Source organism: Cyanistes caeruleus, chromosome 2 (assembly GCF_971803275.1).
Source record: "Cyanistes caeruleus chromosome 2, bCyaCae1.hap1.1, whole genome shotgun sequence".
NCBI classification, from domain to species: Eukaryota; Metazoa; Chordata; class Aves; order Passeriformes; family Paridae; genus Cyanistes; species Cyanistes caeruleus.
In genome coordinates this window covers 49,503,099-49,791,456 of record NC_141702.1, presented here as the reverse complement: position 1 = coordinate 49,791,456, position 288,358 = coordinate 49,503,099, and the positions used below count along the sequence as shown (strand labels likewise).

The following is a 288,358-nucleotide window of genomic DNA, read 5'->3' as shown; positions in this document are numbered from 1 at the left end:
ACAGTGGAATAAAATTTGAGCTGGAAATTACTGTGAAAACTAGATTTTTCTGGTGAGACACCCAAAGGTCTCAGGTGTCCTATTGACAAAGGGCAATACATATGAAAATGTACTCTGCAGCCATGAACCCAAAATCCAAGGCAAATTTACTCATAAAAACAGAATCTTGGTGTGAGGTGGATGGAATGAAGTGCTGACACCTGGAGATATTTTCACTCATCTTATAAGCATGACACACTGGGAAAACCTTTTGGCTAATGCTAATAAATGTGAATAAGTAAATCTCTCAGACTTTTATTCTGCAAGGATTTTCTCCTAATTTTCCACTGTCTCAGACCCTCCAGCTTCACCAGGCCACTGCTGTAGCACATTTTTCTGATATCATCTAGAGTGACTGTTTTATTTCCATACAAAATGCCAAATGAAGGTCCTGAAGTGGGAACACTTTTTCCTCCAAGGAACAGTGTTATATCTTCCATCTGTTTTCAAAGGGACAGACAAATACTTATCAGATGATAACCTGTCGTGACTATCCAGATGACATATACTCAGTTCAATAAACTAAAGTGAAACTCTCTGTTTTTTATTACTTTCTAGCACATCTGTTCCTCTAACAGAATTGCTATAATGCTGAATGCTTGGCAAAACTGGAAAAGCTGGATATAAGGAGGAAAAGTCACCACTGTCACATGTTGTAAGGCTATGCCTTACGGTATTTTACACAAGGAGTAACCACCTCAGTGCACTTCACTTTTATTTGGTTCTTTGAAAGAGGACAGTAATAATTTTAATGAAATTACCTTTGTCCTCAGATCACATCAATGCACAAAGTCAGAATCATAGAATGGTTTGGGTTGGGAGAGACTTTAAAAATCATCTAGTTCCAAACCCTGTGCCATGGTCAGGGATACCTCCCCCTAGACCAAGTTGCTTAAAACCTCTCTCAGCCTGGCCTTGAATACCTGTTTATCCAGCTCCCCATGCTACTATGAGAATCCCCACACAGTGCTTCTTATCATCCTTAACAGTATAAGTACAAGAGGAAAAACATATATCTTACTCATAGCTGGTACCAGATAAACCAGGATAAACAAGAGAGAAAACTAACACACTGTCTTATTTTAGATACACAGACAATACTGTAGAGAATTGTGTTAAAGAGACTATACAGTGAGATGCTGTCAGATATGCAGTGGCCTTTCATTGATAACACATTGACATCATATAGAATAAGAAATAAAAAAACAATTTGAAACTTTATGTTTTTCTTTGTACAGATAGCCTTGAGAAAATAGCCTATGGTGATATGAAAAGGACCATATTGACCCCTTTTCCCTTTTGGCAGTTGAGCTGGCAATAACTGTCTCTTTTTATTAATATTGTTTTTATCTAGAGCCATAATGACCATCCCACAGAGGTGAAATGAAAGACATTTGTTTTATGCCTAACACCTCTGTGGGGAAAAAAATTCAATGTATTGCACTAATTTGTTAAATAACTTCTTGCTGTCGAGGAGAAACAGCCCTCAAGGGCCAGACACCTCACCTGGCCTGCTCAGAAGCTAATTACAAATCACTGTGTCTGAGAAGTGGGATCTCAGAGTGTGCTGCGGTCTGCAGCACTCTGTGCTAACATGATCAGCAGTGATGACATCAGCTACAGAGAAGTTCCTTGAGGACAACCTAAATCTTTCTTAAAACATTAATCAGAATTTGCATAAAAGGTAACAGAAACTATGGAACATCACTGACAAGCCCAAGCAAGCTCACGGATACTGTGCTGGCCTGGGTACTGTGCTGAGATCAGAACTGAGACATTATCATCTCCAAGGCACCAGCAGCAATGAATTGAACAGAGATTAAAAAACAGCTCCTTTCCAGTTGCTCCTCCCTAGAGGAACAGAGGAATTTATTGGATATTTTTAATCAGGGATTCCTATCCAGGACATTTAGAGAAAAGGGATATTTCTCCCCCTAGTAAGGAATCTATGGTAGGAGACATCACTTTCCTGTGGGACCTGAGGATTTGTCTGTGGAGCACTCACCATCCAGTATAACCAGAATATTCTACTTCCCTTCCTCACATAGCTGCCAGCAGCAGAGATACAGCTCTGTGTTTCTCAGTGCAGGTTATAAAACCCATCTAAGAAGCTTAACATACAATTGAACAGGTTTAGCAGCCAGCACTAAGTTTTATATTGCCATAATGGTTCTGTTAATGCTAACTTAAAGGTAGCTCATGTCTAGTCTGAAGAACAGCTGTCCTGATTTCACCTGGAAGAATAACCTGAGATAGCAGCAGTGAAAATTAAACTACTGTTTCACAACTTCATCACTCACAGTGTGAGTAGGACTGCTCTGTTTCTTTGTGCTTTTTCAGTGGGGCACGGCAGGTCAGTGTCTGTCTTGGAGATGGACTGGTCTATCTCAGAAGTTCTGAGCTGGTGAGTTAAAGAGGAGGCTAACACAGGCTCATGAAACAGCAGCTCCCTAAGTCTGCTGAGTGTGATAAATGCAAACAAAACACTTCCAAAACAGGCAAATAAGCACATTGAGGAATGCTTCTGGTATAATCAAAATTGTTATTTTAAATTTCTTTCTGGAAGTCCAGCTCTGCTTACGAGAAAACCCTGTAAAAATTCTGTTGAGAAGTTGATACATATGTAGATCTTACACTGGAATTTTATCCTTTTGCACCTTAAACAGTGGCTTTTCTAGTTTTGTCCAGGATACAAACCCTAAGAAAAGTGATATTTTCCTTGAGGTGTGGTCTTTCAAATCAATATACTGAGAGTTTGTCCTTTATGTTTTTCTCTCACTCCTAAATATTTTGGTTTATTTTAACTTCATTTTCAATCAAAGACCCAAATTATAAATTTTCCCCCTTTCTGGCTGGATACTAAGATGACGTATGTAGGTCCTTCTTCATCAGAATAGCTTGCAGAATTTGTTCCTTCACCTTTTTGTATAGCACCTCTATATATTGTGTTATTACTAAATTATAAACCCCAAACAGTATTTTTGAGAACAATTTGTGCCTAACATAACATCTCACTCATATCGTCTGATACTAAAAAAAAATGGGTATGCTTTTCTCTGTCCGCAGTCATTCACCCATCTCAGACTTTTCTTATAAGATAAAGTCTTCCAATTACTGTGGGCATTTGAAGATTATTTCTGTCTGGGATAGAAATGCTTTCTTGAAATAGAACCTTTTACCTATAATTTACAATCTAAAATATACAAGTAAGAAAACATATAGTGAAACTCATCCAAGATAAAGACAAACAAAAATAGATTTGAAATATCTTAAATGAATTTACAACTAATAACATGCCCATCTTTATAGAAAATAGTCACTGAAAGTCAAGAAATCACATGCAAGAAGGTCAAAGAGTTATGGAATCGTGGAAGCCTAAAAGTAATTCTCCTTCCAGAAAGTACCAGGTACCAAAATATTTGAGTTTGCAGTCTCTGCTTTGAAACCCCTTGGTAACTCACAACTGCTCAGTGAAACTGAAATCATGCTGTCTTTTAGTCTCACAAGAGGATGAATTAATGCACAGCAAATTTGAAAATGCTTTTCTTTACCCCACTATAGTGCTAACACTATATAGGAAATTCCACTATGGAGTTTCCTGTCTTTCCACTGAAACTCAAAAACATCATCACTTTCCCTAGCTAAATCAAACTCTGCACCTCACTCAGGGCCAGTTTCCAAAGTATGCTGTAGTGAAAGGAAGGATTTATTCCAACTATCTACAGCTTGAACTTTTAGAAAGAAGTAATCAAAGTAAACGAAAATCTTATAAAAAGATTTTAGTCAAGCTGCCATTCCACAGAGGTTTGATATTCAATATTATCTAAAATTTTAAAGCAATTTTATTGCTATAGTGGTTATAACGAGCATCTCCATTCTTATTGCTGCACTGGGCATTTCAGCAAGTTTTGACTTGGTCACAGTAGAGGAGAAAATAAAGTTGTTCAGAGCTAGATGTGTGGTAGAAATAAAACCAGCAAAGCAAAAGTTGGTTAGGGTGATGGAAGACCTAGCAGGGAAAGCTGTTTATTAAAACTCATAGTGGAGGTGACAATACAAACAAAAAGTGTCAGTGTGCCATTCACAAGGGCTGCAGCTGTGCAACAGAGATGTCAGGCAGTAGTAACTAGGAATGAAAGTGAAAATCAGAAACACATACTGGTAAATAATAATTATAATGATAATAATGGATAAAAATTGACACACCATGAGGAAAATTTATGATTAAGTTATTCCACTCAGATAGAAATATATATGATATATATGAATTGGCAACATGAGATTTTAATTAAATTGTGGGTGTTTGATTCCAGTTGTTTCTTATAACACTATAAAACGCAGTATGAAAAAGCAAAGCTTTTTCCCCCTGATATATATCTGTGCACACAAATAGGCTGCTACAACAGCATGGAAAATTTACACCAAGGTGTTTCTCTTTGGTTTTTAATAGACTGTAATTTTTCTTTAACAGACTGTGAATTTCTGTTGTATAGATCGTTTGTATGCATGAAAAATCATCTAGGCAGGGGCATGAGGAACAAATCTCAGGTGGACAGAGAAAGAAATGGGATAGCTCAATAAAATCAAGCTATTGCCTGATTATTCTCATCTCTATGATAACAGCCAGTTTCTATCCCCATTCTCCATGTAGGGTGAGGAACACAGAACAAGGCTAAACGGGCTGCCTGTATCTGCAGAGAAATCGTCAGAGACTGATTTTAAAATCAGGACAGTTTTGGCTCCTCGCCGAGTTTTTCAAAACCCAAGCTTGTCTTGCCATCAACACACACATTTCCCTGCAAAGCTGCACAAAACCGAATGCTCACGGGTTTTGCTGCATTAGCAACTCAGCCTGCCCAGCCTCTCACCTGTGGCCTGAGCGCTCTTAATGAAGATTCAAGAGGACCAAAACGGCGGCTGCTCGGGGTCACCGGGCAGGCCCTGGTGCTCTGAGGAGGGCCCTTGGGTCGGGCACTGCTCTCTCAGCCAGCCGGGATGCTCTGCGTGCACTGCCAAACCAGCCCTGCCCCAACTGGGCCAGCAGAACCCAGGGGGACGGGTTCTGCAGCTGGATGGGTTCTGCAGCTGGATGGGTTCTGCAGCTGGATGGGTTCTGCAGCTGGAGGGGCACCAAGGCGTGTGTGTGTTCTTTTTTGTGTGCCCGCAGCCCACAGCAGGGTCCCCGGCAATTAATTCTCTCTGAATGGTGCTTCGGCTGGTTAGGACCTGACACTGTCCACCCATGTAACACAGGAAAAACAGGATCTTGCTAAAACTGTCTCTCCGTGTGTTTACACAGCAGGGAGAGTGTATATGGCAAAATAATTGTGATCATTACCCTTAACATTGTGAAAGAAATTACTCAAAAGAGAGACCAATATAAATTTGTTATAAATGTGTGACAGGATGATTTTAAAATCGGGATAAGGATTTATAGGAAGCTAACTCAGTGAAAAAACAAATATATAATGAGGAAAATCAAATTATCTTTTTTATGTGGGAGAAAGATTTGACATTAAGGATTTTCTCCAAATATTTGTAAGCTGTCTAGTGACTAATATTAAAATACCAAAATGACAGCTAAAGTCTTATTATTAGCACATTGGCTAGCAGAGGCAGAGTATAAGTTTGATTGCTGGGATGTTTCAGGATATTTAGAGGCTGACTGAGGCTGCAACACAGCTTTAATGAATATACTCAGCAGGACATTCTGGTATTCAAAAATTGTAAGAAATGACAAAATTTATGCCCAGACCAGTACAAAACAGGGCTTTCCTTCCTTCATCTTTGAGGCCAGTCTGGTTACGGCATGGCCATGGTTTAACTCCCAATCACTTAGCCATTTCAAATTGTACCTACTTTGCTTTTCAAATTATAGCTCTCTTCTTGGTGACCTTATGTATTGAGGATTAAGAAACAGTGGATATAATATCCTGTGGAAATTGCAAAAATCAGCTTCCCTTCTTTCTTTCTCATGTTCTACATGTAAGCAATAACCACACTTACAGCATATAACAATTTAGAACAGTATTTTACAGAAACTTGATTAAAATTACACAAGTTGAGAGGAGGGAGAAGATGAGAGCAAAATGAATTTGCAACTGCCAGAGGAAAACTCATTAACCTTGGTGGGCTTGTTAAGAAGTTGTTTTTTAATGCATGCAGGCACTTCTTACGATGTCCAGTGTATCTAAAAGCACTGTTTCCCTGGTCACTACAACTGACCACTACCAGGAGAGAGCAAGGGTTCCCATCTAGGGCATGCTCTGAATTTTGTGTCTGAAAAAAATGAATGAGAGGAGACACAAAAGAAAAGAAGATAAGGAAAGAGAAGAACAGACAGAGAAAACTTGCTAGACAAACACCTCATCTTAATATGAAGTTAAGACTTGCCTGGTGCTTGCAGCCAGACCAATAACCTGGGAAATTCTCAAGTGTCAAGTAGTGAAGACTGCTAGGGCTTTTTTCATTTGAACAGCAAATCTTTATCCAAGGCTCTTCAGTGACATTCACCATATTAACACCTCAACACTTAAAAAAATTCTTATGCATTTAAAATTTCTTCCTTAATTCTCTGTTAGTCAAGGACTGCATCGAATAAAACAATTTCAAGTACTGATGACAGTGCACAGAATGGAAAATTATGTCTAGGGAGGGATGGGGCAGGAAGAAGAGTGAGGCAGTTCAAAGATATCAAGGCTGAGCCAGAAGCTCATGAAGAAGTTCATGACGATTACACTACAAGTTGCTACCACCAGAAGCAGCACCAGGCTGCCTTCAGGAAAAGCAACAGCAGTGACTAGTTCTTCCTTCCCTACTTCTCCCACTAAGAATGGGGAAAGGAAGAAGATACACATTTCTTACAAGTTAAACATCATGTGACAAGAAAAACTGCTACTCTGCAGTTTCCATTATTTTTATTTTTTCATATTTTCTCATTGGTTTTTCTTGGCCAATAGGCTGTTTTTATATCTGTTTGTTCCACCAAACCACTTCACTCATTTTGCAGTACATTGGAAAGCTCTCTCTCTTCTAACATGTTAGATCAGAACAAGGACCAGTCCTATGCACTTAGTGAAATATAAAACCATTGCCTACTTCCTTTCTTTCATCATTTTCAAACCACAGATTCTCATTCCTTGTCCTTTGTGCACTGAGAAAACAGCTTTCCAGAAGGTATTTTTATTGGTTTCAATTAAAAAAAAAAAAAGCAAAACCAAAAACAACCCAGGGCAGTCTAGGTACATTTATTTTCTAGTTTATTTCACTTTAATAGGCTTAGGTTTCAGCCAAAGCTTACAAATTGTGAGTCTCTAAACTTTACTTTTTTTTTGAGGGAAACGAAGCACACACCAGAAAAATTCAGAAATCATGGATAAGCATCTATTTTATTCATAAACCATAATGAAAATAATTAGAAAAAGTAATTGAAGATGCAATGAAGGCTAGTATACACAAACATATAATCCCTGGCTCAAGAAAAACTGCAGAGCAAAAGAAACTGGGGAGAATACTAAGAAAAATAATTTTTCTGTTCTCATAAACTTCCCCATGTCTTCTTCAGGTCAGTTTTGTAGCCAGGACACCAAGCTGGGTGTATCTGTGCTCTGATCCAGTACAACAACTCTTATCTTCCTAAAACATATCAAACATCTGATAAAGTCTGACAGTACCAAAACTCACATGAGTAATTAGTGATTAACAAAACATTGGGTGTTACTGGCCAAGCCTGGTTTTGATTGTCACATTATTTGCACCACAGCCAGCATGTCCATATATGTTCCAGTTGCTGGCACAATAAAACATTATGAAAAGCAGCATAAAGTGGGAGGGGATGCCAATCGCAGCAGCAGGGAGACCAGTCACACGGTCCCTTTGCACACAGGGGGGCCTGGTACAGTACAGGAGGCTGCAACCCTGTGTTTACTAAACTCGGGCTCTGCGTCACATCACAGAGGGTCACTGCTCCACCAGGGAGCCTTGTGTACACACAGCCTTGCTATCACAAACAAGCTGAAACCTCGGTTTGCTCAGTGTTCTGCAGCCTTCTGTAAATAAATGCTGCATAACCTGTCCATCTCGAGCTTCCAACTTACTTGTCGTAAAACAGACATTCTGCGCGCTTCATTTGCAGAATTACATCTTCAGTTTTGATAATAAAGCAGCTCCTGAATTCACATCTGCTTCTGGAAGGCTAGCCAAACTCTAAAGAAATTGCTGTAGGTGTTAAAAAGATCAGAAGTTCAAAAAAAGTGCAAAAAAAATAAAGTTTATGGAAAAGATGCTTTCAAGCTTTCATAGAAAATTTGGATATATTTTTAAAAGAAAAATTAAAAGAAAATATTTTCTAGTAAGAGATATACCTTTTGTCTTCATTGGTCTGTCATTCAAGCCCTTTAGCCAGTGCAAACAAAGTGATCCATGGTTTCCCACATCTCACAAGATATGTGAAAAAAAAAACTTGTCACAACTTAGAATGCTTTCTGTGCAGCTAAGCACCGGCTTTGGCATTATATTCAGGTTTAGTGGAAAATTAGAAATGAGTGGATTCTCTTTTTTATTCCATGACTCCATTTCTATCTTGCACATTCATTCCACTAGGACACCTACATCCATCTGGAGATTCTCTGTTATACTGAATCGTGGTCTGCTGTGGTACAGAGCACCAAGGGGTTCAGATCACGTTATCCCGTGGCTCTACAGGGGAGCTGCACTAAGACTGGGGTGAAATACCTTTAAAAATATATGCTATAAATGTGTTAAATAACAACAGCCAAGGGCAAGTTTCATCTTGAGAGCCCTTATTTTAAATTATACTGTTGTGCATGCTGTCTGGTTTCAGTGTACAGTTTAATTCTATACTCAGCCCTGTGTTGACCTCAAAGGCTTTCTTGGCAGTGTGAGCAAGAATCCATATCCAACACTCACTTTTCTGTCTGTATTCCTCATAGGCTGGCCCTGGATGCATCATGCAAGCCCCTGTAGACAAATATTTTTGCCTCATAGGTGCATATAAACATTAGATTGTCCTGAAAAAATATAATTATATGCATGTATGTGTAGTCACAGAGGTGCACATGTCAGTTTATTTGATATCAATATTCTAGTACTCTTCTACCTCTAACAAGCTGGTGCTCTGATATTGTTATCCTTATGACCATCCTGACACTTTTGACAGCAGCAACAAGCATTGCTTTGACACTGCGCTGGTACTGACATCCCAATGTCCCTGCCCTCCACCTCTGGTGGATACCGTGTTCCCAGTTTAGCCCCCAAACTAGGCTCAGCATGTAGGGATACACCTGCTTCACAGTAACAACACCCACGCTACTTTCAGGGGCAGAGTGAAGAAATACAGTGAAACTCAGGCAAACAGTTTAGGCTGATTTAATCCCAGCTGCTCCTCATTGCTGAAGCTAGGCAGACCCTGGCCTGTCTCATGTCCCTGTAGAGCCAAGGCAGAGCAATTCACTTTTTAATTAGAGTATTAGTTCCCCTTGGCTTTACTGTTTTTAAGTCACCCAATAGACACTGATCCTTTCTGAATACAGTGCCTATTCTTCTGCACATCTGGGCCACACAATGAGGACATGCCTGCATTCAGCATCCAGCTGCCAAGACAGACTAATCTCTCACACATCTTCAACTTATCCTTGGCTGGAGCCCTGCCCTGAGCACCCAGATCTACTACAATTCCTGAAATCACAGTTTGATGAATTCTTTAAGATACTTTAATGTCTCCAGGACTGTTTATCCTCTCTAATTGGTTCTACTGAGAGAGCAGGCTCTTGTCCTTCAGAAGGTGCTGCAAGGTGCAACCAGGAGACGGGCAGCTTTGAAGTTAGAGCTCCTCAAATGAGAGATCAAACCATATCAGAAAGCTAATGATCTCAGGAAAGAGATCTGACAGGCCATTTAGGAATGTCAATAAAATGTCCAGGGAAACAAACATTATTTTTGTTGATTTCATTAATCTTGGCCCAAATTTTTTTGAGCCAGCACAATTCACAGTGGCAAGCACTTAATCCATATGACAGCATAATAAGAAAATTGTTACTCAGGCTTAGAAAATGAGCCTTTTCCATTTTCTGACATTCATTTATCCAGGGGAAATCATGCAACATCTGAAATTATGTAGGCCTTATAATGAAAAAAAAGTTACTGAATCATAGAAGCTGTCAATACAGTTTTAACCTCTGAAGAAACACTTTCTTTTCAGGAGTCACATTGCCTTTTACAAGGACAATTTTTGAAGTGACCCATGAGCATATTCCAAAGAGTTCTTTCTTATTACAGTATCTAATATCCTCTAAAATTATCTCACTTTTGTGTTCACTCAAATAATTGGCTCAAAAAACAGCACAAGTACTATGACAGCAAAACAATTAGTGATATAATGTGCAAGTTATCACCTACCTTTAACAAATCAAAACATGGCAAACTATTCCTATCAGTGTGATTGCAGGTAACTTCTTTGAACGAATTTAGCGTTTAGATACTTTATTTTGACTTCTTACATTATATAGTATTTCTAATTTATTAGAAATTTTATTTTATTTTACTTTATTTTATTATTTATTTTAGTTATTTTATTTTAATTAACTTGCCTAAAGAAGAAAGAAATGCCTAGACATTGCAGATATTTATCCTTGGTTTACTTTTTCCCAGTTTTAGCCTATTTTTTCCATCTAAGTCTCTCCCTTTTACTCTTTTACGTTGTTCTTGTAAAGTAACAGTGTAGCTACAGCTACTTAGCAGTAATCCTTCACACAGATTTGAGCAAGCAAAAAGTAATCCAAACCAGTGAGAACTGCTTATATGCTATAAAAATCAGTATAAGGTGCTTCACAACACTAGAGCCGATTGATTTATTCGTCATGAACATGGTACATGATGATGAAATCCCAGGGTTTTTTTTCACAAACCAGTTACAATTGGTTGTGATTATTGTAGGTTCATTTTTTTTGACAAATTCAAATACAGATTTCAACCTACTGGTCAGCCAGAAAACTATTTAAAAGTACTTATTTTTCATTTAAAATTGTGATTGGTGGCATGTATTGCACATCATTTATCCTCTGGAAGATATAGCAATGTAGGGCATGCAAGCAGTTATCAGTCTGTTGACAGAAACATTCTTAAGATCTTTTTACTAATGCTACAGAAATACAGAGGACTCTCTAAACTTTTCACACCCTTTATTAAAATGAAAAATAATATAAAGCTATTCTTTACGACTGTGAGGAAAACAATGAAAAGAGCATATTTTAATACATCAAAAGATAGCTATCAACATATAGCTCAGAGTTTCTGAGGAAAATATTTGAATTAAGTGGATGCAGCTCATTAAGCCACAAAAACCAATGCTATGAAATGAGGTGGATCATTTAGAAGGACAACATTAATGCAAACAGAATAATTTCCAAAATCATTTGCATGACGTAGAAGTCATCTTGGTAAACTAAAGGGTTTCACTGACAATCACAGCTACAATTGCACAACACAAACAATCCACACTAGCTAGAAGTGGACCTAGCACTGCTACGTCAGTGAGTTAACTGCTCATGAGCTGTAGGCACCACAAGGCACTTGCTGTGCTTAATGAGGCAGCCAGTTTACATCACTTCATGTTTCTCCACTTGGGGATGATACCAGCTTGTTCCATCACTCCATTCCAACTGCAGGGGTCAATACACCTGCTTGCATTTTTATGGGCTTTATACCAGCAAAATTTCTTTCCCTCAATTTTTTTTTTTTTTTCCTCTATAACAGAAGTCAAAACAAAGAGACAAAACCCTTGCTCAGATTAGGCAGCAATGGCCTGGAAGGTTCTTGTTCTACACTCTTTTACAGTCAGATTCATCATAATGCTGAATAATGGAAAGCAGACATTGAGCAACTATTCACCCATCATCACATTAGCTCTTCACGAAGTCTGTGCTTCTCCCATCTCCTTAAATACTGATCTTCCTGTGCAGATATCAAAACCAAGATCAAAAATACACAAGCACATCTCAAATGACTGTAGGCACAAGGTTAAACAGGAAGCCCTCCTTCAAAGTTATAGTTGAGTTGGAGCAAGCGTAACAGTCTAATCGTCCTCTGTGACCTCCACATATATTAAATACTGCTGCTGTTTTCTTCTTTGCCAACAGCAAAGGTGAGTGCAATACAACAATCTGCAGATTTTCAGAACCATAAGCTTTGTGAGACGTATTTCTCAACTGCAGCAAGCACCAATTCAGCTATTCACTTGATTCACTCACACCTACAAGATAAACAAGTATCTGAAAGTCACACCATGCAGGTAGGCAGAAAGGACATTTTAAAGTCATTTCAAATACAGGCTCATGGCACTAAGAACTCTTTAGAAGAGGTGGATCTTGGGCCTTCCTGAGTAACAGACAAAATAAAGTACAATAGTTCATGAACTAATCTCACCAGCAATTCTTCTTAAATTTAGACCTTGAACTACCAATTGCTACTGAACTAAGCATGAGCCACAAGCTATTGATAAATCAATTAAGACCCAACTGACTGAGTGCTTTAAACATTTTTAAAGTATATCTGAACCGTTTAGGTCATGTTTCAGCTCCGCACCTTACACAAATGCGTTCAAAGTACTCACCCAGCAAGTCCCAGAATATTGGAGAGTGTTTAAGGAAACAATGGATTCACTGAAAGATAATTGCTTACTACTAAAGTGCCTGATGCTCCCCTTATCTATCCTCATGTCTTCCTATTCTGCTTTCCTTAGGACTGTTAATTCCCTCCATTCTGTGGCTCTCTTTCTCCTTTTGCCTCTGGATTTAACTCTGTCCACCTCTTCTTCTCTGACCTCCTCACCTCACCATGTTTTCTTCAGTTCTCTGCCCATCTCCCTATGATTTTGATCAGCCTGTAAAACCAGGTCAGCCCTGCTGTCCATGTCCACCAGGGCTTGGCACACATTTTGCAATTGCTGGCTACTCAGCACATGTGCAGCCAAACACCACAGTGGGTCCTGTGCCCTGGAGGAGCTGAGATGTTGCCAAGCCAGAGACAATTGACTCCTTGCTGACTATTGACTTGTAAGGCACCACAGGCTCCCTGATCCACCACCCCACTGAGCTCAAAAGCAGCACAGCTGAGTCAGAGAAACATTGATCTCACCTCCAGCTGTGGCCAATACCAAACGCTTCAGAGAAACAAAACACCCTGTATGGGTAAATACGCCAGAATTTGCTGTGATCAGATGGACAAAATCTACAGCTAAAAGTAGGTTATGTGACTCTTCTGAAAGTAAGGTCTAAAACTTCACACTGCTTTGAAATATAATTCAGCAGCATGAGGTTTGGAAAGGGCTCCTTCCTTGTGGAGGAAATATAAGAGGAAAGCTTCACAACAGTGTTATTCATAGATATATTTGGGAAGACAAAGATTTTGTTCATTTCATTGGGCGGTGACTTACAGAAGTGAATCCCACCTGGATTTTTATTTGAGCTACAAATGTATCTTCCCTGTAGCATCAATTACCATGCTTTTTCAACAACATGGTTTGCTTCCTTTCTAAATTATAAGAAAATGTCTCTTGTTTTAGAAGTCTAAGCCATGAGAAGAAAAAGTAGTTTTCTCTCATAAGGCTTATCTCCTGCTTCTTATCATCCCCTTACCTTCTAAAATTCCTATTTGTAAAAGGGAGACACAGTATGACCAACAGTGAAAGGTAATGCATTGCCATCACTTGCATTCTCTGTACTATTATTTTCACAAAGCCCTGCTTTATATTTTATTTTTTCCCACTTCTGATTTGTCCTTACAGGCATCCAGGACAAACAACTGATTACAATTTGTCATGTTGAAAATTAGTATCTTCATTTTCATTTGACTTCTTTAATTTGTGATCTGTGATGGCACTTCAGGTGAGTAGCTTTTTAACAATTTTATGAGACACTATGTCAAAGGCCTTTGAAAGTCCAAATAAATCCTTCATACTAATCTCCAAGGCTGAAGAGGAGTTAAATCTGATATTTTAAAAAATGAGGGCACTCTTTATTAATCTAATTTTCATAAGAGAATTTCTGATAATGTTTCAAATATTTTTTTTTAAAAATGCAAGAAAGAGTTGTGCTTTCAAGTCCAATCCCATACATTAAATTACTAAGGATAACTGGAGTGAAAACACTATGAACTTATACCAGTAGAGTACTACACTTGTACATTTTTCATTGTTTGTATTTCTAAGAGTTGACTCTTCGCGCACCATCACTGTCAGGGAAATGTTTGTTGCATCTTCATCTAAAATAACAGATTACAGCATTCCTCATTTCCTCCAGAAAAGGTAATTTTCCATACCAATTATCAATTCTGCCAGGTGGCACAGATCAGATAAAAGAAGAACTAGTAGTTTAGGCATAGCAGAGGTCTTGTATCACCAGTGGCTCTCTTCATTACTGTGTTTGGTCTCAGCTTTCAGAAATACTGTATGTTTTACAGCAAAGTTCTTTTCTTATCTCAGATTCATGGTCCCTCTGAAATACAGAGTAACTTCTGTTAGAAGCTCTGTATTTCAGCTTTATATCTTTAGATGAAACAACAGAGACTGATGAGACTCGGTGTGTTTGTATCTTGGCCTCTCAAACATTTCCAGGAAGATGCTCCACAGATTTGTAACAACTGAGTTTTAGGTTGTCCCCTTATTTATGCTCCTGTTGCTGAGACAAATGAACAAACAAGTCACAAAAACAAATTCATTAAATGAAATGAATAGACAAATGGAACAGAAAAATCATCTATTAATAAGAAATCACTTACCAACAAACAACATGATCATTTAAACTTTGGCAGATCCTCTGAGATGTATTTGTAACCAGAAGGAAAAATGGAACAAAATAAAAAATTAACTAGTCTCTGTTGCTAGCAGAAAACAGTGAAATTAAATTGCAGGGTATGTTAGCACTGAAAATCAAGTCATCCTGAAAAAACAATCCCTGTCTTTTTGTGATTAGTACAGTTATCATAGTGACAAGCACATCTGCAGAAACATTCCAAATTCTACACTCAAGTTTTTAGTCCCTGCTTGCAGCAGATATGAGTTTGCATGTACTTTTATATCCAAAATCTAACTAAAACACCTAAAAGTTTTGAAATCAGATAACAAAATAACCTCCCAGACTTAATTAGCTTGTGTGTGCTTGGACTTTTAGAAGAAAATCCAAACTTTGTTAAACATTATCAATTATCTGGTGGGTTTGTCGGCAGTTGAGATGCCAGTGGTTTTAATTTTCCCTTTCAATACAATACCACCTCTCAAGCATTGCAATGGTTGTGTTTCTTATCATTAGTGATAGTAAAACAACATTTTTTTATCTCCCTACCTGCTGTATACTTTCCCTTGTATGTCTCATCATCTTCTATGAGCAGACAAAACAGAAAACTCAGTGCTCTCCATATTATCTGACACTGCTGAAAATTCAACACAACACTCCCTGTCACTTCTGCTGATGCTGCTGCAGGCTGCATCACTGGTTCTTTGTCTACCAGATATGCACTGAGTAACAGAGTGACAGCAGACTTGTGAGCCCTTCTTTCTTATCCACTCCTTTGGGAGAGATCTGTATGTGTTGTGCAATGTCTGTCCAACCAAGTGAAAACATCATATTTCAAACTAATTTTTCTAACCCATCTTCCCAGCTGAGGTTGTAGAGGCTTCATCCCTGGAAACATTCAAGGTCAGCTTGAAGTAGGCTCTGAACAACCTGATCTAGTTGAAGGTGTCCCTCCTCATTGCAGTGGGCTTGGACTAGACAGCCTTTAAGGCTCCTTTCCAATCTAAACTGTTTTATGATTCTAATTAAAGCACACTGGAATTTATGTCTCAAATCTTCCACTGAGTCCCAGTGTTTCAGTAAATCAAACTTAGAAATATCAAAAAAGATATTTCCATCAGATGCCCGATTCTTACATTTTGTCATGCTTCTCCCTTGCTTTCCTGTTCTACCGGCAGATCATGCTCCCAGATGCTCTGAGCTTCCTGCCCAGAAACCACTTCAACACTGAGTTCCCTAATCAATATATACATATACATCCTTTTTTAATCTAAATCATTGCTTGGAATCCATCTTTACTGTTTTGTCTAGGTGAAGAAGTCATATAGTTAATGACAACTTCAGACACAAATAGGCCATCCATCAACTTAAAAAAACAGTTAATGTAAATGTGCCTCATCTCAAAATAGATTTATTTTATTTTCTCCTTTGTCTCTCTTATCAGGTCACACCTTTCTTTAAATTGTGCATATTTATACCATACTTAGGACAGTGGGGTCCCAGTCTTGGCTGGGGCCCCTGGGAAACAACCATTACAAGCATTGAGTAACAATGCTACACATGCTTTATGCTGATGGAAATAATGTCTTTAGAAGAGGAAATTTCATTATACAACATGACAAATGTGATCAGCTAAAACTGTGGTTTCATTGCTTATATACATTGTAGTATTAACTGTGGTCTTAAAAGTTAAATAAAGTACTAAACTCTTAAATATTGGACCATATCTGTCTACACACAAATATGCGAGCATAGATCACACGTTATTACTCTTGTCTTCCTAATGTTTGTTTTCCTTGTAAACAATCCTTACAACTATCAAAGAAAGCCACATAAATCCAAAAGAAAGAGGCATGAACTACATGGCTGGGAAGAGAAAGACATAATTCAAGGCACAGTGTCCTTATTAATGCATAATTGCTGACACAAAGAGGTTCAAAAGCTCTTGTGATGCAACAAATCCTTTGGAGAACTGAGACTCAGGACGAGTCTTGCCACAAGCACCCCACCAGCCCCCATGGCCATTTGCTGTGCTCACATCCCTGTTGAACCCTGGTGCTGGAGGGACATGTCCCCTGGGGACAGGGTACCTCTGCCCAGGGCCAGCCTCCTGCCCTTGGCTGTTCCTGTCACACATAATCGCTGCCTAGCTCCTTAGGGCATAGCTGTGCACATGTAGGTCATGTCCAGCATTGGTCTGTGCACTGTAACTGGTGAGGTGTGAAGCCACAGAAGGAGAAGGATCTGCACTTACTCCTCTCACCTCTCTCAGAAACCTTGGCACTGAGATGCTCCCTGTGCTTGTTCTCACTCTTGCATCATGCACCTTGCAAACAAATGGCTACACAAATCCAGACACATGTTGGTCTTCCTTTTGCACTCAAATAGAAAAGACAGGAAAATCTAAGAGCAATTCAATTCTTGGGGAAGTCTCTCATGACCCTCCCACACCCACTGCTCATGGCATGCTCCTGAGAGATGTCTTTGAACACTGCCAGGCTGAGGAAGGAATTGACCTGCATCTTCCTCTTCCAGGGATAGAATTTATGTGGAACACCGCTCTTTCTTCTTAGCTGCTACCTTTTTAAATAAAATATCCACACCTCCTGCAGTTTCTTCTGTGTTTGTTCTCATCACTGACTAGTCCATGGGCACCCAGATGAGCTAAGAACAATTAGCAACCGTGCCAAGGCCATCTGAACAGCACAGACCACACATTGACTATGCTCATGAATACTGAAATGCTTACACATGAGATTGTCACAGCAGAGGTAGTTTCAATCATGTGCATGTCCTTTAGCCCTCTCAATTCTCAGGTGACTCCTTCTGCCACTGAGTAGTGCACATGGGTAGTGGCTAGATAATGCAAAACAAAACTATGAGAAAGTTTGAGTCATTACCTAAAAACTAATTGAGTATTTCAGATTTTCTTTTTCTTCTAAGTAACTGCTGAAGTAGCTTCATTGTTTTATTTCATCTAAAAGTGCATAGAGATGGGTTTGTCTTTAAATTCAACTAGGAACATTATTTGTAAGTCTTTAAAGCTGATATTTATAAAAGGACAAAAGCAGACATCATCATTGTCTGTTGCTGAGGCTCTACATGACTTTAGCTCTACTCTGCACAGCTGGGCTTAAAACAAAAGCCTAACCACAGACACACAACTCAGTGATCATTTTCCTCAAACAATGAAACCAAAAACTTTTCAAAGGAGATTAGAGACGTTCCCTTTTTGAAAACTGACACTGATGCTTTATAACACAGCCCAGCTACAGATAAGCAAGTTTGCTGAGGCATTGCAGTTGAAGTGGGGCATCTTCCCACTGCATCTGTAACAGTCAGCAGCTCTTGTACAGATAGGAATATTTTAACTGCCGAGTTTTACACATCAGCCAATTCCCTACCCAAAATTAGAGCTGGGGAAAATAGCCATAATTGACAGTAAAGTTTCTTTGCATGTTTCCTGCCCACTTGCCTAACTTTTATTACTGCATAAAAGAGAAATTACTTGATTCCACCAATGCAATACACATGCTTTTCTGTAGCTCCTTTCTGCCTCAGGCATGGCACAAGTTTAGCTGAATTATTCTCAGGAGAGCTATGGAAGAGATTATTAGGGGGGGGAGAAGCGGACAACAAGCAGCCTAACCTTGCATTATCCATCTTCAGAGTCACTCAGCTGTCTGCTCTGAACTGTGTCCTTAGAGCAAATGTTCAATGCTGCTGTTAGTAATGCCACTCTCATTCACTCAGCACTGATGGGCACTGCAATCATTACAAAAAGATTGTTCTATCTTCTTTATTTTAAGCATCAGCCTTCCAGCCTTTTCACATTTCCATGGAGGAGCCTTTCCAATTTGAGGTCAGATGAGATACTGCTGCTGAGACAGAAGCACTTATAGTATACTAAATATCTGACTTACACCTGGGGGAGGTATTAAAATATACCAAATACAGAAATGGACTATACTCACTGATACACTGCACTTTAAAAGAAAAAAAAAATTGATTTTTTCTTTTTTAATAAAAAGTTGTTAGCTTTGAATCAGCAAAGACAATGAAGACCAAGATCTTTAAAAGTTTGTGTTATAAATGCATATTTTCAGTTCTCGCACACATAATTGTTGAATAACCATCACTGAAACCTTTCTAGGTGAAGAAGAGATTAATTGTTCAGTGAAATGACAGAAGGTAAACATAAAAAAATAAAGATCCATGATGCATATAAAAGAATTGGGACACTTGGTTTTGAAATGGCTTACATTACTCATGAGTGACAAAGCCGCATGAGAATTTTACAGGTCACCCTAGGTGTCAATGAGGCTGCCATGCCCCAAGACACCAATAACTTTTGCATCTCTCCACCTGTATTGCTGCATTTCCTTGGTGTCACAGGTCTAACAGAGTCTCAGAAGAAAATTAAATTGTAACTCCTAAAATAGAACCTAGTTCAAGCCAAGCACCATTCCATTCTGGAAGTTAACTCCTGCTGGGAATCTCACCTACCTAATAATCTTCTGGCCCATAAAAATTTGGAGCACTAGGCAAAAGTGGGATTTTTACCAGTGTTAAAATGGTCCCTCCCTGTGACAAATGCTGCTATCAATTTTAAGCAGATTTCATGCAGGTCAGATCATTATTGAGGTTCAGGATTGCATCAAACATGCCAATCACATCATTGTTAATGGTCTTGTCTTACCAAACATTCTGGAAGCTGCTTTGGGAGTGTTCCAACAAATCCAGCAGGGAAGTATTTGCAGGCAAAGAGGCACAGGTCAAATGTAGAATGTCAATTCATATTAAGCACATAAATATTACATCCCATTCATACACTGTACATGCAACAAAATGCTATTGAGACAGTAAGATCAGCAACTCAGACCATTCACAATTTACAGCTTGGACACTACAAGAAGGAATTGCAATCACTGTTGAATGGGAGAACATATATTAGGATACTCCATACATAAAAAGGACAACCTATGCCTGTGTCTGGAATAGACTTGTGCAGAAAAGGCAGCCAGAGATTTTTTCCAAGAGCTACAAGTTTCCTTTGACAGACAGTGAGGGATTACCAAGTGCCCCCCCTGGAAGGAAGGCATACGTGTCCATGCGTCAGTCTCAGAAAGCAACCCTAACTTGCATGGTGGCCAAAGATGGGAAAAATCAGCCTCTACTGACTCTCTTATAAACTTTACATGGGGTGGTGTTCCAAGAGTTGGCCTCCTTACTGCACACCTTGAAAATATACAGCCTGTGTCCCTCACATACACATTTATATTCAGTATAATCCTACCTGCCAGTCATAATTCTCACTCGTGCCTAATCAGTGTAGTCAGGCTGGTAACTTTTGGTAACTTTTTCTACAGCAAATATTTATTTAAAAATTTAAACTGTTGGTTTCATATGGAGATGAAGTTCTTCATATAGATGAAGAGCTCTGATACAAAGAACATCCTTTTAATGTGGGTATATCATTATGTCAAAAGGTCTATATTTCATAACACAGAACATTGAAAGGCCATCGCTTGGGTATTATTTTTTAGTCATGCAGTGGAAATAATACTAAAGGATGATTGTTGACCAAAAGTCTGACCATTTCTACACATAAAAGCAGGAATTAAAAAAAAATTTAGTGCTATATTTCATCTTGACACTTTCTGTGACTTTTATGACCACAGTTTTCCATTAATTTTTTTCTCTTTCACTGATCACCATGGAAAAAGACATGAGGGGAATTGATTAAGACTCTGTCAGGACCTGTCACATTTAATAACAGTAGGTTCAGGTATCACCTTCTAAATCAAACAAAACCCAGCAGTGTGAGCCCTAGATTTCCTACCCTGCAAAGAGACCTTTACACAGAGAAACCCCTAGGATCACAAGGAGTTAGCAGAGATTTGGGATATAACTGATTGTGATAACAGGCTCAGCATGGGCAATGGAAATGTGGACTTAAAAACAAAACAAAAGGAGGCAGTGTAAGAAAATGGGGAAGAAACCTTCTGTCACCACTTCTCTGTAACATTCTTAAATACTACCTGTAGCAATGTGAAATGTAAAATAATGCAGAATAAAAATAACTATATTTAGCTTGGTGTCTGCTCTCTATTACCACTGTCAAAAGAGGTACTTATATATAATAGAAAGTTATTTTTCAAAAGGATGCTGCTGCACAGGGCATAAATACAAGATGTCCAAGTTAGATTTTGAGATTAAATGCTAGGATCTCCATTAGTTTCTGTTGTCTGTGATTTCCATACATTTCCTTGCCGAGGGCAGATTATACCTTAACAATTTTAACTGCATCGACTTTGCTTTTAGGCAATCCAAAACCCTTGTTTAAAATTATAGTCTCAAAGTGGTGATAACCCTAAGGTAAACAAGATCTAGTAAAAAATGCCTACTGAGGGCCTTCAGAAGTACACCGACCCTGTGAGTGAGATCCCTCTCATCTCCCTTTCATAATCTGAAATGTAGGCATATGGTTGACACTAACGGTCCCTCTGTAATTTAGAAAGGGGAATGCAGGTCTGTTCCCAAGAGTGATTCATTTAATCAGAAGATAAATTGGATACACATTCTGCTGGAAGTGCCTGGTCTTTCTCCACTGCCTACAAAAACACCTCAGGACAACTTCTGCATATATAAAGAAGAAATACTCATCTCCAAAGACTTAAATGGCTAGTGGCAAGGGAGAAAAACACTTACCCTCATTGTCTATGGAGCCCACAGAGTTACAGGTAATTTTGAAATATGAAGTTCTCTGATTAAAAGATTTCCCAGCAGCCAGTTTCCAATATTTTTCTTTTTCTGGCAAGCTTGTATAAATCAGAACTACTAAGAGGTGAATGTAGGCCAAATAGATATAGCAATATGACATTTTATAGGCAGTTTTTCAAAAATAAAACCAAATGGTTTTATTCACAACTTATGCAAATTGGAAAGAGGTTTAAATTAGAAACGGAACTGAAAAAGAAGACACTTATAGCATAGCATGGGCATTCACACAAGGAATCAAAAGTTGTTGGCATAACTCTTTGGAAAAAAATAGGTTTGAAGAAAAGATGGGAGGAATTACAGAGCAACTCAAAGGAGATGAATGACAGTTTATCACATGTGCACTCATTTTCTAACATAAGTTTTTTTAAGCTCACACAGACTAAAATTCCTCATAGATGCCTCAGAAGGTTTCTTCATTATGGGTAATCTATACCTTCAAGGGATGCAGTTTTATGCACAGTCTTATACAGCACTTTGACTAAAGGATATGTACTTTCTCCCCAAAATTTTATTCCTGGGTGAGAAAACAGACCTGCAGGCCTTCATTTTCCCAGTTTGGAGTGGAATGTGAATTAATTTTTCGCAGTTTCATAGTTTCAAAATGCAAAAGGAGTCTGGTGTCCCATTTAACACAGATTGCAGTACTTTAGTCAGAAATATCTTCAGTACCTGCTTTTTGCTTCTCTACCACAGAAGATAACGGCAATGAGACAGAGAAAGACTTTGCTTGCTATGATTAAAGCTGAATTGGATTGTGTTCCTCTGCTATGCTTTCCAGTCACTTAGTAAACAGTCTTTGGATTTTGGAAGAAAATGCCTGCATTTTTTTTTTTCCCTTCTAATTTCAACTAAAAAGAATCCATAGAACTATTCATTAGAAAAGCAATTCCACAAACAATTATTGTAAATCCATAGCTTTCAGATATACATGCAGTGACGAATATGCATTCCTTACACAAGAGAACAAAAAACCAGTCTTCATGCAAGCCTGGAGTTTGAATAGACTGCAGCTTCTATTACTGGTCATTGCTGAGTATTTCCAAAGGAAAAAAAAACAAACTACGTAAAATGAGACCAATTATGAAATGATACGTCATGGAATTGTATTTTTTTTCCCAAACAGATTAGTCTATGCCTTGAAACATAAAGAAGATAATCCTCACAATTTGTTTTCTAACATGATCTTAGTTCTTTTAGATGATTACTCACAGAAGCAAATAATCTTCTTGGATTACAAAAACTATTTCAATATTCAATATTCAGTGGCAATCAGATGCTCATGTCTACATCTGGGATGTCAAGTGTATATCCTAAAGCTCTCAGGGAGGTGCATTGTTACTCAGCATGATAGAATACATAATTTTAGTCATAAAGCAACCCTTATGAATAAAAGCAGACTTACTTTTAAGAAGTATTTTGTGGAATATGAACTCTCTTATTTGGCCAAGGGCGCTAGCCACACATGAGACTAAAACATCTTGAAATATAAATGAGAGCATAAACTAATTCTCACATATTTAACATATACACAGACATTCTATTTATAGGCTAAAGGTGAAAAAAAAAATTAATATGCTCCAGAGTAACAAAGTCTATCTGTATTTATGTTTATGGAAGAATCACCAAGACCACTAGCACCACATGTAAATTGCACTGCAGGAGAACAGAATTTTTTCCTCCAGTGTTGCTCTGAAAAGCATACCTTCCCCATATTTGATTAGATAAATTCCCTGCAACTGTACTCTTTTGGATGATCTTTTACATCTAATTGTAATCCTAACAAGCCTATGTCAGCACAGCCTTTGCAGCCATAAATCTTACTAATGACAACATCTTTACAGATTTTTTGTTTCATACCCCAAGCACAGCAAAATTGTCAGATCAGTTCATGAAGAAGTGGCAGGCTATTGTTCTTCCTTGCAATCATGAGCAGATCATTAAAGCACAAATTTAATGCCCGTAACATTTTAGTGGCTTTGATTAGGTATAGAAATCTCACTACACTGTGTAAGGGACAAAAGTGTGCCATCACATTACAGAACACAAGTGAATGCTCATAAAAATCCAATTGTTATTTTTTTAAAGGGAAACTAGAAAAAAGCTAGCAGGTTCATTAAAAGCAATCCTTTCCAGCTGGTCTTGAAGGATAAATACGTTCGTTTTGAGGAATACATGAATTATTTATTTTAGTCAAAAGAGAGCAGTACATTAATCCAGGTTCTCTACCTTCTGCCCAGATTCAACTGACAGTAAGCTATAAAATTACTCAAGGGAAGTTAGTTTCATTTGGATTAGCACACATATTTAGTGTATAATAACTCACAATACAGAAAGATTTCACACTGGGACTGAGAGAATGCCTTTTAATAAAAGAGATCTGGATTGCAATGAAGCCATGAGAATTTCTAGTCAATGGTGTATGAAATACAATTTAAAAATTGGTTATTCCATAACGTATGTTTCAATATCATCTTACAAAAAGAAATAGACTTCACTTTCTTGCAGTGCAAGCTGACTTCAAATAGTAAAAAAAGAGAACTGGAGCTTCAGGCTGTTCTATAGGGTCAGAAGCAAGGAAAGCCTCAATACAGGAATAAATTTAAATACCTAAAGTATGCTAAAACAAAGGGGCTTAAGCAGAAATTTACAGTTAAGTTTTTGATTGTGTTTCCTCAGATCACTAATAAGTTAGTAGCATTAATATTTTCTCAGTAATCTCCTATTTACAGTCCACTGCTTTCTCACATTCAGAAAAACACTAAAAGGGAGGTACCATGTTCACATTTCTTGGTATGAAGCTGTTTCAGGATGACAAGGTCTACTGCCAGTGACAGGATTTGAACGTTGCTATTGGCACAAAAATCCAACCAACAAACCAACCAACCAACAAACTTTAATGAATTTTAAAAACATGTAAAAGGACAGGAAAGAATGACTTTCTTGATAAAGAACTTTGCCTGAGATATGGTATTGGAATTTATTCCTGCCTTGCAACTTAATCATCCTTAATCATAGCTTGTTTGTTCCATATCCTTCCTTATCACCACAGATTCAACTTAGAAAGTGCAGAATTTCAGAATAGGGATGTCACTCTAGTGCCCTAAATGAATTACAGATTTATAAATATATAGGAATTCAGAATTATCAGCTTGTAGCACACCAACCACATATGCCTTCTGTTACATGATTCAGATTATTAAACATGTGAGTTTTTCTCATGAGCCTCTCGAGCTGAAAAGGCATTCATCTCAACTCTGCAGGCTGCCTCTATGGCTGGAAGGTTAAACATATTTTTAGGTTCTGAAATACTACTCCAGTGTAGCCAGTATTCTCTGCCCACACACATTTCCTGTGCTTCAACAGGGCTTCTACAAGTGACTGTAGGAGTATGTCCTCACCCAAAAGTGAGGCAGCCTCTTAAAATTTCTTTGCAAATGAAATCCAAGAGGAAGAGCCTGCAGGGTTCCTAGGCATAACTGGAGCCTCCTCTCAAAGAGGCTCTGGAGGAGACAGCATTTACAGCATCTTGTTTGCATGAATAATGTAAACCATCAGGGTGATGTTTGTGCGCAGTGAAAAGTAACAGCATCATGTGTACCCTGTATTCAAAGTGTCCAGAGGGCTTTCAGATCAGAATTTCTTCAAAGTACAAGCACAAAATTATATTTTTCCTAGCTTCTGGCTCTTAAAACTTCAACTGAATGTTGACCTGAAATGCTTACATTTATTGCACGTTGCAAAGATTTTGTGAGCCAAAATGCACTGTAAATTACAGATAGGAAACTGCATTTTTCTTCAAGGTCTTAATTTCTACCTTGGAAATCTGTCCTTATGCCTGAAGTTCTGTTAACAATTGATACTGTATGAGCCAGGTGAAATCAATTTTGCCTTCCTACAACCACAGGTTCTGTGATTTAAGTACAAGATGAAGCTGTAATTAAACATTATCTGTGAGAGCCGTGACCACCACTGCTGAGTCAGAAAATGTAATTTCTATTCTTATTTCTCAGATACAGCTGCAATTCCAGGAACTACCATGAATTAATTACTTAAAGAAAGTGGTATTCCCAAAAAATATAAAATACATTTTTGAAAATACAGTGAAATGGTTCTGTCAGAAAATTACTGGCTTTCACACGTGTCTTCTGGTACTAGGGGGAAAATGCCAGCGTTAACTTCAGTCATTCTGGGGGGGGCACCCCACAGCAGGAAGCTGTGGGAAAACACACATTTTAGGTAGGCAGAGAAGTGCGGGGGAGCTGCCATGAGTTCACCACAAAACCACAGCTGTGTTAGCCCAATTGGAGTCCTTGCTAAGTGCTTTCTCTAGCTGTAAATCCATATGCCCTCTGAAAATCTGCTGTTACTTTGTGTAAATCCCTAGCACTCTTTAGCCTACGTGACCCTTCTAATACAGAGACATGTAAAGTGATAGCCAGATTATTTCGATTTCTCCTTCATCAATGACTACAATATTCCTTTGGAGTTACACTCTATTAAGAAACACAAGCAGAGATCAATACTCGGATCTTTATCTGTTTCAACTTTATTTGCTTATTCCCCACTGTGCTTTCTGTGGGGGAATGATATCTAGTACTTTCTGCTTTACGGGATTTTGAACTGTACCAAGATAATACGGTTCAGGAGAACTGTTCGCCTGAATACAAAACTCATGCATGTAGGGCTGAAATTAAGATAAAACAGTTTTATTGGTAGAGAAAGAAAGTAAATTCAGAGTCTTTTTTTCTGCTCTAATCTTAGCGTCTTCTGCTCAGTCTGCATGAGGTAAAAAAATCTCATACCTTGCTATAAAACCTTTTTTAGAGCCTCTTTAAAGCAGAACTTTACAGCAGCCTTTGAGCTTGGAAGCAGTGGATGAGGGATGTGGGAAGAACCTGCGGACCACTCTGGACAGACAATCCCTCCCCAAATTCCTGTGCCAGCTAAGGGCATGGCCCCTCGCCCTGCCCTTCCCTCCTCCCAAGCCTCTGAAACTGCTGTCCCTCTGCTGAAAGTTATTGTCCTCAATGTTTTCCAGCAGAAGAGCTGGTACAGTAGCTTCAGAAAAAATCATCATATCTTAAATGTCTCACCTACTCTGTGTATAGCCTTAGGAAAGCAAGGCCCTTCTTCCACCAGATGCTGATGAGAAATAGAAGGCAGTAACATCTCCCACTATCCATTACTTACCAGCTGGAGTGCAGGTGGGAGAGGGCTGGCTGAAGGCATGTAGGTATTGCTTTAGACATTCAGATCTTCACAGGCAGATGAGGAGAGAGACCTGAGTTTCTGGAAGCAGAATTCCCCTCTAGCAGAATTATCAATTATGGAATTGCTAAGTCCAACCATTAAACCAGCACTGCCAAGTCCACCACTAAATCATGTGTTTAAGCTCTATATCTACCTGTCTTTTAAATACTTCCAGGGATAAGGACTCAGACACTTCCTTGGCAGCCTGTTCCAATGCTTGACAACCCTTTCCAGAAAGAATTTTTCCCTAATGTGCAGTCTAAACCTACCCTGGCACAACCTGAGGCAATTCCCCCTTGTCCTGTCACTTGTCACCTGAGAGAAAAGACACCTCACTAGATCCTCCTTTCAGGTAGTTGTAGACATCAATAAGGTCTCCCCTGAGCCTCTTTTCTTCTAGGCTAAACATCCCCAGCTCCATCAGGCTGCTCCTTACAAGATTTGTTAGTCAGACATCCACCAGCTCCACTGCCCTTCTCTGGATATGCTCCAACATCTCAATGTCTTTCTTGTAGCAAGGGACCCAAAACTGAAAACAGGATTCAAGGTGTGGCCTCATGACCAGTGCTGAGCACAGAGGGACAATCCCTGCCCTGGTCCTGCTGGCCACACCACTGCTGATACAGGCCAGATGCCATCAGCCTTCTTGGCCACCTGGGAACACACCAGCTCATGTTCAGCTGGCTGTCAACCAGCACCCCCTGGTCCTTCTCCAGGGGGCAGATTCCCTTCTGCTCTGCCACAAGCCTGTGGTGTTGCATGGGGTTGTTGAGACCCAAGTGCAAGATCGAGCACCTGGCCACGCTGAAATTCATAGAGTTGGCCTTGTTTCATCTGTCCAGCCTGTCTAGATCCCATCACAGAGCCTTCCTGCCCTCCAGCAGATCAGCACTCCTGCCCAAATTAGAATAGTAACATATGCCTGAGCCTATGGGCTGCTGAAGGACAGTCAAAACCAGGCACAATGTTGCGCCAATTATACACTTAAGCATGGCTCCCTCTGCACACATCTGCATAATTATAACTCAGACACTTTCAAATTGTATTTTGAGTTTTCACAAGAACAGAAATTTGTATTTTTGGCAAAGGTACCAACATCAAAATGACTGGGTGCTTATATTCCTAACACTTCCATGCTTTCCTGTCTGTCTTGGGACTTTACAATATGGCTCCTTGCCTTGCTGTTCAGTTTTTCTGTGAGCAAGAATTGATCTGTCCTCACCGGGGCTTTTACAAGCCTGTGTTCAATTGCAGGGCAAATATCCAGTGAATCTCAGCTGGAGGACCTGCATTTAGATTTTTCTTAGATTATTCTTCCAACATGCCCACCCCATTGTGTGGGACTTAGTAACACACCCACATATTTAGGAGGGGTGTTTATGCTTTAGAAACAGGCATGCATCCAAGAGCTTTGCTGGATCAGGATCAGAGTATTCGCCACCAGATGGCACCCACAGGTGGAAAGTTTTTATTCCCTTTATTACATACTTTTATGATTTTTTTTGTACAGACACGAGAATATTAAATACTATCCCAAAACCTGTGATTGTTTCTTATTTGCTTAAGACAACACAACCAAATGATTTATCATTTTTATCTGAGTAGTCATGTGAAAGCAGGCACATCAGCAGCACAACACACGATTCAGACATGCTCCAACACCACACTCCCTCTCTGTTCAGATTCATTAGCCTGCTGCACTTTCTTGTGCTTGAAGATCCAGCACAGCCCTGCAGATTTCATTTAATTTTATCCACAAGCACCCCCAAGCCACAGGACTGTGGACTGAGGTAGAAGGACTGAATGGCATCAGAGACACCAAGATGAGACACCATAACTTAAAGCTATAACATAGCTTTCTGTGTTTGGTGTCACTGAGAGACACAGGTCAATAACTAGGTCTGAACACAATGTCTGCAGCATCTTCTTCTGAGAAGTTAGCAACAAATCATTACAGTCTGTATGATGTCAAGCTATTGCCATATCAGTAATACCAACTCTATTTAATAGTTCACGTTTGCAAAGCCAAATGCCACTCTGCTATGATCACAGGTATTCCCCGCCATGCAGGAAAGCTGAGTCACATAGATACAGTTTTAAACCTGTTAATGTTTAGAGGAGCTGTTGCCCAACACAGCAGGAGGTGTGCATGCTCCTAGAGAGTTTTTTTGGCCTAACTAGCAGAGCCTGAATATGTGCCTCAAAGCATTTGGCCATGCTAGCCACAGAACCTCAACACCTCATGGAAATACCTCCTGGCTGTGGGCAACAAACACACTCACGTGGATGTTGAGTCACAGAATGACGGAGTAGAGACAGACAGGATTTAATGACAGAGAAAAAAAAACGAAACACAACACAAAACTAGTGCCACATTTTCTTCTAATACAGCAGAGGGTATCTAGATCTCCAGAAAACTTCATGGCCATATACTCCCTAGTCCTATAGCAGGTCCATGCTCCTAGCATCACAACTCATCTATAATTGTTCTTTTACTTACTTTTTTGTTTGTTTGTTCCCACAGGTTGTGCCACCTTAATGCCTCATGAATACCACTATTATTGTTGTTGTTGTTATTATTATTATTATTATTCAACACAGAAGAATTCATCTAAGTACTCTCCAATTTTCAGGTGACTTAACCCAATATTAAGCAGGTTCCACTATGAATGTGAGATTCTGATATGGAAGGGTACACTGACATACAGGTTTAATAGATAAAAGCTGTATTTTTTTTTAAACACTGACAGTGAAATTCAATACAGACAAATATAGAAGGAAGCAAATAGGGAAAAACAATCTAAGTTTTACATTAGTAGGAGAGGGCTTAGAGCTGACTCCTGACCAGATTGTGATCCTCAGCTTATAATAAATCATTTAAGAAAAACATCAGCATGATGCTGAGCAGAAGCCAAAGTAAATGTTCAGAATGATGAGAATTCTACCATGGTAGCTGGTATCATGCTATGTTTTGGATTTGTTATGAAAACAGCATTGATAACAGAGAATTTTTAGCTATTACTGAGCAATTCCTTCACAGACTCAAAGTCAAACAGTCATATTTCTGTTTCCCATGCTGCACAGGCAGTCAGTTGGCTGGGGATGCACAAGAATTTGTGAGGGGACATAGCCAGGACAGCAGATCCCAAGTGACCAAAGAGATATTCCATACCATGTGGCATCATGCCCAGCATACAAAAATGGGGGAAGGAGAAGCAAGTGGGAGATGTTCTGAGTCACAATGCTTGTCTTCCTGTCACCATTATGCCTGATGGAGCCCTGCTTTCCTGGGGATGGCTGAACACCTGCCTGCCCATGGGAATGACTGACTGAATTCATTCCTTCATTTTGTTTGTGTGCACAGCTTTTGCCTTATGTATTAAACTTCCTTTATCTCAGCCATGAAAGAAACCTTTTTTCTCACTTTTACCCTTCTGATTCTTTTCTTCATTCTACTCTGGGAAAGAGAGCAAGCAGCAATGTGGGGCTGAGCTGCCTACAACAGTAAACCCTGGTATACCACTACCTGCATCTCTTCATGAATACTCTGTGCAGTTCCTATGCCCCTCTCCATTGCAAAAAGGAGCTCAGAAAAAATAGCAGAGAAGTAAAACAACATTGAAGCCAATTACAGAAGTTGTCTGAAGCCTTTTTCAGAATTATTCCCAATACAAAGAACAACTGAAATTATTAGTCTTATATCCAGAGTCCAGCTGAGGGTGCATTGCAGAAGAGATCTATGGAATTGTGAAGATGTGAACAAAGAACAGCTCAAACTGATGAACCTGTGGCAGGTAAAAGTAAGCATGGCAGAAACACATGCTGGAAAACACACAACTCAGTAAATCCACATGAGATTAGAAGGGGATTGAACAAAGAGAATACCAAAGACATGATATGGTTCAGGAGTACTGAGCTGCAATATGTTAAAGCACAATCTAGGGAAATATCACACTGTGTTTGCTCCTGTTTTACACACTTCCCTGCACCTTGCTTCCCAAATTAAGGCTCTTCTTGCATCCATTTCCATTTTTTAAGAGTTATGGAAAGCAGTTTCCTGGTTTGACACCTGTGTAAATGTTAGGTTGGTTTCTAATGGAAATATTAATTTGCAAGATGCTGGAAAATCCATTTATATAATAAGCTTCTATTTAATAGAAGAACCTCAGCTAAATGGATTAATCAAACTATTCTTGTTTATGGGGAATCATTGATGAGCACAGTGGTTTGCAGATGGGTTAATTCCTCATCCTACATATCTTCAAATCACAATGTAGGCATGGAAGACAGACCACAAGAAAAGTATGACTTCGTGCTTGCCACTGCCTTGTCACTTCCCAGGACAATTTTGTTGTACAGCCTAAACTGCAGAAACAGAGTGAACTCCCATGGAGTAAAGGATAACCAAAATGGGGACAGTGTAAAAGGTTAAGCAAAGAAGAAAACACCAATGAAGCTAACAAAGATCTCCAGGACAAATTCACAAGGAGGAATTGTTATCAACAGGGTTGGGTCCAGAAAACATCATGGTAAAAGGAAATACAGCTTTCATTTGTGTAGGTGAAAGAAAACCAAAGAGGGACTTTTAGCTCCTGGACCTTCAAAAATTATCTGAAAAAAGCCCTCACAGATAAACAGGTACAGATAAAACATCTGCCTGGAGGACCTCTTGGTTGGATAATTTTCAAGAAACTGAACTGGCCTATCTAATTTATTGGGCTATTAGCCCCCAGAAACTAGGTTTTAAAGTGCCCTAGCAACCAAAAACCACTAAGAGAGGGTCTTTGCTTGCATATCACTTTTATCCCCAAGGTCTCTCAAATTCTTAAGGTACATTTACATCAGACTAAGAACAATAAACTGCCATCCTCTCACAAAACCCCAACTACAAAAAGCACAGAGAGGAGCCTTTGTGCAACAGAGAGGCTCTTACCTGGAAGGCAGACTTCCAGTGACAGGACAGAGAAGAAAATTCTCCTGTGAACGCTGCTTGGTAAACAGGCATCACCCTAAATCACATTAATTAGTTTAATTTAGAGTCTCACAGAACAGTACAAGCGTCAGGAATGCAATACTGCAGTGCACAGCAAATGGGAAATTGCTAGTGGGCATTTTCTCATTCCTGTTCATCACAGATCTGAGTGGATGAAAAGTGTTGGTATTTTCATGACTGTAACCGAGTACCAAAGCTGATACCTTAAGGAACAAAAATAGCATGGCACAGGAAGGACTGTGAATGAAGAAAATATAAAATATGAATGAGAAAATGCTAAACTCATTTAAAACAAGAGGACTTAGACACTGTAACACAGAGCAAGCCTGGAGACTGGCCACAAGGTAATGCAAAATAGATATTTAAGTGGGTCTGCAAGTTTGGAGATTTCTGTATTTATATTTTGACATTGGTTCAAACTGTGTTACAAATGGAGCCCTCTAAATCCAGTATAAAATATATAAACGCTCAGTGTTGTTTTTTTTTTATCCCATCTTTCTTGCGATTAAGCTGGAAGGCTGTAAAGGATGGACATCAGATAGGTGCAACAAATTTTCTAGGTTATTTCTGAGGTTTTCCTGCCCTGAGAGTGCTGGAGGTGTGACAGCTCAGACTGCTCCAAAGCCACACAAATGGGCTCTCGGTGTGGGATGAAGCATCCCTTTGGAGAGCTAATTGAAAGAAGCAGTTCCACAATAGCTGCTCAAGGCCAGATCTCTATTGAAGACAGTTTGGCCAAAACAAGTGTTGACAAAGCAGCCGATATCCGAACCAGCTGCTTGAGCCAGCCTCTGGCACACCCTGCTCTCTGCCTTGCTTGGGCTGGAATACAGAAATTGCAGGTCCCTGTGTGCTGCAATGGTTCCCAGGGCTGCATCTCTGCACTCTGGGCAAAGAAACCTTCCAGTTCTGAAAATGTATCATGCTGGCAGTTGATTCCAGTGCATTGAGAAGTGCTAGATCTAATAATTCTTATTTATAGGATAACATTGGGATGATTTGAGAGATAATATCTATTGTTAGATCAAACTGCAGTAGCTGCAAATTGTTTTAAAAGGAGGTGTAAACAATACCTGTGTTCAGAGATTTAGTTCCTCAGCTGGATGCTTGCAAAGTCTGCAAATTGGGTGCTGTTTGTACTGATTTAAACTTCTTTTATCACATTAGAACTAGCTCTGTGGGAAAATGAGTGTCCTCTTCCTCTCAATGCAGTTAACAAAGCAAAATGATCAGAGCATTTTCACTGCAAAATTTTTCATTAAAGGATGTTGATGGATGAGCAGAAAATAATATGAGGGGGAAAGGAAAAATATAGCTCCACAGATGATTTTATTTTTTTCAGGATCAGAAACCAGATTCCTCAATTTACAGTGATGTGTAATGTCAAATTGTCTAAAAATGAATGATATAAACTTACATCAGATTAAGTCATCTTTACATTTTCTGTGTAAATTAAATCAGATGTGATCTGGAATTTACTGACACAAGCAGTGAACTCTAAAATGCTCTCTTCATCCAGACACTGTTCATAGAAGAACTGCACTCAAATTACTTTCACTCGTTGTACCAATTTAAATGTCAAAAAAGGAAGATGCAAAAGTGCACATGAGGGCATATGATTTTTTTCATTCTGATAATTTAAGATATTAGTGATATAAGCAGCAGCAAGTACGGAATATATGCATTTCCATCTATGCCTTTCCAAAACTGCTATTCTAACTGTACCTAACAGACTTTGCAGTGTTCTCCACAATGTATAAACATAATTAATTGATTGTGGTCTGTATTAAACTACTCCAGCAGGGGACATCACACATGCAGCTGTCAGCTGCAAAACTCAATTCTGTCCCTCAGAGCTTTGTCTTCCACATTTACATTATGCTGCACCTGGAAGACATTTTTCACCATTACCAGACACACATAAACTGTAGCTTGAAAGTATAAATAAACATACAGAGGAGCTACTCATTAAGACTCAAGCATCTATTACAGACAGTCATCAGCACCAGACAGCACTAGACATACGGCAAAGGATGACTTTCTCTTCCATTTTATTAATTCTGTGAAAGTTTGCAAGTCTCCTGCCTAAAGATCAATTGTCTCAGATTTTCATTTCTTTAGCTCATTCAATTACAACCAATATTACTTACTTGATTACTGGACCTGTTCCTCATGAGAGAGTGGTGATCATTTTATGTATCAGGCACAAACACTGCTCTGCATTCCACTCATTGGACTACATCAACACCATTTGCATATGTAAGTTAGCACTGTGGAGTGTCCAAGTTTTCCCATTTGTTCAGCAGCAGAAAATGTATGGCAGTAACTCAGTCAAAGTCTGCCTGCTGTCAGAACCAGATGACAATGAATGATTGGGTGACAGTGGATGACGTTCATCTCCTTTCCTTGCATACTGATGATCATCAGGCATAAAATTGCAAATTTTGGTTAATCTGGGACTTCTGAAAGTCTGCTGAAACCTGTTTTAAATGACTGCTCAAGAAACAAGAAGTAACAAAGTGTTTGTAGACCAAATTACCTAATAACAGGGAAATCAGTAACTGGGTAAATCAGCTTGAAATAATAACAAATAATAACAATTAAGAAATCTAAGAGATGAGTAGAAATCTGAATTAGAATCTTTTTCTGCCCTGTTTAGTTAATATGATTAGCTGGTTCATAGCCTTATCTCCCCCATCAGCTCTAATATTTTAACTAATGTAATTCATTTGATTATGGGTAAAAGCTGAGGAATGTTCATTATTCGGACCATAAGACTGGTTTAAATGTTTTAAATTGTTTTGTTCCCTGACATAGACTGCCTTGAACCTGAAAACTGTTTTTTTCATCCATTTTGTTCTAAATTTGCAATGCCTTCCTCTCTATATTTTGCTATTTTAAGTATACTTATTCTGAAACCATGTTATTTGTTAAAAAATATTCACCTAATATGCTTTTATTTTACTTTAAAACACAAATGTACTTTTCAAAATGGTATTATTTCAAGGTTTCATGTCTTACAGATAGTGGAACATGGTTGGAGGATGCACTGTCCTAAGTTGCTAGGACAAAAGAAATTCACAGTGCCTGTGAATGAAGGGTTCCTTCTTTTCTTTTTTCACTCCAGGTTGCATGTTCCTGGGCTCAGACAGAATCACTAATTCACCTCCCTGAAAAGTAGCAAGAACCAAATGGAGAGTAAATAAAAATTGAGACAGAAAGTATCTCTTTAGGATATGGAGGTGCTTTACACCATTAAATCTTTAGGAGGTATAGATTCCCCAGGGGCTGACAGCACACAAACCAGAGCCCAGGACACACATCTCATTCACACTGCTCCTGTGCCTGGGCCTGTCTATCAGCTGTGCTATGAAAACATTACCACAGCATAAATGTTTAATAGTGGAGAGAGACAATGTGATTGATATAACTAGAAAGCAAATCCAGTCATGTATTGACTACGCTATTCCACTTCCTCTGCAGCCTGACTCTGGGACTTAATGAAAAAAAAGTACATTAAATTCATGCTGACAACAAAACTGAAGCAGGGATCTTTTAGCTGTTCTAGGAACCATCTGCAAATGTTAGTTGGCTTAGAACAGAAGCAAGCCAAAATCTTCATGGGGAAATATGTGATGATGTAATATGGTCATCCCAAATGCATGGCTATAAAACTTTATAGCACACCACACTTTGCAATACCCTATAAAGATTTTATGGCCATGCATCTGGGATGAGTACTTTGCTCATGAGTGATGGAGCCACCAGTGAGTAATGTAAGTCTTTGCCAGAGGAGCAGCATAGAACATAAACATTTTTATAGGACTCCACACCATCTCATGTAGTAATCTAAGGATGAACTTCCTCAGTTTTACTTATTTTTGGTCCTTGTTGGAAGAGGAATGGTTAGAAACAATGTTATATGAGGAACAGCAGAAGACATTTCCATCACCACTCCCTTCAGCAGCTACTTATATTATGGAAGTTTTGTCAATTTGGTTGCACAGTTGTAATGTGACTTACAGATGCCTGTGGTATTGCCATCACCACAGATGCAACTGACATGTGCTCAGGAGGAATCAGGAAGGCAGCAGTGGCCACTGTGCTGGCAGACTTAACATCCCTCTGCTCCCATAACCACTGTACCTCTGCACATCACGGAACAGAGTGGAAATCATTCACTGCATTCCTTTTGATGGGCTTTGTGCTTTGTGGGTTTTCTGTACATCAAGATGATGTGGTAACATCAAGTTACCCAGGCAATATACAACACAGTTCCTATCATTAAATTGGCACTGTACAAATCTGAGCCCCATAGCTACACAGTGACCTCAACAGAAGGTAATGAATCTGTCCCCTTCCCCACTGTACGCTGGGCAAGGTTATCCAACAACCAGTTCCTCAGAGACCTAACTGAAAGGAAATGCCACTATAAACATCCAGGATTTCATCTCGTGTTAAAAGGGAGCCTGGAACCACCTTCAAAGAAGCACTTGGGACATTATCCAGTCTGGAGGTTACCATGGAGGGACTAAAGCTGATCACTGAAAAAGCTGATCAAAGAAAGCTGATCAAAGAAACAGAGCTAAAACTCTAGAATCCACAACTAGTATGATTTTAGGAAATTGCTTCATTCATTTTATTTGTTTTTTTATGTTTCTTTTGTTTGTTTTCTTATGTTTGTATGTTGTATTCATCTCTCTAACATGCAATAGTGGTGGCCTTCTCTGGGGGGCTAGAACTCAGGACGCATATTGCTGTTTCTTCCATGCATCTTTAAGTACATTTAATTTAGTAAAGAACTAATACACACACAGCAGTTTAACTGTTCATCCTGAATAGGGAGAGTTAGCAGCCAGACAAGGTCTACTGGATTCTTCTTTTTCAAAAATGTGGCTTGCTTGATTATTAAGAGATTTCTATTCTTTCTTCTTCACAATCTGGTCAAACTACCCATCAAGAAAGAAAGATCAGTGTAACTGCACGAACTTCCTTTTATATTAAGCTTCTTGACTGCTGAAGTACTACTGTTGGGTTCTGCTACCAGTTTTAACATTTCAGCATTTTGGGGACTTGGTTTGCAAAAAAAAAGTTATTAGAAAAAATGTCGTAGCATGCACACTTTTGTTAATATATGCAATGCTGTATGTATATCTGTATAAAACATATTTTAGTACTTCAAGTAAAGAAATAAAGTGCAGAACAGTTTGAACAGCAAATGTTCTTCAACCTACAGAGAGATGGGAGGATGTATTCATCAAATGGGTTGTATAATCTATGACAAGATTAGAGGGGGCTACAAAGGAGTACAAAAGAATAACAAGAAAAACCAGGACCAAGCAGTTCATACTGAGAATAAAACTCCTTTTCACATTCCAGAAGCAGTAAAGACCACGGAAGATGATAAATATTTTCTGCTGTCATACATCAACAGAACTGTTTAATAGGCTGCAGTCACCTCAGTAAAACTGAAGAAAACACAGGGGTTTACAGGTGGCAATGAGGTCCAGTTCATAGATAGCAGACTTGCTATGGTGCAACTGAAGGCTTAAATTGGTCCTTCGAGTGCTCTGTTTTGGCAATCACAAGGAAGAAGAAAAGAATCCAAAGTGAACTTCAAGCTTAGGTTATGCTCACGGGGGCTGACAGACAGGAACAAAAGTGTGTCTTTTCCATTGCTCACAGAGGACATCAGATATGGAAATAATTTGGCAATGATAGGCACAAAACCTCACAATGCCATTTCCAGAATCATTTTTTTCAGCATAGAGCTGCACTTTAAACTTCTGTCAGATAATCAAAATATTTGGGATCATCAGATGATACTATCACTGTCTGATGCTATTACCTTTTTTTGCCAGAGATCATCAATTTATGTCAGTGAAGAAGAGGAAAAACAAAAAACAGATTAAATGATGAAGCAATTGCTCTCTCTTTTGACCTGGTGGCATGATCTAGGGGAGACCCTCAGCATCTGACTTCACAAAATGAGATTAATGGAGCCCAGAACCATTGGAACCATTGGAAATGTATTGTTCATCAAATGCTTTAGGGGGGGTTCTGCAAACTGTGTGTGGTTCAAAACTGAAATCAGTGCTTTGTACCTCATCTTGGACATTCCTGAATGTCTAACCTCCCTCTGTAACCTGAAAGCTTCAGCAGTGGGAGACAACTCAACCAGAGATGAAGAAGAAATGCCTGGGGAAGACACCTATTAATCACTAACCATATGGTTTGCAGAGCTGCACGTGGGCTGGACTTAGGTATTATGTAGCAGAGCCAAATGTAAAAACAGGGAGACATTTCACACAGTTCATTTAGGACCTAGCAGCACCAGAATCAATTTTGCAAGAGGAGCCAGCACATGGGTAAATTGAGCAAGGCAGTATTTAGAAACATTGTTGGAGGACGAAGGATGGAAGGACACAAAGTCTTTCAAAGATATCCACAAGAGTCAGTCAGGCTCTCACACCTGTACAGACACCTTTTCTCGGCAGCTGGCAGCAGGTTCTGCTCTGGTGCATGAAGGGAAGCTTATCTAGCTTTGCTTGCAGTGAAGCATGAGATTAGGTTAGACAAAATATTCACATGGCTGTCTCAAATACCTTTCTCTATTGCTTTTCTCTATTGCTAAATGAGGATGACTCTGTATGATGCAGGATTCTGGTCAAGTATCACAGTATTTCAGAATCAAGGAATTGCAGGTGCCTGGAACCTAGTTGGAAACAGAATGTGAGGAATTCACTGAGGTACAATAGTAAGCTTACATGCTTGTCCTGGATATGAAAATAAAGGGCCTGGTTTATGCTGGATTTTTACCTTAGCATAACTTCAGTGCAAGTTAAAAAAACAAGCAAACAACATACAAACATATTTTCAGATGTGCAGACAAGCCTACAGAAAGGCAACAAGGATACAACGCTGCAATCACAAACTTGGCTAAGGACTCCTTCCACAGTGGCATGCATGGTAGCAAATCCTTCATCTGTAGGTGTCTAAGAATAGAGAGGTGAGATAAAAATAAGGAGGTGAGATCATCATGTGTGCCAACACCCAGAGACTTGATGCCCATTGATAATTCTTTTTCAAAATGGGCACTTAACATTTACTACATGAGTGACTTACAGAGTCCTGTTGGGTATTTAAAAAAATGCAATATAAAAAAACCTGAAATACCCACAGCTCATTACCATGCTTTTATCAGCACAGAGCTCAACATGGAACACCCCTAGCTTGCCACTGGTAGTCTGTAAACATTGTAAAATAGACCAAACAAAATTAAGCACAACACTTAAACGTCACATATTTCTCTAAAAACAAAAATGTTAAGTGCTTTAATTGTTCAAATCCTGTCTTCTGTCATGAGGCTGCTGGTGAAAACTAAACTCCGAGCTCTTCAGTGGGGTTGGCAACCCTCAGTGTGAGGCTGCCTTGATGTTCAAGGTGGATGACTTGCTGACCCACAGTGCAGACCTCTGCCTTTCCACTATGCTTGCATTTCAGTTTAAACTGAAAATTTCTCTGAAAACTTCCTGCTTACCTTGGTAAATGAGGTAAGGCTTGTTTATTATTTTCTTGTCTTTCAGAAGTTATGCACTTAAAAGGAGAAGGAAGACTTGCAGAACAAAAGGGAGAATGTGTGGAATCCAATGTTGAAAACTTCTGTAAATGTTTCCATTAATCTTATGTTTTAAACCAATGTTTTTTCTTTACCTATAACAAAGCCTAGTTAAAGTACCACCAATCATCATCAATCATGCTTGAGCAATCTAACATCCTCTGTGTTCTGTCTTCTCAATGTACATAGTAAGGAACTGAGAAAAATTAGATGAGAAAGAGTTAGCTATGTGCTGTTGTCAAGCTGAATGATGATGCAAATAGGACATAATTATATCCCAGCACTTCAAACTAACCTGTGAAATCTGGTTCTTGTACTGAGCCCAGATCTGAGCTGTAGCTGGTTTGGGATCCATTGTCTCTCTCTTGTGTCTTTTGGAAGGCATGGCACAGGAAGAGTTATGGAGGAACACACAAAGGCAAATAAGAAAATTAAGCTAGTATTCTATTAAACATCAAATGAAATGGAAACAACAGAAAACTCCCCAAAAGGAAGGAATAGAAGTCTTTTGATTTGAGCCAGTAAATCTGTTCAAGAGCTAAAATCTTGCATTGGTAGGGCAATGGGCTACATGACTCAAAGCTTTTCTGTTTGCTGTGGACTATTTTTTTCTCTCCTAGAATAAGTGCACTGAAATTTCAGATTGACAGTGTTGCAGCTGAGGAGAAGGGGGCACTGTAATATGATTACCTAAGATTCTCCTAGACAGGAGTCACACCCTGAATTCACATCAGCTTGCCACAGCTCTCCCTCCACTGTGGAGCGAACTAGACCAAAGTGTCATTCTCTCCCCATTCCAACACATCTCTCATCAGCTTCCAGCAACAAGGTCAAACCCCTCAGGAAAATGGTCCTGAGCTACCCCAGGTGGCTGGGATTGACATGGTCCTTCAACTACCCATGATATAACATTAAACAGCTCAAATTTGCAGTGGAATACCGAGTGCGAATATCAGTTTGACTGCCTCAATTCACCACCATAAATAGCAAAACTCTCTGCTTGGCCCTGTGATCCCTCAGAGGTACAGATACACATCAGTCCCAGTGTTTCAATGGTATCTTTTTATGAGAGAGAAACTGTCTCTCTCATAAAGAGAGTATTGAGTATTAAGAATAGATCTTTTGTAAAATCCTTCGCCAAAATGATTATATTAATTTTGTAATTAAAGAACCTGTGAAAACAAAATGCAGGAGGCACAGAATTGAATGTAAGAGAATCAAAATTTTCCACTGGCTTGCCATATCTCCAATATGGCAAATCACACTGAGATATAGAAAACCAAACAGCAACAGTATTACAGTTAAGTAAAAGTTTGCATTTCAAATACTACCAACCAAGACAGAAAATATAACCTTGTATATGTGACCTCTTCTTGGTTTTTTATTTAAAACTATCATGAGATCTTTAGCTTCTATCCAGTTGCAAGTCATAGTCAGATAAAGTGACTCATCTTTTGGTCTTATCCAAAGGGAAACATTTCCTAACAAATCACAGAGCCAAAGTTGAAAGCCCTGAGGCCATATCTATATCTACACTAGTAAAGGAAATGTGCCAGGGCCTGTTTTCTGGCTCTGAGATCAGCTGGCACATGTTGCCATGAGTCTTCTACTGAGTTCTCTTAGCCTTGAAAACCAGGTCATCCAAACTGCCACAGCACGTACAGTCTTTGCAAAGACTGTAAAGACTGTACACAGCATTTGCTAAGCCCCACACTGAACCTGGAAAGTCTTTGAGAAAACACTAGTTATTCTGGCTGGAAAGAGCGCCAGGGTCTATTTCAACAAATGCCTTGGAATGCTGTGACGTCATTTAATTCAGCAGCATAGGTGCAGCCTAAGTCTCAGTTATCAGAGCTTTAAATTTGCGGAAATAACAGCAAGGCAGGAAGTCAGATCTGGGACTTTTACATATGGGACTATCTTTAAACCAAGTGTCTGACTCATTACGGAAAGGAGACTCACTGTGAAAGTCACAGTAGGATTAAGCATCTTGACATTTGGGAGATGTTCAGATCTAGGTTATCTGGGTTGGAGATTATGCTTAAAGTATATCTCTAACTGAAACACTCTGCTGACATCAGTCTTGAGAAATGAGAATAAGGTACTTTCCCACTGTAACCACAAAGGTAATATTAATGCTGAGAGACTATTTTACAGTGCTACTTCACTGCAATGAACCAATACAGAATTTATTGTACCTCGAGAACTGTCTCAGAAAATCTTTAAAAAAGAAAAAAAAACAGGAAACTGACCTTTAATAGCTCCTTGGTTATGAATGCTAATACCACCAAGCCCTTGTGTTCTGGTCTGCAAGATTCCAGAGGCAGACTGAGCCATAAAACTTCAGACAGAGGTATTGCAAGCTGCCTCTGATTAGGTAGACCAGTATACACAAAAAGATTTAATGAAATGCTGAGCAAAAGATCAAAGGGAATCAGAGATGTATAGCTCCAGAAAGAAGACCAGATTTCTTTCCTCTTTGCCTCCTATGATCCCCAATTCCTTTTAAACCAGCAGGAATTCCAGAAGACTCATGCCACTGACAAGAGCCGCTTCTGTCTGTGCTCCTGTGTTTCAAACAGAAGCTGCTCTCAAAGATCAAAATCCACACAGTTCTCCAAAATCTTTTTATTCACTATGTATTTAAAGTTAAAACTACTCGGCGAGTGAAGCACTTTATTCAGGTAGTCAAGAGAAAAGCAACTCACACAAGGTAAGCAAGCAGGAGCAAAGTGAAACACACAGCTGCTAAGCATAATCCCAGTCAGGGTGTCTGATTGCTTTTTTGTTTCTCACAAGCCCTGTGGCTCCCCTTAATTTCAAGGATGTATCTACCACTCTAATTGCTCCCACAGCTGTTGCAGTCATGGGCATTATCCCTGCAGCTCCTTCCACTTCTGCAGAAGGCTATGCATGAGCAAAAAGCCCTCTGTTTCTCTTAGAGGAATGCAATCTCACTTCTCTTTAATGCAGTAGCAGTACAATAATACTTTTGAGAGGACTATCAATAAGGATAGGAGATAAACCTGTCTTGTGTGAGGTGTTGCCCAAGTGATTAAAAAGCCCAGATGTAAAATGTCAGCTGAAGGACAGAGAGGTATCATAGCAGATGGAAACTTCAGGAAAAGTCTCATAAATGGTCTTCTCATTCACTGGAATATATGTATTAGGGGCACAATGCCTGGCTCATTTTCCCTCTCTGCCTATTTGCTTTATAAAGCCAAGACCTGAAATTTAAATGGCTACTTGACATGTCTGTTTTAAGCAATTTCACCTCAATGGACTTCCTTCAGCTTTGGTTGTTTATCAAAGTGCTGACCCTTGAATTTTATTTCCCTACTAATCTTATATTTTACTGGTCTCTAGGAAGTTGACATATGGATCAGTGTCACCGGAGTGACTGAACAAGGTAAACTTAATAATCCAGTCTGTGTTTTTACATATTTACATAGAAGGGTGAAGCAAATGCAGGAGACTAATCTATGTTTGATCTTAAAGGACATGAGAACATGATGTCCTGATTTTGCTAGATGAAGTCCTTCTCCTTTCTCTAACATCCTTATTGTGAAATCCTAGAAGTGCTATAACAAACACTATTTGAAAAATAAATTACTAGTTCATTTCAAAGCAATAGGTGTATCTTGAGCTAAATATAAACCTGGAAACAAAAGGCTGAGAAGTTAGTTTCTCAAATAAAAGTTACTGACAGGTTAAAGTAAGTATCTTTAAGCTCCTTTTTCTTTATCTTGAAATATTTCTGCTCTAAATATACCTCCTCTACTCCTGCTTCAAAAACATTGAAATAATCTTGTTTCTGCTCCTGATCAGAGCTGATATAATCAGTTGGAAGAGAGAAAATGTTAGGATTGATAACACAAAGGAATAAGGCAACATTATGCCTCCTTTCTGTCCCTGTTCCTATAGACCCAACTTATGTTCTCTTCTCATTGGCTGAAGGTTAAAATGAGAAAATTCAACTCCCATCACTAATAATAAAGAGATAAGAAAGCAGTGGAAGCTCTCCCTACATTTGTAAGAAATTCAGATTAAGGAGTCAAGGTGGGAGGGCAAGGAGGCACTTTCCTCCAAGGCAAAACTTAAATGTCACTATAGATTATCAGCTAAAGCTGCGTTATTTTGTGCTCATTCCTATGCCAAAAAATCCAAGCACAGGCTTAATTATAGTAATCAAAACATGTGTAGAGGGTAGACTGCCAGCGTTATTTTCTTCAGGGGATTGCTATAAGCAGTATAAGAAATCTCCATTTGCTGATAAATCTGTGCCTACATTAGTATATTTTGTCAGTATCATAAAAGCAAACCTTTCCCCTGTGTTGGGTAAGACTTCATTTAGAAATCACAGATCAAAGAAGTTGTTACTTATTTGCCAAAGAAAGGGCAGAGAAAATAGTTCAGCTGATCCTTACTTTTAGGAAATGTTTAGCCTTTGCGCCATGTACATGAGTTGTATCTGCAATCATTATTTACGTTAACACACAGCCTCTGCCATTTTTCCTGTATCCATATTCTCTAAATTCAAGGATAGTGCTATAATCATGCAGACACCAAGGCACAGATGGCACAGCTCAGGTTTTTACATGCTATGCTATAAGTTTATCCTGGAGAAGAATCTGGTGATGTTACAGGTGTCCCTAGTTTGCATACACAAAAACAAGGTTAAAACTTATTAACTGGTTGGGCAATGCCAAGGCAACTGAGCTGATCATGTGGGTGTCTGCTCTGGGCATGACCCTGTAGGCACAAGGGTCTGCTGTGAAACACTGTCACAAAATTACAGACCAGAATGTCCTTCTGCTTCATGTTCAAGTCCTAAGTCCTGTGATACCTGACATTTCCTGAAGCAGGCACCATGGAGGGACTTGATACCATGTCTAAATCACAAGCAGCTACTTATTCTTCTAAATTATGTCATTCCCTGTACTTTCACTGAGAAGTATTATCTAAACAGAAATAAAGGACTTGCATAATCAGTTATTGGTTATTTCTGAATAAGCATGTAATGATCATGAAAATCATTACCATACACTGGTTTTTATAATTTCTTTTCTAGAGAATTTTCCCATATATACTAATATCTCTTTCTAATTGCTATCAGAAATAGTGCTTCCACCCTCCACCTCCTCAGTTCTTCTCAATTTTTCTCACCACGTAAGAAAATGTTTCCCAGCCCAAAAACCCACAAACTACTTAAAAGTCTTCCCTAATTTCAAAATGACAGCAATACAATGTGACAGCATAGGAACGGGAGCTAGAAACTGAGAGCACGCAAAATGTCAAGCTAAAGTTTTCATTCAAAACGGAGAAAGAGATTTGTGTTTCAGTTCTACTATTCAAAAAGCTCCTGCCTACAACTTTCAGTTTCCATTTGATTTCCAGTATTTTCTGGTGTTGGAAAAATATACAAGATCAGAGCCAAAATAAAGGAAAAGCTGATCCTAATGGTATGCTCACCACTTTTGGAAACAGAAGTTCACAAGAATTTGGATCCACTTTGGTGGCTGGAAAATATTCATATTTTTTAAATGTTTTTCCAAAATGAACTGTCAATGTGTTTGACATGTAAGTTTTACCAAAATAAATACCTGCAAGCTTGTCTGGAACCCTACTCAACTCCATTGTTGCACAGTATTGTGATATTCACACCACTTTTAACTTTAGAGACACACAGTTCTCCTACACATCCATGACAGAGATTGATGCAAGTATAAAAGGCCAAGTTCTTCTATTTTAACACACACCCCATGTAGTAAACTGTTGCAATCTCACAAATTTGCACACCTAAGAAAACCAGTTTCCTTGAATTATATGGAAAAAATTAAGAACTTAAAATCTTTCCCTGCTTGTTTTCAGAACCAAGTTGTTAACCATACACTAACATGTGCTATTTATAGATTATATAGGTAAAGAGATTGCCATTAATCACTGACTTTTGTGGTTACAGGATGTAACCACATAGTAGCTCTTTCACAGTAATATCTTCTTTCATGATCTGCCTTCCTTAGGGAGACTTATTTGGAAACATCATTTTTACACTAAAGCTCATGTACTTTAAACAACCTATTCCACTGCATTTCTTGCTCCTCCTTGACGTGTCCCTGCCCATGGAAGGGCACAAAGGAGCCCAGTGCCTTCCCTCCTGGCTGGAACTGAGCTTGACCAGTGCAAACTTGTCCTTCCTGGGATGCAAACAGTGACAGTCAGGTACTATCACACATCCATCCTGTCATTTGGTTGCTGCAGAGAGCAAGATGTGGAGACAGTCAGACCTCTAGTCTGAAACAGGACAACTGCTTTTAACTACATTTGGTGATCCTTTGTCTCAGATGGGTGAAGAACCATTCTCAGAGTGAAAGGCTTGGCAACACTGATGTTTTAAACCAGTGCAATTAGGTCTGTCCCAGCCAACCTGTCATGGCACTGAGATCCCAGTTTGACATAATATTGCTGTTCTGAAAGTAAGATAGAAGAAAGCCACACAAACCAAGTAATTACAACAAAAATTTTCATACCCACATGAATCTCAAAGCAACATCTGTCAGGGATTATTTGTGACACAGTGAAGAATTAAAAACCTCACTCCTAGGATTTCTGACTCACTGTTGTCCTGCTTTCTTCTATCTATTGCCATATTTTAGTTGTTCAATTACAAAGCCTTGCCTCATTAACCCATCCCACCTATCAAGCCTTTTTACCTTTCATCATCCTGATCTTACTGTCCTGTGTTATATTGCTTACTGTCTTCTATCAGATTTGATGGTTTTAATCCTCGGTCCCTGCCTTTCATTTCTGTTACACCACACTGTTTATGCATTGCATTTGTGTTTGCATTGTCCTCTGTAGACTGACATCCATACACAAGATATTTAAATGAGAAAAAAATTCAAGGACAAGTAGAGTTTACCACACAGTTTTTCCACAGATTCAATCTTTTGTTTTGCTGACTTAACTGAACAGTTGTTCATAGATTGAAGCATCAATGCAATTCCCAAACAAAACCCCAAGGAAGACAGGTTCCTTTCTCTGGAAAGTTTTCTTTTAAATTATTAATCAACAACATAGTTAGGACATACTAAGGAGATAGATAGATAGATAGATAGATAGATAGATAGATAGATAGATATAATTTTAAAAATGCACTTAAATCAGGTCATTTCTTAGAAGACTCTTACCCAATATTGCTATTCATATTTCATTTTTCAGGTTTATTTTTTATTTTATTGATGATTAGCAAGAGGATGATTCTTTCTGGACACATCTAAGATATTTCCATGACACAATGAGATTACCTGGGTTTAAATTATTTTCTAAACTAATTTGTTTATGTTGTGCTACAAACCACCAAATCAAAAAGAATTAGAAGATGATGTCTTCAGGATATTGGAAGAAATCTCACTCTCACAGGCCTTTGTGCTCTTAGGGTATTTGAACCAGCCCAGCATCTGCTGGGGAGATAGAGAAGGGGTAGATAGGGGTAGAGAAGACAGAAAACCCTGGAGTTTATGGATGATAACTGCCTGGACTGTGTACACCTGTACATGCCAGGGACCAACTGACTGGAAAACAGCTTTGCAGAGAAGAACCTTCAGGTCTTGGTGAACAAGCTAAGCAAGAGGTAGCAAAGTGCCCTTACAACAAAAAAGGCCAGCATCCTTATAAAGCAGCATGAGGAAGAGCACCACCAGATGACTGAGAAATGTGACCCTTCCCCTCTACTCAACACTGTGAGACACATCTGGAGTGCTGGGTCCTGTTCTGGGCTTCACAGAACGAGACATGGACATACTGGAGTGAGTCCAGTGAAGGGCAACAAAAGTGACTGGAGCACCTGTAAAACAAGGAGAGACTGAGAGAACTGGGATTGTTTAGACTGGAGAAGAGAAGGCTCAGAAGGATCTTATGAATTAACTCTGTAAATACCTGATGGGGAGAAGTGAAGGAAACAGAGCCCCTTTTCAGCAGTGCCCCATAAAAAGACATGGGTCAGTGGGTACAGAATGAAAAACAAGAAAGTTTATTTAAAAGTCTATTTATTCTTAAAAATAAGAAAAACTGCTTAATTGTATGAGTAAGTGAACGAGATTATCCAGAGGGGTCATAGAGGCACAATCCTTGGAAATATTCAAAGTCTGAGTACACACAGCCCTGACCTGTTCTAGGTGACCCTGCCCTGAGCAGCAATTTTGGACTGAGCAGTCTCAAGATGCCTTCCCAAAGTCAGCCTTCCTCCACTTCTGTGAACTATCTTTATTTGAATGCTCAGTGAGTAGGCTCCAATCATCCAGCCTTAGGCACCCAGTTTGCCCTTCCTTCAGTGCTCTAGATGGGAAAGTCAAAGGTCTCTCTCTAATCAATAGAACAATGCTAATGTCTCCAGTGGCAAATTTTACCTGCCTAAGCACAAGGGACTTTTTAGTTATAGCACAAGTCTGTTAGCAGAATTACACAGAATGGAATTCATCCATTGATTTTTCTGCTGACTGAAGGCTACAACTCCAAAAAACCTACGGAACAAGGGAATTTAACTAAAGTTCAAGTGTTGTGTTTATCAGAGAGTTATTATTAAAATAACTGGAGCTAGTACAGAAGTCTCATCCACGGCTGAATTTATTGTAGCTTACTATTATTCAGCAGGTGCACTATAATGTCTTACCCTTAAGTAAATTGTGTGTGTGGCTGAGTTGACTCGGTTCTGAGTTTGGGGTTATGTGGTGCAGATGATATTTTCCATTATCAGAAAGCAAGTCCAAGTTCCCATGCAAACACCTATTCCTGCTAACATAATTTTTTCCTGCCCCCCACCATTCTACCTCCAGAGCACACCTTCAAAAAGCAATAACCAACTCACTAACACAGCAGAAAATAAATGCTTTATCTCAGTAGACTGGTTTTCTACTAGTTGAGTCACGGTCCCCAGATGTGAAATAGCCAGAAACATTTATTAAAAGTGTACATAGCTTTTATAATATTTTCACTACTAAGTTAGAATAACATGAGCCTGGATAGCCAATAGTATAAAAGTTCAGATGTCTGCTAACCAATAATATACATGATCTATTCCCTAATAGCAACATCAGCTTTTCTTCCCTAAGACAAGTGTTTGTATAACAATTTCTTCTGCAAAACTACTGTTCTTCTGCTACTTGTTATGTTCTAGAAACCGTTGCATCTCTCTGGCCTTGACTGACTAGTCCTTTCTTTTCTAATTAAAATGTCTTTGTTTTCTTTCCCTACATGTTGTAATAGCTGGTGTTTCATTTTAGGCTTGCGCTCGTTTCCATCAATATTGCTAGACTTTTAACAAAATCCCATATAATCAAAATAGCTGCTAAGAGCAGAAAACTACACCAGGCAATGTATAGTATTAGTTCATATCTTCTAGGAACTCCTGCAACCAAAAAATTGTCCTTCCTAGTGGCATCATGGCAAAAATGTACTTTTCTTCCAAACTAAAGATACAAAATTCTAAATAAGTATGTAAAAAAAAATCTGGAAAATACAATGTATGTTCATTTAATTGTACACATAAATTTTATCTCCAAAATCTGGGAGTTGAATCACTGAGGTTAAAGAGCTAAAAATCCAAAATTTAATAAGTCATTATTATTATTATTATTATTAGTCATAAGTTTTGTTTCACTGCCCTGCATACACAGAATCACATATTTTTTCATGTTTTGCCTATTCTCATTTCAAGCATTTTCTGAGAAGAAACTGACAGCTCTCCCTAGTTTTCTCTTGACATTCAGAAGTTGTTCTAAACATAAATTGTACTTTGAACACTTATTTGCTCAATGTGATGAAACAAACAAGTTTCACTGTTGAATTTTATTACAAAAATAGAGACTTGACATTAAATTTTTCAGTCATTTAGGAAAATAATCAATAAAATCATTACGTGTTAGGTAAAACTTTTGGAAAACTGGAGCTTTAAAAGTTATTCAAAATTAAGTTTTCATACATAGCAATGAAAGCAGCTTCCCTATTCAGCAAGGATATCATTGAATAACTAATAGCATCTTGATGAGGTACCTTTTCTTGGATTTGTACATGTGAAGAACCAGTGGGTATAAAATTAGTTTCACTGACCATATATCTGTTTTGTTTAAGTATTTGAGTGCCTTTGGCATCACTCTGTTACAAACCAGTCACTACTCTCCTAGGTAATACACAGACATGATTTGGAGGATGACACACACTTGGGACTTGTCCACATAGACACTTTGAGCAGAATGAACTCATTATGGAGCAGAAGATTAATTATAAGAAGAACCATGCTGTGAGATACTGAGAATAGTCCTCTGTGTGATTAAATACATTAGAAGTAGCTATAGGGTTCCTGGGAAGCATTTTGAAAAACTATCAGCCTGCAATGGTCAAACAATTGACCATTGTTTTAAACCTACATTAAACGATCAGCTTCACTGTAGTGGCCCTTACAGATCAGCCAGTGCCTGTGCCCTGTGGCAGATAATGCAGATATATAATATAAAGATAGTGCCCAGCTAATAACTATGAGGTTTTTGGCTTGATCTTCCTGGTTGTTTTTTTTGTTTGTTTGTTTCAAGCATTTATTCTAGTACATGTTGGGAAGAGGGGATTCCAACCTTTTTCTGAATTTAAGATTAGCAAACAAGAAAACAATTTCACTTCTCTGAATTTATGATTAGCAAACAAGAAAACAATCAAGGCAAAGACAGATAAGACAACTGCAAGTAAGAAAACACCAGATAGCTATAATTATATTTGTTTGCTTGATTAGATTGCAAATAGGTATTTTTCTCTCACCCAGTAATTCTGTGAAATGAGTGAATTGATAAATAAATGATGGTATGGTAGAAAGGCATTATCTGGAGCATGAGCACAGGAGGAGTGAAATCAACTTATTCAGAGAGATATTAAACAAGTGCTAAAAAAACTTTTAATACTTCTCCTGGCTTTTTAACTATTAGTAATTATGGGCTACCTGAAAAAGAAAAATAATCAGAATTTAAAAAATATTTCATGATAGAAGACCAGGTTGGATGAAACTGGGCAACCTGATCTAGTTGAAGGTGTCTCTGCTGACTGGAAGGAACATTGGACTAGATGAGCTTTAAAGGTGCCTTCCAACCCAAACAATTCAATGATTCTAAGTACACCTTATACAGATATGCACAGGAGAAAAGAGCAGTAGATGTTACCTTGCATTCGAAATACAAATTGGGTGACAATTAGATAAGCATAACTATCCAGCTAATAAAGGACAACAAACCTGAACAGGGAAAATTTTAAGAAATTCTGAAAACTGGTAGCTAAGATCCAATAAATATGTAACTCCCTAAAGAAAAGCAAACTTACTGCAGAAAATAGAATAAACCAAAAAAGCATAGGTGGATAAATGATCAATCCTTCAGTGATCTAAAGACCAAACCACATGGAAACTGTAAATTAGGCAGAACTGATACAACACAGTTTGAAAGAGCTTACACAGACAAAAGGAGAAGAGTGCAAAGACCATGGCTGAAAATTAGATATCACAAGCCAGAGAAAACATGCATATTGAAATGGAAAACCAAGGAAAGGTTTCCTGCTCTGTAGCTCTTAGACACTTATAGTCCAATACTGACAACAGAGAAAAAAATGTCACTCCCATACAGGCAGTTAGTATAATGAAAGGAATAAGTGAGGAAGTTAGTGAGAAAGGAATAAGAAGTCAATTGCAGCAGGGGAAGACCAGACTAGAAAATACTTTTATAAATTGTATGCTTTCACATTAGTTTGGCCAAATGAGTTTCACTCTTGTGTAATAAACAAGTAGCTCAGAACCATTGGCAGTTGTCACTGAGAGTTAATGAAGGATGGAGAGATATTCCGGGAAATAATGCAAATGTAATGCTGGCATTCTTCCTTCTTAGGATAAAAACTGAAGAAAATAGTTAATGTGAAAGCCCCTAGAAAATGGCAATGAAATAAGTAACGATCAAAAACAAACCAAAGCAAGGAAATCTCATCTCCAGCTGGGATGGAGTAATGGATCTCACAGAGAGGGAACAAGCACTACCTTTGAAACACTTTGATTTCAGTACAGCTTTGGGCACTGCCCCTCCCACTTCACTTCAATAGACCTTCCTCTCTCTTCCTTGCCCAGGAGGAACTTTCCCAGACACTGAAATCCAGTCATGTCTAAATGGCTGTCCATCTTCCTTCTCCCACAGAAGCTTCTCTCCTGCTCCCACTAATAGTTGTACATCTACCTCCCCCTCCACTTTTTTGGGTGGGTGCCCCCTTGTACGTCTCCCTGGGGGTCTGGGCAGCCATGGCTCCTGTTGGAAGCAAGGCAGTGAAGGCAGTGATGTAGCAGGGCAATCTGCAGGAACCTCTCCCTCTCACCATCCCAGCAGTGCCAGCAATGACATCAGCTGAAGGAAGGAAAGAAACAAGGACAGAAGTTGCTGCCTTCAGCACTCTGCTCCTGCAGGCAGCTGCCAAGGTTGTATTTATAGAAAGCCCACCCTGGCTTGTCAGTGGTAGCAATATACAGCAGTGCCTGCTGCCTAAATAATCCCCAGTCTTTGAGCTTTTCACTTTCCCCTTTTTCTTGGGGAGCAGTTTATCCTTCTTGTCTTCAAACCTCCTGGTTTGGATTTGTTTGATTTTTTTATCATAGCAGAGTTTCAGTCTGTAACAAAGCCTGCATAATGGATGTCCTGATGCCACAGACATCTTCATTATACAAAGCTAAACAAACAGAAAAAATGTGAACAAAATCATCAAAAAGTGTATGATGTGTCTTTGAAATCATTACAGGAGAAAATCATGAGGAAAATAAATTAAAACTTCCGAAATTCCTGTTCAATTAAATTGCATAAATAGTACCTGAAGCAACAGATATGGGAACAGAGCTGTTACAGCTAAAACAAACAGCTTACACACATTTTATATCCAGAAATTAGAATTCTTTCCATCAGTGCATTCTTGAATCTTATGCACTAATTTAGCTACAATGCAGCAGAGCTCACACTGCAGTAATAGAATATTGATTGTACAATGTTCAGAGACAAAGAACTCATGTTGCTGAACTTTATACACATGCATGTTGTTGCAGTAAGAAATCCACATCAATATTCTTTGCCAAATGTATCAAATCACCACTGGGCCTCCTGATGATTCAAATACAAAATATAGAGTTTTTGATGGGACAGAGGCAAGTTCTCATTAAACTAAAATTCCAGTAATGGAAATGACCTTGAGTAAAGGAAAAGATTAAATGTTCAAAACTCAGGAAAGTGTGATGCTCAATTAGTTCTACTTCTTTGCTGTTTATTAATATATAGCAATATACTTCAGAGTTGCCAGGGACTTCTCTGAAGATGAATAATATACCTGTAGTACAAATTTCACATCCTAATTCAAAGTAACCTGCATTTTTGTAGGTCTTCATGGGCTTGAAACCCAGTGTTAAAAGAGTGATAATGAACTGGTGGTCACTGTGCGAGCATTATTTCTCAGAACACCTTCCCAAAACACTTCTTCAAAACAAATCAATCATAATACAGGAGTAATTTGAGAGTCATGCAAGCTGCTTGCCCCACATTCCTTGCTCCTGCCTCTCCTACAGGCCACACATCCCACTCCACAGCTGGGAGGCACCTCCGGAATCCACTACTGTTCAGTTTCTTGCTTCTGTTTCACCACTGAATCTAATCATCCTCCAAAAGATCATCTCTCAACTCCTCTGTAGGATTTCCTGACAGTGGCATGAATATAACACCAATATGATATGTATTTTAAGGTAATTTCTGTGTAATGGCAGTTATAAAAAAAAAGTGTGCAGAGTCAAACTTTACTTTGAGATTTTGTTTCACTGTTGGTTGTGGAAGGAAGGTTGGGCATTTAATCAACAATCATTGACAGCTGCTAGGTAAAATACTGGACTGATGGTCTGATCCCCTAAGGCAATTTCCATATTTCATATTTCCATATTTCTGTTTTCTCATTTGGGAAGGAATACCATTACTCTGTTTTGTTCACTGAGCAATTTCCTATCAATGATGTATTATGAGATGCATATCTATTGAGCATACTCTGGGACTGCAAGTATCTTTAAAAAAATCACTAGAAATAACTTTGAGACATTCAGAATACTTGCAGTAATTTTTAACTATGCAATGCACAAAACTTTATAAGCGAACAAGTTCTCTCAAGTATTTTTATATTTTTTACTACAGATGTATTTCAGTAGCCCTTGTAATAGCATTTACTGTTAAAATAATAGCACAGAAATAGAGTGAGATCCTGCCCCCATCCATTTGCTTCTCCTCTCCCATTATGCTTTTACTGTCCTTCCATCCTGTAGAGACAAATGTTGATTACTCCCCACCAATTACCATTTCCCACTACAATATACAGCACAGGAGTAAAAAAATATTATAACCTGTGTTTTTGTCATCTTCTCTGAGTTCCCATTAACTGTTAACTACAACATTTGACTTCAGAGGCAAATCTCTGTTGGAGGAGGAGAGATTGGTACCATTAGAAGTTCCACCTTCCACCAGTAACAAATATTTCCTTTAAAATGCTTATAGTTATTTAGAACCTAAACATGTCTTAATTTGACCTAAGAATAAAAACATAGTGTCTATCTTTTTGATTAGTATTCCTTATGGCTTTTTATGTAATTACCTTAAAAGTGTTTACAGAAGATACTGCTTGCAACCAGCTTTTGTATGCCTTTGTATTGTCCCTTCAAGGCATTAGTTTCATATACTATAAAGCACAAGAAAGATGCCTTTATTACCACAATTCATTAGAATGTGCTAAACAGTGCCAAATGAAGAAGCATTTTTTACAATTATTGTTATTACCTAGTGTAATTCACATTTTGCTGACTAGAAAAAAAAGTTATCTTTTAAAATAAGCTTTTGTGAAAAAGAGGTGTTATTATAAACCCTCATACAGAAAAAGCCCAAAGGCTCTTTAAATTTGTTACTTTGTGTTTGAAATCTATTAACCTGTACCAGCACCATCTTAACTAATCTTGAGTATTGTTGCAAGAAAAGTGCACCATTCTTATCTACCATCTAATACACCAGCATGGAAAAAAATAAGGAATTCTGCTGGAGGAGCTAATTTCAAAAAAATAATCTCCCCACAACTGGAGATTGTATTTTTTTACTGGATGGACAAAGTACACAAAGAGTTTTCATTTTGCATTCCACATTTGAATAGTTCTCAGGATTCAAATGACAAATGGATGAAGTCCCTCCTAAATTGTTGTGAAGCAGCTCCTGAGGGAAGAAAAAGTTGTAGAAGAGCCTATCTGGAATAGTTCCCCTAGGATTTGGGCTAGTGGAAAAGTTCTGCTGCAACACAAAGAGGTCAGGAAGCTTCATGCTTGGTAATGTTCTTTAACCCACTGAGTCAGATTCCCCAGCAATTGGTTAAATGGGGAGATACCTCCTTTCATCTCTCTGAACACTTGTACCTGAGAAAAATTTGTTCTGGTGAACAGCAGGGATACCTCTTTTTGTAACTCCATGGGGCAAAACACAGATGGAAGAAGCTGCAGAACAAGAGATTTAGCCCCAGTTCCCCAGCATAGCCAAAATTTTGGGCCATTTCCTCCACAGTCTGCTGTTGCCATATCCCTTGTCCAGCACAGAGAAGAGGTCTGTCTGAAAGACTCTGCATTTGCACAGGAACAATTCATGGTTGAGAGATGAGCATCATAAGACTTCAATAAAAGGAACAGCATAAGGTCACTGACCTTGCGTATTGCATGTAAAATCAATAAACTTTGTCCCAGTAATAATGACAAAAGCTGAAGAAGGCTTTGAGGAGGCTCAGAGTGAAAAAGTTTTGCAAAAAATATAAAATGAATTATGAAAATAGCTTTCTGTGTCTCAGAAAAAAAAATGTCTGCAGTAACATAGGGTGGAAAAAAACCAGACAGATCAAACTTCAGTACTCTCTAGGTTCAGTGAACAACAGTTCACAAATGAAAATCATGCATGCCCAAGGAGTTGATATGCTGTGACAAGATGCTTCTTGAGGATTTCCAAAGCAGAGAGACTTCATTCACACTAGGAAACAGTCAGTTGTTTTTAGCTGTAATTTAAACAAAATAAATTAAAAGTATGAATCTGCAGTGCTAATATCAGCAGTCAGTTATGATGGTATTATCAGAACTGGAGGTTCTGACAATATGCTTCGACACATACAGTTGTAAGGGTCTTTTATTGAAACCCTGGGACCAAAACCATGGAAATCATCATGCTTAGGGAGCACTGGCTTGTTCCTACAAGTTCTCTCCCTGCCCTAAAGTATCTAAGAAGTTGCTAACATTTTCCAGTGTGGTTTCCCGCAGAGCCATGTAGATCCTCTGTGTATTGAATTCATATCTATATTATCTCCAGGTCAGAAAAAAGAGAAACTCTGACACTAGAGGAGACCAGGATTATTCATAGAATCATTAGATTGTTTGGGTTGGAAGGGACCTTAAAGATCATCAGTTCCAACACCCCTGCCTTCCACAGGGACACTTTTCACTAGACTGGTTGAATCATTCAGCCTGACCTTGGCCACAACAGGGTAACCTGTTCCATTATCCCACAGGGATGAATTTTTTCCTAATATCCAGCCTAAAGCTACTGTCTTTCAGTTTAAAACCATTCCCCCTTGACCTATCACTACAATTACTATGTGAGGGAAGGCAGAAAAAGAAGACCAAAGAAACATGCACTAAGGGATGCCTGTTTGATGAGGTATTACTCTTGTTTCAGTGACGAAGAATTTTGCAGTTAGTTCATGAATAGAACAAAGTAATTGAGGCAAACCTAAGAGAAGAGCAGACTGGGTTTAGACTCAAGAGATGATGTGTGAATCACATTTTCATTCTAAAAATACAGGAGAGAATGTCCAATAGCAAAAAACCACATGCCACAAATGTCAAAGATTTTAAAAAGTATTTGGCAGCCTGTGCTGCTATTGACTCTGGACCATTTTAAAGTAAAATAGATTGCCAATAGAAACTATTACCATCATTGGGGTTTTATGTTAAGGTATATGTTGTGTGGTCAAAAAAAATCAGACTTGATCATTTTTAAAACAGTGTCAAGTGAGGGTGTGTTTCCCTTTAGCATGGGCACCAGCTGCACAGTTAAAACAAGCACGTACACAGGGCAGGCAGACACAACACTGGCACTGCCTGTCTTGATTGCACATTAGAAGAATTAGGTTTCAAATAAGGACACTACTCTTCCCAGTAGCAGAGTAGCTGATTTGGAAGCTGCGGCCAAAATACACAGCATTAAAACTGTGACAAAATTTAATTTAAAAGGTCCTCAAAGATTCCGGAGAATGTTTTCACCTCTCCTTTTTCCTTGAGTGGACATTTTGCCAGGCTCCTGATAATTAAATCTGAATAAACCTCCTCTCTCCTCATGGCCTAGAAGACAACAGTTTCCTTACCCTCTGAAACCCTAGTTCTTGCCCAGCTCCTCTGCATCATCATCTCTCTAGATGAAGTGCTGCTTTAAGGCAAACCCATGTTACAGAAATCAGATTACATACTTTGAAAGAGACAGGATTTTTTTTCCCCCAGAAGGGATAAACATTACTAATTGGTAAGGCCAGACTACAGGCTCTCAATCCTACCTCCAATTTAGAATACTGATGTGAAGCCTGGAAATCTACCCATGCACAAGAAGGCATCAAAATGCCTCCAAAAGCACATAAATCAGGAAAATACCAGGCAAGTAGGAAATTAATTTTTAATGAATGTTATAGCTGGCCACAGAGTTCAACAGCACTCTATTTCTAAAGGTACCTATAAGGAAACCTGGGACACATTAAAAACAAACTTACAGTCTGTCAATGTCAGTGTATCATTGGGCAAATAAAGGGAATTTGAGGAAGTGGATGGACAGTCATCTGTTAAACAGCATATTGAGAGGAAACACAACTGTTTTAACAACAAATAACAGCAAAAGGTTACAAGTGAACCTGCCCAGACAACATAGGCAGAGCTCTGCCTGTGCTCAAAGCAGTGTTCAGCCATGCAGGAAAGATTCAGAGCTGCCTATTGGCTTTTAGGATAAATGAAGATTTAATTCATCACACTGCAGCAATTGATGCGATACACTGACTTGTAGTCAATTCTAGGAAGCTTCTGGGTGTAGTTTGTAATGAAACCATGGAAAAATGAAATTCAGGAGTAGTCAAAGGGGGAATACTTGAGCAGACAGTCTACTCTTGTGTCTGAGGAGATTGGAGCAAATTCCAGTCTCTTGAGATGTAATAGAAGTTCCATTAATTTCAAAAGCATCCAATTGTCTTGCAATTGCAAAAGGTTCCTTAGGGACAGAAGCAGGAATAGGGCTGAACAAAAAACTCACAATGATTTTTTTCTTTTAAAAAAATCTTAATCACCAAATCCTTTAGTCATGCAAAAATACCACTTGCAAGATAACACAATTCCTTATTAAGGAAAGCAGTTTTCCTTCTTTAAATATTTACAAAACATAGCATTCTAAAAATAATCAAGATTAACTTTTGAAGCAGAGTGCTAATGCTAAATTAATTATATTGTAATTATTAATTATTTGAGCAATTTCAGCAAAATTTTCAGTGTGATTCAACACTATTTGCTATTTTTTGTGCCTTTTTCCATAGGTCTCATTAAACAAGGACTGCAAATAGGACATTGAACTGATGCCTTTTCTAAACAATTTTGTTGTGTGTTCTTGAGAACTCTGTAGTTTTCTTATGGATTTTTTCTTATGGATTTCAATAGGTTTTGATTTCTTTTTATTAGCAACTTATCTGAATGGAGCATTCATTTTTAAAAAGGCCTTTTTTCTATTTTTGCAGTTTGTGTAAATTTAAAGATAATGTATTTTGTAGCAGCTCCCCAATAAGATAAAACATATAATGGCATTATCCAGTAGCTTGAGTATTTTACTGACTCTATATTCTGGCAGTATGTTTCATGCCTCATTTGGTAGAAAACTCATTAGACTAGTGCAAACCATGCTTTAAAGCAATAAGTTAAGACTTCTTCCCCAACTAACTTGAGTCAGTTATTTTCTGTACTTTTGTGCTCAAGCTAATAAATTGCAAACTTTCAGCTCCTCAGTTTGCTCTGATCTCCTTTACATACCATTTGTTGGTAGCTCTGTATTTTGACAGTGAAAGAAGAGATGAAAGTCAAATTATCCCCTTGGGTTCATGGACTAAATATTGCCATCACATAATCTGTATTCTTATGGGGCATTATATTTTATTGAGTCCTCAAATTGTGACAAGAGCATTCACTGAAACACAGAAATGTCAATAGGAAAGAACACTGACAAGCAAATAGCTGAGAAATTTCAAAACCAGTTTAATGAGTTTAAGTCATGATTTTGGATTTGATAGCTGAAATCACTTGGAAGATCTGCTGCTAGGATCTAGTGTATTCTATCAGACACAGGTAGATTTCTAAAATGCTTATTAATTATAGCTGGTGTATGTGCATGCATATAAGTATGCACTTGCAGCACGTTTTTTGGTTAACCAAGCAACTATCCAACTAATGGAAACTCAGGAATGGATCCTTCAGCAATTCTGTGTTGCAAGCTTCAAGACACCTGAGATCAGAGTGTGTCGTGACCATAGCTCCAATATTCAAAGGACTGACTAAGTCTAGACCTGAAAGTAAATCGAGTAACTGCCAGAAAAGCACTGAATTCTTAAAGTCATTCAACAACAGTGCAGTTAAGCAGCACATTTTTTGTGATTATAAAGCAAAAGCTGACAGGACTGTAGTTTCATCATGCACCTTATAAGGGGTGGAAAGCACCAATCCTAGTCTTACAATGTAGTTACTTTGGAACAAATGTCAAAATTTTTGGAAGAAAAATCTACATTTTCAAGGATCTGGCCATGTTAGATGATCTAGAAAATAAAGAATAAATGCCTCTCTAATCTTATTATTTTTTTCCTAAAATTGCATCCCTAGACAGGTTCATAGGATTGGAAAACCACAGAATACTTGAGATTGGAAGGGAGATCTGGAGGTCATCTGGCTCAACCTTTTCCTAAAGCAGAGTTTCCCAGAGCAATTGCCAAGATCCAACTCCAAAAAGCTTTTCAATATTCCAAGGATGGAGTCTCCACAACCCCTGTGAGCAACCTGTGCCAGTGCTGTCAGTTATCCTGAGATAACTCAGCCTGGATGGAGGAATTGACCTGCTGACACAGTGGGGAAAAGGCTTTTCCTTATATACTGTCTGAGCCTCTCCTGCTTGGTTCAGTCAATGCTCCTTGTCTGCCTAGTTCCCTCTTCTCAACCCCTATAGGTATTGGGGGGCCTGCTGTTAGACCCCAAAATAATTGTCGCTGAAGACAAATCAGACCTCAGCCTCTCCTCACAGGGCAATCCATTTCCAAGTTCTTACCTATACATTTGTCCCCACTGAATTTCCCCCAGTTTGTTTCCCTAGCCACGTGCATTTGTGCAAATACAGTTAAGGAGATGTCCTTCTGAATAAGTTCTGGAGCAGCCACTGAGCCACCACAGCCACTGACATCTCTTTTATGACAATTCCTTGGCAAGGGTGGAGCAAATGACCCACATTTTAATCCATTCCAGTGAAACACTGAAAAATCTTCATCAGAAAAAGTGTATATAATTATCTCCATTGATTTTCCCAGGCTTTGATATCATCACTTCTGATGTAAGTCATGCATTCACTTCAGGTCCACATGTACACTGTACACATTGCTGTCAGCTGTTAGTGAGATTATTGTAGCCCAAAGGTGCTGTCACAATAGCACAACTAATGGAACAAAATTATAGGAGTAATTTGTAGGCCAATAAATATCACAGCTGAAGGAAAAGGAAAATGAGCTTGTAGTTACTTAGGATTGCCTACAAAAATTAGGGTTTGAACACTAATACAAGCATGCATAGGAATGACAGACAGAATATAATTTCACTTTGCACCTTTGATGTCACCTGCACTCTCCTTGTTAATCATTCCAGGACAAAAACCCTGAGCATGTTAAATCAGCTACATTAAAAAAAAAAATCCAAAAAAAAACCAAAAAAACCAAACCAAAAAAAAAAACCAAGAACAAACAAAAAACAAACAAAAAACCCCCAACAAAAACTCCTGACAATTACATTATTATTAGTATCAGTATCAGTATCAGTATCAGTATCAGTATTAGTATTGTTGTTACTATTTATCAAAGAAGGAATACATGTCCCACAGGACAGAATCATTCAGTTCTGAATCAGTTACAAATTTCTGAGAGTATCCACTTAGCCAAAAAGCAAGTGATTCTGCTAGGCATTGTTTTACCACCTCGCTCCTGGTTAGCTCTTCTGTCTCCTTTGGCTTTGAATTCCAATGTTCTGTTTCTCTCACATCAAGGCATATGATTTATTTGGATCTACATCCTTGCTTATGTGGATCTAGAGACAAAACTTACTACAAGATAAACCTTTATATACAAGTAAAAGCAGAAAGTTGCAATAATAAACAATTTTTGTGTATCACATAACAAATGACAGTCTCTAGATAAGGTTTATTTGGTACTTGTTTGGATGACCTACATAATTTAGCTCTGGATTTTGCTTCTCTTGAGTAATGCAGGGATCTCATGATCATGCTAATAAATTCTTTATATTACACCACTAAGTCTCCCCTTTACATAATTCATCATGCATGGTTTGGGGTTTTTTTGTCCTGTGTTTCATATCCAGTCCAATGCACTTCTGTTTTCCTGAGGGAGACGGATTGGAGGAAAATACACAAACAGAAAAGAGAGAGTGTTGGCACAGCACAGAGCTTACTTATGCAGGCACACACAGCACATGTTCTCTTTAACTGAAGCTGCGCAATAGTTGAATAATTCTGACCCAGCACATCTGGTTTAAAGCATTGGAACCACTTAAAAAGTTATACATAAAGCAGGAAGAGAAAAGAAGACAATATTAACTCCAGGGCCTTCAAACACTACACTCTTTTTTTTTCTTTTTTTTTTTTGAGAAATAGGTATCCTGCCAACTTGGTTCTCCTCATCTTATTCAAACTCAAAAGTTACAGATGAAGGTCACATTTGAAACATCCTATCAGTGTTTTTGAGTGAAGACTCGTAAAAAAGAGTTTGTCTCCCCAGAATACAGCAATGTGAAAAGCCACATTTATTTGCTTTTCACAGTGTCCCTCCTGTATATTCACTTTGCATCCTTATCATGCATAATATTTTTCAAGAGCCTTTAAGGTACTGTGAACAAACTGCAGTATTCTGAAACTAATTAATCTGTGGCACATTTGCAAGAAGCAACTGCATCTCATTATAGATATATATTGCTGTAGTGAAAGAACAGCTTAATCTTCCTAATATCTAGTCTTACAGGGTTTATTACACGGCTTCTGGCATGCTAATTCTTCACTTTTTTGACTGTTTTTCTAATGATTGATAAACATTCTTACAAAGATGTTCAGGTGAGCTCATTACTCAGTTTTAAGCTATTTAAATTGTGATGATTAATGCCTGTGAAGTGTAAAAAAAGCTAACATGCAGGTGTGAGGCCCAGCTTAAATTCAGAGGATGTGGCATTTCCTGGTGTCCTGCCTTGGTGCCTCCCAGTTTAGTGGGAGCTCAGCAGCTACACTGCAACCTTGAAGGTAAAAGCACTAATAATAAGAAAGGGAGAGAGATAGGACTGTGGTAATAATGTTATGTGACTGCAATAAATATTAAAACAGTATCACAAATTACTCTGATTTAAGATAAAGTAACCTGCCATTTGTGAGTGTTGCACAGATCAAGTATTAAAATCTGGGGTTACAAAACAGTAAAATGGTGCTGAGTTTTACTCCATTAATCTCACTGAAGATAAATTCTTCTCCTTCCCATATCCTCTCTTCTACGCACTAGTATTTTTCCAATGGTACACAATAGTAGTTACAGAAGGTCTTTGCAGAAGTGGAAATATTAAATTTAAAAAGTGAGAGTCTACAGCTCTGAAATCTCATTTTTTTAAAAAAAAATGACCTCTCTGTGTTGGTGTGAAAGCACAAAGCTGCAATTCTTCAATGCAAGCACTACCTGGATATTACATTATAAATATAATAATATTATATTTATATAATATTATTTCATATTTTTGTTCATCTCTTCATAATTTAAACAGTTTTTTATAGGTGATTCATGGTACCTATGGCATCATTTTCAGAAAAAAAAAAATCTCAAAATAATTCTCAGATGACTTGAATGTTTGGTAAGTGTCTGATTTACACACAAATACCTGCAACTGTCTGTACCCGTGATTATTAGTGTATGAAAAATATTTGTTTTGAACTTGTCATAATTGTGTTTGGTTTTGTTGGGATTTTTCCCCTCTGCTTGCTCTGTTTCAGTTGCTGTATTAAAGGCCAGATCCAATACCATATGATAGAAACTTTTGCACATCATAAATATTCATTGTGAGAAACTGCAAACAACCATTTCACCTAACAACTATCCAACTAATTTAGTAACTGATTATAACTATCAAATACTTGCACAGAAATGAATGCATAAATATATGCAGAAAAGAAAACCAGTTTTAGCCATAACATATTTGCAAGGACTACAATACCCAGATCAAATCCTTACACAAATATTTGCCACGGATAGTTTCCCCAAGATAGTTCTCCTTTTTTTCCCCCCTTAAGTTATTTTTGTTTTCCTCTCAGCAATAGCAGTATTCACGGTGCATAGCAGGAAAAAAAGCTAATTTAGAAGAATGAATCACCAAACGGCTTCACAGCCTGTCAATATAATATCAATACTTCTAATTGCTATTGTTTATGTCATTAACAACCCATTCAAATAAAGCTGCTTAACGAAGATATGTTATCAGGTGTGGTATGTTACCATGACAGATTCATTGTGGATTCCAGGAGAGATACAGACTTCAGAGGGAAATCTCCTCTTACTTATCAAGCAGAGCTGTTGAAACCTTGACACTTCCAATTTGCAGAGATCTATGCAAACCTTTCCCTTGGCATGGATTCAAGCCTCCTGGATTTCACTGTGAGCCTTTGGTTTGAATTAGTCCAAACCCCACAGTAATGCTTAGCCGAAATTGTTAATTTATGCCAAATTCACAGAGCCTTGAATGGTTTCCATTTCTTGTTAAATCAGTGCTGTACAGCTGGCTTAAAAATTGGTTCAGTTTTGGCAGTAAACTTGCAAATTAAATCTGACTCAGTTCTGTACCCACACTAAATCACGCTTGGCAAGTGCAAACCCACACGGGGGGGCACTCAGGGCTCCCACTGCAGGCAAACCTGGCAGAGCAGCCCAGGGGCAGGTACGGAGAGCACTCAGCCCCTTCAGCTGCAGCAAGTGTCCCCTTCCAGCCTGATCCATACTGCAATGCCTTACTGGATGGCAAGAGGCATTCAGGATAAGTGTGGATACAGCATACCCTACTTTCTGCCGTGGAGATTCCTCCTCCCCAGGCACTGTCACATTTTCCTTCCTTACATTTCATCTAGCTGTTCTGTCCTCATTATGATAGCAATTAATATATCCCCATCATCTACCACTAACTAAATTTCAAGGACAAAAACCTCCAGATACCATTTTTCTTCTGGATTAGAGCTGCCTGAGGCAGATCATAGCCGTGCCAGCTGCCTGGGATTGAGTGCTCTGACTGACAAATGAGGACTGTCTACCTTGGGACGGTGGTGGCAGCTCCCACTTCCAACTTTCTGCTCCCTTTCTTTTCCACCACTCTCTGGGTGACAGAGAGCCTCACACAGAGGATCTGTGCCACATAACCAGGTGAGCTGGCACTCCTTCCCCACGCCTCAGTACAAGACACAAGCAATGGGAGCCAAGCAACAGCTGAGCCATCCAACAGGAGGGGTGAGAAGCTCTAAAAAAGAGTGGGCTGAGCAGACTGCTGGGAATGACTGTGGCTTCCCCCTGCTGTAAATCTGCAGCATTTCTGAAGGCAGAAAGTCAAGTGTCAGGAGCACTGACACCTCTGATAGATCTGGGGGGGGGGGGGGGGGGGGGGGGGGGCGGCGTTCCACAAAATTTAAGATGGGATTTGCCAAAACTCAGACACAATTTTGAAAAATTCAGATTTACCAATTTTTCAATGACATTCTCCAACATAAAACAAAACATGAAGAAAAAAGATGTATTCAAATCTTTACTTGTCAAGATAAGAGTGGAATACAAAAATCACTTCAAAAGCAACTGAGCTATAATTCTACTCACATTTTATTACAGAAAGTACGTTGATAAAAATATGTTCCTTATTTTACCAAACTATTTGTATTCACTTATTTTTCTGCATTCACAACACCTAAAATAAAAAGAATATTTAGCTCTATCATAAAGTTGTCTGCTTCAGAAAGTGCCAGATGACATCTAAATCCAGTGTCTGTGGCAACCAGTTTGCACATCGTGTGCACCCATATCAAAGCTGTAAAGTCATTTGACTTAAATCAGCAGCAAAGTAAGACAAAATGAAAATAAACATAAACCATAAAACTTCTGAGTTTTATTTTCACGATTGTCTGGGCAAAACACACAGCTCCTGTTTCCAGATGTGCTTACAGTAAGCAGTGCAGCTGCTCTTGGTTTCAGAGTGATGCAATGCAGATGAACATCAGCAAGTGGTCTGAAAACAGAGGACCTTGATTTATTTTTTGTTATTTAAAAAAAAAAATAAATAAACAAGCCAAGAACAACAACAGCAAATCTTTTCCTCACAATGGATGTCTTTGCTAGAGATCTTTGATAGCAAGCCAGTGAGGAAATGGCCCTAGGGCGAGACATGCCTCCCATCCCAGGAAGGGAGAGCTTTGCCTCTCAGGGCAGATGCCCAGAGCACAGCTGGCAGTAGAACCTGCTTCATGTGGCCTCCACATGGCAGAAGTGTTTGAGTGGCTAGCCAAGCACCCATGTCACTCACAGGACAATGCTCTAAAGTCCCGTACTTGGAGAGCTGAGATAGTGGGGCAAAAAAAAAGACACCTGGTGTTTTCAGCTCCTTATAAGAGAATATTCATCTTTATGCTTTCCTCACCCTATTCTGATGTGGCACTGTAATGAAAGTAAATGTAGATGCAGCGATGGATCCTGAAACCAGTGCACTTTCCTGTTTATTAGAAATATGTGTTTTCCTTGGCAGTGTCTCCACTCACAGTCCCTCAGGGATGGTACCAAGAGCTTCACAGAGAGATTCCAGCAGGGCAGCATGAAATACATGGGAATGTGCACCAAGAAGGAAAAGTGTGATGGTTTCTAAAGGGGTGCTATGTGCCTCAGTCTGCCCGACATTTGCTGCTTACAAGAAAATACTCCTTAATCAAATGCTTTTATCAAACAAATCCAAATAATCCTAATGGGAAAGTAGTGTGTTTAATACGTTCTTGGTATGCTAGAATGGTTTCCATTAATCCTTCACATAATGTTAAGATTTCAGCCAGCATTCATTGCATTAATTCATTCTGGATTTTTCAGTCATTTCTTTATCTCCTACTGTTTAACACACCACCAAGAATTTTTCATTTCTACTCCAGGATCTATTTCCTGCTTTATGCTAAGTTTAAACTTTTTTTTGCATTTATTTTATAATGAATTTATTTCATTTATAGAATAATTATGCTAATTCCAAGTGAATTTATGATCATTTAAGGATGCAATTGTGATAGTGTAACAAAATATTACTGTTTTCACTGAGTCATAGCATTTCCAAAATCTCTATTTTTATGAAAGATAAACACCTCCAAATTTATGAAGGCTATTACATGTTTAATGACAGAATAAAATGATAGCAAGGAGAGATAGAAATTGATACATTTAGACCAGGAGTAGAAAAAATCTGAAATAATCAGGATGATTGATCCTTTTGACAGAAACTCATATTCTACAGTGTTGCATAAGCTCTACATAAGGATAAACAATGCCTGCCATCTGACAGAGACACTACTAGGTTTCCCTGTCATTAAACCAGAAACAAATTGCTGGAAATCCAGTCAAAGAATTTCCTTCAAGATTTGAGTGTTTAGCTTTGGAAAAAGCACCATTATTCTGAAAATTATTCTCTGGATGGCTGTTCATGCAAGAAGTTATTGCAGAATGAATTGGTTTACAGGGCACTTACGTTGGCCAGAGTAGAAAAAAAAAGGGGGAAGAGAGACATATGTCTGGGAAGCTGGGAGGTTTTGAGGTAAGGGGAGAAAAATTGACATTAAAAATGATGAGCAAAATGATCTGATGCAGGAGAGATTATGACCATCTGTGCATATGTGCAAAGCAAGGTGCCATTCTATTCAGGCTGCAGATGGAAAATCATGGAAAGGGAAAGACTGTAATGTCCTCTAGCAACTTATGGAAGAAATGAGCTAGTGCATTTCTCTCTGCACAGTCAACACTACCAGTATGTTCCCAGCAGCAAAAAGGAAAGGGACCCGCTGAGCAAGACTTGGGTTATAAGTAAAAACTGGAAACCCCAACTCAAAAACCCGAGGAGAGCAGCAAGACCCTGGCCCTCACACAGAGGACACCTTTTTGAAGAGGGACAAGGGGCAGTCCCTGAGTTCTGAGCATGGATGAGGTGGGGAGCCCTAGGCACACAGGTCCCAGGCCAAGAAATGAGACACTGCAGGGCTTTTTGCCACCAGCTCTGAGGCTCCACCATTCAAAGAGAGAAGAGCAAGGAGGACATAGGAACCCCAGGAACTTCTTGGAGGCAATCTAAGAGGAGTTTCCTTCCTTACAAATAGGCAAGTGAGACCATCCTACAGAAAACAAAGGATTCCGTGATTTTTCATTCTTGAGCAAGAGAAAGTGTGGTTTGCTTTCCCTCCAGCACTGGGTATTTGAGCTATCCCAACAAAAACACCCTTTCTTCTCCCTTTCTTCCTGCTGTTTTTCTTACTCCGCTCACAGAAAGGTAAATTAGTATGCAGGGTAGAAGGCAGAGGGGAAGGAGGCAGTCATTGCAGACTTATAAGAGGAGACTTTGGCATCTTGGATAACATGATACAAACAAGAATTCTGAAGCACAGGAAGAAACTAGAAACTTACCTTGCCCAAGGTAAGTCAAGGGGGATTTTTTTTTTCCTTAACCTGAATGAGCATATGGACAAAAAAACCTTTCTTTACATCTTCTTACTTATGGTACTATGAGTATACAGTTGAGAATCATCAGCATTAAGCCATAAGGTATGAAGGTCACTTATCTAAACTTCCATCCAGCCCTAAGCAATGTAGAACTCATTACTTTGAAAACTCAGATGGCTCATAAAATGGGAGCTAAAATCTTCCATTTCCCAGCATTATTGTGGGATTTTATTAGTTAAGACTATAGTATGGAGCAAATTCTCCCCATCATCAACATATTTTTTTTTCACACTGTTTAAGAAATGAGGAATTTGTGACAAAAGCTCAATTTCAATACTGTTAATCTTTTTCATAATCTGCCATATTTTTATGTTGCCCTCTCAATTTCCATCAGTGTATTAACAAAGGACCCTGCAACTACAGCTGCTTTCTAAAATATTATAAATGTTACTTTTCACTTTTTAGTAACACCAAGGATCAGGCTTTGATTACTTTGCATCAGAGCTGAAGGGGCAGGACAAGCTTGATCTTCTATGACAAGGTATTACTCAGTGGGAGAAGGAAAGGTTGTGGATGTAGTTTATGTACTTTAGTAAAGCCTTTGACACTGTTTCCCACAGCATTCTCCTGGATAATCTGGCTGCTCATGGCTTGGCTGGGGTTTTACCCAGCTCACTGGGTAAAAAGCTGGCTGGATGACCAGGCCCAGAGAGCAGCGGTCAATGGGGTTACGTCCAGTGGGCAGCGGCCACAAGCGGCGTCCCCCAAGGCTCAGTATTGGGTCCAGTCCTGTTTAATATCCAAATCAATGCTCTGGATTGCAAAATGGAGTGTTCCCTCAGTCAGCCTGTAGGCAATACCAAGCTGGGCAAGAGTGTTGATCTGCTGGAGGGCAGGAAGGCTCTGTGGAGAGATCTGCACAGGATGGATCCACAGGCCAAGGCCAGTGGGATGAGGTTCAACAAGGCCAAATGCCAGGTTCTGGCCTTGGGTTGCAACAACCTCACATAGACTGGGGGAAGAGTGATTGGAAAACTGCCCAGAGGAAAAGAATATGGTCAACAGCCAGCTGAATGTGAGCCAGCTGTGCCCAGGTGGCCAAGAAGGCAAATGGCATCCTGGCTTGTATCAGACAATGTGGCCAGTGGGACCAGGTCACCTCTAATCTGTGATCAGTTTTAGGCCCCTCACTGCAAAAAAAATTTTTGGTACTGGAGTATGACCAGAGAAGGCCAGAAAAGCTGGTGAAGGGTCTGGAGAACAAGTCTTGTGGGGAGTGGCTTGAAGGAGCTAGAGATGATTAGCCTGGAGAAAAGGAGAGTCAGGGGTGACCTTATTGTTCCCTACAATCACTTGAAAGGAGGCTGTAGTGAGGTGGAGGTCACTCTCACAGGCAACAAGTGACAGAATGAGAAGAAATGGATTTAAATTGTGTCAGGGTAGGTTTAGACTGGATATCAGGAGCAATTTCTTCCGGGAAAGAATTATCAAGCATTGGAACACTGAGGTTGTCCAGGGAAGTGGTGCAGTCACCATCCCTATAGGTATTTTAAAAATGTGTATATGTGTCACTTAGGGACATGGTTTAATGGTGGACTTGGCAGCAATGAGTTAATGACTGGACTCAATGATCCTAAAGTTCTTTTGCAACCTAAATTATTACATGATTCTATGACTTGTCTCCAGATTAAGACACTTATATGTAGAATTTTATCCAAGTTCATGTGTTGACATATTCAGTTAGGTATCTTACTCTGGAGATGAATCCCACTCTAAAACCTTAGTAGTGGGATCACATGGGACTCTGTTAGTATATCAGCTGTGTGCATGGCAATTCCAGCTTTTTTTTTTTTTTTAGGAAAAGACAGCTCTACCTCTACAGAATTTCATGTGACAGTTCACATTGTCTGCACACAAGTATACATGTACCCTAGAAGGAAGTAGTTCTTTTCTTTGCAGTAAAGGAACTTAATGAGTTGATATGGTTGTTTTTCTAATTTCCACTAATAAGGCCAAATGTTAGTGATAGATAATTTTTTCTACGGTGTTGCAGCTTTTTCTCTTCATTTGCCACATTCTGTCTAGGCTGTTCTGTATTTGTCATGAATGACTCTTGCAAAAAGTCATTGACACTACTAGAATCAAGGTTGTAACAGCCTGATTTATCACTGTTCGAGGTATTTTATTTCATCTTGACTAAAATGACTTATTATTAAAGCACTTTTCTAATTATGAGCTATTTACTTGTTCAATACTTGAGAGTTTTACAAAATAAAACCTTGCAATCTGCTCGCATATCAAAGGCCATGGTATTCATAGTTAGTTCATTTTCTGTGGGCCTATTACTTCTGTGATTAGCAATTTCTGTGATTATTTTAACATCACCAAACAAAGCAGGTTACCTTCTCACTCAAGGTGCCTTTTGACTGAAAATCCACTATTGCACCTTCATTTTCCAACACCAAGGACTTAGTTTCCACACAGGAGATGTCAGTCAAATCAGTCTGACTTTCACTGAGAACCTACTCTCAAACTTTTATATTCTCAGGGCATTCCTGTAGTTCCATGCCCATATATACAGCAAAACCTCACTTGCATGGAGATTGTTGTGGCTATTTCACTTTCTTAATATCCCACTTCATCATGAAATATACGAAGTAGGGATATATGAAGTATATCAGAGTTCTTCATGGAGATTGGATTAAACAAAAAAAAGACCAAATAAACAATTCAGCATGAGATCATATTTTACCTCCTCATCCAACGCAATTAATGGCCAAATTATGCTTGTCTGGCTTTGAATACAAAGTCCTTTAATTGAAGAGGGTCTTTGTGAATAAGTTAGACCATGCCTTGTCAACAAAGAGAAATTTCTTCCATACTGCTGAGATTACAGCTGCATAAACCAAACATTCAGCCCTCTCAGTGACCAAACTAACCAACAAAACCTAAACCCTAGGGCTTTCCACCAAACTGATTTGCTCTCCATGTGCTACAGGAAATCTTCCCTCTGTCCCCTCCCTATATAGGCACCCTGTGCAAGATGAATGTGATGGGACCACCAACACCACCACAGCAAACATTACAGTAGTCAAAGCTCACCACTCCCTCCCACCTCTCCCTGTGCCCCAGCAGAGCACTACCAAGGTCCATAAATTTGTCTGGTCCTGACAGTTTTATTGGGCCAGAGCTACAGTGCTGATCCATGCTGGATTCAGCTGAAAGCCTGGATGATATTTCTGGCTTGGCTCTCACCCTGAGCAAGGATGCCTCCGGGAAGTTTCAGCTCCAGTTCACAGTCATGCCAAGGAAATGGGCTGCACATCTCAGCTGAATTATTTTGCCTCTATCAATCACCTTCTGACTACAATACACTTTGGTGATGTTCTTCCTTTTCAGATTTGACCTCCTCCTCAAAAGTAGTCTTCCAGTGTATAACCTTGTGCTTGCTGACAAGACAACAGTTAAAGCTGGCTCAGTACTGTCATTAAACTGTCATCTAGTACAACCGTATTTGAGGATATACTCTTTGCATCTACAATGCTTTGGCTTATCTGTACCAGCCAGAGACTCCTAAAATACCTTATTCTTCATGTCATGCCTCAGGTGGCAATCCCCTTGCTCTCCCTTGCCCAGCCTACAAAAACACTCTCAACAGCTCATGTCAGAATGGGGGTTGTGAGTTTCCTGTTAAGTCCTTTTTTTGTTGTTTGTTTGTTTGTTTTTTGTTTGTTTGGGGTTTTTTAGGGGTTTTTTTGTTAAGCAAAGCCTACACAGGCCTATCACAAGTAATTTGCAGTCTAAGAAACTATAAGTAGTATAAGCACTCTGATGGAATAGACCTGCAAATCAAAGTATTTCCTTGAGTCTTATCTGCCCACACTGGCAGGTGACAGGAACATTGCACTTCACTTGGCACATGTAATTATATTGACTGAATCAGTTTCTCAGTGCAAAGGTGGTCTCTCAAGTCCAGAAACTGTGCAGCAACATTTAAACAAAGATACACAAATATAAAAAAACAAGTTAAATCCCAAAACCAAAAGAATTATTAAAGTAACAAAAAATGCAAAAAATTACCAAAAAACTAGAAGAAAAACATGGTTATTGCCATTCCTTGATGTCTTCTGGGAGCTGTGCATTAATCAAAGATCTGGATTTGGCTGAAGATGGGGAGGAAACACCTTAATGACCATAAGACATTAAATTCAGTGACTTACTGATCTATTTCTGGCCTTAAAATCTAAGATTACCTTTCCATCTAAAGCCTTGGACAAGACCAAATTGATATTGAGGGCTTGTTGTATATAAAGATTTTTTAAAAAGCAAAAAATGTGAACTTTTTAACTTGTTTTTCTATTCTGAAATAGCAGCAGTCTCAGTAACTCCATTTCTCAGCCAGTAAAAGCAGAGGAACACTGCAGACGGGTTTCCTGCCTGCCAGCCCAGCACAATTTTGTCCTTTCCATCACACATAGGGGTAGTAATGCAAAGGTTAGCAGGCCAAAGTGTGCACATGCAGGAAAAAAACAAGATGTGGCCCTTTTGCCAGGTGTCCTATCACAGCAGGGGAAACAGATGGGAAGATCAGCAAAATTTGGACTCACAAAAAGCTGCTCCATTGGGCAGCACGCTACCTCTGAAAATATGACCTTCCAAAGAGAGCTTCTCCCTAAAATCACTGGCTGAAAATTGCCTTACATTAAAAGGAAATGCCAATAAAAGAATTTGAGGTAAGCAGTAAGTCTGATACTTCTGCTTTTGTTCTTGAAAAGGCAAATTTACAACTGAATGAGTCATTAGAAAGTCAATTCACAGCTGTGACAAACAAGGGAAGAGCTATTCAAGTCACAGTATCACCAATAGTATTAATGATCTTGGTAATGAAAAGCTGATGAGTTTTAACAAGTGTTATCTGACACACAAGATAAATACTATTAAATATGAAAAGTCTCTTTAATTACATGTGGAGTTTAGAGGCTCATAAAAGCCGAGCTCATTGGTATGCTGCCGGCCCCCTCACCTGTCAGTAGGCAGAATAATGCCATTGCTCAGTCACTGCCAGCACCACCTGAGCCCCGGATTTCCACAGCACGTGGGGGCACTGGACTTCTGTTCTGGATCTTTCCATAAGGAAGCCACAGGCTCAAGGCAATTTCAAAAATTATGGTGCTGCTTTAGCTCTGTACGAGTGGGTGGCAGAGCTCCCAGGCAGACAAAAATGTTATCACATTTAAATGGTTTTAAATGTGTGTTTGTTTTTCATATGCAAGGACCTTACAGAGATGCCCATGCCACGTTTTTCTCTGACACTGATAGTCACAAAGGTATATTTTAAAAGGCATTTTAAAAGGCAAAGGCCAACAGACAATTTCTGACCAGGTTTGTAATTTAGAATTCAGCAGGCTTTTGTTTCAGTGCCCGAGACAAACATTTGGCTCAAATGCTTATAAATACCTGTATGCTTTTCACTAAGATGGTGACAGGAATGGCAAGTGTCTGTTTAAGAAAAAAAATCTTTCCCAGTCTTCACACTTCTTTACACCTATACTTTTATACCAAAATTTGAAGCAGCAGATAAAAGATGAGTCTTTTTCATCTTAATTGGCATGCATCAATTCATCAATTTCTTAATATTGGCAGTGCATCAATTAAGTTGTTTTGGTGAAAGAAATTTATTTAACCTGCCCTCATGAATAATAGAACCACTTCCTACTACTTCTAATCTATGGCAGGAGCACAAGAGGGAAATACAATTTTATAAAATTCCACCTCTGGCTATACTGTCCCCTCCACAAACCTCTTTAAATAGCCTCATATTTAACATGAAGAAGCTGAGTCATGTTCACACTAGTTTGCACGGTAGGCCTGGGGCTCAGGGCAACTTTTGAAGGGAATGGAATAATGAACCATCCAGAAATGGAGGGATTAAAATCTCAGATGAATGATTTTTTTGTAGTATTTTCTTAAATAAAACAAATTAAAATAAAAATAAATAATAAAATAAAAATAAAGTTTCAATTTTTATTAAATTGGACCATTGGTCCATTTATGTCTTAAAGACACATATATCAATATAATTTGTAAAAAATATTATATATATAATTTCGATTGTATGTATGCAGTTATAATTGACATATTTAAAAAATCCCAATTTCATTTAACAGAGAGCTAAAGTAAAAAAACTCCTAAGCCAAGGTCCTCTGAACATTTGCTCACCAATCTCACTTGTTTGTTTTCTGAGTAAGAAGAAATGAGCTCTTAACAGGTATGTCTATAAGACACATGTAAAAATATTTGGGGTGAATGTCTATGTATGTCATCCCAAATTTCCTGGATCTGGTCAGGTAGGTAATTATGTTTTCTACAAATTTTTCATTTAGTTAATATTTATTAAGATAACAATTCATATTTCATTGAAAACAAATTCTAGCCATGGTAGTAAAAAAATTGGGAGCAAGTCCTAGAAGAAGGGAGAGAGTGGGGTAGAGAGCGAATTAATGAAGTAGCTTCACTTCATTTACCAGTTGTTTGAAAACATAAGTAAAATCCACTTCTCCCTGGCTCACTGAGTGACACTTCAGCTGTAAACCCTATCCTGCTCATTTTCACTGTATGCCACCAGCACTGGAATGTATTTGTGGGGATTAGTGGTGCTTTGAGTGCTTTGAGTAGCTATTTGGGTGTCACACAGGCAGGCATCTATGCTGACAAGCATTAAGTGTGCAAACTCCAGTAGGAGCCAAGACCCTGTTGTGCCTCCCAGGCTGGGATTTTTACATTTGGTGCTGTCACTTGCTGTGGAGTCACTTCTGGCTGCTTTTAACAGGATCATGCAGTACTGTACAAGAGATTCCACTCCTAATTGGCAAAAGTTGCACGACCTTACCTTGTAAAATGTAACAGTTTTCCTTTGATATGTTCCACTCTATTGCTTCCAGGAGCTAAGGATCCTCAGCCCTTCCAGGAGCTGCTCAGATCATCTCAGGATCTAGTCTGTTTCAGACTGTTAACATTCCCTGTGCATTATATTATTATCACCATAGAAACAGATATAAAGTGCATTAGAATTAAGGAATAAGCACAATTAATATTTTATAGATCAAATCTAAAATGCTTTTAACCTTTTATAATCACAACCAGATACTCTCAAATTTTGAAATGATACAGCATTTTTTTTTAATTTTAAAGCTGCCTCCATTAAAATCATGTAGGTGTTAAAGACATGCCTTTGACTTTCAATGTGAATGAGGTAAACTCTTAAGTATCTGATCTAACCACAGGATTTTTATATGAATTATATGATACTCCCATGAGAACATGGTAAGAGTTTCACATCTTTACAATACCAAAGAGCCTTGATGTATTTATTACTTACTTTGTATTGCCCTAAGCATTTGAGAGGCCAAAAGAGAAGGCTGAAAGGGGGGGGGTCAGCAAAAAAACACAGCATGAAAAGGATGTGAGGTTTTTCAGAGAAAAGGAGATGGAAAGATTAACATATTTAATTATGGAATTTCTGTGGAATTATAATTTAAACCATTGAACTGAATTCATTATACCTCTGGGACCAACACACTGCAACAGCATGTTAAAAACACAACATATAAACATGTGTCAAAACTGGCCAACCACATGGACAACCTTGTCTGCAGATACACACCTGGGTCTACCTGAGGAAGCAACTCACTGCATTACCAGAACTGTCTTTGCACAGTGCTTCTGGGTGGCAACATGCATTAAACTTTTCTGGTCACTCCACAGCTCACAGGGCGGCTCAGTGGCACTGTGGAAAGGAGACAAGACACCAAATTGCAGCTTCAGCATCTCATTTTGAGCTCACTGTCTTCCTTGGGGAAAATCACTGAGTAAAAGCAATACGCTTTGTGGCACGTTGCTGTACACCGCATCTCTGGCTGCCTTCAGACACCTGCCAGCTCAAATCACCAGCACAAACATGCATGCACACGAGGTACACAACACAGGAGCTCTCCTACAGCAGATAGGCTGACATCCTTGATGCAATAAAGCCAAGGAAAACATGTTCATGTCCCATCATCTCAGTGAGTTTAGGAGGCTCTTGCCCAGAAGGCACAGTCAGAGGATTAGTGGAGCACTTTGAGTTTATTGCCATCTCCATGCCTACTTTTCTCCAAAAGCAAAACTCCTGCTGGCTCCAATAATGCAGTATCAGAGGGAAGATGTTCTATATCATCTGAGGATCTCACCACCCTCATCAAGTGAAATACCACAGATGATGCAAAGGCTCATGAGACAAAAATATTTTTGCTCACAGGAAATGGAATTGTAAAAAGAAAGAATTAATGGTTCATCTGGTAAAAATTTACAATGTGTTTGATTACACAGCAGTCAGATACTTCCTTAACTTTCTCTCTGCTTTTAGTACAAAATGCAACACAAAGCCTCTAAAGGCAACAAAACCCAATGGGAAGAGAAATACATCAGTCATGGGTGCATTGGTAATTCACATGGATTTTGTTACGGTTTACTTTTTGTTCAACCCTGTCTTAAAAATGATCCCTTAAAATCACATGTAGATTTGCAGCTACAAGTAAATGACACAAATATCTGTAAGCTGTGTGGCAACCACAGTGAGAAAAATCAACCAAAACTTAGTAGTTAGAGTTATAAACTGCAGAAATATTAAGACCTTATGTAGTAACAACTTCATAGTATGCCATATGGGAAATAAACACAAATGACTGGGAGTGTTTATTTTTCCCATTCTAAAACAACCCCTTGTGCTTTTTAATTTGGTTAGTTTTGTTTGTTTTCTTGTTTAAAAACCAACAACCAAACAAAAAAAAACTGCTGAAAAAACACTGTGAGAAGACATTAAAAGTATAACATATTCCCAATCACAAAAATGTGTGTCTATCTATCTATCTATCTATCTATCTATCTATCTATCTATCTAATATACATTGTAGTATTATCCACTATACTCCACTATAGAAAGCAAAGTCACAAAAAGCAATAAATACCTACTTATTTAAAATGAAATTAAATTCAGCTAATAACCTGCTGGCATATTTATAGTTGTACTCTGCATTCTTCCATTTATTTACGAGTTTACATCAAAGTGCAGCTATTACAATAATTGCAAAGTATTTCAGGGAAACTGGGGATATTTCACCCTTCTTTTAAAGGCAGTTTGGCAGCAGACACAAAAATGTATCAAGAAACTGCCCAAAGGTGCAGGTTGAAATATTATCAGAGGCAAAAACCAAGTCCAGAGACCTGACTAGGGGAGAAAATAAAGCATAAAACTTGACTTAAAAAAGAAAGCATGATTGTTGTAGAAAGACATTGGGAAAGATCCCCCAGTGTGTCCCATGGGCCATGGAGAAAAGTTAGGGGTTTTGTTGTCAAATTCAGAGTTACAGGAGACCTCTTCTCCACTGCAGCTGAACAGTTCTGTGCTTGTATCAGATGTGTGTAGGAAAAGATCTTTTCCCTGGGCTAAAATAGATTATTAGGATTTCCATTCAGTGTGAATACTACTCACTGCTAGTGCTTCACTCCAAATAAATAAACTAAACAAACACTTATAGATTTCATTTTTCTCTCAGTATTAACTTGGAAAAGAGAAGAAATCTCAAAAATTTTCAATGAAAGTAAAATATCCAACTCCCCAGTATATATTTTTTTTCTCCAGACCATGCTATTTCCGTATGCTATTACTTCTATATCTTTCTGTCAGAGAAACATAGAAGCAGTAGGACTGGGAGATGCAGCCAAGCGCAGCCACCTGCAGATACTAGGAAAACCACAAAATATTTGCTGGAGCAACAGATGCCAATGTTTAGCTTGCTACAGCTATTGAGGAGAAACAGGAGAGGAAAAAACATGAGGAAAGCTTCTGTGCTTGACTTACTGAAGGATGGAGAGATTAAATTAAAAGATGGCTAAATAAAAATGTAAATCTGTTTTCATATGTCTTTTCTGGGAGGTATAAAATGTGCAGAATAAGCAGGAACGTATAGATTGTTGTTTTCCTTTGACTCAAGCCACAGTAATATTTCTGATCTCAGAAATCTTCACTCTGATTGAAAACGAGGTGTTCCTGACAGAAGTTTCACATTTTAGAAGTTTTCAGCCTAAGGGTCAGAGCTGCAGTGCGTAGGAGTCAATAATGTGAAGTGAAACAATGTAAATAATGAAATCAATGAAAAACTCCCAGAGAATCCAGCTCCTTGTGTACTGTGCCATAAGACAATAAGAATACATCCAACAGAACTGAAATCCCGGGAGGAAAATGAATTTAGGAAAATATGTTTCTGCATTTTTTGATGTAGAAAACATATATGGAAGGAATTCAACCATTTGTTGCTACAATGCCCCTCACAAAGATGCAATAACCCACCTCTCCAAGAGCCCAGGCTAGCAGTGAGGTGTGACATTCGTGCAGGACATCAAATTGTTACTGGGGAGAGAAGCTATACTCCTTGATTGTTTGGCATATTGACAATAAACCTATATTTTCTGACAATGAAGACTTTTAAATTTAGTTTTCAAGGTAAAAGGAAAAGAAAACATGTTGGGCATGAGAAATACACTAGCAGGAATGAACAGATGGTACTGTAAATAGGAATAGGTCAGAGCTTTCCTCTTCTTGCTGATTTCTTCTCAAAGGTTTCATTAGATCAATGCCTAGAAAAACTGAACAAATTGTAAAGGCTGAATAAAAAGCAATATGGAGTCATTTGAGAAAGGCTGAGTTATATGTAATCACGGAAAACAAAACAAAATGTACTAGGAGTGTAAAGATATTTCTGCCTGTCATGTAAAGAAAAACATCTGCTTACATTCTTTTTCATCATTTGTCTTTTCCTGTTTTCCAGTTTAGTGGAATTAATTTGGGTTCTGGGGGTCCCTTCAACTCCACTGTTTGGCTGCAGCTTTTAGGGGATCCAAAATTGCTGGGTATTTTTCTGAACAAGAACTATGATCTGGGGATTCTTTAGTATTCGACTTGATTAGACAAAGAAGTAAAGCACAGACTGACTTAGTGACTTGCACAAAGCAACGGTGGAAATCTGGAGCAAAACAGAGAAAAAAACCCATGTCTTCCCAGGCAGGATTCAGCACCAAAACACATAGATCACTCTTTTGTCACTACCTCAGTGTTATCAGAGAAACAGAGCAGGAATTAAATTCTGACAAATAATCAATTATGTAAGCAAGGCAATCTGTCCTGGGAATGTTTTAATCACCATTTTCCCCTCAGTCTTCCTCCAAAGCCTGATGACTACGGTACTGCAAATCAGGAGCTCAGACCTGGCAGATCTGAGCAGAATAAAGCAGAAAAGAATACAAGTTCATACAAGTGTTATGACTTTTGTGAACTTCATTGAGGTTACAAAAATGCAGTAATTGTCCTCTGCATAACTGAAAGGCTAAGGCTCATTGGAAATTCATAGGATGATTTCTGATTTCTAGCTGCTTATTGCTTCTCAGTTCCTGGTATCCTGTTAAGGACAGGAGAAACACTGCTGCTGGTCACTCTTTTGAAATTATAATGAAAAAGTTAATTCTCTTGGAACTAATCAGATATTACACATCGTTCTACAATTATTCTATTGAACAAAGGTCTCTCTAAAGAAAAATTGATCTAACACCTCTAAATGATGCAGTCACATGTATTTCCAATTGTCACAAATAAGAGATCTATTCACCCTCTTAGCATCAATTTTTGCTTCATGGTTTCGTGAAAATAGTTCTCTTCAAAATTCATAAGATCTTTGTGTTCATTTAATTTCAGCTGTTCTGAAAAAAATATATTAGTACTTTGTCAAAGATATTGACCTCATTTTTTGTAATGAGGACTGCCCAATATCTGGATGAGTTCAAAGGATCCTTGCCTTTTTTAATTCAAGACTGAATAACACTATATCGTCTTTTGAATGCCGGAACTATAAAACCATCTGGCCGTACAGTTGTTCTAAATTTCTCATTATTTTAGGCTGCATAGTATGTGTTTGCTATTTTAAATTACAGTGCTGCAATTCATATCCACAGGCAGAAGAGATGGAAACTGAAAAATCTTAATGCCTTCTATAAGCTGATGTGCTCAAAGGAGAGCAAGAAGCATAACAAGTTGGCATTAATGCCCTTGTCAGTGATTTCTTTTTACAGCAGTTGAAACTTGTGCTTGCTGATGATAGATATATTAAATCATATGTCTGGAAGCCTGACTCAATACCTCCCAGCTGTAACCTCTGCTGGCCCATCTTGTGGTTCCAACACACTGAGCAGAGTACTCACTCCTTGTTGTAAAATGCATCCAAAGATGAAGGAGATACAACCAGAAATTCTACTGGTGATGAACAGCAGTGTAGGTGCTTTGTATTTTTCAGACTGGCCAAAATAATGCAACAACAGATACACATAGAAAAAAAGCTGACATCCTGTGGTGTTCCTGTTGACATATCCTTAAGGAAATCCCTCCACATTCATGACCTAGTGTAAAATGGTCTAGGAAGGAAAGGAAAGATTTTAAGACAAACTCCTTGCTGGGAATCTTAGAAGTCCAGACCTGATATACTGCTTTTCTCTGAGATTTCCCACACAGGTGGTGAACTACTGTGTTTTTCTTTCTCACCTCTGTCTTACTGAGATCCAAGGAAACAATTGCCTACAGCCTTGCCACTTGTTACCAAGATTTTTCCATAAATCACATGAATTAAAGTTTCCTACAGAAAAAAAACTGTTGGCCTGCTTCAATTTTCTGTTTCCCTTCTCACAAATAGTGTTGAGTGTCCATATAGGTCATTTAGCTTGAAATGTAATAGCCATTACATCTTTTAAGTTGGAGCCTAAATTTTTCTATATGTATTTCCTAATTCTAACTGAAGAATGTTTATACAACCTCTTTAAATAATTGTTTCCTAACTAACTTAAAAATCAGACTTCAGACAAGCAAACTAATAAGCCACTGCTGTTAGCAGTATAAACTTCCCCCTAACAAACATAAACTAAGAGTGACAGAGATATGGTAACTGATTTAATTATGTAATAGAATATGATATTTAAATGAAGCTTTATTTAAATGAAGTTAATGCTGTCTGTAAAGTGTTTTCAGTACTTAAAGGCTGGAAAAGATGGTGAGGGGTTCAATAAACTGCTTTCCACTTCTGCTACTGGGGAGAAATCTCAAAAAAAAACTAACAACCTACATCTTTGCAACAGGCCACCACAATTAATCAACAGTACATTCTGCTTTAAATGTAAGAACAGTATGTTAGAAGTCAGCTGAAAATTGAGCATTGGTGTTCTCTCCCATTGACCACAAAACCACATTTGTCTCAGCACTTTGACAACCAAACAAGCAGGAATGCATGAATGATGCTTAGGGATGACACTTGTGAATGTAATACTTCCCAAAACCTCTTCAAACACACATCATCCTTGGAACACAAAATTCCTAATTCTGTCAAGTTTGGTGTCTCCACAAGTTATCTCTCAAGTCACTGACACTTGTTTAACCAAATAGTGTCTTGGGACAACTCCAGAGGTTAACTGGAACATGAAGATATTTTGGCTTTCTCCCTCTCTGCATATTCACTCCCCTTCAGCTGCAGGTTTTCCCCATGTCACAACCTGCTTTCACACTTCTATGTCCACATCAAGTAGCTATCCAGATGCAACGTGGAGCAAAATAGGCCAGACCTGAGCTGGCTTACGGTGAGTGCTGTGCAGCCAAGCTGACCCTATTACAACAAAATGTTAGAGAGCATTCCTGGCCTGAGTCCCAGCCACCTCCACATTCCTGCATCTGTGTCACACTTCCACTAGTGCTCTCACTTCTGGCTCCAAATGATTGGCCTGCACACACCTCTGCTCAGCCTCCCCCATACTTCTTTGCCTAGAGGTTTCCTGGCTTCTCCCATTGCTGTTCTCAGTGCAGGGGAGGCAAATAGCAAAAAATGGGGACCCTAGATTTCACTGCTATCCATAACCTAACCCATTGCTGTGGTTTAGGAAAGTATTCTCCAGTTTAGTGCTGTGACTAGAACCCCGTGCTGTTCAGTCCCTCTCCATCCTCCCCAGCCAAAGGACAGAGAGGAGAATTGGAGGCACAAAAGGTAATAATCACAGGTTGAGATAAGAACAATTTACTGGAAACAGCAATGAGATTAGAAAACAAACTGTAACAGCAACAGTGTAAATAACAAATGTGTACAAAAGAGAGACTGATTCACATGCAAAATACTCACTGCAGAGTCCAAGACCCAACCACCCAACCTCAGCCACCCTGACCAGAGGAGAGATGTGAGGTGCTGTAGAATATCCTCTGGGTCTGAGCCATGACACCTCCTGGCTACTGCAAAAATTAACCCTGTCCCAGCCAGACCCAGGACACCCCTGTACACAGATTCATCAGCAGGGTCTGGTGTGCATGTGCAGACACCAAGAGAGAGAAAATGTGCTCCATCCACTTTTCAGTCCAGAAAGTATTGACACTCATCTCAGAGGAATTCATAGCCCTGAACTGGGACCACTTCTTCTTGGACTGACTGACTCAGAGTACAGCAGGGTGAAGATGATCTGCATGAGGGAACAAAGGGGTTAAGTCTGTCAGCACAAGGACTGGAATGGTTTGGGTTGGAAGAGATCTTAAAAATCATTTAGTTCCAAACCTCTTGCCATTTGTAAGGACATTTTCCACCAGACCAGGCTGTTCAAAGCCCCATCCAGTCTGAACTAGGTTGGGTTATCCACGATTTCTCTGGGCGACCTGTTGCATTGCCTCACCACCTTCACATTTCTTCCTAACACCTTGTCTAAATCTGCCCTCTTTCAGTTTGAAGCCATTGCCCCTTGTCTTATCACTAGTTGTGAAAAGTCCCACTCCCCCTGCCCTTTAGGTATTGGAAGGATGCTCTAAGGGATCCCAAGTATTCTCTGTGGTAAACAACCCCAGCTCTCTCAGCCTGTCTTCATAAGAGAAGTGCTCCAGCCCTCTGATCATCTTTGTGGCCTTCCTGTGGAGCTGCTCCAACATGTCCACATCCTTCTTGTGCTGGGAACCCCAGAGCTGGACACAGCACTCTAAGTGAGGTGAGAGTGGAATAGATGAAGGATTGGGCAAGATTTTGCACTCTGATTTCAGACATGACTTTTCAAGTGCTCAAATGGTAGGTACATTGTCAGCTCACCTCTAGTTATCTGCTTCCCTCACCTCAGCCCTGCTTTGAAAATGCAGACAGAGGTAAAAATGCCCTGCCTTAACTGTATTCTTACAGTGTTCAAACAGACTGTCATTTTTCTTATGGCAGACAAGTAAAAATGACAAGCTTTATGCTTGTTGTAAAAAATAGTATGCCATAAAATGTTATTAAATGCATCTCCACCCAAATACCGTTTCATCTAAATCTCCCTCTTCTCAAAAGAAACCGAGCTAGTTTACTGGAAAGTGATAAAATAGCATGGCTTTTGCTCAGTAAAAATTATAGGTAATCTCTGCAATTTCTTGTTAAGACTAGTCTCCCTGTACTATGCTTGTAATTTGTCATTTTTACCCTGTAACTATCCCAGCTACCTGCTAAAGATGCAGAAAAGTTCCCTTTACATAGATAGAAAAGGGCTGTTCTTCATAGTCCCAGTCCTGCTTCATTCTCAGCATGGGAGAAGAAGGGTAATATCATCCTGGGGATGGAATTCAGTCAGTCTGTAGCCAACTTCTGCTTCAGCCTTTCAACAAGGAGGAGGCTGCAGGACCAAATGACATAAAGCTTTGCCTGCCTTTGATCCTTTAGCAAAGGGGATCTGCTCCTGTTGCATCTTCCCATCTGCTCCTGTGCCCTAAAAGCACACAGACCAACCCACAGCACTGCCTGCAAGCCACAGGGAAAACCATGGGGTGTTTTATACTGTCTATCCTGCAATCGGGTGATAAGGTAGGGACGGAGGGAAGAAGCAGCCCACTGACACCAGGGTGAAGCTGTGCCAAAATGCACTGACCTGTGTGTTCACTGGCACACTGTTGCTGACCTGTGGGCTGTCAGGAATTAGGATGTGGTCTTCTGCCTCATTTTCTGATCTGTAGTTAACAGTCTAGTAAAGGAGATTCTGTTCTTCCTGTTGCTGCTGGAAATAAAGCATTTATTGGAAAGCAAGCTTATGTCACATAGTTAAAAGCAGGTGTTTTTCAGTGGTTTTTACAACAAAAAGGCATAGTGTCTCTTCAACCTGCAAAAATAAAACAGAATTACTTTATGGTCTACATTATTTAGTCTTTCTTATAACAAAACCTTGTGAATCAGGAGGAAGGAAGCTGAATATGTTCTGTGTGGAAGATGCCCATACTGGATACAAGCATAGCACCTGCAAGGTCCTCTGTCTCTTCGCACACTGGAGTCAACCTAACATGCAGGAAAGTTCTTCTGAATGAAAACCTCTCATAAGTTGATCCAAAGTTCACATTAAAATGTAGATCAAAAATCCAGAGGGAATTAGATAATTTCACTAAAATTTCTTAATAAATGCTCTGTACTTCATTATCTGTCTCCTTCCAAGAAAGATATAAAGTCATTCTGCCATCTCCCATCCTTCTCTAGGACTTTTACCTTTATATTTAAGGCAGATTGAAATGGTTGAAAAATTATTTTGGCAACAGATTTTACTTTCTTAATAATAAAATTGTATTCCAAACAAGTTAGGAAAAGGGGAAACGTGGGGGTGGAGGGGTATGTCCATATATCAGTATTTCTGACTTGAGGGGTGTTACGTTACTACTGGTGTTTTGTATAGTGGCAACACAGTAAACAAAATCCATGAAGTGCAAGTTCTGTTCCTGGAACTAGAATTGTGGTGTCAGATAAAAGGTGCTGACTAACAGAAATATTAACTGTCATGTTATGTTCAGAGAAACTCTTTTGCTTATATCTTTTCTAGAAATACATTTATGCAGACCTCTATCTCACATGTGTGAAAGGCAGAAAAAAATCCACTCTATTCCTAGAACCAGTCAAGTGCCTTATCCTTTCATGTTTGGTGCCGTTTTCTTTCCATTGGTCTCTGCTTCTTTGAAGCATCTCTTTTTTAACTATATAGACAAACATATTTTTCCTGGTTAAGGAGCTCATATGAAAAATAAAATACCCACTGGTTTTAATCTGTGCAAATGAGGTATCCATGGCTTTATTTTCTGGCTGTTCTATATATGCTGACACAAAGTCATCTCTTGTAGAATATAAGTTATTCATGAGGACAATCTCATTTGCCCTAAACAATGCTCCGCTTTTAATTACATTGCCACAGAGCAGTTGAACAACTCTCAGGAGTCTGAAAATATAAAAAAAATATTTAGCTCAGACAGGACTTCTGTTTACTGCAAGGTTGTATTTAAACTAGACATTTCTATATACTGATATATATGTAGTAAAAGATACAGATAATAGCTCTGATAAGTGTGCAGCTTCATGCCTGGTGTTGTGTCAAAGACACCTCCATGACTACTTCCTGGAAAGCAGAAATACAGGAATATAGTACAGTTGAACAAAAAAATCCCCAAAATTTAGACCTTGTGTCTTCCCATAAATTTCAATCTCAAATCCTATTCACTTGGGCCATATAAGCCCCACTATTATAAAAGGTGCTCAAATCTTTTGCTTTGCTCTGTGTCGGTTTATTTTCTCCCAGACCTCTGTTTGCTTATGTAAATTTTGTACTTTCATGATCCATCCTGGATCTGTGTAACATAGCATAGCTGCCCCTCTGCTCCACAGTCCTGTTTCCCTAATAATGCATATATGTTAGAGCTGTTAATTCCTGGGAAATCAAAAGGCAGAAAAGAGGGGTGAAGTGTATGCACAGATATATCCCCACATCTCATACATGAATCAATGAGCTGGAAAGAGCTCCTGGTACATGGGCTTGCTATTTCTACAAGTTTCAGATATTTTTGATAATAAGGAAAAATAAACAATTTATAAGGTAAAGGTCTTTTAACTTCTGTGGGACTGTGATGTTGTTTAGGCTACATTAGGCCTGACAGTGAAAAATCTGGTCCGTGTAATTGCGGACACGTAAACTGTAAAAGATACAACTTAAATGCCTCAAATAAAAGCTATGATCTAAGTCTTACCAGAGTACTTGGATAACAAAAATCTTCCTGTTCATTCAGAACAGCAATGTAATGCATGGTAAATTAAAACAAATGCAAGACTGAGCTGTTGGAGTCTTAAACATCCATAAAACACCTTTCTAAAAAAGTTTATTTATTTTCTTCCCACAAATTTACAATGCAAGAGGAAAAACAGACTGACCTATTAGTTACAACTTTAAAACCTGACACTGAAATTGCCCTTAGGTTTTGTTCCTGGTGCATCAACTCAGTGGTAGAATCAGCTCTGCAAGCTGTTATCTGTTTAGAACCTGCCAAGATGAAACTAAGATACTTTTTATAAATGTGGTACCTAGAAACTTCACACAGGGCCTGATTCTTACTCCTGAAACTTTCTGAGTTTGAAAAAGACTTTCTGAGTTTTAAAAGACTTCTTTTAAAATCGTGTTTTTAAATACATTGCTTTACAAACAGTGCATTCATTATAATATAGAGGAATAAATACACTATAAAAAAGATTTTGTTAAAGAGCACAACTGTGTTTGCTAAACTTTGCAAACAAAATGTTTACATGAGATTCCAATTCAGTCCTCAGAAGTTTAGCTGTCTGGTTCTTCTAGTCACTCTTGAAGAACAGAAGAAGAAATTGAATAGTTCTAGTATTCTACTTTTAGTCTCCAAATAGTGTTTTTTTATGCTACTGACATTCAGACACCCAAGATTACTTATTATGTTATAGGTATGCTATTTACTTTTAAACACAATTTTTAGCCCATATACCTTTATTTGTTCACTTGTTTCCACTAAAACAGTGTCAAATATTCTTGTAAATAGCAGCTTCCCGCAGTTTGAGTATTTCATGTGCTAGAAAAAGAATGTGCCCATCTGAAAATTACACTTTGGTTTTCATATAAAGCTGTTGTAATTACACATAAGCAAAGACATATTTCACTAATATCTATTCTACATTTTCATTCCCTGTGAAAGAACAGCGTATAGCACTTGCCCAATGGAAAGCTAGAGAAGTAAAGCTTATACTGATAAATCCCTGCCTCAGAAGACTAATGTTTATCATGGCAAAGGGATGAATAAGAATACTAAATTTGCTCTGCAATAAAAAGTAGCTTCTAAATCACAAAAGGCATGTGAAAATCACCTTTGGAAAATGAAAGAAAATATCTGAGTCCAGGCACTAAATGACAAAACCATCAGGGATTCAAATGACTCTCTTAATAAGTAACAGAGTCTGAAATGTTGATCTCTAAGTCACCTATTAAAATCCAGCTAAATTCAATAATAAAAGATTATTGCTGTTTAATAACAACTTCCTGAACAAGAAAAAAGAGTGTGTCCAGAGGTAAAGGAAGCCCAAGAACAGAGGGAGTCCTTCAATTGCAAATCCACTGATTTAAAATAAGACACTTGTGATAATGTCAGCTGCAACAGAATTCTTTTTTCCCCCTGCCATAATGGAAAAACTACTACAATATTATATTTGAGTAAGCTGGGAAATTCTTCTCTTGAAGTATGTTAAACTATCTCTGTTCTTCACAGTGATGCACCCGTAAGGAAGGAGTTTCCCCACACACACAAAACTTCTGGCTGCCTGAGCCACTGCTCAGGAGGGGCTTTACATGGAGATGACTTTTATGAGAGAGAAATAATATTTTGAGGGTAATATAACAAGCAGTGACTTGAGGGAAAAGGAAAACCTCCAGGGTATTGGGAGGATGACTCCATTCTTGCTACATCAGTTTAAAAACAGCTGAAGAGCACAGACTATCAGTGCCCGGCATGAACATTCCAGAGTGTATGGGCACTGCCAGACCAGGCTGTGGAAACTCTATTACCTGTTCACAGGGTTAAAAATTCCTTGCAAATATGAAAGGCAAATGATGATCAGGATTACAGAATGCATCTCCAGCATGGGATGGATATAAATTATTGTGATCAAAGGTCACTTATCAGCACTACAGTAAAGAAAACTGATAATGAACATCAGCTCAGTGCACATCACCACTGCTTCTGAACCAACACTGTGACGGGAACCTTTCAGAGTGCAATTCAGTTTCTTTTCATTAACGCAGTGACTGGAAACTGCATACATGTCCTAATGTTTTACTCAGTGCTTGTGAGAGAACTGTAGGAGAGAAAAGCCTGTTTTCACTAATAGTTCATCCTTTATGAGCAAGGATACAGACAAGCACATACTGCTGTCAGGCAAGAGTGGTTTTTCTCTTGATATTATATACCAGTTAAATCACTTGCCTGCTTCCCCATCCAATTCAAAAAATAAAATCTCCAGAGCTTTTCTACACCTCTGGAAGAAACTACTGGTGCTTGTCTGCTGCTCCTGGGCAATGATTCTATGATTACTCTATAAGCTCCAGGAATTTTCTCTGTTGCAGATGGAGAGAGGTCATCTCTTCCAGAAAAGATTCAGAACAAAAACTCAAAGCAGCTATACTTTATTAAATCTGAAAGGGTTTGTCTTTTTCCACTGACTGCACAGGAGCCCACAGAAATGACAAGGGTAAGGGTAAGGTAGGGTAGGGCTGGTAAGGGTAGCCTTCCTCCAGAGTTCACCCTACTCCCATACTTTTATCTTACTTACTTTGTCTATCTTTACAAAGAGCCAGAAAAGGAAAAAGAAAACTTGACTTCAATTTATGTTGTTTTGTAGGCATTTTCTGTAATATTTATTAGCAACAAATTATGTTTACATATATTTTTTAACATATACTTACCGGGCTATTTAGTGTCTTAACCTCCTAATTCATGGGCAAGAGGAATGACAAATTACAACAGAAGAAAAGGAGCATCAGCTGATTCTGATGTCCATATTAAAGACTATAATATCTCCTTAGGAGACAAATGTTTCTAAGACATCAAGACCATTTATGGAATCAAGAGTTCTATGCCAATAGTTTATATTTAATATAAAATCAGCTAGAAGCTATTTTTTCTTATGGAATTCTGTAGAATATTTTCTGATACCTATATGTGACTGCATTCAACACTCACTGAAGTTTCTCAGTAACCTTTTAATGCATTTTACTCTAATGAGGAAAACAATTAAGCTAAAAGAAAGAGGGGAGCAGTGCTCCTGTCTACCCATATATCTGGGCACAAGGAAGAAGATGGAGATTTAGGGGGATCACAGGACTTGGTTAAAGAACACTCAGAAGACCGTCAAGCATCAACTTTAATTTTCTTGTTTTGTTTCTTCACTTATCAATATTATTTCAGTCCTATATTGCACTACATTCTGAAAATTTATCTTCATCTAGGTCCAAACAGAGCCACAGCCCTCTGACTCAGTATTTGTGACTAAGTGAAACTGAAACACATTTTAACAGTCTACAAAACACTAGAGGTTGACCTCAAGATCCCTTTTGATTACTATAATCAACCTAAGTATAATTAATTGCAGGATTTGATTTATGTTTACAAACACCTGAGTTCTGCACTTAGGAAAAAAATAACCAAAACAATAAAAGCAGCGAGCATTTTTGGTTGTCCATTCATTGGTACACTGAGGTTTTATGCACTTCAATGCACACAGTAGAATTTTCAGTCATAGAATCATAGTATTAAAGGTTTGTGTTGGAAAGGAACTTAAAAGATCACCTAGTTCCAACCATCTGCCATGGGCAGGGACACCTTGCAGTAGACCAGGATGCTCAAAGCTCCATCCACCTGGCACAACTGCAGCTGGAGAGAAGTGTGAGCATGTGTGAGAGGAAGAGCCCTGCAGACACCAAACTCAGTGGAGGAGGTGCTGCAGGTGCTGGAGCAGAGATTCCCCTGCAGCTCGTGGTGCAGCCCATTTGAGGCAGCTGTACCCCTGAAGCCCTGGGAGGTCCCTGGTGGAACAGGGATCCACCTGCAGGCCCTGGAACAGGTGAAACGCTGCAGCCCCATGGGAAGTGCATGGTACAGGAGAGCCTTGGCAGGAGCTATGGGCCTGTGGAGAGGAGCACCTGTGCTGGACAGGGCTTCTGGCAGGACTTGTGACTCCATGAGGAGCCTAGGCCAGAGAAGTCTGCACCTGAAGGACGGCACTCCATGGAAGGGACAGATGCTGGAGCAGTTTGTGAGGAACTGCAGCCTGCAGGAAGGATTCACATAGAAGACATTCACAGAAGACTGTCTCCCATGAGAGGCACATGACACTGGACCAGGTGAAGTGTGTGAAGAGCACTCCCACTGCGGAGAAAGGGGTGTGAGAAATGTGTGACTGCAATCTGTCTTCTCCGTCCTCCTGCACAACTGTAGGGAGATAGACAGAGAATTCAGGAGAAAAGCTGGGCCTGAGAAGAAAGAAGGGGTGGGGAGAAAGTGTTTTTAAGATTTGGTTTTATTTCTCTTTACGCTACTCTGATCTGACTGGTAACAATTTCAATTTATTTCCTCAAGTCAAGTCTCTTTAGCCCATGATGGTAACTGGTGAGTGATCTCCCTCTGTTCTTATCTCAACTCAGAAGCCCTTCATTACACTCCTCCCCTGTCCAGCCAAACGGTAATAGAGCAACATTGGTGAATACCTAGCATCCAGATAGGATCACTCCAACACAATTTATTTTATTACTCTTTTAAAGGCATCTGGTTTAATTTTTTTTTAATTTTAAAGCTGTTACTTCCCAGATTTCCAAATGCTTAGACTCTCTTTGCTCTATTTGTCCATCTCAATGACAAGCAGCTCAGATTAAATCTCCACAGCTAAAAATTGAAGGAGCAAAGGATAAGGAGCACTAGACAGGCCTGACACAGGACACAACTCAGCAACTTCTATTTATGGATCCACTTTCCATAACCACCCATCCTGTTTTGGGAAGGACAGTAAAGTAACTCACTTTATATTAATGCATTAACCTAAAGCAACCCATTCATATTGTCTTGTTCTCAGTAGTATGTCTGCTTTACTTGTGTTGAGGCATTCATCACAGTACTTAATTCACTGCATTAACCATTCACAAGCCACAGACCAGCGTGGTAGAAGCACTGCTGCACTGGTGGCTTAACCTCCAACAGTGCTTATGAACAAATTCAACAGCAGGGAACAACTCTGCTCCTGTGTAGAATTTGTTAATCAAGGGTTCAAAGCACACAACTGATACTCCATCACACAGACTATTTCTACAACCCAGTAAGAAATAAAACTGACTAAAATTGTGTGGAATTAGGCAGTGTCTAACAGGAGAACAGTCACAAAACTGGATCTAAGAAAGACCAAAGCTGTAACTTTGAAAGACTTACACCATTTCTGCATTTTCCCTGGTTACTGCGCACCATCATGGTCAGATCTGGGTGATCACAGGTCAGTAAGGCTAAGAAATGCTGGTGTGTAGAGAACATGCGGGATAGCTGACTAAAGGTCTTCTTCTTCCTTCTTCTGGCTAGTATAAGCAACAGCTATAAAGATATCCTGCTCATCTATGGGTTGTGACTCTAGCTGACAATAGATAATGTCTTGTGATGGCATCTGGTTTCCTGAAGTGGTACCTCAAGGATTTTTGGTTTTTGCCTCAGATTTTTGCTTCTAAAAGCTTGCTTTATATTTACTCCCTCTTTTTCTTCCACACAAACCCAAGCCTAAGAACTTCTGTCTTCTGTCATTTTTCCTGCAGTCCGTTTACCACGTGGTCCATATTCCATGGACAAATCACCATATTTGTGTTGTCAATCTTGAATTATGGTCTGTCAGGTCTCTAGTTTCCCCTCACAGAAGAAAATTACAGGACCAAAGACCCTTGCAGAATATACCAATAGAGCCTTCTCCAGGCTGGGGGGAGATGTTTTCTTCTGTGCAGGTTACAAAAGGATGGGATAATGCCCATTCTCCTTCAGGACTACTGGATATAGGAACACACTGTAGGTAAATCTATAGCCTGAGTGTTGCACCAGCCCATGTTCCTAATCTCCCACTTTTTTGGTGAGATGCTGATGGGCAATGGACTTAAATGAAGCTATTGCCTGTCTGTGAGACCAGAGGATCTCTACATGTGGCACAAACACCTCAATGATGGAGTGAATAGCCAGAGGTGCAAAAAGACACTGGTGGTAAAGGTGTGGTTGCTGAAGTGCCTTGTGGAGGCTCCTGTACAGCCCCAGTTGGACTCTTAATAGGACAGGACTGGTGAGAGGACAGAACTGGCCTTCCTCACTGCAAACACCCTTTTCAAAAACAGAACAAAACAGCATAGTGCTGGTCATTCTGAGGAAAACACTTAACTATTAATTTTTCTGTGCACCTGAGTTCTGCACTATCAAATGTCACCATGAACAGAAACAGAGGAGGAAATGTGAAGGAACACAAGACAGAAAATCTTTCTTTGAAGAGATATGGCAGGATTGTAGTAAAAGACATCACAACACCAAACCACTTCTGATAAAGATTTTTAAAGATCACTTTGCCTGTTTTTTCAAAAGCAGTCTGTTCCAGCTCTCACAGAGGCATAGGATAGGTCATACCAGCCCAAACGATTAGAGAAACATGACTTTATCCTGCTGCTAGCTAGGGTGGATTTATTCTTTCTTCTATTGCAACTACAGAGAAGAATAAATTACTTGCAGATGCTTAAATGGAATGTGGTAAACTTGGTTGTCCATCAGGAAACACCCCTCACTGGTAAAGAGAAAAAATTCTTATTTTAAAGATCTGTTTTTCAGGGCAGTTTGCAAATCAATGTCTTCCTAATGTAAGTCAACAATAAGGTGTATGCCCATGAAAATTAATTGCCTCTATGCTAACACATGGGAGAAAAAAGTGGAACAAGGCAAACCTGTATTAAATAGGTGATTCTAGGAGCATGACAACCTTACCCTGGTGCCTCATGCTGTTCTGTTTGGAATTTGTCCTCTGTGTTCATGTACATACATTAACAATTAACTAATTTTGCTGTCTCTTGTCTGTTGATTTGAATATGTAAGGGGAAAGAAGAGCCAAATTATTTTCATTTGAGCAAAATAGCTAGTGTCAATGGTGAGTCAAAAAATATGAACAGACCATGCATATTTTTCAGATGTAGCCAGTCACTGGTTAACTTTAGAAAATAGCAGGTATTACCTCTTATGGTAGCTATAGTATCTAAATATGTTGTTGTTCATTCACTGTTAGAGTATTACCTTCCACATTTGCAACTGTGTCAAAGGCAGATTCCTACGCTGCTGGCAGGGACGTTAAAGAAATAGCTTCTGTAAAAGAGAATTAGAGAAACAAGCAGAAGCATGAAACTACTAAAATCTTAGAGGAGCTTGTACCACTTGTCCCCCACTTTGTAGATTTGACTGACATACATTTATGCTAACCTTTTCTTAAGACAAGCATGGAGACCTTCATGCCACAGATACCAGTCTGAAAGTCAAAAATATATTATTCAGTCTTCTGCTTCTTTTTTGAGAGAGAAGGATTTCCTTATAAACATTTGCTTCTGACTGAATAATTATTGTCCTTTTTCATCCTTAAATATTTTCCTGAGTCTCATCTTAAATTGAAATCTGCCTGTCAGAAAGCTACGTCAGTCTTGTCATTCTTGTGTTTGGGATCTCACACTGCCTGCTACTTTTGAGGGACACAATGCACTCAGAGATGCCCTGTACTCAGCAAAGCATTATCCACTGCAAGCTCAGGGTTGCAGCAATGAACCAAAGCATCAGATGACATTGAAGCACTACAGCTGTCAATAAAGCAGAAGGCTCAGGGACAATTGGGCATATGTGGGGGAGAAAGGAGACCTGTGTTTCAGGAACACAGCCAAAAAATTTAAATGAACCAGAGCTGGCCCAGGATACACTGTCCATGGTACACTACAAGTCCTTGGATAAGTAACTGAGCATTGAAAATGAGGAAGAATTTAATTTCTAAGGAAAACAAAGCTAAACTTTTCACCCCAAAACCATATTTCACCAAAGGATATCAAACTAAACTCCATACATTAAGTTTCACTGTGAAATAGATTAGCTCTTACTTTACAGCTGAGGAAACTAAGGTTCACACAGACAAAAAATGGCAAAACTATTTTTGTTATCAAGGTTTTCAGTAAGATATTGGTCTAGACAAACAGCAAGAGCAAAGGTCAGATTAACACCGATTTTTTTTTTTTTTTTTCTGCATCATTTAGCCCAAGCAGTAAATCAAACAAAGGCATTTCAGCAGGATAAAGGATCAGATTTGAACTCGGGCTGAAACTCCTGGATTTCATTTAGGGAAGTCAAATAACTCACAACTGTGTAAGATCTGAGCAGTCACATGTGCGTCGTGTGCACATGCACCATCTGCCAGTTTGCAGCTGACAGCCATTATTTGGGGAGAGATTTTGCAAAGAAAAAAAATCGTACAGCCCATCAGGTGGTAGCTGGACATTTCTGATGCAATACCAGTGTGTGTCAAGGTGAGTCAGAACACACACGCCACAGACAGGAAAGTAAAAAAAGATTAACCCTCTGTCACCAAAAGGTTTCTGTGTCTTGGAGTATCCACCAATGGAATCCACCAAGGGCTGATGGAACTGGCCACACTTTTAAGCAAAAGTCTGTGAAACAAAAATATGTCCTAATTACAACCACTGGGAAAAAGTGCACCACTGTAGTCCAGATGATGAAGTCAGTAAGCAGTGGAATAATTTCAAGAGGAAAAATTAACTAAAAAATATCTAAATATCGCTTATAACCCCACATCCATAACAGATTTACAGAAAGTGAAAGAACCTTTAAAATAGATGTAAAAATCAAGTATATAGTAATGCTGCAGTCAAACAGGGCACAGTCAGTAAACCACATCTGTACTTCTTTTAAAATGTGCTGTTGAGCAAAATTGACTCATCTGGTTAGGGAAATACATTGGGAAGAGAGGCACAAGGACACCACTTCAACTATTACATGAGGGTAATTTACATAATCTATGCGTCATCACATGTGTTCAGGGTGAAAAAAAGCTCAGGACCGGTGGTTTTTATGAAATAGTCAGGAAGTCACTGAATACGGAATTAAAATTTTGTACAAATTAAGTTAGCGTGGTTAGTATAAAGAAATAAATTAATAATTTGCAGTGTCCTTTGTTTTTAAGATTTCTTGTTGATACTTTTAGTCATCTATTATAGCATATTTTTACTCCTTAGAAGGTTTATCAGGTTGGAAATCTCTGCTCTAACCACTTTTCCTTGAGGCTACACACTAACAGTGCCAGATCTATTTTGCAGCCAAGATGTACAGTTATTTCAATCGTCTGGCTGCTAAACAGCTGTTAAATGGCTACAAACACCAACTCCAATGGCCATACCTTGTTTTCTGCCAACATATCTCCCCTCTGGTTCAGGAAAATGAAACCACCTTGGAAAGGACAGGAACTCTGTTTTCCAAGGACCCTCTTAAAAAATTTTGCCTTGTTGTCTTGATTTAATCTTGTCAGAACCTACTAAACTCATACCTACCTAAAAAAGTGATGTACAAGCTTAATGACAGTGAAAAAAGAATTGTTGGGAGTTCCTTTCGTTGCTACAGTCATGGTTCTGGCACAAGATATTTTACTGCTATTAGAGATAATTAAGTCCAAAGGAAAACAGTCCACAGCATTAAACCATTTTCAGTCACAATCCACTGAGGTTTGTCCCTTAAATATATGCCCAATCTGGTGGCCTTTTACCTTTCCTGGGGATTGTGGGTACAAAATAGAGGCAGGAAGAAAAACAGCAGCAGTCTTACTCTAGGTAACAGCAGTCTCTTCACTTGTGAGGGAGAAGTGAATATGTACCTGTCATGACTTTTAATCTCTTAAAGATCTAAGGCCCAGATGGAATTTCATGGGATGTCTCCAAACAACTTCATCCTTAACTGCTATGCAGTATAATTACATGAGATTCTGAATCTTAAATGCTAAAATACCATAAGAGATAGCTTCTATTTCTTAGTTCTATGGCTAAAATTTTCTTCAAGGATATGAACATAGATAAATTTCTGGAAAGAGGAATAATGTTTGTAGTCCCTTTTCTTTCCATTACTTTTACGTTTACCTCTATATTCCTCTCCCTTGCACATTGGAAACCAAACCATGTCTGCTTGCTTTGAGGAAGTGCAAAAGTCTCTAACTAAAACAATTGTAAAAGGATAAAAAGCCAGAACCAAAGTGAGATATTCTCAAAGATGTCATCTAAGGCTGAGAATGATATATTCCATGCTACTACTGAATACAATACTGCAAGCAGTAACAGGTCAAATTCTAGATTCAGGTTTCTTGCAATGTTGAAGACAATGATTTTAATCTTTCATGTTTTAATAGAACAAAAGTCAAACATTTTCTTCAGACAACATTTCTTGCATTCATTTTCTGTGCCTTCTGAAATCTTGGGGAGGAGAGAAAGGGCAAAGCTTTTCTGCCCTTAGCTGGATGCTTACCTGTGTGCTTCCAGCAAATCCTCCCAATAGACACTGTGTCTTAGGTTAGGGCAAATTAGGGAGGAAAACTCTAAATGGGGATTTCCCCAGGGAAATGGGGATTTCCCCAGGACACACTGAAAGCTGCATGCACTACAGAGATTTTGTCTGGAGAAATGAATGATCCTCTCCCTCAGGTGGGGATGGAAAATATTTCCAATCACACTGGTAGAAGAGAGATCTCTGGTAGAATTGTCAGCCATGCTGGAAAAGAGTTGAAAAAGTGTTTATGAAGGTTTGTAAGCTTATGGCTTAGCTTCATGTTCCTGATACACTTATTTCTATAGTATTTATAAAGTTTAGTTGTTAGCCACAATCACCTCATGTGTTAGGTTAGAGGAAATGTTTGAGAAAGGATGTGATAAAATTTAATTTTTTCTTCTGTTTTTCATCCTCAAATAGGAGACCAATCTTCAACACACATCTCACTGGGAAGGAGATAAGCTGGTGTCTTCCATCTCTCAGACTAGTGCCCTAGCTCTTAGGCTGTAGGCTCCTCTGGGAGTGGAGGATTCTTACTTCAAGGTTGTTAAGCAACGCTCAGTGGAAAACTTTTCTCCTCTTTGCCTTCAAAGTCCTGCACTGTCTCTGAGTCATAGCACCACTTCAAAAAGAATGGGGGGGGGGGAATGTACATGTTCCGCTGCAAAAGAGGATAATTTGAATCCCCCAAGACTACAAAACATGTCAAACATAGATCTCCAACTTCTGAGCAAGTGCTCTAACCACAGGACTCCTAAAAAAGTGGTCAACACTTCTCTCTTCTGAGCTCTTAAAGAAAAGCATCAGGCAGTTCTGTATTCTCAAAACACTGAAGACTGAACAAAGTTTTTACGGCAGTGAATCATACTTTCCTCACAGACTGAATTCAGAACTGCGGCCAGCCGCCAAAATCAGAGAGATAGAGAGCATTTCATACACATCTGGTCCTCAAATGGTCGAAGCCTCCTTCCAAACAGCACACTGAATGTTGTGAATCCATCTCCTATGCTCTGGGAACCCTAAGTCTGCCACGTTACTTAGTATATCAAGAGCTGGATGTGTAAATTTGGTTTATGAGTCACTTTCCCGAAGGCAAATTTGTTAAAAGTATCTCTGAAAGCTTTGTAAAAGTATTGCATTTCAAAAGGAAGCTGTCAAGTGTTTTTGTAACACTGGGAACCCCTTGCAAGGGTGTGGCATTGTTACAAACTCACTATCCACAAAGATGTATCAGTCCTATCTCTGCCTCAACTAAGTGGGCCTAAAAGTGGGACAACAGTTAATTCTCTTTCTTATCTGTTGGATGTATCTTTCAGACCAAGTAGGTTAATTCCTTATCATTACACAAGATCTAAAGCTGAAACTGTGACAAATTAGGTATAAGTTGATTAAAAAAAATGAAAACAAAAACAAACAAAAAAACCCAAACCAAACAAACAACTATTATAAGAGGTTTTTTGGTTTTTTTTTGTTTTTTTTTTCCCAGGCCTTTCAATCAATATGTAACAAATTTCCCCATTCAGAACATTTATTACAGAAAAGAGTCTTGTTCCTTATTATGCAAATCTCTCTCTCACCACCTCTCATGCATCAGTTCTACCTTTCCATAAACGCTTGACCTGTGCATGACTGCTGGAAAATTATTCCTGATTCTGCAGCTGAATCCACAGGAGCAGTATTTCCCTCCATGGGAGGGATGCAGTCCAGTGTTTTGTTGGTATAACCAAACTGTGTAGGACCCAGCCTTACCCAGCATAGCAAAACAACTGCCCAGAGACATGGAGGGTTTTTTTCCTATTTTAGCTGATTTCAAAAAAATCCAGCCCGAAGTAGTAGGCAGTTCAATATCCACTAGGTGAATATGCTGACAGAGTTGTATTCAAAGAGGCTTAACCAGTGCAAGTCCTGGTGCAGGCAGGTGGGCTTTTACTGTCTTAATGCAAACACCAAGCTTCTCTTGCTTGTATTTTATTTGGATCTTTTGACACTATTTAAGTGCCTATGAACACGATTTAACTTTATAGCTGAACTGCCTGTTGGACACAGTTGAAAATGAACATTGTACAGCCCTCCATTTTACTACTTGGAATCTAAGGTATTTCACTCTGAGCTACTCCTTGTATTTTTGTGGTCCTCGGAATACCTTGTGCCTGAAGTAAATCAGTAACAAAAAGCCCAAGGAACATGTATATCACTGTTGGGTTGAGGCAGTTTTTTGTCTTTCAGTCTCTATTGCCCTCACGTAGTGAACAGCTCTGTATGCCAGTAACTTTACATGCATCGATAGTCCCACTGAATAGATCCCACATGACCTTACTGGTAACTGTAACAGTAAGTGCTAACATCAGGAACACTCTGCATACAAAATTTTGAATGATCATCTCATCACAAAGGCTTGAGAATTTAGCAATTCCCATCTTTGCATCGAAAATCCTCGTTGTTGCTTCCATCACGCTCAGGATGTCCCAAAGACAGTGATGAGCATGGCAGTGAAACCCCTGGCATTGAGACCACACTTGGCCCCTAGCGCTTAGGATGAACACCGAAAGAAGACAAAAGGCTGATGAGTTCCAAGAGCCTCATTTTAGGAGACACAAGGAGCAGTGCCCCATGGAAAATACCATGAAGGTATTTTCTACTCCTGCATCCATTCATGAAGTGCTAAAGAAATATGGCAACCTAAGGAATGACATCAGAATACTGAAGGAAGGCATTTCTTCCAGCAATATCTTCTGCTTCCAAATATTATCTTATAAGTAGTGATGAGCTTTGAGGGCAATCTGTGAAAAATATTGCACACCCACATACGCAGTGATTGAAGCAGAATATGCTCGCTGAGGCTGAGAGTGGTATTTCACCATTTAGGAAGCTTTTTCATTAGTCAACTGTCTTTCAACAGCTAAACCCCATATTGCTACCTTATATGTTGCTTAAAAAAAATAAATAAATAAAATAAAATCACCATGGATTCTTATCTCCTTTCCCAAGCAGTCTGATTTCTTCAGCCCTAAACAATTTTGTCTTGGCACAGCTATTAGGCTATGTTAAACATTTCTGGGAAATGTGTGTCAAAGTCAGAGTGCTCATTGTTTAGTTTGAGCAATAGTTTCATATTTAAATGTGGCAAAATGCAACTCAGGAAAAAAAAAATATGATTTGAAAGAAAACCAGAATAAAAACTAAATTAAATTACTGATCTCACTGAATATGAAGTTGGGCCCCTGATCCTTCAGTTTCATATATAATCCTGAAATTTTACAGAAGCATTTGCTTATATACTTAGGGGAGTTTTTCAGGACTCACTCCAACATTTCTACATAACTGTCTTCTCTGAACCTGTTTTTAATTAATCTGTTACATATTCTAACTTCTAAAGAAAGGGATTTGGAAAAGCACTGGGCAGCAGCCTTGCTTTATTCCTATTAAGTCAATGGTAAAACTCTCCTTAATTCCACTGGGAGCAAAATTAGATCCATGCCAAGCCCATTTTCAAAATCATGTCTTTAAGGCTTACACAATGCCTTCTCCCTGCCCTTGCTTAAGGCACAGACTTCCCTCTACCGTCGTCTTTTTTTTTTTCCTTGCAAAATAAAGCCATGCAAATGCGCAAACAAACCAACCTCAGCACCCTAACTTCTGGGAACAGCATATCTCACTGTTTTCTTTCTGACAGTGTGGTTAACATTTTGGGGGAAATGTTGAAGATGACAGTGCTGAACTGCTGTGAAACTCTAGGTAGGCCCTGAGTATGTTCCAAAAAAGTTGGAGATAAACTCCTGGATGCTGGCTGGGTTCCCTTTTTTCTGTTAAAGTGACACAACATTTTATTCATCTCACATGTCTGCTGTTTATTGCATTGCTCTGTAACACGGGCAAAAATAATAAATCGGTATCTTATTCTTTTTGGAAACTTTCCTTCTCACTGAATGCTTGGGGAGCTTGATGCAGCAATTTGATCCACTATCAAACACTGTATTTCCTTGTGCCAACACATGACTGTCTTTCAATTTGTACCAGCGCAGATGAAAAGTCGGATATTCACATTATCACAGATACGTACCGTACTTCCTTGGAAAAGGTGGACCTTTTACCTAGAGAAAAATAAAATAAAATAAAATAAAATAAAATAAAATAAAATAAAATAAAATAAAATAAAATAAAATAAAATAAAATAAAATAAAATAAAATAAAATAAAATAAAATAAAATAAAATAAAGCCCTGTTTTTCTTACAAAGAATAGATTAGGGCTCGTCCTGGCCGGTGGGTCAGGAGTCGCTCCCGGCCCCGCCGTGCCCCCGCTGCCTTCGCACCGCCCCCGGCCCAGCGCACGCCCCAGCGAGTGTGTGCACGCCTGTGCACGCGCTCCCGTGAGCGCGCAGACCCCGCCGCGCGCCCGCGCGGGGGTACACGCGCGCGTGTGTGCGCGCACCAGCGTGCACGTGGGTGCGCGAGGGCGCGCTGCCGGCATGTACCGGAGCCGGGCACCCGCCCTCCCGGGACCGGGGCCGCTGCCGCCCGCGGGGACGAACGGGCGGGTCCAGCCACCAGCGCCGCCGCCTCCGCCGAGCCCCTCCGGCCGCGGGGGTCCGGCGGCTCCCAGAGCAGCGCATCCCACGGCTGAGCCCGGGGACCCCGCCCCCCCCGCCATTGGGCCGGCGGCGGCCCCGCCCCGCCCCGCCCCCGGCTGCCCGGCAGTTCCGCGCGGGCGGAGCGGGGAGCGGCACCCGCGGCGGCGGCGGCCCGGCGGCGGCATGGGCTGGAGCTGACAGCGCCCGCCCCGCAGACGCTGCCGAGCGCTGCCGGCGGGGGAGCAGAGAGAGCGCGGCCGCGGGGAAGAGAAAAGTTGCCGCGTCCGCCCGGGGAAACTTTGTGCAGCCGAGGCGGGGAGGGGGCGGCGGAGCCGAGCCGTCCGGTGCGGTGCGGTCCCTGCGCGGCGGCGGCGGGGCGCGCGGCGCGGCGCTGAGGCGGCGCGGGGGTCATGCCCGCCGCCAGCTTGCTGCCGCTCTTCGGTAGCGCGGCGGGGCCGGGGACGCTGGGCGGCCCCGCGGGCAGCGGCGCGGGCGGCGGGGGCAGGAAGGCGGCGGGCCCCGGCGCGTTCCGGCTGACGGAGAAGTTCGTGCTGCTGCTGGTGTTCAGCGCCTTCATCACCCTCTGCTTCGGGGCCATCTTTTTCCTGCCCGACTCCTCCAAGCTTCTCAGCGGCGTCTTCTTCCACTCGGCCGCCCTGCAGCCGCCGCCGCCGCCGCCCGGTGGGCAGCCCCGCGCCCCTCCGCAGCCCGGGGGCGGCCCGGCGGCGGCGGCGGCGGCGGCCGCGGGCGGGGCGGGCAGCCTGGAGCGGATCCGCGCGGACCACGAGCGGGCTCTGCGGGAGGCCAAGGAGACGCTGCAAAAGCTGCCCGAGGAGATCCGCAGAGATATCCGCCAGGACAAGGAGAAACTTCTGCAGGACGCCCGCGGCAGGAAGGAGGCGGGCGCCCCCGGGCTGCCCCAGCGCCTCTTCCGTCAGCCCGTCGGTGCCGTGGGGCAGGAGCCCGCCGACCCCGAGGTCCGGCAGAAGAGGGAGAAAATCAAAGAGGTGGGTGGTGGCGACTGTCGGTCCGGCTCCGGGGGATGCGCCTCGACACTCCCGCGCGGGGCAACAGGTCGCTGCCGGGTCTGGCGGCGGTGTTGGTGGATCCCTGACCCTTCTTGCCGCCTCCTCCCTGCGGGAAGGGGATCTTTCTGGCCGGCTGTCGCTCGGTAGCCGCAGCGCGGGTCGGCGGCTTCGCCCGCTGTTGCATCCTCGCAGCCCGCGATGTGTTCCCGCTTGCGGGGCCGCGCTGCCGGCTCCGGGCCGGCTCCGTGCCGGCTGCGCCTTCCTCTCTCCTGATGTTGCCGGGTTCCTCCAGCTGTTGCACCGAAACCCGCGTAGAAATCAAGCCCGGCGAGGCTTGGCAGGCTACGGGTCGCTTCGCGGGGCGCCGAGGGCTGGGGACAGCGACGCCGGGGAGAAGGAGCGGCGCGGGTCCAGCTGCGCTCCCCGTGGGACGTCCCGGGCTCGGCCGGGGAGCTCGGATGCCTCCGGGGGTGCGGGAGCCAGCGGGGCACGGCGCCCTGCCCGCGCCGCACTCTTGGCAGAGGAGCTGCTCAGCGCTGTCCGGCGCCGCGCGAGTGCGGCGTGCAGGTGCGGGGCATCGCTCCAGAGGTGTCGCGGTCTGTCTCGGGTTCCTGCGGTTCACTATTCAGCCATGCCGGCTCTCTAAAGAGTTGAGGGCATTTGGCGAAATACAGACGATTTAGGTTACAGTGGTAAAGCGTCAGAGCTGTGTGTGCTTTGACAAATTTCCTTCAACCACCTCTTTTTTTTGGTCCTGCTGCTCGGTTGATTCAGGTACCAGTTTAAATCCTTCCTGACAGAAATTCTCCAAACTGTGTCTAGGTAATGCTGTCGTGAGCAGAGCTTGACGGGGTCCTCTAGCAGAAGAATAATTTCCTTGATAATACAGTTCAACTTCCCATCAGTGCTGGCTGGTTTATTTATCGAACTGACAATTTCAGCTGCCTGCAGAGATTAGGGTTTATGAATTAATTAGTAGTATGTATTTCATGTTCTGTGATGATGGAAATGAGATAGGCGTGAGACTTACTACAGAGTATTTCAGTATTTGTGAAACCTGGTTAGCCTTATTTAAAATGATTTGTTTTTATAGTGTGTTTGTACAGAGTGCCCTGAAAAGCGAGCTGCGATATCACACGGAGCATCAGATTATAAACTCTCACAAATATCAAGCTGTGTTCTGTGCTCTGGAGTCCTTGTGTCACTTTAACTATTTCAGCAAACTGTGTAGCCTAGTTATAAGTTATAAGTAGTATGTGCCAATGCAAAGGTATTTTGGAGGGAGAAACTCTTAGGAGTACACGGTACAGACCACATCTTGAAGTGTGCAGAGACTATGTTGTCTTCTGGTCTAGTCATGCAGCCTCCCTGAGGCATATGGAAAGTTAGACCAGCAAACTCTTTTTCCAGCTATGTGAAATTGCCATGTAGAAGTATTTAGAAGTAATGAGGCTCCAGACCTGATGTACACGATTCTGTGATACAGAAGACTGCAACAAGTAAATAAACAGGAGGAGGAAGATAACAGTTAGATATACAGCTGTCTTGCTGGTCCCTCTGTGTGCCAGCTAGTCTGAGTTACCTTTTATTACATGTGGATATGCATGTGTATGTGTGCATACGAACAAATGGCCAGTATCTCTGCAATTTCTTCCTCTCTTTCCTTTCCATCTTTCCCTTCACTTCCACACAGAGTATCAGTTTCACAATAGCCCCTCCAAACCGGAGTTTTGGCTGTTTAAACATAGGAGTTGACACAGAGTCTACACTTAGTTTCCAGACCTTTGTTTTCCTTCATACCTCAGTTTAAGTCCTGAATATTAAGTGTTGTTTCTGGGAGTTTCTTCTCCTCCTAAATCATGACTATGTGACCTTAGCATCTTGGTTCCTTACTTTAGCATTTTTGCTAAAGATTTTTGTCTTTTTTAAAGAATACATTTTTTCCATTGACAGTAAAACAGTGTTTCTGTTCTGTGCTTACTAGCTTCACATTGTTTCATGTGTTGGCCTTTTTTGTTGCTTTCCTCTTTGGCTTTTTGCAAGCTTTAGTCCCTGTTTTTTGTTTTCTTTTTTCACATTGTTACCTTAGTGTCAAGATGGATTTCTAATATGCAGTCTTTTTAGCTTAGTTTTAAAACTTTAAATAGTTTTAATTTGTATCTTTTTTTAAGTATCAACTTTTGTACTCTACCGTTAATGCAGGGAAACCAGTATTATCCCTTAAAGTTCTTCTCTTTGTGTCCAGTGGTTGAATGCCGGAGATGCAAACATAAAGAATCTTTCTGCTTTCATACTCTTTAGAGCCTGGAGTTTGTGTCTGCATTGTATGATTTATGTCATATATCTCGAACCCAAATTTGAAACTACTCTTATATTTTTTACAGAAGGAAGCAAGTTTGCTTTAAAGGAAAAGAATGCCAAAAAATAAGGTTGTTCTTCTCTGCATTTCTGTTCTGGAAGGGCTCCATCCTGCCAGCTTTATGCTGACATGAAGCTGAGAAGGGAGATACCTTAAAGATGTTTTGTCCATTTACTGTTTTAAATATTAAGTTGACATGCATGTTTAGAAGTTGAGCCAACACAATATCATTTGCAATCACAAAGCAATGAAATGCTGTGACTTTACAACATTTCTTAGCCAAGTTTTGTTCTAGAAATTTTAACCACCTTTTCTACAGCTTGCTCTTTTATATTAGAAAAAAAGAACAACCAAAAAACAAACAAACAAAAAACTGGGTGAAACTTAAACCAAGAGGGAAATAGAAAGGTTCTTTAACGTCTCTTACTGCTTAAGCCAACATAATATTACCAAAAAGGAAAAGAAATGCTAGATGCTTACTGAGCGAGTAAAATACTTGTGGAAACATGAAGAAGTAGAGATCCTGTTGCTGTCACTGCTTTTCTCTCTGTCAGAATGATATGCTTGCTCTCAAGGTCTGTGTGTGGGAACTGCCCTGCTGTGTTACACCTCTGGGGCCTGGCTGTGTGCAGGGAAGGGATGTGGGTCAGAGACACTGGTGGGTGCTGTGATAGTCCTCTGTTTCTCTTCTGTTGGTGTGTTGCAGTCAAACTTGGAAGAAGGAGCAGTACTGCCAGCAGTGGGGCTTTCCCCAGTACTTCCTGTTCAACTGCTGTCAGTGGCTTGTGGCTGCTGTTTTTTTTACTGGGTGGACTAATGTTGCCTGCCCTGAGCGCTGTCCTCATGCAGGATGCCTCAGGGAGCAATGAAGCACATTTTAAGCATACCAGCACACTTGCATTTGCCAGACCTTAGGTTCTTCACTCAGTTCCTCCAGTGCTCCCATGACCTGGGGCAAGGTCTGGGTCCCTGGTATGCCTCACACTGGTCTCTGTTTCTATGTCCTGACAGGAGACTGTGGTTTGTATTCTTGCTCTGCCCCTCATTGCTTTGAGAGGTGGCCCCTCTTTTGAGCAAGTACCTCCTGTAGTATCTTTCTCTACCTGGAAAAAAGGAGGAGTGGAAGGCAATGATGATTCTATTCCACTCAAGTGCCATGTCTTCCAGTCTCTGCTCTTGTCACTGTTGGTTGTTGTTACATGGTTGATTATGACTGGACATCATTATTCCTGATGTCAAGGGAAGACTTGCAGGTTCATAGGTAGTAGATACAAGCAAAATAAGTGATTAGATGAGGACGGTAATAGTGGAGAGAGGCTATGAAGGCAGGAGATGCATTATTTTAATTAGGAAAATCTGATTTTGAGTCTTCTCCAAGTCTCATTTCTCTCTCTTCCAAGAAAAAATGGTGCTGGAGTTATTTAGGTGTTAAGAAAACAGCAAAACCTAAGCTCTTTTTATTTCAGGGCAAAGGAATAGAAACGATGAATGAGCTAGCTCAGGTACTAGAAGCTATATAATCACATTAGTGCGGTGCTCTGCCCAGACTAATTAATCCTGCTGAACAGAAAGCTCTTGATGTTGGTGGAGCACCATACTAATGCAGCTGTGCTGTTCTTGTATAAGGTAACTAGCTTGGAAACTCTTCACATTATTGATCAGAGCTGTTTGGACATGTTTTCAGGATAAAAGCCTCCCTGGTAAACTGGAATCAACATCTGAAGAGCATGGTCATGCAGTGCTCCAAATACTTGCGCAGCTCTCAGCTGTTGCAGTCATGCAGCAAGTCCCGCAGAGAGGAATTTGAGCACCAGTCCTATGAACTCAACAGGGCAGTGGTTGCAAGTCAGCAAAATGGACTCTGCATCTATCTTTCTGTAAAGAACTGAATTGAGGGGGTATTGGCAGTGCGAATTCTGAAGCTCCCTAAGTCCTCAGTTTTCATTTTCTATGGTAGCTTTTATTCAGTTTAGTTGGAAGTCCCAGTAATGTTACAGGGATGTTCAGCAATATCTTGAGGAAGGAAAGCTTGTGAGCATGGAAATAAAGTACTAATCAGAGATCTAATATATGCTTTGAATATAAATATGAAATTATTTGACATAATTGTGTCTCTTCACTAACAAGGAGTGATGGCAAAATTATGGATGGCCAGTCACTGCTGTAGAAGGGTGATTGGCCCCTTGTGTCTTCCTGCATGCTTTTACCACTTGTTTTCCTTCTACCTGGTATCCTGGTGCTGCTGCTCAGGAAGGTCCAGTGGCTGGCTGGATGGAGTTTTGCTTCCTTATGAGGGTGTTTACCTGACAAGGTGAGGTCACTAATACTTGCTATTGGAAGAGGAGAAGTCTCTTCATACCACTTTTGACTGCCTCTCCCACTATGTACTTTCTGTGACTTCCACTGCATCCCTCCATAAGCTGTTTCAGCTCAGTAAGTCAGCAGCACAAAAAAGCACAAAACTATGGGTTTCTGTTAAACTTCCTGTCAGGCTGGTGAGTCAGAGGTGTTAATGAAAGGGTTGACTTGGTGCTAGGTCTAGCTGTGGTGAGGGAACAGGTGGATGAAAGGTATGAAATCTGAGTAGCCGTGTCTTAGCAGCTGGTGACTGATCTTCTTGCCTAAGTCCTCCATTAAAACCAAATCTCTGCAATGAGACTTTTGCAGAGCAAAGGTTTTATCTACTGTAATAACCCTCTTTAGCAGAATGAAGCGTTTCCCTTCAGGAGACGTACTTCCCAAACCCTCTTAACAGAAAAGGAGAAAGAAAATATCGAAGCAGGAATTACTGAAGCCCCAGCCTGCTGTAGACCAAAATTCAGAGTGCTTTTACTGAGAGGAAGGTTGTAAGGACCTTCATAGGAGAGGGAACAGTTAAAATGCAGCAGTGTAAGTATTGGGTGGTTTGGGTTTCAAACAGAAAAAAACACATTCCCTAATGGTATATTTCGTTAAGAACATGATTCAGTGAAAGGAAAAGAGTTGACATGTAATGAGTAAGCAACATGGTGATTCCTGCCAACATGCTGATGATGCAATTAATGCATTTCGAAAGAAGTTTTCATGAAGTATCTTGTGACCTTAATGCTGGCATCTTATAGTTGTTATTAAATTTGTTGAAGTTTAAAATTAATCTTGGGTTTTTTTCTCACCCAAAGCTTTGTTTATTTACTTGCAATCTTTAGATTACAAGTAAATTTAGAATTTTTGTATTTGCTATTTCTTTTTGAATGTTTCATAATGCTTTCCTTCCTGATAAATACTGCTTATTGTGGTGGTTTATTGTTTTTTGTTTGTTTTTTTTTAATGTTTTTTTTAAAAGCCACTGAGAAGGTGAATAAAATGCCTAAAGATGGGAATCACATATGATGATGGTCAGCTGGAGGTGGCCAGGGTTGCCTTATGATATCCAAAATGTCACGAAACAAGTTAAAGTGCTTGCTTAGGGTTAATGGCACTACAGGATGCAGAGAAGCTTCAGCTGTGTTCCTGAGTATGATTCAGTGACTTTATTAAGTATCATGTTGTATTTGGCACTCAGCAGAACCTATGGAGAGCCAGCCCAACTTGCCAACCAAACATGAAGCTACCCCTGCTTTTGTTGGGTTTGTGGGTACAGACCTAGAATGGTTTAGTGGAGGTCTGAGCACAGTGGATGCAGTGGACCTCCACTAAGCCGTGACATTTGGAAAGAGAGGAAAGTAGAGAATAGTCTGAGGTATCTTTATGTCCCCAAAATATGATATAGGGTATATATTTGCCAAATTAATGTTCTTCCTGCCAAGACCCCCTAGGGTTTTTTTAGGGAAGGGCATTGTTTCAGGTAAGTTGCTTCAGGTGCTGCTTTAGGTTATTTGTTTTGTTTGTTTGGGGTTTTTTGGGTTTTTTTATGAGAATCTCATAGCCTCCCTTCAGTCAAATGATCTTGTATTTGAACTTTGATAATGATTTGGAGGGGGGTGTTTCACTGTGTGACTGTGTGCATATCTGATTGGAATAGGGTGTGTTCCAAATTATTAGTTCATGTTTTTACAGCCTTGCACCTGTTTTCTGTGTGCTAAGAGTATTTATTTTTCCTATCTTCAGGCTTGGTCTACTTTCAACAGATAAATTTATCAAAACTAACTGAATGTCCTTTATAACCGGATACTCAGAATTGTGGGGAAAATGAAAAGGCTTTAAATGTACGGTGGAAAACATCTGGCTTTCACAAAACAAACAAACAACAACAAAAAAAAAAAACCAAAAACAAGCACATGATTAATTCTTTATCTTTCTGTAGAGGCAGAATGTAAATTCCAGACACACAGGACTCTTTTCATGAGAACTAAATAAGGTGATGTAAAGACATGAGTTTAAGCTTAAACTGGAATATCTCCTTTGCTTCGGCAAAAGTTATATTTTCATGGTGATGATTTTGTATTTAATGCTAGTATGGCAGCCAATTAATATAAAGAGAGTAAATCATAATAGTGAGTATAGTTGCTTAAGGCTGTAGTTCTGTGCTGCAGGCAAACTGAAGCAGAAAAAATTCTACCTGTTTATTAAAATCTACTGTTAAGACCAAAAAAAGTCTTATCTCATTCAGGGAGCAAGTAAGAGTGATAGACATCCAGGCTCTGATACCTTCTTTGAATGTTAATGAAAGCACAGGATTTCTGAAAAGGGAGTCATGGAGAGATAGGAGATTTCTTCTTTTGGAAAATAATTAATGTCCTTGCAGAAGGACCTGTGTAACTGTCAGATGGACAGACTTTCCCTTTAAGTTTTCTGAAACATGCTGCTCTAAGGACTGCTGAGTGTGTTAACTTCCTCTTTGGTTAGGTTGGTGTGTTTCTTGCTAGCTTGGGAAGCCAGCAAAAGAGGAAATTTCTGCGATTTTCATCTCTAAGATAAGATCTTGATAAGCATTTCCTTTATTTGCAAATAACAAATTTGTCTTCCTAACTCATTTGGCACAGTAAGAGTAATGCTTCAGAAAAGTGGCTTTGATTCAGTGTTTGCTCTGTCTCAACAGTGCAGCACTTACTCTGGCAATAAATCGCCACCTGAGGTGGTACAGAGATGATGAGACACTCTGGTTGCATGTCTTTTTGGTAACAAACTCAGGTATTCATATGTGTCTCTGTGTAAAGTCTTTAGACATTCAGTCTTGAAGGATTTTGTGATCTCTTTTTAAGTTATTTATAGAACTGTCATTTTAAAAGTGAGGAAAATAACTGGGGAGGGGGGGAGGATGAGGGACTGTAAATTAAGCAATATGGGCAATGTACCAGATGCTCAATATACTGGCTTCTTTTGTGTGAAAATCTTCTTTATCCACAACATTTTTCAGTTGTTTGTTTTTTGTTGGTTTTTTTTTTTTCACCGAGTTGTCTGGGCTTTTTTAAACATGTGATATAAAGAGTGTGTGCACACTTCTGAGCATCATCTTCTGTTTTTCTGTTTTCCATGACTCTTTTTAAGGGTGTCTGCAAGTCTGTTACGAAAACGTAATTGATGAGTAATGAAGAGCATGCTTCCCCGAACCGGACTAAATGAAACCTTCTACAGACCTGTGGTCAAGCCGCAGTTGTATCACAGTGCTTGGCAGCCCTGCCTGCAGAGTCCAGAAGGCTTTGCTGAGGAGGGGAAGCAGTTGGGTTTTCTAGGGCTGAGAGCAGCCTGTTGACTCGCACAAGGCTGCACAGTGTGCTGGTTTCAGAGCAGAACTGGGATACCTGGTTCCTGTTTTGCTGTTCCCTGCTAAACCAGGGCTGTTGCTGTGCGGGGTGAAGGCTGTCCTCACTCCCAGCTGTGCTGCAGGTCTCCAGCATGGGCATGTCTGTTCATTAGGGTCAGTTTAAACCTGAGTTTTGGAGTGTGAATCATGACTGCACGTGAGCAGCTTTGCTTTACCACTAAACCACTGCTAAATGTGTTGTTTTATTGCAGGGGGAGGTTAAACCTTAGACTCATGTTCTGTGTTTAGGTCACTAGCTTTGTAAGCTTTTGGAGCAACACTTGAGTGCTGTGCTCCAGTGCTGTTATGAAGGAAGGCATGTAGGATAGTAAAACTACTAGTTTGCCTTTCTTGCGTCTTGAAATTTTCAGTTTGAACTCTGTTGTAACCAAGAAAGGCTTGCATGAAGTAATATGACAACTTGCTATAACTCTCCACGGTAAGCTGGTTGGATTTTATAGCTAGTGTTTATGAAGATACAGGTATTGCTCATTTTGATGCCTCTGATTTTAAAAGCTTTTCAAACAGATTGGATGAGCACATAACCTGCTGTTACATTCTTATAACTGTTAAAGTTGAACATTCACAGTCCTTGTGGGAGCACTGAGATATGCAGTCACTTAGGCATGGGTAACTACAAGTGTAAAATCTATTTTCATTTGTCTTCCTACTCTTTCTTGGATGCTGTATTAAAACCTTGGTTTTAAACTTGTTTTAGGAATAAAATAAGTGGACTCTGACTTACATGAAACTTGGGCCCTTTCTTTTAAGGGCAAATCTCTAATCAGAAAAGAAAAGAAAAATAGGTGAAAATCAGAAGAGATGGTACATGATACTGTGCAAAAGACCGAAATGATTCTGTGCAATGAATGAGCTGATGACTGTGGGACATCTGGCTGTTATAAGACTTTGTGCATCTCAGAAATACTTTTAGAAGAATAAGCTTCTTTCTCTGGTACTGGGTAGAAACAGAAGTTGTAGTTTTAATGGAAAACTATGCAGCTTTGCACTACTCATGTGAAGATACATAATGCTGGCATTTAGGGTAGAGGTAGTATTATGTATTTTTTCATATGAATAAAGTAGAAAGAAACTATGATACTTTCTTCCCAGAATTTTGCATCATCTCACTTGTGTAGGTGTGATTGTATTGCTTGGCAACATAAGCCCTCTTTTTTGATTATTTATTAAAAGTCAGTATCAGCCTTTAAAACATTACAATAAAATTACATTAGATCAGTGTGGCTTGCTTCCTTAATTAGTATTCAGACCACTGTGAGACTTTTTTTTTTTTTAAAGTGTCTGCATACTTTTATGCAGATACTTTTCACTTAGTTCTCTGCTTAATATAAATCTCTGCCTTTTGAAATTTCTTTTGTTCAGGGTCTGCTTTCTTCCACGGAAATAGGAAGTAGCTAGTGTAAAAGAATATTAAACTAAGAAAAGCCATTTTGCTTTCAAAGTGTAGTGCTTAAGGAGATAGAAATTTTACTATTCAGTGACAGACACATGCAGATGCAGACCCAGTCTTTAACTCTGCTGTCACTTTCCTCACTGCCTTTGAGCACTGACATCTGTTGGTGCAGTGAATGGTGGCACTGCTGATAAAGCTCTGCCCATACTGCTGTCTGTGAGGAAATCTGTTGCTTGCTACTGTGGTTGTAGTTCTCCACCCATCTGTGATTTCAAGAATTGCACTTTAAATTCTGTGTTGGACCTAGGTAATAATACTAAATTCTTTCAAGCTTAAAGAGGAGAAATAGATGTTAATCATTTGCAGTAATGGATTTCTGTCTCGCACCCACATCATACAACAAAAAACCTAATTACCATTTAGAAAGTAGAAGAGTTACTTACATGTCACTTATTTAAAACGTTATACTACTTCAAAACTTCATGCTGCTTTCTTTGTTCTGGTGAGATCGTCTGAAGAATCACCATGGGAAAAACTATGCCAGGTAAAGACAAACTGCAAATTGACTGATATTTTTATACCTTATTCTGTAAATCTCTAGAGTAAGCGTGGCACTGAACCTGAACTGACTGAAATAGAAAGATGTGTGATGTTGTCAAGGGCTGAAGTGATGTCACAGATTAGGAAGGGCACTTCAAAGAAATGACCTTCCTGAAGAAAAGCCCATATGTCTTCATGCAGTTTCTTAAAAAAAAATAAATTAAAACAATTAAAAAAACCAAACATGTATTGATAGGTATGTGTTCACATCTCTGTCCACATGTGTGTTTTACATAAGAGTGAAATATGTTGTGCAATTGGTCTGTTGTCTGTAGCTGAGAATGCAGTTTGTTGGGGACAAGCTCTGAAAAAACACCTTGTGTGGTATGGTGTTTCAGACCAAGGTGTGGTCTGAAAAAACACCTTGAAAAAAGTTAAAGGCATAGGGTTTGTTTTGTTTTACAAACCATCACCTAAATTGAAAATATAATTAATTATACATATGCTACAAATAAAGTCCAGAACATTAGGATGAAGCAAAGAAATCCTTGTGTTTCAATAATCAGCTTTGCTCAAGTTATTTTTTTATTATGTAAATCTAAATATTGCAGAAAGTAGATGTTCTCAGAGAAAGTTTTCAGACTTCATGGAAACAGTTTTCATATGCAGCCTTATCATCTGTGGGTGTTATGGACACTCAGTTGGTCTGCATTTATGCACACTGTAGTCCTATTTGTTCTTTTTCCCAACCTCCTGCTTACCATAGAACTTTGTTGTTGAGGAGAGAGATTCAGACTTTGGACCTCTGGAGGCCTGATCTCTTGCATATAGCACAGCTGACTTCAAAATAAAATTGAGTTGCTCAGTCTTATGCACTCAAGTGTGGAAAATTTCTGCAGAGGGAGATTGTGCAGCCCCTCTGGACAAATGTATTCCAGTATCTGAAGATCCTTATTGTAGGATTTTTGAATTATTATGGTATCCAGATACAGTTTCTCTTGCTGCAGCTGATGACCCTGCCTTTACTCCTTTTATTGTGCCCCACTGAGATGATCTTGGCTACCTTTCTCCATGGGTACCCACTAAGTCATTAAGAAGCCCCTCTTTTGTAGTCCAAAGCTTCATCTACATCTTTTCATAGGTCATTGTATTCTCCGTCAAAAAAATCTCTAATTGTTGCAGGAGAGCTGAAAACAAGGAACAGGGCTTCCATTTGACGCATCAGGAACCTCACAGGGTGCTTCCCATCACAAGCATGCACTCATGCTAACACAGCCCACTCTACAGTTTGCCTTCATCATTGCAAGGATGCCTTGGTTGTTTGTGTTCAGCCAGTTGTTTCACCAGGACCACCAGGACATCTGTTCCAAAGCTGTTTTTTTTTGCCTGTAAGTTCCCATTAGATACTTAGGCATAAGATTTTTGCATTTGGTTTTATTTGGTTTCAAGAATTGGTTGTCAGCTCATGGGGTCATTCAGGTGGGAGCCCTCTTGCCCACCTTCTTGATTGCTGGAGTTTGGCTTACATGTGAAGTTGGTGGCTGTGTATGCTTGCTCTTTTGATCAATTTAACCCTGGAGACATGCCAGTCATAGCTAGCTGCTAGTTAGACTTTGGCCTGTTTACTGCTGTCTTAAGAGTGTCAAACCAGCCACTTTTTCATGAGTCTAGTCCGTAACTTTTTGACTTCTTAGTGCTAAGGCAGGACTGTCAAAAAGCCTGCTCAGAAAGTCAGGGAAATTGTGTCTGCTGCACTGCCCTCATCCACAGAGCCAGTGGCTTCATCATAAGTAACCAGGTCGATATGGCACATTTTGCCTTTGGGAAATTTTCTTCGCCATTTGCAAAGGTGTTTTTGTCCTTTGTATTCCTGGAAATAGAGTCAAGGAGGTTGTGCTCCATTTTCTTACCAAGGTTTGGAATAAAGCTGTCTTGTAATTCCCCAGAATTTCCTTCTTGTCTTTTTTTTTTTCCACAGTTACCAGTGCCTGTTTGGTTTGGTCCTTCATTTGTTGTTGCTGTAAAGGCACCTCCTGTCCTCTGGCAGCTTCCAGATGAGTTTTGGCTTCCTCTTCCCTGGTGCCCAGCCAATGTTTCTGAGTTGCAGTCAGACATCTCCCCACATCTCCTCCTCCCCCCTCTTCCCTGAGGTCTTGTGCTCCACCTGAGCTCCTTATGCAGCCACCCTCCTCTCCTGATGTGGCACACTGAAGATCAGTGAGGTCTCCTGGGCACCTCAGCCCTACAGGGGATTTTCCCATGGGTTCCTGCAGATCAGGTCCTTGAAGAGACTGCGCTCATTCTCCTGCAGTTCAGGGTCTTGTATTGCCTTCTGCAGTTCTTTCAGGATCATAATTTCTGCTGTCTAGCATATAAATAGATTTGGGGTTCAGACGTTTCTCATTCATGCATCAGTTGCTTTGAAGGAAGCTTTCATGATGGGAGTTGGGGTGGTGGAGGAAAATGCCAATGCAGCCTTTACTGGCTATTTTGCTGCCTCTCTGTTTCATTGGGGAAGCCCAGCAGGCGACTGTATGTTAGCTCAGCAGATATTTTTTGACTTAAAAAAAATAGGAAAGGTTTACTGGACAAAGAGATTTGGTTAATATAGGGAATTGTCATTAGAATTTTTGAAATACAAGTTACTGATGGATAACAAAGCTCTTAGTTGCAGCTTTTGCCACTTTTGTGGCTGTAGATGGGTGACTAGCACACTGGCATGATCTGGGTGCTGTTTTGAAGCATCTTTCCTCTGCACACCTCTGATCAAAATATCAGTCACCTGATGTTTATACATTGCAGATATTATGAAACTAATTACATGAAAGCTAACATAGTATCATTTAAAAGTTGGTAGATTTGGATTTTGTATTGAAACTTACATGGATGCCACTAAAGTAGGTTTAAAGCACAGTTCTGTCTGATTTCTTTTTTAGTTTATAATCATATTTTTCAATTAAATTTCCATCTGTTTTTTGTGACTTATTATGGGGTTTACAGGAGAAACTGTAAATATTTCTACAGTGGTGTTGTGTTGTTGAACTACATACTGATTCAGAAGAGTCCCATTCATCAGCATTTGATTTTTTGTCACTCTTTGACGTCATAAAGAGGTCTGGCTTTACAGAAGCTTGGTTTCGAAAATGAAGTCTTTCTTTATACTACCTCGTGATCAGTGTCCACACCCACTTGTCACTTCTAAAAGAGTTGATTTCCAGCATTCTAGAAATACATGGGCATCCCTTCAATTTGACATAGCTATTCTGATTTTGTGACGTGAGAAGCAAAGCTCCTTCTGTCTATAGCAGGGACCTTCCTATTGCCCCAAATGTTATGTTTTTTTGTTATGGGCATGTTGTGCCCTTTGTTATGGGAACAGTGACCACACACAGTTTTTATTTGGCCCCATAAATGTGAAAAGGTAGCTGTTTAAAACCTATAATGAGTAGTTTTTGGTAGGAACTGAGTAAGTTTGAGGAAAGGGCTTTGAGGCTTTAAAAAAGAGTTCATCTTCTTTTAACTTTCATTGGCCTTTTTTTTCCTTTAAATTTTCTACTGTACCTGAATATGTTTTCAATTCATCAAGGAAGTAAGTTATTTTGGATGTTGTTCAGCAATCCAAAGCATGACCAGTGGCTGCACATGTCCACTTCTGCATTTTTGATCGGTGTCTTGAATCAAAAATTGAATGTTTTCCTACATAAGGCTGATCCTGGAGTCTAAGCTAGTGAAGTCACAGCATTTGGATCCCTCACATGTGAAAAGAAACTTTTAGATGAATGGTCACCTGGTGGGCAATGAGCAAACATTTTTTTTTGTCAGCTGTAGTCTTGATCATAAGAGTCTAGGAGGACACAAATATGAATGGAGCTATTTTAAATACATATTAGTGCACTGCAAGGCATTACATGCGTTCATTTCAAAGTACCTCTGCAGTAGCTTCATAGTGTGCTGATTACCCTTTACTGTGTTCTCTGATGATTTTGCTGAATCTTTCCTTACCTTTTGTTTGAGCATGGCATTTTTGTGATGCCAGTTTTATTCTTTAGTTTTCATGAGGAGTTCTTCACACTTCAGATTCCTGCCACTGTTTGCAAAATGTGTGTGTCTTCTAAGGAAGGCACAGGACCAGTGGCTGATGCCAAAGACAAGTCTCAAAACCAGCTTGAAATGTCCCCTGTGTTTATGTGAACACTGCTGTGTAAATAAATGTGGATGTGATCAGCTGTCTCAATGCCAAACACACTCAAGTGTCTGTTTTACCAGCCCTGCCTTATGTCCACATAGAGAAACATTCCCTGAGAAGTTTGTGGCTGATTTTACTGCGGCATCACCAATAATGATTCTCTTGTACTTAGTAACTTCATGTTGCCTGCTAATTATCTGGAAGAGAATATCTGATTTACAATTTTTTTTTATATGTTCCTGCTATGGTGTAATATCTGGTTTCAAATATGCTGTTTCTAGGAAGCATCCTGGGTGGCATTGTACATGCTGTAATCAAAACAAGATGGAATTTGTTACATGTTATGTTTTCTTCTCCCTATCCCCTCAGTCCCACGCAAATTTCAACTTCAGCCTTTTCCTTGGACTTGAATAAATACCCCTAAGATGTTTTCTATAAGAAGGAGTGAAAATTTTCTGATGGGATAAGGGAAACTAGCTCGTCTTTTGTTTGAAAAGTAACTGGGGATGTTGTGAATGTGACAAATTTTACCAAGGAAACCAGCATTTAAGAGTGTTTGGAGTGGAGGAAGGTTTGTATGCATATGGATATATGAATCTGTATGTCTGTTAATGAAAAAAGACTAAAGAAAAAGGTCATACCCTGATATGTGGAATTATTGCCAAAGAAGTAAGCTCAAATTGTAATTTTTACTTAGCATGCTTTTCTATAACATGAATATTTCACAGCTGTTCCTGCTTGTTCAGCTGGTCCCAGACTGAAGCCTGGGAAAGGCCCTTGTTTTGGCTGGTGAGCAGGGAGGAAGTGTTTGACAGCTCAGATTATGAAAGATAGTTTTGGAAACTTAGTATGTAGCTGTATGCTGATGCATAGATACATCATATATACATGTGTGCATATATATATATATATATATATACATACATATACATGTGTGTAGCTGTAGGCTGATGACTATTGTAGGAACTCTGATTAACTGTTGTATTATTCATATATTTTGCCTTTTGCCCTTTGGACTGCTGGGGATAAGGAATATTTTTGGTCTTCAGAAGGGCTATTACTAACTAAATATAGACCTATTTGGCAAAAACAGTATCTGCTTGCAAGTCAGAATGTGCTGAAAAACAAATTAGATTCACTGCTTTACAGCTTACTGAAAATTCTTATCAGCAGTGCTCAATCAGCTTTTTAAACAAGGTACTTGATAACAATTAATTTCTGCAGTTAATTCATGTAGTTAATTTCTCACTTTGGGACATCACTCCATTTCAACATGCTCTCCAGCTTTTGTGAAATGGTTAGTATTACTGATGTAGCAATGTCCTCAGTAGTACCTCTGGGCTAATTTAGAAATAATTTGGGGTTTTATAGCAGAATTTAATTTCTTTTAGCACCTGTCTCTAAACCCGCTTGCTTCTGTTTCTACAGAAAAGTAGTGAAAATATGTATTGTGAGGAAAAAAAGTATTTTTGCATTTTCATGACCTTTTAAGATCTGTCAACCACTTTCCCCCGAATCAGCACAAACTCCTGTTCTTTTTATTTTCCCTTGGACTTTAGCAGTATACTTAAAATTCTAACCAGCCATGGTTCTGCCAGATCAGAGCTGGAAGCAAATTCACCAAAAACCAGCTGCTTTTTTGGCACAGACTTTGCCACTGAAAAATCATCTCTCCCTGAAGTCATGGTGTGTGTGCTGGTGTTATTCATAGAATATCATGGCACTTGGTGCCAAGCCTTTTGGAGCGCAGGGGGCAAATATTTCTGAAAGTGAATGAAGATCGTGGAATATTTGTACTTTTTCTTGACATTTCAGCATAGATTGAGCATGTATTCCTTTATTGACTTTGTAATGTGGACACTAAAGCCAAGCTAAAACTGTATTCCACTTTGATCTGTAAAAAACATACCTTCCATGAACAAATGATTACAATAGTTTGCTTCCAAGAAGAGTGTTAGTGTACAGAGATGGAACCACTGAAATATTCCCCCATCAGGGGTGAGGTATTGAACTCTCCCAGTGTCTGCCTTGTAAGGTAACATGGTGACATGGTGGCATGGAGCTGGCATTTCCCAACAGTTTCTTAAAGCATTCTAATGTCCCTTCATTAGTATTGGGAATGAAGACAGAGAATTAGAGGGAGCACTGCAGTGAAAGAGGGTTTCCTTTCTTTATGGCTGTATCTGTCACTTTCAAACACAGCAAATGGTGCTCCACACAGACTGCTGTTCTTCCAAAAGAAAGCAGTAAACATTTTCTCTTTAAATATATTAAAAATGGCACCAGACTACAAATATTAAACAAGTTTTTCAGGGCATATGTTTTGAAAGACTGTAATTTTTGAATTTGAGTTTATTTAATACTGTCAAGAAACTTCAAATACAGACGTACTTCTGATGTGCTGCCTCTCTTGCAGACCCTTCATTTTACATTCTGCTTGACACTGCCTTGGGTTTAGTCTGCGGTCTGATTACAGCACTCACTTGCACCAGTAGGCATTACTGACTTTTGATGCTGACTTTATAACTTCCTCAAAAATGTAATATACTTACTCAATATTTAAACTTGATAATTTCTTGCTCTGGCATCTGGTTATTACCTATTATTAGCAAGCAGAAGAGGCATCATATATAAGGTAGGCATGAAGTCAGGTAGAGAAATGGAAAGTCAGAGCTGCTGCATATTTTAATTACTGCAGTGTGTTGTGGGATCGGCTCTCTGGCTTTCCATCTTTGGCCAGAGGGCCTGATATGAGACCAGTTCCAGTAGCACCATGCACCAGAGCAAAGCCTTCTCTCCTGTGCTGTACAGCCCAAAGGCTTTCCTGCCACATCTCGCTGCTCTTGGATGGGACATGAAAAGCTCCAGGCTTCAGGACTCCAGCTGTGGGCCCTGACTGGTGTGACACTTCTGGAGGGGTCCACTTTGATGTAGCTGGAGCAATGGTTAGTGACCTATTTCAGAGTCAGTAGCAGATGAACACACTGCCTAGTAGCTCTTGTCAAAGCTACTACACCAGTACGTGTGAAAGGACTAAGCTCAAAGCTGATTTTTCCTCAAAGAAATGACAGCCTTAAAAGAATATAGGCTATTAATGGGTACAAGTATAATACAAGGAAATGAGTCTCCTCTGTTCATCAGGGTGAGGCAGTGATAGAGTTGGCTTGTTTGTTTTTATGACTGACAGATGGGACAATAAGATTTCCACTTCAATATTCACATCAGCACTTCATCGCCTTCCTTAGCTACTGCAGGTAAATTTTTAACTCTCAGTTAACTGTGTCAGCTAAAAGTTTGCAAATATGCTTAGCTGAGTGTGTTGGGTTGGCCCTGGGTGGAATTCAGATGCCCACCAAAGCTTCTCTATCTTGCCCCTCCTCTGCTGAACAGGTGAGAGAATAGAATGAAAGGCTCGTGGGTAGATGTAGGGACAGGGAGAGATCACTCACCACTCACCATCGTGAGCGAAACAGATTCAACATGGGAAGATCAAATTGGATTAAGGTAATGAAAAGTAAACCCAAATCTTAGAATACCTTTCCTCCACCCTTCTTTTGTTCCTGGGATTAGCTTCACTGCTGATTTTCTCTTCCGCCTCCTCCTCCAGTGGACAGTTGATGAGGTCTGTGGCCAGTTCATCACACATTATCTCTGCTGCTCCTTTCTCCCCAGGGGCAGACTATTCAAACTCTCCCTCAGCTTGGGGTTCCTCCAGCAGGAGACAGTCTTTCCCAAACTTCTCCAACATGAGCCCTTCCCACAGGCTGCAGTTCTTCATGAGCTGCTCTAGTATGGGTCCCTCCCATGGGGTGCAGTCCTTCAGGAACAGTCTGCTCTAGTTTATATACAGGGAATGATGTCCCATGATATGGAATATCCCTTTGGCCAGTTTGGTCAGCTGTCCTGGCCATGCTCCCTCACAGCTTCTCCTGCACCTGCTGTCAGAGTTTGGGAAACTTGAAAAATCCTTGATTTGGATAAGCACCACTTAGCAACAACAAAAACATTGGTGTTATCAACATTATTCTCTTACTGAATCCAAAACTCAGCACTGTACCAGCTACTGAGAAGAAAACTAACTCCATCCCAGCCAAAATCAGGACACCAATACACACAGGTTTGCTATTCCATGTGCTTGGCAGCCCTAAATTGCTGGACACAGGGAATGATGTATTGTTATGATTAACAGGAAATAGCTAGGATACATTGTGTCCTACTCTAAACAAGTGATGTCAGAACCTTCCAATGTGTCCTGGTTTGAAAACAAACAAACTAAAAACATTGCTAATTACAGATCCAAGCTGCAGTGTTCAGATGAGATCTCTGTGTATGGTCAGTCATGTGGAGAAAACATGATTCAGCATTTTGTGAAAGTGAGCAGACAAAACAGACGTACAGATGTGTCAGGAGGGTGTTTTTTACTGATAGTTTTCTTTCAAATGGTCATTACAGGATGGAAACCTTGGAATGTAAAACCTATGTAGTTTTACTGTGTTGGTCCCAAACACAGCAGCAGAGAGCTTTGGAAGAACTGAAAAGTCTTTCTCAAATTCTTTGATGTCAGAATAAAACATTTCACATTTTTGTTAAAATGTAGTGTCAGACCAACAGCTATTTCTTCCTCTTTCATTTTTGAACAGAGATATTGTGAAAGAATAAGTTCTAGGAATGAAACATAATGCAGGTTTGAGAAGATTGTAAGAAACTGTCTAAATAGGTTATGTGTTCAACTTCTGCTCTCAAAAAAGGAAGTTTGTGTGGTTCTGGTGAAATGTTATATCCTTAGAAGGACTGAAACATCTGTTGTCCTAAACTGTCATCTATAAGGCATGTTAATTTAACATGCTAAATGTTATATTTGAATCCTTAAAAGTTAAAAGTTCTGGATTTCTCTAATTTGATTCCGAAATCAATAAATATATTGAGACTGAGATCATGGGCAGGTAACCTGCCTCTCACTCTGAGTCAAAAATTGCTGCTCATGAATATGGTGTGGAAACTGGATACTCTGATAACATATGGCTATCTTATGTAAGGTTTTTATGGATGGATCTAATGAAGTATTTGAGAGAAGATCAGAATTGCTTCCCTATTTTAGAATGCAAGCACTAAGATTTAAAGCACATTAACTTATTCTAATTAAAAAATAGTAGATAATTAGAAGGAAGTATATCACACATTTCATTCAAGTCTTTTCTCCATGACAACAATCTTTACCAAAATGCATAATAAAAGCATACTTTGTTTCAAAATGTTAAGATTAAATAGAGTCTGTGTTTTTTAGGAAAGTGCTGTAATTGGGAGAAAGAGGTAAGAGTAAGGCATCAGTTTTTATGGTGTACTTAGCGGCGTTTCTTACATATATTCTGAGAAATATTCCTGTTTGTCGAATATAAAGCACATCAAATTAAACTACTAGATGATAAAATCAGAATAAACCTGTTCTTTGCATGTTATGTTGCAGAGCTGTAGAGATCTTTCTGCAGGATGTTATAAATATAAAAAATTCAAACAAGTTCAGAAAACAGTTGAGTAATTTCATGGAAGAAAACTCTACTGGGCATTATTAATCATGCAAGCATCACATCTGGCTCTGAAAATCTCCCACTCTTAAGCTCTGAACACTCCTATTACTCATAGGAAGTGTTTATTTGCTTGTACTATTCATAAGCATTTGTTAGGGGTAGGAAACTGTAGTAGATAACGCCTTTCAGACTCCGATCTAGAAGTCGTTTTTTGGGTTGGGTGTCTTCTGAGAACTGGAATGGTTGTTGCCTGCCTTGTACTGAGAGAAATCTATTTTTGAGACAGGAAAAACAACAACAACAAAAAAAAGGTCCTGAATAAAATTATTTGCCTTGTTTCAGAATGGCACCTACAGAATTCATAACTTTCATGAACAGAGTTTCATTAGTATTACCCAAATGCTCAGTTAATGAGCTATAAACATGGGGAAAGGTCTGCTCCATTTGGTATATTTTAAGAGCTCGGGATCTCCTCTCTAGTGGTTCCCTCACCTGCAGGGGGGAGAGCACCCAGGTTCCTCCTCACTGCATTGGTAATGTGCCCTCAAACACCTGATTTGTTTCTCCTTGCATTCCCTTCTCCTGTTCTTTGCTTTCCAAGTTCTTTCCATTTATCATCCTCATCACTTCCCAATTAATCAGCCCGGTTCCGCTTTTCTCACTGGCCTCAATGCTGTTAAAAGCTGCCAGTCTGTTATCTCTAGCACCTGCCTGCCCTTTGTCCTGTTGCTGTCTCGTCGGTGGTGCCACAGGACAGGGTGAGCCATCTGCTCGTGGGCTGCTCCCCCTCTGTTATCTGCAGCATCTCGCACTCGCTGCTGGTGTTATCTCTGCAGAGACACCTCCAGCCTGGCACATTCCCATGCTGCCCTGCCCCACAGAGTCTGGCAGTCTGCAATTCTTTGCACCTGCGCCCACGAAAAGGTTGCAGAAAAATGCAGTTCACACATACCTCAATGTTTATGTAACTATAGATGTAGCTGGGCGTCTCCTAAGGTCTTTCTACAGGGATAACCACAACTGTTTGCGTTGGAGATTAGGTGGCTTGGTAGTGGGAAAAGGATAAACTTGGAAAAGGGGTTGAGCCTTGAGTTGGATAGAGAGCATTCCTGGTGGAAAAATTTGAGATTTAGGGAAGAAATGTGAGACTAAAGGACAATATATTTATTTTCAAAAAATGTTTCACCCAGAAGTAGAATCTTCAGAATTTACAAAAGTTGCTCGTGGGCAGGCAGTAAGCCAGAAATGAAAACTGACAGGACCTGTCAAGTAGGCTGCTGGGGAGGCTCAGTCCCTGCCTGCTCTGCTCCTCAGCCATCAGCCTGCCTGGAAGGGGCTTGTCAAATCCATCTTTCTATCCACAGCAAGTGAAGTTGATGCGTGTTTTCCTTGTATATGTTTGGTTGGTTGGTTGTTTTCTGTGCATTGAGGGAGAGCTGTTTATAAACATAGGCAGTAGAATTTCAACAGCAAACTTTGTCCCTGGCTTTACTCTACCAGACACTTTGTAGCTTGGTGACCTGACATAGATATTTTTTTAAATTATTATAATGATTTGGATGTTTTCTTTTCACTTGTGCCATATAATTTTGCTTATCTTTGAAGTAGATCTTAGCAAAGATACATATCTTAGCTAAGTTGTTCTTAGCAAACAGCTGCCACAAACCCCCTAGCTTGTTTTCATACGATGATTTGGGTTGGATGAAACCTTGAAGATCATCTAGTTCCAGGCCCCTGAAGTTGGAGTTTTAGGCTGTACTGTCCAAAACAGTTGGAGGGAGAGCAAGGACTTTGTCTTGTCTGCATTGTAGTTTACATTAAGTACTCTGATTGATCTCCTAAAGAAGTCTTGAACTGCAAGTGAGGAATCAACAGAGGTTCTGGGAGACTTGTGTGGTTTTACATACCTGCCTGAAAAAAGCAAGAGAATTTAAAAAAAGGAGTGGCTGGAAAACAAGTCACATCCGCAGTTTTTCCTTTCTCTCAGTAGTTGGCTTTCCTGTTCCTTCTTAGGAAGGGTCAGAAATTACAGGTGGTTGTTGAATGCATTGTATTACGGAGAAGCATCACACTTTCCATGTTTTTTTATGATAGCTTATGTATTTGTGTGAGGCACCATATATGCTGAGAAACTGTAAGTTTAGATGGCAGTGAAAAGCTGAAATTTTCACCCATTGTGGGAGATGGGGTTGTTTGGCCTGGAGAAAAGGAGGCTCAGAAGGGATGTTATTGCTCTCTACTGCTGCCTGAAGGGAGGCTGTAGCAGGATGAGGTTCCTCTTCCCCAGGCCGAGCAATAGGACAAGGGAGAATGGCCTCAGGTTGCACCAGTGGAGGTTTAGGTTGGGTATTAGGAAAAACTTTGTCACAAAAAGCATTGAAACAGGCTGCCCAGGGAATCCCCATCCCTTTAGGTATTTAAAAGGTATGTAGTTGTGATGCTTAGGGACATATTTTGTTGGTGGACTTAGCAGATATGGGTTAATGCTTGGACTTGGTGGCCTTAGAGGTCTTTTCCAACCTTAACAATTCTGTGATTCAATAATAAGTCTCTACTGGCAGTGTTGGGTGGAAGGTATCTCCTAATAACACTATGGTGCTTGAAAGTCATCATGCCATTATCTGTGTTACAGATAGTGCAAACTAAAATTATATTTCATTTGTGCTGTGAAAACGGCATTTGACGTGCTTTTTATTAATAGTTTAGGAAATGCAGGTTGAAGTTTGGGCCTCTGACCATCTGCTCTCTCAAATCCTTCAGTATCCTGTTAGGTTGTCGTTGTATCTTCTGGCAATGATTCTTGAGTGTTTGCCTTTTCAGTAACAAACCTAATTTTTTGTGTGTTTCATTTCTTCCTTTTCTCTTTTACAATGTCATTCAGGAACTATCCTTACTTTTTCCATGTCTTTATTTTTAATCTTGCTGCCCATTTTTCAGCCTTTCCATTGAGGAAAATATTTTCATGCCTCTTAATTGAATCCTTCCTTTTTCTTCTGTATCCTCTGCTGCCAGGAGGTGTTTGGAACAGACCACTAGTACCCTTCGTGGCTGTTTTTGTCTCATAATGGCTTTATGGTTTTGCATTCATTTTCTTGTACAACTGAGCATCTGATTCCTTTTGACTGTCATGAAAGCATGATCACAGGCATTCTCCATAGACCTATGACAGTTCTTCCCAAATTCATGTGGAGCTGATGAACAATTAACCATCCTATGATTTGCTATATTACTAGATCTGCTTATTGCTCAGGAAGATTTGGAAAAATAAGAAAAGTACTGTGTAAAGCACTAGTATGCTGTATATAGCACTGGAAGAGATATTACCTAAGGGTTAAATTAATTTTAGAACATAAAAGCAGATTTGTTTAAATTTTAAGTTTGTTCTTAAGCAGCATCCTTCCACAAAAGGATCCATGGCCTATACTTTTCAGTATAAAGACCTTATTTCCAAGGTGCCATCATTACTCCAGCCTGATGGAAGGAAATATGGATACCAGTAAGTACATTGCACCTGCTGGATATGGGGAAAGTGTCTTATTACTATTTTTGCAAATGTGTTTACATGAACTGGAAAGTTAATTTACCAATCCAGCCACTGTTTTGTATCATGTATATACTGTGGTAGTGGAATTAAGCAAAAGTTGTAAGGTCTGATTGTCTTGCATTTGGGGAGCTTGACCAGCACAGATTGTGTCAGGATCCACAGGGCACCTAATCGAATAAGTATTTCAAGAGGAAAAAAAATGCCACACAAAGAATAGTAATGTTTAGGCAGCTTTATTTCAAATACCGTGATAAAACTGCTGAAGGAAAATAGTTGATACACGTTTCCTGTTTTGGTGGTTATTTCATTGTTTGCACAGCTAGATGTGATGATTAATTTACAGCAAGAAATTTTCACCTCAGAAAAGTTGCTGCTATGCAACCCATGTTTCCTGGAGATAGTTTGAGGGCTGCAGAAATAAATATTTCTTAAAATAAATTTTTTTCTGAAGTCAAATCCAGCCCTAGAAAAGCTGTTTGATCAATTCTGACCAAGATAAGTAGATGTAAACATGAGATGGGGAGAAATTATGAATTTGTAGATGACACTGGATCTTAATCACGTTTTTCCAGGTCTGACTATCTTAAGTGTTCTTAGATCTTTCTGCACTAATGCCACAAGCAGATAGCTCTTACTTCCTGTCAGAAATGAGCTGGCAGTGTTTTGCATAGCTGACATTTATTTTTTTCAATATAGAAGATACCTTGAAATATTTCTGAATGCTGGGAAAAGACTTCAACGATTCATGATTTTCATCTGGAATATTTTAAACAGCCACAATCTTGGGCTGAAATTTGAGTTGTGTCCTTGTTGATCGGGAAAAGCAAGTCAATCTACTTGCCCTGTAAAATGTGCATACATTTCTGCAATCCATACTGAACTTGGTGGGACTGCAGGGTAACTTGGTTGGGAGGTATGAGAAGGTCCTTGATCCAAGGTCAGACAGGGCTGCTTAGGTCTGGGTCTCCCTCCACGGTGCTGGAATCCCCTGGAGCAGAGCTGGCACAGCCACTGCGGGCAGCTCGCACCTCTGCTTCCCTGGCTCCTTGTCCTTGTGCACCATCTGAACCCTGCTAAATTTCATGAAGTTTTTGTCAGCCTGTTCTCCAGCCTGTTTTGACCTCTGCCAACAGCAGCCCTGGCTCCCAGATAGGATTTCCTTCCCCCACCCCAAAGTAGTTGCTTACAAGCTTGGTCAGATTGCACTGCATCCTATTCTTCAGGTGCCACCTGCTTTTGACCCACGTGTAACTGGTTTTCAGCTGCTGGGAAACAGTTCCATCCTTTTGCCCTAATTCCAGGATATTAGGCTGAAGAGACTTCTCTGGCAGTAGTGGTGATGATGCAGACTTAGCCCTTGATCCATGTATCACTGCGTATCTGGTTAATCTATGTAAATACTCTCCAGTGAACCGGCTCTGACTTCGGACCGTGCCACAATAATGAGCTTTAGCAGTGAAGTGCTTCAGCTTCTCTGACTGGGTGCTAGAGAGAGGAGAGGGAAGGGCAAAGGAAAAGTTGGCCTTTTGTCAAAGCTGATGGTCTGAGCATGGGTGAAGTATTTATTGTCAGTACCCAGCATTTTTGAAAACTCAAAGTGCACTGCACTTCATGGATTCAGGGGCAGCATCAAGCTCTAGTAAGTTTCTCATTAGCTGGGAAACTCTAGTAGCTTTTGTTGCTTGTTTGTGTTTTCACTTACTGTTATTAGCCATTTAACTTAAGTTGGTAATGGCCCCAAACCAACTAATAATGCCAGGCTCACAGTTTCATTTTTTTTCTTAAAAAAAACCCCTACAATTAAAAAAACATTTAAAAATACTTGCTTCAATCAAATGTAAGTAAAAGAAAATGCAGTTAAAGAAAAATTGCTCATAGAAAATACATCTGAAATTTTGCCTTTCAATGCCAGTTTGACATTTGTCTCACCACTAAAACTTCTTACCATCAAGGATACCATCTTGTCACTTCCAATTCCCTGGTGGGGAAGCAGGATTGTGGGATGAATGTAGACTAATATTGCAAGGGAGAGAAACCTCAGGAAGGTTGTTGTTGCTTTTTTTTAGTTGTTGTTCCTGTCTTAAAAGACATGCTGGATAGACCTGGATATATTGATAATTTCCATTGAACAAGGGTGCCAAAACTTTGTTACTGACTTTAGCAGCAGAGCAAAACTTAGAAATGTGTAAGGAGAGACTGAGGTTCAAAATGCTTGAAGCTATCTTCATTTTTGTCTATGTTAATCATGCTCTGAAACAGCAACTTGAGTCACCTTGATGTTAATCACTTCCTGTGGCTGTGCTGTATTGCATAACACTGCTTATTATTGTACTGCTTATTTTTTTATTTGTGTTGCCCCTGCTGAGATTTGGAACTTCACTAGCAGCGTGGCTATGGATTGCTAGGTACCAAAAACAAGTAGGACATACAGTCCATGCCATGAATAATTTATAATCTAATTAAAAGCAAACTTTACCCAATAATTTCTTAAAGAATAGTAGGAAAAAGAGAACAAAAGCATGATTGTATCATGCAGGTGCAGGAGCTGCTGTTCAGCTTGGGAGTTCTTGGAAACTGTAGCAAGTCATAAGTAGACTAAGAAAAAAAAAATGACACTGAGTGGGATGAGTCTATGTATACCACTATTCTTCATAATAGTAGTATTTCCACAAATTGCTTTCTTTTTAACTTCGCTTTTATGACATTAATCAAATTGTGCATGAACTTAAGAGGCTGCTACTAATTCTGCAATTTTTTATAAAAGTCTTCAATGCTTTTATGTTTTAAGTAAAAATGTTTGAACTTTCTTTCTGGTTATTGTCAGTAATGAACAATGACCTGAGTTCTTCCACATTACCTTATGATGTCATTTGCTTCTCTATTAACGGGTGTTTCATTAACATAAAACATCTGTGTGATCTGGTTCTTTAAAAAAATAGATAACAGTTGCTCTCCTTAGACAAAAAAACTAGAACAATAGAGTGTCACCACAGAGCTTTAAGAAAAAAATAAATATCCAAACTGCTGAAATAATAGGTTGTCTGTAGAAACATCATCTATCTCTTGTGCTAGTGATAAGGAAGTACTTTTTCCCTGTATCTGTTAAAGAGCCCATCTGATTTTTTATGTTAAGTATTAAAGAAGACAGCCTTGGAGAAATGCAGTGGTTTTGAGTGACAGGCTGTAGGCTTAATTTTTTTTCTCTGAAATGCACATCTTGGTAACAGTTGCTAAGTTGTAAGGTAGAGGCTGTATGGCTTGTTCTTTAGACTGCACCTTTGTTTGGAGCTGGATGGAAGATTTCCACCTTGTTTATGTATACAGACATAAATGGCAAGTGGCATAAGTTGAAAAGGAACATTTTTAGTTATTAATTTAGATTTTGCTAAATTTCATAATACTGCACCTCAGTACTATATTTTATTTTCCTTTTCCACTTAGGTTAGTGGGAAAGCATTGTTGGTTCACCCACTAGTAACTGAGAGCTGGAGGAAGAAGGAGTTCAACAATATCCTAATTGATACTTTCAAGGCAGTTATTTTTGGGAAAAACTATTTAAATGCCTACAGAACATACTCAAATCATAGCTTACCTGGGAGAGGAAATAAAAAAATAACAATAAAAAAAAGATTATTCAAACCCCTCTGTTTGATAAGGAAATAGAATTTTCTTGCATATCTATTTAGTTTTCTATACTTTTGGTGGAAGACAGCTAGAGCTGAGTGATTAAATCTAAAACTGAGCTAAAACCGATCTACTCTGGCTGGTTCAAGGTAGGATGAATGCTGCTATATTATACGGGCAAGATTTTTGAGCCACACTTTTTTCTATTTCCCTGAAATAGATGATTTAATTTGGCTGAAATTGAACTTTTGGTTACAGAATGTGCAAGGACAGTGCTGTTTGTGGGAAGGGCTGTACATTTTTCTTGCCTTCTTAGTTTTTGATTAGTCAAGGAAAGAGTCTCAGGATATTTCTATGCTGCACCAAATAGTTTGTTTTTCTCTTAGCTGTACTGGTCAGATGGCCAGGTAAGAGGCAGGCTGTAAATATTGGCTAATATACTGATGGAATTATATGAATATACGAAGTATGCAGGAAAACTCTTCCTTCTTGAAGGTCTTCCTGCAGGTTTCTCTGACTTATCACTCTTCTACTGAAATGGACAATTCAGTAGTTAATGCACTATAGCCCAGCTCTCAGAAACTAATAGCAAAACATTCTGGTATCTTCAGTTTTTCAGTAATTTATAATTTTAGCAGTACATAACTGTTAACAAAGAGAGATAATTCAGTTATATTCAATTAACAGAGAGGTATGCCTGACAAATGAGTAAAACGTGACTTGTTATCATGGTCTAGTTTCATATGTCATACAATCATTTTCAAATAACTTTTTTTTTTTAAATGCAGACATCAAAGCATAAGGGTGGCTGTTCTTATTAGTCATTTCTTATATGAAATAGTCTCTTTTTTCCTGTGTCCTTGTGCATTAAATAAAATACACAGTAACAGAATAAGTGCAGAAAAATACTTTACCAGAAAATTTCCTGTTCTCTTTAGTTACCTTTTAATTAGAATTCTTGTTACAGAATTAATAGGATAATTGATTCCTTTTAAAATGAGTAACAGAATGAAGCACTGTGTGGAGTCTGTCCCTGGTTAATAAATGATGCCCAGAACGGCATATGATGAATATTAGTTGGATAGTTTAATACAGTCCTAAGGAGGCTTACAAGCTACTGTGAGGAATAGAAAATATAAGAATAGAAGCTTATCTGTAACTTAACACATGAGGGAATAATACTTAGCATTTTTGTCAGGCTTTCCATTTGAGGAGTTTGAAGTCCTTTGCAATAAAAATGATGAATTAATTCTCAGAATAGGCCTTAAGATTTTTATTTTCTCTTTCTTCTTTTTTTTTTTCTATGCAAATGCTATATTTATTTTTTTTTTAAATTTGTCTTTGTGGGCAAGAAATAAATTATTTGTAAGATACTTAAATGCTGAGGAGTAGTAGGACTTTACTAGCATATCCCTTTAATGCAGATCATTAAATACAGAACCATATAAAGTATTCCATGGTATGATATGCATGTTTAATATTAATGGAAAATCCTGTAAATCAGTTTGGCTACCTTAGTTCTATTGTCATGATAAGAGGTATGGGTATTTCCCCTACTTTGTGTCTGGCAGTGCCCTAGGCTGGGGCAGCACTGCTGGAGGAACCTGTGCATTGTTAGGAGTCCTTCATTCCTATCACAGTGCACAAGGAAGCTGTGAGCACCTAAATGTTCCCCAAACCCTTGTCTGCTGCTTCGTGGAAAAGAGCGATTGGGAATCCTTGGTACTGGCCCATTAAATCATACTAAAGTCTCCTTTGTGGCTTTTCTTGGCTGGGTGGAGGTCCCATCAGGAAGCACTCACGGGAGCTCCTCCAGCCTGCCAGGGCTTCAGAGCATGGTTATCATCCACCTGCTAAATTAGAAATGGTGACACTTTGGCAGTGACTATTAAACAAGCATTGACACTGTGTGGTTGGCTTTTAACTCGGGATGATGCTGTTAGGAAATGAGGTTATAAACACCAAAAATCTGTCAAGCTCCTGATTTGCAATAATCTCCCTGCTGACAGATAAGAAGTGGTTATTTATATGAAGGTTCATAGTGACAGGATTTATTTTACATGTCTTGAAGGAAAAAAACAGATTTCTGTTGCCAGTAGAGAAAGGGAGTCTGTCATTTGAATCTTCTGTCAGACTCCAGAGAAAAAAATAAACAGTATCAACTGAGATGAACCTTAATATATTTGAGATTATTTCTTCAGCTTGTTTCTGGAGTAAGAAATAGTAAGAGAAAATAAAGATCTTAAAATAAAATTCAGACAACTATAATTGCTAATTTTTAGTTTAAAAATAAACTTGAGGCACAATTCTACCTACGGAAAACAATGATCTGAACATAAACCAGTTTTAACTAGTTATCTAATGAATCTTGGTGTTCACCTAAAAAGCTAACTTTTAGTCTTCATTTTATGAAAAGTTGCTTATAATGAATTCTGTCAGCAGTCCAGCATAACAGTAGACAGAGTAACTGAAAGAGCCTAAAGCAGACATGTATCACTGTTAGTCAGATCTGCATGTCTGCTTGGATAAGGTTATGAACTAAAAGCAGAGTAACTATAGTAGAACACTTTACATCTTTACCTAGAATTTCCATTATAGAGCAAGTCTGAACACACTGTGAATACTGATAAAAATTACTTTAAAAAAAAAAAAAGTTAAGGTAGGTATTGTGATCAAAACATTTTCAGATGGAAAAGATATTGGAATGTATTAGAATTGCATGCAGAACTGCAAGAAAAGATTGAAATAAAAGGTTTAAAGCACTACCAAAGCAATAATAGTGAATATTGACAAAGGTAACAAAGATCATGCTCAGAAACAAGGGAAATTGTAAAATGAATTTGCAATGTAGTTGTGCTTACTAATCCTACAAAAAGTGTTATGTATTGAGATAAAAGAAAATTCACTTACTACTTCATGTTTTCAAGATGCATATTATTCAAGAAAAGCTCCATAAACTTGGTTAATAACATGTATTTCTTTAAAGTTCAATGTTACACTAAATACCATAGTATTGAAGATCATGAAATACAATGTAATACTTGTGATAACTAAAGAAAAAAAACGCTGGCTGTTTCCAAGAATTACTCACTGTGGTAATCAGTAGATTCAGTAAGAGCATATTAAACAAAGCTTTCATATATACAGCAGAGCTTTTTGAAAATGATAGTGAATCAGCTGAAGGTGGATCATACAGTTTTTCACACAGAAATCATAATTGGTGGCAATAATATCAAAGGTAGTATTGCATTTGCTAATAATAATTTTTTGTAATGATTTTTTTCAGCTGTGCTGCAATTTGGTTGGTACTGAGTGGCTGTGGAAACAGTTGAGAACAGGGCTTTCACTGAGCTTTGGACAGGATGACTTAGAGAGAGACCCTTCCAACCTCAACCCTTCTGTGATTCTGATTCACTGAGTCTTAGTTAGCTTGTTGCTTAACAGTGGTGGGAGCAGCAAGTAAGAATATAAGGCTTTCTAAAACTTGAGTTTTTGCTTATGTTGATGTAATATTTCATCAGAGCAATGAAACCAGCTGGGGGTTGCATTGTGGTCACAAACTTCCTGCACTGATGAGGGACACTGAGGTGGGTTCACCAGGGCCAGCAGCTGAGCACCCACGCAGCTGTTGGCCCAGGTGGGCTGCAGGAGAGAACAGGAAGAACGAAACCCAAAGAGGAGGTGGGTCAAGATGAAGCCCATTTATTAGGTGAAAGAAGGAGGGGACAGGGACAAATGATGCAAAGGCAACCACTCATATCCTCCCACAATCAGACTGATGCCCAGTTGCTGAACACCAGCCACCTTGGGAAGCTGCTCTTTCTTCCTCTGCCCCAGTTTTTGTTGCTGAGCATGTTGTTAACACAGTGGGAAATAACCCTTTGACCAGCTGGAGTCAGCTCTCCCAGCTGTCCCCTCCTCAACCTTATAGCCACCTCCTCCATTCTCCCTCTCAGAGGGAGTGGAAAAGGGGCAGGAGCTGAAAAAAGAGAAAGCCTTACTGTTTTATAAGTGCTGTTCAGCAACAGCCAAAACATTGTGTTATCAGCGTTATTTCAGGCACCAGTTCAAAACACCATATGGGCTGCAGTGATGGATGCTAACTCCAGCCCAGCCAGACCCAGAACAGTCCTCAGCTATGCAAGTTGATTTCTGCAGGAGGAAAATTCAAGTGGAATGTCTGTTGAGGTTTCTTACCAATTCTAGGGACTTCCTTACCCTTCCTCATACTGTGGAAAAATGATGTTTTAGTTACAGGAGCAAGGAGAGAAGATGCAGGGAGACTAGTCTGACTGAACATGTAGTTCTGGTGAGGAGTTTAAAAGGTGAGAATAACTTAAATGTGTAGAAAGATCAGTGTAAACTGAGAAAGAAAAGATTGTTTAAGCTAGGTGTGGGAGTTAATAGAAAAATAGATAAACTGTTACATTTTCTTCAGAGGTTTGTTGCAGGGGGAGGTTTGACTTGGGAGGGAGTTTGGGATTTTTTTTGTCTCTTCATATCTTGAACTTTCAGGACCTTGGTCTTCTGCCTTATTTCTCTGTCTTGGCAAAATTTAAATGGCTCTGTTGAAGGTCAGAATGGTACTATTTCATGCAATTAATCCTTTTTCTACTTTAATATCCCAGTTTAAAAGGCGCTTTAATTCTTTCCCTGACATTCTCTTTGGCATCTCCCCCACTTATATGTAACTGCTAAAAATAAACCTTATAAAGTTATTATTTTCACTGCACCTGGTACTGCAATAGTTTCCATCTAAACACCACTATTACTGTGCCGATTCAGCATCGCTGTTGTTTTCTGTCAACGTTTGAATAGAACTGTGTTTTGCAGATTTCAAGTGACTTAAATGGGCTTTGAAAGACGGCAGCAACTAAAATACCAACAAATGAATGCATTATCATCATCTTTTAGTTGGCCAATACTTTGGCTGTAGGAAAGGGTTCTGGTTCTGTTTCTCTTTTCACAGAACAAGGATCTGTGAGCCCCTTGTAGAGTTTGAGGTTCAATGAACTTTCCCGGGCTCCCTGGTTCAAGAAAGACAAGGAGTTACAGGAGAGTGTCTGGCAAAGGGCTAAGAAGATGATGTGGGGACTTGAGCTCTGTTATGAGGCAAGGCTAAGGGCTTGTTGAACCTGAAGAGGACAAATGAAATAGGATTTTATCAATGCATACAAATATCTTAAGGTCAGGATGGGGTCAGGCTTTTCAGTGACACCCAGCAACGAGTGGCAATTGGCACAAACTGAAACACAGGAAGTTCCATCTAAATGTGAGGAAAAAACTTCTCTCCTGCAAGAGTCAAAGCACTGGAACAAGCTGCTGGTTGTGGATTCTCCTTCTCCAGAGGTACTCAAAACCAGCCGGAACAAAATCCTGTGCAGCCTGCTGTGGGTGAACCTGCTTTAGCACTGGGACTGGAAGTGGTTGATCTCCAGATCATCTCTCCTTTCCAATCCCAACCATTCTGTGATTTATTTTTTTTAATAGTAAAACTAGTAGTAAAACTAGAAAGATTGAGGGATGCTTCTATGCAAATGTAACTCTGCCTATTAACATCCAAGTATGGAAGACATAGGGAATTATTTAAAACAATTTCATTAGCTGTACTGGAGAGGAGTTTGAGAGTACCAGGCATCATCTAGTCAAAATCTGTTGAAGTATCCCTCATTGGGAATTTCTCCTTTTAACAGCATCAGTAATGTTGTGTTGGTATACCAGATGTTCTCAGTAACTGTGATCTTTAGAAATCTCAAGTGATCAACAGCACTTGTACAAGTAGTCAGAGAAGTGATCAAAAGACTCTTCATGAATTGCCAAAAAAAAATAAAAAATCAGTAGATAATGATTTGGTGCTATCCCATGCAAACAAAAAGGTGAAGACAGCAAAGATAGATGGATTTCTCAAAAAAACCTGTTAAAATTGATTCCCAAAGTACCCGTACCAGTTTTGCCTAAGCAAAGAATCCCCTGGGTGAGCTGGGTCTATTAAAATTGCTTCTCAATATTTTAGAACCTTTTCATTCTCACATAGAAAGTGAAGTTATTTACAGATAGGAAGTTAATGTAGTAGGAAACTTAATATGATTTTGTAATTTCCACAGTAGGGAAAGAATGTAGAGTATTTCTGATCTGTTGAATCCTAGACATGGAGACTTCTTGATAGGTTAAATGAGCAGTCACTTGTGTAGCAAGGCAGTGTTGATTAAGGTAGGGTCCTTTGGCTGCCCTATCTGCGGGCTCTTTGCCCAGTAACACAAAGTGCTAATAACTTTTTTCTAAGGAGCCATTCACTTTTGTGTCTGTTTGGAATGCCTCATTTCTTTTGAAACACTAGAGGGCTCACTGACTGCTTTTGGAGCTGCCTTTTGCTTTCAGTGTATGTCCATAAATCCCCAAATGTCTAAGCAAGGATGTCCTAAAGGTGCATTTTCTTTGGAGCAAATTTACTTACTTATCTCAGTGGTTTTGTCTAAATCTAGGCTTTCTGGAAAAGTTCTAAAGAACTCTTTAATTAACCAAAAGGGATGAATTTGAACTCTCATTCAGTAAATTCTGGTAGGGTTTTTCCTCCTGGAATATTTCCTTAAGTTTAGGTAGAGCAGTTCTTTTTGGTTTATTGTTTGTTTATTTGTTTGTTTGTTTTGGGGTTTTGTTGGGGTTTCTTTTGTCTGCTTGGCAAACAGCAACATGGGGTTGAAATCCACCCATTGTAATTTCCTAGGAAGCAATTAGATAATTAGATAAATGTACCTGAGTAGCTAGCAGAATGGGAGGAAAGTTTTGTAAAAAAACCCAACAATCCATCTGATGTTCACTGGCACAAATAATAGATATTATTAGAAGGTAGTGTCTACTGTCTGGCTTATCTTCCTGTCTTACTAGTTCAGGGCAATACAGTGGCAATAGTCTAATCAGAGTGGTTTCTGCTACCAAAGCACAAATACATTTATGACACAATGATTGAAGTGTCAATGCATGAGGAAAAACTAATGGCAGGTTTCTCATCATCTAGAACATCTTGTAGCATCGCACACTTTGTGGCTGTTGTGGCTGGACTGAACCAGTCTGGAGCTGCTCCTGCCTTTCTCTGACTCTGATACTCGTGACAATCTGACCTGGGGAATCAGACAAGACAAAAATGATCCTCAAAACAGCAATACCACCTGCAAAAGTTTCTCTTTCCTGAACTGACTTGGTTTGGGAATAGATGACCACTGTATTTCTTATGCAAGAGAAGGAACACAGATGTGCTAGGAGAAAAAGGGAAGGACAATGGTGGGAGTGGCTTGAGCAATTATGATGTTACTATAATACTACATATTTAGGCCCTTTGATTCAGGCCACCTAATTCCAAGTTTAGTTTATTTAAAAAAAAAAAAAAGCCCTTTTGTGTGGTGTGTCCTGATTAAGATTAAGCAAAGGAAAAGATTCTGATGTGATTGCATCAGAAAATAAGCTTTGAGAAAGCATAGGATTTAGCCTCCCAAAATCTCTGAGAATTTGTACGTTAATATCTAAAGCTGAGCTTGCAGATCTTGGATATGATGGCAGGGCAGAATAAGTCTTTCTTGTATAGTAGACAAAATTACCAGAAAATTTCAATTGATAAATTATAAAACATGCTGTGGAGAAGTGATTGGTTTCTTGATTGGTTTCATGTAGTTTTGATCCTTGTAGCCAGGGATTGGGAAAGCCCCATAGTCATAAAGTCTGCCAGTTGGCTGCCTATTAAGAGTTCTGCTTTGAGACAAAAAGCTCTGTCCTGGGAGAGCTCCTAAGCCACTCTGCAATGAAATCAAGCAATGGACACAGCTCCTGCCATCCGCCATATCACTGCCTTCCATGGCCTGAGACCATTTCCACAGAGTCTCTGACTTGCTGCCTTTCAGCTGAGATCTTACACCAGGCTAATCTTTTGGTTGAAAATGCTCACATATTAGCTGCTATTGCCAATTTTTATATTTGTAAAGCTGGACCGGTAGTGTAGATTAACATCCATGAATTTTCCTGCAGGATAGATGTGCATTTTTTCTTCCACTAATACTGAAGAAATGTTTATTCTCACAGGTATAGCAGTATTCTAGAAAATCTGTTGTCATTTATTATGGTATGGCTTAATGCAGATTTTTAATTGACATAATTTCTCTGTGGTTTGAGCAAAGGAAAGAGGAAGGGAGAAAGTGCAGGATTACTATTATCAGCATGTCCCAAGGCTGCTGCTTTTAAATTTAGGGTTGTAACTGTTATTTAACAGAATTATCCTTGACACATGGCCTAAAGAAGAGGTCTGATAGCAAGGACAGAGCAGTGTTGTCATCTGACAGCCTGAAGCAGTATCTTTGAAAAGGTCTGTAATTGTCACTTTTTGTCTAGAAGATCACCTCTGGCATTCCCAACCCTACTCTGTCTTGTGGAAGAGGGGAGGAGGGACAGCAAGGAGGCAACATCTTTCTTTCTGTTACATAAAGCCATGCTGCTTGTGGTGGCCTTTGAAGAAGACTCCTCCTGAGCAGATGTTAAAAGTGGTGGTTGGTAAGGGGAGGTGTTGGATCTGCTGGAGTGGTGGTGGTTTGTCACAGAGCTGTATGATTCTTCTCACCCCACATTTGGGGAGGTGCAGGTGAGCTCCTGGATATGCACCTGGACCACCCTGAAAAAGGACAGTTCAGACCAGATAGGTCTGGTGATGGTGGTGGAGTGTGAGCTGTTCTTGAGCCAACCCAATCCCGTGACTTCTGGTGTGGATACCCCCTGCTCTTACTACAGCACTGCTGGGCTCTGCAAGGCTGTGTCCCAAAGCAGTATTTATCTGTGGTGCACCTCTTCTCATGCAAAATATGACTTGATAGTGATAAGTTTAGCTGTAAATGTTTTGTCTCTTTGTGCAGAATGACGTGTGAAAGTAGCCACAGATGCATTTATAGTCATAAAAGATTGTATTTTAAAAATCTCAAAACATTTTCTAGCTGTTCTGCCTGCCCACTTTACCATCCTTCTACTGTTACTAGCTGTGCTGAGTTTGAACCAGCAAGCAGGTCTCTGCCAGAATCAGTAAACTACTGTAAACTTTATTTTTACCTTAAAAAATCTAAAGGTTCTAGGGGAAAAACCTTCCTTTAAAATATTACTTCTCCCAGTTTTTGAGGTATATGCTAAAGGGAAATAAAATCTCAGTTGAATTGATATATGACACAATGAATTCCCTTCCTAAAAATTAGTTACTTTTGAGTGTGTCTTGACCATAAGCTTACAGGTAACAGAAGTGGAGAGGACAGTCATGTAATTCTTACAGAAGCCATCCCACTGCTACCTGGAAAACAGTGCCACTGTTATTCTTTATCGAATATTTCATAGATCTAATGCTTACAGCAGGACTTTGGTTAAGAATTGAATTAAATGTTTTTAATATTGGGAATATTCTCAAGTGGGTGTTTGCTGTGGCTTCTTGCTAAATCAACATTATAATCCTGCTTTCGTTTCCCTACAGATGATGAAGCATGCCTGGGATAATTATAAGCGTTACGCATGGGGATTAAATGAACTGAAACCCATATCTAAGCAAGGACATTCAAGCAATTTATTTGGTGAGTAGAGTGTATTTTTGTGCTTAGTGACGTTAGCACAAAACAGTAAATCAGCTGAAAAGCTTATAAGTGATAAACATGTTTTCTTTTGCTCCCTGTCATGCAGCATGATGTTTCTTGCTTCTGTTATGTATAAAAAGTAGCAGTAAATGAAGGTGCTTTCTGTGACTTTTATAGATTAGTGTCTGAATGAGGATAAATGGAGCATGGCATTGCTGCATGATAAAAAAATAGTTTTGCTGCAATAAATACTGTCCTGTCTTAAACATTTACTATGGAAATCATTGATGCCACGTTCAATAAGCAGGGAACTAAGGGGGAAGGGGTGGAGAGGAGGAGAAATCCTATACAAGGAAAAAACAGTACTCTCTACAGTCACAAAGGCAGCTGCAGCTGTGTGCAGTTCTTGGGAATTTATTTCCATTTCTTATAAAAATTTGTTGATTTGTGTCAGACTCCCTTATCAGGCTTTCTTTTCCATTAGTGCAACTGTTGTTTGCACCTCTAAATATTGTACAGATGTTAAATAAAGCCCAAGTTGTTATCAGTGTAGAACAAATATGGGACTGAAAAGTTCTAGTAGGAGAGGCACACAGTAAAAATCCAGTGTAATGAGTCAAAACTTCCTCAGTGTCCAAGTGGGACTTGTGGCTGGATAAATAGCAGCTGAAGAGAAAGAACATTCTGAGAAAGCATAAGAAAACAGTCCTATGAACTGTCATTATCTTCAGTTTTGCAGAAGAATGAAAATTTAAACTGTTTGACACCAATTTTTCTATTCAAATAGCTTGTTTACCAAACAGAAAGCTGAAAAATGACTAATTTCTATAGCCGAGAAAAAATCAATACATTATGTTGATTTTAACAGGAACTTACTTTGTTGAATGTTTGCAAAAGATAGCTTGAAGTGGAAACATTTCCTAAAACAGCCTAAATAGAACACTTATCAAATCCCCAACTATATTTGGAGGTTGCTTAGAGACAGCAGTTGTGATTACAAAAATAAGTTGGAAAATACAACATTCTACAATCTACACTGATCTTGCTACCCCAAGGTAACGTCAAAAATGTTAATAAGTAATTATTATCTAGTTAGTTATTGGACTTCTTTTTTGAGTTCTTGAAACAGAGTAGTCTGAGTTGACTTCAAGGTTGAGTCATCATATTTCTGTTTCCTTCTCTTCTCTAAAAATGAAAATTATTTCTTGTGCTCAGGAGAATGATAGTTGAGTGGTTTAATATATTTGAGAAACTATTTAATGGAATTCTGTTTACTTGCAGTACAACAAAATGGCATGAAATTTCTTGAAAATTAAAATGCTTAATGTAGTTTCATTTGAAAACAGAGATGGAATAAAAATTTCCAAGGTTTGAATTAATAATAATATTGCATGGATTTTCAGAAAAAGCTGTAGATGTATTGACTTGTAAAATTCTTAAGCAGGAGTTCTGTGGATGTTGCATAAATTTAAGTCACTTCAGGCACAATTGTCTGTGAAACAGGACAAGTGTTGAATTGAAAAATAAAACTACATTTAAAGGAGTAAGAGCCAGACTCAGTCTAAATGCAGATCAGTTTCTCATCATGGTTATCTGGTAAAAGTTCTTATTGCTGAGGAGTTTTCCTTAGAAACATCTTCAATCTTATTGATCTTGATGCAAATCAAAATATACATTGTGTCTCTTTCTGCTGAATTGCTTTACAGAATATCAAAGACCTGCCAGCAGGTCTGCCTCATAAGTTACCCTTGCCCAAATCCATAATTGCCTTTTCTTTGTTATAACAAAACTTGTTTCTGTAAGTGTCCTAAGATGATTAGATCTGATCTGTACCTTCATGTTGGAATTCAACAAATGCCACCTTTTTCATAAAACAATAAAAGCAAACATCTGTTTCTGTGTTGGATTTCTTTCCTTCATGAAAGGACGGACAAGTTTCCTTATCTTCCTTGTTTCTTATTTAAAAAGAAAAATAATAAAAATTACAAGTAGTTGACTAATTTAAGGTAATTCTGAATTGTTTCTGAATTAGTGGAGAATAGGTTACCTTCAGATCTGTGTCCTGTGAATTTCTTCCCAACCTTCAAAAACCAAGACCTTCAGTTCATTGATAACTATCTCCAATTTGCCAAGACCGTCTTTTCTTCTTGCTGACAGGTCTCAATTGTTTTAGAAATACAAGTTTCGAATTGTCTTAGTATCGGTAAAACACAGCTTATTTCATTAGGCACTGTTTGATTTTAAGCACTTCTCCTCCTTTGAATTAACTGCTGCATTTACATTGCTTTGAATAAACTGGGAGTGGCTGCTATGGGATAAAGACTTTTGGTATCTCACTGAGGAACAGCAGAGTCCAGTGCTGTGTGGTGCTTTATGTTGCATAAGTTATAGTACAGCTCTCCTGACACAGAAGGAGAGAGTTGTTTTCAAATTATACTGCTTCTAAGCTTATTTTTGAAAGTGTAAATGCATGGCTCCTTTCTATCTCCATTTTGCAGGTAGATTATAATGACTGTTGTGTCTTGAAGGCAAGTCATAACTGTCATGCTGTGTTTCTCAGAAGGACAAAAATAAGATGGCTTTTGAGAGATGTAGTTACACATAGATGTGGCTTAGGAAATATCATGAAATACAGACCCTGTACCTAGGCTAGGAGAGGAGGAAAATGGCCAGTGGGACGTTGATGGGAGAAAGGGTAGGGACAACTGGTGGTTCTAATTTTGGGGGAAGGGAAAGAACTCTGCTTTAGCACCTTTTATACATTATTAGTAGTAGAGTTATCCTCTAGGATATCCTCTAGATCCTCTAGCTGAGGACTTCTTGCTGAACTTGGAAATTACTTATTTTTGTCCTAATCTCAGGCCATGAATACAAATTGTGAAGTCAAGGAACTGCCTTGCTCTTGCTGGCATTCTGCAAGCAGTGTGTGTGGAGGGGTGTATGTGATAAGTTGAGAAAGTCCTTAGACAGGCAGTCTGTAGATATATTCATGAGCAGAATGAGCAGAAGTTGCTTTCTCTCGCATGTGCACACCAAGAATAATATATTTTTAGAGAAACACTGAAACATGTGTGATCTGAAACGTTTCTCCAGGAAGCCGGTGCCACATACGTGCCTCAATGGCAGTGTCTTTTCAGCACATCCCTGCAATGCTTTTATTTCCTTTCTATTTGCCATGTTAAGTTTTACCATATTGTAGCAACTATTTGAAAAGACAGAAATATTTTTATTGGTTTAATTTTGTGAAGTGTACAACTGTTTCTAGATGAGTCAAATAAATTGGAATACTCAGCATCTGTCTACACCATATCTGTCCATTAGCAAAACAGGGCATATCCTGGCATGACTTCTTCCATGAGTACTAAATCTTGTCTGACTATTCCTAATAGAGAGTAGGCCCTGAGTAAGTGCTGTTAGTTTTGAATACTTTAACCTTTATGCTTCAGGTTACAATGTTAGATGAAGCAGAGATTTATTAATCTACTTTCCTATTGTGAAAGTGGCAAAATTACAATTTTGCCCTTTTTTTCATAGCACTCCACCACCAGCCCCTCAAACTAGGAGCTATTCCTCTCTAAGCCTTCTGAACTAATTTTAAAACTAATGAGTGCTGCTGCACTAGCAGAGAACTCTTTCTAGAAGTGTTTTCTGCACATAAGTGACTGTAACTAAAGGGCTTTTTTTAATTATCTGAAGCTGTGTTTCATGTGCAGTATTGTCAGTTTGATATTCTAACTTGTGGGCATAGTATAATTAATCTCTGCAAGTGAAAAAGACCTTTTCTGGAGGCAAAAAGGTAAGCATTTAATAAATAGTCACACTCTGTAAACCCCAAAGTACTATAATTTAGCAAGATTCTGCTCCTCCTACTTTGAACAGTTTTTTTGTTGTTTCTTTTATGGAGTGTTGAGGTATATGAATATTTTTAAAGTCTGTCAAAATTTATATGCAAAACTGTCTTGACAGTGTATAGCAATGTATCTTTTCAAACTCTTAGTTTATTAATATAGCCTAGGCAATTAATTGTGAATGTGTTTAAACAACATATTAATTTAAATTGAAAGGACTCAAAATCTTCCCCCACACCCTAGTCTTGTTTGTCTTCACTGTTCCTGCTGTATTCCTTGAAATTTTGTGCTTTGGTATGTGGTTTTCATTTTAGAAGTAAGCCTGACATCTATCTCAACTAAATTAACTTGTGTAAAGAATAACATTAGCAGATATGTGGATGAATTGGTCAACACAGCATTTTTGAGAGGAGGTTATGTTGCACAACAAAGACAAATGTAGTGTCTTTTTAGATTTCCAAAAAACATTTTTCAAGCTTATTACTGGCCTCTCACTCTCAAATTACTCATCCCAACGCTGAAAAATCAAATGACCAGAGTGAAATTTGGCAGCTCAAATAAGTTACTTGGGGTAGCTTTGACAATGGCAAACTGCAAACAGTTTTGCAAACCCAGAAGGATTTCCCAACAGGCGATACTTGCACTTAGAAATAGAAAATGTTCCTAATTTAAGCTGGCACTTAGTGAAATGGGAGATATAATTCTGAGTTAATACACACAACAGGCAGACTTCATAGTAAGTAGTAAAGCTTGACAACTTTCCAAAACAATACGTGGAGGTCCATAAAAAGCGGCATAGATGGAATGAACAAGGATTTATTGTTCCTTGTGGGGGGTGATATCCTTTGTAAGGAAGGGGTGGAGATAGCAAATTACTAGGCAGCATGTTCAAACAAAGGAAGGTGGTTCATAACAAAACATGTAGCTGAGCTGCATGGTGCCAGAAGTGTGGTGGATGCCAAAGGCTTCCACAGGAAGCACAGAGATAAGCAATGAAGGAAAAATTACTTGAGCTTTATCGAATTCAAAGACACCAGAGTTGTCTTTGAACTAAAATGCACAGATGTATAAAATACTGGAGATTTAGAAGAGCATTCTAGAAATATTACTCTATTGTTTCATGTTACACATACGAAAAGCTAGGTTTATTAAAAATGGAATGAATTTTCTTTCTCCACTCTTAACCAGGTGCTAATAGTCACTGAAATTAGAAGTGTTAATATTGCTGAAGGTTTGCCAGTACTTGAGTCGAGAGTTTCGTGTTTTGGCATAGCACACTTTAATAATTAATCACTTTTGACACTTTAAATTGCTAATGATATTGGATAGGAACCTTTTCAGTGAACTTTAAATAAAGGAAAACACTGTTCTAAAATATGAGTCAGCTTTTGAAGCAATGCTACGAAAAACCTGCAGCTCAAATCACAATGTTACTTTAGTCAAAACTATATGTATTCTCAAATGCCAAGCTTGGTGTGCAGGGGATGGGAGGAAATTGTAAACTCTCAAATGCACCAACAAGCATTGATTCTGAAGGATTCTATTCCGGACTCTTCTGGCCATATCTAAAAGCCTGGGCTAGACAAGTGAGAACTTATTTTGGCACATGCTACAAAGGTTTTGGCCATAAGCCAGTTGTGATTCTTAAACCATATGGCTATATAAGCTCAGTCACAGAGCTGTGCTAATAAGGTTGTCATTCACATCCAGAGCAGTTCTCCCTGCAGTGCCATCCTGGAAACTCATACAAAGTTATTCATCCTCTGATCACTCTTCTTATTCTGCTTTTGCAGCCCAGTCCTGAGATGCCACTCCATTCTCTGATGTAATCCCTTCTTTTTTTTATTTGTGTGCATGTACACTGGCACTGTTAGATATTAAAAAGCATGCAGTTTAAATGGGCTGACTGTGCATTACCCAGGGGAAATACATTGTACATGTGCTTTACATTGTACAATTCTGAAATGCTGGTAATAAGCCATTGTGGTTAATAGTCCACAAGTCTTGTTAGCAGTTTGTTCTTTTTTTGTGTTCTTCCAGATCATTGCTCAGGATTTTAAGAGTTATACTGGAAAGTAAGTTCTGTAGATATTTCTTGATGGTCTACTGGAAATTTCATGTTGACAGATTTAATTTGAATTCTTTTCAGTTAAAAATAGTAGGCTATTATATGTGTTCTCTATTAATCTCTTGGAGTAAATGATGCTGTTAGTAAAGAGAAGAGATAAAAGCAAAGGGTTAACAACAGAAGTAAAATGGAGCATACATGAGCACTTGGTCTGGAGGTTTTGGTAGAGATTAGTATTTCTTCATTTTGGTAGGCATCTGGTTATGTCTTTTATCATCAAAATCACTCCCTTTGAGCTTAAGTTTTATGAGTTTCAAGTTCATTTTCTCTACCTTGAGTGTGTGTATGTATGTGTGTATATATATATATATAATTTTTTTTTTAATTATCTGCACAATATATTTGTATTTACCTGAGGTCTATGAATTTTACCTGGGTATTGTTTGTGTTATCTTCCTCCTGCCTAGGGCAACTAGGAAACTCTACCATGGTGACTGCAACTTTGCTGGTACTCTATAACACAGTGCTCACTCTTAGTAGGTGTATAGGAAAACAGTCCTCTTGTCCAAATACTCTGTTTCATGAGTGTGTACTGTAATTGCCTAGCAATAATCTTTGCTTCTTGTAGACCATGACTGCTGTGTAATTCCTTGGGAATGTTGTGTAGGAATGAACAACAGTGATAACTGTATTTAATAATTTATGTGCTGTGCTTTGAGAAGCATAGCTTATATAGGCTTGTGAGATATTTGGTCTTATCCAAATAAGAAACATTCATTTAATTTCTTTGCACTCCTTCCCTCACCTGCACCACTGGTTTGTCTGACTGGTTATTAATGAACTGTTCAGCATCACGATTTCCATACTAATCTCAAGTTCAAGTTATCCTGTTGGCTGACTTAGCATAAACTGCAATTGTTAACAAGTCATAATTCTGGCCTCTAAACTTTCTCTGTTTTGTCTTCTATCAAGAACTTGGAAGTACAGCTGTTTGACAAACTTGACTAATTGTCACATTAATTGTTCTATTCCATTTCCTGGAGCTTTCAGAATAATAGCAGAAGTTATTTCAAATAAAGAAAGATCTACTTGAGATTCTAGCTTTTTTTTTTTCTATCTGTGCTCTAAGCGGGTCACATAGGCCAGATTCAGGAAAAACAAATCTTTAGTTGGTGACTCCAAGGGTGATTTCTCAATAAATTTTCTCCTTATTTTCTCCTGTTTTTCTTCTGACTTAGTAGTGGGTTGCAGCTCAAGTACTAATCCTTAAAACTGAAAGCTGAACTCTTTAGTGGTGGTGTTAGTTGTATTACAAGAGGATTATCACAAAGAGTGTCTTTGCATGGTGAGCCTATCACAATCCACTGAAGCAAATCAGGTTATAGATGGTTCTCCAGTAAGAACTCAGCTGTAAAGGTTCACTAGGAACTGCTTTTGTTGTATGGAGATACCAGACATCTCCAGAGCTTTTGCAGTAGCATTCTTGAGCAAATGTCCTCCAGCAGTTTTCCACTCACACTTTCTCATAAGCTCAAGAAAAATATAAGTTGCTTAGCCAAGTTTAAAGGAATACTTTTCCTTTCATATTAGAGAAGGGCAGCCAAGTTCCAAATAAGCTCTTGGAGGCTATTATGTTGTTCTTACCAAAGTCTGCTGCAGTTTTATTGGTGGAATATCTGGGGGAAAATGTAGAGATTACTTCCTTCAGGGTAGGAAAGAGGCATTCCAAAAATGGGTGGTATAAGCAGCTGCTAAAATAGAGAAATTATCTGATTCTGTTAAATGGACCAAATAAGTGTTGTAGTAACCTCATATATTATTTTGTTTAAGATGGTGGAAATGGAAAATTTTTTTCTACCTGGAAGCTTAATTTAAGAAAGTGATGTTAATCCTGCTATATAGAGCTCTCCAATCACCTCTCTGTTTCATGTGGAAGCAGAAAACTCATGATGGCATTGAACACAAGAATTGACTGATACAGTAGCTTGCTTTATAAATATGAAAAACTGAATTCTGATATTTGATAAGTTTACTTTTTCATCAAGTATTTCAGAGACAAGATTATAATCAAGTTCCTTAATTAGTTGTAACTACTATCTCGTTATTCTCCTGGTACAATCAATTCCAGAATGAGTAGTCAGCTATTCACCTGACTCATTAGCCCTGCTGTGGGAGACAGGGATTGGACCTAATGACTTTCTCTGTTGATTGCAACCTAAATTATTTTGTAATTATAAATGTTTACTTCTCTATCAGAGTCTTCTCTAAAATATAACAATGGTTTTCCATTCATTATGAAAACTGTGGGAGCCAAGTAAGGAAATATAAATTCTAGCAGAGTGGTCAAAAATGAATTTTTGACCTTATCCCATAAATAGGAATTGAAACTTCTCCTAGACAAAAATGGTGTTTTGAAAAGATCAAGGTAAATTTGAAGTAAGCACTGGAAAGTACTTTGAGTGACTGTGTTTACTTGAACCCCACCATCCACATTAACCTTTCAGTACAGCATGATGAACATTTAATCCATTCCAAAGCCAACATACTGATGATATTTCATCTGGCAGTGTTAGGTCAAGGCTAACTCTCACCCACCTCTGCAACAGAGGTAGAAGGGTGCTGCATTTGCAGACCACCAGTGCCTTGCTCTGAAAACCAGTGCCTTGCAGCACCTCCTGAGCTGACAAACCCCTGTGTGCAAGTTTGCCTTTGCCTCACCCAGAGCTATCTTGTGCAGGTTACAGGGTGGTGCACTGTACCAGAAAAATTGTTGTCCACAGACTGTACTTCCTAAAAGGATTTCCTAACTGAAATGGGATCAGTACTTACCAGCTTCTCAAAGCTTTATGTATGTTCTTGAGTACAAAAATAAAAAAGCAACTGATTATTTTAATTCCAAACTGGAAGAAACAGGAATTTCTCAATTACTGAGATTTACTGTGGTTTATGTCATTTTACGGTGAACTGTTCTATCAGTGGTTTAAAATGCAAAATTATGGCTGAAAATACTGTGCATTAGAACAGCTCTTCAAAAGTTCATTAGGGGAAGAAATACTTAAATATTATGATGTTGTGTTGTGGTATGGGAATCAAAGTAAGGGCTGTGAATTACTAGTTACCACTTGAATGCTTATGCACCCAGTTTTTAATTGGATTAATTGAAATTGGATTTTGAAATTAGAATTAATTTAAATTAATTAAATCTAACTGGAATATCTTCTGTTGGAAAGTAAATCAGTGGCTCTTCATGTATTTCAGGTAACATACAAGGAGCAACAATCGTGGATGCCCTTGATACACTGTACATCATGGAAATGAAAGAGGAGTTCAAGGAAGCCAAGGAGTGGGTTGAAAAAAACTTGGATTTCAATGTGGTAAGGAGCGTTGCTGATTAACATTTAATGCTCTGTTTAGTCTCCAGGGGCCAACTGAGGCCTGGGTTATAGTATTACAAACATGATGCAAGGCTAGAGAATTTAGATCATTGATAGCTAAAACAAGGCAGGAAGCTGGAAGATAGGAAATGTACTGCTCTGCTTATAAGCTCTTTTTCAGTCAGAGAGATTTAAGTAGATGGAAGGCAATGAATGAGCTGTACTGAAGGAAGGAAAAAGGAAATAAAATATTTGCCATTGTAAAGTGAAAAAACAGCCTTTTCAGCTTCTCTGGGTAGAAGAACTGGTAACCTTCAGGCATTAATTTTTTCATTATGTAAACCTTTTACATTTTCCCTTTCTGAAATCTTCCACAGATTTTACTTGTCTATAGAGAAGTATGTACCATATGTATGTACCATATGTACCATACATATGACTTAGGTTCCTTTGTCTCCTCCAGTAAAGTTGAATATCATGAGTTAGGCTGAACTATTGGCACAACTGGACTGCTTTAGTCTTACAAAGCATCAGGTCTTCACAGCTCCACAAATCACTCTATTAAGTGGCAAATATGCAGCTGAGGGCAAAGTTCATTATTGAAGATTTTATTCTAGAAAGGCCTTGAACAAGCAGGAACCTCTTCAATTAAATTGAGAAGTCCTGTGTTTTTTGGTTTTTTTTCTGGGCCAGGGGATTTATGTTTGGGTTCAGAGAGCTGATGAAGCACCTCTGATATGTGTAGTAAAATAAGCACAGTACTTTAAAGCTCTTGTAGTTGACATGCTTAATGTTAGAAACCTTTTTTGAAAACAAAGTACTCTTTCTAATAAGTTATACGAAACCCATGTTTAATTAGGGTCGCTTCCATGCTTGAGAATTAATTATCATTTTAAGAGGGAGTTATTAGAAGTGGATATTACATAGTTTATAGAAGCAGTAATTTAGTATGCACTTATATTTACATTTATAATGTAAATAGTGGATATTAAACAGTGCTCCTCTGTAGTGTCAGAAGCCTGAATGACATACTAACTTTATTTTGTTCATAAGAATTTTTTTTCCTAAAGGTATTTTTGTAATACTAAATTCCTGTCTTATTAGCTTGGTATTATCAAGATGTTTAAAAAACAGGATAAGACAACAGAAAATAACAAACTCCACTTAAAAGGATGAGCTGAGTTCTGCTTGGAGGAACACTGTAAAGCATTGTAGAGTGATTTACATTATTAACGTGAAAATCTTGGGGTTTACATAAATCTTGCTATATTTGGTACTGGAGACTTATAGATGGAATTGCCTGCATTTCCACTTTTTAATGCACCCAATCTTTTTCTCAGTAATGCTTATAAGCTAAGAAAATGTCAGAAATTTTGTATTCCATTAGTTGGTCAATGCAGGAGTCAAGCAGATTTACCATAGCAACTTTACAGATAACACTGACATGCGTCACTAACAGTATATTGTTACTGATATTCCTGTAAATAGCAGTCTGGAGTTCGACACCTCACAAAATTATTTTTATAATACTTCATCATCATATGTAATTGAATTTTACATTGGCATCAGTAGCAAGTAGATGAACTTTCCCAAACTGGAAAAAGGAAATTAAAATAAATAACTGCAACGCCAAATTTAATAACAGATATCCATTTGTTTAGTGGCTGGATTGTTGGAAGCTACTCAGCTTGCACTTTTGTTTAGTTTTCCACTTTTAAGTATAGGTTTTAGATTCAAATGACATATTCTGCAAAAATGTTATGTACACCATTACTTGCTTCTGTGTTAGAAACCTTTGTCCCATGAAAGGGATTTATTTGGAATAACTGACACACTGACATATCCTTAAGAGTTACTTCTTCTGAATAGTACAAACCTGTGTTTGGTGTTTCTGATCATTTTCTGGGCAGCAGCTACTTAATCAGCATATTTGGCCTTCAATTGCATAAATAGGGTGAGTTTTTCTCCTCATTTCTTCTTAGAACCATGTCTTTCATATCGTTAATTTTCTTTAAGATGTTCCTTACAAAAATTGCTGTGACTATTCTGTAGCAGAATTTTTGCTCCTTATGTTCTGTGTCAATGCAGCTGGATATAGGAAATTTTTACAAACTCTAGAAAATACTCATCAAACTATTTGGCCAGCACACACACCACTCTCAACACCTGATCATAAAAGTTTCCTATTGTCACTTTGTAAAGTAGGCACTGGCTTATCCACATGAAAGGATTTATGGAATAAAGATGACTTAATGTGAAATGGCAACATCTCTTTATGTGTTAGATTTCAATCTTGCAGTTCAGTGAATTAGATGTCAGGGTTGCTCTTCTTTACCCTTCCAAAGATAGGTTTTGATTTTGAAGGAAAATTCTAGTTAAGTCAGCAGCACCTTTCTTGGCAAACTTGTGCATTTTAGAAAGCTTGTTAGTGGATATGTTTAGAAGCTTTCCCTTTTGGAATATAAAAGAGGCTATTTTCACTACAGCTGTAGCTGGTAGCCCTGTGATTTTATAACTGAGATATCCATGTTGCAATGCTTGGAGCTTTTTTATGTCACAACTGCTGACATTTTTTTAAAATTTGAAACCTTGCTGAAGTTTCAGCTAAACTGAGCCATTCCTTCAGGAATTAAGTAGCATTTTCTGATTCTGTCAATATTATAAGAGATGTAGACATCCTTGTACTTTTGGAAAGAGATGACATTTGCAGTGGCGAAATCCATGGTCTTTGCTTTGAGTAGCACCATGGATATATGCTCTGTACTCTGTTAAAGCACTTATCTCTCTGGGGGATTAATCTTTGCTCTTCTAATTAGTATAGCCAAGGCTTTGTTCTGACATCACACAGGCTGCTTCCCACACACCCCTTCACAGTGCACAGCCCAAGGCTGCAGCACCTGGGCTGGGCTGGGTGTATCAGCAGGTTACAAGGGAGGAAAAGGGAACAGTTTATGGGATCTTTAGGGAGCTTGGTTGTTTCCTAGCTAAAACTACGCACTGCTCCCTGCTCCTCTGCTCTTATTTTTTTTTACTTGTTTCTGAAGTTGCACACAGAGCTTTCTGAAAGAGTTTCTGTACCACCACCCCACTTCTACTTCCCAGAAAAGCTATCGGTCTCTGCAGCCCAAGAGCCAAATAACACTGAATATATGCTTGGGAAGAGACAGAGAGGAAAAGGGATCTTAATGAGGCAAATGAAGGGGTCAGGTGTTGGGGAGTAGTGGTGCGGGAGCTGAGCCACATGGCACAGCAGTGAAGGTTTAGGATTTGTTAAGTATTGGAATTGATGGTGCCCTTGCATCTACAGCCAAACACACCCTGCCCAGGATCTTTAGGATGAATGTCTAAGTGATCCATCCCCTTCTTCTTCAGCCCTGCTAAACTACTTCTGTGCAAAAGGGCAGTCTTGCACTGCCTCTGCAGTCTGTACTGCCTACTGGGAGCAGTCCTTGGTCTACAGAGGGTCCTAAAGCATGTCTGGACATTGACTGGAACAACAGGGGCCCACACCAAGACCAGAAGATGCTAGCAATCAAACTGTACTTGGGACAGGGCTTGAATTCATACCCTGACCGGCTGTCTGATGGAAGTGTAGCCAGATAGGATCAGAATGGGGACAAGGTATGGAGCAGAAAGCCATGCACTTTTTTGGATAAGAGGGAAATAGGGAAAGTATGAAGGGTATTTCATTATTTGCTCTCAAAGACAGGTGCTAATGAATTGAAGAACTGCATAAAGAGAAGGGGATGAGTAAGAAGGTGAGGGCACCCTCAGTCTTGTGTCCTACCAATGCTCTCAAGCAAAGCTGTTCAGAGGTTGGTCAGTCACTGTAGGCTGATTTTATATGCCATTTTTGAAGCTTGAAGGCTAACTTACCCCTTCTGATTTTCATCTTTGTGCTTAGCTCAGCAAATCTGGGTATCTTGTAATGAGGTTTTTGTCAGCAGCTTCATGCAATCTAGAAGTTTTGTAAGTGATGTGTCTATTATTTGGGAACTGGAAAAGAACTGGTAAAAGTAGAGAAACTTGAAATTATGGGGGTTTTTTTCTGCTATCGTATATATACCAGCATACCCCCTTTCCAAGATATCAGACCAGCAAATATTATTTACATCTGTAATAAATAAGTCTTCCAGCATTTGTCACTGACTCAGCTGTATGTGTGGCGTGTCCAGTAACAGGACAGACTTCAGTTTGCTTATTTCAAACTTCAGAATTTACAAATCTAAATCCTACTATTCTCAGACTGTAGTATTATGACTTGTAATTGTATTTAACAGTCCACCACCTAATGTTCTGACTTTGAGCATTATAGTTTTTTGGCTCTTTATTCTTTGTGGTTTTCCTCTTCAAGTGAGAAAATCAGAAAGTTTCCTAATACAACAATTTGGAACAGCCTTCCCATGAAAAAAGAAATAAAAATAAAAAGTCGTGTGGGAGGTGTGAGTAAATGTATAATGGGTCAGAGAGAAATCTGAAGAAAGTCAGCAGTTGAGAATGGTTCTTTAGTTTGTGGGACTATTGGATTACTAGTTTGCCACATAACTTATTAGTACACTGTAAATGCCAGACTTCAAAGTGACTTGATTTTGTTTTGATTATGTGTAAGAATCTATTTTGATGGGCTAAAAAGAGATTCTGCAAATTCATTACTAAATGCGGTTCTTTTGCTGTTAGAGTTCATTAATGCCTCCAGTAGCACTTTATTTTTGTTCCTGTTGAAGATCTTGCAGTTTGCCATGCAGGGACTTCAGCAAGGTTAAATAACACGTTATGCAATAACCAGGCTTTGACACTTGTGATAAAAAGGTTGCTAAGATTGTTTCCCATGTCTTTGGGAACTGAATATTTTAGCAAGCTGCCAGTAACTTTCATTTGTAGAATATGAATGAAACTTTTTTCCCCACAATTGGAAGTAATTAAAATCTTGTTTAATTACAGTAGTTGAAAGTGAGCTATTGTAGTATTATCCATGACTATCGTACTTCCTGAGCTGCTTGAAAATGGTAGGATTTGTTGCTGTTCCCAACCTTTGTGCTTCAACAGGGGAATATTATTATTTAATAGTAATAATAATTACAAGTTAAACTCATTCAACTGATTAAACTTGGAAATGTGGGCCCTTTGTGTCCACTTTTTTAGTCTAGAATTATATACATTATTCAGCATTGTTCAGCACAGGGTCCCTGGTGTTCTCTTGCACAGCTTGTTAAACTGCAGGATATGGGCTGCTTGCCATGGTGTCTGTGCGTGGGGGGAGTTGCTATATTCCTTGTACTCAGGAGCAATAGGTGGAAATGCAGATGAGGTGACTGAAGTTCTATATATTCTTGATGATACAAGAACAGGAGAACCAAAGGAAAGTAAGTTTTGGAAGGAATCTTTGCAATAGAATAGAAACAAATAGACTGAAACAAATTATATGTTAGGATTTGTGGTGTTATTTTTTGTTATCTTTATAAAAACTAAGAGAGTAAGCTCTTTATCAAATATAAATTAAGGTGACATGATCATTGGGAATACATTCATCTGTGTAAAGAGCACACAGTATTCTGTCCAGTTGAATTTTGAATGGCAGAACATGTAACCAGTGCTTCTGATGAGTGTCAGGTGGAACCTAACACTGGATAAATAAAAGTGTTGTGTTTCAAATGTTGTGTTTGTAAGGGAGGGTGACTTCCCATGAGAAAATACAGATGGAAATTGTTTTGGCCTTGTTCTGTGAATTGTGGAGAGGAAGATTATCAGGAACGAGATGCATTAATGAAATTATCCAAGAGGCTATGAATACTGATTTTTGGGAAGCTGGAGGAGTTCAATCGGCAAAGGCCTTCAGGGGAGCCCAGCTGACAGTATTTTTTTTGTCTGAACAATGTTTTCAATATTAAATTCAATACAACAGCTGTTTAAAACCTCAGTAGTTTACCAGTTGTTGTCTTAATCCCCTGGTTTATGGAATGGTGAAGGAAGTTGAGTGGTGAGATGCAGCTGAAATCAAATTGTCCCTGTCATAGGTTTGCAAATAAAATAGAAATGCAGAGTAACACAGGTTAATTAATGTAATTCTTGGCACTTTATTCTGACTGCACCCTCCCCATTTGGTTATATTTGTTGTTTTTTGAGCATGGGTCTTGCTAAGGCATTGTCACTCTCCCTTTCTTTAAAAAGAGTTAGTATAATAGGTTTTCTAGTTATATCTGTAACTTTATCCAGTACCTTGAGTGTTTCTGAGCCGTGGGTTTTCTTCTACTTAAAAAGCAATTTTAACATTACTTTGGTATTATGTGTCTAGCCAGCAATGTAAAAGATGCTGTATGTCTTTGTCAAAATAATTTCATCTTTAGAAGCTAATCAAGGAAACCAGATGAAATTCCTGAAACTTGTGACAGCCTTACTCTTGTACCACATATTGGATTCATAAGTTGCTTTTTGTTTTGTATTTTTTTCTCAAATACAGTGCTCAGAAGTCACAATTTCTCTGGATCTTGTATAGTACTTGGACTATTCCATTTATTATTCAAATAGTGAATGACAAATTACTGAATAAATATAAGACAGAAGACCCAATTACTCTCATTCAGCAATCAACATAAAAGCCCTGGAATTAAAACAAAAACACATCATTCCCAATATACATAGTATGTGTGTGTATATATATATATATATATGTATGTATAAGTATCTACAGACTTTTGGAATCTTTTCTAAAAGGCCTGCAAATGTCAGATCAAACTGATGTTTAGATGTTAGCGCAGATGTGTACTAACAAAAGTGTTTCAGATATTCTCATACACTGCACAGTCTATTTGAGGTACTAATGTAAAGACCATAAAATTGGAAATTGTATTTATCCAGATGTTCAGAGCTGTCTTTTACACTGTTCCTTAAAAAGGAAACATTGTAGTCATCTTGAAATATACATATCCAGTCACTTTGCCTTACAGAATTCCATTAGATATAATGGAATTAATTCAACCACTTCTCAGACTTGCTATGTAAGTGATACAATGACTGTTTGAGGGAGAAGGCTAAATTTAAAATAAAAAGTAATTCTCACCTCTACAGATGGTGAAGCAGTAAGAAGTTAAGATGAAAGTTTTTCTGAGATATTTTGGTACTGTTAAATGGATCATAAGGTATTTATGCACAGCTTGATCTGAGAGCAAAATAAAAGACAGTATTGCTTAACTAGGATTTGAGTAGAAATATACAGACTTATTTGTACAAACTGTTCATGGATGATTAAAAGAGGATAATGATCAGGGTGTCGCACCTTCAATGTGTCATACAAAAATTTTAAAATTCAAACCAGAAAGTTGGAGTAGCAGAAATCTTCTACTTTTTGGACAGGCTCATTTTTCCTAACAGACTATTTCTTCAAACAAACTTTCCATGCAGAGATGTTTCTTTGACGTGAAATTATAAAACTTTGTTTTGCCAGTTTCTGTTATTTGTGTGCTGAGAATAATACTAACCTGGTACAGTGAGTTTAAGAGTAACTGTATCTGGCATACAGCTTTCAAATCTATCCTTAATGAAATGTCTGTCTCAGTGTTTGTCTGTTTCAGTGGCTTGCACAGAGCTTTTAGTAAGAGGCAAGTATTTCAAATGAAGGTTCAGTGGTTCAAGCGACCTATTGGGAATCTGATACCATTATAATAATGGTTGCCTTCAAGAAATGTCCTGAAAGATCACCCCCTCAACACATGTTCAATATTACAGTGCAAGTAATCTTTGTGGCTGAACAGTAAAAGCTTTATTCACATTACTTCCAAGTAGTCTTCTTGTCTGTAACTGATTTCCAGAAGCAGATGTCAGTGCACACATACTGAGCCTTCCTTAAAGGGTCTTTGCACTCCCTGAAAGATAGCAATGGTTTTGTGAGTTAAGTGGTCATATTTAAATCCAGAAAGTCAAAATGTAAAGTTCTGGAGACAAAATATTCAGGTCGTACAGCACTCAATTTACTTCAAGCAACTGAAAATCAAAAAGTAATTTAATTCAGTTCTCAAAGGAAACACAAGTGTCTGGGATATCTGATTAACTCATTTCCTCATCTGACACCTACCTCTTTACAGCTTCCACCTTCCCACATCATAAAAAAGGTACTTGATATGTGCTAAGGCTCAGGATTGAAATGGAAAGAACCTGAACTTCTGAAAAAGGTTCACATATTCATATTCTCATACTATTCATAGGAGTTTCAGCTAGCTCAATCTCCAGGGAAGAGAAGCCACCCCTTTCACTCATTTAATCATCCTTTCTCCAATCAGATCAGGTCAGATCAGCCTTTCTTTAGTCAAATCAGTTCTCCACTAGCTGTCTTATGTGTTGGATTTTAAGGTAGACTTCTGTATTAAATGTACACGTACTGTAGCTCCTAACACAGGTGGCCTGCTTAGCAAGCAAACAGATGCATCATCTAGATAGTTCAGATTTCTAAAGGATTTAAATGTTTTTATATCCCCCTCCCCAGGTTTAACATGGATCATGGCATAATAAAAAAGCTTGCACAGGAATGTTAAGCTGAATACCTGTTTCCATTTACCTTATTGCTGCATTTAGTGAGACAATGACTGAACACTTGGAAAGAGAAATAACAGATTTTGAAAAAAAAGACATTTTGGAAATAGAAATTAAGCTGCAGAAATTAAGCTGCAGAACTTAAACTATGTCTTTTCTCTTAGAAAGAATAAGAGAGGACCAGTGGGGGAGAACAGTGACAGAGGAGAAACTGCAGCTTTCTAGAATACTCAAAATAAACTTGAAAGAGTGTTACGTTCTAAACACTGCAAGACAGCAAGAAAATTTTGCAGTCTTAACCCCGTGATGCCAGTCTGAGTTTTCAAGAGTCAGATGTGTATGTGATGGCTTTACTTTGTCAGCCCCTTTGAATTGTGCTCATGTTTTAAAAAATGTTACAGGGACACACATATATCCTATATTAATTATAAATTAGTAAATTTAGCTAAATTGCAAACTGCAATTGCACTGAAGTGCAGAATACATTTTAGAGGAGAAAAGTTAAATTCCTGAATGTAAACCAACCAGCCTTGTAGCAAGTCTGAGAGTGTGTTTTGAAGGCTGTACCTTTAAAATTCACAAAAAAAGTCATCTGCTCTGCAATGTGTCTAGATACCTTTTCTTAATCAGAACACCTTGCAAAATGAAAAGCATGAAGTAATATTTCTAATAAGTAGCCTAGTGCTGGTTGGTTTGTTTTTTCTGTAAAGCTAGTTTACTACAATTCAAAAATCCATAGAAAACAGGGAGCAACTTCTTTCCTCCTATGTAAACTGACATCTGAATGTTTAAACTGGAAAAGCATGAAACTGAGCTGAATGAAAAAAGCCTGCAAGACTTTCAGAAGAAAATCCATCAGCTCCACTATGTATTGAATTATATTAAATATAACTATAGTGTACCTCAGCAAATAGAAAATGGAAAAGTGACTCAGTAGAAGCAAGAGCAGCCCAGAACATGTGAAAGTCAAATGCCTTTCTTATGTGCCCAAGATTTTGGGACACTATTTCCTTTTCCACTGGACCTTTTTCTGCAGAAATATAAAAAGTAGTTTCACATAAAAAAGCAAAAATTAAGAAACTTCACTAGACCAACTTTTTAACTGAATGTCTTGAGTGATTTAAATGTTGGGGAAAGGTTGGAATTGCCTTAATAAAGAACAAAATCATGTGAGACTCACTGAATTTCAAAAGGCAGGGAAGAATGTGCTTTGGGTTTTGAGATAGATACTGGCTGGACCTAGTCTTTATCATTGGTAAAGGATTTATCCATGCCAGCTTGGAAAGGGCTGTCACTGTAACAGCAAAAGATCATCTTCTTCCTTGTGAATACACTTCCTTGTGAATAATGATTACAATTTTTTCATGAACATGTAATTAACTCATTCTAATGTTACTTTGTTTTTTGCAGTAAGTTACATGTAGACTGAAGTAGGAAAACACTTGATAGGACATTTTGATCAATACTGGTCTGTCTGAGATGGTGTGAGGGGAGGTAGTGTGGGACATGTGATCCAAGAACACTTTTTGGGCAAATGCTGAATCATCTGCAAGGAATGATAAGTACTTAGATATGTGGATTTAGAGATCACCTTATAGCCCAACAGAAGAGTTGAAAAGTTGAGCAGGATGAGAATAATAGAGAGGATATTTTGTCAAACTGAGGAAAAGAAAGAAATTATTTAAAGTCTTATGTTGGCCTTCCTACATCTTCTGCATTTTGCTATTTACAGTTGTTGTGCCTTAAAACCTGTATGTATGTATATGTGTACATATATAAACAAACAAACATCTGTAGAAATAAATTTATGTTTATTTTAACAGAATGCTGAAATTTCCGTATTTGAAGTGAACATTCGTTTCGTTGGTGGACTACTTTCAGCTTACTATCTTTCAGGAGAAGAGGTAAGATGGATTTTATTTATCCAAATAAAATAATTTCATTTATCCATTGTTTAAAACTTTGAAAGGGGCTTGTACAGTGGAGGCCAGTCCAATCGGTCTTCTTGGTTCTATTACTATTCTATTCTATTGCTATTGCTGCTTTCTGTAAGTCCTAAAGCTATTACTTCCTTTAAGTGTTAAATGATATTTGGGGTTTTTTCCTTAGTGGGAATGACATCCACTGGGCTTCATGCTAGAGTGTGTAATTATGGAGTTCCTACTTTATGGTAGTGGTAGATTTGGTGAATCAGCTTCCTGCTTCGCAAATGGGTTTCAAGTGTACCTTTGAACTCATTTAAACTCCTACTTTTAGTTTGCCTACCTGAATCTGAGGCTTCAACTCACATGGGAAAAATATGTTAAGAAAGAAAAGGCAACTGTAAACCTATACATGTGAATGTCATTAATCTCTATTACCTGTCATGGTTTCTGAAGAGAATGAAGATGCAATTTCATCTTAGAGCTTTGTCTAAATGCAATTGCTTGTTTAATTTTTTAAAATGTATTAGTTTTTGTAATAACTTTTTTGGAGAAGACCAAAAGAGTCGTAGGTACCATTTTAAGTGACGAATTGTGATATTTTCAAGTCTTAGCTTGGCAGTTGAAAAGTCTTTAATCTTACTAGTTTAAATTCTTATTTCTGTCTCTGGATTATAGTAGTATGTTGTTGCAGGATTACACAAGTTAATACTGTTTAACCATAAATTGAATTTATTTTTTCTTAAATCCAAAGCAATTACTGGTGGGCACTCCACAAACCCAAGTTAATTTTTTTCATAAGTCAATTTCCCAAATACTAGGTAGGGCTCTGATTGAAGCTGTCATGTTAAATTACTTAAATTCTGTGGCTGTGAGTGATTATTTTTTATTAAAATTTATGTTAAAGCTGTTTTAGCACCTATAGTACTATTGGGTCATGTACCCAGCAAAGAAATCGTAAGGAGATTGTTCCTCTGCCACTTTTATGTCTTAACTAGACTTACCTGCTTATTTCACGTGGACCTGTTCTGAATATAGATGGTATGGAAAAGGCATTCATATCTTAAAATACACAGGTTTTATTATTTGAATTTTATTGTAATTTGGTGGGGGGGGTGATGCAGTCGGACACTTAATAGTAATGAAAAAAACAGAGGTGCTTGGGAGCTGGCTTCTGGATCTTTGCTAAATATTGTTTAACTTGTGGTTCTTCTTTTTTCACTGGAGCTCTACTTGGGAAACAGGTGTAGACTTTTCTAGCATAACCATAACACTTTAATTAACCAGTTCTGACAGAAGCAGGGGATATTTCTTGGCAGACAAGCTGGTAGATGAATGCTCATGGGCCTTTATATCAAGTGGCAGTTTGTCTGCCAAGAAATGCCTTAATCATTTGTCATCAGTGCTGGTGATTTTGTATGTATGTTGATGGTTTATGTCCTATGTCTGTTAATGTGCAGTCTCACTTTCAATCAGCATATATAGTTTCTCCTAAATAACATCTCAAGCATTCCTTCATCCTCAGAGAGGCAGTTTTATTGTCTCTACCTCTTCAGCTAGATTGAGCACTCGTGTTTCAGTAAAATTCTTGCACAAATGAAATGCAGAGACATCTGAAACAAAAGAAAGTGTTTCACGCAACAGATAATTAAGTGGAACTCTTTGCAGTGGAATATCAGTGATAATGGATGCTAGTGCCCATTCTAAAATTGATGGACTCAGTAATGAAAGTAAAATGGGCTCTTACATATGGAGAAGAGGTATATTATTAAGAAGGGTGCCAAGCTCTTGCAGGCCAGGAAGGGCATTGTCCACACTTGCTGCTGATTCTCCCACTCTCTGTTAGACATCTGCTGTCCAAGACAGAATGATGTCCCTAAACACTTGTTCTGGTGGCTTAGAGAGTGCAACTCAGCATGCTCTGCCTCCATCAGATTTGGGGAAACTTCACGATTTGTCTCCGAAATCCCAAGATGCTGTGGCAATAGCCAACATCTGCCAATGGAAAGAAGTAGATGCAGAAGGGTGAGGTGCTCCTGTATTATGTGGGTCCCTTCTTCCCTGCTGCTGCTGAGAGATGTGGAAAGACCTGAGGGCCCCAGAGGCTGGCTGCCACCATAGAAAGTATATCTTTAATAATCTGTTAGTCCATTACATTACTGGCTATTCCTAAAAAGGTGGCACAATCTGAAGGTACAGTGCTCAAAAAAGTAAACTTCTTTGGCTAGAAGCTCAATTAATTCTTTATCAGATTAACTATTAAAAAATCTTATATTCACTGTGCTCACTTACCAGGATTCTAATTAAAGAAAGCTATGTTTTGGTAGAAGGAGTGATGGAAATAATTATTGTTTGTGCTTCTGAATTACATTTCCATGGGTAATGATCCAAAGCTGCAACACATTGTATGTTCCATAATCATTTGTAAGTCTAACTAATCACGATTAAAGAATATGCTATCATACTGAGTAGTTCCTAAAACATCCTGCTCACATAATAGTTCATTTAGATAAAGTCACCAATGTGAATCAGTCTGAAAATGAACAAATTTAATACTTTACCCCTTGATAACTATATGTGCTGCTGTCTTGCAAATAGAGCCATGAGACACTTTCTGTTAAACTTCCTACAATCTCTACCTTACTAGAATTAATATGAAATACCTAAAAGTGCTAAAGCATCATATGCTTTTTTTTTTTTTTCCCCACTGTGGTAACTGTCTAAACCCAAGCCAGAAAGAGTTTTAGTCAAATATCTATTTCATTTGTAAAATAGCCACAAATATCAGAAAACTTGATTTTAATATGAGTAACTGTTTAAGTGCTGCTACTTTTTTTGTTGGTTGTTTTTTGGTTTCTTTTGGGTTTTTAAGTTCCTAAGAATAATATTCCATGTGAATGCTTTTCTTGGTATTTTTTCAGTATGGCACTGGCTGTAAAGGATTTTTAAAAATAAGCCTGGCTCCTTAAAAGCACTCCTAGTATTGAATTTTTATTCTTTTTTTTTTGTATGAAAGTATCTTTAGGAAACTGTAATATGATAGATTTATCCCATAGGACTGGGGCAGATTTTTTTTCAAAATTTCTTGATCATTTTTTAAAAATTAAACCTTGCTTAATTACTAGGCATGTCTTAGAATCTTAGAAGATTCCTTGTTTTTTGTTTTGAAATGAAAAATAAAATGTAAGGGACAAATTTGTTTTACAACTGCTTTCTGTACTTACTAGTTTGATGTTAAATTCTGGTATACCAAGGGTCAGGAGTATTGCATGCAGCAAGGTCCTCTGTTCTGCAGACCCAGATATTTACACTTCCAAATGTAGTTGTATAAAGAGATAATTTTTTAACTTTTGGAGGACAACACTGAACCCTCTAACAGCAACTAAGTTCTTTCTTGGAATTCATGGAGATTACAAACATTACTTTTCAGCACTGTAATTTTCACTGCTGGGAATAGCTGTGATGCTGAAAGTCATGGTAAGTGTATGGCCCTCCCTGCTCTGAGTCCAGTCAGGTTTCTGTGTTCTCTAGATCTTCTGATTTACTCAAAACTGCTTCTTAAAGGCACTACTCAAGCTAAGTAATAAGGGGACTGTTTTACTTGAAGACTGGTTCCACAGTCAGGGAATACATTGCATAGGCAGAAATAGTAGGGGCTTTTAATTTGCTGATTGTGTGAGTAGCAAAAAAAGCAAATCGAAGACACTGAAGTGAATAAGGAGCACATGAGTTTCAGATTCAACTGGTAATTTCCGAGATTCCTTTGAAGCTTTTCTATTTTCTGAATGGGATAAGTAACTTTTTTTTTTTTCCCCAGAGTTAAAATATTTTAGATGCAGCAGCTGTTCTTCTTGCATAATATGCTCATATTGCAATTCTTCTCTATGGTAGGAAGCAAAAATGTAATAGATTTGTACTTATTTTACTGTGGTAGGATAACCTGTTTGAAGGAACACTATTTATTCTGATCAGGGGGAAGAAATAGCAAAAACAAACCAAAACAAACAAACAAAAAAAACCACCAAAACCCAAGCTGTTCTTCATGATGATAAGTGTTTGACGTAGAGTTTCATCTGTTACTCTCTATCAGCTGTTAATCAAAGGTTAAAAAAAATAATTGGGGAAACATGACATATTTAATTAGTTTATATCTGCTTTTGGAGTTGGAGTTACAGTGCCACAGTTCAACCTCACTTGATGATCTTGGCTTCCTGTCTGACTTCAGACAGACCTAATCATTGCTCTCTGTAAACCACCATCCCTCAGTGATTATAGAGGTATCTTACTAATGAGGAGCAGGCATGAAATAATGATGCAGATGCTATTGATCTAGAACTGCCTTTGCCAGATTGACCACAGAAAATTGCTGATTTCATATAGTCCTGTGACATTCTGCAGAATTTAGCTGTAGCTCTTCTGTCTCTCCCTCTCTTGTAGAGGTGTCCCTTCAGAGAGAATATTTAAATTCCATGTATACAAAAAAAAAAAAAAAAAAAATCATCACTCAGCAGTCTTGAATGGTAGGAGAATTAAGTTTATGTCACCTATACAAAGGTCTTGGCCTTTTCTGGAAATTTTGATTAAGTTCCAGTGTGTGCGCCTTGGGGATCTTAGCTCACCAAGTGTGAGCACTGACCGCATGTTTTATCTCCTGCTTCCTCTCACTTAACTTGACATTAGTTAACAAGAGGGCTTTTCCTTTTATATCTTGGAAGCTTGATTTCTAATGCTGTTTGAAACTCCAGGCATACTGTATCAGCTTGATCACTTCTCTGTGAATGCCACTTAACTCCTCCTTAATCATCCTCACAGACTGGCAGTAAAATTCCCTGTGTGGTACAGACTAGAAGACTTCCATTGCCTGTGGTTTTCTACAGCCCTGTTTTCTGATTTGGGTCCTGTTTCCCACCTACCATCCATCTGCTGCCACTTTTAAGTAACACATCAGTGTTTCAGTGGTGTCATGTTTTAGTTCCTGTAGAGCTCTGAAATGATCTTTTTGCTCTCTTTCATTTTAATAGATTTATGATTTTTAACTTGTTATTTCATTTAATCCTGGAGCCATTCAACTTGGAAGTGACCTCAGGAGATATTCTAGTCAGCCTCAATATTGCAGCAGTCCTTTAGGCTTGTTCTTGTCCAAGAACCTTCCTGCATGGGAACATGCCCAGGCTCTTCAAGACCAAACACAGGGGCAAGTTTATTTTCTTGGCAATGGCTTTGGTTCATGCGCTACGCTCTTTTAAACAGACATCTCCTGTTGCTTCTCCTGGCTCTCTAGCAGGCCTCATATTTCTCTTTTTTTTTTAACTTTAAGCACTTGTTCCTCAAAAATTACATTTAGCCTGACCTAAGAGTTTTCATTTAACTTGTCAAACATTATAAGTTTTTGTGTTCCTTACTTAGACTCAGTATAATTTTACTTTTAATTACCTTCTTTACAGTCATACCAAAAGAAGGTAAAGTCATCTGAACCTTTTGATTTGAGAAATTTTGTACTTTGAACCTCACCTTTTATTCTCCAAATCATCTCCAAGCAATTTAACCATGTGGCTGTACCTTTCTAAGTTCATGTCAGCTGGTCATCTTGATTCTCTTTCCAAACTTAAACATTACCAAAGTGAACTTTTTGTTTAAAACAATGTATTGAACTGGGGCATGTGGCCCCTATTGACGGTAATATGTCAAACTAAGTTAAGAGCTACTTTTTCTCCTATAGACCGAATTTCTGCAGAAAGCTGTCATTACAGTATATAAAATCAAGGTTTATATGGGCTCTGATGTAGCACTTAACAACCTACTCAGGGACAGAGAAGGATTTAAATCTCTGTTTCGCACAATCAGTCTGTAATCTCCATTACTATTTCAGTCTCTTCACCACCTTTAATAAATCTAATGCTGTTCACTTTCTGTGCTAGCTGCATCAAAATGTACTGCAGAATCCCTCTGGATTCACATTCTGGAGATAACCTTGGCTCCTAAGATTTTCTTTTATCTGGACTGTTCTGCTGTTGCAAGCAGACTGCCCTTCAGTCTTCTATTTCTGTCTCTTAAGTTCCTGAGTGCAATTACAGTGTCACTGTTGATGAAATCCATCTCTCTCAGATAGGTTCCCTTTATCCAAAAGTTTTCTCATTCCTAAGTACTTCTGTCCCCTTTCTCTCAGTGCTACTTGCTCAGCTGCTCTGTGCAACTCCGTGCTGCTCACAAGGTGGCCCCACACTTAATTCTGAGGAAAATGGGAAGAATGGTAAGAGAGATGTGGATTTCCAGTCTTGCACTTAATTAAGATGTTGCTTCCAGGTTTTCCTTCTCTCCCCAGTGTGGTAACTGATACCACCCACGTATACATTGACAGGGAACTGCTTCTGGAATCGAAGTACCTGAAGCCTGATGGAGACTGCCCGTGTCCTGCAATCAGGCACCACCACTGGGCGCACAATCAGCTGCCACCAACAGCAGTTTTTGTGCCTCAGAATGAGGGCCCTCAGGCTTCTCTGCTAATGTAAAGTGGGAATAGTGGCAATTTGCCTTAATTCAGTGAATTGCTGTCTGCTGGAGTCCAGCAGTGGGTATGTTTTGCTTTTGTTTGTCTGCCATCATTTTGTTTGTCTATCGGTGTGAACACCCACAGCAGGGGACTGAGAAGCTGTGGTGACAGCCTACTGCAGCTGCCATAACTAAGCCTGCTATGAAAGCAGGAATCTGAGCCCTGATTTTGGTCTGAGAAACATCAGTTTAAAGCTCCAACCATAACTTATGTTCTTCACTTTTAGTAATTTCCCATTTGTGTACCAGAAAAGGGTTTGTTTGGGGAGTTCTCTCCAAACAACAAAAAAATTTACCTGTTCCATGCTAAACTTATTTGACATGTTTTTGCATTCATATGTTGACTTTGGAAATAACCAAGAAGTTCACTGCTCATTACATTAATTTTAACTAAAATCCCTGCTCACCTCCACACTACTGTAGGCTGATGGCAAATTGCTAGAAAGGAGAATGGATGATAATGACACCTAAGAAATATCGGATTGTGATTGTAACAGCTGGTATATTTGACATGAGCTCATGAGATTTGTGATTAAGTAGAATTCAAGCAGCTGAGAGGGGGCTGTTTGTTTCTTCTAAGGATTTGGCTTTCAATTAGTTCCTGCAGTTTCACTTCATTCTGGTTCTACAGTACAGTTGGAGAGACAATGTCTATCAGAAATAGTAGTGTGAGTGCTTTCCTTTTGAGCAGCAACAGCTCTAGATAGACCCTAAAGAAGAATTCTTTGCATGTGGGTTAATATACTGTACAGAAGAAATTACATGCTATTAACAGTCTGTCCAGAATCACCAGGCACCTGCAGAGAAGTTGTTTCCAAGATATTCCTCTCTTTTATTTATCTCAGTTTCCAGTTCTATCACTTTGCAGCACAAAATGCATTTGCAGTAATAAAGAGTAAAAAGAGGGTGGAAACATGCTGCTTGAAGAGCTGGTGGAATTGCTCTGCAGATTTAATAGAAAATGTACAACATATGGGTACAATATACAGGGTTCTGTGGAGACATTTTCAAGCAGCATTTAGATTGTTGAAAATATATTATTCATATCTAAATAACAATCTTTATGTATAATACTACAGTGAAGAATTTTATTTCCTTCTGCAAATGAAAGCAACATAAAAATATCTTGGTGCTGACAGTGGGAATAGATCAGCATTAATTTATACTGCTTAAATTCCGAGCTGTGTAAAATAGTTGGGAAGTATATTCTCTCTGTGGGTGTGGCATAAATGTTCAATTAGGTGATAAGTAATAGGTGTTATTGAATCATTGTACTGATTTCTTACCAAAAAAAAAGTACATGTGAAAATGTTATTTTACTCTGGGTGTGAAGTAATTCTTCATTTCTTCATCTAAATATTTCATGATGTATAAGTAATGTGTGTGAGATTCCATTTTGTGCTTTATCTCCATAGACTAAGTCTGAGGTTATTTTTCATTAAGTTGGGAGTTAAGTAGATGATAATATCCTTTTCTTATTAACTTAGAGAAGATAAAAGCATAAACCATCCAGTAGAAAATTACCACCTTTTTTAATTATTCTGTTGGCAGCTATGAAGACATTGAAGACATTCCATCAGATTCCCAAACCTGACTTTAGTGAAGAATCTTTCAACTTTTATATCTCTTTTCAAAAACTTAAATTACTTCTAGTAAAAAATATGTAGGAATTAATTAATTCTTACTATTTTAAGTACAATTTGAGTGAACAGAAATGCAGGATGAAATTTGGGAAGTTTCTTATCCAATTAGCTCTGTAAGGGATCAGATTAGAAATTTATTACTAAACACCACTTTGTGCCACCCACGAATTCTGCTGCTTCAAGCTAACTCAAGATCATTGAGAAAATTGAATGCCTGAAATCAGAAATAGACAGAAATCATTGCTGCTCTTGCATGCTCTTCATATCTCCATCAAGAGGTAGAGATAATGACATCCTTGCTGCAGGAGAAACAGATACGCTTTTAAAAGTCTCCTTTGCACTTGTGTCTTGCTCAGCAGATCAAATATGAGACAGATACAGACAAGGTTAATTTGCTTTAAGTTAGCACCAACTCTTGGGATCAATTTATGGTGAGTGCTAATTGTCCTGTGGGTTTTTTTTGGCAGGATCAATTGTTTGTTATTTCCAGGCAACAGAAATCTAAAAGATTTGTAAGGTGAGTAGGGAGCTTTCTCCTGCACCTTTCAAAAACTGCAGGAAGCCACATGCTTTGTTTGCCATTTGTTTGTAAAAATGCAACAGTTGAATAATAGTTGTGGTTGATAAATGAGTCCAGTTCCTGTATCATCTGTGCCAAAAGCTTTCTTCTGCCATACACAGACTGTACTTCCACCCTATGTGCAAATGATTGAGAAGGAATTTGGAAAAGATGTGCACATGAAAAGTCCTATGCCACTTCCAGCATGACAGATGCCAATGGGAATTTGTGGTTTTGGCAGGTGATTGCCCCTAAACAGACCTGTCATAAAATATTTGAAAGACAAATCTTTTATTTCCTCCAATCAATAAATGTAAGGGTTCATTTTGCCCAAGGATAAATGCAGAGAATTGGGCAAACTGCGAACTTTTCTTAAGCCAAAAACTGAGAAGAGGATGAACATGAAGATTTGAAAGCTGAAAAGGAGGAGAGGTATGTAGTGCCAGTGTCTCATACAAATCTTGCTTGGTTTCCTCAAGAAAAAAATAATTTAGGATGTAGTTAAACAGTAGATTCAGTTTCTTAGCTCACTATTTACATTGCAGGTCTTTTGTCACCACATGTAAAAGCTTTTGTTTTCCCATAGGCGTTAGCTGGTCAGCCATCTGACAGTTTAATTTGTTAGTAAAGCAAAAGATACAAGAGAGGTCAGGAGGTGCCAAAATATTCTGAAGAATCTGGATTTTGTTTGATGTGTTTAGCTCTGATACTCTTTACTCAACACCTCTAATTGCTTACATTAACCCACCAACCCTGATGAACTCCTTCAAGTAGTAGCTAATTAAAACAGTACAGCATGAGGGGACTCTTGTCATTCAGCTACATAAAGGCTCAAAAGCTTGTTTTAACATCCAAGTCTTGTGTAAACTGCCATAACTCTAAAGCAAACAAGGAAGATCACTCCAGCAGCAGTGTTACTGGAGTGGAGTCAACCTTCAATTAATAGAGAGCTGTCTTCTTTCTGTTGTAAAGGGCCAGTTCTGTTGTTTCTGATGCATCAAATGCATTGAACTACAAAAAATACTCAGGACCTAGTTCATCTAAAAAACTAGATGTGTCTGGTTTGTTTCTTTTCGTCAGTCTTTAGGCAATCATCTGCTTTTGCAGGCGAAGCAAAACAACCATACTAGATGTTTTTGGAAGCTGGTTCAGTCCTGTTACTACTTTAAAGTTGTGTTGTCCCTTGGGGCCCAAGCTGTCCTTAATTTTTGCAAGCATGACTAGATAATTTTATAGTCCAATGGATCCTAAGGATCATCATGTGGAAAGGATATGCTATGAACTTCCATTTCTCTTAAAAAATTCTTCTTTTTGTTGTTTTCTTCAAACTAACAGCTGCAGAACAAAGCAGCTTACAATGCCATTTCTTAAAGGATGCTATTTTCCCCAACTTGTTCTTAAAAACACTATTCATAGTATACAATTTCAATCGTTTTCCTTTTATCATGCAAAACTAGTGAATAACTGAAACCTTCTCATCAGCATTTGCTGCTTACAGGGTATCTCTTACAAACATGGTTCAGCCTGTGCTCAGCCTTTTATTTCCAAAGTTGCTTTTATTTCCATTTATGTTCTAGAGGGAAGAATAAATAATTTTCCTGATTCCAGGCAAGATTTACAACTGCTGTAATGCTTTGGGCCATCATTGCCACACTGCTGCAGGAAACTACAGTGGTGGTTCTCAGCACGCCTCAGTAGAATTAGTTCAGTGTTAAATGCCATCAGCTTTTCTGATTTGCTTGAAGAGCCTGTCTTAAGTTAATATGGTTACTAACTGACCCAAGGTCAAAAGTAAAGATTTACTGAGATAACGAGAAGGACTTACTCAGGCATATTTTTTTTTCTTGATAGACTGTGACAGTTGTTAATAGAATTAATGAGTGGAGCTGGTGACTAAGATGCCCTTTTTCTAAATCATACTTTTAAGACTTTTTTTCTATCTAGCTCCAACTTGAAATTGCAGTTAAGGTACTCTAATGTCTTAACCTACATGCTATTAAATATAGAAATAATTTAGTGAAGCCTGAAAGGCTTTCTCTCTAGAAGTGGCTGTGTTAAATTAGAAATGTTCAGTTAAAGAATAAAATAAAACACTCCAGCCATGTAATGAGTTTTGTTAAAAATGGAGAGAGTTTACATGTTTGTCATGCTTTTCTTTTTTTCCTCTTGCTTCCAGTGGAGGCATGGAAAGCAATGTACACGTGCTAATATGCATACTTGAAGGCTTTATGAATATTCCAACCATTGTTTCCTTCAAATATGTGCTGCATTCAGGAACAGTGTTAATCTTTAGAGAGTGCAACTTACAGCTGTTTAATTACAAGAATGGTTTTAAGGTTTAGCTAAAAAAAAGTTAAAAATGTAAAAAAGTTTTAACTGCAGGAAATTCTGAGAAGCAATTGAATTGCTCATAAATTTGGCATGCTGGCAGCTCTGCTACTCAGTCAGAGGACTTGTTGCTGAGTCTTTAAGAACTGAAAAATTTAATATTTTAGTCACTTTAGTTTAATGGCTTGTCCAGTAAGAGAAATAGTCTTACAGGAAACAGAAAGGAATTTAATTAGTCTGCCTTAACTTACAATACAAAAGCAGCTTCTTAAATCATAGTTCTTCTCTCTTGAAGCATCCTGTTTGGCTTACATAAAAATAAAAACTGCAAGAGTTCACATCTCTTATATTTAATTTAAGGAAAATATACAAGCACTTTATTCAGGCTCATTTTGGTCCACTCTATTATTCATCAGACAATTCAATGACTATTGTCTGTCAGAGAAATCTCAGTAATAAGAAAAAAAGCACTCAGTTAGGAAACCATCATCTTTTTGTCCTGCTGTATAAAGGAAGATTTTTCTTGTTACATTACTTATGTAAAAAGCAATATAGGTGGTGTGTAAGAGGTGTTGCAGGTAAAGGAACCTTCAGAGTACACTAAATTTTAACCTGTTCCTCCCTTTGAAAAATAAGAACTTAAGATGCATCAATGCAACTGCTGGTGTTACCAAAGTCACCGGTCATGGGGTCAGGAGCAGCTGTTCACATGGTTGCAAATCCAAGCTGCACTTACCTAAATGGCATGGTCTCAATCCTGTTTTTTTAAATGGAATTTACCAAAACAAGTTATTTTGTAATCTGAGAATCCACTGAAACCTAAGGGTGAAACAGCTAAAGCAGTTGATTTCTTTCCCATATATCTATACAAGTGCAACAGAAGTAGTCTGTAGCTGCTGGTGGTAGAGAAAGCTCAGTGAGAGAGTTTTGTGATCCAATGGCTTGTTCATAAGTGATCCATGCTGTAGATCCAACAGAGGAACTGTTGGCACTGTCTTCATAGTTGTGATCATTCAACTTTTTTCCAATATCTGTGATCACAAAATCTGGAAATACCTGCATGGACTTCAAGCCTACTATAAGGATTAAAAGAAGCACTTTACTGTTTAAACATGGGACAGCCATAATATACAACACTAATTTCCAGTGAATACTCATTATATTTTATATATGTTTAAACAGCATAAGAGACACTCTAAAGTAGTAGTGCTCCATGAACACATCAGACTAATGGGCAGTAGAATGTGGAATTGCCTATGCATGAAGAGGAACATAGGGTCTCTGGCAAAGGACATTAGAGTAATGCAAATTAACTCCTTAGGCTTTTTGTGTTTAATGAAGACTGTATAAAGCCTGGAACACTGTAATTCTGTGCCTAAAATCATGGCTTGTTTTTAAAATTTCAGTGTTCAAGCTTGTCAGTTTGGATTCTCATCGTACTTTGTTCCGTATGCTAATCCTTTCATAGCCTGCATTACATGTAGCTCACTAGTTATTAGTTGTCCTTATTGTTGCTATTATTACAAGTTTACTGCTTGCTTCATTCTAAATCAAGCCACTAATAACAAGACAAGACTCTTGATAAATACCTTGTTGAAGTGTCTACTGAAGATACGGCTTGGACAATAGTCACTTAGGCCTATACTATGCCACTGCCCCATCCATGTCCTAATGCCAAAATTTACATATAACATTTATGTTAAACATAAAGTAGAAACTGAAACACTAGAGGTTCCCTTTGAACATCAGGAAACACGTTTTTACTGTAAGGATGACTGGGCACTGCAGTGATTTGCAGTGATTGCCCAGTGTGCAGAGTCCTTGCCCTTGGAGATATTCAGAAGCTATCTATACACGTTCCTGGGCATCAGGCTCTGGGTGGCCCAGCTTGAGCAGCACAGCTGGACCAGATGACCTTCAGAGCTCCCTCTGCACAGGTCTCTTCCAAACTCAACCATCCTTCTGTGAACTTTCACTCACAGCTTCATAAAAACACAGTCCTTGCCTAACTGGAGCACTTTGCTAGAAAGCAGAAGGGAAGAGGGAAGATTTTCTCCCCTACTGCTACCACACTAGCTCTGCAGACTCAGCACAACTGCAGTAGAGCAATGGGAGTAAATCCAGAAAGAACCAACCCTGAGCTGGCTGGAGAACTGCTACTCTGTGCTACCTCGCCTGAGGACACGGCCTGTGTAAGCTTTAACCCTCTGAGTTAACCACCCCTGAATGAGGCAATACAAGTAACTGACTTAAAATACTTGTGATGATGTCAGATTGAGACTATGTAGTGATTGAGGAAGACCATCTTTTTGAGGGCAAACAGAGCAAAAAGAAGGAGTAGTTAGTTTTTTCCATTTGCTCAGGGGCTGCTCAGGTTTGCTAGTGGTTCAAGGGAGATGACAGAATATGGGAGACCCTGAGTCTTGGGCCCTTTTGTCCAAGGACCTTTTTGATTCAAACTGATGAGAGTAATTTCATTAAGCTGTTGTTCTTGTGTTTGAGTAAAATATTAAAGTGAGTAAATGAAGTTAGGAAAAAAATGAATGAAAGAACAAATAAAGTGGGTACCCTTGGTATCCTATTCACATTGTTATACTTGGATATTTGATAACCATCATTTAAAACTCTTGCCATTACTGCCTGGAAGAAACTTGCAAGTGTCACATAACATTGGCTGAAACAAACAGCTCCCCATTTGCTGCTGAGTTGCCATTAAAAAGAAAATAGAATTCCCTTTATGTACAAAGAGTGATTTTAGCCTTTTCTGTGCCTGCCACCATGGTCTAGAAGTGTAGTTTAGAGCAAAGGCATCACTCTAAATCACTTAATGGTATTGGAATTAAAATATACAGTCAAATTTACAAGCCTAGGAATAAATCTTCTGAAAGCACTTTATGCTGCATTGAGGATGTAATTATTGATTCCCCATGCAGTTTATTAGGCTCCTCCACCCCACCCCCTGCTTTCACACAGATGGTGCTGCAAATCACCTCTCAATGGTCACCTGCTTGAAAGGAAAGTTTCATATGCAAAGTGCTGTTCTTTGTTTAGTCAAGATAGCTTGCAAGATATAAAATGAGGCAGCTATTTAAATTTGTTGTTACAGCAGTTGAGCTGGGTACACAAGATTAAATAAAAAGAAAATTAGGAAGCAGATGCTTGTGGCTTAACAGAAGAATTGAGCTAAAAGATACTCTTCGTTACTGCTGGATATGAGTAATTTTACTAAGGCAGCTGTTTCTTTAATCAGGAAAAACACCAACCACTTAAGATAACATCCAGATGTTTTCTGTATCACTTCACAATGTAATGAGTTTCCATTTTATATGCCACATTTTTAATTTCAGTCGCATTCACTTACATCCTATATACTTTTAAATACATGTATCATCTTCCTGAACTGTAGAAGACCCGACTACTAAATACGTGACTTTTTCTGTACTCTTGACATCCTTGCCTGGTGTTAGTCTAAAAGTTGCTTCCAGGGCTGGCAGTGCTTCTCACCAATATCCAAACATATGAATATTGGACGTCCACAGGTTGGAGAGGGCTTATTTTGTTGGGGACAGAGTTTTTTAGTGCTATCTGTTCATACTTCAGTTGTACTGTTGTATGGTGTCTCTCACAGTGGTGCCTGTTGTTCGAAGCAGGACATACAATTAACACATACCATGTGTTAATTCCCATGGAGTGAGTTAAAATCCTGTTCCTCTACTGTGGCTATCATGTAAAAGCAGATTTAAAACTTCCACTGGCTCTTAGGTGTGGGCTTAGTCCTCCATCCTGTCTCCTGGCACTTTTAATGCCTGCTAACTTGCCATCTGTCCTTGCTTGAAACAAATGCTTTATTTGACTGGAGACCTGCAGTTCCAGGCTGTCTATTGCTGATAAGTCATGAAGTTGGCCAAATCTTTGGCACTGATTTGCTGACCCAGAGCTCTTTCATAATTAATGTATTTGTGGTGGTGTGGTATTTCAGAGTCTTAAGATTTGAGCATAGTTTTTGCAGGTGTGAGTCTTGTTACCTGTATCTGGGGCCTTGGGAGCCAGCTGGCAGTGCTCAGTGAGTCCGTACGTGTGCAGTAAATCGAAGTCGTTACCCTTTGTGCATGCTGCTTATCACACCTCTTGAGAAACTAAAGCTGCCCTGAGTCTGGGGTGAGGAATTCTCAAAGGCTTTTGTAAGTAACAAATTCCTTTTGTTATTACAGGCAATCATTGCAGTTTGTTTACTGCATTCATCACCGCTTTTCCTTAAATTGTTGCAGCAGAGATATTATTAAATGGTTGGTTCATAAGCTTTCCAGTGCTAGTGGGTTGTAGCTAAGCTTCTAATTGTTCAAGTATACATAAGCTTTAAAAAAACTTATGCTTTTTGACATTAGTAGATAAATGAGCAATTGCTTTTTCTCCTGTGGTCTAAAAGTTCTTCCTCTTAAATAGTTCTTGGAGTCTGCCTGTGTAAGCAACCCTAAATACACATGAATAGTACAAATGAAAATAACCAAATATAACAGCAACAAGGTCTCCCTTTATGGTTTTCTTAAAATTCTGCAGTTATCTAGCAATTCCTGTCTTCATTTTAAGATTTCAAAGTGCAAGTGAGATATGGAAAACTTATTGTATATTACTATGTCTTTGGTTTATGTCTTGCACTCTTTTTTAACAGTTTATACCATTTAATTCTGGCCTTTCTAAAATACGATTTTCAAACACAGTATATCTACTTAGAAATTCTTTAGTTAAATTACTGAAGTAATTACATACATTAGCTACTGCTGATAACTTGAGGGGGTTTCTGCTTTTTGCTGTGTGCATTTGAATGAAATCTGAAAATCTCTCACTAATCCAGTTACTTCTGTTCAATTAAGTTCTCTACAATCTTTTCCACAGAGGGGATACTCTTCAAGGTACAATGTGACTTCTTTGGTACAGCAGTCAGCTAGAAAAGAAAACTAATTTTCTAGCTGATAGTGAGACCATAACAAAAAAAAAAAAAAAAAGTTAATTGAATAAAAGAAGGGATTAGATTAATTTTTTTTTTCATTTCCTTTTTGTTTTTAATCTAATTTATGCAATAACCAGATTTTTTAAGGTGAACTTTCTTCTACAAGCTGGTGACCAGCATACTGGATTATTCTGGAAAGGCAGTAGAAATCTAAAAGCTTAGTCATGTTTGTTATTTCCTCAAGTTGTGAAAAAGACACATGTTATTCTAGCAGCTTGCAGGTGAGTGGTTGCTCACAGATACCACAATCTGAATCTCTCCAGTAAGTCATTTTCATGTCTCTACAATCACTGTTTTCAAAAGCTTTGAGAAGAGTTGTACAGATGGGCAAAGGTGATTTGGGTTTGACATTCTGCTGGCAAACTGGAAAGCCTTCCCAAAGCTCAGAATGGTGATGCTGACTGGTGTCAGTGTGTGCCATTGTGTTGATCAGCTCTGACTGATCTTTGACTACTGTAGGTGTAGCCTCAAGTGGTGCCACTTGTTTTGAATGGACTGTCCCCCTCTTCTTCATCCTTCTAGAAAAACTTGAGATTGGTTGCAGTCCTGGGCTGGAGGTGGGCTCATGTTGGTGTGGCATTTCACATGCTCAAGTCCAGCAGGACCAGGGTTGGCCCAGAAATAGGAAGTTGTCTTGAACACAGTCTGTTTCCTGTGGAAAATGCTCAAAACACACTCTTGACTCTTGTGGATCTAGATGTACAAAAATACTTCTGCAGCTGTGAAAGTCTTCTTTGAAGGCCATTTGGCTTCTTCTCTTGGCTCTGATGATCACAGTGATGTGACTCATTACAGTGATTGTTTGCAGAAATGTTATTAATTGTCTCTTCACCTTTTAGCACAGAATATTCATAAATGACTTGAACTCAGCTGGAAGTGAGGACTGAATAAAATAATTCTCACAGCCACCTGCTAGTGTCAAGGTGACTGTAATTGTAAAATCACTACTTGCTGATGAATTAATGCCAGCATCTGGATAACTTATCCAGCTGTCATAAACACTGAAAATGTGTTATAGGAAAGGGCTTCAAATAATATGGCAGGTGTGGTATCACATGGTACTGCAGATAGTGGCAGAATTCAGCTTACACTGTTTCAAGTATTGTTATGTCAGGTGGAGTATCACAATTTTTGTAGCATTTCTAGTCTTCCATTGTAAAAATAAAACAAATGTAAATGCAGCAAAAATCCTGGATTGTCTTTCAGTAAAGAAGGTATTGGAACAAGATGTTCTGAGAGAGTTCTTTTTTGTTAGCAGATGACTTTAAACGCAAATCAGCATTTGTTATGCTGAGAGGATTTCTATTCAGTGTTCTGAAGAGCAGGAAACCGGCCTGTCCCTGTTCATTTTTCTGCTCTCGTTTTCTGCTTTTGCACTGAAATATTCATTCCTTACCCTACTGGGAAAGGCAGTCAGGTACAGGAAAGAAAGCAATAAATCTTACTTAGTGACTTGTCAGTTTTTATCTGTAAATATAAAAACAAAAATGAGAAATGCTTAATTTGATAGAATTAGAAATGTTGAGAAAACATCTTTGTCAACTAAAAAAAGATTATAATATAGTATTCCTTCCTTTGGTGTTAAATTTTAACTTCAGATTCCCTTTATATGGAGGACTTCTTAAGGCAGAATTCTGGCTCTTCTTTAATTTATGATGCTGTACCATGTTATGCCTTTTTTAAAATTAGGCTTGCCACATACGCAATTCTAAGGTATTTGTTTCCTGTGCTTTCTCTTCTTCCTGATTAGCAATAGCAATTAAAACTACAATGAGGTAATATGACATTTTGAAAGGGATTTGTCATTCCAGCCAGAGGAAACATTTTTGTTTATCCAGAGATAACATTCTTGCACTATAATGAAAGCCAGTGCTCACCAGATGACAGGTCTGGTCTTTGCCCTGCAGTTGCATCTTTGCAGGCAGAGCCTTGTTTCTCTGTGGGAACACTCTTTTCCCTAATAAGATTTGTTAATGGATGGAAGAGTCTGCAAGAACTGATTGATTGTGGCATTGGGTATTCTAACATGAGCATCACAGTTCTGGATGTATGATCTCTTAGATAGTTAGTTTGCTCTCCCTTACAAAGACCACAAATACTTATATGTATTTAAGAAATATTTAAGGCTATCTAATGAGTGAGAAAATAATGTCTTGTTCCCTGGCTTGGTGTCTGTGTTGCCTATTGAATGAACAGACTGTAGATAGGAAAGATGATTGTGTGCGGCAGTGAGAGGTGGATTTCTTGTTTGCCTACCAGTTCTTACTCAAATGTTGTTCAGAGAATTTCTGTCTTGGAGTAATGGTGGTGGGCTGACGTGACTTTTGTGTTTGTAAGCAACTCAAGATTGGTAACTCAAAGGACAATGAAGGTGCTTCTTCATTAACCTTGAGCTTATTTTAACAATTCACAGCCTATTAACATAAAGAGAGATTGAAATAAAAGTATAGTAACTCTGTCTTCATATCTATTGTATGATTATAGGAAGTATCTTATTGGCTTTAGTGATGATTTTGAGTAGGACTGCAGAGTGCAAAGGAATCTACTTATTTTATGGAGGAGTCCATCTCGCACAGTAAAAATCAGCATTATACTTATAAAAAATGTTAGTAACACCTTAGAGTTTAAAAAGAGAATTATCTCACATCCAAAGTCTGACTGCTAGCAAAAATTAGGTTAAAGAGAAATGCTTGAGAAAGCCCAACTTTATAGTTTTAAATACTGATCATGCATTTGTGACTGGTGCCAATTATCATTTTCTTTCCTGAACCACAGTGCTTCACTTAGAATAATATTCTTTGTTGTAGTATGGTGTTTAACTGAGTTGAATATCAGTGCAATTTTTAGTGGCTTCACTGCTCTTTAAAGATAATCACAGTGCTTTGCTGTGAATCCTCAATTTAAAAGGAGGGATTGATGGCAGTGTGGCTTACTCTGTGCACCACCTGGTAATGGGGCTGCTGATATGCCAGGTAAATAACTCCACAGTCCCCCTTCTCTGAAAAGTAAGCTGCCTAGATATGATGGAGCATTGGAAAAAGTGATGGAGGCCTCAGGAGTGCTTCGTAGACTTTTATATTTGTAGGTAAATATTTAAACTAAGCATGGAGTGAAGGTATGGGACTGGGGCAGTTTCTCCCAGGTCTGGCCCAGTTGGAGTACTTCAGGTAAGTAATCTTTCATTACTGCTGGATGACCATTCATGAGGAAAAGCCAAGAAAGGTCCTTGAGGCTCTAAACATAACCACTGGGATGGGAAATTTTGCTGTAGATGTTTTCCTTTATTATATATAATGTCTCTCATTTTGTGCTCTGTCACTTCTGCCTTTGTTTCGTGCTTCTTAGTAATGGCTGTCATAGTTTGTGCTTACCAAACCATCACTTTACTGGGTGGTACTGGGGAAGGATCAGGGCTTGGCAAAAGTTGAAATTCGATTCAGAAATAGAGATAATATGTAGAAGTTGCTATTGTTTATTTACTTTTATTGCCCAAAAAGTATCTTACCCAGCACAATATTTATTTCTTGTCCAATACTGTAAGTTTCTGCAGAAGAAAAATACAGTGAACGTTGTGGATGATGTGTAATAATTGCAGCACCTGCTTTTCCTATTATTATTATTATTAACTGTTAAATTTGCAAATTGAAAAATAAAGTGGTTCCTTTATTTATCTTCACCCTTTTACCCTCGATGAAAGAGTATAATTTCACTGTATGAGGCTACAATTTATTGTGCTCAGTCATTCAGTGCTCTTGGAGTCTTGTCATTATTGTCTATGCTGTTCTACTTCATAGATAGTGATTTACCAGTCAGTTTTTCAGCCACGTTAAATTAGACCTAGAGATAAAATTAGACCATGTCCACAGTTGATTTTTATTTTTAACTTTGGAAGGGGAAGGAAAATCACCAGCATGCATTAGTAATAGCCTGTTGAAATTCTCATGCAAACGAAAAGTGCATCTTCACCTCAGCACTTGTTTCAAAATTGTGTGATGGTTTAAAAATATTTTTAAATTATTTTTTCCTAATTGCCTCCTATGAAAATAGTCTAGTGCATTGAAAAATGTGAAATGCATTCACTGCCCATTCTAATGTCAGTGCTCAGGGCAGTAGTTTTGTCAGGAATTACCTTTTCCTTCTATATCCATACGTGGAACAATACTTACTGCTTTGGATCTCATGTGGGGATTTTTTTGATAGCCATTGTTTGTGACATTTCCATAAAGGAGGCAATTTTTATTCTGAGAGAATTTGTGTTGTTTGTGTATAAAATAAATACAGTAGAATTTTAAAAATATGTTAGACTTGGTAGAAGTATTTGAAAGTAAAGCATTATTGCTCTACATCAAATTAAGATGCTAAAATTTCACATTTTTGTTCAGAAGCAATTATTGTAAAAGATCTAATTCTGAGCTTGCATGTAATCTTTTTAATGATGAAGGATTTATGCAGCTTGCAAGGTACAGCAGATACTGAGCCTTGCTGCCTCAACTGTGGTTGTGTGCCTTCTGAAGGGGAGGTCTCTTCTTGTTCTTACATAAACATCATAAAAAGAATACACATGTGGCACCTTTAACAACATTCCATAAGATATCTATCTAGCCCCTTTATGTAAGGCCAAAGGTGGGGGGTTTGTGGCGTGCAGCAGATGCTTCTACAGAATATCAGGGTCCTGGTGTGCCCATGGCTGAGGAGGATGATTGTAGCCACTCTTCTGTCAGTGCTTCAGTGTTTCAGAGCAGAAAGGCGGATGAGTTGATCACACAGTATGCTGTGAAAGGCTGAGAGACGCCTCTCTTGTGCTAAAAGAGCAAAGCATAGGTTTGGCTTCAGCAGACCAAGGTGAAAAATGTGGCTGTGAAATGAGGGAAAGCTTGTGGGCTCTGGGTGGGTTACTGCCCCTTGCTTCTCCCAAGGAAATCTGCTTAGAGGTGATTATGTTCTGCACCAACTCTTTCTGAGTGTTCACCAAAGTTTTAACCCTTGGGAAGACTGAATTATGTGCTGGATAAAGATCACAAATCCATAACATAATTCTCATCAGAATCTACTTAAGTGGTAAACGGGGAAGTCAGAAATATCATGGATTATGGAGGGATTTCCAAGCAAATGTTTTCCCTGCTGCTTTGCTTCTAGTTTCTCCCAGCACTTGAGTGCAATCCACTCAAGAAAGTTTTCTGACTCCATATATAATTTGGCTTGAAATTACTTAACCTCCCTCAAAATATATTTTAATGTAATTCTAAATCTTGGACTGTTGCCACAGAAATCTTGAGATCTGTATCATATGGAGAGACCGTGGGATGGGATAGTCTGGAGGTTCTTTATGGTAACATGATTGTCCCAGGCTTTTATATTCGCTCCTGATAACATATTTTTCAATAATAAAAACCTTCATTCAGTGTGGTTTTTAGAAAGCGGTGTTTTACAAATTGTATTTTATTTTTGTGGAAGGAAATTTCTTCATTATCTTGTTTTTCCCAGTAATTGTCTTTATATATTCACATAAACATATATGCAGGGCTGCACCACAAGATGCATCAGAGGTACAAACTGATTTCTAATACATAAGGAAATATAAATCCATCATAAATATGTCTGAGGAGAAAAAAAAATGAATTGAGAGGAACCATTATTAGAAACAGAATACAATGAAGGTGACTTTGCTATTTTGACTGCTACACCTGGGATAATCCCTTTCAGTGTTGCGCAAGATCCCAGTGTAATTCCAACCAAATAGGCCTTGAACATCCACATATTGAAATCACTAAATAGGTTTCTATATTTAAGTTGGAACAATATTGCTTCTAATTAAAAACTCTCTTAGTAGAGCGCTCAGTGCACAAACAGTAAGGTTAATGTAACCTGAGCTGAGTAGGCAGTTGAAGGAAAGCAAAATCCTCTTTGTTCCAGCTTCTTAACTATTTACCTGGACATAAAAGTTCCTCTTGTTAAATTGTCTGTCATTCTTGTGGGTGTATAGGAAGCGTTTGGGTTCTTTCTGCTTCATGTTTTTGAAATGAAAGCTGAAACTCTTTACATGCTGCATATCAGTGAAGTCCCAGTTGGCCACAGGGGTATATTCCATTTTTTTGATTATCTGTGGCACTGACCCTCTCTGGGTATAAGCCAGCTGAGTCCATAAAGACTGTAGTGCTGCAAAATGTGTGAGGTTTATTTTTTTGGTGATCTGGGGTGGTGTTTTTGCCACAGACTGCCCATGCAGCAGGTTGGCAGTTCAGCAGCCACACGGCGGTGGAGCCCAGGCTCCCGCAGCGTGCTGAGCCTCTGTTAATGAACCTGACAGAGAGTGAAGGTGGCCTTGCTGCAGCCATGTCCCCAAGCTCCAGGAGGATGTGGCACTTGGGGCAGGGAGCTGTTGGCCCGCCAGCCAGGGTGCAGCAGCATCCTTGGCCCATGGCCCCTTCCCTGAGCACGGGGTACCTGGCAGGGCAGCCAGGAGTGCCTAACCTGCTCTGCAGGGTGAGCTCTGGCTGTACTGGTGGCTCTGGCAGGATGCTGGTCGTGCCAAGGGACAGGGCATCTGGCCATTGTCACTGTTGGCCCTGCTGTGTGAGCTCTCTCCTTAGCAGGTGCAGTGGAAAACAGACTGTGCTGCTTTGTTCCTTTGACGTCACTCTAAAGGAGCAGGGATGCTTCACTGTGCTGAGATGGATTGTACCACATGCTCAATAATGATGTTAGCTAAATTAATTTAGTTGGAGCAACAATGCATTTTCCAACACTTGGTTTCTTCTTAACTTTCAGGTTTTCCGAAAAAAGGCGGTGGAGCTTGGAGAGAAATTGCTACCTGCTTTCAACACTCCCACTGGGATACCTTGGGCATTGCTTAATATCAAGAGGTAAAATTACTGCGTTTTGGTGACTAGAACACATAAAAAATTATGTTGAATCCATCTTTGCCACAAAACTATTACAATTGATGCAGTTTTTGTCCTTTTGGTTCTACAGTTTAAATTGGGAAATTTAAGTGGATATATGTTGCATACAGAAGAATACATACAGAAATATATTTATTCATTTCAGAGCAATGTTTTTTTTCAGTTAGTATGTTGCTCATCACTCTTCCTAAAGTCCTTTGAGTGTTGTTTTAGGTAGGCTAAGAGCATTAGGATATGCACTACTCTCAAAGTTTTCTAGACACTTTGTACTCTCACCTGTTCTCAAATGTGGTATAAGCATGTCCTTCATCTCAAGAAACATACCTGCTAAAAGAGACTCACTGTTTTCTACCCTCTTCCCAAGGAGTGGTTTTGCTTTAGGCAGTTACAGTTTGAAGGTAGCTCTGTGTTTGCTGTAGGAGATGCTGGCTTTCCTGAAGTCACTCTTGCCTCCAGTATTTGGCTCCAGACATGTCAGCAATTCCTTGGCCCAACTCAGAACCACTGCCTGTGATACTGTGCTGGTAAAGAAAATGGTTTATTTGCATTGCTTGGTGAAGAATACTGAAAATTACACCCGTGGTGTGTATTTCTATGTTCATAAGGACACATCAGCTTTCTTCATACTGATAAGAAACCCCAGCATCACTCACCACAAGAAAGTGAATAAAAACCAATTTCACGTGTGTGTGTGTGTGTTGGTGATGTGTTTTTTGGAGTGGCTGCCTCCTTGACAATCAGCATCTTCTGCTGTTCCCTGCTTGCTCTGTATTTATGAGTGCACCTTTTCCCCACAGTGGGATGGACACTGATGTGTTGACAGCTTGGTCTGGCTTCCCAGTAAACTGCTCAGGGCCAGAGCCCTTGGCATGGCAGTTCAGACAGGCTTTTCTTCCACCTTCCTTTCAAACAGCAGTGAGGTAAAAAGCCAAAAAAAACACAAGTCTGTGTGTGGGAGCAGGAGGGGTTAGTGACTCCTGAACTTTCTCATCATTGAAGGGGCTGGTTAACTGCTGCCTGGTGACGATCCTTGGACTTTGGCTGGTTACTTACATGCATGCTAATAATTTTTTCACAACAAGCTTTAATAAGTTCTGCACAAGTTCAGTACTACAGCAGCTTGAGGCATGTTGGTTATTTGTTTTTAAGCTGTTAGAGAAACTTCTGAATACAAAACCCAAGCATGTTTGTAATTGCAACACAATACCTTGCTCTGTGTAGTATATTTAAACATGCTTAAAGTATTCAGGCTAAAAATATGTCTTCTATATAGCCCTTATCTAAATCCCTCCTTAACTGTTAATATATCTATGTTCTTTTTGCTTATAGTTCAGATTATGTGGTAGATCTTTACGGTTTGCTCCTACTTTCTCACAACTAACTGTTGTGGGGACACTAGAGATGTCAGCTGCAAACAGTACAAGGTGGTAATGCAGGGATTAGTTTCTTACCTGACACAAAAGTCAGAGGGCTTCTGCCAAGATAATTTCCCTAGCTGTGGCAGAAAAATTGACATAAAATGCTGGGTTCTTGCTTATTCATTCTGAATCCTTGCACATCTGCCTAGCTTTGACCTTCAGTAGATGACTCTTCCATAATACTGTGAGTAAACAAATATGCTGTCATCCAGGCTTAGGAAATGCTAAGCCACTGAAGCCTGCATACATTGCGGATCTAATATGCCTCATTTCTGATTAGTATTTTGTTTGATTTTATTTTGATTTATGCTTCAAATTGGAAAACACTCACAATAGATTAAGGGTGTCAGTGGTTATTTTTAAATTGTTATTTCTGGATTAAGAGATGAGCTGGATATTTGTTTAACTTTGCAAATGTTCTTCAGAAAATAGTTGGTTTTCTCATGCTCATCCTGTATCATCATAGCCAGACTTGCTCCTCCTTGCATGCCTCTGTGTGTAAACATATGTATGTGCTTTTTTCTCCACACATGCCAAAGACATCCACCTGAAGTATTATTCTCTTTATCTTTTCCATTGTTTCAGTTCATCCTGCCTCTTTCCTCACCATTTAGGGATCATGGGACACTTACTGTCTTGTTTGTGGAACTCTTCTTATCAAATATAATGAAAAGTTCACTGTACAAGTATTCTTCAACTAAAAACACTTGCCAGTTCATCAGTATGTTTGCTCGTAAAACTTCCTTTGGCTTCTAAAGTTCAGTTTTAAGTAATTAGATCAGTGGTTTGTAGGGGGATTTCCTTTTCTTTCTTTCTAAAGTTTCAGTTGCACTTCCATATTTCTGACATTGCTTTGTATTTTCAGTTCATCTTCAGCATCAGTTTTTCACTTCTGCTGCAAAATTTGAAATTCCTTCTATGGCTCACTTGCTTATTTAAGTAAACAGTGTGGTGGTATAGCACTTGTGGACTCTTCTGGCTTAAAACAGGGTAGAAAAGGCTGTAGAGGGAGAAGTGTATAAAGCAGTGGTGAGTTGACAGACAGGTTTGAGTCTTATTTTGGGGATAAGAAACACAAAGACACTTTTCTTTCTTTATTTGCTTGCTTATTTATTTTCCTCCTTGCACAAGTCCTTTGTTTAGATATTTCCTCTTCAGTACTTCTAAAATGCCAACTATAACAGTTTCTTAAAATACCACTAGTTCATGACCCCTTTTTCCTTCTTCCTAGTAAGCTGTGACAACTGGGCTTCTCCATGCTAAAATTGTCATTTCTCTTTTTCTCTATAAAATTTAAGCAGTTTATGACTGATCAATTAGATTGCTTGTGTATTTCTGTAATTTACCTCCCAGATTTATAAAAATAACATTAAAAAGCTTAGTGAGTTAAGTAATCTTAGCAAATACCCAAACTTGCATCAAGTTTGCATGATCAAGTAATCTTTTTAGCATATCTCTTTAATTTTACCCCTGTAAGTATTAAAGGGGAAGCTGTATGGGGCTTGTGTTTATGGAATGATGCCCAGCTGTCAAATACAGGAAGAAACACAGATCGTTGTTATTCTGTTGAATCAATCAGGAATAAAATCTGAGTATAAAAGTCTTTGCTTTTTTTTTTTTTTTTCTTTCAGATGGAAATTTTGTGTTTATGTCACTTTTTCCCCCCTCTGAAAGCAGACCTGTATCTGGTTTTTAGTCACTATTTCCAGTAAGACCAATTACTGCTTGCCAGTAAGCAGCCCAGAAGAATTCCTATATGAAAGAATGTATTTTCTGTTAAATGTTTGCTCTCTATACATTGACCAGTTGTGTAGTTTTAAGGTTATTTGTTGTGCCTTGTGTGCCATGATGTAGCAATACTGTTAGGCATTAAGGTGCCTGCCTTTTGGGAAGAATCAATGTAGCATATAACCTTTAAGTGCATCTGAAACTCTGAAAAATAGTTATGCCTTGCCTTAATGAAAAAGTTTCCACTCTAGTAAATAATATTTTTATTTTGGAAACATAACAAACTGGAAATGTTTTTTTTTTTTGTGTGTGTCCAGCCTGTTCATAAGTGTTGTTGTGGCTAAGGGGGATACTGTGCCTGTTTCTGTGGCTCACTGACAAACCTAAATTATGTAATTTCTGGCTTTAGGGACCATGGGAAGTGTTGTATAGAAGGAAAAGCTGTGAGGTGTAGTTGGAGTGGGTCAGAGTGGGAAAGCCTAACAGAAGTTAAAAAAGAGGAGTTTGAAATACATGTGATTAATTTGTATTGAAGTCAAACCACAGGGAATGGTAAGATTTACTTGACATAGCTGTAGAATGTTTACTGTGTCTGGTGTCAGTTCAGGATCCTTTATCTTTTGCAGTTTAATATTGATTGTACATAAATAGTGGATCTGAGGTGTATTCAATATAATGTATTTTATGAAGTGAAATAGCAGGGGCCTTGCTAAATTGTTTACACAAAGTAGTAATTCATAGGTAACTGAGGATGGACGTGACAGAGCTGCAATATTTGTGTCACTGGGATGTTGTCAGCATGATTTTAAAGCAAGGTCCTCTTTTGACTTTCAAAATTACTACTATTTTTTAAACTGCTACATTTTTTACAGCATAGTTAAATTATGCCACAGGTTTTTTCAGGCCTCAAAGTGTTTAGTTGAAACAAGAGTTTCTTGGCACTTCTGGGCCCTTGCAGCCCCTATGTATTCAGAGCAAGGAGATACACCCACAGAACAGTTTCAAACACAGTTTTTTATTTCACATCACTTGGAAAAAAAAGAAAATAGGAAGGAAAAAATCACCCATAGTTTTGGGGTTTTTTTATTAAGAACAACTTTTTACCACCAGCTAAGATTTCTATTCTGTGACAGTAGTGCTAAACAGGATGGTTCCCCCCACCACCTCAGCTTACCCAGCAGAACCTGGCAGCTTTGGAGAGGGGTTTTACACTAAAATACTACAGATCACACACACACACAGGCAGTTGTCTTATGGGACACTCACTCTGGTGTTTCCGACTGCTGGTGGCTTGTTTTCGGTTGCAGGCATTGAAAGGAGCTTCTCTCAGCACTTTCCACGTAGGTGGAAATGTGGCCAACAGATCAACCACCTTGGAGGTATGGAATGTTGGTCTTTAGACAACAGAATTTGCTTGGAGATATTTCAACATTTCAAAGTAACTCCCAATTTCAAAACATGCTTGAGGTCTCATAGTCTTCAAGATGTCTTGTGTGTGTGGTACTTCATTAGAGGAACTCCAGTGTTCTTAAGGAAAGAATTCAGTATATAACAGAATGGTTCTTTTTGAGTTCTTTGAAATCTGCAAAACATCACAATCAATGCATTTAAAACTACACACCTTTATAGTTTTTAAGGAGTTTTAATGCATTGAGAAAGATTGAGAATATAACAAAGGGATCCAAATGTAAATTTAGTAAACCTTTTTGACAGCTTGATTCTCCCACTTACACTGTCAGAAATGCCTGAAATGTGATTGATTGTGGCATTATTTTTCAAAATTTTTGTATGACACTATATTTTTAAATGAATTAGCAGGTCTTGCTTTTACTTGTCCAAGTGACACAAGAAGCACTTTTTTGAAGAAATTTAACCAGGATGGATAATTTAATTTTACTGGTTTGCACTATTAACTCCAGTGTATAAGTAAAAATAAATTTTTTAAAAAATCCCTAAATAATTTGTAGAGTTAAATAAAGGTTATTCTTCAAATTTGACTGTATTTAGAAAAAATATAAACTTATTTTTAAAGGGAGTTTAGAGATGTAAAGCTTACACTGTCTGCACACTTTGTTATTGTAAGATCATGCAGAAGCTGTGCTTAGATGAAATCTTTAATTATATCCCTTCAGTCTAATTTTGGCATAATTTTAGAGGAAGAAATCAAAATTAACTAAGGAAAAAAAGCTAAATGTAGCAGACATACTTTATAAAGACTTTTTTCTGTGTGGTTTTGGCAAATTACTCCACTGATGTAATAAAGTGGTAATAATAACAAAAAAGGATTTGGATACTGAGTTAAACCCTGAGACTTCCCCTGCAGCAAAACAGACCAATGGAAAGCAGACTTTTACCTTCAGGCATTTGGATCACAGCGTGGATTTGTATTAGTGCTGGATGCAAAGAGACAATCCTGGGTGAACTTTGCCTCTCTAAAAATTATTTGTTTTGTGTTAAACATATGTTTTGGCATACAATGATCTGTTGTCTGGATATGCCAATCTCTTTCTATTGACTGAAGAAGACCTTGCAGAATTAACTGCAAGCACTAACATCTTGAGATGAGGAAATTAATTACATCCTAATTTATAAGTAACTAGTGACAAGGATGATTTCAGCAAAGGGTACATTTTTTCAGCACAGCCATTTCAGTTCATTGCATGATTCAATAACAAGTTTACATTTCTTGAGTCAGTATTGAATGCAAAACAACCTGGAAAATAGTTATACATGTTAAATAACAGAAAATTAGAAATTTCTATATTTTAAGACATGTTAGAACACCACAGGGAACTAATTCCTTGCCATGTCTTTGCCTCATCTGAAGTTCCTTGCTGTGTCATCACTTCAGCTAAAATGAGTAGGTAGTTCCACATTGCATGACTAGTGCTTTATATTCAATATTCAGTGTATTTGACCTGTGGTGATGTTTGATTTACCATTAAGCCATGTAAAAAAATCTAATTTAGAATAAAATCACAGAAATTTCATGAGATAGTTCAAAGAATGTAGCTCTTTGCCAAGAAAGAAAAAGAATCAAGAAAAATATTGTTTTGGTGATAGCCCATAATGATAGGCTGTATTATTCAACTAGCAGCTTCAATTCAATATTGTAATGCAGAATCTGTGTGGGAGGCTGCCCTCTGGCAATAACACAAGAAGAATTTGGGACCTATTATTATTACTGCAAAATATCCTTCTTTGTTTAAGTGCTTTCTTTATAGCCAAAAGAAAGATTCTAGTCCCAGATTCCAAGTTTGAACACTCTTTCCCTACAGTTTATTAGTGCAATGTAAAATGAGTATAGATACTTACAAGTTCATAATTATCATATTACTTATCTGTGTAAAAGGCAATGTGAGTATTAGTAATGGTATTCCTCAGCACAAAATGTACGATTATCAACACTTTAAAGATCTCTGTGGTGCTAACAAAAGGTAATGTTCTTTTACAAAACTGAACAAACCTGCTGTCAGACAGTCCCACAGAAACCAGCTGTTTACCAGAGGCTCTGCTTTATGGGCCTTGCCCCCCTCGTCAGCAGATGCTCTCCAGGGTATCAGAACCTTCCCTGACTCTCATAAGATTTTGTCTTGATGGCTTAAAAAAATGGGGAATTGCTTTTTTTGGTCGGTTATTTATAAAGAAGATATAAAGGTTTTCTGTGCCAGAAGTGGGGAGGGATAAGTAGGTTGAACTGTCTTGTGTTTTGCCCTGGAAGAAATCAGGACTAGGAAGTTCACCCCAGTCACCTATGCCCAATAGGTGGCATGTACCAATTTCCTGCCAGTCTGGTTGTAACCAGTCCTTCACTGAAGTGCAGTGACATAAGGGTGGGACAGTTGCATCAGATCCTCAGTTTGCTTCCTGAGAGTTAAAACCATTCTTGCTTCCCTGCAGGTTTTTGAAATTGTATTTATTGAAAATAGGATTTTATAAGTTAGCATATGGCTAAGGGTGTTACTCATGCTCTTGCTTTAGGTGGATAAGTGCTGTTGGCTCCTCTATATTGGCAGATAATCAGCAGTAATTTGTATGCCATACCTTCCCGTTGCCTAGGAGTTACAAGGGAACCCTTAGTGTTGAATTGCCAGACATATTTGAGAGTTGGAGTTGTTTGTGAAGATGTGCAGGATGGGGCTCAGTTCCAGATGAGATTTGCATGTTCACCAGCACAGCAGGAACAAGCTCCCACTGGAGTGGGACACTGCAAAGGGCACTGTGAAGCAGCTTGAGGAGCATTTATCCTGCCCTGAAATAAGTGCCCAGGGCCTGGCCCACTGGGCTGCTTTTCCTTGGCCAATACTGACTGTACTGGGAGCACTGACACCTGAGTGTAGGCATATCAATCTTTGCAGTTGGTCAATGATCATTTCCCTTTTAATTGCTTGTATCATGTATGACCTAATTTTCATCTGTGTATAGTAAATGGTAATCTTACAGCAGACAAAATGTGGCTGTCAAAAGAGGCTTCCTTCAAAAGGAAGGGAATCGGTTTCTAGAGACTTCAGTTTCATTAAATGTATAAAATGAGCACAAGTACTCAGTCATTTCCACCACAATTCAAGTCACCTCAGAAAAAATATATCATTTAAAAAATATAGCTGTGTTGGGATTTTTCCACCTAAGAATTTTTCAACAAATTATAAAGCCCCTTATGAGTTGTTTAGTTTATGTATTTGTTGCAATCTGTGTACATTTGCAGGATTTTACCTGTAAAATCCATGACTCATTTCTCATTAGGAAAATCCTGAAATGACCATGAAAAGTGAAGGGGGTGGAGGGGAATTTGCAAAGTGCTTTGCTTGTATATTTTAGCTGGAATTTGATACTTCCACCTGGTTAAATTCTCAGCTATGTGGGGCTGTTTGGTTATTTTTCCTACAGTGATTTAAGCATCTATAGATGCTTAAACATGGTAGATAATAAGAATCGAGATCCTCCAAGGAAATAGCTGATGTTTGTAGTTACTCTGTATTCTTACCATCCTAAAATGATAAGCATGAACAAGTGTTGCTAACTGTATTTTTTCAGATACCATTACTGAGAAAGATTCTGCTGTTATCTTCAAAGGATACTGGATTTTTTTCTTCACTGAAAAAGCAATTTCCTTCAATACTTCTCAAAGTACATCTTTGGTTTCAGATAAACACATAGATAGATGTATGTATTGGTAAATACAAATCCAAATCTTTATTCATCGTTTTCTGGTTTCTTACTGCTGCTGATGAAAGCGGCTCTCTCCTTAACCTCCATCAAACCATGGCCTCTCTGCTGGTCAATCAAAACCCTGCTGCAGCTGACACAGTTCCAGTGCATCATATATATATCACAAATAACAGTTTTACTTATCTGAATTTTCAACTTCTCTTTTTAGCACTTCATCATCTAATTAATACTGTGAAACTTTAATTTTGTGGTTTTCAGTTTCATTATACCAGTGCTGAGTGGTGTGTGTTATGCCATTTTTATAAGCATGTGTAATTTTAAGATGACTATTCATAAGTGCCTCTGACACCTTTTGTTATTCTGAAATTCATGGCATATGTGTTTTCATGGATATGTCAGATACTCTTACAGTACAATTTTCCATTTAATCTTTTAGATTGGCATTAAAACAACAAATCAGCATAAAATAGGTTATCTTTTTTCCCCTAGAAATCAGTCTGTTATATCAGAATTGTATGAACTATTCATGCAGATTCATTTTTTGCTTTACCTTTTAATAGAAACAAAAGTTTATTATTTGTTAAAAGTTCAGTTATGTTTAAGATTTGGTGAGGATTCAAGGGTTTTCTTTCTTTTCAGGAATGATCTAAGTATTAATTTCTTGCCTGCTTGCATAATTACTTATCATTACTTGTATTTTCTCAGCTTCATGATCAGCTTCATGTACCCAGCTGAATACAGAACATCTAATTGTTTTTAAACAGTAATCTCAGCTTTAAATACACATGCCTGTGGTGCTGTGTTTGTTACTTTTAGTTATCTAGATGTTGATCAGTGTATTGGAAAAGGTTTTGCTTGGAAAACAGCTACATTTTTCATAATGTCTCCTAAACATCCAGATCCTTAATCTAAGTTGCAGTATTTTAGTACAAGATTCTGAGATCATCCAGCTCCTTTTTGTAGTATGTTTTCTGCAAATCAAAACTCTTGCAGTCTGTCTTTGATCCTGCTCTACTTTGTGTATTTTCTGACCCTGCTACTTCTCTTCCATGCTTGCTCCCCTCTTCTAATCCATTTTGGTTTTGGAGGAGAAACACACTGGTGATCATTTTCAGCTCTGACAGTTTTTTCTACTGACCTGTGATTCTGTCCTTGCTCACACATCCTTCACAAGACGAATCTGAATCCTGGATGTATCATGTTTTCCCAGTCTTGGGGTTGCTTCTCTGAGGCTTTTCCAGATGTTTCAGTTTGATGGCATGTGAAAATTAATATTTGAGAATTGTACTGGGTATTGTCCCACATATGTCTTCTGAGACTTCTAGGCAGACCATTATTCATTTCTGCCCCTTCCTATCTTCCATTCCCTTTTCTATCCATCCATCTTTACCTCCTTGCTTTCCTACACCTCTAATGTTCTTGAGGTCACCTAGTTGATTGGCTCCCTGCAGCCTCTCAATGGGACATATACTAAATTTGCTGCTTAATGGATCATTTATGGAAGAGTTGATCCATAAATCCTACTTGTCCTAGTGTATCATCTAATGCACTGTTCCATAAGATCTTAAATATATTGGAATATTTGAATATTCTGGAAAGAGTGATAATCAAGCCTGTGTGTATTTTTGTGGAGGGTTGGGGGTGTGTATGTATACACATTGGGGGTGGATAGGGTGTGTATGTACACCTCAACATAAATTTATAGATGTTTTACACATATATCTATATATAAAACATGGCAAATTGGACTCCTGTAGGGAAATTTGGGAGAAAAAAAAAATGTTATAAAAAGCTTGTGCCTGCCTTTGCTGCTGAAGGCTATATATTCTCTTAAAATCCCTTTTCTTATCTCTAGTCTTTCACAAATACAAAGTTACTTTCCCTTTAGCATTTCCCAGAAGACTTTAGAAGCATTAAAAATTCCAAACACCCAAATAAAAAATATTTTCAACCTTCATTTGTTGCTGACATTTTCTCTTCCCTTTCTCACACTTAAGCTGACCAAGTGAAGATTTCTATTAGATCAAAATAGAATAGGCTACCACACTTTGGAAGCCACAGTGTCATAATTCTCATATTTCTACACTCATCTTTTACAAAGGAAGGAAAGTGAGGAGACAAAAAAAAAAATATATACATTTTAAGCAGTAATGAGACTGGAGAAATAAACCAGCTTTTGGACTTAATGAAAAATGAAAAAATGGTGCATTGACTTTACATGAATAATCCTTTCCATCTTCTAAAAATGCCTTTTGTTACTAACACATACATGGACACAGGGGAATATATGCTCTTTGAATGCTGCTTTAATTATCCTTGCTGTCTTTATAATTGAATGCTCTTGATGAGAACTTTGATGAACTTTACCCTGTATCTCTATAAAGTTGTTTTCCTTTACTAGTTCTCAAAAATTTCTCACAATATGTGCAGAGGTCTGGAGCACTTCTGATAATTTCTAATGGCAAAGTCAGTTGATAAAGAAATTTTGTAAGTCTCAGCAGTGCAGGTTTTCAGCAACGTATGAGTAAACCCTCTTTTCATGTTCAAAATATGTTGGAACACGCTATCCACTTCTAAATCTTGTCATTAAGAAGATTCTTTAAGAATTCATTCTTAAGCTTTTTGTAGTTTTTCTACTAACTATACGAAGTCAAATTATAATTTATAATTTATTGGCCTTATTACAACACTTCATTAAAATGTCAGAAGATTCAGCTCCTAGGCAGGGTATTACTGCAAGAGCTGTGCATGCGATGTTCTTTGCGTATGGAAATAGCTACGGCAGTTATGTTCTGCAGCACGAATTAACAAAGATTGATTGCAATCTGTTTTTATTAGCTCAAGGAAGAAAAGCGGTGTAGTGATATTAAGAAAATTAATTATAACTTTCTAATCTAGTAATTAATGTGCAGCTGGGCATGAGTGCAGTTAGTGTGTTTCAGTAATTTGGCAGTCCTGACAAATTATCATCATCCATTTTAAGGTAGACAACTGTTCTCTAATCTTCGCTCAGATTTTTATAATCTTTAGCATTTCAGAAGGGTTTTAACAGCATAGATGTTAGATATGGCCTTTTACCATGAGTAAAAGTTCAGCTTTATCTTTCAGAACTGAGGTTCAGTTGTAATTTTTAGAGCCATCTATCATTCTTTTCCGGTGTTGTACTGAAATTTCTTCTGAAGCAGTTGTATGAAATGGTGATTACTGGTAATTGACCTGCATATGTTGCATATCATCTTAAAATGCTACTGAGAATTTAATGTATCCTGTAAATTGAGATGTTTCCAATTAAATAGAGTTCTTATGATAATCACTTTGAAAACTAATCATGTAATATAATGGTGTTACCAAAACTCTTATTGACTTAATTTTGACAAATTAATAAATGTAGCCAATGCAATTACTGTAATGGTCTTACTAGTCTGTATTTTTCAAAACCTATCCCTAAATATTTTTCAGAAATGCAAGGAGAAATTAGAAATAAAATAGGTGTGTTGAATTAGCATAACAAGGTGACTTGAGGGGGAGAGCATTTGTGTCCTCGCTTTCTTTAGGAGGCGTGAAGGTTATTGTGGGTCATCCCATGCTCAGAGCCTCTTGTCTGTTAGGAAATTAAATGATACTGAACAGAAACTACAACTAGGATCCAAGCTGCAAAATTAATAAGAGAAAATGCTCTTAAGCAGACTGCCTGTTTTTGCTACTATCAAACCTTACCTACTAAAATCTATAAATAATTGTAATCTTCAGAGTGTGGTTTAGTCTTGCTTTTAACAAGTGATTGGGAAAAAGCACAAAGCATCTATGTAGATCAGGCACTGTCAATGGTCTAAAACTATTCAGTATCCTTACACTGCCCGTGAACAGACAGTTAAAGCCACCTGATTTATTTACATAAGACTTCTGGGGAATTGTTTGTCTTGTTTTAAGAACTATGTTGTTAAGTTTTCATTAGGAATGCATTAGAGAAGGTGTTCTGGGACCAAAAGCCAGGAGTTTTCAGTCCAGTGAATCATCCTTTTGCTTCTGCTGTGCCATAATTTCAACCGAAAATGGACAGCATTTGCTAGAAGAGCTTTTCTCCTAGTACTTGAGATATTCTCCAGGAATTCAGCAGGCTTGGGTTTTTCACATCTCAGACATGTGCTTTTGCTCCCTAGGTTATTAGCATTAGAGTCCAAATTAGATATTAACTGATAGGTGGAACAGTGGGCAGGTTATGCCTAAGGGCTTGTGAATAATTAAGATCAAGGAATTAATGTGACTGTCTTCATTAGCAGGTCAGCCCAGCTCAGGAGTTGAACTTCTTAAGTGTCTCTCCCAGTCTTCCCCACTTGGTGTGCTGCATTTTGTGGGTAAATGCCAAAGTACCTAAAAGTGGATATTTGTTTGGCACTGTTGACCTGCTTGTTCTCAGGCTGTGTGGGTATCACCAACCTGCTTTTGGATAACTAAGTGAAGCAAAGCCATCAATATAACTTTTGTCTGATCCAGCTCAACCTGAGCAGAGAGCTAGTCAAATCAAGTATTTTAAGCAGAAATTAAAAGATTTGACTGCTCTATAATGACAATAAAATACATAAGGCATTGGGGGAGGTGGGGGAGTGAGTCACTGAGACTCTAATCAAGTAACAGCCTTGGAATTTTAGAAAGGACCTACTCAGAAATTCTGTTGGTTTAGTGGAAGATAATAAGATGCATGCAGATCTCATATCAGTTTTGCTTTATGCATAACCCTCAGATACACAAAAAAACCCAAATGAACAAACAAAACAATCACAAAAAATCAAACACTGAGTATGGAACTTGAAAATTGTCTGAGGTTTGTGGCTGACCTTAATGACTGTCAGTAATGCATTGTGGTGATGACCATCTTATGTTGGCTATTAATTTGTGTTTCACAGCCAGTGGAATATCAATGGTTTTAGGACCTTGAAATATTTCATTTTGTTCTTCATATAAAAAAAACAACTTTATTAAATAAACTAGCTTGCACTTCAAATTTAACAATAGGGCATCACTTCAGTTTATTGCATTAGTTATATTGAATAAATCACTTTGGAACAAATCAAATTAATAAAAAATATAGTGAATTTAGCTTTCTTTCTCTTTAGACACGTAGTTGCAAATAATTCATATTTGAATTGTTCAAATAATTGAATGATTTGAATATGCTTAAAACCATTTTGTCAATATCCTAAGTTTCTAAATTGTTTTATTTTCAAATTTGCTATTCGTTTTCTGTGAAGTTACCAATGTAACACAATTTTCAGGAGCATTTGCCCTAATAAAGCTTAGTTTGCACATGTCAAAATAAGAGTAGTTACATGACATGCAGCTGTTTGGAGAAAGAGATTTTTAAGTGTCATATGTATTCTTTGAAGTCATTCTGTGGTGGATTAGGCCATCCAGCACTGTAAATCAGTTTGATCATACTGTAACTTTCAGTTACATCAGCTGAACTTTTTTTTCCTGTGCTTTCATGTACTGCAAGATATTACAACTGACAAAGAGTACACATTAAAGAATTAGTTTTTAGATAGGTGGGATGAATATAACCCTAAATGATATCCAGTGCTGTAACTCATTCAGCTGTGTTGAGAAAATGGGTGGTTGCAGAACTGACATGGGTAATAATGTCCAAAAGCTCCTCCAAATTCTGTCATGTATATGAATGCCTCAAGGCTTTTTGTAGCTATCTGACATTTTTCCTCACAGCATTAAAAGGTATGGAATCTTAGCTGAAAAACTTCAATTGTTCTGTCAGGCCATTCCCTTGGGTCCTGTCACTGGTCACCACAGAGAAGAGATCACTGTCTGCCCCTCTTTTTCCCCTCACAATAAAATTGTAGACTGTGGTGAGGTCTCCCCTCAGTCTCCTCCAGTCTGAACAGATCAAGTGACCTCAGGTAGTCCTCTTGTGGCTTCCCCTCAAGGACATTCATCGTCCTTGTTGCCCTCCTTTGGACACTTTCTTATGCCTTAATGTCTTTTTTACATTGTGACACCCAAACCAGCCCCCAGCACTGCAGGTGAGGCTGCCCCAGCTCAGAGCAGAGCAGGACAATCCCCTCCCTTGCCCAGCTGGCCATGCTGTGCCTGATGTCCCCAGGATAGGGTTGTCCCTCCTGGCTGCCAGGGCACTGCTGGCTCATGTTCAACTTGCCATAGACCAGGACCCCCAGGTCCCTTTTTACTGCACTGTTTTCCAGGGTAACATTCTCCAGTTTGTCCATACATCCAGGGCTGTTCTGTCCCAGGTACAGAATCTGGCACTTTCCCTTGTGCAGCTTCGTATGGTTGGTGATTCCCTCTAATTTGTTGAGATCTCTGCTGGGCCTCTCTCCCTTCAAGGGAGGCAACACCTCCTCCCAGTTTTGTATCATCTGAAAACTTGCTTAGTATCCCTTCCAGACCTCTGACCAAGTCATTTATGAAGATGCTGAAGATCACAGGGCCAATTTGATTCTGTGTAGGCTGACTCTGCTGAGCTTTTTTCCCTAATATTGCTGTATAATGTTGGAATTATTACAGTAGAGAGTAAGTTGTAAAGAGAGTAGAGAGTTAATGCCTGGCAAGTCAACCTTTAGAATGAATAACCCAATGAGCAACACTGGTGATTGTGTTCTGCCTTGTCTGACTTTTAGCTCATTACAGACTGACTTTTTTAAGGACAGGGAAGAGTAGGAGCTCACTAACATGTCTTTATATTGGGGAAAACATTCAGCCTGACTTCTTACCCAATGGGCAGATGTGGACTCTCTTCTAAATGTTGAGATAGGTGGATGCACCTAGCCAACATCCAAAATATTTGGTGTTGTCCCCTCTTTTTATCTCACATAAACTGAATGTCCTTGTGTTTCCTTATTTTTAATGAGCAGGCCTTGACACTATAGCATACCATAACCTGAGTAGACCTGGCTTAGAGGATGTGGTATGACTGAATATAATATTAAAAGAATAGTCTGTTGTTTTATATTAAACAAGCAGTAATAAAAACCCAGCATTGAATGCCAGAGGTACATGCATGTCACTGTAGAAATCCATATAGCAGAAGGTAAAGGCAAAATGAGGCTTGTACAATGATGGGCTAGTTTGAGACCTATTGAGAAGGAAATAAAAAGAGGTTAGCAAGACAGCTAAGTAGTTTGTTCCAGCAATTTGCCTTCACTGGTTTAAACTTACTGTTAAAATGACGTCTTTATTGTTATAACACCGACACATCTTTAGGAGGAAATTAGTTAATAGGAGGGAACAATCTTTCAGCAAATTAAATGAAAGGCTACTATTTCCACTTGACATCTGTGAAACTGCTGCTACATTCCTTGGAGTAGTGCTTAGAGAAATAAATGAGCAAGTATTCCTTATAATTGAGCTTTAATGGTATCCATATGCCATATATCTTGTAATGGTGCTCATGTTGTGCAGTTTCTGCGTAGTATAAGAAAATTGAGAATTGGTCTGTCAAAGGCCCATTAATGTAAATGTCTTGATTCAATTCTTAGCTGTGGAAAGGCTCATGTGTTTTAAATACATCCCAGCAAATTGTGGTTGGTACAGCAGCTCTGGGAGTCTTTCCGGTTGACCTTTCAGGTTTCCCATTTCATGTCATACAGCAACCTCTCCAGGTAATGAAATCTACTGGAACAAAATTTTTAAAATGTATTATTTTGAATTTAATTCTTTTCAAATGAACACTTTCTAACAGGCATTAGAACATCCAGTCTTTTAGCAATGTTGTCATGTTGCAGTGTTCTACTGAGGCCATAAATGAACTGTTTTCTCTATCTTTTACCCAGCATTCCCTTTGTAAATTAATTGAGTTTTGCTTAACTAACTTTGTCAGCATTTCTTTAATGGCTAATAGCTTTTGGTCTTGTCTTTGAAGGCTTAAAGATGCCATTTGAATATTCAGCCTGTTGTATGGTTACAGTTTACTAGCATCTGAGATTTTCATGAGTAGTACAAGTTTACAAAAGCCTACTTTTGAGTCAATTTTGTTTGTGAGACAGATTGGTTTGTTGGTAATTGGTCATGAATTGACTAAACATGTCTTAGGTACTTCAGATGATTAGAAAAACACCTGTTCCTGCCCACAGAGACCACAGCTGTAGCAGAGGTGGCTCTTCATGCTTGCCTTTTAGGGAGGAGAAGGGAGTCTGGCCTTGAATATTCTATCCCTATATTCACCCACACATCAAAGAAAATGTGGACTCTGATTGCTGGCCCTTGAAGATACCCTTTGGAAATCTGCCTTCCTGAAAGAGGAAGGAGTGAGAAAGGGGAGTCATCTCAATTTTTTATTTTCCTCTGATCACTTTGGACTTGCCAGAGTGTTGCTCTCATATTCCCAAATATGCGATGTAATGTGTCAAGAAGTTACTCATAATAGACTTAAAGATAGTTTATTTTGGTGGCTTTTGTGTTCAAGGTCTCTCTGGTACTGAAAAGACAATTGTGCACATTGCCAAAAACATTTGTTTTGACTGACATTATCTTTCAGAAGTGTCAAGAAAACAAACCAGTATGCCATATCTATCCAGAACATACTGCATTCCCGACATGATCTTCATTGCATTGGAAAATAATATGGTACTTCTTATGTGACAATTCTTGAAAGATATTCCATGCTATGTTATTCCAGTCTGTGGCTGGGAATACAGAAAAGAAATTTAAAAAAAAAAAGAATTAAAATGCTGATTCTTTCACTAAAGCCATCAAGAGCAATGAGGGATTACAAAAAACATTTAAGACCTTTGACAAAATGTTTTTCTGGAATTGGGACAGAAACCAAATTTTCTTAAATGCTGCATAAAACTGTATCATCATTGTTCTCATTGATAATTTATGAAAGAAAAATAGCAATGTACTTTCCTTCCATATGTTGTTAATATGCAGAAGCTTTTTCAAGGTGATTAGTGAAACACTGTGTGCTGGTACAGGAACGAAAAGTACATATATTGTCTCCAGCAGGGTTCCAGAAATGTGTGGTTTGTTTTCCTGAGCCTTTTTGTTCTATTACTTTAAACAGTAATCTCTTCATGCTTATTTCACTTCATCCTTTATTATATTATTTCCATTGTATTGATTAAAGTCCCATTACTCTTAAGAAAATTATTTGACTACTCGGTGCCAGGTCCTTTATTATCTGATAATCTGGTTTACAAAATCCTCCAAGGAATATCTTAAATGTGTCCATGAGTATTAGAGCATGGATTGTGATTATTTATTTTAAGTACTTTTAGAATAAATGTTTGGTACTTCTCATTTTCTGCTTTACCAAGGTAACAAATATCTTTCAGCCTTTTTCAGCTCGATTGGATTGTTAAGTAATTGGGTGGAAAGCTCCTTTCCTTCTTCAGGATATTTACTGTAGTGAGGTATTGTTGTAATTTAATACTGCAGAGAGATTATGGAACAAAATCATTTTTTCTTTAAAAATAAGGGTCTTGACTAATCTGGCTTTCCTGAGTTTTTGAGGTAATGTTTGTCCTTTTCTTTCTTCTTTGACTTTTCTTTATGGTGTACTCATATTGTCCTGGCACAGAATTTTTAGTGCCTGTGTGGGAATAAAGCTGTATTATGCTGTGCCTTGTCAACTGAGATAGTCAGCATGGTTTCATTGTAAATAGCTCATCTGTAAGATGAACAGCAGTTGTGTAGAGGTATTTGTTGCTTGAAGTAGTAATAAGGAGTTTACTGGTGAAGTTCAGGGTTAGGTAGAACACAGAATAATTGACAACAGAAACTCTTTTCACAGGAAACATAGAATAGCGTTATTTCCTCAGGTGAAAATCAGATGTGTATTAGATTATGTGTAATTTTTTGGTTTGTTTGTGGGGTTGTTTCCTTTTTCATTTGACTGCTATATAAGAGAAAATTTTCTTGATCTTACCTTAATGAATTTGATCATATTTTAGCCATTGTTTGATTTTCTGTGATGATGCAAACTGCAATGAGCTTGATTCAATTATGAAGATGTGAGCAATAAAATAAAACTTAGTGTTTATTAAACATGGAGCAAAAGCATAATATTCAGAATCAGAATCTGATAAATATAATGTATATTATCACCTAGCTGAGTGATATGTCTGAAACTAATGTCATTTGAGAAAAATAAGGATGGCCCTTTATTGTTAAATTGCCAGGATTATACTGAATAAATATATCTTCTATAAATGTATAAAGAATGGGAAAAGGATGTAAACTGCATGTAAGTACTTCTTTAAAATATTGGCATAAATTTTATTTTTATGTCGTTAGTAGGCATTGAAGGACAAGACTGTGCATAAGCAAATGTGTCATTTGCTGGGAAAATAAACTTTTTTTTTACACTGTATCACTGATTTTTAGAAAGCGAACCAGCTCTCAGTTCCTGAATCTGAATGGAGTTAACAGAAAGGATTTATACAGTGATACTGGTGTTTCAGTCTGGCTGCAGGGGTTCCTTGCATTTGTGTTAACTTATTGTCTCTTCAACAGTTTTAATGACAGTTAGAGAATCTTAATGCTCAGTCAGTCCCTGTTGAAGCAACCACAAGTCTTTCTATTGACTGTGAGTAAGGATCAAGGCCTTGGTGACTGGCACTGAGAAAAACAAATGTTTATCTGATGCCAGAACAAATGGATTTTTATGACACAGCAATGTGTGGGTAAAGAGGAAACAAGAAGATTGAAGCAGACTGGAAGAAGAGGACACTTATACTTTTCTTAAAGCATTTGTCAAAACAGATTCTGTCTTTCACAACACTAGTCTGAAAAAGACTACTTAAGTTTTTTTTAATCTAGGGAAGCTGTCCCTTTCAGTGAACCAGAATGCCATTTCAGTAGAGTTTCATATAGCTGTCACAGCATCTGTGACAGCAGATACTGAAGAGTGGTTTCCCTCAACAACAGTGGTGTCTCCATATTGTACATGTTTAGATTGATACAAATACCTGCAAATCCCTATGCAAGTGTAATTTACAGCATTTGTTAATGTTAATATCTGATGAATATCACAGCTGCAAGTCCTGTGACAAGCTGTCCAGTGTCTGAAACCACTGTATTAGAAGGAGAAATAATTGACTATCACTCAGCAAGCCTTTGATGTAGGCTCCTTGCAATGACTGGTAGCTACAAAACGGCTTGAAACAGACCTTTGCAACGTGTCAGCCCATTATTTTTAATAACGGTGCCATGCCATTAGTGTAATGATTTTGATTCTATGATTCAAGCATTTAATGGCACCACATGCAGCATCAAGCACAATAAATGTGACTAGATGCTTTGAAAGACTTTTTAACCTGAATGACTGTGAACCCACATAAAATATTTTTGTGACATGAGAAGCTAATACGAGCTAATTGAGTTCAGAGAGGAAAAAGATTCAATCCACTTTTTAGCTTTACTTTCTGATGATAAGGAATGAATATGAACTGTACAGACAGGAGTGATACAGATATATTTTAAATGACTGAGATTGAGATTAAGATTATTTGGGGTATTGGAAAATTAGTGCTAGGAAGTGAGAAAGTGGAAATTAGTGGCAGAGAAATTGCATATAGCTGTCACTTGCCATCTGTGCTTCGGTGCTTTGAATCTTTACTTGTTCTTTTAAATCCTCATGAGACTGAAAAGATCAAATACTGGGATTTTGTCTTGTCCAGAAGATCAGTAGTGGCTTTTCTTGAAAAACTGATACAGCCCTTCTGATCAAGAAACCATGGTTTTCACAATGTTTCAGTACATTTATACTCTTGATTGTGAGTGTGCTTAGCCTGAATTGGAGGGACTGCTTTTGCAGGATCTCCAGCAGACAAACATCTCACTGCCTTCATTGAGGATGTGTGGAGACAATGTGATCTCCAGTGACTGGCAGTAAAAGAAAGACTATCTCATAACAAGGATGTTGACTGGGAGAGCAAGAGGAGAGTTGTGGAACTGGAAAAGAACATAACAGCCAAAAAAAAAAAAAAAAAAAGTCCAACAAACACATCAAAAAGAAAAAAATGAAATAAGGAAGTTCTGGGTTTAGCACCAATTCTCCATCCTATTTCTGTGTTACAAATGCAAACTCATCAACATTCATAACAAATTTTACAGACGTAAGTTAATGACATGTCTTTGCACTTGGACAATACAACTGATATAACAAAAGAACAGTTTAGCGAAACTTGAACATCAATTACTAGTAAAAGAAATCTGATGTGGGATAGAAACTGACTGAAGTCAGAAGTTGATGAACTAATCAGCACGGAGGGGGGATTTATAGCAAATCCTCAGAAGAAAAAAAAAAGGATAACATAAAAGTTGAATGTTGGAAAAGTGATGTAGAACTGACTGAAGTATATCAAAAGTGCCAAATGCAGTGGCTACAGTGGTTTTAAGGCAGCAAGCAATCTCGATGTGAAATGTGAAGTTCTAAAATAAGCTTCAAACTTATGCAGATAGTTTGTCTTTTAGTATAAAAAGGCATGGTAGAGAGGAGAAGAATAGAGATAAATGGTGATTTTCATAGATTCTTCCAAAATTCTTAATTATTTTCCTGCCCAGTGAATCTGCTTCTCAGAAGCAGGAGTTGTTGGTTTATTTTTTTTTGCTTTGCTTAGTCTGTTTTTTCTTTGGGTTTGGCTCTGTAAGGTTTTTGACTGTCAGTAACACTGAGTTACACCACTTGCTACAGCAGGGAATTTCATTCTAATACCACCTCCTTTTATTCTGTCTTAACTTATCACATGGATGGCAGAACTGTGAAATTCCATTCATTACTTTCATTTCCTGTTATTTTCACTTCTCTTTGGGGACCTGATTAAAAGTAGTCCATGCTGGTACTTATTATCTCTGGCGTTGCTCTGTTGTGTTCTATTCCCTCTTGCTTTTTTAGCCTTTGGAATTGATTAATTAAACCTTAGTGTATAAAGTAATAGGAAGCACGAATTGTTTAGTTTATTCATTAGTGTGTTGTGGGAGACATGTAGGTCTGTGCTGTGCTCAGATAACTTTTATCAGAAATTATTACGGTAACAAGTGCAGTTTTAGATGGTGACACTGAAAATTACCTTTAGACACTTGACACGTGTCATATTGATATTACAGATCATGTAATGCCTGAGTAGTAATTGTCTCTCCCTTTCTCCATGTGGGCATGTAAATGTGAGCTTAGTGCTCTGTTGGTTTGCCACAGAGTGCCAATTCCACAGGCTTTGATGCCCCTTTAGAGCACCAGTAATGTGAGAAGTGTCACGGGGCAGACAGCCATAAGGAAAGGGTTGCACAAACCCTGCCTGTAAAATCCTAAAGAAATTCAGTCTTTTTCCACAGAGAAATGTTACAGGAATTTGATGTAAACAAAGCAGCCCAACACTCTGGATGGACTGTTTTGTAAAAATAAGATAGTCTGATTATTTTAAGCACCAATAGACACAGTATCACTAGATCCAGATGTCCAAAATCCATGTATCAGACCGCAGAAGTACTCCATGGTATCTGGTCATTTTTGTCCTCCATGGAGGAGGTGATTTATTTTTATTCTCAGCAGCTGTCAGACTTCAATGCATACAGTAAAGCACAGTCTTTCCAAAGGCAATCTCATTGGCCTTTGCTTATTCTCTGCTGCTCTCCAGAGGCAGAAGAGATGGTTTCCTCGTTGCCTTGGTTCCCTCTGGCATGTTGTTCTCCACCTGGATCTTGGCTCCTCCTGCTCCATGTCTGCTGTTTCCATTCACTGCAGTGTCCTCTCATGTAAGTGTTCCCCAGGGGCCATCACTACTCTGACCTAATTATGAGCAGATACCTTTCACCACAGAGAATATTTAGTGGGCTTTCATGTAGGATGACTTGGGCATGGAGCAGACAGAACTCTCTTGCCTTCCCTGTGTCTGCCACTGCTGACTGACCCTCCAGGGACCTGGGGAATTGTCCTGGCAGAGGCCATAGCATAGACTGGTATTGGAAATTTTGTACTTCATGTGCTTCCTGCTCCCCTTCTGCTTTTACATTAATAGTGCTCTTCAGTCTCTGTTGCCATTCTGTCCAGTTTCAAGAGAAATTGCCTGTTGGGTGGTCACCTTGGTGAAGATCAGTCCACTGGATAACATTTGAACATTTTACCCTTTTGCCTGAAAGTCCAATAAAGAGCCAGTGACCGTTCTAGGGCAGCTATAGGTCTCTGGGTATGTTTCCTTATAAAGATAAAAGGCAAAAATGCTAGAAGGAGGGTAACCTCTTGGAAAATGTAACTATAAACTTTGCCTTTGAAGGACCTGATGAACTTCATGGAGAAAAGCAAGGATCTTGTTTTAAAATCTGTTTCATATTAGCATCTATTGGGGGCTGTGCTGGTAGCTTCTCAAATGAACAGTTAGCCACAGCAATCTGATTTTTCAGATTTACTGATTTTTTTTTTATTTACTCTCATTTCCAGACAGATGATGATGTGCAATACATCATTGAGACAGATGATGATGATGTGTCTGCAATACAAACAGATGCATCTCCTGGACTGGCATCACTGAAGTGGCCAGGAGATCAGCATCTATTAGTGCTGACACTGTCTATGAATAGGCAAATAGACAAAACTAATGTTCTCAAACTAATAGCCCTTGAGGCTATACCTCTTCATTATCTCACTTGTTGCAGTAAAAAACATTCATGTTTGGTCTGACATTGAGGACAAATGTAGAATTTTTTTTATTCCCTGTCATCCCATAAAATTGAGTAACCACTGGTGTTAGTCTTCCTCCTGGGGTTGCTGATGGTACTAATCCACTGTCTGCCTCCTCCTGCTAAGTCAGCACCCCTAAAGACCTTCTCTGCAGGTAAGAGCTGATATCAGTCAGACTTCAGAGAGGGCAGCTGGGCTGAGCTGGAAGCTGCCAGCTGGCCAGTGGTTAGGCAAGGGCAGTAGTTAACACATTTATTGTCACAGCTGAAAAACTAACCAGCTGTTAGAATTTGCCTGCACAATCCTCCTTACAATGGGGAATAAAACAGATGTCAAAAACTACCCTGCAGGCTATCTAGTTGATTTTCAGTTTCTTTTTCAGCTGTCTCCAGCTGTTGAGATAGTGAATGATAGGTGCTTGACCATTTTATAATCATTTATAATCATATTATAATCAGATTATAATCATTTTCCTATCTCAGAGAAGGGATACTGTGGAAAAGTCAGAGCTCCAGCAGGAGTCTGGATGCCTTGGGTGATTTTGGGACCACTAAAGCCCACAAAAAGTTTACTGTTAACAGAAATACAGTTACTGTGCTAGTCCTGTCACAGGTTCCCAGCTTGACCCTGCCTTGGCAGCTCCTGCCACAAGATTTGGGTGGAAAAGTTGAGTGAGTGCCAATGGTGTGTATTGGAAATGGGATTTCTGTACCTTTCTTTCTACTCTCAAACAAGGGTAAGGATGACTTGCCAGTTAGGGGGAAAAGAAAAACACATTAAATATCTTTGAACAGTTAACAAATAAATCATCAGTTTCAGTGCCTGTGAAGACAGGTCCTTAAACCTATATATTGTACTTTTGGGGGTGGGGGAGAAAGAAGTAAATTAAAAAGAAAAAAACTTTTTAGCATTTAATTTATCAAATGGAGCAATTGAAACTCTAGGCAAGCATTTCCTGTGTGCTTCATAGTTGGATTTGTCTTTACTTTTCCTTTAAAATATGAATCTCTAATTAAAACTCAAATCATACAGCATAATTTATTAACATTCTTAGCTGCAGTACTAAAAGGAGAAAGATGTAGCACAGGAGTTTGAAGGGAACCTATTCTAAGAAGTATTAACAGCAGATCATCCTTTAACTCCTGCAGTGTGGTCTGTGGTATTGGATTTAGCCTCCTCAGCAAGTTGTTAGGAGGAAATGCATGTCTAACGATCAGCACTGGTTTCTGGAAAGAGAAGAAACCACTTTTTTCCTTTTTTTCTTTTTTTCTTTTTTTCTTGTTTTCTTTTTTCTTTTTTTCTTTTTTCTTTTTTTCTTTTTTTCTTTTTTTCTTTTTTTTTTTTTTTTTTGCGACACATTGACAAATGGTTCCATTCAGGGCAATCCAAAAAATTATTCTTCTGAAAGTATTTTCAGATGTGGCAATCCTAAATAATTCATGAAACATGAGATACTCTATGAAAATGGCCTCTGAGAATCACCCTTTTGGCTGCCATTTGTCTCCCTTTCCTAGGGGATCACAGAATCACAGTATGGGTCAGGTTGGAAGAAACCACAGTGGATCATCTGGTCCAACCTTCCTGCTCAAGCAGGGTTATTCTACAGTACTATACTAGAGGATGCTACTGTAATATCCATAAAACACATTTCCCTAGCATTTGCTTATTTTTTATGTTGAGAGTGTGGCTATATTTAGAACATATTAATTGTTGGGGTTTGAGTTTAATCATTTGCCTAGGAATTTCTGAAAGCAATTAAGTTTTATTTAGCATTTTGATGTATTTTGTGCCTTCTATGCCTCTACAGCAACTTCATCTTTTAAATATATTTTTGTTTAAAATCACATATAGATACCAAGTAGGTAAGTGAAAAACCTGATGGTTTACTGACCTCTCTTCATTTGTTCTAAAGAGACTTAGTTGATTTAATTAAAATATTATGAAGGACTGGTAGTGACAGAAAATAAATATGTCAAAAGTTTTGGCAGTGTATAGACTGAAGGCTTTTGCAATATATAAACACTTTATTAAAAATGCTGTGGCTGGACACTGTGTGTATTTATATACTGACTTTTTATAAAAGGAAAACATAGGGATAATGAGCAATTCTGCCAAAACGGACTGTGCCCTTGGAGATTGTTCTAACTGGATTGAAATATAAAATTGTAGAATGGTTTGGATTGGAACAGACCTTAAAAATCATCCAGTTCCTAAAAAAAAACATTAAAGATAAATAGTGAGCTAGGAAAGAACTTCTTCTGTAATTAAAGATTTTAAAATATAACATTACAGAGTGTTTATCTCCAATCCTCCCTTTTGTTATGTGTATTAGCCTGTAGAGAGTTAAAAAACACATCTGGTACCTGTGAAGCTAATTGAAATTTTGAGATTTGGGCACCTGGCAAGGGGTAACTGTAGGAGACTGGTCTCCATGGGTTTACTCTGTAACAAGAAAGACTCCATCTTCAGTTCAATCTCCTCTGTGAAGTGATTTAATTCTGTTATCTCCCTGTACTGATTATCAGGGGAGCTCCAAAGAGATTAATTTCTGTGAGTACCCCTTGCTGGAGTTGCAGTGCTCTCACATTTCCCCACCTTCTCTCGTGGTCAGACCTGTAGCTGTCACACAGTGTGTCTGCTGAATTACAGTGTGGGGTTTCAGCTGTGCAGCCAAATGGCATGTGGTCATAATTTTAAGACTAAAGCATGGAAAAGCAATCATATTATGCTTTCAAAATCGTCTGGGGACCACAGGCTTCCTTTGGGGAAAAAGGGGGGGATGGTTTGTGGTTTTCTCTGACGAAAAAAACCTGATAATTCTACGTTACTTCAGTTTTCAAGGCATGTTTGCTCAGGGGTTGAGACTCAAGGAGAAACACAAGGCGCATCCTGGGGTGCTGGGAGGAGAAAGCTGCAGGGAAGTTTGTGTGTCCATTGCAACACCCTCTGCCTGTTTCTCCACCTCCATTTGGAAAGGTCCCTCTCTCTCTCCTGGGTGTCTGAGCGACAGCTGGTGGTGGGAAGGGACATCAGCCAGGTTCTGAGGACTGGGCTGGGCAGCACTCCTCTCCTGCAGAAATCCTCTTAAAACAGGATTAAGCCTAACCAATTTCAGTCACAAGCTGTATTTTCCAGGCAGATCCTCCTTGGTCCTTCAGCACTGTTGGAAGTACCAGGCACAACCTGCATGCTTTAATTTAAATGGACCCTTCTCAGTGATTTCTCTGTCACAGCGTTTTGCCTTTTCACCCACAATCACAGGGTAGTTTCTTACAAAAAAATACCAGCATTAGTAAAATCCAAAGGGGCTGTTGGAACCTGTTTTCATATTTCATTCTAAAACTTTTCTTAACAGCTATACTTGGACACTTTACATTGTGGCTGCTGCATCTCTTTTATTCTGGCCTTACACCTTATTACTAGCTAAGTCTGCAGGAGGATATTGACTATCCTGTTACGCTGGTACGTTTTGCATTAAATATTGAAATTCTGGCTTCTTGCTGTGTCTCCAGTTTGCAGAGTCGTCCTGGCATCCTCCAGGAGAGGTTGGGGCATAATAAACAAGTTGTCTGTGGAGACAAACAGTTCTGCTCACTGATGACAAGAATTTTGATAAGTGTTTTGGCCCTTTGAAGTATTTGTGCAGTTTCCCTGAGGATTTGCTTTTTCTTTCAGTTGAAAATTAGCTGCTGCTTTATATATTTTTGGGATGTAGTATAATTTTTAAGAACTCTTTTAAATATGGTTTTGCTTCTGAATTTCAGTATTTTTTTAAAAAGCAACCTTTGAATATTTATATTTCCTCTATGGTCCCCTCTCTCGGTACAGTCTGTACATTTTAGAAGACTTAATGATCTCATACTTTCTGTCCTTAATGTACAGATGGACCAACAACGGTCTGCTGGGAAAATAGTGAATTGAGTTACCAGCAGCCCAGGTCAATCAGGCTCATGTTTCCCAGGAATGAATGACAGTAGAATTACAAACACCGGTTTTCAGATTCTGTGGCACTCGGCGTACAGAAGGAAAATTTATGAAATCAGTGAGAAAAATTATAAATCAAAATATTATGCTTCTCTGATCCAGATCCTGACTTCAAATTTGTCTTACTTACATAATTAAAGTTATAATGAGTCCTAAAGTTCTGTGAATATGTTACAGAAATTTTTTGTGTCTTTTATGCAGTGTAAAATATATGATTTTAGACACAGTAATTTGAGATAGGTTAAAACAATGCCCTATAAACTGAAATTCTTTTAGTACTCATCTGGATCTTCAAAGTAGTTTGAGTAGCGCGTCTCCTTCCCTCTTTCCTTCCTGAAGTGTATAGTAGGAGTTTTGTTTCTATCTCTGGTGTCAGTTCATGACTGACACTTAGTACAGGTTGTAGTATCAACATAAGAAAAATTGAACAATTCAGTGGCAAAGAAAATTACAAAAAGAAAGCAAGACAAAGGAATGCAACTAATATAAAAAGTATCATACCTGGCCCCCTTTGCTGTCCTCCATCTCCTTCTGAAAACTGCTTTTGTCAGCTTACAAGACATTTGTGGCATTAAACTATGAAACTGAGTGAAAATAAGATGCAAAAAGTTTTCAGTGCTTCACAGGCTTTGCTTTGATTGGGAAGAGTGATCTGCACATAAGTTTGGCACAGAGTCATAAGCCACCTTCTGAGAATCCCCCAAATGCCCTGATCATTCTTTGGGTTCAGATTGCTGCTGCTGTTTCCTAACTTCAGTAATGGGCATCTCCAGACAGAAAAAACCTGTAGGGACTTGCAACATTATGTTGGTTTGATAGAACTTGGGAGTAGAAGTACAGACTTTCATCAGAACTCGGGTTTGCATCTCAAGACATCAGCAAGCCAGTGCATAACTTCATAACCAAAGAGTAATGAGATACCTGGCATTGACTTCATGGCTAAAGAGTAAACAGGTACTTAGCATTGCTTTTTTTAACTTTGCAGAAGTTTTTTTTCCACCCTGATAATGGTAGTGGTGAAGAGCTTGGAAAAATGTCTAAGTTGGGAGCATGGGCAGAAATCAGTATTTTACCATGCCTAGTAATTAAGATTTACAGAGTTGTTAGATTTATTTATTGCATGTTATTTTCTAGAGTGCCTCAAGTATTTTATAAATGTACTCATTGTTTATAATCCCTGACATAGATGTCTTTTTCCATTTACTTTGTTCTGTTCAGGTTCTCTCTTTTTAAAGTTCTGTTTTGTTTAAAAGTACACAATATTTAGGATTTGGAGAGTGGGGATGGAAGGGCTGAAAAAGAGCACCCTCTTCATTTCCTTTTTTTTTTAAGATACTGTTAAACAAAAGTCAAAGTCTACTTTCTCAATCACAGACTATCAGAGTGTGAAATTTCTCACATTCTGTATGCTGAAAGCTTTGTTGAGTATTTCCTGGTTGCTCTCCTCAGGAGCTGACTGTCTGCATTGTGCACACTGGACTATCATCCTAAAATAAGGGTGGAGTTAAATGGAATCAAAAGCAGTACTGTGGCTGTTCCAGTTAGTGTGAGGGAATATAGAAAACCATTCCATTGCTCCCAAAGATGAAATATATCCTATTAAGATGATCAGAGGGCTGGAGAACCCCTCCTATGGAGGCGGGCTGAGAAAATTGGGCTGTTCAGTCTGGAGAAGTGTCTGAAAGGTGCCCCTGCCCATGACAGGGGAGATGGAACAAGATGATTTTTACTGTCCCTTTCAACACAGATCATTCTATGATATGAGAAAACACCAGACATCCATAGCTGAACATTGCATGAAAAATAGTTGAGGGACTGAAGTGCAAATCTTGGGCTCTACCACTTGCTGAAAAGAGCTTTTCGGTGACAGAGCTTGCATCTGGGGCTAAACCAACACATAGCCTTCTTATTTTGCAGATTTACCAGAATTATGTTGATGCTTTTTTTTCCTAACCACCTGACCCAACTTAAGAAATGAAAGCTACATTAAATATTACATAAGATGTAACATAGATGCTTATTTCTACTTACTTTTTGCCTGAAGAGTTCGTAATTTTTGAACGATCTTAAACAAGAAGAATCTTCCACTCAGTACAAAACTCATTGCTTCATGCAGAAAACCTTTTGACAGCTGTGTTTGGAAATTTTCCTTGTTAACAAAACACACTACATCAGAGTGTTCTGGCAGGTTGTATTGATATCAGCATCCACTGGGGTTGAGTGCAAGTAGGAACTCTATTACGTTTTCTGTCAATTTTGGTTGATGCCTTCCTGCAGGAACAGCTCGATGTTTTCACTTTGAGATTGATTGAGAAACTTGATAGAAAAAAACACATGTGCTTTTTCCATTTGCACCACAACATGGTAACTTTTCAAAATTCTGAGGGTTTGGTTTTTTTTTTTCTTCCTGTGAACTTTATGTCAGCTCTTTCACTCCGGGTGATTTGAAAATAAGCTAAAATATTTTTGTCTAGAAGTTAGCAGTTAGAACTTGAGACAGCATGTACCAGAGATGGAGTCTGTTCTTGGGTGAATAACCAGTCTGAGTTCTTTCAGACTGCAAAGAAGAGGTTTCCAGACATGTCTGCAGTACTCACAGTACTCACCTTGTCCAATTTTCTGTAATATCTCATGCTTTTACATTACCCTTCAAAGAAATTCCAGACCACAGTAGATTGAAGTGCAGACAGTTCGTAAACCAGGCGTGGGTTTCTCTTCACTCTGTAAAAAGTACTCTAGTCTTTGTAAGATAGACCTTAAAATGAGATATTAAGATACCATAAAACTTGTGTTCTGTTTCAGTCACACAAATACCATATCAAGTTGGGATTGTGTGCATCTTTGCAGTACCCTGATTTCATCGTGTCATTGGTTTTGGTCTGCAGCTATGAAGATTAGAAACACTTTTGGGCAATTATTTACATCAGAGGACATGCATGTGTCCCAGCCTCTTGCACCTTTATGGTCATCCAGAGGAGCCTCATCAGATCTCTTTCCTTTGTGTCTCTGTGCCTTTTCTCTGCTTTTAAAGTTTCATGGCTTGGTTTTATTTTGTGTGTCTTGCAGAAGTCTCAAAATACCATGTTAATATAGAGAGCAGGGAGATTGACTTAATGGAGTCTTATTTTCCATGTATTGGTTAAACTTCAGTTATAGATGATCTTTTGAGAAGAGATTTTAATGTATCTGAGAACTTCTATCATGATTTATTGGGGGTTTTTCTGGTTTTGGTTTTTTTTGGTTTTTTTTTTTGGAGTCACATTTTACCTTGGGAAGACTACCATATTTTCATGGTTGTGCAACTGCTAATTGATGACTGCGGTGGTTGCTCATGTGTAAAAGTAGAATTAAAATTTTATTTTTAAATGGATGTGTTTCTGTTTAATGCTGTTTACAACTTGGAAATGTGGAAGACATTCCAGTACCTAATAAGTGTATTTATATGTAACATACATAGTGCTAGTCTAATATGTCATTATTCACCTATATGCTCTGAAACATTGCCTAGCTTTTCTCTAATTTTCTTTCATTTTCTGAATATTGCTGCTGGAAATTTCAAGGGGAAAAAAACCCCACCTTTTTGGTAATGAAACTTTAGTAGATTTGCAACCAGCATTAGTTTCTAGTGGGGATTTAGTAATAAATGTGCTTTTCTCTCTTCTCAACACAAATCCTAAGATTAATTTTCCTGTGAAGTATCTTTAGGTCGTAATTAAACTGAAGTTACTCATCCTCATAGGAGTGCCCAGACAGACAATACATACTTATCCTACTCTATTGAAGTCTCATGTGTTAAGAAGGATGTGCTGCATGCAGTACTTTTAACTTAAAGCCTATTCTGTATATATACATTAATTTAAATTAATAAACAATTGCACTGTAGAAATTAGAGTTAGAATTGGAGAGTGTTGTGTTAAGTACAGGGGAAAAAAGGTGAAGTATAAGAATGCTTTCTTATAGACAGGGGTTTTTTGTCACATCTTTAAACATGGTACCCTGCAATGAAACCCTGTTACAGTGATAAGTGTAATGGAATCTTTTGTGAGCTAAAAATTGGGTTGTTGCAAGAAGTAACTGTACAGTCTAAGCAGAGCTGGACTGAAGTAATTCAGGTCCTGTGGTGAAATCATGGAAGGCTGCTGAAACATGGCCTCTTACATACATATTAAGTACATTTTAGACTAATTATCTTCTCATTATACCAGTATAGCTACTGCCTATTACATTTTATTAGCATTGCCTTATAGATGCTCATGATTATTTTCTGTCTTTCTCTTCCTGCCATCTTAGTGGAATCGGTCGAAATTGGCCATGGGCCTCTGGTGGAAGCAGCATTTTGGCAGAATTTGGGACTTTGCACCTGGAATTTGTACATTTGAGCCACCTTTCTGGAAACCCTGTCTTTGCTGAAAAGGTTAGACTGCTCCATCAAAATAATTTTGTAAAAGATAAGTTACATATTCAGAGACTAATGTGAATGGGGAGAGATTTGGATTTTCCTCAGTTGTAAGCAATTGTCACGTTTTCCCTAATCACCTTGGCATATTTTTTGTATTAAAAAGTCAAAAGTCCCTTCCAAAATTATTCTGATGTATGTTCTTGTATATGGCACCATAAAATATTTAATTTCTGTTTATCTTCTAAATTAGTATCATATTAAGCAATCAGACTGTACAGCTTTCTTCAGTTCTTAACTTAATGGGGTGTAAACAAAACCTGACATTATATTCAGGATAATAACTGATATCTAGAGAAAACAAAGCACCATGGTGATTTCAACAAGTTTACTCTTCAAAATTCTGTATAATATCACTGCTGTCAGTAAGGTCAGAAAACCCTTCCATTGCACTGACCTATAAGAGATATACTTTGAACTCTCTTTGGGAAAGGAAAAATATATCACATCCTCACACAAAACAGTTGTTGTGCATACTAATTCTTCCAAAATTTGATAACATTGTCTTCTGGATAATTTTTTATATACATGAGCCATGTAAAGAACTCCTCCTTCCCTCAATTCCCACCTGAACAGTTTTGCTTTACTTTTTAATTTACTAATAGCCAGCAAGTCCTGTTCTTTATAATGTGCTTTATCATTTATCTTCTTTTAATTTCCTAATTAAAACGTACACTTGTTTTGATTTTGTATTCTTACTGCAGCCTCCCCAAGTTACCTAAAGCCAATGTTATCAACTTAATAATCTAATTATTGATGACTCCAGTGTTTAGCAGTAGGTCTAAAAGCAATAGTCAAATCTAAAATTATTTTTGTGTAAGGACTGAGTGACTTTGCTGCAGTACCATTGTCAGCATTGGAATAAATTTTGTGAAGCAAACTCCTAGCAATTTTCCTGTATTTAGGGGTAAATTTAAGGACATTTTATCTTAAATTTGAACTGGGGAGGGGCAGTGGATGGGTAGGGGGTAGCAGCACTGAGGAGTAGCCAGGAACAAATTGACAACATAAGTTAATTTTCTTGTGACATTTATGGTAATTTAATGCATAATATCTCTTCTACTAAGAAACAATGAAAGTGTGTATCTTAAAAATCCTAGCCCATGGTTCTCCTGCACAGTGCCATCATGCTGTAGCTGCAAGATGCTGGAAATCTGTTTATGTAAGCTGTTCTTAAAACCCTTTGGAGACTGCAATTCCAAAGCTCAGCAGCAAACCATTCCAGGGCTGGTACACTTGATAACGAAGAAGAAACGCTGGAAAAAGCTTTGCATGGATGTATTCATAGAAAAACTCACTAACTGAGGTCTAGGACTCATTGCAGCCTACATTTGGGCAATGAGTAGTGTCAAGAGGCAGAAGAAAGTTTGTGTAGCTCAACAGAAATCCTTCCGCAGCTTGGTATAAGTTAATTTATCTTCTCTTTCAGTAGCTACTTCACTGGGTCTCTAGGCACTCAGGGGTTTATAATGAAGCTGTCAGTACCTTTTTTGTTACAATTTCTGGCCTGTAGTGCTCAGGATCCTCATTCTTCCAAGCTGCTACATTTGCTTTTTCTTTGAATTCTAAAATTCAGTATAACTCATTTCATGTGCTCTGCAGTGGGTTGTGCTGCTGGATGGCTCCAGCTGCTGAACATCTGGACAGTAATTGTTTCCCCGGGCATCTCATTTGTAGTGAGCTCCTTAGCAGTGCCGGCAGAGCGCTCAGGGCTGCCTGGGTCCCTGCTGCTGGGCAAGCTGCTTGCATAAAGCTCAGTCAGTTCCAGCCATGCTCTCTTTTCCAAACTCCTTTACAGTGCCCTTCCACATCTGAACTAGGTGATAAGCTTAATATTTAATAGCATTTCTGATTTAGGTAAATGAGGAATATAAATGCTGATGTAGCTGAACTTAGTTAAGGCAAATAGCCTCAGTGAATTTCAGTATCCTGTGGAGAAGGAGGATACTCTGCAGGGCAAGTCCTGAACTTTCTTGCTCCTTTTGTGTTGTTTCATTGCTTGACTCAGAAACTCCAGAGGTTTTTAGGAACTTGTTTGCATGAAGATATCAGCTTTTTCAATAGTCATGTGATTGCACAGAGGTGTTTGGGTGTTTGTGTTGAATAAGATCAGGGGGGTTATTTTTTAGGCATATTTACACTCCTGTATTTTGTGGGGAAAATGGTTAAGTGCTCAATGTTTTGTACCTTCCACTAGGTAATGAACATCCGAAAAGTTCTAAATCGACTGGATAAACCAGAGGGCCTTTACCCCAACTACCTGAATCCCAGCAGTGGCCAGTGGGGCCAGCGTAAGTAGCTGAAGTCTTTGGTACTATGACCTGTCTGTAAGCATTCTCTTTGCAGTCATTAACTTCTTTCAGACACTGTGTATGTTTTTTTTTAATATAAAATAAACTTTTATAATGTATAGAAATTCACTTTATATCTGAGGTTCTATAAAAGGTAAAAAAATACTGCAAATATAGAAATAATACTCTTGCTTGCTGTATTTTAATATACTTTTTCTGAGCTTTCATTGCGACTTGTGGAAGCGGGAAAATGTATGAATATGTATGACTTTGGAAAGGAATTTGTGGACTACAGAAGTCTCTTATTCAGAAATCTAAAGTGCTCTCTGAAGTAGCTGTACAAGGAAACATTATCAACTTGTCTGAAGAAAATTACACATTTTCAGAGTTGTGTGGTTCCACTGAAGGGAAAAGAAGTAATAAGACAAGTCTTTCCAGTTAATACCAGCTGTGATTTCTGTTGAAATTTAATGCCACCAACTGAGGAAGCAAACTAAACAGAAATATGTCATGACATTAATCCCCTTGGAATCACTACTGAAGATACCAAAATTAGAAGGAAAAGACTGTAAAATACTTGAATTACTTGAATTCCTTTGCCCCTTCCTGATGGCTGAGCCTTTTTTTGTTGTTCATGTCTTTCTCTGATCTCCACAACATGTCGAAAGTCTGCACAGTGTGCAGGATTCTGCTTCTAGAGACCTTATTGCTTTTTCCACTTTTCCTGCTTAGGTTCTGTCTGACACCATCCTAGTCACGCAACTCGGTGTCTTTCCAGTTTTTCTTCCTTGCATTATTGAATGGAAACAACAAGATACACTGTCATGGTCTGAAAAGATACAGACAGATTAGCTGTATTATCTGTATCTTTCCCTCTGTAGCACTCCCATAGTGCAGTGCTACAGAGGGAAAGAACTGGAGAGGTTTGTTAGTATGAGATTTTGTTCAGGATGTAGCTAAGGGAAAAGTGAGGTTCTGGACTCCTTATGGGACTGGCCACAGTCTGAATAGATAGTTTTCACAGAGGCAAAGACAAGTGTCTGCTCTCTACCATGCTGCAGATAAATGCACCCACCATGCACTTCATGAGAAGCAATGGATGCCCTACCCACTCTCCACCAGGCAGAAGTCAGGCACCTTAAAGGCAGAGCAGAGCAGAAACAGCTTTCTGCTCAGGGTGGCAGGAGAATATGCACCCAATACCACCCAGGGTATACCTTACCCAGGGTAAGGGAAAGTTGGACGGAAGACTTTCCCTTGGTCAAAAAGGATTGGGTTAGAAAACATCTAGTCAAACTTAATATCCACAAGTCCTGATGAGATGCATCTGTGAATGCTGAGAGAGCTCACAGGCTCAATCTGAGTGGCTGCTCACGGTCATCTTTGAAAGGTTGTGGAGTTCAGGAGAGGTGCCTGAGGAGTGGAAGAAAGAAAATGTAATCCTAGCCTTCAGAAAGGACAAGGAGGATGACCCAGAGAACTACTGACCCATCAGCCTCACCTCAATCCCTGGAAAGGTGATGGAGAACCTCATCCTAGAGGCCGTCTCTGTCCATATGGATGACAAGAATTTGATCAAGAGTAGTCAGCATTGGCTCACTAAAGGTAAATCCTGCTTGACCAACCTGATTGCCTTCTGTGATGTGGCAGCTGCCTGGATGGATGAGGGCAGAGCAGTGGGTATTGTGTACCTCGAGTTTAACAAGGCTTTTGACACTCTCACAACATTCTTGTGGGCAAACTCAGGAAGTGTGGCCTGGATGAGTGGGCAGTGAGGTGGATTGAGAACTGGCTGAGCAGCAGATCCCAGAGGGTCACAGTCAGTGACACAGGGTCTGGTTGGCAGCCTGTCACTGGTGGTGTCCCCCAGGGGTTGGTACTGGGCCTGGAATTGTTCAACTTATCCATCAATTACTTGGATGGAGGTGCAGATGTGTCCTCAGCAAGTTCTCTGAAGACACAAACCTGGAATGGCCGATACTCCAGGGTGCTGTGCAGCCCTTCAGCAGGACCTCAACAGCTTGGAGAAATGGGAAAACAGGAACTGTCTGAAACTCAGCAAAGACAAATGCAGGGTCCTGGACCTGGGGAGGAATAACCTCAGGCACCCATACATGCCAGAGGCCAGCCTGCTGAAAGCAACTCTGCAGAGAAGGACCTGGCAATCCTAGAGGACAACAAGGTGGCTATGAACCAGCAGTGCCCTTTTGGCCAAGAAGGCATCCTGGGCTGCATAATGAAGAGCATTACAAGCAGGTCAAGTGAGATGATCCTGCCTCTTTACTAAGCCCTATTGAGGCCACAACTAAAGTGTTGTGTCTAGTTCTGGGCTCGTCAGTAAAAGAGACAGATATCAGATAGAGCAGGTCTATCAGAGGGTGACAAAGATTATTGGGGATTGGAGCATGTCTCCTTTGAGGAAAGGCTGAGAGAGCTGGGCTGGTTCAGCATTAAGAGACAACTGAGAGGGAACCTTATCAATGTCTCTCAAGTATCTGAAGAGAGGATGTCAGGGAATGGACCAGGCTCTTCTCCAGATTGCCAAGGACAAGAGGCTACAGGAATAAACTGATGCTCAGAAAATTCTACCAGAATATGAGGAAGAACTTTTCTGTGCAGGTGACAGAGCAGTGGAACAAATTACCTCTGTCTGGTAGAGGTTGTGGAGTGTCCTTAACTGGAAATATTCAAGAACTATCTGGACACAACCCTGTGCCATGTGCTCTAGTATAATGCTGCTGGTGCAAGGAGCTTGGACCAGGTGATCCATTGTGATCCCTTCCAACCTGATCCATTCTGTGATTTTATTTATTAAAATCAATTTTTGAAAGCTTTGTGTCACTCTGAATTAAAATTATGTCCAAAAAGGTTGTGTTCCTCAGTTGTATTTTCCCATTTGGGAAAATGGGAAAATAAATGGAAGGGGATTTGCCATTTCCCTTTATGAATTAGAATTGCACCTGTCATTTCTTAGTCTGCTGTGCTGTGAGGCTTCCTGCAGGTCCCTGTGCCACAAGGCCTGCGGCAGCTCAGCATGCATGACCATTGACAGTGGTTGCACGTGGTATAAATCCTGACATCCCTTCAGAAATCTGAGACATGTGCCCAGTTGTAACTCATGTTGGTTCAGCACAGCTTTGCAAGACATAAAAACCTCCTTTCGAAGTTGATCCTACAGCTGTAGGTACTGGATTTAATTAGAGACAATCTCAGCACCTATGAGACAGATCCAGTTAACTCCTTTTTTGGCTTCTGTTAGCCACAGAAAGAGCTTTTTGATGCTTCCTGAGAGCAGATCTTTCTAGTGGCTGAGGCACTTAGTGACTCTGCCTTATATATTTCAAAGCAGTCAAAACACTTTTCCTGCCTTATGGCCTTTGTTGTTTCCATATTTTTAATATAATTGCATCTTAAGCACTCCTCATTCACACCAAATGCCAATTTTTGTTGGTGTGCACAGAAAATTTTATAGCCTACACGAGCTTTGTTTTCCAATAGCATGCAGTGTTGACAAATAAATAGCTTCCCATGCCTGTGAATGATGGGTGCAGATGTTGATGCAGGTCTATCCCTGGCATGCTGAAGCAGCAAAGACAAGTTCCATCTTGTTGCACCTCTTTCATATCAGTCACCTCCATTCACCAACACTGATTAACTAATATTTTCCCCACAGAGGAGATCAGAATGTGAGACTTGAAAGATATGCTATTTGAGATTGCTTTTCTAGTCTATTTTCAGCTGATTATAACGGAAGGGAAAAACCAAACAATAAAAAAACCAACCAAACAAACAATCTTGTACCCTTAACTGACAAGGGTACAAGACAGAAATATTTTCTTTTAAGCATAAAAAGTGGAGCAGGAGGAATGGTTTCTGAATGTTTCTTCTCCAGCAGTGCTTTAGATGTGAGGGCCACTGATGGATCTCTGCCATTGTTCCTGTAAATTCATTTAGCCCTTGTTATTTTGACAGTAAACTGACAGTGATTTGCTGCAGCATGCGTCAATTGGATTTGTCTACTGCAATAATGTATATAATAACAGGGCTTATTATTGATGAAACTCTGCTTGTGCTATTTAGTTTGCAAATGTCAGAGGTTTCTATGGTAATTTATTTAGGAAACCGTAAAGGTCATTTAAATGCTGCTGTTCAAAGATCAGCCTTTGATCACAGGAAATGTTCCCATTGTTTTAAGAAACCTCTTCTCCTTTTGGATCATGAACATTTAATTTAAAAAATGGTGTAGTCTTCCCAGAATTTCAATAAATCTCATTCAAAAGATGTTGGAGAGGAAAAAACAAAAGCCATTTCAAAGCCAGGTGTGATGGTGCAATATATTTGGCAGGCAAAGGGACAGGATGCATTCAGAAAACTGGATTTTTTAATTTTTTTTTGCATGTCACAGGCTAGTAGAGGAAAAGAACACTGTTGATATAGTTTGAATAGACAAATCTCTATCTTCTACATTTGCATCTCTTTGCAACCTGTCTGGAAGGTGAAAGGAGTATCTTCTCTTTCCATGGAGAGAAGATGCAAAGGGGTGTAAAAATAAATTCTCTGTGTTCATTTGAATTCTACCAATAGGGGGATAACTTTGAAGGGAGGATTAGACTTAAGTGTAAGGGAGTGTGAGTTCACTATCACAAACCTGTCTGCATCTCGCTTAATGCGTCTGGATCACCCCATGCAGGGTTTTTTTTTTATTTTCTTGATTTTCTCATGGCCAGAATTTTGTGGTATGACTCAGGGACTTGCTGTGTGATCTGTGTAATGACACGTCCATCCTGGATTTCTTAAGTGGAATTAACAGATCCCTCCTTTGCTGTAAAATTGACAGCTATAGATGAGTAGTCCTGGTAAAGCACTTTGAAATTTTTCACTGAAGACTCAATAAATGCCAAATCACTTAATTTTACCAGGCAGCAGCAAGTCTCAAAAGCAAACCTCTAGCTACTCTTCCTAACTTAATGGAGATTAGAAAAACACTTCACATATATAAATAGTTGTAGTATTTAATGTATTTAAGGGATCTATGCTGAAATCATGACAACCCATCAAAATTTTGCCAAGAATATTTTTGGTTCCTGGACAGTAAATGAGTTCCATCTTGTACAAGTAGCTGAGAGCATCACTAAATTTCCCCTTACTGGTGCAACTGATGTTGAATGTCTGACTTGTGTGGTGTTAGTGTTTCCAGAGTCACGTCCTAAATTGTGCAATTGAATAATCACAGCATCTGTAGTACCAGATTGCTTCACATAGTAAGCATAGGGCAGAATAAAGCAGTGTCACTGCAACAATACCCTGTAGATGTGGTAAAGTCCTTGGTTTTCCTTCCAAACTCCTGCTGAGTTCTGAGAGCAGTCAGATGTTCAAAAAAGTAGTATTATTTTTAAACATATGGCTCAGCATTTTTAAATACCACTAAATAACTTGAAATTCAACTCTGCAGTAAGGAGCTAAAAGCCTTTTATATGAACTGACTTAAATGGAAGGTTAGTGACTAAAAGAGCAATGCCTGCACATTAAGGGAAAGCCGTTATCAAATTAGAGAACACTTTCTACCTTTTTACCTTTTTAGAATAAAAATAAAACTTAGTTTGACATGGTTTTGTATGGAATAGACTACATGAATTAGAATGGACACATATAAATTGTTTTTTCTTTGCCATGATCTCCTGCAGCACATTGTGGATATTAAATAACAATGGCATTTTAGCTAAATTAAAAATATAGCAATAAAAGAAATAATTTTCTGTATATACCAGTAAAGTTTTTCCTGAGGTTCCAGGCTTATATTTATTAAAGATGTTGTAGAAATAGATCATTAAATACATTGTTTCAAACTGTAATTGTATTTTATTGTCCTGGCTAAAGATGAAATTGCTGTTCAATCTCTTTCTTCCCTATTAAGATCATGTCTCTATTGGAGGGCTTGGGGATAGCTTTTATGAATATCTGCTCAAGGCATGGCTGATGTCAGACAAGACAGATGAAGATGGCAAGAAAATGTATTATGATGCTGTTCAGGTAAATAAAACATTTAAATCTTCCTTTCCATAATAATCTAATCTATGATAATCCTAAAGAGACAGGCTCTGAGGACAATATGAGAGATTTATATATTTGCTACCACAGGGTGTTTTTTTAAAGAATTAGTTTCTGTTTTAAAAAAGACTTCTTCAAACAGAAGTGCTAAAGGAATACAGATACTGTGGGAAAGGGGAGAATTTTGAAATATAACTATTTTTTTTTCTTTTACTGCAATGTAGTCAATTGTCTCTGGAGGAGAAAAGTATAAAATAAGCAACAAAAAATGTACCTACAAGTAGTTCTCAGATCGATGTCCTACTCTTTTTCCTGAGTCTTCTCTAGATATGTATTAGTCTTGTCCTTTTCCTTTATATCCAGGAGGAAATCCTCTCTTGTATTCAATTCTTTCATGTATTTCAGCCATAAAAAGTGTTTTGACTGTGGTCCACACGTGGATCAATGTGTTATGGTAGATAATTATAAATTAAAATAGGGCTATTGTTTCACAATGACTTTTTGGTACAAGAGCATATATTTGTCAGCTTCTCTGAAACAGCCCAATTGGACACGAGAGAAAGTTTTATAAAATCAGAGCTGTTCATACTTACATTTCTATATGGTATTCTATTTATGATCCTGCTGGTCTGCACTTTGCTTTGTTATTTATGGTATTTCCTTAATATGCTGTTTTAGGAGAAATAATGGGTTTGTGACACCAGATTGAGACTTGGGAAGTATTCCGTTTAAATTCATATTTACAGGCTTTCCTTCCAGTCCTGGGAAAATGCCCTATTTTCTCAGTTCTTTGCTTTCATATATATAGATATATATTAAAAAAGAGGATCATATTACTTCTCTTTTTTTCACTATTCTTTCATCTGTTTTGACTGGAAGCTGTCTAGGGCCAGCACTTTTATCTCTTATTAACTGTGTGTAGCTACAGTGCCTCTACAGACAAGGCTTTGAGATGCTAAGCAATATCTGCTTATTCTTTCATATATCTGGAAACACACTGTCCCTAGGGAAGTCATAAGTCTCCTTTTACTTCCCATACACAAAAAGTGGCGGCATTAAAAAAATACAACCATGGTTGCTTATTGCAACCATCTTTTTTTTCATTAGAGAGGAAAGTCAAGTGTGAAGATCTGAGGGAGGGTGTGATCTCTGGTGGTTGTAAATTTGACAACCAAGTATCCTCTGCTAAGGAAATCTTGCCTTTAATTTTGTAAGTGCAGATTTGGATGCAGTCAGCCTCATTTTCACTGCTAGCGTGGTTTCAACTTCAGAGCAAAAGGTGGATCTTAAATTAGATTTGAGTGCATTTGAGGCTATAACATAAGAACAGTGCTGTTGTAATAGCTCAGCCATCGGGTTGGCAGCCAAACAGAGAGAACAAGGAGTGTGAAATTATCAATTCATCTTACCTCAGAAGACATTTTGAAGCAGCTCAAAGCTGCTTCTAGCCTTCTACTTCCGCTGGTTTAAAACATCAAAGTTTTACTGAGGTTCCAGCAGGGAGCAAAAGTGGTGACAGCCCCTGCATTACAGGACCGGTTCTCCCTGCCCAGATTTCAGCTAGAGGAGCAGAATCACCTGTTCAGCAGCATCACTGAACCTGACAATATCAACAACAGGGTCTCAGCTCTGCTGCACATGACTGTACTTAAAGTACCTATTTTCTTAATGTTTTTTAGTAGTACTAGCTCAGAAGCAGTCTGAGCATCATGTCTGACCAGAATGTTAGTGTTTGAGAGGACCTGACTAAAACCAGATTTCCTTATGCTGCTGGCTGCTGCTATTTCCAGTATTTTCCAATCAATGGTATTCCTGTTGTCTGTTTTCTGTACTGAGGTACATCTGTACCAGAGCTGGAAGTGTACATGCAGCATTAGAAGCTGAAGCTTGATGTTGCAAAAAGAAACTTGTTCAGAAAGCAGCAGCAGAGTGTCAGCCTCACAGAAACTGCAGGATGAGTGGGCCCCACTGAGATTCCAGGTTCTTCATTGGAGTAACTATCCTGATTTGAAATCCATCCTGATACTGGCTTCATTGCTATCGATCCACTACTTATCTAAATTAAAGCTGATTTAAGTGTCTGAGCAAGCTGCGGTCTTTCTTTACAACTAAGGGTGCAGAGTTTGGGCATTCTGGGTCTGCTTGGTATTTTCTTAGAGAAATTTCCCCCAGTGCTCTCAGAATCTTTTTAAGATTACTCCAAAGGGAACAGCATGATTATTCCTGGCCATTCAGTCCAGCACATACCCACCAGATTCTGAAAGAGTGATGTGAAGGTTTGATGCCTAATTCAATATCTTCTGCTATCCAGAAACCACAAATGAAAATATATGGTGAGCTATATAGTTCACTGTGAAAAGCTGAAATCTATTTAGATAGAGCTTAGGGGTTATTTTTCACATTGTTCTATAAATCATATTAAAAAAAAAAAAAAAAGGAATGCTTTCCATTAGAATTTTTGTATCACCTATAGATTATATAATGGCTGAAGTTAAAAGCAATAACTAAGATGTCAGACTAGATTTAAAAACTGCTTCTCCTTGCCATGATAATGCATATATGGCTGAAGCCATTTAAAGAGTTTATTTCTAGTGGGAAAAGGGATCAAGATAGTCTTGTTTTGAATATCAGAACATAGTATGACTGTATAAGGCCATCAGAGGGATTCATAAATTGTAGAATTCACACAAAAAGACAAGTGAATGTATTTTTAATGTAAGTTATTTTTTCTCTTTTGAAAAGTAATACAAATAATGTCCTGCTTCACACAATACATGAAATAAGACATCTTCCTAAACTGGTTTCAATGGATAGCATGCAATATTTAGTTACAGAATAAATGTGTATTCAGCTTTTAACTATATTTCGAGGAAATAACTGCCAATAGAATAATCCATCAGTCTTTTCAAGTATCCAGGACAAGAACCATCTCACTCTTCTCAGTTAACAAGCTGATCTCTGAGACACAATTGAGTAGGTTTATAAGAGGACATGATAATTTAGAGCAAAAATGAACCTTGTGGGTTCACTTATATCTAGTCTAGCAACAGCAGTGTCACAAGCAACTGCATCAAATCCTCTCTTCTTAAATGTGTCAGCCCTCATTTTCTAAGCTGAAGGGCAATTTTCCCTCTATTCCTGCAAATAGGCTGTCTCTTGATGTCTAATGGTCAGATATCTTTCCCAAGTTTTCCCATTACATTTACTTATGGCCATTTCTGCAATCTTTCTGCATTTTATATATATATATTTATTCTCTCTCTCTCTGACTTTGCCTTCGTCCCCCTCTCAGTGTAGGTCTAGAGAAGTAGCATATCTGGAGGCACAGAGAATGGTAACTCACCCCAGAAGAACTTCACAGGAAAAGGGAAAATGAGGTTTGGTGAGGACCAGCACTTCCCAAGCAGCTCAGTCCAGTGCAGCCCTTGGTGGCTGTGTGGTTTCAGTGAGGTAAAGCACCTGCTTTCTGCAGTTTTACCTTCAGCCAGGGTAGCTAGCTCACTTTTAGACATTGAGACTGTTTATCCTTTCTTAATGGGTAACAACTGCTCAGGTGATCCTAACAAGAAAACAAGTGATTTTTGCAGAACATAGCACATGGAAGTGGAAACAGTGGAAATGGCCAGAAGAGAAACACATGTTGTGAAGCAGTGCCAGAGCCACTCTGCCAGATTTCAACACCATTTCAGAAATTGCTGCTAGGCTGGGTTGCACAATTAAGCAATGCTGTGAATGCAGTAAACTTCTGTGGGTATCAAAAGTAAGTTTGGCCTCAGAATTTTGAGTATTCAGACAGAAAATATATAGAATTACTTTATGGGAGGGAGTGGGTTTAAATATTTTTGGCCAGCTTTGGAGACTAACTTTGATATATACTCGAAGTTTATAGTGTGCAACTGTAACACAAAGTTTGCACACTGCCAAAAGAAGCTTTGATTTTGATTGGGGGACTTAGAGTATATTTAACTGTCAGCATTAAATAGTGAATATTTTTCAGAGTTGTTGATTTCAGCCTTTGAGATAAATAAAGCAAGCCTGTGGAGACGCCTTTCTCCTTGAAAGGAGAGGGAAAACGAAGTGTTGTTAGCAAACTGAAAACATGATATTGGCAGATAGGCCTTTTTCCTCTCTGGAGTTTCGTGAGGATCTGTTTAAATAAGGTGACAATCTGGTAGCTGGTTTGTGCTGACTGCAGTCTCCATTAAGCTGCTTATAGTGGTTTGCTTTGTGATTGTAGTTGTCTTAAAAACTGCATAACTGATGCGGACAATGAGAGAGCTGCAACAACTCAAATATAATGGTTTGTCATACTGGGTAAAGCTAAAAGTGATTAATGACTTGAATATTCAATACTTGAACACTTCTTGACATTGAAGAAAATACAGATACAGGACAGGCAGGATGCTGCAGTAGCAGCCCATCTTAGAATGAAACATTTGGTAGCCAGCATTCCCACTGCATATTTTGTTTTGGGTTGGTTTTTTATGGTGTGGGAGGTGGGAGGCAACTTAACTGAATGTAACTTCAATGTGTTAAAATCAATAAACAGGCAGTTTTGTCAGCTGTCATGTTTAAAATACTTATCACCCAGCTGCACTGGTGTTGTGCACACAGCGATAGTTTGGCTGCACTATGTAGGAGCACAAGATTCATTACACTCAGCAGACGAGAACATCCAGAGGACTCGCTGCTCCTTGTTATTCTCTTCACTGTATTTCTCCCCTCTCAGCAAGACTTTTGAGACTCTCTACAAGTGCTTACAGAAAGCATCAAGGCTAAAAACAGGCTTCTGCAGATCTTTAAATTGTTAATAATTTACTGATAGCCGCACAATGTCTTAAGCTTCGATAAAGTATTTATTATTAAGTATTTATTCACATTTTTGCTTATTTATGGGCTGTCAGGAGAAGCAGAAAGCTTTAATTTTGTTAGAAGACTTTAAGGAGGATTTTTTAAGGAGGATTTTAATAAGGAAAGTCTAAAGATGAATTGTATGGGTTTTGCTCATGGCTTTGCTCTTTTCAGGGCAGTCATGCTATTTTCCCTCCCCTTTTCTGATAGCAAAAAAACAACTTGTCAGAATCAGCAGATATCCTAGAGTATTCAGAACATGCACAACGTAACATTTTGAGAGTGACTTGATTTGATCCATGCCAGACCATTAATACTGTTTTAAAATATTTATAAATTTATCCTTCTGGTACCACACAACATTTAATATATTAAGGCCTAGAGCATTGGTGCTCTGAGAGACTGATACATCTATAGAGGGAAAAAAATAGTGATTTTCAAACACAAGCAAGTAGTCAGCTTTCCTCTAGAACTTAATCATCTCTTTAGTGATCAGATGAATATGTATCACAGCAGTTAAATGTTTGCCAATGATTCCCCTTTTAAAAATTTACGTACCACCATTATAAACACTTATATTTCATTACTTGTCTACATAACATGTCTAAATCCAAAAGAAGTAAGTGCTTTGGTGCTTCCAAAATGTTTCTTATATGTTGTGTTTAAACAAATGAAAGATCTTCTGTGTTCAGATTTCATTTTTGATTTTTAGAACTCAGTTTAGTAAGCAGTGAGGACCTCAGCATAAAACACTACTTTTGTTTGGCATGAGTATTTAATTTGTTTGTAATAAGGGCTTGAACTTCCTATTTCAGCAATAAACCTTTTGTAATGAGCTCAATAAAGGATAAATTTTATTAATGGTGGAGGCTGAGAAAGAAAAATATCTTCAGCACTAGATCAACTAAACAGAGAAAATGTAAGGGAAGTAACTAAGTAACAAAAAAGCAGACAATTTACTGAGAAACTTACAGAATATAAACCCACAGTAATCCTGACCTGCTGCTGTGTGCTGTTTCAAAGTAATAAAATGTTCTGGTGCAAGCTGTAAATATTAAAAAAAAAAAAGTGAGCAATTGACACTATACATATTTGAATTATTGGAAATAACACATGGCAGAATTCTCTTTCATCCTCACTGTTGCTTCAAATCATCAAAATACCGTTTATGAAAATTCCTAGGGGAAGAAAAATATATTAAAAGTTTGAACAGAGATAATTTATGGTGCTTTGTTATGAAAACGCCTGCAGAGTTGTAATTATCCCCAAAACAGACATTATAAACCCTTGAAATTTGAAAATATAATCATATTTTTGAAGTTTCAAATTTATTAAGGTATGGAATATGGAACTGTCTTGCTGGGCAGTTTTATCTCCAGCTACAGTGACATCTTGAGGCAGGAAATGAAACCACCTGGGTTTTATTAAAACAGCAGTAATCATTGAAATCCATTAATCATAATTAAGAAGATGCTGTAAAAGGAGAGGTAAAATGCCTAAGAGCTAGAGGCAGCAGAACTGTGGGGTCACATTTCCGTTTGAGGTTTGTTATGTGTTGGCTCCTTCAGCAGAGTTAACACTTCTGTGGCACATGTTTATTTAGAACCTGAGCAGCCTTGAGGAGCAGATCATTTTTCCTGAGAAGCCTCTACCTGTGCTCTGCAGGCATCTCAGTGTTTTGTTACCTGTCAGTGTAATCCACCAAGAGAACACCTATACAAATAAGCTTATTAATTAGTTTTTAACTCATTTGAACAGTGAGATGATTCAGTTCTGGGTCTTCTGTGTCTCCCTATAAGCAATACATTTTAAACAACTCAGAGGGTAAATGAAGGACTTTGCAACCACAAAATCAAGTCAGGGATGGACTGAAGGGGGTGGTGAAGACATCATTTAAGATGTCTGAAAACCTTGAAGAAGAACTGAATGAAAAGGTGTGGTTATTTATTAGGAGGGTCCAATTCTGCTTATTTTTGCAAGGGTATGAACTGGCAGTAAAATGTATAGGTTAAGGAACAGGCTAATAAGCAGAGAACACAAAACATACTTCCTTAACAATGAGGGCAGGAGGGGGAGGAAGTCAGGTTGCGAAAAACTGAAGAGTTTCTCCCTTATGCTGTCAATAACAGAAATTACACAAACATGCAATATGCAATCCTGTAGTTGGAACAATTCCTAATGTCTCATTCACTGTGGCAGATAGGCAAGGGCATAATTTTAACATGCAAACTCATGAGAAAGATGCCAGTAGTAATGCAAGGAGCACTTGATTCACAATTCAAACTGTAAAAAGAACTCTTTCTAATTGAGTGCTCAAGCATTTCTACAGTTGTTGCATCGAAGGAATAATTTCCCACAAGATGGAGAAAAAAGTAATTTGGCTGAAGGCTTTACTGCAGTGAGGTCTGTAAGCAGAGCCTTAGGTAAAAGCTTAAAAAGAAAAATTGCCGGGAGCTGTATCAGCCATGAAAAGTTTACTCTGGCTCTAAGAGCTTATGGGTCCATGACATATTGTATGCCACACCAGCTTTACATGTAGTAAATTTATTTCTTTAAATATCTGTAAAATGTTTATTTACTTTTAGTTTCCTTCTCCTTTTTTTTTTTTTTTTTTTGTCCACTACAGCCTCAAATAAGTTTGTCTCAATATTTTGTTTCAATTTTTTTTTCCACTTTCAGGTATCATCTGCTATTGCTCCTTTTGGTAACATATATTTGTAGCTACTTTTTCTCTTTCCAGCCTTTTCTGTTGCACTGTCTCTCTACCCTACCTTGATGGAAATTACTATCTGAATTGCAGAAATACATTCTACAATGAAATTAAATTAAATTTCCATTTACTTAAAGGAAAGCTGTACCAGGTCCAATTATCCATCAGTAATGTATTTTCAGCTAATCAAAGACCACATTCTTCTAGCTTTTTTGATTGTTTTCAGACACCGTATATTGGTTTATATTGAGAATATTAATTACATTAGGAAGAAAAAATAATCTCTATAGTGATAAATATCACAGACTTATAGAATTGTTTGAATTGGAAGGGGTCTTAAAGACAATCTCATTCTAACCCCTTGCCATGACAGGGAAACCTTTCACTTGCTCAGAGCTCTACCCAGTCTGACCTTGAAAGCTTCCAGGGATGGGGCATCCACAGCTTCTCTGGGCTACAAATTCCAGTGGCCTCACTGTCCTCACAGGAAAGAACTTTTTTCTAATATCTAGTCTAAACCTTTCCCCTTTCAGTTCTAAGCCATTCCCCCTCATCCTGTCTCTACATGCCCTTGCAAAAGTCCTTTTCCATCTCTCCTGTAGGCTCCCTTTGGGTACTGGAAGGCTGAAATTAGGTCACCCTGAACCCACCTCTTCTCCAGACTGAACAATCCAAATTTCATCAGCTCTTCCTCACAGGAGAGGTGCTATATTCCTCCACCTGATCTGCAAACAGTGCAGAAAGGAATTATTTGTAGTTGGGGAACAAGTTTAAATTGACCTGCAATTCAAATAAATGTGTCCCATGAAATGGATACATAATTATATCAAAAATAGAAATAAGTTTATTTTAAGTATGAAATTCAGAAACAGTTGTACCCAAACAGCTTTTCACTAGTGTGGGTCTTTGTCACCACACTCCATATGATAACACTCACTTTTCATGTGAGTGTCACCACACTCCTTTTATGATAACTTGTTTTACTCACTTGATCTCTGTGCCAGAACTGCACCCAAAGCAAGGAGCAGAAAGCAAGGAACATTTCCCTATGGGAATGTAGCCCTTCCTTCCTATTGTGCTCTTAAACTTCACATTCCATGTCTAGGTAAATATGCAGAGAGACACCTAGCATGCCATTAAGAGACACAGACACTGGTATATGTATTACCTAGCACTCAGGGACCCAGGACCCAGGACAAAGCATGACAAGGCAATCTGAGAGTCTGTCATATATCTAATAACTACCTCATAAAAATAGCTTTAAATAAGATGGTTACATATTAAAATAACTTTTAATAGATATATGTACTAGTTCTTAATAGGCCCCATTTATAAAACAGAGATGATTTGCTTCACTAAACACGAATACTTAAATTGGAAATATATTTTTATTTTGTGACATTCTTGGTATCAATCAACATCAATTTGTTAGTTTCTTAACGCCAGTTTGTTAGAATAATTTTAAAACTCTTGGAAGTCATCCTTTTTCAGCCTGCACTTTAATCTTGAGCTAAAAGGGAAAAACCTCACCAACACTAATTGGTATCACAAAATCCACTTTTGTACTACAAGAATAATCTCTGGTCTAGTTAATATAGTTCAAAAGTGCATCATTGCTGTTATGTTGGTCAGATACAGTAATGCTTCATTCTGTTTTTCAGTCATTACTTCAAAAAAAATGCAACATAGTTAAATTTAGTTATCAATCTATTTTTATAGTTGTTTTCTTTTTAAATAAATTCTGACCCAACAGCTAAGTGACCAATAGAGTTATTGCCTATTTTTAGAACTGTTGTTCTGGTGAGATGGGAGATACCATGCTGAAAGGTTAAATGAAATGTCATTAAAGTTTTTCCTTTCTTAACTTGGTTTTAGGTAGCTTGTTGTTAGAATGCCCAAATAAGTCTGAAAGTTATTTTCCATAAAACTGATGTGTGTTTTCTCACCTTTCCCCTTTCACATCTAATTCCTCTTTTTATAGGTTAAATTATGCAGGATTTCTTTAAAGCAGAATTTGTTTAAAGCACAGGATTTTTTATTATTTACTTCTTCTTTAAAATTTAGGTATGTTTTCCAGTAGATACCTACTCATAAAAGCATGCAATCAAGGTGGAAACAAGGATTTGAGGAGTTTTCTGAGCTAATAGTGGCTCTGGATCTGGGCAGAAAACATCCTTACTAAGTGCTTTACAAAGTATAGTTTTCAATGTGACATTCTTGGCAGAAAAAAAACCCAGTATGTAAAAATTGTACAATTATTCTGCTGATGCTTCTAATTTAGAGAGGATTTTTTCATGCTTATAGGAACAACCTTTACAAATGCTTAAATGGGTAGAATTACAATAACTACTTTCTCTTTATAAAACTTTTTTTTTTTTAATCCTGGCTTTTATGTTAATGGTTTTCTGTAGTGATATCTTTTAATTGTTTTTCTCTTGTATAATGCATGTTGAGTACTGTTTCTGGATCTTATGATTTCAACAGAAATCAGCTAGAGCACTAGTGGATAACTCAATGTATGACAGTTATCTCTTCTCCATTGCCATTTAAAAAGTAATACCTTACTTTGTGGGCTTCTATTAATGTGCTCTTCTGCATCTCCTCTGCTGTTTTAATTCTGTTCCTCCCACAGCAGAAGGTTGCCTTCCTGGATTTTGTTATTAGTGACCATACATTGCTGACATCACCAAATTTCAGTTCCCTCTAGATCTGTGTATTTTTATTCCGCTTAGTTTTGGTTTTTTTCCCAGAGATCTCAGTGGGACCCTGCTCTTGATAAATAAGTACAGGATTTCAGTTTGGAAGGGGAAACCCATTGGACTGTGGGAATGCCATCTAGAGTCAGAGGCCTAACATCATTCACTGAACAGACTAAGTGTTTTGAATATGGGTTATGACTGCATATAATTTACATGAAATTGTATAAATAATGACCTCCTTTAAGTCAGAATTAAAACGGAAAGTACAAAAGCTGAAATGATGGCTAATAACTATTGAAAGTTAAATTACTGTTGAAAGCTAAATTACCTGAAACTTCTTAATGTAGAAAGGGGAAAAAATGAAATAATTTAAAATTTGAAGTGTATTTTGTAGGTCTTTTCAACATTTATATAAAACGTACCCATTTTTATAAAACTGTAAATTGCTCAAAGTTGAAGCAAAATTAGTCACCATTACTGATGTGTGTTAATCTGCCTTGGTTTGTCTGCACTTTGAAGTTACGCTGGCTCATATTATCCATTGCATTTTATGAGCAAAGGCAATGCAGAGCAAAAACAACCAACACACAAGACAGCTTTGTCCTTTGCACTTTACCAAATGGGCTTTGGTTTGAGATCACGTCCTTCTGCAGGCCATAGAGACCCACCTCATCCGAAAGTCAAGCGGGGGCCTGACGTACATTGCCGAGTGGAAGGGCGGATTGCTGGAGCACAAGATGGGACACCTCACTTGTTTTGCTGGAGGCATGTTTGCTCTGGGAGCAGATGGAGCACCCAGTGACAAGACAGGCCATCACATCGAGCTGGGTGCTGAAATTGCCAGGACTTGCCATGAATCCTATGACCGTACACGTGAGTACCATGTTGTAGAGTTCAGCTGCACAGCTTGCCCTCGTGAAGGCAGCCACTTTGGCAGAAAGCTGAGTGGAAACTGTAGCTGTTTATCCCTTCTGAGCAAATGCTGCCTGGCTTTAAAAGTAACTTTTAAAATGGCTGGTCTTTTTATAAATAATTTCTGTGCACTTGAAGCGTATCTCCTCACTGTAGTAATTGACATGACTGTTACATAACAGTAATTAACAAGCTTTTTTTTATGGTGCCAATTTCTGTATAGCTGAATACAAGAGAGGGACTCTGTTCATTTATGCACCAATATAGGCACTGATCATGTTTTATGCACAAAAGAATATTTTACGTTCAGTTCTGTTGATACAATGCTGCAAACAATAGAATTGCACAAAGAAAGTGGATTTCTGTACAGGAAATTTCTTTGGATTTTATCATCTTCATATAGAAGTAACCCTGGCAGCATTTCAGGTCCCAGAGTGTATTTTCCAGTTTGATATAGAAAAGTAAATATCCTCATCTTTTAGCCAAAATTTCACTTGTTGCTAGTTATATGAAGTCTTTCAGAATGCAAATGTTAGCATTGCTGTTCAAACTGTAGCTGCCATTTAAGGCATTGATAAAGAACAGCTCTCTCCTACTCCAAATTATTTATAAAATATTGAAAACAGGAGGAGCTGCAGTATCTTTCAGAAATTATATTGTTTTAGGTAATCTGGCTTTATGCCACATAACAGCCTAGTTTGATTTGGTAATCTGGGGAGTTTGATTTGGTTACATAATTTGGAACCTTTTTTAATGCCTTTATTTTAGTCTGTGCTTTTTTTACTGGCTAGGAATGAAACTGGGACCAGAAGCCTTCAGATTTGATGGTGGTGTTGAAGCCATTGCTACAAGACAAAATGAGAAATACTACATCCTACGACCAGAAGTCATTGAGACCTACACCTACATGTGGCGCCTCACTCATGATCCAAAGTACAGGGACTGGGGATGGGAAGCTGTTGAGGTAGTGTTCTATTGGACATTTTTATTGTTAAATCCTAGTAATATTGTAAAGTGAGCTATTGAATGACATTGTTCAGCAGTTGGAGACTGAATACTTGTTTTAAATCAGTGATATCAATTCATGTTTCCAGGAATTCATTTGACAATTAGATGACGTTTTGACAAAACCAGATACTGCTGAGACTGTGTAATAGAAAGGTACCTTGTGATTTGTCCTTCTTAAATACTTCTAGGATTAGGGGTCATATTTGGATGTACTGTCCAAGATGCCGAGTGTTGCTGCATGTGCATACACGTGTCAGATTTGAGCCTTGGATATGGAAATGCATTTTCTGAAATGTATTTTCAATAATTGTATGAAGGTGATTTTAATTAAGGTGACAAAGGCCAGATAGTACCAAACATAAAACCATGTCACTTTCAAGAAGCACAACCCATTTGGAAAAAAAATACCTAAATAATAGCAATCTCTTCTAGATTTGAATTTTTTTTTTTGTCCCACTGGCTTTTGAGCTTCAATCAGTCATGCTGAACCTAGCTATTTGTGCTTGTCTGGCACAAGCAAAAGGGCAGCTAGTCTGCAGTGCAAAAAGTGGGCTTGCCAAATCTATTGTTTCCCTTATTTCAGCAGTTAATCACTCTTACTCTTAAGGTTGAGAGGCTTTAGATTTACCATGTTTCATCCTCCAGGTATGGGTCCTTATTATGCTTCTCTGGAGTTCACTTCTGTCCTCCTCACACTGATGTTGCCCTTGCTAAATTATCTGACATCTGATAGGAAATACAGCAAGCTGAAGAACATTATTTTTCTGGCTCTGTGTACTTAAGAAAAATGAAAAAAAATATAAATAAATCAAAACGCTCTGAAGTATTTTGTTCTCAGTGACCTCTCTTGTGCAGAGGTATTGCTTTGCAGGATTATTTTAAAAACATCCTGTTTGTCAGTTTACCCAATACCTCTTGCTTCTAGAAGTGTATGATTACTCCACTTCTTGGAGAGGCTTACACCACTGCTTATGGAAGGTTGCTCTACTCTGAGGGTAGAATACGTAGACTTGTGTCCTACAATTTCTCATCCTAAGGGACCCTACTAGAGAGCTGTTACTGGGTTATGACCAACTCCCTCCACAGCAATCAAGGTCTGTAAATGTATTCACTATTCACTGTATAGATTCTTATCATATCAGAAATGTGCAAATGCTGTTGAGCATTGTGGAAAAAAGAGTATTTCAAGCCTGGTAATTAGATATCCTCCAGGAATTAAATTTAAGGCAAAATCTGATTTTCCAAAAAGAATAGTAATATTAACTATGCTTATAATCTCAAACTTCTTGCCTGAATGTTCACAATTGTTCCATACCTGCACTGAGCACTGTATTCAGCTAGGTAGATTGTAGTTATTTGGGGCATTGTATTTGCCTCCCTCAGGTGCTGGCTCTGGGGTCCTGAAACAATATGCTTCTGAGTTACTAATTCCAAAGCAATTGGGGTTTTAAAACCTCTAATTTAGAGGGCTGTTCCCTTACGTTCTTCTTTGCTAACACCACCCATAGGCACACATTTTACTACTGGAATCTTCCCAGGCAGATTTTAATTGGCATATTTACAATGGCTGTTTGTGGAAATCATCCCATCAGGTTTCAGCAATGCCAACTGTTCCTGCTCCAGGAGATGTTTTCCCTGACTCATTGTTACTGCCCACACTGATAACATTGTTATAAACAATTGAAACATTTTCCTTATTATTATTCTTTACCCATTTGGTTCCGTTTGTTTGTGTTTCTTTCAAGTTGGTACACTTGTTTAGCTTCTTCTCTCTCCCCACGTGTTCCTTGTTTATCATTCTTGTGGTTATTCTCAATCTGGCTGTGTGTGGGAGATGCAGCTGGTCCCATTCTGCCTGCAGCCCATCTTCCACTGTCCTAATGTGCAGTTGGGTGTTTCACAAAAACAAATCCCACAGCTTTCCAGAAGTTATACAGTCCGTTGTAGGTTTAAAATGATTTTTCTTCCTGTTATGTCTTGGTGTTTATGGCCAAGCTCTACATCATACAGTTTTTTAGTTACAGCACATATCATGCTAGCTTACTGTAACTATTTCATAAATTCTGTTCCCTCTTGCTCCTTAATTGTTGCCCCAAAGAGCACCTGACCCTTTCTGTCCTTGGGGAAGTCCCCAAGCACTGAGAGTCATTGGTTTAATTACCAGTACATGTTGCACAAAGGGGAACCTGAGATTGAAACAAGAAAAAAGAGGAAACAAACGATCAGACCATTTGGGTTGTGTCCAAATAAAGATATTCTTCAGGTGTTTCATGTCCTTTTTCAATTCATTACACTGCCAAAAAGAACCCATTAGGTTTTTTTTCCCAATGCCCTTGTAGTAGAAAAGGAGGCTGTTTTAGAGTCATGACTTCTAAACTCTCTGACAAGTCCCTTAAGTCTTTCTCTAACTTTATAGACTAAAAAAATATTATAGCCTCTACTTTTTTTTCTTTGTGAATTTGCTTTGCTGCTTTGAGTCCAAGATAATTTTGTATGTACTTCAGCAGCTGGAGAAAATGCAGTTATGACCACCAGCAATATCCACTGTTACTGAGTCAGAAAGGTTTTATCAGCTTAGCTCATGAAAGCCTCCCTTTCTGCATTATAAATGTGGCACATATTTTAAATTTGTAGCACTTCCTTTGTTTTTCCCTTTATGATAGTTTGAGACTGTCAGCCAGTTTTCACTGTGCTTGATGTTTTCCATTACTGCATCATAACTGATCCTACCCACCCTCATTTTCTGAGAACGACTTATTTAAAAATGTGTTTGATTCTGCCCACCACTACCCCTATTCACTGTGAACATCACTGTACTCTCAAACTGCAGGAGAGGGCCCAAAAGCCCATCATTGCCAGGATGGTTGACAATTTAGAGCATTTTTATCCTACTAATCCTGCAGGTGGATGTCCTGTTTCTTTAGTTAGGTGGAAAGTAGTTTTGAGAGATGAGATTCTTCATATTTGCATCAAGTAGATACCACCAGAAGGCAAACATGGGGCAAGTTAACCCCTTAGTTTACATCATAGCAGTGCCTCCAGGTACCTTTATGACACCTGTGAACTCAAAGAAGGCTCTAAGTATGTAAGAGCATATAAATTGTAAATACAATTTGCTTTTATTTTACCTCACCCCGTTCAGAATGCAGATATTTCCTTGCATAGCAGACTTATCCTTCAAGTTCTAGTTCTGCTGTGCCTTGAAAAACATCATCTTTGTTTGACATTGAAAATCCAGACACAGATGCAGCATTTTGAATTCATTGCAGGTTGAAGTAGACAAGAGGGAAGGAATACCAGCCAGAGGAAATTACTTTTTTTAAACTTAAGAATATTTGTCATTTAGTAAAATTGTCCAGGAAAATGAAAGAACCTAAAGACAGATAAGAAAAGACAAATAGGCTGTTATATTTTAAAGGATCTCTTCTGGAGAAAATTCCCTTTTAAACATACGATAGGCAGCTTACTCTCTGGTGAAAATTAAGGAGAGCCTGACATGCAAGCCAAATGTGTGCAGACAGCTACAGGGACTCCAGCAAAATCAAGGACATTTAGGGTATCTACTCACAGCAAAACACAGACCTTAAAGTCTTTAGAGCAGGGGAAGCTGCTCTAAATACCTCAGTAATTATGAGACTTTTAGTCCCATCTGTCTTCAGAAAATATGTATTCTGCCTGGTTTAGATATATCCTCTGCCTTTTTAGCTTGTGTGTTTTCAAATGCAGCATCTTTCCCTAAATAAAATCCACACATCCTATGCTCACTTCAGTGATATTTGTAGTAACTTCAGAAAGGTAGGAACTAGTTATCTCCTGGCTCTCTTTTTGGGGGGGATAAAGCCCCAGGTATTTCTGCCTGAATGTTGTTGTCCCAATATCAGAACAGAAAACACTCTGTTTCACGGTAGTGTGGTCCTGAGTGAATGCAGTCATCCACCATCCTTACTGCCATTTTTCATTGCAAGAAGTTATTTAGGGTTAAGTAGCATTTTCTGAATTTGTTTTTGAATAATGATTTAATATATCTTAAATTCTCTTTACTCCTTCCTTGTACTTTGTGATACCGGAGAGTTACTGTAAAAGAGAATAAGAAAAATGAACGGAGTAAGAATACTTGTGGCCCTTTTAAATCGGTAAATTATAAAGGAAAAAAATATTATTTAATGTTTTTAAATATAGTAGTGATAAGGTAACCAATACTCAAAATAAGGTATTGGATAGCAGTATATTTAAAGCAGTTATGGCTCATACATAGGCATATAGGTACCACCTTTCTATTACAAACACCTAATATTAAGAAAAGCAACAAAGCTGATTAAATAGTCCCACTGTATGTATTCTACAGTTCCAGCATCTTTTTTGCCCTTTTATATATACTCTTCATCTGACCATTTTTCTGTTTCAAAAACATATCTTCTTCAAAATATAGGACATTCCTGTGAGCAGAAAATAAATTGTATTTTTAGGTGGCCCATGTATTCCTTTTTATTGTGAAATAGGAATCAGTCATCTGTTTTACACCTCTTAACTGAATAAAGAGTTTGGAAACTAGCTAGAGAAAAACACATTGTTATTGTTACAGTTAAATTATGTTGTGTTAAGTCCTGGCTTTCTATCTACTCCTGTATAACAGACAAAGCTTTTTCAGAGAGGTAGCAAAGAAAAATATGACTGCTGCACAAAAGAAATCCAGTCAGAGCCCAATATCAGTGGTTTCCCATTGAAAAATTAAATAATTGCAAAGTGAAGCCATACAACTTACACAGAAAATGGAGTTGCCTTTCCTTTTTTTTTTTTTTTTTTTTTTTGAAGGGACTTGCAGGAGGTAAGAAAAAGACTGATAAAAGACTGATCTTTAGGATGGTGTTCAGTTATGTCACAATCATTTTAAGTACCAAAATATGACCAGGAAAGGTATAGGTAACACCATTTCCAAAGGCTGAGAGATTGGGAGAGAAAGGCTATTGTTACTCCTATTAAAAATAGGAAAAATAATATAAGTGAAAATCCATATGTCTTTAAATCCTTATACCCATACATCTTTCCTTCTGAAAGCTGTTTTGTGTTCACTTTTTATTCATTTATTATTTTGCTTCTCTTCCTAAATGTAAAATTAGTCAGGTGTACTTATGTCTTTTTTTAAAGAGTTTTTCATCTAGAGCTTTACCAAGTTTTCATCTCTTTATCAAAAAATGGTGGCAATTCTTTTTTGCTAGCTTTATTGTCAAACAGAAAAAATGGACATATTATTCACTAATCAATATTAATCATTGTTAATCCCACTGATTTGGGCATTTTCTTCCCTGCTTCAGGCACTGGAAAAACACTGCAGAGTGGATGGTGGCTATTCTGGCATTAGAGATGTTTATAACAATCATGAAAGCCATGACGATGTGCAGCAAAGTTTCTTCCTTTCAGAGACACTCAAGTAAGTGAAGAAAGTTGACTTGCATTAATGTGAAGTAGTTCTATGTATCATCATTACAGCTAAGTATTTGTCATTAGTACCCTTGGCACTCAAATAACAAAACCTGAGTGAAATAGCAGAGCTTTTCTTAGATGACAGGAAGCCAAATTGCCTTTTTTCTTTTTTTCCAAACTGTCAATAAACTAAATTCCCTGACTTCTGCAAATTATCTTTACTTCTGATAAAGGTACTTGATAGTTTCTTAGACATTGCAACTCCTATCTTTGATCTAATTATATATGCCAGCACTAATGAAACAAATTGATGAGACAGAGAATTTATCAGGCTTATATTGCATACTTTTCATTTTAAAACTTTAGAAAAAGAAGAACAAACAACTTCCATGGAAAGCTTGCAAGGCTTGTTAACAGAGAAATCCAAATGCTTTCATTATCTATCATCATTTCCTAAATTTTTAATGATATTAAAGTTTTGTCTTGATCTCTTCAGTTCTGGGTATTTTTTTGTATTTTTTTTTTTCTGTGCAAGAAAAAATCAGTCATGCCATCTCAACAGGAAGTTTAATACTCAAGTAAATTAAATATGAATTATGAATTATTATTGTGTTTTCCTGAAAATCACTTTCCTGATGTGGTCTCATTTCCTGCTTTTTTTTTAATTGCCAGGTACCTGTATTTGCTCTTCTCTGAAGATGATCTTCTTCCACTTGAACACTGGGTCTTCAACACAGAGGCTCATCCTCTCCCTGTTCTCCACAAAGATGATGGGAATAAAGAAGAAAACCAGAAATAGATGAAGATTAATTTATACTTTGATTCATTCCTTACATTTCCAGGACTTGGGCACATGATTTGGTTTTAAAATCCTAAGTTAAATTTTTTAATCAAGTGTTTTGCAGTCCGTTTTCTTTAACAGTAAATTTTTATGAATGTACCAAATAAATTATGATAAAACCTCAATCCTCTAATTCAGATTGATAGATTCTTAGAAGCGAAATAGACTATCTTCCCAAATTCTGTTAGGCTGCAGTGTCATTTTGGCCAAAAAAAGCAGAAGGTCGGCATGTTACTTATTTCAAATTTGATTTTAATTTGACTGCAAAATTCTTCTCTCCTCTGTGAGGAGATGTATGCTTTAAGCTGTAATATTTTGCCATGTTGCAAAAAGCCATATTGAATTAAGTATAAAGAGCTTTTTCCTTTTATTTTGTTTTTGTTTTGTTTTGTTCTATGTTAGTTTGTTTTGTGTGTCATCCAGGACAGATCTTGTGACTGTGACAGCCTCTTCTTATGCGGGTCTATCATTACTTGCTAAAGTATCTGATGTATTTCATTGTCAATGAAGTCTACATAGGGGTATTTTCATCTCATGCAGACACAACTCTGAAACTGCAGTATAAGTTGAAGGTAGATTAAACTAGTTTCTATGGATTTAGCACATTAGTTAGCACACCTTAGTTTTTCAGGTTTTGATTAGAATATTATAATAGAATAAATTGTTTCCTCCCTTTTCTAAGTGGTGTTATTCTTATGTCTTTAGTCAAGCTGCTATGGAGTAAAATAAGGTAGTCTTTTCATATTAAGAACCTTCTTTATGTATTTAGTCCAGTAGCTTTCATTTGGTTGGTTGGCAAAAAAAAACACTCAATGACATTTTCCTGGAAGCTTAGAATTATATCAGATACAATTTGTTTTTCTGTTACTTTTGCAAAGATTTAGGTAGGTTCAGACTTGACACCAGACTTGATGGTGAATTGTCACAAAGCAATTTAATGTATCTATATGAATAAAGGTAGACGTTCAAATGCCTTGAAGAAAACCTGCCTCTTCAAAAGAAGGTAAGTCGTTCAGAGAGGAAGTTATCCTGTATTGAACTAAAACTTTCTGGTAACACTGTCTTGTCTTAAGTAACAGAAATGCAATGTGCTTTAAAAATATTCCTTAGAATAGAAGTCTGGCCTACTAAGAAAGGTAACAGCTTTGCCAAAAATGTTTTGCTTTGTGGCGTCACCAAAGGGAAAAAGAAATGAGGCATGATTAATTCCTGTTTCTACTTGGTTTGAAGTGGTTTACATGATTTTTAAGTCTACCTGTGTTTTCATTTAGTGATGGGATGACTTCCATACATTTCAGGTAGGAAACACCTGGCTTCCCATTCTGAGAAAGAACATTATTCATTGATTGGACTGCAGTGAAACAAATCTGGTTCTGAACAGTAACGTTCTTAAATGGTATTTAGTAGATAGCTCACATGTCCAGCATTGCTAACCACAGCTGAGGGAACACATATGTTTGGGCTTTAGAGTACATTTTTTCTATATTTACAGAGGTCTGCAGTGGAAGTTCTCTTAGGCAGAAGCCAAAAACAACTAATTACACTTTTATATATAACGGCTTTAAGCTGACCCATAGAGTTTGCCCTCAAGTCTGTAAAGAGTCTGTGAAGATTCCCCTGCTGGTAGAGGAGATGGCACATTACACACAGGATGCCAAAGACTTGGTGTAGGGGGCAAGGCAAGGATCCAGGCTTGGCAAAGCTGGGCATTCCTACATGGGAGTTATTTGGGCACCTTGGTGAGCCTGGGCCACCCAGCACTGGGAGAATGGATAGAAATGGATGTGCAGATAAAGCCTGCTTACATAGAGACAGCACAGCTGCTCAAAACTTTGTGATCCACTTTTTTATTATTATTATTATTTTCTTTTTTAAAGTATGGATTCTCTCAAGTCACAGCAGGCTTCTGAACCCAGTCAAGCAAGGATGAGATCTTGACTCTCTCTGTTGAAAAACAGAATTCTGCTGCTTTTGATTCTCCAGAATTTGTACCATTGGAGGACTATACTTCATTGTATTTCTTTATAAATTATATTTATAAGGGAGGTTTTTTTCACCCCCTGAACCACCATAGCTGTGGAAGAAAAACAAAATATTTCCTCTCTTTTTTAACATGCAATAATAATTACTTTTTTCTTACTTATGTTTATTGGGTCACCTGCTGCTACTTCCTCCCACATGCATGTGCTGCTTTAGACCTTGTCTCAGTTAAAGAACTACAAAAGCTCGGACAGAAACAGTCTTTGAGAAGTGTTTCCTAAGCCACTTTCTACATGGTTTTCTTGACCTAGGTTTGTTTCCCCCAGCTGTCTGTAGTGATCTTGCTGGTACTTAGCAAGCTGAAGGGAAGAGTAGAGAACCAGACTTTGGTTTGGAGGTCTTCCCCATGTTTCAAAAGCTGCTCCAATCTCACAGCTCTGTATGCACTGGGGCTTATGTACTTCATATAAGCATCATGACAGTTTCCTTGTAATACAGACATTTCATATGAATTTTTCTTAGCATGGGAGTTAGGATGATTTGAAAGAGCACAAATTTGATGTGGTATTGGTATTCAGGTTGTATGTACAAACTGCACTATACTGTACTTTTTGTAAACTAATGTAAGTAGACGAGAAGATTGTAAAACGTGTAGATCTGCCAACTGTAAGAAAAAAACTTTTCATAAACTTAGAATATATCAATTTTTCTTTTTTTTTTTTTTTTAATAATCCCAAAACACCAAAGTTAGAGCAAACATTTTTAAACAGTCCATATTTACCACTGCTTGTTAGATCAGTAAGATTACATGCATTTTAATTCCCATTCACTTAACTAACTTCATGGGAGTAGCTAGTGATGGTGACTTTGTGTTCCCAGTCATTCATAAGAGCAAAAGAAATTGCTTATTGTTGGGGCTTGGGGGGCAGGGGGGAGAAGACAGTGACATTGAGACATTATCTTCGCATAAACACACTGCCCACACTTCTTCCATTTCCTTGTAGCATAATAATGCATTTAAATCTGCACATGTTGAGTCCCAAGAGGTAGATCCCTTTAAATGGCACCAACATTGTTTCACAGGAAAAAAAAATAATTTTTTTTGATTGTTTGTGAGATAAGTATTGCATATGTGTTGGTTATACACAGATTTTTGCAATGCCCAATGGCTCACTGTTTCTATGGTAACTTCATATATATCCATTTCGATCATGTATTTAAATTGGTTTTGATTTGTACATATTCCATTTAGTCTTTTCATCTTTATATAAACTGAAATTATGGAATACCTAATAGATCAAGATGCTTAATTTTTAAGAACTTATATTTGTAAAAATTTCTCTATTGTGAATAAAGTCTTTTAATATATCTGTTCAACTGGTTATAGTTTTTCTTATGTGTGTTTCAGAAGTAACTACAGGAATCTGCTGCATATTCTGCTGTACTCACAAATTTTTGTCAGTACTCTGTGTACTTGTTAAGATGCTGTTCTTAATTAATGTCAGTATATAGAATTTCTGCCACTGAAATAAGTTTCTAGGATTTTTTGTCAATAAAATTCAGCATACCAAATGTATTTTGGTAGAAAATGAGCCTGCTAATGAAAAGAGGGAAGCTGGGAAGTGGGAGGTGGCAGGCAATAAGCACAGTGAGGGTCAGTCACTACAGTTCATGCTCTGCACAACACAAGTGGGCAAAGCTAAATGCCATTTAGGAGCAAACAGTGCAGTGGAGATGACAAGGCTGTCACAGTGCCCAGTGTTACATGACCATGTAATGAAATCCTGTCGTTAGCCCATGCTCCAGAGGAGAGGGAAAGAGTTGTCATAGGAACTGTATTTTGTTTCAGAAGGACATTAAGATTTCCAATCTAAATATTGAAATAACAGCTACACCTCCTGGATAACCTTGTTTTCTCTGTTTAGTAGAAAGCCTCCTCCCAAGATGATACTGAAATAAACTGTGGTTTTACAGAACAGTCTCAGTAGTATCAATTTCTGTCAAAAGACTTAAGCATTAGACCTGCTTAAATGATTTCTGAGAGTAGCTCTGAGATTTCTTTGCAAGTTTCAGCTACACAATGAGTCCTTGGGGCAGTCAGCAGGCGGTGCCCTCCTGCAGCTGGCTCCAGGACTAGACAAACTGCTACTCAACAAGGCAAACACAAACTAATGCAAACCTTCCTTCAGACCATGGTTGAGAAGAGATGTAAAACGCAAGGCTGGTTAAAATTTCAACCAATTCAGTCTCCTTAAATGGAGGCTCAGTGTGGTTTGTTTTCTGCAGGGGAAAGGGGAACTAGGACTGAGTTGACAATTAGTCAAGACAAACAGGATTTTCCCCATCTGCATTGCCCTATGGCCTTGCTCTATCACAAGAGGAACCCTGCAATCGCATGGCAGCATTGCTGTGGAAACAGCCCTTCATCTGACCCACCTTAATCTTGGGATTAGTCTGTCCTAGCTGATCTCAGATGCAGAAGGAAAGAGTACACATCAAAAAGCAAGCTGCCAAACCCAGGAAATGGTCACTGAGGCTCAAGAGTTCCGCTCTGAATACTGCAAGAAGAGGTAAAGGGTTTTGCTCTCTCCTGGGTTTATACATGCACAGAGTAGTGGATGGAACAAGTCCCACATCTGCAGAATCCTGCTAGAGCCCAGCAGGCTCTTAGCATTCAGTATTATTCCAAAGCCAGCACTTCAACCCTCATGTCTCAGGTATCTGCTCCTCTGTCTGCACCAGCTCTCACTCACCCTATAAACTCGCTGTAATAAACCCTCTCACTGAAGCCCCTCTAAAACTTTCACATGCTCCAAAATCTGTGCACACTTTGTGGCCAAGTTGTGCAAGGTTGTTTGCCTTTTACCATTCCCATGCTGACATTTTACAGGACCCCTCTCATTATTAATATTTTATGCCTTCATTCCAGTTGTGTGTTGCTTTCACATCATCCATCAAACTAGCTCAGAGCTATTATTAGTCTTGAGCACCTCAAGTTAAAGAAAAAAACAACTGGCAGTGTGGTTTTATTGTACTGTAACAATCTTGTCCAGAAAAAATACTATTGTCCACCTTTTACTTTAATCCCAAGCCTGAACAGTTCTCCCTAAAAAAGTGAGAGAACATGCAGACTCTATTTGTATTTTATACTAAGATATATTTACAGACCTAAGCAAATCTCAAAACTATCCACTTCTGCCATAGGATTTGATAGACTCTAATATAGTTCTCAGTATCTAATTCTCACTTCTTTCTGTTCCAAAGCAAAAAATGGGGATGCAACAGTGTCACTGCAACAGTGTCACACTAAAGTATACAAACATTTTCCAACAGAGCATTAATTGGCTGGTCATGTTGAAACCTGCTTGGGCAATCCTCCATCTTTATATCCATGGTATCACCAAAAATGTGCTAATATGGATAAATTTCTTGCATCAATGAACATTTTAGTTTCTAAAAATAACTTCTACAGCAAGAAAACCAGCTCCATTTAAGTCAGTGTTCATTTTAGCGAAGCCAGTTTTTCACTCAGAGGAAACAGTTCCATAGAATTTTACATGGAGACTTATGGAGTGGATACAGCTGAAGTTACACTTCAGGAAACAGCAGCAGACATGCTATGTTTCTCTTTTCTATCTTTTACTTTTTAATATCCTACAGATTATCTGTTTCTCAAATATGGTTTAGACAATAAACACCATGTATGAATTTATTCTCACTAAGCAAACTCCCCATCTTCTTATCACTCAGAGCTGCTTTTCCCAGTGAAAACAAATCAGTGGCTTCAATTCAGCTGGTGCTTGGCTTCTTTAATTAAAATGTGCATGTCTTAACTTGAATAGCTTCAACAAAATTTGAAGCTTTCTTTTCTCTATCATTCTAAATTTTTTTAATATATCACATATATCATTCTGTTTCCAACACTGGCTGCCAAATACACACAAAGCCAAATCTTCTGCTTTCATAATTTGCATACAAAATCCTGCAGCCTCTTCCCATTTCTCAGCAAAAATTTTACAGCCAGACACAGTAGCCAGTTCCCATTTTGTGGGACTCCATTAATTTTATGAAATATGCTGACAACTACTTACAAGCATGACGTAAATATTATATGTTAAAATAGAAGTACACTTGTCAAATAGGAGGCCATTTTGGTATGCATTATTAACAACAACCATTTATACTCTGTAGTGCCATAAAGGTACAGCAAGTTATGTAGACACATTCTCTTTCTGAGAACTTTTACAGTAGAAGATAAGGTAAATCTAAGTCACTGAGCAATTATTCAAATGTGAAAAGGGCATAGGGAGATCAGCAGTGAAAAGAGTAAGGCAAAATGGGTCACTGAAAGCATTGGGTTGAAAGGAAGATGGCAAAGAGACAATGACATAACTTATAAACAGGCTACACCAGGCAAGATGATCCATGAGAACTGTAAGGTACTTCAGAATGGAAGAGGAGAAGGAATCAGAGATAATGGGTATGAACCACTAACTGGGCACTTCAAAAGCCTCATTTTCAGACAGGTCAAGAATTGAAAAATGGCACTTCCTTTCAAGGACTGAGGCTCACAGAGCAGAAGGAAGATGTGGCGTGCCTGTTCTGCATCTGCAGGGGCACCGACTTTGGAAACCACACATTGAAATCAGTCAACTAAAATCAGTCAATTAAAAATATTTACTGTAACCAGAAATATTAAAAAAAAAATTAAAAAACATTCCCCAAATACTACCCTGCAAGATGGCCTCTGGTCCTCTCACTACTCCAAAATTCCCCTCCCTAATCATAGTGTATCTGTGAACCTCTGTGCTTCCCCATGGCCCAGGAGGCTGCTGGATGGCTGAACACCTGCCTGCCCATGAGAAGCAGCGAATTCATTCCTTGTTTTGCTTTGCTTGTGTGAGGAGATTTTGCTTTCCCTGTTATAGTGCCTTTATCTCAACTCACAAGTTTTCTGGCTTTCACTCTTCCAGTTCTCTCCCCAGTCCTGCTGGTGGGGGAAAGAGGGAGCTGCTGCCTGGGGTTAAACTACAACAGGAAATATGCAATTATTTGTGCATAGCTTTCCTTTCCTGGGTTATTAACTCTCTCTGCTTAGCTTCTAGACTTCATGTTCACTTGAAGCCCTCACTGGATTTTTCCTTTCACTTGGAGTAGGAATCTAGAGGCATTCTTCAAGTAAATCACCAAGAGATGCACACATACCTTTAAGGTTTAGGAGAGATGGAGATTTATTTCCCTGAACTCACACATCTCTTCCCTGCCTACCCAGACCTCAAGCATTTATACAGTTTCCTTAATTTGAATAGGCTTTTTTTAAAATCCTGGTGGCAAATCCCAGCCCAGGCTGCAAAGCATAAGGATTAGCACTCAGGCTTGAGTTATCACTGGGGACTTCAGCAAGTCCCAGGCTGAAGCTGTTTGTAGTGTTTAGCCAAGAGCCCCAAACTGTTGTAAACAACAGTATTTGCAGTTCTGCAGTGTGATGAGCTGATTAAAAGCCCAGAAGTAGCATGTGGGGTAATCCTGACACAGCGGCATCTTCAGAGTAATTTAGGGGAATGTTATAAAGAGGCTCAAAGTATCTTTCTGTCTCCAGTTACCAGCCATAATGTGTAAATAATTCATTAAGAAAGGGCAGCCTGCACATCATCACCACTCAGAGGAAACAGAAAGCCCACAAAAATGAAAAGAGAAACATAATCATTATATTAATTACTGATAATGTAAGGTTTAGCAGCTCCATTTCATATTATAATAGCCCAGCTTCAAAAAAACTGATGTAAACACTTCTTAGGAAACAAAACACCAGCAGAAATGAGCCAGTCTCCTTGCTTAGTTTTCTTAAGGGCCTAAAAATGCTGCAAGTGACCAGGTTAGGCAAAAATGGACATTTTGTGGGGTCCATTGGTGTTCATTGACACCAATAAACAAACATTACCCACACTCCAGAACTGATGAATTTTTGCTAGTCCCATGGATTTTTATAAAGCACCTACTTGAACATCTAAAATCCAGAGGCCATCTCAGAGCCAATCCAGAACTCTTCTCTTGCCCCACCTTCAAAAATAAAACACATGCCACCACTGCTGTCCTCCACAGTGGCATAAAAAGGTTTCAAGGTTCTCCAAAGTTGGCAATGCAACATCTTTACCTCTTTTCATGCCTTTTCTTTTTTTCTTTTCACATCCACCTCATCCTTGCCCAAGTCTATCATTTCAGGCAATCTCTAACCCTTGAGAAGGAGGAGCTGTTCAGCCCACACCACAGAGCAAAGCCCTGACTATGCTTTAACTTGGGGATTTTCACAACATTTTCACTAGTAACAGTCCTGGAAGGAGGCTCCCAGGCACAACTCATTTGTGTCTCCAGTCCAGCTTATTTGTCCAATAAGGTACGTACCTTAGAAAATGATGTACTTCATCTGATTCTCATAATGCTTACTCCCACGGGCCCTAATCCTTTTATCTTATTATTTTATAACTTTAAAACCAAAGGATATTTGCTTTTCTTTGAAGATTACTTTCCACTCTGTCCCCAGGAAAGATGTAAAGATGGAAATACTCTTGGAGCAATATATCAGCTACAGGAGAAGGGAAGGAGGAAATGCTCTTATTCAAACATGGCAATAGAGCAGCACCACACCAGAGTCCTGTTTTCTGGTGCCTCACTTGGGGAGAACAAATCCCTCTACAAACTAGCCAAGAATTAGATCTGTATTTACAGGAGGCAGCATGTACACCACGCACAGTAAATGACTCACCCGAGGTTACAGAGCCAGGCAGTCAAACCCTTCAGCACAGCTGCCAATTCTCAACTCCACTCAGCTTTCCAGCCACTAAACAATAATCTTTTTCCCATCCCATGTAAGACATGAGCCAATTTTACTTTTATGAGACTAAATTACCTCTATTCATCTCCTGTCACGGTAAATGAGTTACTAGTGAACTCTCTCATTTCTCAAAATTTTATTCCCAAATGTCTTTATAATTCTATTTACCTGTACGTGAAGAGATACACTCTATTTATACAAGCATAAATCAGGTATGATTTACTTTGCATTAAGTTGCTGTTTCTTTTACTGCCAGAGAAGAGACAAGTGTAAGTAGTAAAAGCAAGACTTTTAAAAAAAAAAAAAAAAATTAGAAGTGGAGAGACTATGGATAATATGCCTTAAATGGGGAAAAGTTTCAGGAGTCAGACTGCACCATGAAGCAACAAGTACAGCACACATCCCTCAACATGTGGGAGCTGATTTAGGATGAATCCTGCATCCTTTCCTTGCATTCCTTGTGAGGGAAGCAGGAAAAGGCACACACCATTCAGATCTCTCTACGAGCAGTTGGGTACAACAAGGAGTCTGCAACACAAGAGTGCAAGAATAACCAGAAGTAAATAGGTGCAAAGATATACTCAAAGGAATACCAGTGGATACCAGTCTTCATCTTCCACTACACACAACGAGACAGGGCAGCAGGCAAATGGTCATGGCCTGACAACACTCCTAGAAAAACATTAGATTTTAACCATAATCCGTTTATAAATGACAATTTAGTCTGGCCATGTTGGTTTGTACCTCTACAAGGGCTTTCTAACATCTCAAGTTGATTTCAGACAATTTTTTTACCAGAGATAAAGTACTCCAGTTCTACTAACAATTGCACACCATAAAAATACAACATTAAGAAAAAGGGGAGGGCATTTATGACAGTTTTTGATCCCATTAAATGTGGTGGTGGTGGTGGTAAATCAGTTGGGAATATGGAGCTGCTCATTTTAGGACAAACAGGAACCACACAATAAGACATCAATAACTCAGGGCAGCACTTCTGGCTGCTCTCAGCAAGAGGGACATCAGAGAGGGCTGGGGAGGCAGCTGCACCCCAGTAGCTGCAGCATTTTGGAGGCAGCAGCGAGGGAATTTAGCAGGTTGTGTTATGCAAGGTCAGGTCTTTAAGGAAGAACCTTTGAGCCTCAAGTTTTAGGCCAAAGAGAACAAGTAGCTCCTTAGCATCTATACCTGCAACCAAGTTATTTTTCCCTTGCAGGGGTCCCCAAAATGTGCCTGGTCCTTCTCCTAGCCTGAGGAGACTCCCTCAGTCTTTTTTTTTTTTGTTTCCCCAGTCTTGTGACCTTTTCCAGGCTGTTTGTTACCTTCTTTGATAACTTGTAAGCTATAGTCACACCAGCATTTCTGTAGGCAAAAGTTTAAAAAAATCCTTGTAAGAACCCTATAAAGAAGATGAACACTTAACAATTTTTTCTCCTTGGCTAAACAAGGCCCTGGGAGTTGTTTGGCTTTTTTTGAGTTTTATTTAAGGGCAGGTAAGAGAGGAAGAAAAGGATATTTTACTAAAAAGTAAGTCTACTACAGTTCAATGGATTTAGAATTCCCAAGTTTTCTATTAAAACCTGGATCAAAGTAACAATGAATGCCAGTTGGAAAGCCTGCATTCATCTGAAAAGAGAGACTAATAAGTCCAGTTCTTTCCAAACCCATCACTTTCAGCAGCCCCACAAGGGATGGAGAGGAACAGCACAGCCAGCTGGGCTGTCAAGTGGCTTTTATTTCCCTGTGCGAGAGAGCAGGAAAGGTGTTGAGCAGCCAGATGATGAAAAGATGGGGGGAGGAGGGCAGAACATCAGAGGAAACAAATTCATAAGAATAATTTAATTTAGAACATAAAATTAATCCAACAAAATAGAGGAACAGATGCGAAGGGATTTGAAACTCCTTCTTGGATCATATCCCCTTAACTTTACTATACTCACAATCTGAATGTGATCTTATTTATTCATAATATTGAAACCATATTAATTAAGCAATAAAATACTCCAGACAGCTTGTTGTTAGGATTATTTACATATTGTGTGTGTGTTAAAGGGGGAGGAGGAGAAATTAGTGTCCCCATCCTGAGAGGTGACTAAACACTAGAGGAAACAGTTCCAGGCTTTTTATAGCATGAAGGATTCCTCTTTGCTGTTGGAGCACTTGCCACAGCCAGTTTTTCAAAGGACTCTGCTAATTAAGATATGTACTCATACAAGCAAATATTTGGCTGTCTCAGTGCTGCTGTTATCTCCCCTGTGAAGCTGAGAAAACCAAGGCAAAGAGAACAATAAGGAGTTCTGAAATATTTCCCCTCTCTGACCCTGCTAAGGAGACTAAACCAGGCATATGCACTAACCACAAGGTGATTAGTACAGCAAGGACAAATAGATACAAACCTAGATGAGCCTTCTGGGGACCCTGCCGAGGAACATGTTGCCTTCCCAAGCAGAAGATGTGCCACTCTTCACGCTGCCGTGTAACTGATGTGTGACCTTGGGCAGCAAATGACAGAACCTGAGGGCATTGGGTTTGCCTCCAAGGTAGCACAATAAGGGTCATATCACTGACTTCCTCGGCTGGCCAGGCCTGCCTGTTATTACAGAGCTGTGGTGTGCAGGAGACAGATGAATTTTGTCTATACAATCAAACTTGACAAACAGAAATTAAGAGCAGGAAAGAGAGGAGGCTGTTCATCAACAGGTACTTGGCTGAATACTTGGGGCAACAGAGCCAATATGAAAGTCATTTTCTTTTTCCACACAAAAAGAGCCCACTTTACAACACTTGCACTGCCTTCAAGTTTAGCAGAGATGGTACCACAATCTCTTCCAGAACGAAAGAAATAACCTCTGCTTCTGTTGAAGCTGGATTCACATTTAAGGGACACCGCAGATCTCCCAAGTGTTTAACAAACACAGGTCAGGCCCTCATGCCTGTGTAATTTACTGAGACAGCTGCACCTGTGCTCCAGATGCCTTCACTACTTCCTAATTTTTTTCCTTTGGAGAAGGATGAACCATTATCACCTGAGTTTTTCTTCATAGTTTTAGGCTTCTTAATCCTATGTACCAAGCAGTCCCTGCAAAGCAGTGAGGAGCTGATGCCTAAGTACGTCTGAGAGAGGAAGCTGGAACCTAAAGTCTCTCATGGCCTGAGCTCAGTGTCCATGAGCAGCAGTAGCAGAATGATGTTTGAGAGGGCAGGAGACAGATAAAAGCAGTTTGTATGAGGAAGACTCCATCATGTTGGGAGCCCTACACGTATATTATGGTAGTTAAGAGCCTAGACTTCATTGCTGCTGTTGACAAACTGTTATTTTTGTTCTGTTGTAAAGTATATACACATCTTTTCTCTTGCAAGAGAATACTATTTTATCGATTTTCCTTCAGAGACTACTTGGAGGAAGGAGACTTCATTGGTAAGAAAAAAAAAATTTTCAGCCAGCAGGGTGACAATATGGTAGGGTACAGCAGTTATTCTGTCTAACCTTGGATACGGCTGCTCAAAAGGATCTTCCTACCCTGAATCACTTTCAAGGATGTTGTTTTTCTCCCACAGCCAAAATACTTATATTGAAAACTCTATTCTACCTTGCCCTCAAATAAACATCTTGTCTATATGTACAGTCACAGGGAAAATATATAGGCTATATATTCCAGGCTATAAAAAGCCTGGAATTGTTTCCTCTGGCATTTAGTCACCTCTCAGGATGGAGTCACTAATTCCTCCTCCTCCCCCTTTAACACACACACAGTATGTAAATAATCCTAACAACAAGCTGTCTGGAGTATTTTATTGCTTAATTACTATGGTTTCAATATTATGAAGGTAGTCAGAATGATGTACTGAAACCCAGAAAGCCTATGTTCAGTCAGTCACAAAAAGGGATGACACTGAGGAATTAGTAGAAGAGTTTCTCTTCTTCAGAGAAGATTACTGATCTAACCCATTTACCTGGGAGGCCCACGTCTGAAATGCTATTTTAAATTGTGTCATTACACAGTAAGGAATTAAAATTATTCATCGTGTCTAACTTAACCTCATTACAGCTTCCACTGGGAATAATTATTTCAAAACATTTCTTGCTCTTCAGAACCTAAGGGCACAATTATTGAGTCTTCCTGAACTTGGCTCAAATGACTTCTCTAAATTCTAGGGAGCTGCTCTGGCTCCCAGCACAAAGTGAACCTGCCTAAGAACAAATCTTATTTTCAGCAAAGAAACACAGACAGCTGCTTGATACATTCACCTACCTGCCTGGCCTCCACCATCACATCACAGCCTGTGACTGTGTCCCTCACGTCCCTTTCCATCCCAAAAATGCATTTCCCCAGGTGGAGGATCCCACCTTTCAAGTCAGGACAGTTATTGCTACCAAACATCTACAAAGCAAACCTGCCCAAAATCAGGGGCCTTCCTACTTTGTTTGACCCTCCCCTGCAGAAATGGAAGGGCAATTAAATGTGTGTCAACATTTACAATTTACAACTTATGTATGTTTTGGAGAAACCCCTCACAGACCCCTCACCCAGCTCCTGGCAGAAAAAAGCTTTTCTAAAACAATGGCTCACAGGGATGACAATATGGACAAATACTTTATTTGCAGAAAATGAGTCAGTGCAAATATTTCTTTCAGCATTTTGTCTAATTTGTGAGGATCAGAGTGTACTTATTAAGAAATGTGAGGTCAGCAAAAAAACTGCACAAGGTTCAGGCAAAAATGTTAGCACAGCTGCATGAGGGTATCAAACTGCTGTTTAAAGGTGTAACTAGAAATTATCTCTCAGTAATATTTCAGATTCTTTTCACAAAGATAAAGTTCCAACAAAAATATGTGCTGTGACTTCTATCAATCAGGTCTTGACTTGTCTAATACCATTATCTCTTTTCTATATAAATTAGACTGTTCAGATCTGACCTTTGTCCTTTCAAGGATTTTTTATTTCTTTTAAAATAGATCAAGAGAGCTGACATCCAAAAAGAGTTGAGGTGGAAGATGTCTTCCTCTGGTGTTTTAAATTCAGATGTTCTCTCTGTTGAAAAAAGCACATTATATCTTCAGCTCAGGAATATTCCTTTACATTTTTCTAATCTAAAATTATGACCATCACAAAACAGGTATAAACATTGGTTCTGTTTTCCAGTAAGCTACTTAAGATTTCTGGAGACAATTCAGAATTGAAATAGCCTCTCCTGAAATTAGCAGACATAAAATTATTTCATCTCCGCAAATAAACAGATTGTGATGCATTTCCTGATTAGCCAGAAGAGCCCAGCAAGACAAGACTGAGTAAACCAACAGATGTAAAAACAAGACATAATATCTCATCTAAGTGAAATGTTGACGTGCTAAACAAAATGAAGGAGGACAAAGGCATTTGTAAAAGTGGCCCGGTGTTTGTCTGTATGTTTCTTCATTTTCAAAGCTCTTACTACAGCACAAGTCATAAATAAATTTTATTTTGCTTTCATAGTGTTCCAGTAACCATCACTTGGTTAGGTTAGCAATGCTACAACATTAATGTATTACACAGGTCCAAATCACTTAAATTCATAATATAAATAAGCACAATATAAGCACTAAAAACAATATAATCACACCACGAATCCTCAACAATACAAAACATTTGTGTCTGAGCTTTGACCGGTGTGCCCCAGAAGCTTTGGTCTGCTGTTTGAAAATTGACCTCTCATTCCAAACATGTGAAACAAAGACTATTCCTGTTAATGAAGGAAATGGGCAAGGTTTCCTTTCAATGCTCTGCTAACTTCTTTTAAGAAAAGATAATTTTTGACACTCATTCATGAAACCTTTTATTAGTATGAAGAACTCTGAATGATCTTTCAGTAATCCTATTTGTTGTTTTCATCAAAGAACAAAGAGGGTTCAAAAATAATGTTTTCAACATATGAAAGAAAATATTATATATTAACATGTAAGAATTATATTCTTATAGCATAGTATATATTTATATCAATAGCCCAGCACCTTCATTGCACTTATCTGGGAAGGTGAGAGAAGAATGAAGCTTGTACCAGTTTTTCAGTGAGGTACATAGATTTCAGTTTAGGAGGCTTAGGGGCTGGTGGGTTTGGGGTTGGTTTAGCCCTGCACTCAGCACTGTGAAATTCCAACCTGGTCCAGCAGCACATTAAACACTTTGTTATCTCAGCTTTCCCAATGAGACAAAATGCAAAATGAAACATTTTAGGGCTCTTGGAAGCATGCCTCCTTCTAAAAACCTGGTTCATTCCTCACTGCTATGATTTGTACTCTGCCCCCAAGCTAGACCTGGTTATATCCTCAGTACCACAGTTTCTTGCTTATCTGCCTTACACTAAGAAATGGCCTGTTAGTTGCTGTCAGGACAATCAGCAAGAGCATCAGTTAGAGCATTTAATAAGTTAAAGATCAGTGGGTGATTTCTGAGGCAAGGTTTTCCCTGCACACATATCCTATACACACAACTCATGGCTCTAAAATTCACCACATAATCTTAAATCAAACGGCTTGAAACACACCAAAGAACACTAAGCAAACAAAAGTTACTTTTTCCCTGTTGTGAAGCAAAACAAAAAAAATATTTACATTTAATTAGAAGCAATTGTGTGTGAAATGTTTTACACCCACTCTGCGCTGGCACAGCTTCTACAGTGTGTGTGGGTGAGCTCTGACAGGGCTGTGCTGCCACCCTCTGTCCTCAGCCCTCAGCAGTTAATATTGGGGTGATCTTAACTTCTCTTCAACCTGGCAATCTGGGAAGGTTGAAATGTACTTTGTACAAGTAGCTGATGAGCTATCAGAGAATGAGGGATCTTATTTCCCTTCCCAAACATATTAAGACTTGCTGAGCATCCTATGCTATCCATAACACCGTGGCTACAGGACCATTTGGAGGCCTATGGTAAAAATCTTAGCTCAGAGGAAGAGCCTTGATGAAGCAGCTTATGAGTACCTGCAGCTGCACTCAGCATGTCAAAAAAGGAGCAAAACCTTTAGATTTTGACCCCACACTCATAAGAACCAACCAAATTCTGCTCGGGTGGTATTGTTTAGGTCCTTAAGGTCACAAGGTCTGCTTTTATTAGTCCACATATATTCTGTGATAGCCTCTAGAAACAAATAAACTTAGGCATCATTACATCTGTATGTTTTCTGGATTTCAGGGTGTGCTTATTTGGTATGACTCATGTTTGAAACAACTGAAAATAAGCTTTTTCCCTTGCATGCCCCAAAATGTCCCAAAGGACCACTGCTCTTCAAAGCTTGTCACTGTAAAGGGAGGCTCAGGATCACACTGACAGGCAGACTGGCCCTGGGTATTTTCTATGAAATTGAGTGATAGGCTATTTTTTCCACAGGATCCTCTCCCAGACTGGACTTTTTGAAGGATTTCAAGTGCACATTTGTGACTTTGTGAGGGAGGGTTGAGCTCTTAATGCAGAGAGAGATTTGAAAAACAACACAGACCCTAAGCCATAAAGGAATGGAGCAATATCTTAATCAAGACAAATGGCAAAGCAGCTTCCACCTTCCTGCCTAGGGTGCCTGGCTCCAACCCTTCAACTCAATGCCAAATGACTTCTAGCTCTACGTTTAAGCAAGAAATCAAGAGCCTTGACAAGAAAGACCAGATTAATAAACTCTGAGTGGTAACTAGGTCAAATACCTAGACTTTCTAGACTATCTATATAACAGCAAGGGAAGGAGCCCTGTGACTGGTGACATGGGAGATCTGAGCAGAATATAAACAGCCCAACAGCATTCTCAGTCTGTTAAACTCACTTTTCCATAAGAACTGGCAATGCCTCTTTTGAGGGATTCTGTCTGCTCTGAAAGGAGTGCATAAAGCAGATGATTAATCTGAAAAGGAGGATAAATGCCAATAAAACTTTGTCTTTTGTGTTTTTTTCCCAGGGGAAGGGGAAAATACAGACTGTAACCTACAACAATAAGCTGGAGTCCAGAGAAAGCAGACTGCTTCTTAAAAGTTTGTCAAGCATTAGCAATGTTCTATCATAGAGCAGCAAGCTTACATGGGGATGATTTTACATAGCGTTAGTGGTTTCCCAATGCTTTGTAAAGCCCAACTTTAGGCACACTTGAAGCACTGAGGCAGAACTTTGCAAACTACAGGGAAGAGGGGCGAAAGACCTTCAGGGTGGGACAAAGTCATTCCAGGGTATGCAGTTATTTCTAGATGACTTTGCAGTATCCTGTTTGCCCTTCAGTGCTTTGCTGTTTCTGCTCATTTTTAGATTGTCTCCCCCACAGCGCTATTATGCCTTGCAACGTTTGGAAGTTGTAAGTGCCCTTTTGCACTCATTAGGCTCTCAGCAAAAAGTGGCTGTAAGTATAAAAATAAGTCATGGTGTCAAAGTGTCTGGCAAGAAAAGAAAGCAGAAATTGTGGAAGGAATTCAAGGAAAACACAGGGGAGTGTGTCAGCCTCTCCTTCCTGGGCAGGGGAGAGTTCATAAATCAGTCAGGGGTCACTACAGAGTTGCTAAAGCCATCCTCCCATTAGTAGGCTGCTGAGCTCTGTTTGGGTGGGAAGTGGAAAGGAAGGACAGAAAAGCTGACATTCCTCTTTCACAGCTACAGCTCCCAGTCATGCCAAGCAGAATGACAAAGCCTGTCATCTTACAGTTAGGAAGGTCACCTTTTTGGGTGCTTGTGGCTTTATCACAAGCTGTGAAGGCTGTACCAAGCAGTGGACACTTGAGTGCACACATACACACACCCACATACACAGGTGAAGGTGAGATCTAAAGCCATTGTAGCTGTGCATGGACACGTGAGGCTAAAGACACATTGTAAAAACTGTAATAGGTGTGACTCCACTTGGAGACCTTAAAATCACAGCCCTTAGAAAGCCCTGGGAGATATGAGTAATGCATGTGTTCACTTGCATCTTCCCTAGTACATAAAATTTTCTGCAGAAGGGAATCAACATTTTCACTTACACCAATGACAGCCTCTCTCCTAGAGAAAAAAAAAAGCCTTGTATAAAAATAGCCTGTGTTCATTGACCCTAAGAAAGAAGCAAACATTGCTATTCTCCTCCTGTTGCTCAACAGAAACTTCAAAATAGCTCTTAGAACACAGAACTCTCCTGGCCCTCTGACACAGAACAGCTCCTTCAGTTTTTCTCCTTGCAAATACAATGGTTTTCCAAATCAAACCACAAAGTGCACCATTGGCACGAAGTCAGTGTCTTTATACTCCTTCTTCTCTGGCTTTCAATACAAACATGAGGCTCCACTGGTCATATCTGCAGTGACTACCTCAATACCATTTTTCTATCATACTTATTATCTATTTCTTTCCAGTTCAGCTTTCATCATCCTCAACACCAAAATCCCTCCTGAAATTCCAGGTGGCATCTTCCTTATTGAAGTTTGTATTGGTCTGGTTTAACTTATTCTACCTTGTCTCAATTTGTTTGTTCAACTACATCCTTATTCATAAATGTGCCCAGACTTGGTATGACAGTGGAGTATTCCCTGTGGGTCAAAAATCTGTTCTCAATTTTCTATCTTCCATGAGCATATTGAAAATAGAAAACAAATTTTCACACATCCATGTAAAATTATTTCTACTTTGAGCTTCTACAACATCTGTAACAATGAGGCCTCCATCTTCACTGTGTGAAAGACTGCTGTCTCTTCTGCTCTAAAGCTGCTGTCTGAGTTTTATGGTGTATCTCTTACTCTTGATGAGGGGCACAAAAAGGCACATGAGTACCAGCTCACTACAGGAGATATGTGTGCAACCCACAGATGCTGAAATAAAAAGGACATTGCTCTTTCCTACCAACTTTGGCATGAGAGCTCTTTCATCACCATTATTTAAAAGGCCAACCAAGCACCCCAATTGCTCAAATATAGTAAAGTGAGTGTCTCCCTCCCTACCAATCTGCTATCCCATAGTTTGCCATTGTTAGGAGGCAATTTGTCAGTGGCTGTAGCTTCTAAGGCTGGACTTAAATTTTCTTCCAGCAGTCAGAGCAGGCAGGGAAGGTGAAAGGCTGACAGCCTCCTGTTAGTACTAAGGCACTGTCTAATGCTCCTGCTATCAGAGGTAATTTTACAGAGAAGCCTAGAGATAATTTTTCAATTTGCTCTCTAGTAAATCAATTGCAGCTCAGTAATCAAGACAATGGCTGTAAAATGCAATGTGTGCAGTGTGTTCGCGGAGTGAAGCTTTCACGCCACAAATCTGAATCAGAGCAGAGTAATAGTATTTTCCATTAAGCCTATGGAAACCCCAGAAGGGCCTCTGAATGTGAATGGGTAGAAGCAAATTACTACGCTGATACTCTTAAAGATCCTTCTGGCTTCTGATGAAACTCCCAGTGAAATTGGTGTAAACAGGCTTCAGTAATAGAGTGAGATATGTAAAGGCATGGTTGAGATGAGACCCCTCTTTAGGGCAGTTGTAAATTGGGCAACAATTCACAGACATCACAGTTGTTCTTCTCTTAAAAAAGCTTTGCTTCAAACATAGCATCCTAAAGGTAACTATGTCATTGCCATGTCAGTAATTCTCTTGTGAATAGTTTGGAATAAGGTTCTGTCTGGATTTTTGGAAGGAGGAAAATTAGGAGAAATATATCAGAAAAAGAAAGAAAATCTAGGTACCTGATACTGTGACCTTAAAGGGCAACAAAAACTTTGTGAAAAATCTGCAGTAGAGAGGTATTTCAATGATAAGCAAAGTCCTTCCTGATTCTTCTGCTTCCCAAAAAATCAGGTTTTCTCTAAGACTGTCAAACTTCTAAGAGATTGTTTGTGAGCCCCTGAAGTTTGGCTGACAAAAAGGTTTCAACTTCACGCAAAACAAGAAGGAAGGTTCTATACACTGCACTTCAAAAGATACAAAGTCCTCTGGTATGCCATCATTTTCAATTCATTAATCATTTATATTTCTAAGTTTACATTCAAAAGGTTTACAACCAAAAAGTTTGAGGATGTCACAGCAAACTTCTCTTTCCTTTACTCTGAATTACATGAGTAGGCTGGAAAATTGCATGTCTTTCTAGAGAGATGAAAAAAGATAAAAAAGGAATAGATAACCAATTTCCATATTAATGTCATTGTGTAGATAACTGAAAAGAGTTTTGCTAGTAAATATAACTTCTCCTAGAGACAAAGGCTATACCTTATAGAAAAGAAAAAAAAAGGGGGGGGGGAGGAGAGAAAAAAACCATAAGTTTTTTTCATAGTTTATACACATTCCTCAGGGTTAAGTAAAGCAACTCTTCACTAAAAAGGGAACAAACTTCCAACAGGCTATACATCGTTCATATGTTCAAAGGTTTTACCTAAAGGAACTTCAAATCCTGAGCAGTTATAAATGTACCAGAAAAGGAGCAGCCACAGAAACAAGCTGAATTTTTGCCTGCCTGGCATCAGAGTATCTTGTACAGACCCTATAACAGATGGTCTCTGTCTCAAACAACTTACAGCCTACCAGGGGAAGACAGAAAGGTAACAATATTACAGAAATCCCAGCAGGGAAAAAAAAGTATTTAATTTGCGAACAGTAACTCAGGGATGCTACAGCCACGTGAAAAATTCTCTGACTAGCGCTTTACCCACAAGCCTATCCTTCTTTCTTGCCCAAGCCTATCCTTTTTTCTTGCCCCTAAATGAGGTTAAATATCTAAAGAGGACTTAAAAATTTTTCTTTTCTGCTGCTGAAATGAAGCCAATGAACTTTCTGTGATTTCTTGTGGAATAGTGTAAAAATTAGCAAACCAGGATAGATGAAGGTAATACTACATTTATCTGTCTGGGAGAACTGCTTTTGCACAGCAAGCACTGCCTACTTTGTTATTGAATACTTAATAGAACTGGCACTGCAGGCTGCTAAAGTCCAGTTCATGAACACGCAGGATCCAAGATCCAAAAAGATGATTTGGAGACTCTTTCGGTATTATTTGTATATTGATTTGTAGAACAGTTTTTTAAAATCAGATCTGCATTCCAAGAGAAAAATTAAGAACACTCAATCTGCACTCACCTACTGGATTGCTGGAGTTATCTTAGTGCTTGATATTCACTTCAGGTGCATAAACCTGAACAAAAAGCTGTGCATTGAATTTAAACATTTTGATGGGTTTGTTAACCATTTGTAAACAAGCATGTGGCTGAATATCCCTTCATTTCTTTAAGTCCCATGGTTAAGTATATGTCTCTGGCAAGCTGTCCATGGCAAAAGGTTTTAGTAAGTTAAGGAAAGAGTTTTAAAGCCCTCAAATATTGTTTCATGCATCTCTCAAGACCTCTGTTTTCTCACAGCCATCACCTGCTCCATGAGAAGTGCGACTTCAGGGACTTGTGTGATAGAATAGACGTAGCAGACTCAAGCCAGAAATAAAAAGTAGCACTTAAAATGCTCCCAATCACTAAAAAACAGCAAGACTACATGAGACTGCAATTTAGACCAGCCCAGGAGACATTGCCATGGTTTAACCACAGCCAGCAGCAATACAGCCCCACCCAGATGCTCACTCTCAATGGGTGGGGGACAGAGTTAGCAGAGTAAAAGTGAGAAAACTCATGGGTTGAGATAAAGGCAGTTCAATTGTTAAAACAAAAGCCTCACACACAATCAAAGCCAGACAAGGAATTAATTCACTGCTCCCCATGGGCAGACAGGTGTTCAGCTATCCCCAGGAAAGTACAGCTCCTTCACACTGACAGTGATTTGGGAGAACAAGTGTCATCACTCTGAGCAACCCCTCTTCCTTTCTTTCCCTGGCTTTATATGCTGAATATGATGTCAGATGATAGGGAAAAAATCCCTTAAATTTGTGAGGGCTAGGTGTCCTGGCTGTGTCCCCTCCCAGCTCCTTGAGCACCTCCAACCTATTTGCTGACAGGGCAGTGCGAGAGGCAGAAAAGGCCTTGACACTGTGCAATCACTGCTCAGCAGAAATTAAAACATCCCTGAACTATCAACACTGCTTCTGGCACAAATCCAAAACACAGCACCATGCCAGCCTCCATAGAGAAAATAAACTCTGTCACACTGAAACCCAGCACAGGCTTCATGAGTCAGTGTGGGTTTTCTAGTATTGCAGCATTTTCTCTCCAAGCCAGTCATGTTTCTTCACATATAATACTAAAAGCCCGAGATCAGAGTTTCTCTCTTCAGTGGAGATACAAACCTTAGTCTCATACATCACAGGGGATGCCTTCCTGTTCCTTCAGTGTACTTCTCTCATTTTCTAATTTATATGGACTGAGCCATGTATTTGTTTCTATTGTACAGCATTTCTGACATATCTGACAAGGCAAAAAAGCCCAAAATAAGTAACATGAAGGAAAGAAAGCGGGTCACTTTATTTATACAAATCCATAAATCCTGAAGACGGAGCAGTCATCAGGTGTGAGATTTCACAGTATTTAGAAAATTCTTCTGGCAGGTTTTCTAAACCACTGAGCAAGGGCTTGACCATGGCCCAGTTCATTGCAAAGAATCCAGTTTTCTTCTGCCGTGCTCTAAGAGAGACAAGCCAGCCTTCTTTCCAAGAGTGTGCAACTGTGAGTTACATGAGGAATTAGGTACCTATTTGTCTTAGTGAGGTATCTATTAATTTTTGGTATTTCTAGATACTTTACTTCTCTCACTGGTGCCCAACAATCCCTTTCTTCAGCACCATGCAACACCTGAAAAGCCTAGGAACCTAGGTCCAAGTTGAATATTCCCTTCTCTTTTTTTGCCAGAAGGTCACCAATGCTACAGCATGTTGGGCATGTTGGATTATTTCAGCAAGTCTTATTAGCATACCAACAACAATCTGGCAGTTTACCAGGAAGGTTTTTAGAAAACTAAGCTGGAACACCACACACAAAAGATCCTGTTAAAAATTAATCCATGTGAGGCACAATGACTGACCAGCGCAGTACCCATACAGCAGTTCTAGACTTTTAGGTAGGTTACATTTCACCCTGGAGGAGTTATTAACATTTTATTGGACCATGTGTCAAGTTTTAACAGAAAAATGAAAATAAAATGTTTTCCTCTCCAGCAGGTCAGAAAGTATCGCTGCTCCTTCACTCTATATTTTAAACAGAACCTCAAGATGTTCTACATTTAAAGAAACAGTTCAGGTTACTTCATATTTTGCCTGATGAAGGCAAGAACCTCTATAAAAAGAATTTTCAGGTAGTTTTGTAACTTTCGTGCAGTAAGTTAATAGTCTTCACACTGAAAACCAAGTGCTCTTCCCTGCCAAGATCCCTTTCAGGCAATGATTTGGACTTTAGGAGCATTAATAGCCTCTCTGGTTTTTGCAGAATTTCTACAGATCACTGAAGATTATCTCCTTCACTGACCAAACAGCAGGAGCAGATTGATGATTAAAAGAAAGTTTGAAAGATTCTGCTTCAATGCAAAATAAAATATAACAAACAGTGTCTCAGAAAATAGATATATTTTATTCAAAGAAATCTCCTAAGAGAAAGACTGATAAGAAAGGCACAAATTCTAAGAAATGTTTTCATCTTTCTTTTTATTTTTTGAAGAGGGAGGAATTAAAAATTAAAGTCATCCAGCACTGCCCTCATCACACCCAGAAGAGGGCAAGAGCACAAAACAAAGCACAACACTGAAGAAGCAGGACAACTTCCTAGACAGCACCACCCTTCACCCTTCATAAAACCTCTTTCAGGGGTTTCAGAGTTAGAGTGATTATTTAGAAGATGGGATGGATGAAAAATCACAACAACACAGTGTCACAGGTTTGTACACGGAAAGCTCAGGGAGGGTACACACATGGAACATGCAGGGAAACCTTCTCCCTTGGTGCCCATATTATTCTGAGTATGAGAACGGTTTATCTTGGAGTGTTTCATGCCAGGAAAGGCAGTAGCCATTAATCATCTTTATTCAATAGATAAGACTGAAAACTTCTGCCAGTGCCACACCAGAAGTGGGATTTGCCATAACCGGTGGCATTCACAGTATGCCACCTTATACAAATAACTCATGAGTCTTTCTGTATGCCTCCTGTATCCAGCTTTCTGTCCTACATTGAATCACAGAATACTGAACTTTTAAACTGATCAGTATAACCATGGCCTAAAAATCCAATAATTTCAGCCTCGTCCTTCATTTTACCCCTCAAGACAATTTGTCAGAGCTAGATGCACAATATGAATAAATTCCAAATCCTTGTTTCACACAAGTGCCCTAATCACCGGTGTAGGAGGATGTCTGTAAGTAAAGACTCAGTCCATTATTCCTGGTCAAGTCACTCAGTGTGAAACAAGTGGAAATCAAGATTAAATGAGCCAGAAGAAGAGCATAAAAGACTGCAACTCTACATTGACTATAAGCTACAGTTACAGTCTATTGGGGGAAGGGATTAATTCTCTTCACATTCTCCATTAATTGTTACATTTCAGTACAGAAAATCCTCAAAGCAAAGACCAGAGCTTAGAACATCACATTGCAAGTGAGTGACCTCATCGCTAGACATGCAGACAACACCTGAGTTTGTTGTTTCAGTCAGATTCAGCTTGTCTCTTGTTTTCTAGAAGAAATGACAGCTACTTGTACACAGAAAGGTAAATAATGCCAGAGCCTATTCTATATGATATCAGCTGTTTCAGACTAGCCACATCTACAGCAAAAGATTATAGCCAAAACTGCAAATCTATACATTTCTAGCTCAACCTTTTTATATTATAGCCCTTTAGTCACAGACTGTTGAACAAATCCCAGACTAAGTGGACTGAGCCACACTCAGACTTCTCTGAAAAGCTGAGGGAGTGAGGGTATCTCACTGAAGCTCATGATTCAACAGGAGGGACCACAAATGGATTATACTAAAATCCATGTAGCAGACAAAGGAGCTGTTATTGAGATACATGGGCAGCATTTGAATACTGTATTATCTATAAATTTAATCTTAATCATCCTGATAATCACTATGTGCTACTTTTTGTGCCTGGACAAGAACTTTCCCTCAGCTACTCTGCTGAGGCTGATACAGGCACAATTTATGATTCCACTCATTTCTCTGCCAGTCATATACACAGCAATACAGAGCAGTGTAGCAGACAGAAGTCTGAGCTGCTGGAAGACTGAATTTTAGAAAGGTGCTGAAAGGTTCCTTATTAACTCATTTCTGGTATTCTTGTCTCCTTTTGGAGTGATTAGAAGAAATACACATGGTTTGTCTACTATCATCAACATAATTACTTAGTTTTGCTTTGCATCTCTTGATGCTTTTTCCCCTGGTCAGTTAGCTGTTCTGAGCTTGCTGATTCAAGAAAAAGATTGAAGCAAAACATTAAATATATTAATGTGCTTGCTGGGAAACAAGTGAAGAAGGCAGGGCAAGCTCTGAAAATAGGATTCCCTGATTCCTGTAACTAAATATCCTAAAAACCTCACTACATGAAAGCTCATCAAAGGGGATTCAGGAGCAGCACCTCAGGTGACACACTCTCAAACCACATGGTATTTGCTATTTTGCATCACTCCTCACAAGTGGGCTTCAACACTGAAAGACAAATGTCTGGGAGAGAAGATTGATGTGGTGGAATTCACCCTCAGTCCAAGAATCTAGCACACACACTTTCAACCACAATGATTTTCCCCCAAGGAAACAGCTGGCCAAGGGTCACAGGAACAAACCTCTGCACCAATACCCTGCAGGGAGCATCAGCCTTGCAGCAGTGTGTGTATGTGCTTGTAGTCATCACCAATTCTTACCAACACCAGTGAGGCACATCTAGACTTTCTACAGTGGTGCCATTTAGCTTTGATTTTGAGCCAAAAAAGAAATTTAAAAAATAAAATAAAAAAAACTATAGAAAGTCCAACTTATCTTTAAAACTTCTACCTCAGAGAGCCATTTTCAATCTTCTTGGGTCATCCACCTCCCCCCCTCCAATTAGCTATCATAAATTCCCACCACCAATCTCAATCTTTCAGAAGGAGGACGGGTTTGATTTTGATGAAGATGTGAACAATTAAAATAAAATAAAGTCAGGGTACAGACAAAATGGTTGGATGCTACCTCAGCCTTAACCAAAAGAAAGAGAGAACCTCTTCATTAAACAAAGCAGTCGGCCTCCATGTTTTTATAACCTGTTTTGGCACTTCTGAAGTACTCCCTCTCTGCAAAGTGTCAGCTCACTGCAGTCACTTCCCTATCGATCTGTCTGCTGCGTCTCTGGAAAGGTCAAGTAGGATGAGGGCCTTTTCCAGTGCTCTTTCAAATCACTTCATTCCTTCCCAGAAAGGGCGAAAGCTCTCAGGTGACACACTAATTAATTCAGTCTTTTCAGCTGTGAAGAACTGTGACATTTATAATTTATTCTGAAAGAAAAATAAATATAATATAATGCTATTGAGGATGTCACCGCATTCCTCACCAAAATCTTGTCTTGCACCGTTTCATTCAGACAGCACAGCAAATGTATCAGGTTTACACTCTACATGTATTCTGTGCTTGTCTGTTTAAAGGTGGCTTCAGTGCTACCACATACAAATAACATGTGTTTATATGAAATGAAATAAAATAAATTACAGTATTTCACAACAGTGTCTACAAACTCTTAAGCAGAGCCATTGCAAACACTTACTTAAGGACTACTACTGAAATAATTTCCAAAAAGCAAGGGGTTTTTATTCCTGCTGCTTCAAAGACAGTACAGTTACATATTTCAGTCAGTTGTACTGTAAGTTCAATTTATTTTATATTTTAAAAAATTGTCTAGTCAGATAGAAAAGTGAAATTTTCCTTCAGGAAATCTCAAGGTGATTCTTGCAAACAAGAGTTGTGTGTAAGAATATGAGCACTGCAGTGAAACTTAGGGAAAATTTCAATGCACTATATATTTAGAATAATTTCTGACAAGTGCCCAGACCTTAGACTAGATGAAAACAATCAAAATGCAGATTATTTTATGTTGTGTTCAAAAGTGCCTTTGCTTTCCTTAGATGCACTCAACAGGTCTCACTATCTCCCTGGCAGAACAGGCCCCTTGTAATGGCCTTAAATGGACAAGGCTGAGTCAGCGGTTAAAACAGGCCTGGTTCAGATGCAGTCTGTCCTTCAGACAAAGGGATTCCCATACACAACCTGCCTTCCGTCAACACCAAGCAGAGCAATTCTTCAGCTGAAGGAACCTTACCCCTGGGCCAAGGCAGAACAAAGCCATTTACCATGCAGCTCCTTGCAGCGGAGGGCTGTGACAGCTGTATGGATGCTGGTGCGGGCAGCTCTTGAGCCTAAGTCTCTTTGGTAATAAACAACTTTTACATTTTCAGTGGCTCAAGATGTCCTAGATCCTTTGAAGATAACAACCCTTTAATACTAATGGCATTTTAAGAATCAGAGTGATTTACTGCAGCTTTTCATCAAACTGCTCTGCTTATATTTCCAGAAAGACTATGTCCTTTCCAGTCTTATGTTTCAAAGTCATCAGCTCTTGTCCTTTACTGTCCCCACAGCCATATCAAATAATTTATTTTAACAGCAGAGCAAGCATCAGTCAAGGCCCTATTGCTTCTTCTGGAAAGTTATTTCAGAAGCTGAATGCTGAATGTGGTGGTTTGTAACTTTATTCAACGTTCACTAATCATATACCTAGCAGTTCTGAGCGCAATATCTTACCCCGTACCTTAAACAGGCTTTCTTCTATCATGAACTGGACTTTGATGTACTTCAAATTGTTACACATTTTGGTTTTCAGTCTAATCTTCCTAAACTAAATCAAGTCCTTTCAAGAAAAGCTCTCCAATCCCTCAATTCCTGATTAAATTATTTAGATTTGAACTCATATTTCCTGATAGTAGCCACTGGAAGTACCTGTCTGTCATCTTAGAACCATATCTGCCTTTCCCATGACTGCATCAGCACTGGCAGCCTAGACAAGTGAAAATCAGCTAATACCTCCCCATTTGATCTGTTTCATCCCTTAAAAATTCCTATTGTTCCCAGGTTCTATGTAGCAATGCACAAAATATTTTCACTGCTGTAACTGCAGTCTTAATTTTTTCTGATCTATACACTAAACTTCCTACACTAGGCAGTATTTCCCAAATTTTCTCAGGATTCTACAGCTAGCATAAGTGAAAACACTTTGAAGAGTCCCAAAAATCCAAGCTTGCAATAATACACTGATAGCACCCTTTAATTCATTAATTTTGCCTTGGAAAAGGATCTTTCAAAGAATTGTAGAATAATTTAATTTAAAAGGGATCTCTGGACATCATTTGATATCACCTCTCACTCAGAGCAAATTCAGCTTGGATATGAGATCTGATAACTCAGGCTCATCTCCAGCAGAATTCTAACCTTCTTCAAGGGTGGAATTTTAACTCCAGACAACTTGATCCAAATTTGACACTTCTCACTTGGAAAAAAAACCAAACACTTAATAACATCTGATTAGACTTCCCTTGTTGCAATATGTGTCCTTCACCTCCCCTCCTACCACTGTGCACTTCTAGGTGTGGTCTGTCTTCCACCAGTTCCACATTTTTCTACTAATTTGTGTCTTCTCACGTAATTATTTATACCACAGCATTGTATCAAGTGTTACGGAGGACTAATAAAAAACAGCATGTCAGCCTGACACAGTGCACTGTTAGTAAACACCTACATCACATTTCATCTCATTTGCTCTGTTTATGTGCAAGTTCCCACATATTCTTATTTCAAAGTTGCTTATAAAGGCTTCTGTATTTTGGCAGTCAAACAGCAATATGTAGCAATATGGATTACATTTCTTTGATTAGTAGTATATGTACTATTTTGCTATTATTTTTTTATAGACTCTACGCTTTTTTAATCCGATTAACTTCTATCTTCAAACATTCTCATAGAAAATTTTCATTTTGGTTGCATTTAACTGTGTTCTAACTGTACTTTATTTCATTACCTAACTAAAAGCTAAGGCAAATTGCTCCCTCTGTTCTGCTGCCATGCTAACACCAATTGCTAGCCTGTTTCTACTGCACAGTACCAGGACGCCACCCCTCCTTCTCTTTATTCACTGCTCCTTCAAAGCACACCAGCTACAGCAACTTTTGTACAACTGTCAGTCCACTTAATAGGCCACATAAGTTATTTATACTTTAGGTTTAATTACTTTTACCTAGTTCAGCTCTTCCCTTTCTTTTTACTCATGAGGTCTTGCAACTATTACCAAAGATAAAATACTTCCAGATGCCTCAGCTACAAAGGCTCCACCTTTACATCCACATCCAGCTCTCAAATAGTGTGTGAATTATCACCAAACCAAGAAAAAAAAACACCACAGAGATAAAATAGTATAACCTCAGAAAAGGTAATTACCTCTTCAGCAAGAACAAATTTCATCTAAACATCCTTATTTACTGCTTTCTATTCCTCAGTCATCTCAGTAATTTCCAGCTATTTGGCTTTCTAAAGCTTTTCCCTCAGCTGGCTCTGCCCCATTTACCCTCAGCATCTAGATCTATCAGCAAAAGCAGGGAGACCCATCAAGTCAGCTGCAAGGTTATTAGTTTATTCATAACACATCACTCCCAAAAGGAAACAAAATCTGTATCAAACCCACCACCATGCAACAAACCAGCAACTTTTCTTCACCCAGAAACAAAGCAGGGGACAGAAGACCAGGAAAGAGGACGATGCAATGTCTTGATCATGACCCTGCTGCTGTATGAACCTGTCATGCATCCCTACACTTGATCACCACAGCTGGAGCAGGACAATAAACAAAACACCCTGTGCTGATTATGTGGCAGTGGTCAGGGTTGCTGAGGATGCTCTCCCTGCATAAATAGAGTGTACGCAGAGATATGGACCAAGTGTCCTGCTTTCACCACATGGGTGCTCAGTCCAGGCCTGCAGGCACCAACAGTACCCACCACTTATCGTTATTCCTGTAATTCTTGTTGACTTACCTCTGCACAATCACCCCCATCAATGTTCCATAGCCAGAGTAATGCTTACAAAAGCAGGTGGACACGTTGACCACGCACTGCAGAGTATTCCATTGCCTGCAGTATACATACAGGAGGTGCACTGGCTCCTGGAGGTGTCAGACTAGGTGAGCACATGCAGCAGAGCTACATGCCCAAGAAACGCTGCCAGTTACCCCATCACACAGTCAGAGCTGCTGTTCCAGACAGCTCCCAGTCCCCAAGAGGCCTGGGCTAAAAGTAGAATCTTCAGACTTCATGTGTGCAAAGTTTCTAGTGAGTTTCTATCAGTTTTCTTCTTCCCCCAAAAACATAGGACTATAAAACCATATATATATGTTCATATATGTTCATATATGTTCATATATGTTCATATATATATGTGCATCTTGTTTCTCTTGCTTTTTGAACTCCCCTTTCTCCCCAGCTCCGTGAAGAATCTATTTATATTCCCAAGGACATTAAACCAAGTGCCTTGACTCTCAATAAAAAGGTTTCACCATTACTTATGTTACAGGATTTCACAGCTGCCTTTTAGCTGCACCATTCTCTGATACTTTACTCAACTCCTACTTCTGTTTACTCAAACTTATGTTTTCTCCCCAGACTACTGCGACAGTTTTAAGAGCTCATGCTACTTTCCACTCCTAATCTTGTAATTTAGATGACACTTAAGGAGTTTTTATTTCCCTCCTCCCCTCCCTTCTTTACCTTGGTTAAGTTTTGGAGGAATGGAAGCAACCTCTTTCTCAAATGAGCTGGTAATATTTTATTCCCTCTTTCTCTCCCTTGTCATGTACATTGTCAACTGCACCTGACCAATAAAGAAGTAAAGGACAGTTTTGCTTGATTTATGTAAAATAAGAGTCATAGATCTTTCCTTAAAATAGGAATTTTTCCTCATTCAGAAGTCAGAACACATGGCCAAAACCTAGAGCTTAAATTTAAGTGAAGCTAAAGTTCTAAAACACACATACTGTTATCTGCTTATGGCAGATACTGTATCTTGAACCAAGCTACAAAATAAACCTTTATGGTCTATCAGAAAGTTTATAACTTAAACTTTGTAGTACAGAACTAGATAAAACAACACCAGTTTTAGTCATTAAGAAGTGTAATACAGAACATAAGGTATAGTCTGTTTTTCTTTTATTGCTAGGTTGTTGCAGGGCACTCTGCAGTATACCAATAATTTAAGAAACAGACAAGCTAAAGTTACTGTCACTGTTTATTTAGGTTATACTCTTTACTAACCCAATCTGGCAAAAATGCTTTGATCTATCCTTTTTTCAAGATATAATCTGGATGCATTACAATATAATCTCCAATTAATTAACCTAGTTTTACAGAAGATCACTTTTTTATCTATGAATTCTGAATGTCCTCATCAATAGACAAATTACATAAAACATAGTAAGATTTTTTAAGTAAAAAAACCTTAGAACATTTTCATCAACAGAATTATCAAGATGGTAATACATATCTCACCTGGGTACTACTGACTTTCTGGTGAAAAAATTGACACCTAAATTTAAACACTAAAAAGAAGATAAGTGACATGCTCCAAGTCCATCAGTAGATAATATGACAGCCCAGACTTGATCCCATGATTCTCAGATACTGAATAAGAAACCTGAACACTTCTGCACATCTGAGGATTGTGAAGTCTTCCCATGAGCAGGAAGTGGAGAAAATAAATGCAAACAAGATGAAGTCTGTTTCCCCAGCAAACAGAAACACTCCCAGATTCTGTGAAATGACTTACTACAAAGTCTCAACCATACAGACAATTTGTTAAAACTGGATTGATGATGGTTACAATTTATGACCTAGATCTCAGAACAGAAGCAGTTTTTTATGATGTGAACTTTAGGATTGCTGTGCTAAGCATTATTTTGGAAAAGATACGCTGGCAAAATTTAAGCACTCATGTTCCATATATGCACCATCTGCATAAGTAACAATCTCCATTTGTCGGAAGAGATTAAGACATTGCTTTTGTGTGACTGCAAAAACAAGCTGGCAGTTCACTCCATGATTTAACTATAGTAATTTAATGTACTTCATGCTGATCACTGTTATATTGTACTTTATTATATTTGTTGATACTTTAAGTACTGCAAATTGGGCAAAAGAACATAAACTATAATATGCAGAAGGCAAAATATCATTTAAATCATCATTTATATCTCTCAGTTTGAGTGAAGTGTTTATGAAACACTTAAAATCTAGGGGTGGATCTTCTGTTTCTACAAATTGGTGCTGCTCCATTGACTTCAAGGAGATACAGTGATTTATGGTCCTTGAGGATCAGGCATAATACTTCTTAATTTTGCTGTGGTTTGTAGAGACAGGAAAATCAGGAGATATTGTCATACTACATCCTTATGAGTACAGAGATTTTTATCTGGTAAATGTGCTGTAATAGGGGAGTTAAAACCAATACCTGTGAAATGGGATGCAATTCCTTTAGTGAAGTACAGGAAGAACCTTTAAATATTGTAGAAATTATTACTTTGCTTTCTTATGCAGACAGTCAAAAATAATTTCTTACACAAAGGCCTCAGAAAAGTTGCTTGAGTTGATTCATTTGAAAAAAAATACAAAACTGTTCATGCCACAACAATTTAATACATCTACTCACTCCTCTTGTGCCATTCCCATTCTTTCATGTAATTATTTGCATGTTTCTGTAATTACTTGCAGGATGTGTGAAGAACTGCATGAATTACTTTCCTAATATTTTATATGCATTATTTACCAAATAATTAAATATTTAGAAATATTAAGTTATTTTAAGGGGTTTTTTTTTGGGGGGAGGGGTTGTTGTTTGGTTTGGTTTTCGGGGGATATTTGTTTAGTTTTTTTCAATTATCTCAAACATCCCATGATGCATCTAAATTTTGCAGGATATTTTGGTGCTAAGAATGATTTCAGTACTGTAAATTTTATTAAAGTTACATTCCTTATTTTGTTTTACACAGCAAACCTCAATGCCTTTCTCTTCTATTCCAGAATCCACCATATATCTGAATGAGAAAATCAAATACAGAGGTGTGGGAAGAAAGCCATCTTTCTTTTAGAGATGAAACAAGGAGATAGTCCAGCTCAGAAATTCAGATGGTCAACTCTCACTGCCAAACCAGTCAATTCTGTGTTAAGGCTGTAAATTTTCTGAAAAGTTCCCACTCAAAGTTTAAACAGTGAGATTGTATCTCGAGTGTGTATAAACTAGAAACGGAACAAATTGACCAAAAGGAGAGCTGAAGAGATGACTACAAGAGTTTGCCATCTATCCAGTTTGTTAGTGAACTTTACAGCCAGGAGAAATTAACTAAGTTTAACTTCTCCTTCCTTCTGCTGGAGCAGGAACTCAGTAGTCAAAACAGAATGATAGTTCACCATTGTATGTTTTGTTGCCTGATGAGATTTGGAGGTCTTTGAAGACAGGGAAGATTCACTCACGCAAACTGGGATTAATATTAAGTTTCAACTGCAGATGGCAGCAAACCCCCAAATATATCTGTAGTCTCACCCTGGTACTCTGATCCATATACAAAGAAGAAACATTTTCTAGCATATTATAAATAAACAAAACTATTTTAAGAGAAGAGCACATTTGCTAAATTAGAAGGTGACACAGCTCGCAGAAACATGCAGAACTATTTAGAAACATCCAAATGTCAGAGGATGATGAGAGGTGACAGATCTCCCAGTGAAGGTGCCAATCACTTGCATAAAATCACAGAAAAAAATGACAGGGAGCATGGGCTGTAGATTCTGCCTGCCTTCTGTCAGGCCCTCTAGCAGTCCCTGCAGCTCTGCAGTCAGCAGCAGGAGGAAGAAAGTCTGGTAGAACAGGACACTTACATGTCCTTGCCCCAATATTTAGTTCAAAATGATTGGGGAACATCTACTGACAACGCTGTTGTTGAGATAAATAAGAATCTAAATGGAGCCTGTAAAATTTCCAGCCAGAAGACTGGCCTCAACATCTGTACACTGGGAGACAATCCACATCTGGCTTCACAGGGGAAACAGATGGTGTGACACAGGGCATGGACCACATGGAGGGATGGGCTTGTATGGAAATCACTGAGCTGGGGAGGTGCTACATGTGCCACTGGCAGGACCCTTGGAACAGAGCAGGACAATAATCTGCATGTGTCTAAACCCAGCAGCTTAGTGGGTACATTAGTGAAAAGGTGGTCTTGAAGAACAAGGAAGTTTCACCCCAGGACACAGCCTAAATGGTGCTTTCCCAGAGTGTATTTGAGTGTATATATGAAATTGTTTCATGGCCTTGGGCTATGAGGACATGCTTGTCTCTTCGGTTCAACATCTGCCTTTTTGTTTCTGTACTTTTCTGAGACAACTTACAGTAGTAGAGATAAAACATTCAGTCCATCACCGAAACAGAAGAGCAGTGAGACAATGTAGCTGTAAACACTAATCAAATCAGGTCTCATATTTTAACCCACATGAGGGAAATTTAAGACTCATTTTTATTATCCTCTCATACAGGGGGAGCCATGGGTTCATGCACTCCTGAAAGACAGGCCAACAACTTCTACTTGTCTATGCTGTTGAATACAGGTTTTTTTCATATTCTGATAAGCCTATACAGATTTGAGACATATATTCACTCCCTCCTAAACTAGGTGCTAGTTATAGGTAACTATTAGCAAAGTGAATTGTCATAGGTTAATTGATCATGTTTCTTTATTGTCTTTTCCATTCCCTTTTACCTCAGCTCCTTCATTTCCCTCTTATGTACACACCTATCATTTTCTCTAGCACAGTGGGTATTTCTATTTAAACTTCCTTTAGGTTCATTTCCTTTTCTTTCCTGATGGCCAAGAGATCACAGGAGCCTTAATGTGCTTTACCCATGATGAAAAACATTATCAAAAAGTAATTTGTGCATTGAAAATCCAGTTTGATTTCAGCAATCATATAATAGAGCTTTAAACCCATCAGCTGAGAAACAGGCCTATGGGCTGATTCTCACCACTTATGCATGGTCTCTTTGTAGCTTCCTCAACACCAAATACATTCTGTTAAGTGTAAGAAGATAACAGGTGGAAAAAAATATTGAAGTCAATCCCAGAATTGTCGCTGAAGTTAGTGTAGGGAGGATTTCATGCTAAATCTGAAACCTGGCTCCCTGACAATTGGTGCAACAGCTTATGTTTTGTTTCCCAAATGAAAAGAAAGCATGCTGGTAAAAACTGAGCAGGACTTGGGAGTTGCTGCTTTCCAAAAGAACTTTCTGCTTTTAATCCACTTTTTTGTGGTATCTTGCCTGAGCATGAATCCTGAGGACACAGTCCAGCAGGAACCGAGACTTGGGAGCTCTGTTGGTGCTGCTTCTGTAATAGGAAGAGGATGAAAGACAAGAGCAGCCACATCTTTTGGGTGGCTGTTGGGAGTGATGGGAAGAAAAATTCAAGGTCTCCTTTGGAAATGTCAGGGTCTTGTCGGAGCCCATAGGCTATAATGGACCTGAGCAGCTGGGACCTCCTCCACTCCTGCCTTTGATAATCCCTGCCTGGGCTGTGCAGAAGCAGTGTCCCACTTCTGTCTCTGGCCCTGCCACCTGGATGTCCATGGACCTATTTTTTCCCGGTTGGCCCCTGTGGTCATATGTTGCATCTTGTTTCCAGTCTCTGTTCCTGTCCTTTGTATGAACTTTAAATCCTTCATCACAGCATTGTTTCAGGTCGTGCCCTGAGCCCATTCTGCTTTAGCTTTGATGGGAGCTCTGGGATTGTCCCTGGCCCTGTTTCTTCACTATCCATCTCAGGGACTGTCACTGAACCCTGTGAAGTCCCCCAGCTCTGCCCACTATGGACAAGCACAAGCACCCACAAGGGCATGGCTAGCACTGGGGTAACCCCCAGGACCCAGCTCATCCTCCCATAGGGAGCAAGCAGCTCTCATTGAGCCTAGACAAGAAAAATAGATCAGGAAAAATTGAATCAGGAAAAGTATTTATATTTGATTATGAAGAGCTAACATCATTGCTTCCTTATGAGCTTTCCAACGAAAGGCAAGGAGACCTTACTCCTCACATTAAAGCTGTGGGACTGCTGTAGGAATGACTCAGGGTGACTGGATAATGAGAACTAAGAAGGCCTGAAGTTTCATTAGCGCCTTTGCAGGTGATGTAGACTTCTGTCATTGCTGCTTGATATGGCACACTCAAGGAAAAACCCAATCTGCATCTTGAACATCTTTAAAATCTTTTCTCTTGGGGAAATCTGATTTTACTACAATCTGCGTGGAAGACTCTGTGTGAAGTTGAACAAAGCAATAGAACAACAAAAGTGACAACTCTTTTTATTTACTGGACACTACCGTGAGACTACAGTTTCTTGAGGATAATTAACACTAATGTCTCTACACTGAACTTACACTACCTTGTTTTATATCGTATAACAATTCTCAAAGTTACAGGCTTGAACTGGTTCAGTAAACACCAAAGGCTCTTGTAGGGAAGGAGAAGCACAACTTTCGTCAAACCTTCTCACTGAATGCTGGCAACCTTCAAATATGTATCTTTCCCTCATTAAACAATGGCAACAACTTTTTTTTTGTTTAATTTATTTATTTTTACCTCTTTCTTTTTGTTTCCTGGTATGTGTTTTAGAACCAGTGACCTTTTTCATTTCTCTAAACATTGCCTTCCAGCTGCTAGGAGCCAGTGTATGGGATTTTTTGGGTGCAGGACTCTTCCAGAGGATATTCATTAGGTTGATGTGCCTTTCATTCTGAAAAACAACTCTAAAATGTATTCTGCTTAGAATACCTTTCTCTAAACTGATAGGATGAGCAGATACAGTGCACATCACAACATTCCCTAGGAAAACTGAGCAAAACCAGAATGAAATCTGTAATCTAAGTAGAGCTGATGCAAGGTTCTTTGCTGCCCTAGGCAGATAAAAATTGCTGTCCTCTTTACTTATCAGTACTCGCTCTCTTTCAAAGTTTTCCACCCTACCCTGTGCAGCTGTTACCTTTTTGGGCTCTGACAGATGCCCTCTGGCAAATCTTGCAGGGAGATCCAAAGCCTCTGCACTGCACTGTCCCTGTGCCAGGGTGTGCTGCTCCAGTAGCAGCAGTGGGAAAGAGAATGTGTGTGTCTATGTTTGTAGTGCCCTGACCAAGAGCCTAAGCCATCAGCACGAACCCAAGCAATGGGCACCCTAACTGGAATTAACAACAAAGGAAAAATATATGCCTCAAAAATGATAATAAACCTGTTATAAACTATAGTCTTGCTCTTACTGGGCCAGTGCTCTGTCCTGTTTCATCTTTGACCCTCAGTCACCTCATTTGCAGCATGCACACCCCTGATACAGCAGTTGAGAAATGCCAGCCTAGAACTGGTAAAAGGTATCACAGGATAAACACACACACCTATGTCACAGCTGTCACACACAACAGAGTATGGGTAGACAAAACAGGCTCCTACTTAAATATCTGCAGATGCAAAAATGCAATTGCTGTTTTTCTGGGTCGACATAGACTTCTGAGAACATTTCCTTGAAAAGAAAATAACTGGTTCCTTCTGAAGCCCCCAGGCTCTTCATCAGAGACTCATTAAAATGCCAATTAATGGGTTTAAGCACAGGTATCCTGGCTATGAAGAGCTGCAAAAGGGCATCACATGCCTTCCCCAGGGAATAGGTGTTGTAAAAAGATAAAGTCTGATACTCCCACATTTGTAATTTCAGTGCTATTTATATTCTAAATATAGTCTGTGAGACTGGGTAGCTTATAAGGGAATTGCAGGTATTAATTCACTGTATTTCCTGTAAAAATTACTGTATTTTTATTTAATTATTCTTACTGTGTCTTGTAATTTTTTCAGAGTAACTCTGAAAATTATAACTATGAATTTATAAATAAAACAGCCTCAGGGGAAGCTCTGGTTTAGTATGTATGAGGCAGTAAATACAAAGAAAATATTTTCTCTTAAAATTCAGTATATCTTATATGCTTTTCCAGCAAAATTCTTAGATCCCTTAGAAACACATAAACGTACCAGATTCATTCCCCAGCATTATTCTGTGCCAGCAATACACATTTTCCCTTTCCTTTTCTTTCTGTTTTGTGCTTATTTACAGTTAACTTACTGTATATGCAATTTATTTATGCATGTTTAGCATAAGTGCGTTTATGCATATCCATTGGCACTTTTTAAAAGGAAGCCTCACAGTACCTGGAAGCCACATTACTCTCAAGACAGATTTTTTTAGAAAAATCTGCCTTATTTGTAGCTGTCAGCACTTGTATGTTCAAGGGTGCGTCTAATTATTTTGCCTACAGCCAGTGAGTCAGAAACACAGCCAGGCCTGCAGTCTGCAAGAAGGTACACAGGTCACAGAACACTTTCCCTCCCAGGACAACAAAACCTCCCCTTTTCCCTGTCACGTTGCTGGGTGGATGACAGCATTAATGTCCCAGAGACTGGGGTGAGAGCTTGGAAAGGCAGGAGGGCGCTGGGAGGTGTTGCTGTGAAGGTTAACTTGTGCTGTTCCACGTGTTTCAGCAGGCAAGCAGGGAACACGCTCCTCCTGGGTTATCTTTCGAGCTCACTAGACACGTATCAGAGCCCACAGGCATCGCCTCTGGGAAGAGAAAGCACCCAGCAGGAGGGAGAGAGCAATTCACACATTGCAGAACTCTTGTCTCTGGCTGCTTTCACTTCCAGGCTCTTTCATGCAACAGAGAAGATCTTTCGGTGAATAAAACACATCACTTTGAAATGCAATTCCATGGTAGTTTAAACAAAGTTTAAACGTGTTGGGTGTTGTCGTAATTTAGGGTAAATTTGGGAGAAAAACTTCAAATGGGGGTTCCCCCGGGAAAACAAAATTCAAATGACCCCTCTTTCCAACTGGTCTGGGGAAAAAAAAATTTCTTTGGAGAGAAGTGGAAAAAGCTATTTATTTAACAGAAATTGAATAATATTAAACAATAAAACCTCTGACTGTTTGACAGGATGGCAAATCCCAGAAGAAAAGTCCTTTTCATGTGGTGTAGCTCGGCTCACTCAGGTTCTTATCAGTCCCTCTGGCGCTGGAAAGTGCCGAGGCCCAGGCCCCGGTGGGCCACAGGCCTGAGCTCCCGGGGTTTGGCTGGGTGTTCAGTCCAGAGCAGGTTTGCACAGATCCAGGAGAAAAAGGGAAAAAAGGTCCAGGGAACTCCTCTGCCTCAGCTAGCTAAAACTAACTAAAAGCCAGAGAGAAGTTCTGCAGACACCACAGTCCACTGTGGGAGTGATGTTTTCTTCCAACATAAACTGCGGCTTCTTCTTCCGCCCCCCCTTCACTCTTAGACACAGTTTAAAGGTGCAGAACTTAATATATAACATAAACCAGGCGATTTGGGATACCATTATCATAAAGTCACCCCAGGACAGGTGTGTATGTGACCAGAAAGGAAGCTGGCTCAGGAGCTGGACCGTTTGCAAATCAATCTTTCTAAGCAAAAAAAGAGTAGCTAGTTTTTCGCTGATCCCTGGACCAATGCAATTTCTATGTATGCCTCTGTTTCCGGGAAGAAGGTACAGGAACATGCAGCCAGGCAAATGAACACAGGACTGCAGCAGCTTAATCTTTGTAAGCCTTGACTGCCACAAACCAGTTTGACTTCCAAGATGATTTAAGACAGCTCAGGTCAGATGCCGCAATCCTACCCACAGCTTTGTGTTCCTCTCATGCTGCCACCCATAGCGTTCATACTGACCTTTTGATATGTCACTTTGGAAGGCTCTCTTCACAGAAAATTAAATCAGTGAGAAAAGTGTACAGTTCTCTGCTCCTTTTACTACCCCAACAAGTTCACAGAGGGATGAATAAATTTCCTGTGGCAAGGGAAAGAGAGGTGAGAGCGCACAGCTGAGGGCAGGTAGACAATGCCATGGGACTGTACCAGCACCTCAGTCACTAAGGAGTTGCACACCCAAGCTGTGGGTAAATTAACACCTTAAGGCAGCAGAGACTGGCAGTGCTACCAAAAGCAGCACCTCTGTCACCACCGAGCCCCCAACCTGGGGCTGTCACAGCCTTCTGTGCTGCTCTCCAGCGAGTCTTACCAGAGAACTGATACAGGTTACAGAAGACATATTTTCCAAGATGACTTTTCAGTTCTGTCAGAGATTGTGTTATATTTTTTTCATAATAAAGTGCAAATTCAGCACTAAGCTGTGGAATTTCTGGTACCTTTCTAACTTTTCCCCATGTCTTTGAAATGAGTACATTTAAATGGCCTCCACAGCAAGAACTCTGTGACTAGAGTCTATCAAAAAGCTACATATGGAAGTAGTACCCTGCTGTCATGTGCAAGGAATATATTTTGAATATTTTTTAATATCCATTGCTTAAAATTAACAGCATCAAAAAGTCCATTTTAGCTTAAAATGCATTTTTAGAAGATAAGGCCACATGACAGTTCTAAAATAATGCAACTATGCACTTGCTATAACTGTAAGCATATTTGAGGCATTTTATACTGATTACTTAATCCTATATACTTACACTAACTTCATTGTGTTAATGGTCCAGTGTATTTCTTGTTACTTAGCTGTATTACTCTCAATTTCATTCCTCAAGAATATGTTTAAATAACATTAACATGGCAAAAGTAGCACATATTCATTTTGGGTTAGCTATACAACACTCCTTAGGTAAAAAAGCAAGAGGTTAGGCAGTGAACTGTGAAACTAACTTGCACAAATAGGTGACCTATATTTGCCAGAAAATTTTCATTCCTTCTTCTTTTTCTACATATAATTTTAACATATTCGGTACTTTCCACCTATGTGACTTTCATGAGCACTCCATAGGAAATGTCCCACATTCACAAGATATTGTATTTTCTGTATCAGATACAGAAAAGATGTATATGATGTTACTTAATGGAATGTGCATGCATCAAAGGGTGTGTGATTATATGTACTGACAACAGGATGTGTTTTTCTTGATATCTGTGTAAATATATAGTATATCCTTCCATGTACAGATGCAAAGGATTTTCTAGTGAAACCTTTTTCTCCTGTTGCCAAAAGCAGCTCTGAGGAGGAGGAGGTGGTCTGTACACTTCAAACTTACACACATGAATTCGGGCTGGCTGGAGGTACCTGCTGCTTGCAGGAATTGGAATCACCCCAATGCAGCTGACAAGTGAGCACAGTGTCAGCCATACCTCCTTATTCTGCCCAGGAGCAGCCCCCCAAGCAAGGCTCCAGTTGGTGGTCAGGCAGCTGCGTGCAGAGGTGAGAGGCACAGTTCACTTTATCCTCAGCAGTGTCAGCTGAATATGGAACACAGAAGAACTCTATGTTGATAGAGGTAGACATCAAAATATATAATTCCATAATTCTAGGACTTCATTTTGAAGCTTTGTATCTCAGCTCCTCAGATTTTTAATTTGCTTTGCAAAAGTCACTAGGTACTTCTTGAAGTTCACAGAAAATTCTTCCAAGCCTTCTAACTCCTGTGATTTATAGCTCTATGTTTGTTTCCCCATTCTTTCTCTAAGCATCTGAATTCCAAATGCTTCCACAAGACTTTTTTTTTTTTTTTTTAAATGTGTGCTTCATTATTTTGATAAACAGGTTAGACTCCATAGGTAACACATAATTTTTGAAGCCTTACAGTATTACCAAATAGAAACTAACATTCCTTTTAACAAGAAAATACATTTGTTAAGATTATTTCATGCCACATTTTATTTTGCAATTTTGGCTTCTTAACTGTGTCTATCTAGTCTGACAGGCTTTTTAACTTTCAGTTTTTAAAAGTTGCAAGTTACTTACAGGCAAAATCATTATGCTTGTGACTGCATATCCATGTCCATTCAATAGCATTTCAGTCACTCATAAACTCAGAACATTACTGACACTACTGAATAGTGCCAATTGAAGCTTTCCATTTGCTTTTTTTTCATTCAGGCAAAATGTATGCACACATTAGCTAAAGCCATTGCCTCTTTTTTCAGCACTATGTCAGAAATCAAGCTGAAGCCCTTATCTATTATTGTCTTCTCTCCATGCATCAGATGTACAATTATCAGAAGATACAAATTATGTGCATCAGTGGGAAAGGATGCTATTTTCTATAAGAATAGCTGTAAGTGGGTGGATGGCTTTACTAATGACTGAACAAACGAAATTGTAGTGTACTACTGCAATGAGCAATCAAAGAACAAATTTTGGAAGCCTTCAATTGTTTGTGCTAAAACTGTGTGGGATGCCTCAGCTCAGCAAGAGATACAGTCCTGAATTTATAAAAATTTCCATTCTCTTCCCTATCTCTTCTATTCACTTCTTTCTGATTTCAGATGGATCTGGTGGTTGCTGTTTAGAAACAAGAGGTACTGGAAGGGATTGGTGACAATCCCAGCTGGAGTAAGCTAGTCATGACCAGACAGGAGCTTTGTTTCAGCCCTTACAGCTATCACAATGGGAAGTGTTATCCATAGCACACAGGCATTTGCAGGATGCCCACTGTAGTGGGTTGATGCTGGCTGGATGCCAGGCACCCACCAAAGCCACCCTACCACTCCCCTCAATAGCTGAATAGGGAAGAGAAAATATGACAAAGGCTTTGTGAGTTGAGATAAGGACAGAGAGAGATCACTAGCTGAATACTATCATGTGCAAAACAGACTTGAATTAGAGACAGGAACTGAATGTATTACTAACAAAATCAGAGCAGGATAACGAGAAATAAAATAGGACCTTAAAAACACCACCTGCCCCCACCCCTCCCTCCTTCCCAGCTCTTCCCCCCACCCCCTCCACCCTCCACTACCCCCCCCCCCAACCCCCCCATGGTGCAGGGAGACAGGGAATGGGGATTATGGTCAGCTCATCACATATTGTTACTCACACTTCTCAGGGAGAGGAGTCCTTTCCTTGCTCCAGTGTTAGGTCTCTCCCACAGGATACAGTTCTCCATGAATTTCTCCAGTGTGAGTCCATCCCACAGACAACAATCCTCCTCAAACTGCTGTGATGTGGGTCATCTTCCACAGAGTGCAGTCCCTCAAGGACAGGTTGCTCCAGTATGAGTCCCCCATGGACTCAGAAGTCCTAATCAAGAAACCTGCTCAAATACGGGCTCTCCTCTCCACAGGTCTGCAAGTCCCTGCCAAGAGCCTGCTCCAGCATGGGCCTCCCGTGGGAAGCTGGAGGGATCACTAAGGTATTGCCATGGTGCCAAAAAGTCTCTGTTAAAATTTTATTTGAAGTCTGACTGAGAACTTTCATATCCACAAGCATCTTCTGAGTGTAAGCACTTTGAAAATAAGGACTAAAAACCTAATGTGGGGCTTCATGAAGGGAAACAGTGTCAGGAATAGCAAAAGGCTACCTTTGCTCACAGCAGTCACTGCCATTGATGCCTGTTTCAGATTAGGCTGTTTCTTAAACTTTGGCTACAGTCCAGTGCTGAAGTCCTGTGGGAACACAATATAATTGTCTTCTAGATGAAGTCAGTTCTGTAACCCAGAGTGCCATCATTACTTCTATGCAGAATATAAAATATTATTAATCGGTGTCATGGGCAAAGAGCTCATTGTGACTAAAAATTTATTCCATTTGCTTCCTTTTGCTTTCCTGATGGCTGTCATATTGCTGTTCATTGTCAGGAGAGATGAACCCAAGTGTTGTCTCTACCTCTCTGGTACCTGGGTTCAAGATCTGTCTACTTTTGCTCACGTCAAAATTATGCAAACGTAGAGCAAAGATTGACTTTTCTGGGGATCTCCTAGGCAGCCTTTACTGAGCAATGCCCACTGTATTCTGCTCCAGTCTTCAAAGCCTTAGTGGTCTACATATTAATATATAACCAGTCTAAAATGGGCATAAAATTTCCTAAAATAATTTCTTCTCTTGTCAGTCAAGAAAAGAAATAATTCATTCACCATGGACCAACAGTGTTCAGTGAGACAGAGCAAAGACAGCCCCAGGTTACTGAAGTGACCTAGTTTCATCCTATATATTTACCACAGAGCAGCACTGAAAATTCTCTGACAAGTCATAAGAAAGACTGAAATTTGAAAGTGGTAAGAGACAGCCAAATAACAGAATTACATTTTAAAAATATTGTAATACTTCCTTGAAAAAAACCTAATGGGTTTTTAATCACTGCAAATTTTTGCAGTGGGCACTTTGTTAGTCGACAACAGTTCTTCACATCCCTGAATGAATTACTTCTTGCTTGTATGGGAATTAGGAACATGAGGCTGACAGGGTGTCTCAGCCAAAGTTACCAGGGAGATCCCAGCTACTTGTGTTGATATTTCTATTATCAATTTCCTCTGCCAAAACCTTACAAAAATAAGGGAGAAAGTTTACATCAAGCTGTAACTGGTTTTGTAGTGCACCAAAATAGTATTTAATGTTAGAAAAACAGTATTAGTTTTGTCCTGCACTTTTCTGTTGCCAAGAGAGAGAGCAGGTGACTATCCTGGAACTTCTGTTGGAAAGGATTGTTTATGACATTATTATTTTGATGAGAAAGCTTTATTTTGGTAACGTTATTTTAGAGCCCTAATTTAATCCTGTGGATTTTGGGCTGTCTAGAAAATATTATATGTGGCTATGAAACAACAGCTCTACAGCAAGTGGCATCTTGCACCTTATGACTTTTTTTGAAAGCTTTTCTACTGTACTGGCCAGGCTCCACCTTGGTATCATCCTGCACATCTGGGAAGGAAGCAATTCTTTTGTTTGTATAACATTTTACTGTGTTATATATACAGGATATCTGTCTGTCTGAGAAAGAATTCTTCCCATCCTCTTTCCACCTCCCACACAGACGGAATTAAAGGAAAAAAGCTTTCCAAAAGACTTGATGCAATTAAAAACAATCCATCTTTTGATTTTTGCTCTCCTTCTCCTCTTGTTCTTCAAACCTTGGTGATGGAATTACCTCAGCTCTTAAATTAAGAGAAGCAAATTCTTAAATTCTTCTTAAATTAAGAGAAGAAGGTTACAGGCAATAGCTGTGTTTTGTTAAATTATTATTTTATTAATTTTATTATAGACTATCATCTATTTTGGATATTATCCTTTGCCAGGAAGAGGCAATGCTTATCACTTAGGATGATGAGTCAGCTAGTATGAGATGTGCTAAAAGTTGCAGGATAAATGCTGCAGCAGGATATAATGCTGGTTAACCCAATAGCCACATGCCAAAAGTAGAGTTCAACCAGTCCAGGAACCAGAGGGAGGGACATGTCAGATAACCCTTAAATAAAACCAAAGCCAAAACCATAAATAATGCAAGCTCGTGCCTGTTCCTAATGCTTTCTTTTGAAGCTAGTCAGAATGGATTTGCAAATGCATTATTGGAGTGTGTTCAGCCTGCAGAAGAGAGGGCTTAGGGGGGGATCCAGCAGCAATGTGCTAAAACCTACAAGGGAGTTATTAAGAAGATGGAGCCTTGTAGTGGTGCATGGCAGAAGGATTTATGACAGTAGCATAGATGGGAACAAGAGAGGTTCAAACTGCATGTAAGGAAAAATATTCTCCATGAGGACAGTCAGGCAGAGAAGCAGCAGGCTGCCAAGCAAAGCTGTGCTGCCTCCATAACTGGAGGTTTTCCAGCTCTAACCAGACACAGCCTGGCCTCACAGCTGAGCCTGTTTAAGGCAGAAGTTGGGTCCAGAGGCCCTCTAAGGTCCCTCCTAACCTGAATTACTCTAGCAATGCTTAGAATTGCAAATCTGTCTGGGTATGAATACTTTGTGTTGTAGCTACTTAGCTGAAAAATATTTGAAGTAAATTGTCTTTTGGTTTAATGGAGAGATTTTTAGCTGATGTGGTCTATTGACTTCATGTTAATATTAAGATTCTACAAGACATTTTAAGAGCTATCAGAGAATGTAGTTGTCATCAGTAAAAAATGGTTTGCTCTAACACCTGGCCTTCCATGTGTAACCCTGTCTTTTCCTTGCAAGTAGCATGGAGAAGCAAAATGCACGAAATTAGTTTTGCATATAATAATGCCTGAAATTCCTTCCCTTCTTAGACACATCTATTGCCTTAGAACTACGGAGGAGTAAGTCATGCTAAAATGGATTAACATAGACATATATCAATTATTTCTATGATATGTAATCCTACTTTGTAGCAGTCATTTTACCAGATAATATTACAAGTATGATTTCTCAAATTATTTTAAATATAACTTTCTGTGCAGTTCTTTAAAAGCTGATCCATTAATTTTAAGTTTAAATTTGTAGTTTTTGTGTGAAAATTTGTTAGTTTTCAAGTGGGGACAGAGACACCAAAGTAAAAATGAAGCAGAGGAGAAAAATGAAGCAGAGGAGAAAAATGAAAGGAAATAATAATGAAAGAAATATCCTAGAAGGAAATCATGGATGGCTGGTCCATTACCACTGTGATTTGGTTTTGTTTTTGTATTTTTAATAAATGTGTGTGAGACTGAAAAGTAACATTCTGCAGTCCAAAGGCCCTTCTCCTACCTGGAGGATTTGGGAAGTACAGAAAATATCACAAGTATTTGGAAAGGATCCAAGAAAAGAGAGAAATATTTGCTTCATTATATAATAGCGAGGTAGCAATACTTGGTGGACAAGTAATGTAAAATTATTAAGATGGATTTTTCACTTGTTAGGATGTCAAATCTTGATTACACTAGTATTACGTAATTAGTCATAATTAGTATTATGTTCTTCTGTACACTTGTCTTGGGATCATGACATGAAACTGGTATCAGTAAGAACTTGTAAGAGCATTGTAAAAGCAGTTTTCTCTAGGTGATACAGGTTGAACTGGAGGTCTGAAACTGCCTTTGAAAAAGAAGGATGTTCTGTCTCATTAGATGCTCTAATATCATGCCAAACCAAAAAAGAACTGTGTCATCTATATTCTATATTAGATCTATACTATTAGAATGACTGATTCTTTGAAGTACTGGATGTCAGCTAAAGAGGTTTCTCAGTAGTATTCTGTATCATCTCTCTATCAAACACAATGCTGGTAGTTTATTTGAGTCCTTTCCTAGGATATAATTATGTTTGGCTTATTCCTCTAGTCCAGGACTTGTATTGGGCGAAGGCAACTTCAGAACTGTGCTCACTGGGGAGGAATAAAATGCAGAAGCTGCAGGAATTCAAATAGAGGTTAGTATTTTTCTCTTCAGCCATGTCAAACCCATTCCATTTTTCACACTTAGTTTCTTAAATATGGAAATACTTGGAGCTGCAGAGCTAATCCCCCCTGAGTAAAAATGAGTCTTTTTTGCATATGGCTTTCTCTCTTTTATTTTTATAAAAATGGTGTGAGAGAAAAACATGTTTCAATGGCACATTCCATAAAATATTTCAAGTAATTTATTTTAAAATTATTTTAAAAGTACTTGGTGTTTGGTATGGCATTTGTTTCCTTAGCATGGGTACTTGAATATGATGAAGACAGAAGTGGGCTACACAGCACAGTATAAAAATTCTAAGACATATGCATAGAAGTGAATTTTTATTTAAACACAGGTACAAAGTTATAATAATCTGTAAACCTTATTAATACAAAAGAAATGCATTTAATACAGCTTATAATTGAAAGTATTGGTAGCCTACTGATGGAATTATATTTAGAAAGTTCTTCATATTTTCACAAGAAAAGCAATTGAAAATCAGCATCTTAATATATGTTTTGGGGTATGTTCTTGGATTTTTTTTCCTCCTAAATACTACTCTCTGACAATGCTAAGCAAGTTCTCCAAGGTGCAGTTTGGAATTTTATTTTTCTTTCTCCAAGGGGAAGTCTATTATGGCAGTAAATACCATGATGTATTCCCATTCAAACAAATTTTTTCTTTTTCCAACTCAGAGGGCATAAACCTGCATAGTCTCAGCTGTTGACCCCAAAGTATTTACAAAAAAAAAAAAAAAACAATAAGAAATATCCAATCAATTTAACTAAATGGACTAACTAAAATAATTTAGGACTAAAATAAAAAAAAAATAGGCAGTAGGATAGTTTCCTTAATTCTTCATGACTGAAAAGGAAAGTAAATGGAACGCAATTTACAAACCAAACACAAAGAGAAGAGCATGATAATCGTGTAAGGCTGACTGACAATTCTGAAAGAACTGGTTTGTGATGAAAAGTGAGTTTGAGCAGTGGGCAGTATTTCTGGAACAGACACTTTTATCCCTGAGTGATGCTAGATGAGAGTTGAGCAGCTGAATTATGTATTATTATCAAATAAATATTAATTTATTGAATGAAGAATTAAAATACCCTTTTAGTGAAAAAAAGCAGTTGTGTATAGATTTTCCAGTAGTTTTCATACTTTGCATATCTACCAGATTACAACAATATATACCTATATTCTTTCTCTAAATATCCCTTGCATCTTTTACTAGACTTAGTTCTTCTGGTTTCTCAAAAATAGAGTAAAGAATTGTGCCACAGTCTTTTTACTCTGAGAATTTTATTTTAGAGCACAAGTATCATATTCTTGTGCATGTCAAGTAGGTTATAATTTAAACTGGAAGTCTGCATTTATCTGTGAATTTAAATAACGTACTTATGAGCAATAATAGAAATCACTGTTTCATAAGAGCGGCTTTCCACCTAGGCAAGCACAAGTTAGTATTCTTTCCCCTTACATATATGGGTTACATGTGACCCTGAAGGTGTTCTTTAACACTAGTATATTATAGAGATTTATCTTCTAGCATCAAGGCTTTTTCCACTATATCTGCAGGACATGATCTGAGCCTATTTTTATTACAATTTCTGCTCTGGCAAATTTGACATCTCTCCAGAGAACACACTGTATGACAGCTACATGGGGTAGAATCAGTCGCTTACTTCTCAATATCTAGTTGGCCTTGCACTCTGTTTTGGGTGCATGCCAAATTGAGAGCTGCTTGCAACCATGATGGACCCATTTGTGCTACAGCAGAAGCTCTGGCTTGGAAAAAAGGGTTCAGAAAGGCAAATTATTTTACCCTGAAATAAACCAAGTGTTTGAGATTTAAGAAATCTTTATGAGGGTTGGTATGATTTAGAACATAAAAATATGGAACTAGCATTTGACCTCTTTGCCCAGGAAATTTCCCAAGCTAGTAGGTAGTCATTAAGTGTAGTCCAGCATCAAAAAGCTTCTGTGGCAAACAGCACAGAAACCAGCTGGACAACCCATAGGAAGACAGAGCTCTTCATAGACAGGGGTTTTATTAATTACAGATCTTTAAAACAGTGTTCTGATTCTAGAGAATGAAAGGTTGTCCTCAAGTAACTGTGCAGAAACCTGGCACTAGAAATCACACAGGTACACTTCCTAAAGTATTTTAGAAGAAATGATGGTGTTTTATATATGAATTGGACTTTTCATAAATATTAGAATTACCATATCTTCTTCAAAGTTTGTTTTGAATACTATGTTTCAAAGGCTCATAGATTTTTAGATTCCAAAGGTTAAGGTGTCA

General features: G+C 38.7%; 1 protein-coding gene and 2 long non-coding RNA genes across 4 annotated transcripts; 1 reads left to right on the top strand and 2 right to left on the bottom strand.

Annotated features, from left to right (window-relative positions):
• Positions 1 to 11,222: 11,222 nt before the first annotated feature.
• LOC147654791 (uncharacterized) lies at positions 11,223 to 13,152 on the bottom strand. The gene is made up of 2 exons (XR_015283144.1): positions 12,668 to 13,152; positions 11,223 to 12,307 (listed from the first exon to the last, which is right to left on the bottom strand). It is a non-coding gene; the product is annotated as an uncharacterized LOC147654791 (long non-coding RNA).
• A 61,361-nt stretch (positions 13,153 to 74,513) lies between these two features.
• Positions 74,514 to 83,820, bottom strand: LOC111927298 (uncharacterized). Its single transcript, XR_002863505.2, has 3 exons — positions 83,606 to 83,820; positions 75,282 to 75,404; positions 74,514 to 74,637 (listed from the first exon to the last, which is right to left on the bottom strand). It is a non-coding gene; the product is annotated as an uncharacterized LOC111927298 (long non-coding RNA).
• Positions 83,821 to 101,066: 17,246 nt separating this feature from the next.
• MAN1A1 (mannosidase alpha class 1A member 1) lies at positions 101,067 to 242,481 on the top strand. Of its 2 annotated transcripts, XR_015283142.1 has the most exons (13): positions 101,067 to 101,698; positions 138,124 to 138,220; positions 147,395 to 147,510; positions 157,857 to 157,937; positions 180,811 to 180,905; positions 212,178 to 212,301; positions 214,541 to 214,634; positions 220,549 to 220,664; positions 231,596 to 231,815; positions 232,646 to 232,818; positions 238,175 to 238,290; positions 238,956 to 241,331; positions 241,373 to 242,481. XR_015283142.1 is itself a non-coding variant. In XM_086876896.1 (12 exons), the coding sequence occupies exons 1-12, from the start codon at positions 101,102 to 101,104 to the stop codon at positions 239,080 to 239,082; spliced, it is 1,956 nt and encodes a 651-aa protein (XP_086733022.1). In that variant the 5' UTR covers positions 101,067 to 101,101; the 3' UTR covers positions 239,083 to 242,481. The 2 variants fall into 2 exon arrangements, 1 of the variants encoding a protein (XP_086733022.1); XM_086876896.1 differs by having other exon boundaries at positions 238,956 to 242,481.
• Positions 242,482 to 288,358: the final 45,877 nt, after the last annotated feature.

What these genes read in the sequence shown, in the direction of transcription:
- MAN1A1 (XM_086876896.1), top strand. Translation starts at nt 101,102, where the DNA reads ATGCCCGCCGCCAGCTTGCTGCCGCTCTTCGGTAGCGCGGCGGGGCCG. An exon ending in AGAGGGAGAAAATCAAAGAG is followed by an intron (nt 101,699 to 138,123) that starts GTGGGTGGTGGC and finishes GTTTCCCTACAG; the next exon opens with ATGATGAAGCATGCCTGGGA. An exon ending in ACATTCAAGCAATTTATTTG is followed by an intron (nt 138,221 to 147,394) that starts GTGAGTAGAGTG and finishes CATGTATTTCAG; the next exon opens with GTAACATACAAGGAGCAACA.